This window comes from Erinaceus europaeus, chromosome 6 (assembly GCF_950295315.1).
Source record: "Erinaceus europaeus chromosome 6, mEriEur2.1, whole genome shotgun sequence".
NCBI lineage: Eukaryota > Metazoa > Chordata > Mammalia > Eulipotyphla > Erinaceidae > Erinaceus > Erinaceus europaeus.
In genome coordinates this window covers 38396436-38684793 of record NC_080167.1, presented here as the reverse complement: position 1 = coordinate 38684793, position 288358 = coordinate 38396436, and the positions used below count along the sequence as shown (strand labels likewise).

General features: G+C 38.9%; 3 protein-coding genes and 1 non-coding gene across 5 annotated transcripts; 1 reads left to right on the top strand and 3 right to left on the bottom strand.

Moving 5' to 3' along the window:
- Positions 1 to 4074: 4074 nt before the first annotated feature.
- Positions 4075 to 4235, bottom strand: LOC132539209 (U1 spliceosomal RNA). The gene has a single exon (XR_009550501.1). It is a non-coding gene; the product is annotated as a U1 spliceosomal RNA (small nuclear RNA).
- A 4708-nt stretch (positions 4236 to 8943) lies between these two features.
- On the bottom strand, positions 8944 to 47224 carry EXO1 (exonuclease 1). 2 transcript variants are annotated; one of them, XM_060192040.1, is made up of 14 exons: positions 46997 to 47223; positions 46252 to 46728; positions 43907 to 44081; positions 41299 to 41418; positions 37316 to 37439; positions 35327 to 35464; positions 33839 to 34051; positions 29451 to 29638; positions 28738 to 28834; positions 27443 to 27665; positions 22882 to 23128; positions 18616 to 19303; positions 12632 to 12825; positions 8944 to 9504 (listed from the first exon to the last, which is right to left on the bottom strand). In XM_060192040.1, exons 3-14 carry the CDS (start codon positions 44065 to 44067, stop codon positions 9363 to 9365), a joined length of 2535 nt encoding a protein of 844 aa, XP_060048023.1. In that variant the 5' UTR covers positions 44068 to 44081; positions 46252 to 46728; positions 46997 to 47223; the 3' UTR covers positions 8944 to 9362. The 2 variants fall into 2 exon arrangements, with proteins under 2 accessions (XP_060048023.1, XP_060048024.1); XM_060192041.1 differs by lacking the exon at positions 8944 to 9504 and adding an exon at positions 11526 to 11643 and having other exon boundaries at positions 46997 to 47224.
- Positions 47225 to 69337: 22113 nt separating this feature from the next.
- Positions 69338 to 225471, bottom strand: WDR64 (WD repeat domain 64). Its single transcript, XM_060192039.1, has 28 exons — positions 225144 to 225471; positions 217444 to 217574; positions 199139 to 199241; positions 196868 to 196971; positions 195582 to 195611; positions 192149 to 192259; positions 187616 to 187830; positions 180945 to 181079; positions 163242 to 163321; positions 160167 to 160306; positions 156867 to 156993; positions 155127 to 155275; positions 153138 to 153261; positions 149243 to 149418; positions 145944 to 146111; positions 140215 to 140345; positions 130952 to 131053; positions 130118 to 130187; positions 128405 to 128441; positions 126403 to 126542; positions 125400 to 125505; positions 116337 to 116395; positions 94354 to 94463; positions 91072 to 91260; positions 81421 to 81526; positions 75601 to 75681; positions 70676 to 70789; positions 69338 to 69485 (listed from the first exon to the last, which is right to left on the bottom strand). The coding sequence occupies exons 1-28, from the start codon at positions 225277 to 225279 to the stop codon at positions 69402 to 69404; spliced, it is 3258 nt and encodes a 1085-aa protein (XP_060048022.1). The 5' UTR covers positions 225280 to 225471; the 3' UTR covers positions 69338 to 69401.
- A 13213-nt stretch (positions 225472 to 238684) lies between these two features.
- Positions 238685 to 251587, top strand: CHML (CHM like Rab escort protein). The gene is made up of 2 exons (XM_060192038.1): positions 238685 to 238833; positions 244738 to 251587. Exon 2 carries the CDS (start codon positions 245054 to 245056, stop codon positions 247001 to 247003), a length of 1950 nt encoding a protein of 649 aa, XP_060048021.1. The 5' UTR covers positions 238685 to 238833; positions 244738 to 245053; the 3' UTR covers positions 247004 to 251587.
- The last annotated feature ends 36771 nt before the right edge of the window (positions 251588 to 288358 follow it).

The window sequence follows — 288358 nt, the reverse complement described above, 5'->3', positions numbered from 1 at the left end:
GGGGGAATAGTGTGGAAGAGAGACAGAGAAACCTGCACCACTCATGAAGCTTTTCCCAGGATCCTTGCTAACATTTTTACTTATATACCTTTATATCAATCTTTTTTTCAAGCAAAAATAGCAATTGACATAAAAAAATCAGACTTTATGATTATACTTTGTGCTATTTTTGCCTACTCACAAGATCTTTTCTTGTTTAAAGTAACTGTTTAAGTTGCTGTTTTGGGTTAATAATCTTTGGTATTAAAAGTGCTTTAGTATTAGGAGAGGTTTCTGGAATTATTATTATTATTTTTTAAATATTTACTTATTTACTGGAGACAGCCAGCAATCGAGAGGGAGAGGGATGATAGAAAGGGAGAAAGACAGACACCTGCAACACTGCTTCACCACTAGCAAGGCATTCCGCCTGCAGATGGGACCTGGGGGCTTGAACCCAGGTCCTTGCACATTGTAACACGCAACCAGGTGCACTACTCAGCCCCCCCTTTTTTATTGCCACCAGGGTTATTGCTGGGGCTTGCTGCCAGCACTAAAAATCTACCGCTCTTTTTTTTTAATTTATTTTTTATTAAATATTATTTATTCATGAGAAAGGAGAAAATCAGATATGTGGGTGCATGTGCTTCTCGGGATGGAACTCAGGATCTCACACTTTGTTCAGTGCTTTATCTACTGTGCCACCTCCTGGACCACTCTGATTTCTTAATTTTATTAGATAGTACAGAGAGAATTTGAGAGGAATGGGGAGATAGAGAGAGAAGAGAGACACCTGCAGACCTGTTTCACCTCTAGTGAAGTGTCTCCCCTTGTAGGGGGGAAATGGGCTCTCAAACACAGGTTCTTGCTTTTAACCAGGTGCGCCACCGCCTGGCCCAAATTAGTTTTTTTTTTTTCTGCCAATAATGGGACTCGGTGCCAGCACTATAAATCCACTGCACCTGGCAGTTATTTTTTCCATTAAAAATTTTTCCTCAGCGGTCAGACAGTGATGCACTTGGTTAAGCTCACACACTCCAGTGCACGAGGACCCGGGTTCAAGCCCCTGTTCCCACCGGCTTCACAAGTAAAGGAGGGCTGCAGGTCTCTCTCCCTATCACCTCTCAATTTTTTTGTCTCTATGCACTAATAATAAACTGAGGTTTTATTATAAAAAAAATATTTTTCTTCAACTCTTATTTGTACACTTGACCCCTTGTTCCTATTTTCAGTATTTCATTAATAATCTTAACTTTTGATTTTCACCTCCTGCTTATTTGAAGGCATTATCTTTAGTGCTTGTGTTCCTTCTAGTTTTTCAGCTCTGGAATGCCTTTTTATCATTGCTGTTTTGGCTTTTACAAAGACACACACAAAAGGAAAGACACTATAGCTAGCACCCAAGTGTCCCCCAAGTGCAGGCAACAGGTTGAGCTAAGATGAGTTGTGCACATGGCAAAGCAGGTACCTTCCCAGATGAGCTAAGTGACCTGCCCACTACACGTTGATTTATGCTTCCCTCAATTTATTTTAATTGGACTTTTTCCAACTCTAAATTCCTTTATATTCTATAACACTTAGCCCATCATTTTAAATGGACTAGCTTTTTTATTTTTATTTATTTTTAAGAAAGGATAAATTAACAAAACCATAGGGTAGGGGGAGTACAACTCCACACAATTCCCGCCACCTAATCTCTATATCTCATCCCCTCCCCAATACCTTTCCCATTCTCTATCCCTCTGGGAGCATGGACCCAGGGTTGTTGTGGGTTGCAGAAGGTGGAAGGTCTGGCTTCTGTAATTGCTCCCCCGCTGAACATGGGCGTTGACTGGTCGGTCCATACTCCATCTGCCTCTCTCTTTCCCTAGTAGGGTAGGGCTCTGGGGAAGCTGAGCTCCAGGACATATTGGTGGGGTCTTCAGTCCAGGGAAGCCTGGCCGGCATCCTGATGGCATCTGGAACCTGGTGGCTGAAAAGAGAGTTAACATACAAAACCAAACAAATTGTTGAAGAATCATGGACCCAAAGGTTGGAATAGTGCAGATGAAGTGTTGGGGGGGTATTCACTGCAAACTCTAGAGTACTACTGCTTTCAGGTGTATATTTTGCCCTAGTTTATGGATACGTGTGAACATATGCTCTATCTTATGGAATCTGGTGTATATCTAGGTTTTGGGACTTTGTTAGGAAGTGAACCACCTGGAATGGAATTAGAGAATACTATGAAAGGAAAGGTCTCACCCGTGTAATGAAGCTAAAGGGTCATTCCACACATGAAGTCTCTGGACACAGTCTGAGCTGAAGCATGTTGAGGTGGCACTCGTTGTTTTGATTAGGTTGCGATTGGCAGATGCAATATTATTTGATAAGAATTGGGAGAAGCATGCGGGAAAGTGGGCCCTACCCTAGCGTCCCATGGGGGAAGTTTAGGCTCTATAGTGGAAATGTGAGGTTCCTGCTGTCTTAGGGTTCAAAATACAATGGATAATTATTGTTAACATCACATTATTTGGTAATTGGATTAACTTTGAAAAGTCCCTTTGTTAGACATACAATCAATGTTTCCCCCTCTCATATTAATTAGTGATTTATGACTACAATTTAGTAGGCTTGTACATAAACACCATTCCCACCACCAAAAGATTGTGTCCCATTCCACCCACCCACACCCCCCCAACCGGCCCTGGAAGCCTCATGTCCACCCTCCCCCTCACCACAGGGCTTTTACTTTGGTGCCCTACTTTCAATTTAGTCAGATCCTGCTTTTAGTTTCCCTTTCTGATCTTCTTTTCAACTTCTGTTGATGAGTGGAATCATCCCATACTCATCTTTATCTTTCTGACTTAGCTCACTTAACGTAATTCCTTCTAGCTCCATCCAAGATGGGTCAGAGAAGTTGAGTTCATTGTTCTTAGTAGCTGCATAGTATTCCATTGTGTATATATACCACAGCTTTCTCAGCCACTCATCTGCTGTTGGGCACCTGGGTTGCTTCCAGGTTTTAGCTATTATGAATTGTGCTGCTATGAACATAGGAGAACACACCTCTTTTTGGTTGGGTGTTATGGAGTCCTTGGAGTATATCCCCAGGAGAGGAATTACTGGGTCATATGGAAGGTCCATGTCTAGCCTTGTGAGAATTTTCCAGACTGCTCTCCAGAGGCTGGACCAATTTACATTCCCACCAGCAGTGCAAAAGGGTTCCTCTGTCCCCACAGCCTCTCTAACATTTGTTGCTACTGAAATGGACTAGTTTTGACCTGCTTTGTGGCATTCCTAGTATCTTATCTATTATTCTGCTCTTAGTAAAATGAAGATTCACCTACAAACTTTGCTGTGATTTTCCTCTTAAGTAAAATTATTTTTCTTAACTGAGAAAAAGTATGAGGCATAGGTCCTTCTAAAACTAAGGTGTGTATGTGTGGTTCACGAGGGCTTTGTGCATTAGCAATTTTGTCGATTGACCTTTACAGATAAGACGGGACACCCCTGAAGCCACAGTATTCCCGTGTGATATGCCAGGGCTCAAACCAGAACTGTGCATGTGGCAAGGAAGGCACCCTACCAGGTGAACTATCCCTTTAGCTAGAACTACAACTTTTTCTAAATATTTAAAATACCTAGGATAATCTGTTTTCTTGGTCAGCAGTTCACATGTATTCTTTTTCTTTTGCTACGTTTTTCTGTTTAATTTTGGTCTTACATTTTTTTTTCCCCTGGGAGAAGAGAGAACTCTGTCCTAAATGGGAGCCTTGGGAACTGGGTGAACTATGTTTCAACAACTCACATTGATAGATTGCTTCAATCCTTCTTCAGACATCACTGCAGGTCTTCTGTACTTCTCACCACTGGAAGCACCAATCTCAAATGTCTCATTTGGCTTGCTGTGCATTCCAATGGTGATTCTCAAGTTCTATTTTCAAGTTCCCTAGATGGCCTCTGTTTCTCCTGAATACATGCCAGAGGCACAGTGCAGTCTTGTTGCTGTAATAGGTTGTCTTCTTCACCCACATACATTTTAAAAAAATATTTTATTTTCCTTTTTTGTTGCCCTTGTTTTTATCAGTTGTGGTTATTATTATTATTTTTTATTAGGTGAGAGCCCGAATGCAGTCTCCCATTACCAAAATTATGGAGTCGAATTCCCACATTTGGGAACATCACAGGGGTCAGCACATCTGGAGTGCAATGGATAAGCCTCACCCTAGAAAACCACCTTTGAGATCATGGTATCTCCCCTGCCAGGTAAATATGTTGTGGTTATTATTATTTTTATTTTGCTGGATAGGTCAGAGAGAAATGGAAAGAGGAGGGGAACACAGAGAGAGGGAGAGAAAGACACCTACAGACCTGCTTCACTGCTTGTGAAGCGACTCCCTGCAGGTGGGGAGCCAGGGGCTTGAACCGGGATCCTTACGCCAGTCCTCAAGTCTCATGCCATGTGTGTTTACCCCCTGAAGTACCCCACCCACGTACATTTTGAGATTTAAAGTTTGTTGTAATTCTCTTCATAGATTTTTGTGTTTGCTATATAGTTGCTTTTCTGTGGGGATTCAGAGACTGAAAAACCATGGCACTGCTTCCATGATTCCCCTCTTGTCCACTTTTAAAGGCTTTCTAACCAATCTTTTTTTTTTTTTTTTTTAACAGAGCACTGCTCAATTCTGGCTTATGGTGGTGCAGGGGAATGAACCTGGGATTTTGGAGAACCAATCTCATTTTTAGCTTTTGACCTCACCCATAGTACGGAGTAACCTGCTTTATATCTCTATTATTGATGCATCTGGAATTTTGTTTGTTTGACCTGTTATTGGCTTTTGCTACTCATCTGTTCCCTTGTCTGTTGTTCTTCTTTCTGTCATCCTACAGTCCTTGACCCAAGTCCTCTGGCTCGCTTTCCTTTATCCTCCATGTTTTGGATAGTTTTATCTTTATTCTTCCACCTTTTGCTTTTCAGAACTTCCTTTGCATAGCTGCTTTCCTTTCTAGGCAATTGCCTATTTCTTTGCAGGGTGTATCACAGATTCTGCAGTTTTAGTGTTTTACATCATAATAAAGTTTTAAATACGTTAAGGAAAATCTAGCTCACACCCTTAACCTGTAGCTCAGTTAAACTTTTCATGGATAATGGTACTATTCCATTTGTGTAATGATCTTTAAACCTCAACCTCCCAACTCATCCTCTCTCATCGCATAACTTTAATTTTTATTCTACCTAAAAGGTAGGACACTCAGGTTTAAAAAATAAATGATCTCTGATGAACATAGATGCAAAAATATTGAACAAAATTCTATCCAACCGGATACAGCAGTATATCAAAAAGATTATTCATCATGACCAAGTGGGGTTTATCCCAGGCACGCAAGGTTGGTTTCATATACGTAAATCAATCAATGTGATCCACCACATCAACAAAAGCAAGACCAAAAACCACATGGTCATATCAATAGGTGCAGAGAAAGCCTTTGACAAAATACAACCTCCCTTTATGATCAAAACACTACAAAAAATGGGAACAGATGGAAAATTCCTGAAGATAGTGGAGTCTATATATAGCAAACCTACAGCCAACATCATACTCAATGGTAAAAAACTGGAAGCATTTCCCCTCAGATCAGGTACTAGACAGGGCTGCCCACTATCACTATTACTATTCAACATAGTGTTGGAAGTTCTTGCCATAGCAATCAGGCAGGAGCAAGGAATTAAAGGCATACAGATTGGAAGAGAAGAAGTCAAACTCTCCTTATTTGCAGATGACATGATAGTATACATGGAAAAACCTAAGGAATCCAGCAAGAAGCTTTTGGAAATCATCAGGCAATACAGTAAGGTGTCAGGCTACAAAATTAACATTCAAAAGTCAGTGGCATTCCTCTATACAAACACTAAGTTAGAAGAAATCGAAATCCAGAAATCAATTCCTTTTACTATAGCAACAAAAACAATAAAATATCTAGGAGTAAACCTAACCAAAGAAGTGAAAGACTTGTACACTGAAAACTATGAGTCACTACTCAAAGAAATTGAAAAAGACACAAAGAAGTGGAAAGATATTCCATGTTCATGGGTTGGAAGAATTAACATCATCAAAATGAATATATTACCCAGAGCCATCTACAAATTTAATGCTATCCCCATCAAGATCCCAACCACATTTTTTAGGAGAATAGAACAAATGCTACAAATGTTTATCTGGAACCAGAAAAGACCTAGAATTGCCAAAACAATCTTGAGAAAAAACAGAACCGGAGGCATCACACTCCCAGATCTCAAACTGTATTATAGGACCATTGTCATCAAAACTGCTTGGTACTGGAACATGAACAGACACACTGACCAGTGGAATAGAATTGAGAGCCCAGAAATGAGGCCCCACACGCATGGACATCTAATCTTTGACAAAGGGGCCCAGACTATTACATGGCGAAAACAGAGTTTCTTCAACAAATGGTGTTGAAACATGCAGAAGAATGAAACTGAATCACTGTATTTCACCTAATACCAAAGTAAATTCCAAGTGGATCAAGGACTTGGATGTTAGACCACAAACTATCAGATACTTAGAGGAAAATATTGGCAGAACTCTTTTCTGCATACATTTTAAAGACATTTTCAATGAAACAAATCCAATTACAAAAAAGACTAAAGCAAGTATAAACCTATGGGACTACATCAAATTAAAAAGCTTCTTCACAGCAAAAGAAACCACTACCCAAACCAAGAGACCCCTCACAGAATGGGAGAAGATCTTTACATGCCATACATCAGATAAGAGTTTAATAACCAACATATATAAAGAGCTTGCCAGACTCAACAACAAGACAACAAATAACCCCACCCAAAAAATGGGGGGAGGACTTGGGCAGAATATTCACCACAGAAAAGATATAAAAGGCCGAGAAACACATGAAAAAATGTTCCAAGTCTCTGTCAGAGAAATGCAAATCAAGACAACAATGAGATATCACTTCACTCCTGTGAGAATGTCATACATCAGAAAAGGTAACAGCAGCAAATGCTGGAGAGGCTGTGGGGTCAAAGGAACCCTCCTGCACTGCTGGTGGGAATGTCAATTGGTCCAACCTCTGTGGCGAACAGTCTGGAGAACTCTCAGAAGGCTAGAAATGGACCTACCCTATGACCCTGCAATTCCCCTCCTGGGGATATATCCTAAGGAACTCAACACATCCATCCAAAAAGATCTGTGTACACATATGTTCTTGGCAGCACAATTTGTAATAGATAAAACCTGGAACCAACCCAGGTGTCCAACAACAGATGAGTGGCTAAGTAAGTTGTGGTATATATACATAATGGAATACTACTCAGCTGTTAAAAATGGTGACCTCACCGTTTTCAGCCGATCTTGGATGGACCTTGAAAAAATCATGTTGAGTGAAATAAGTCAGAAACAGAAGGATGAATACGGGATGATCTCACTCTCAGGCCGAAGTTGAAAAACAAGATTAGAAAAGAAAACACAAGTCGAACCTGAAATGGAATTGGAATATTACACCAAAGTAAAAGATTCTGGGGTGGGTGGGTGGGTGGGGAGAATACAGGTCCATGAAAAATGATGAATGAAATAGTGGGGGTTGTATTGTTAAATGGGAATCTGGGGAATGTTATGCATGTAAAAAAAAAAAAAAAAAAGAAGTAGAAACGCAAAGCAGAAATTGACTGAGTTTGGAGTATGGCACCAAAGTAAGAAAGCAGAAGTACACTAGAGTTTGCAGTGAGTACCTCCCTAATACTTCCTCTCCACTTTTCCAAGCTTTGGGTCCATGATTGCTCAACAATTTGTTTGGCTTTGTATGTTAACTCTCTTTTCAGTCACCAGGTTCCAGGTGTCATCAGGATGCCGGCCAGACTTCCCTGGATTGAAGACCCCACCAATATGTCCTGGAGCTCAGCTTCCCCAGAGACCCACCCTACTAGGGAAAGAGAGAGGCAGACTGGGAGTATGGACCGACCAGTCAACGCCCATGTTCAGCAGGGAAGCAATTACAGAAGCCAGACCTTCTACCTTCTGCAACCAACAATGATCCTGGGTCCATGCTCCCAGAGGGATAGAGAATGAGAAAGCTATAGGGGGAGGGGGTGGGATATGGAGATTGGGCGGTGGGAATTGTGTGGAGTTGTATCCCTCCTACCCTATGGTTTTGTTAATCCTTTCTTAAATAAAAAAAAAAAAAAAAAAAAAGAAAAAATCATGTTGAGTGAAATAAGTCAGAAACAGAAGGATGTATATGGGATGATTTCACTCTCAGGCAGAAGTTGAAAAACAAGATCAGAAAAGAAAACACAAGTAGAACCTGAAATAGAATTGTCATATGGCACCCAAGTAAAAGACTCTGGGGTGGGTGGGTAGGGAGAATACAGGTCCATGAAGGATGATCAACGACATAGTGGGGGTTGTATTGTTAAATGGGACACTGGGGAATGTTATGCATGTACAAACTATTGTATTTACTGTTGAATATAAAACATTAATTCCCCAATAAAGAAATAAATTTAAAAAAAAGATCTGTGTACACATATGTTCTTGGCAGCACAATTTGTAATAGCCAAAACCTGGAAGCAACCCAGGTGTCCAACAACAGATGAGTGGCTGAGCATGTTGTGCTATATATACACAATGGAATACTACTCAGCTGTAAAAAATGGTGACTTCACCATTTTCAGCCGATCTTGGATGGACCTTGAAAAAATCATGTTGAGTGAAATAAGTCAGAAACAGAAGGATGAATACGGGATGATCTCACTCTCAGGCCGAAGTTGAAAAACAAGATCAGAAAAGAAAACACAAGTCGAACCTGAAATGGAATTGGAGTATTACACCAAAGTAAAAGATCCATGAAGGATGATAAATGACATGGTGGGGGTTGTATTGTTAAATGGGAAACTGGGGAATGTTATGCATGTACAAACTATTGTATTTACTGTTGAATGTAAAACATTAATTCCTCAATAAAGAATTTAAAAAAAAATGAAAAGCTTGGGAAATATAGCAATTTTGTCTAGGTGAAATAATTACAAATTGTGTTTTCTCATTTGTCATCATTCTACTTGACAACATTACGGAAATCATTATAATAGATTTTTATAAATTTCAGTGGAACTATTCAATTAAAACAAAATTTATAAAAAATGTCAAAGACACAATCATTCCTCCATCAGCTTCTTATGAAAATATAAGAAACTGAACAGAAGAAACAATTACAAAGTTAATATACAAAATGTACTCTGTTAGGGGAAAAAAAAAAAGAATAAATCTAAGAACAAATTCTATCCTTCAGGTTGTAATTGCTTCAATCCCAATTGGACTTCAAATCGGTTGGGATACTCGCAAACAGATGTCTTCCAGCAGTCTACATTATTGGAATATTGCTCTCTGAGCATGTGCACATTCAGACTTATTATATATATCCTCTTCGGTTTCTGGAGTTAGCTGGATGTTATCTTTGACTGGAGACAGGGGGTCTGACTTCTTACAAGAAGGAAGCTTTTCAGAATTTCTGTAAGATATAATAAAGTAAACAATGGTTATTAGATAATAGTCTTCTTGGGGAAAACAGAGACATATGCCTAGGAAGGCTCTTTACTGTATAATCTGCCATAGTTTATCATCTACATATTTAGGTTCTCTGAGTATGAATGACTGATAAAACGAGTTTTGCTTCTTCTCTCTTCCTGCTTTCAAAAGCTTTTTCTCTTTTTTTTAATATTTATTTTCCCTTTTGTTGCCTTTTTTTTAATTATTGTTGTTGTAATTGATGTCGTCATTGTTAGGACAAAGAGAAATGGAGAGAGGAGGGGAAGACAGAGAGGGGGAGAAAAAGACACCTGCAGACCTGCTTCACTGCCTGTGAAGCAACTCCCCTGCAGGTGGGGATCCAGGGGCTTGAACCGGGATCCTTACTCTGGTCAGTGCGCTTGGCGCCACGTGCGCTTAACCCACTGCACTACCGCCCGACTCCCTCAAAATCATTTTTCAATGTATGTGCCAGGCCACTACTAAACACATATGCAAAATAAAGCAGAATGACTTTGATAAAGAAACTAGATCTTTTCTTCTTACTACCCATTCCAAGTGTAAGAATGAATACGAGCAAGGCATGCATAAATATTTAAGGCCTATTGCTTACCCCTTTCCCATAACTCCCCTTCCCAGACTTTTCTATGGGAACAGGGCTCTATCTACAAAATAAATAATGCTATTATGAAATAATACAATTTTATATCTTATCAATAACAACTTAATAGCAGTCCCATTTTCTAATAGAACATTTAAGAATACTAAAAAACATCACTTTGTTATTGAGACTCATCCCCATGGCATTAGAGAAAGTTTCTGTGATGTGGTGCCTTCCTCACCCCAACAACAATAAAATATTATTACAGTTCTCACCAACCCATAAGAACTACAAAGGCCCTTCCAGAGAGTCTTTAAGATCAAAATAGTTTTCATAATTTTTAGAGTTTACTTGCCATTTCCACTGTGCTGAGGATTTAAAAGCAGAACTGAGTAAAAAGTTGCCAGCAACTTAGCATGAAGCAAGAGAGCAGCACAAAACAGTGCAAGAAACTCTACATCTGTGTAGCTGAAGTTGAAAGAAAGGAAGAAGTAAAGAAAGAAAGGGAGGGAGGGAGGGAGGGAGGAAGGAAGGATGGAAGGAAGGAAGGAAGGAAGGAAGGAAGGAAGGAAGGAAAGAAAGAAAAGCTTTTCTCTGAAGTTTAGAGGTTCTAGGTTTGATTTTCAGAACCACTGCTAAGCCAGAGCTGAGCATTGTTCTTGCTCTGCTTAAAAAAAAAAAAGTGGGACCAGGTGGTGGTGCACCTGGTTGAATGCACATGTTACAGTGCTCAAGGACCCGGGTTGGAGTCCCCAGTCCCCACATGTAGAGGGAAAGCTTTGCAAGTGGTGAGGCAGGGCTGCAGGTGTCTCTCTTTTTCTCTATCTCCTCTACCCTCTCGATTTCTGGCTGTTTCTATCCAATAAATAAAGATAATTTAAAAATTTTTTTAAAAAGTCACTTTCACTTAAAAATACTCTTTGAGAGCCTATCGGTTACAGAGCATTGGCTCTGTGTCCTTGAGTTTTCAAATTCAACTCCCCTTACCACATGTGCAAGAGCTCTGGTTTCTCACTAAAAATAAATAAATAAATAAAATAATGTAATGTAGTAAAAATTAAACTTCAATCCTTTACCTCTCTTCAAATTCTATGATGACATAGGAAACATACCTTAAACATCTTGTTGCATACTGAAACATGACGGTTCATCTCAAGAAAAGTATATGTAGCAATATGTTTATTTGGCTTTTGGTAAAGGGTTATCAGACATTTGGTAAAAGTTTTCTCTAAACTAAACAAAGCCAGTCTGTTACTTGTTGTTTTTCTCCTTAAAAACAACCAACCAACCAAACACCTTAACAGTATTTGCTGACAATAATAAATTCAACTTTCAAGTGTCAGAATGTTGTATTATCTGTATGTGCTACTTGATAGCTTTTTAATAGTACAATACAGACTAACAGACTATAAAGTTTCTTACTGCATTTCAGCCACCAAACCGCAGATGCTACTAAGATTCCATCCTGACTTCCCTGGGCAGATGATCTCACCAATGCTTCCTGGAACCTCATCTATCCCACTAGGGAGAAATAAGAGACAGGTTGGGGGTGTTGACCTGTCAACACCCAAATCCAGCAGTGAAGCAATTACAGAAGCCGGACCTACCACTTCCTGCAAACCAAAAAGAATTTTGGTCCATACTCCCAGAGGACGGGACATATAACTTTGGTGATAGGAACTGTATGGGATCATACCACTATTATTGGGCAGAGGGTAGATAGCATAATGGTTATGCAAACAGACTCTCGTGCCTGAGGCTTTGAAGGCCCAGGTTCAATCCACTGCACCACCATAAGCCAGAGCTGAACAGTGCTCTGGTAAAATAAATATAAATAAATAAATAATATACATAAATAAATATTTTAAAAAATTAACTAAAAAATATACCTCTATTATCTTAGAATCTTGTAAATCAATATTAAATCACTAATAAAAATTTTTAAAAATTATTTACTGAGAACAGGAAAATAAGCTAACAAGAAATTAACACTATTCTGTGATAATTTGTAATTTAACAGAAGGAAGTACTGTGGTAAAAAAAATGAAGACATATAGGCCAATTTTTACAAATAGTTATTAGTCACATACATTAGAAATATGCAAAACTCACTTAAATTCAACAATTCTCCCCCTGCAATTCTCCCCCTGTTGGGTCTAACAGAGAACTCAACTTAGATCCAGAAGTATGACATGACATTACCCTTAAAACTCCAGTGTCTATGACAACTTTATTTTCATTACATTCCAGAAAGAGAAAAGGAAAAAAAAAAAGTAGAGAAATTTAAGGTCTGGAAAAGCAAATTGTATAATAACAGAAAGACTCCAAGTTTAGAATGAGACCTGAGGTTTTTTTAGTTTACTATCTTAAACTAAGAGAAGGTCCAGATATAAATGCTAAGTACACTTAAGAAACCAATTCTCATGGCAATAAAAGTTGGAAGGATTAAAATTACAGGAAAAACAAAAAAGTTTCTCCTACTTAAGAGTTAAGTAACAAGGCAACTTACTTTTTAAATCCAAAATTTTTCCAGAGCTCATTGATTTTTATCTGTAACCCTGGTTTATTCTCAGCATCATGGCGATTTCTCTTCTGGATGTTTGCTGACTTCTTGCTCAGCCCACTGACTCTGGCAGGTACTAGTGGTTTGATCTTAGTTGCAGAAAGACTGTCCACAGAATTAGATTTATACAGCCCAGAAACCTGCAAATTAAATACTTGTTTTAATACTACCCTCTTAAAACAGTTATCTTCAGTTAGTTGCAATTTATTATTAATGTAACCTATAAGCATGTACAAAAATGTGTTATTTTGAATGCCTACTACAAAAACTGCCATAATAATCCTAACAGGTAATACAATCATTACAAAAGAAAAAAGAAAAGTCAAGTCTCCTTTGCTCTCCTCGCTGCCTCTACGAATTATCACTGTCTTGTACATCTACAGAGGTATTTATGCCCCCAGAGCAGCATATTTTCTGGTACATGTGTTGCTGGGGATTGAACTCGGGACCTCATGCTTGAGGATTTGATGCTTTATCCACTGCGCCACTTTCCAGACTTTTTTTTTTTTTTTTCAACCAGAGCACTGCTCATTTTATGGGGATTCAACCTAGAACTTTGGAGCCTCAGGAATGAGGGTCTCTTTGCATAACCATTATGCTATCTACCCTCCACTAGAGCAGCATATTCTCTATAGACTACTGTGTACTTTGCTTTTTTTCCCCGTACCATTATCCTAAATCCACTTAATTTTGTATTCTGATGGTTTTTCCATTTTCACTTGTAAGGATTGTTTTGATAGGCTGCCTCCTTTATCATTGGAGAATTGTACCATAATTAAAGGGATCTTCATAGGCATTTAGGCTTTTCCCACTAACGGGCTGGTTTTTATCGAGAATTATAGGCAGAAAATACAAATACAGTACTTGTAGGAAATACAAAATTTAAAGCTTCATTGCCATCTTTTTAGAACTGCTGTCTTAGGATAGTAAACACGAGATAAGTAAAATGAGGTCTTAAAATAGATGGATCTGATGGAAGGTGTATAAGCTGGAAAAGTATAGTATGGGATCTTAAATATAGTACTGGTGATGAGAAAAAGGGAGAGAATAAGAAATAAAACAAAGAAAAAAGAAAAAAAATAGTGCAACTTGGGAGGTAGCAAGTAGACAAAGTATTTAACTTCAAGCATGAATTCCTGAGTTCAGTCCCCTGCACTGCATGTGCCAGAGTGATACTCTGGTTTTCTCCTCCCTTCTCTCAATAAACTAGGGCTGTGAAGATAGAATAATGGTTACACAAAAAGACTTTCATGCCTGAGGCACTGAAAGTCCCAGGTTCAAGCTCCAGTGCCACCATAAGCCAGAGCTGAGCAGTGATCTGGTAAAATAATAATAATAATAAAATAATCAGAATTTCATTCAATAGGCACAGAGGTTTGAGTTTAAAAAAAAATATTTTATTTGACAGTGACAGAGATAAATTGAGGGAGGGAGGAGAGATAGAAAAGGAGAGAAAAAGAGATACCTGCAGCACTGCTTCACTTGTCACAAAGCTTCCCCACTGCAGGTGGAGAGCTGGGGCTTGCTTGAACCCAGATCCTTGAGCATTATAATATAAGTACACTCAGCTGGGTGTGCCATCACCTGTCCTATTTGCTTTTTTTTTTTAAAACCTTATGTAAAGTCACAAGAGCTGGAAGTTAAAAAAAGAAAAAAAGTATAATACTAAGCTTTTAAATTAAAAAATCCTGGGAGTCAGGCGGTAGCGCAGCGGGTTAAGCACACATGGCGCAAAGCACCTGGACTGGCGTAAGGATCCCATTAGAGCCTCTGGCTCCCCATCTACAGGGGAGTTGTTTCACAGGCGGTGAAGCAGGTCTGCAGGTGTCTATCTTTCTCTTCCCCTCTGTCTTCCCCTCCTCTGTCCATTTCTCTCTGCCCTATCTAACAATGATGACATCAATAACAACAATAATAATTACAACAACAATAAAAAACAAGGGCAACAAAAGGGAAAATAAATAAATATAAAAAAATAAAACAAAAAATAAATTAGAAAAATCCTAAATATATATAAAGCCTTCCTTTCCCCTTCCCTCTTTCCTTTCCTTCCCCTTTCTTTCTTCCTTCCTTCCCTCCCTTCCTTCCTTCCTTCCTTCCTTCCTTCCTTCCTTCCTTCCTTCCTTCCTTCCTTCCTTCCTTTCTCTCTCTCAGAGCACTGCTCAGCTCCGGTTCATGGCAGTGCAGGGGATTGAACCTGGAATTTTGGAGCCGTAGGCATGAAAGTCTCTTTGCATACTATGCTATCTTTGCATTATGCTATCTACCCAAGCCCCATAGCTTTTTCTAAAAACAAACAAAGCCAGAGAATTGGGAAAAAATGACATATGTTCATTATAGATAAAAAATGAGGAGAAAAGAAAAAGAACCTATGTAAATTCTTCCCATCTCATAGCTAAAACTAACTGTCCCCCTTCTCCTTCAACTTCAGTATTACTTTGCTGAAGGAAAGTTGATTTACAGGATTATTGTTGTCTTGAGGATACATTTCCACATTTCCCCAAAACAGTACACTTCCCTCGACCAAACAGCTATCTTATTCCATCACACCAGTAATTTATTTAATAATTCATTCTTGGTTTCAGTTAGGGATGTTTTGTCTTAAAGATTGTCTTGCTGTTAGAGGAATACACTTTATTATTTCACTAAGAAGGTACCTGTTGGGACCAGACAAAACCTCATAACAAGGCAATAAAAGGCAAATTTATGATCAGAGGACCAGGTTACTAAGAATGCAGGAAGCTCTCCAGTTCATCTCTCTTTCTGAGTACATAATCATCACCTTCCTGCATTACTGGTGGTGAGCACTGGCACTGGCCTGGTGTGCCAATCCTATGACTTCATGACTTTCTCTTCTAGAGTAGCAATGACCACTTTAAGTGTTTTAGCTGTCCTGCAAGCCCTGTTTGAACTGTCTGGGAAGACAGAGGGTCAAGACAGGAAGACAGGAAAACAAGAAGCAGCAAACTGGGGTGGCAACACAGTCAAACTGGAGGCAACACAGTCATTAGAGGCTCATGACTTAATCTTCAGCACCCTGATGTCTTTGGGTCAATGAAATTCTGTTTTTTTAAGACTCTTAGCCATTGATTTTTACATAAAGACAAAACCTGGCTTCTTAATAATAATAATAAAAAAACCCTCTCCCACATTTTTTTATATTCATGTAATTTCCAATATAGGACATTATACAATTTTTATGAGTAATGCCATATAAATACACAGGAAAAGATCTTTATACTGCAATGTAGCAGGTTTCACAATTTAAATTTGTACCATCAGACACAAGTATCTCTCATTTTCTGAATAATAAGCATGCACTATTTCTGTATTTTACCTTGTTCTTTAGAAGTGTGTCCTTTTTTGAAAAATGACATAAATGTACCTTGGACTTCTGATTAGTTTGATTACCAAATGACTTAAAACTGCAATCAGGGGGCCAGGTGGTGGCGCACCTCATTAAGCACTCACATTACAGTGCGCAAGGACCCAGGTTCAAGCCTCTGGTCCCCACCCGCAGGGGGAAAGCTTCACAAATGGTAAAGCAGGGCTGCAGGTGTCTCTTTGTCTCTCTCTATCACCCCCTTCTCTTTCAATTTCTGGCTGTCTCTATCTAATAAATAAAAATAATAATTTTAAAAAACTGCAATCATATTCCTAGATTCCCCAAGATAAAAACAATACAATTAATTTTATGACTAGCTATCACTCAACAAAATGTGAAAAAAAAAAAAGCATAAATAAAGAGCATGGGTTAGAATTAAATAATGTAAATTTAATGTACTTTTATGTTGGTTACTAAAGGAACCAGGCAAAATATTGTACCTGCAGCAGTAAATTATATAAAATAAAATATAGAAGTAAAATTGAAGGCTTATTTGAATTGCCTTAAGTGCTATCGAAATGCAGATTCAGATAAGACAATAATGTTCTGCTGTCAAACTAAGGTTTTATTTAAATCTGACTAGACTCTTTTTTTAAAAATATGTATTTGATAGATAACTTGAAGTGAAAAATACTCCATTAATTTGGATTGAAGTCTATAGAAATGCTAATAATCCTTGCATGTAAATAGCAAGAGTGGTAACTCTGATCTAAATACTTACTTAAAATACAGGTCATGAGTAAGATCATAAAATCAATCCATTTCAGACAAGGTCAATGAGCTCAATGCTACTGATTTTCACAGTATACCATCACATAAGCGCCTAAGAAGTATTTTCTTTAGAACCATATAAAAATAAAATCTTTCTCTCTCTCTCTCTTTTTTTTTTTATGCAATTACCAATATCTCCTCCTCCACCTCCTTCTTCTTATTATTATTTGAGAGAGAACACCAGAGCATCACTCTGGCAACTTGCAATGCCGGGTATTGAACTCAGGAACTCAGGCTTGACAGTTCAATGCCTTCTCCACTGTGCCACCTCCTGGGTCACATGGGCTGACTTTTTCAGACAGAGACAGAATGGGAGACAGAGGGAAATAAACCATGGCACCAAAGCTTCCTTCAATGTGGTGGGGGCTATGTATGGCAAAGTAGCACATCACTAGATTTTGTTGGCTTGAATAATGTTCTGAATCAAAATTTTCCTTACTTTTACATTAACTATTCTCAGTTTTTTCTATGAATTAAAAATTCATTTACCCTAGTTGGGATTTACTACATGTGGTAGCAAAAGGTGACTTTTGAGATCGTCAGGGAGATAGTTTAGCACTAAAATGAAGGTATGAGTGTATGATGTACCAGGTTTGATTCTTAGCATTTCTTATGCTGAACTGACTGGCACTCTGGTGTTTTTCTCCCTCAATCTCCTAGAAATAAGTATAAGAAAGATAAAAAGACACTCATCACACTAATAGTCCATTTCCTTATAAGGTTTCATATGTTATAAACATTAAACTTATAATAATCTTTCATCTTATTTTTTTGAAGCAATTCTTTATTGCCACGTTATCCCTAGGGCTCAGTGCCCATACTGCAAACCCATCACTCCCAGAGGCCACTTCTCCCCCCCTTTTTTCTTTTTTATAGGGACAGAGAGAAAGTGGGGACCACTGACTTAAGCCTGGGTCCTCATATCTGGTGATGTGTGTACTCTACCGTATGTCTCTGGCCACTTTCTGGATCCTATTTTATAGTTATCCTTCTGCTTAGATCTAAATAGTTCCACAACTTGAAAATAGTAATCAATGGAATACATGATGAAATAAGGAATTATATTAAATGTTATGTGGAAAACTGGGAAATGTTGCGCTTGTGCAAACTATTGTATTTTACTGTCAACTGTAAACCTTTAATGCCCCAATAAAGAAATTTTTAAAAAAGTTTAAGATATGAAGGCTGGAGAGAGTGCAGAAGTAACACACAAGACTCACATTCCTGAGGTCCCAGAGGTCTCAGAGTCAATCCCTGGCACCACCATTTGCCATAGCTAAGCAGGTCTCTCTCATGAAAATATCAATACAAAAAAAATCTTTTTTTTGGCCTCTAGGCTGGAGCTCAGTGCCTGCATTACAAATCCACTGCTCCTGGCAGATATTTTTTCCATTTTATTGGACAGGACAGAGAGAAACTGAGAGAGGAAGGGAAATTGAAAGGGAGAAAGACACCTGGAGACTTGCTTTACTGCTTGTGAAGTGACCCCCCCACACACACACTGCAGGTGGGGAGCCAGGGGCTCAAACTGGGATCCTAGTGTGGGTCTTTGTGCTTCATACTATGTGCACTTAACCCAGTGTGCCACCCCCAGACTCCTACAAAAAAAATCTTTAAGGTGAGCTTTCTACATAGTAAGATCCAAAATAAAAATATCAGGATAGCAATATATACATTTGTAGTGTAGCAACAACAAAAAAATCTTTAATGATCTGATTAACATCTTCTTTTCTCTTGCACACAAGTATGAAAGTAAAGGTCTTAAATGACTTACCTCTGAATCTGAATCCTTACTAAAATGCCGAGAAAGTTTTGATGCAGTCAACTTTTGTGGTGATGATCTGCCACTTTCCTGAGACTGTGAAGACCAACTTACTTCAAGGACAGGTTGCAACTCATCATTTGACTCATCTGTTTTTAACTGAGACTCAGCAGACACCTTATCATTCTCAGGCAGAGATATGGGGGGATCACTCTTTCTAAGAAACTGCTGCTGTGTTGTCCTGGGAGAGGGGCTCGGAGATCTGGAAAATTCTCCAAGATTTCCAGACCAACTAAAACAACTTCTTAGTGTCCCCAAAGTGGGTGGTGAAATGGTCCTTGTGAATTTACTGGTCTTAAGAGACTGACACTCTGCATCACTAGTTCCAGTTACATCATCTACAATCTCATCACTTGAATTCTCTGCTTCATTCCTATCAAGCAGACTCTCATCATTTGAATTGTGTTCATTTGTATCCACTGGAATCTGATCTCTTGAATGATGTGTTGTTTCATTTGTATCCACTGGAATTTGATCACTTGAATTATGTGTTACATTCCCGTCCAAAAGCTTCTTGACATTTGGACTATCTGATTCATTTACGTTGGTTTCTTTAACTGTGAGAGCAGTTTCATCTAAAAAGGATTTGCTTGCTTGCTTTGATACACAGTCAACAGTCTCCAGAGAACTGCAAAAAAACCTAATTAAAAAAAAAAGTGTAAGTACTTAGTCAAGGACTAAGGTTCAAATCCCTGGTCCCCACCTGCCGAGGGTGGGGTGGGGTAGGGGGTGTTTCTGAGTAGTGAAGCAGTGCTGTAGGTGACTCTCTCCCTATTACTCCTTTCTCCCTTGATTCTGGCTGTCTCTATCCAATAAATAAAGATAATTAAAAAAAATTAAAATATAAATAAAATTAAAATAAAATTTATTTATTTAGGTAGAGACTGAGAAACTGAAAGAGGGGAGACAGAAAGGGAGAATGATAATTGCAACACTGCTTTACCACCTGTGAAGCTTCCCCCTCTAATGCATGGAACCAGAGGCGTGAACCCAGGTCTTTTCACATTGTAATGTGTGTTCTACCAGGTGCGCCAGTAAGTCTTTGGATAGAATTTTCTAAAAGTAGTCATCTATATATGCATGCGTTGGAGTTTGTGTATTTACATATGTATATATTTTACCATTATGTAGGCATTCTTTCACCTAAACTTTTTAGCACATGAGGATCTTTGCCTGAGTCCAACTCACACAAGTACCTAAAGGACAGCTAATAAAATATTTAAACAGATAAGGGAAATATGCAAATAGGAAATATGAGAAGGACAAGTGAGTACTATCTCTTATTTTGTATAGTAAGATAAAAAAAATTAGGGAATCGGGCGGTAGCACAGCGGGTTAAGCGCACATGGCACAAAGTGCAAGGACTGGCATGAGGATCCTGTTTTGAGCCTCCGGCTCCCCACCTGCAGGGGAGTCGCTTCATAGGCGGTGAAGCAGGTCTGCAGGTGTCTTTCTTTCCCCCTCTCTGTCTTCCCCTCCTCTCTCCATTTCTATCTTTCCTATCCAACAATGACAACTTCAACAACAACAATAATAACTACAACAGTGAAAAAAAACAAGGGCAACAAAAGGGAAAAATAAGTAAACATAAAAAAAAGATAAGAAAAAGAAATTAGCCATCTGCCTCTGCTTTTAGCTTACTCCCTAGCAGCAAATCACCTGGACACTCATAGTATACTAAATATACAAAAAAAAGCATATATAAATCTAAAAGCTTTATATATATACTCCATAATCGTCCACATTATTCAAGATTGAGGTATAGGCTTTCAAAGGCATCATTTAATTCTATACCACTAAAAAATGTATTACTTATTCAGGGTAATAGTTAAAAAAACAAAACAACCCAATACAGGGCTAGAAAAATAGCTCAACTGGATCATGTGATGCTTTGCTATGTCTGCAAGCCAGCTTCAAGCCCAGCCCAATGACACTGGAGAAAGTTTATTCCCCCCTCTCTCTGCCTACTGGAAAAGGTGGCTCAGAGTGAAGCCTCCAGAGATGATAAAAACAAACCATAACCTAATGCAAATGAAAGATGGATATATAGGAGGATATATTTGAGTTTATAAATTTGAAAAGAAAACTCTATAGTATATGATTAAATAAATATAAAACTGGGCAGGGGAGATAGCATAATGGTTATGCAAATGACTTTCATGCCCGAGGCTCTGAAATCCCAGGTTCAATCCCTTGCACCACCATAAGCCAGAGCTGAGCAGTGCTCTAGTCTAGTATATCTTTCAGTATCTCTCATTAAAATAATATCTAAAAAAGATAAACATAAAACTTAAGGTGACGGAGTCGGGAGTTAGCATAGCAGGTTAAGCGCAGGTGGTGTGAAGCGCAAGCATCGGCATAAGGATCCTGGTTCGAGCCCCTGGCTCCCCACCTGCAGGGGAGTCGCTTCATAGGCGGTGAAGCAGGTCTTTAGGTGTCTATCTTTCTCACCCCCTCTGTCTTCCCCTCCTCCCTCCACTTCTCTCTGTCCTGTCCAACAATGACATCAATAACAACAACAATAATAGCTACAACAACAATAAAAACCAAGGGCAACAAGAGGGAAAGTAAATAAATAAATATAAAAAAAAAAAAAAAAAACTTAAGGAGAATTTACCTCCTTTAATAAGCATTGATTCAAATCCAAGATGGTACCCACTATATTCTATAAACATTTCTGCCCTTTCATCAAATTCCTAGCTGAGGTGTGTAAGAAGGAAAACACTATGTGGAATGAAAGATTTTACTAAGATTTCCACTGGGCAGAAAACAATAGCTTCTGAATTTTATCACATAATCCATTAAATAAACAATAATTCTTGTGATATCAAAATAGCCCCCATGGATTATTTCACATCTAAGAGTAGTAGTAAGAGGCTTAAATTATGATTCATCATCAGTTACAAAACAAAATTAAACCCAGACCCCCTCTCAGTTCATAGATGCTTCTTGCCAATTAGCTTATAGTGCCACCTAACCTGACATTTGTATTACTTGAAGAGAAAGTGCTAAGTATCTACCTAACACAGATAAAGAAGACCTAAGATAGATTTCCAAAAAATGCAGAAAGACTGACAATCTTCCACACACTTCGTACCTCCTATTGATTTATAATAAAGAATGAGACAATAACAAGTAATTGCACACATATGAATGACTTAGAACCGCGTCAGGTATCACTATACATAACTTCTGAGTCTGCACAATAGTCTTACCCATATGGCCATTCACATTTACAAATAAACAAGACTCAAAAGTTAAATGGCCTTTGAAAACTCACACACAAAAGGTCAGAGTGAGAATTTAACCAGTGCCTATCAAATTTCTCCTTTCAATGCACCACATTGACCACCAGTAGGAATTTCTCCCATTGCTGGTACGATGCGACCCCGGTAAGGTTTTTTTTTTTCACCCTTTCAGATGCTCAATCTCTTAACCAAAAATAAGACAATAAAGTCAATCCTAAATATTACATAATGCTATTGTAAGGAATAAGAAAACAAAAAGACTGAAAACTAGCTAAGGAAACTAAGTTAACATTTAGTTACAGGTAGATGTTATGTAACCAGCATGAGAACAAAATACAAAGATGTATTCCTCAGGGGCCAGGTGGTGGCAAACCTGGTTAAGTGCATACAGTACAGTGAGCAAGGACCTCGGTTCAAGCCCCCAGTGCCCACTTGCAAGGGGAAAGCTTTACGAGTAATGAAGCAGAACTGGAAGTGTCTCTCTGTTTCTTTCCCTCTCTAGCTCCTTCTCCCCTTTAATTTCTATCTCTATCCAATAATAAATAACATATTAAAGAAGGAGGAGAAGGAGGAGGAGAAGAAAAAGGGGAAGAAAGCTCATCTTCATCATGTACTCCCAAATCATTCCAACAGGAAGCTTCCTCCTCCCTCCAAGTCTCTTAAATTAAAAAACTAGAAACAAAGGCTGGGGGACTATCCCAGAATAACAATTTTCCAATGAGAATTTTGATTCTATATGGAGAAATTATAAAATTAACATAGAAAAAGTGCTGGATTTGGCAGCACATATACTAAGAGAACGATAGTGTACTACGGTTAAAAATACAGCCAAAAAATGATGAAACTGTTAACTAAATAAGACAGATTCCACATTTTCTCCCCTACCCTGACTCAATACTTATTCAAGACAATTACAAGTAACAGAATATATTATGTAAAATAGAACAACATCCTGTAGCTATAACCATACCTGCTTCTGGTTCCTGGAACCACCACTGCCCCACTTTCTTCATTTTTTCTCTGTAAAAATGTTGCAAATTTATTTCTTGTTATAGGTGGTGTGCTTACAGTTTTTATACTAGTAGTTCCATCTGCCAGGTTAGGCATAGAAATTTCAGAAGAATTCAATAATTTATGACTCTCAGAGTTATTTTTCTTGGTCTTCTTGGTAAATGAAAGTGAATACTGATTCAATAGATCATCTTCTGACAGCTCTTCTAAACAAAAACAAGACAATAAATCTTTATTTCATAACTCTACAGATTCCATGCCCTGCAGTTCCAAGGATGAAGTTTTATTATTGTTGCTGTGTTTATAACATCACAAATAAGCCTATGACTTAAGATCAGTGAATTGTATGAAATTACCCACACCAAAATTTCAGGACACAAACATTTCTATAAGGGCCCACATTTATTATACTAAAGACCCATAATTGAATGTTAAAAAAGAAAATGTGTGTGTGTGTGTGTGTGTGTGTGTGTGTGTGTGTGTTGGGGGGAGGGTGTCACTTGGCAGAATGCACATGCTATCATGTGCAAAAACTAGGGTTCAAGCTTCATGTCCCCACTTGCAGAGGGAAGGTTTACAAGTGATGGAGCAGTGCTGTGAGAAATCTCTCCTTTTGATCTCATCCTTTATCAAAAGAAAAATAAAGTAGCTGCCAGGAGCAGTGGAGAAACCATGGAAAAACAAACAAATAATGGGGGCTGGCATGAGCTAAGCTGGTAGGATGGCGCCTACCTTGCCATGCTTAACTAGACCAGTTTCAAGCTCCAGACATACCACACAGAAGTACTAAGGCCCTAGGAAGTTTCTGTGCTGTGATGGTACATTTTTTCTCTCTCCGTCTCCCTGAAAAAATTGGTCCAGAATTGTGAAATCATATAAGTGTAAAACTCTGGAGAAGACTAGCCATGGTCATTTATAAAAGAAGAAACAAAAAAAATAATAATAATAATAAAGCAAGTTACCTGTAAAGAGTTCACTTAAAAATGTTCCAATAAAAACCAGATGCTATTTGTACACCCAGTACCTATGTTATGTTCTTGAAAGGTATGTGTTTTCAGATAATCAAAAGTAATTTGTGTTCTAGCTCTGATTATTATATAGCTAAATTGATTTTGATCCTGGCAAAGACCTAAATGTGATTACTGTTCAAGAAATTTTTGAGCACTTACAGAAAAGGAACAACAACAACAAAAATACTACAGGGTTCTCAGAAAGACTTCACTATGGAAAAATTGTATCAAACTAACCTTATTTTCTTTTTATAAGGTTGTTAAAATAGCTACTCAGGGGACATAATTAGAATATCTGAATTGCACAAGACTCCAGAGAATCATGTCACATAGGTGGGGCAATCAAAGCAAAACTTATTGTATAAAAGTTATGCTGAAAATCTTGAAAGACTCTGAGTCTAGGATGAAAGAAGATCTGATGCAAGAGGGGGAAATAGCATAATTGTTATGCAAAAATATTCCCCTGCCTGAGGTTGAATCCCTCATACCACCATAAGCCAAAGTGCTCTGGCAGAAAGAAAGAAAGGAAGAAAGGAAGAAAGAAAGAACGAAAGAAAGAACGAAAGAAAGAAAGAAGGAAAGAAAGAGAGAAACATTTGATACTTGTGTAGGTTTTTGTATTTGCTTTGATTTAGTAAAATTTTGGGTTATTAAAAAAGCCACTGGCATATTTTTCTGTGCAAAAATGAATCATGACTTTTCCAACAACACAATACTACACAAGAACACACAGTTCAACCAAAACTTACACATGAAGCCTCAGTCCCAAATGTCTAGGAAGACTATGTAAAGACTCCAAAAAGGAAATGGGGGAAAAATGGGTAGAACAATGTACTGAATGAATTTAAATCATCTTACTAGAGGCAACTGTCTCAGGGATATATGTAATTTGTCCAAAATTCAAAATATGAAATCATGGATCCTTTAAGACAGCTAAGCATACCCATGCTCAAAACAGCACTGCCATAGGCCAAATTTAGAAATAATACAAATATCTACCAACAGAGTAGTGGCTAAGTAACTCTTGGTATATACACACGATGTAATGCTAGTCAATTGTAAGTAATGATGAAATCTCATTTGCTAAATCTTGGATGGAAGTTGAAGGAATCATGTTAAATGACACATGCTAGATAGTCTCATAGGTGAAACTTAAGAAACAAGAAACTTAAGCAACAAAGAAAAGTGTCTTTGGGGTCAGATGGTGGTGCACCTGGCTGAGTTCCAGGTTCTGGAACATGGAGGCAGAGGAGGACCTAGTGGGGGTTATATTATTATGTGAAAAATTGGGAAATGTTATGCTTATACAAACTATTGTATTTTACTGTCAACTATAAACCATTAATCCCCCAATAAAGAAGTTTAAAAACCAAACTTAAACCTAATAACTGGAAAAAAAATAAAGTAAAAGTTTACAAAAGATTTCATTGCTGTTAGATTATAATTATTATTCTTATATTTTACAGTAAAAATAAACAAAGAACATTTTTTTCCCCAATTCTATTCTCATCACTTCATTTCAACAATGTACTGAAGATTCCTGCAGACAAAATAAATACAAAGCAGCCTGGGAGGTGACTCACTGCTGGACCCTCAAGCAGGAGGCCCTGAGTTCCATCAGTATGTACTGAGTTCCATCAGTATGTACAGTATGTGCCAGACCTAGGCTCCGATATGTTTTCTCTCATAAGTAACTAAGTAAACAAGTAGCTTCATATGGAAATAATTATTTTTGCTACATGTGAACAATAAACAATAGAAATCAAAATACTATAATACAAAAATCAAAATCCAAAAATCTAAAGTACAGGGCCAGAGCACTATACTTGTAACTTATGCAGTCCAAGTTTGAGTATTGGCACCAGGAGGCGCTATGGTCTCTTGCTCTCCCTCTTAATATAGTGAAAATCTTACATGCACAATGCCAGAGATCCACAAAACATTACAAAAGAAAACTGAAATATAGAGCTAAATTCAGTAGATACACAATACCTGTATACCAAAAATTGCAAAGCAGTTATGAAAATTAAGAGTTGCTTTACTTCTTCACAGCAAAAGAAACCACTACCCAAACCAAGAGACCCCTCACAGAATGGGAGATCTTTAAATGCCATACATCAGACAAGAGTTTAATAACCAACATATATAAAGAGCTTGCCAAACTCAACAACAAGACAACAAATAACCCCATCCAAAAATGGGGGGAGGACATGGACAGAATATTCACCACAAAAGAGATCCAAAAGGCTGAGAAACACATGAAAAAATGCTCCAAGTCTCTGATTGTCAGAGAAATGCAAATCAAGACAACGAGATATCACTTCACTTCTGTGAGAATGCCATACATCAGAAAAGGTAACAGCAGCACAAATGCTGGAGAGGTTGTGGGGTCAAAGGAACCCTCCTACACTGCTGGTGGGAATGTAAATTGGTCCAACCTCTGTGGAGAACAGTCTGGAGAACTCTCAGAAGGCTAGAAATGGACCTACCCTATGATCCTGCAATTCCTCTCCTGGGATATCCTAAGGAACCCAACACATCCATCCAAAAAGATCTATGTACACATATGTTCTTGGCAGCACAATTTGTAATAGCCAAAACCTGGAAGCAACCCAGGTGTCCAACAACAGATGAGTGGCTGAGCAAGCTGTGTGTGTGTGTGTGTGTGTATATATATATACACACACACACACACACACACACACACACACACACACACACACACACACAATGGAATACTACTCAGCTATAAAAAATGGTGACTTCATCGTTTTCAGATGATCTTGGATGGACCTTGAAAAAATCATGATAAGTGAAATAAGTCAGAAACAGAAGGATAAATATGGGATGATCTCACTCTCAGGCAGAAGTTGAAAAACAAGATCAGAAAAGAAAACACAAGTAGAACCTGAAATGGAATTGGAGTATCACACCAAAGTAAAAAGACTCTGGGGTGGGTGGGTGGAGAATACAGGTCCAGGAAGGATTCAAAGGACCTAGTGGGGGTTGTATTGTTACATGGAAACTGGGGAATGTTATGCATCTACAAACTATTGTACTTACTGTTGAATGTAAAACATTAATTCCCCAATTTAAAAAAAAAGTGAAAAAAATTAAAGAAAAAAAAAAAGAGTTGCTTTAAGCAAACTAGAAAGCTTATCATTGCTAAATGTCTATTTTCTCTAAACTTCAGTCTTTAGAGACTACACTATTCACTAAAAACCAATCAAAGTCCTAGAAAACCTATTAGTATTTTAAAGAAATTGCAAGATTTACATAGAAATGTCAATATTAAATAGTGGAAACAAGTTGTTAAAAGAAGTTTAAGGATTAAGGCTACCTGATCTCAAGGTATAAATTGATTGACATATAAATCAACAAGTGTCAATATGGTATGCTTGGCATAAATGAAATGAGACTAATGACTAAAAAGAGTTCAGAAAGAGAAGACCCACACATTCATAAATATTAGCAATACCCACAACTATTGCACAAAAATAAAGTACATACCATTTCGTGGCCTTTTCACAACAGATGACTTCCTTGGAAGATTTAACCCCTTAGTAGTTATCACTCGTTCAAGACCCACAGTACTTGGATTTTCCTTTGGTCTTTTAGCATCTGAAACATCTAGCTGAAGTCCAGGGCAATAATTCCTATGCCAAATGCTATTAACATTCGATGACTTTTGACCCACTCTGTCATTCCAGCCATGACTTCTAGACTGGGTAGGCTACAGTTGTAAAAATAAAAAAAGAAAGTTACTTTAAGATGAAATATAATTCATTTTCCCATTATTAATTCTAAGTAAATAAGTTGGTCTTTAAAAGAAATAAAAACCTTTCATGAAAAATTTATCTCTAATCCCACTTTCTACTTTGCTGGTTCTATTATTTGTATCTTATATTCTCAGGTCCATTTTTAAAAAATATTTATTTTAAATGATAGAGTGGAAACCAGGGTCTAATGCAAGTATGATATCATGAGCTACCTCACAAGTCTTGTTTTTATACTGTTTAATAAAAAACAAACAAACAAAAAACACTCCATCCATTGCTTTCCAATCATTTTTGTCTTTGGAGCTCTGATGTGATACCAGGTGTCAAATAGAATTTAAGGAAATTAACCAATATGTGTATGGTCTAAGAGAAATAATTTCTCCAGCATCAAGTTACTTTCAATCTATAGCCTACAAAGTGCTTGGAAATAGACATGATTAGCAGCTGCTTCTTATGCTCTTTTTTTTTTTTTTCCCTTAGACTTTTATATACTTTTTAATGCTGTGTAAAGTGAAGCTTCCATTCCAAGTATCCCATGGCCTCTCACTGAGTTCATCACTTGGTTTTCTGCTGGTAGTTGCTAATGTAAACTTCTCTAAAACTGCCATTGGGGCCAGTGGAGTCTAAAGCTGCCCCCTCTCCGGGCAGGATGAATAAGGGTGGAACAAGACCTCTGTGGTAGCATTTTTTAAAATATTTATTTTATTTATTTATTCCCTTTTGTTGCCCTTGTTGTTTTATTATTATAGTTATTATTGTTGTCATTGTTTTTGCATAGAACAGAGAGAAATGGAGAGAGAAGGGGGAAGACAGAGAGGAGAGAAAGACAGACACCTGCAGACCTGCTTCACTGCTTGTGAAGCAACTCCCCTACAGGTGGGGAGCCAGGGCTTGAACCGGGATCCTTATGCTGGTCCTTGCACTTTGCGCCACCAGTGCATAATCTGCTACACTACAGCCTGACTCCCAATAGTGGTTTAAGTGTTGGCTCTTATGCTCTTTTAAAAAAATCTCATAAAATGTTACCATGGCAGAGTCTGGATTATAGTCATCAACCTGTTCAAATGTATTTATATCTTTATTTCCAAGTGCTATTTGAAGAGCTACAGAATCATCAACATACCTGAGTTATTAGGATTAAGGAAAAAAATCATATTAGAACAGGAAAACATTTTTTGGTCACAGAAAAATCTTTCAAGGTTTATGACTGAAACAGATCTTACTTATACTTATATCCTACTAATATTTATATATTACTGAAACCAATGTCATACTGTAGTGCCTACTGTAGGGGTTGGTTATTTCTGAAGTAAAGCCCCAAGTTATCATTACTCATTACAATGGAGGTGGAGATGAAAGTGCTGGTTATCACCTTGAGCACATAACTCCCAACACATAATGCCAGAGAAGAGACACCCTCTGTGTACATTCACACACCCAGAATATTCTTCCTAGCAAACACATCTGCTCGTCAAGCATGCCAGCGCTGGAACATGTACTTTAAGCGAATGTCTCTATGTTTTTTGAGCCAACCCATACAAATTAGCAAGTCGTAGTAGACAGACCTCAGGTTTATGAACGAAAAGTTGTTTCACATTTTCAAAGTTGATAACTAAAAATAATACAGACTTCACTGTAAGAAAGTAAGCAAAAAGTAAATTGGGAATCTTTTACTGAATACATCACCACAAAACATGAAAGAAATATAAAATTATATTATTCTGGCTCTGAAAGGATACTGCCCAGCATAGCTTAGTGTTTCTGGATCAATGTCATCTTCATAGGCATTCAGAGGGATGAGTTTTCTTTTAACAGGATCAAAAACTAGTTGATAGAGAAAGGTATTGTTGGCCCGAATAAATCCTTTGATGTAATCTTCTGGTACTGTTATATTCATCTTAAGGTAATGTCCAATTTTCTTGATAACCTAATACAAGATGTCAAAATATTTATGAGTGATCTGCAAATAAAGTACAAGACATTTACTATTCCCAACATGAATTGGTTTACCTTAAAGAACTGGAAATGACAGGGGGCAGCCGGTGGTGCACCTGGTCAAGCACTCACATTATAGTGCACAAGGACCTGGGTTTAAGTCCCCAGAAGCAAGGGGAAAGCTTCATGAGTGGTGAAACGGGGTTGCAGCTGTCTCGCTATTTTCACCACCTCTCTCAATTTCTCTGTCTCTATCCAATAATATACATAATATATATATATATATATATAATTGGAAATGACAGAAAAATTACTTTTATGTACATTTATAATCCATCAGCAAACTCAATCATGAGATATGACATCACTTAAAATCCTAACTCTTAATGGCAGTATTTTCTTTGGATTTCCTATTAATTCTAATTTTCAGCTATAAAATCAAATCTATATTACTAGGAGTATCTTTAAGATACAATCCTCATCCTCTTAGTCTCTTTCATTCAGAAACCAAAAATAAAACTTAGAAAATACAAAACCTGAGAATGAAAACTAAACTTTCTTAGAGATCATATTTTAAAAATTAAGTCAACAATCTAACTTCTTTTAGACCATGGATGCACAAAGATAGGTCTTTAGTATGTTATGCAAAATTCATAATGGGAGGAAATCCCAGAGAACTGATTTTTTTGAAGTTATGCAATTGCATGCATGCCTAGAGCACTGTTCTGTCTTATACAGTATCTTATACTAACAATGAATGTACAGTGCACTCAACCAAGAGCTATGTTCCTGGTCTGCAGTAATACTGAAGTCACTGGTCAGAGAGAAAGACACCTGCAGACCTGCTTCACCACTTGTGAAGTTTCTCTGCTGCAGGTGGAGAGCAGGGGCAGCATAGTACTATATGCATGCTTAACTGGAAGAGCCACAGCCCAGCCCTCCCTGCCCCCCCCCCCAGAATATTCTATAATGTACATAACACATAGTACTATGTATTAGATTGGATGAGGCAGACATGAGAAAATGCAGATAGTTTTCTTCTTCTTCTTTTTTTGCCTCCAGGGTTATGGTACCTGCTCCTGGAGGCCATTTTTTCCCCATTTTTGTTGCCCTTGTTGTTTATCATTGTTATATTGCTGTCATTGTTGTTGGACAGGACAGAGAGAAAGTGAGAGAGGAGGGGAAGACAGAGAGGAGAGAAAGACACCTGCAGACCTGCTTCACCACTTATGAAGAGACCCCCCCACCCCCGCAGGTGGGGAGCCGGGGGCTCGAACCGGGATTCTTATGCTGGTCCTTGTACTTTGTACCACCTGCACTTAACCTGTTGCACTACCGACCACCCCCCCCCCAAGCTATCTTCTTCTTCTTTTTTTTTTTAAAGATTTTATTTATTTATTAATGAGAAAGATAGGAGGAGAGAGAAAGAACCAGACATCACTCTAGCACATGTGCTGCCAGGGCTCGAACTCAGGACCTCATGTCCAAAGCCTTATCACTGCACCACCTGCCGGGCCACCCCAGCTATCTTCTATTAGGTTCTGTCAAAGAGATTTGCAATTCCTTAATTTTAACTTGTTTTATAAGACAAACTTATTTTTTTCATAATTAGTTGTATTAAAATTGTAATGAATTGGTTAGTTTTAAGTGAATAAAATTTTCTATTTTATTTTTATATGACTCAATATGAACTACTTTATCACACACATAAACAAAAAAAATACTACCTCAAGGAGTTTTGCAGGTCGTAAAGGGGTATGGGGCAGGGGGGTTAGCAGGTTCAACTTCCCTGCATGATCCTTGGAACTGCATATGCCAGAGTGATATTCTGGTTTTCCCTTTCATTAATAATCAAATAAGCCTTAAAAGAAAATGTAAAGGGATTCCAAGACCAAAAAACTTAATAAGCACTACTACAGAACAGGACAAACTAAAAGATTGTGTATTTTAACAGGAATTATACCCTAAAATATTTTGCCTTTAATACTCTGTTAGTCTTCATTTAATAATAATAATAATTTTTTTTTTTCTGGTGGTGCCCAGAAAATAGTTCAGAGAGCAGAGTGCATGTCTTCCCTGTGTAAGGCCTTGGGTTCGATCCTTGGCACAAAGGAAGAGGATCAAGGACACCAAAGACTAAACCAGGTGGGACTCTGAACAATGGAGCAATTAATGCTTTTGTGTCTCTCTTCCTTCTTTGTAAAAATAAAGACCAAAGACTGGTCAAAGAGGCAGTTCAATAGAATCATGGATTTGTGAGGCCTTGGGTTCACTTCCCAGCACTGCATTAGGAAAAAAGAAACAAAACAAAACAAAAAAAAGGTTTTTCATTAATTACTGAGAATACTGTTTAGCATCTGGGAAAGCAAATTTCCAGTGCTGTAGTCATTTTTCTCCATTTAGTAACATATTACAGGTTATTGATATGATAGCATATATGACCCATATTCCAAGTAGTTTATTATTTAAGAAATGCAGCAGCTGCAGGGGTTGGACAGTGGTGCACTCAGTTGAGTGTACACATTATCATGAGCAAGACCTGGGTTCAAACCTCCAGTGCCCACCTTCAGGGGGGTGAGGTAGGTAAGTTCATTACTAAGAATGTATTCAAAACAAATAACCTAACACATTGACTCTGAGTACAAAGAGTCACATGCCAGGACTTGACTATTTTTCTACTGGTATATAGACTATCCTTTTAAGCACCTTCCTTCATTCCAGTCATGTCAATCACACAGCAATTTATACAAAAAGCACTTTTTCCTTATTTTCCACTTTTGCACTTTAAAGTGACACACGTTTTATTGTGGGAAATTTGAACACACAAACTTAGGTAGAAAACAGAAGTTGTCAGAAATCTCATCACTTGTGAGATAAACATTTTAACATAGATCCTTCTAGCCACCTATGAACTATATAGCTAGCCTCTGGTCACAGTACCCTGCATGCACCTGATTCACCTTCAGTGCTGCATGAGTCTCTCTTTTCTCCTCCTCCTCTCTATTCCTCCCACCCCAATTTCACTATGTCCTATAAAGTAAAAGAGAGGGAAAAAAAAAAGAGAAAAAATTTGCAGTAGGTTCCTTGCAAAGACACAAAGCCACAGTGATAACCCTGATGACAATAAAAAATAAATAAATAAATAAATGAAAGAAATGCTGCAGAAATTAAATAACTACCCAAACCAAGAGATCCCTCACAAAATGGGAGATCTTTACATGCCATACATCAGACAAGAGGCTAATAACCAGAATATAAAAGAGCTTGCAAATCTCAACGAGACAACAAATAACCCCATCCAAAAATGGGGGGAGGACATGGACAGAATATTCACCACAGAAGAGATCCAAAAGGCCGAGAAACACATGAAAAAATGCTTCAAGTCTCTGATTGTCAGACAAATGCAAATCAAGACAACAATGAGATATCACTTCACTCCTGTGAGAATGCCATACATCAGAAAAGGTAACAGCAGCACAAATGCTGGAGAGGTTGTGGGGTCAAAGGAACCCTCCTACAGTGCTAGTGGGAATGTCAATTTGTCCAACCTCTGCGGAGAACAGTCTGGAGAACTCTCAGAAGGCTAGAAATGGACCTACCCTATGATCCTGCAATTCCTCTCCTGGGGATATATTCTAAGGAACCCAACATATCCATCCAAAAAGATCTGTGTACACATATGTTCTTGGCAGCACAATTTGTAATAGCCAAAACCTGGAAGCAACCCAGGTGTCCCAACAACAGATGAGTGGCTGAGCAAGTTGTGGTATATATATACAATGGAATACTACTCAGCTATAAAAAATGGTGACTTTACCATTTTCAGCCGATCTTGGATGGACCTTGAAAAATTCATGTTAAGTGAAATAAGTCAGAAACAGAAGGATGAATATGCGATGATCTCATTCTCAGGCAGAAGTTGAAAAATAAGATCAGAAGAGAAAACACAATTAGAACCTGAACTGGAATTGGCGTATTGCACCAAAGTAAGACTCTGGGGTGGGTGGATGGGGAGAATACAGATTCAAGAAGGATGCCAGAGGACCTAGTGGGGGTTGTATTGTTTTATATGGAAAACTGGGGAATGTTATGCATGTACAAACTATTGTATATACTAAGTAGTGGTGAAAAATAAAGCTAATGAAAAAAAAAAAGAAATTAAATAACAATTGGTAAAACTTCTTTTACCTACCTTTACAATATCTGGATTATTAGCTAGTCTTAGTACTTTACAGGCTTTTGCTAATCCAATTCCACGCAGTGAGGCGAGATAGTCACAGCCTGAAAGAATGCACATATAGCGGAATTTCTCTTCTGTGAATACATCTCCAAGCTGTTTACACATTCCCAGTCGAGCTTGGTCAATTTCTAGTCCATTTCCAAAATGGTCCATTTTCAAAATCACCTTCAAAAGGAAGGGGAATTGTTAAAGGTTATGCCACTTTTATCATCTATTATCTGATCCCTGGCATATTCCTTACATATGTCCCTCCTCTCCTGCTTGTCTTTGCACCAAGATCTTGTAGGTTGGTTTTTTTTTTTTTTTTTTTTTTAGATTTTATTTATTTATTCATGAAAAGATAGGAGGAGAGAAAGAACCAGACATCACTCTGGGACATGTGCTGCCGGGGATCGAACTCAGGACCTCATGCTTGAGAGTCCAAAGCCTTATCACTGCGCCACCTTCCAGACCACAATCTTGTAGGTTTTGTGTAGCTTCAAACCCAGAGATCTTATGCTTGGAAAGGTGTGCATTCCTAACAGATGAGCTGGCTTCAGAAATCTTTCTTATTCTTCAATATAAACGAAGGTGAGTTAGGTCAGTTCATTACTAAGAAGTGTTCAAAGCAAATAACCCACTACATTGGCTCTGAGTAGAAAGTCACATGCCAGGACTTGACTATCTTTCTACTGGTATATAGACTATCCTTTTAAGCATCTTCCTTCATTCCAGGCATGTCAATAACATAGCAATTTATACAAAAAGCACTTTTTCCTTATTTTCCACTTTTGTACTATAAAGTAACACGTTTGTCGTGGGAAATTTGAACACAGAAACTCAGGCAGAAAACTGAAATTGCCAGAAATCTTTTATCAGTTGTAAGATAAAACATTGTAACATAGATCCTTTTAGCCATCTATGAACTATATAGCTAGCTTCTGGTCACACGACCTGGCATGCACCTGATCTTATCTTACCTGAAATATATGGTTACAAAAAAAACAAGGCAACAAAAGGGAAAATAAATAAATATTTAAAAAATTAAAAAAGAGACCACATTGGTTTTTTTATTTAGCCCCCTATATCATAAAAAAAAATTGTTTAACAGAATTATACAATATTTACTCAATCTAACTGAAAAATACAAAGCATGAAAGCTACCAGTATGAAAAGGTAAAACTTTAGCTACTGAAAAATTTGGACAAAATAACAATAAATCCCTTCAATCTTAAGGGTTTACACTGAAAGAAAGGATTTAGTTACACAAATGTCACTTCAAATAAAGTAATTACTGGAGCTCCAGTGGTGCAATCGGTTAGTGCACGGTACTTATACAAATAAAGTAATTATTAACAGTCTAAGTAGATACTGATTGCACATATTTTCCTGGAGGAAAAAAGAAAACTAGAGTTACACTATATACAACTTCAGCAGTACACAGTAATTACAGCTAAGTACCTTTTTACAGCCAAAAGCAAGGAGATCTGAGTCCTCTGTAATGATAGCTTGGACAATACCAGCTTTATTAAGATAGGCCAACTGTGCATCTGCTTCATATGGAGCCACGAGACAATCTACTCCCTGTGCCCGAGCAGCCTGGGAGAAAGGATCATTATCAGCATCTGGAAAGTATTGAACAACTTCCCATTTCAAGCCCATTCCACTACCAGACCAAACATGCAAATGGCAGCATTACTTTTAGAATTCAATGTCTATGAATTCTCTTTTTAATTCTAACATGTTAACCTATGGTCAGTATTTCCACTTTATAAATAATAAAAACAAATCAATGTATAAATTTGGAGGAAAGAAATCTTGTTGCCCATACTGGTGTGTGTGTGTGTGGGGGGGATTGGGGGTGAGGATAGCAAGCTGCAAAAGCTTATTTCAAATTATAGAAAGCTCCTGTCTTAAAAATGGTTTTGCTGGGAGTCAGGCAGTAGCACAGCAGGTTAAGTACAGGTGGTATGAAGCGCAAGGACCAGCGTAAGGATCCTGGTTCGAGTCCCGGCTCCCCGGGGACCTGCAGGGGAGTCGCTTCACAGGTGGTGAAGTAGATCTGCAGGTGTCTTTCTCTCCCCGCTCTGTCTTCCCCTTCTCTCTCCATTTCTCTGTCCTATCCAACAACAACAACATCAAGAACAACAATAACCACAACTATAAAACAACAAGGGCAACAAAAGGGTATAAATAAGTTTTTAAAAAATTATTTAAAAAATGGTTTTGCTTTTATCTTGGGGAGATGTGTAAACTGTACTTCTGTGACAACGGGAATCCTATAAATTAACATCTCCTCCACAAAATGACTTAAACAATGGTTATGCTCTAAAGTATAAAAGACATTATTTGGAATGTTGAATGTATTTTTTCCTCACAAAAATGGCAGATTATCATGTCAGAAACACGAAAACCTATTTGACACTACAGAAACTAATTACTATATTTAAATCAATCTAGTATGGGAAAATACTTTCAAAATAACCCTGCCAAGAAAAACAGTACATGTTATAACCCCCACCCCAAAGTCTAGGTAGCTAGAAGTAGGAATGTTCCTGTTGCAACCCGTGAGTCATGGCACTCCAGGTCTAGAGAAAGAAACTGGGGAATGAGGTGTCAAGGTCCCGATGCTATCAATTTCGTTGACAACTTGTAGTCCTCTCTCTCTCATTGCTTTTTCTTTTTTGCCTAGTAACTGTCCAACCAAGGGGGCAGGTGATGGCGTACCTGGTTAAGCGCACATATTACAGTGCTCAATGACCTGGGTTTAAGCCCCTGGTCCTCACCTGCAGGGGGGAAGCTTCACAAGCTGTTGCATTGCTACTCGTATCCAATCAGGATTTCTCCTCTACTTCCAAATACAATGGAGCACTACCCTCTATTCTTATGGATCCATCTATCTATCTACATAGACGGTGTTTCCTCCCATATTCTCCACCATTTATTTCATTGTTCATCTGTTCCCTTTCCTTTCCCTGCATTCTACCTTTTCCTTCCATTTACAATATATGTTCCATAAATGTCTGTACAGCCCCATCTTTTGCAGATAGAGCATTTAGAATATTTTAGTGAGGGAGTCAGGTGGTATAGCATAGTGGGTTAAGCGCAGGTGGCACAAAGATGCTTATATTAGCTACAGGATAGACTGCTGGCAGAATAACATTTTTTCCCCCTGGATTCTTGAGGCTACTTAGTCCTTTATTTTATTTATTTATTAATGAGAAAGATAGGAGGAGAGAGGAAGAGCCAGACAACACTCTGGTACATGTGCTGCCAGGGATTGAACTTGGGACCTTCTGCTTGACAAAGTCCACTGCGTCTCCCAGACCACGCTACCTGGTCTTTACGTTAGGCCCAAAGTAATTTCCTCCATTTTCCTGCTCTTCCCATAACTGGGTTAGATAGATTTAGTCATGTTATTACTTTGGCTTTATTTCTAATTCAGCTTACTTTGATTACTTTGTGGGCCATAGCATGGGTGATATTGATAGCACGAGTGAAACATTCTCTGGCTTCTGAAACTTTCCCCTCACGAAGAAGCTGCTTTCCCTTAAGAAGATTGGTTTGTCGTCTTCTGCAAGGAAAAAAATAGTGATGATAATTTAAGGGGCTGACTCAAAGCATTATAAAACTCAAATTCAAGGTATTTCCCCAGAATAAATAAAACTTTGACTCATGTGACTGTGTACTACAGGGTCGGGCAGGGGAACATCTGGTTGAGTTCACTATTACAATGAATGCTTAAAGATGGGGCTCAAGCCACAGACCCCCAAATAGCAAAGCAGTGCTGCAGGTATCTATCTCTGTCTCCACCCCTCTTGATCTCTAATGAATAAACAAAAAATGCATAATTTTTTTTTTTTTAAAGTGTACTACAGGTCTTTATATTAACCTAGTTCCTTTGTGTCTCAATGGGAGAAGCGAGTGATGTATAGTATACATGCAGACAAGATTAGGTTTCTATGGCAAAGCCTTATGTCAGAAAATAAAAGCACCTAACACCATTTGAGTCATGACTTTCACAATGAAACCTAATCTTCAAGTATAAAGGGTGCAACTTTGTCAACATACAAGGTACTTAACAAATACTGTTTCTGTGACTTTTTCTTTAGAAACTACTGAAGAAAAAACTTCAGAAAAGACAAAATAATATGAGAGATGCTTATGTAAGAATTGTTAATAATCATCAGATTTACAACGGTTTGTAGTGTCGAGACAAAGAAGGGGAGAGGGCAATAGTTTTGTTCTCTGACAAGATAGCACTATCACTTTTTTTTTCCTTTTTGCCTCCAGGGTTATTGCTGGGGTTTGGTGTCTGCACTATGAATCCATTGCTCCTGCAGGCCATTTTTTCCATTTTATTGCCCTTGTTGTTATTGTTATTGCTGTTGTTGGATACGACAGAGAAGAATTGGGAGGGAAGGGGAAGACAGAGAGGGGGAGACAAAGATAAACACCTGCAGACCTGCTTCATCGCTTGTGAAGCCACCCCCCTGTAGGTGGGAAGCCGGGGGCTCGAACCAGGATCCTTACTCTGGTCCTTGCACTTTGTGAAATAATCACTATAACTTTTAACATGGAAAGGAAAAAAACAAATATGATATGAAAGACAAGGTAGGAAAGGAGAAGAGAAAGGGGAGGGAAAGAAAACATGTGAATTGTTTTCAATAAACATACTTGAAATGGTAGTATTTTACTCTGAATCTATGTCGAGTATAATGTGAGATAAAATAAACCAGTAATTAATTGTAAGGTATTCTAATTTTATTAGCTACTCTATTGTTGAAAATAAAGATCCTCAGCACAGGAGATACAAATGTAAAATAAAAGTTAATAAACATCATGTCAATCCAATTTTAGTAAGACATATTGATATTAGTCAGAAATTATGAAGTTGCTTTATTTTTAATCTTTCGGTATATGTGTTTATACAGCTACACACAAATATTTGTTTCCCTTTTAGAATGAGCTACACACATGAAGAGACCACAGACTGAATTTGAAATGTACCACCCACTCCTATAGTGGCACAAAAAAACCATTAGATACTAAAGTCATGCCATACACAGTAGCCAAAACAATTTTCAGTTATTCTTGAATTAATTCAGGTGGGATGCAGTTTTAACTAGTCCTTTAGTCACGATGATTTAGGGTTGCCACCAGTCATTTTAGAAAGAAACTATAACTAGTCTTACGTTAGAATTATGTTTTGTAATTATATTGTTCATATTGGAATACGGACTTAGTTTTAGTAACCTTTAAAAAAAAACCTTTGTAAATTTCTGACTATAAGAATCAGAGCTCTACTCAGCAGAGTGCTCACATTACCAAGAACAAGGGTCCTGGGTTTGAACCCTGGAACATGTGAGTACATGAGAACACTGGGGGAGTTCCAAGAATGGTGGGTGATGCTATGGTATCTTTCTTTTCTCTGTGTTTCTCTCCAACTAAAATCTGGAAATAAAAAAAGGGGGGGCAGGTGGTGGTACACCTAGTTAAGCACTCATATTACAATGCTCAAGGATCTGGGTTTAAGCCCCTGGTCCCCACCTGCAGGGGGGAAGCTTCACAAGTGGTAAAGCAGGGCAGCAGGTATCTCTCTATCACCCCTTCCATCTCAATTTCTGGCTGTCTCATTTAATAACTAAATAAACAAATAAATATAATTTTTTTAAATTAAAAAAATTTTTTTAAAAAAGCTTCCATGGAAGTAGCTTCAGTATTGTCTTGGATGCTGAAATCATGCCACCAAAACATATTTTGAAATAGCAGGAAAAAAATATTCATAGATCTCTAGATTCTGAATTTATTTATTTGATAGAAACTGTCAGAAATTGAAAAGGAAGGGGATGATAGAGAGTGAGAGAGATGGAGAGACATCTACAGCCCTGCTTCGCCACACCTGAAGCTTTCCCCCTGCAGGTGGAGACCAGGGGCTTGAACCTGAGTCTTTGAGCACTGTAATGTATACAATTAATGTATGCCACCACCCCGCAGACCTCTAGATTTTGAAAAACTTAGACTCAAGGAACATTCTTTAACAATACTTTTCCACTGAAATTTTATATAGACTGTCTTTGACAGTCAAGTTCAGTGGATTTTTCCTAAAAATAAGAATTCGGGAGTCAGGCGGTAGCGCGGGTTAAGCAAATATGGCGCAAAGCTCAAGGACCAGACTGAGGATCCCGGTTGGAGCCCCCGGCTCCCCACTGCAAGGGAGTCCCTTCACAGGCGGTGAAGCAGGTTTGCAGGTGTCTCGCTTTCTCTTTCCCTCTCTATCCCCCCTCTTTCCATTTCTCTCTGTCCTATCTAACAACGATGACATCAATAACAAGAATAATAACAATAATAACTACAACAACAATAAAAGAGGGCAACAAAAGGGAAAATATATATTAAAAAATTAAAAAAAAAAAAGAATCCCAAACCTAATACTATTAAAAAGGTAAATATGAACAGGCATAGCGAAATTCAATTATAGAAATCTTTCTTTTCTTTTTTCTTTTTTTAACCAGAGCACTGTTCAACAAAAGTCACTATTTTTTTCTTCTTTTAATTGAGAGAGGACAGGAAAACAGACAGAGGGAGAGAAAGACAGACACCTGCAGACATGCTTCACCTTATGAAGCCACCCCCTGCAGGTGGGGATCCGGGAGCTCAAACCGGGATCCTCATGCTGGTCCTTGTACTTTGCGCCATATGTATTTAACCCATTGCACAACTGCCCGACCCCCAGTAAACATGAAACTTTTAAAGGAACTGGTTCATATAAAAGACTAAATAATAAGCCTTAACAATTTTTTTAAAGAATAATAACAGAGGGCGGAGGGTAGATAGCATAATGGTTATGCAAACAAACTCCCATGCATGAGGCTCCAAAGTCTCAGGTTCAATACCCTGCACCACCATAAGCCAGAGCCAAGCAGTGCTCTGGTTAAAAAAAATAATAATATCAGAAAATCTTAAAAGGTTTGTAAACCAATGCCAACTCATTAATAAAACATACTAAAAAATTAAAATAGTATCATATCAGTGACAGTCCTTAATGCAATCAAGTTAGTGATGAAATAGAAAACCTACTTTACAGGTCCAGGCAATAGCGCAGCAGGTTAAGTGCACATGGTGTCAAGCACAAGGACCGGCATAAGAATCCCAGTTCGAGCATCCGATTCTCCCACCTACAGGGGGGGCCGCTTAATAAGAGGTGAAGCAGGTCTGCAGGTGTTTTAGCTTTCTCTCCCTCTCTGTCTTCCCCTCTTCTCTACATTTCTTATCCAACAACAATGACAGCAATAACAATAATATTAACAACAACAGTGATGAGCAGCAAGGGCAACAAAAAGAAAAAAATAGCCTCCAGGAACAGTGGATTCGTAGTGCAGGCTCGGAGCCCCAGCAATAACCCTGGAGGCGAAAAAAAAAACCCTACTTACTCTCTTCTAGATTTCTCCACTTCCTTTTTAGAAGGTAAAGTACATCCATCAAACACAAGAATAGGCTTGATTCCATGAGACAGCAGCATATTTACAGATTTCATACAGAATCCTACATACCTGTGAAAATAAAGAAAAACATGTCAATGCATCTCCTATGGTAATAATTTCGCTCCTTTAAAAAAAACATATAAGAAAAATAAGCAAGAGTGATAGCATTAAACTTAAGGCAGAGGAAACCAACAAAATGAAAAGGCAACTACTAAAAGAAAATCTTTATAAATTGCATGTCTGATAAGGGACTAATACTCTCTCTATATTAAAGAGTCAGTCTTGGTCAAATTAATTCAAAATGAGTTGAAAGCCCAATCACTCACTATTCAATAATAACTTTTCCCCATTTCTTTCAGCAAACAAATTAATATCTGTGTACCTTTTGTCTAGGAAATAAATGCTATATTGCAAAAAGAAAATATAAGAGATCAAACTTGGCACAGGCGCCGCCATGCAAGCTGCTTGACACGGTACCAGCTTCGCAGGAAGTTCAGCACGGCTGAACTCTCCAGGCCAAACTGAAACCATCTTGCCTTTTGCCATGATTAAGCTCTATGTGGTCTTAATAATATTTACCTATGGCCAGGCTCAGAGCCTGACCAAATGACAAAAATAATGACAAAACCTGCACTACACTCTGCAAGATTGAACATAATAAAACAAGCAATACCAGTAATGCAGAATTTTTCAGGAGGTCCCAATAGGAAAAAATGTTTTCCCCTTTATCTACACCACTTCCTTTAGTATTCCCCCTAAAATATAGAGATTGGTGGTTCCCACAGTGGAGGGGCCACCTTACATAAATAATTAATGGAAAGTTATGGTACCTGCCTAGATACAATGGGCCTTTTAATCTACCATCCACCACTATACTCCCACCTCCTTATGCAGGAATAGTACACAAGAACCTAGGTCACATAGTGAGCATACACAGAGGATGGAGTCTAGCTAGAGAGTTTAACTTGGGACAAAAATAAAACAAAACTCCTTGATCAAACAATGGAACAGATTTTATGAAAAATGGGCTGCTCAATTTGTTTAAGGCCCCTAGAAACATAACAAGCTTGAACTTCCTATAAATCATTGTCTTCTGATGCATAGGGCCAAGAGAATGGCATAAAAGGTAGAATATTAATCTTAATCAATAGGACATTTGCCTAGCACACAGGTACAGGAAAAACAAAAGACACAGAAACAGTGATGTGATCTCTAGGGCAGAAAGTGCCCCTGGAATGTAAATGTTCCACAAAGCAGGAGGTGTTCCCTACCTGTGCTGTTCTTACGTGATTTTTGTTTCAATAATCAAAGCCTTGGTGATTTTTGTTTGAATGATCTAAGCCTTATGAGACTATAAAAATAAAGTTCTGCTTAAGTAAGACAGAGATGTCTGCTGAGTTTGATTCAGCATCAACTCACTCGTCTCTCATCCTTCATTCTTCGCCGACACCCCTCCTTCAGACAGACCCATATAACCTGCTGGGGCTGGCCCCCGGCACAAACTTTTATGAAAAATCTGTCCAGGGTCCGGGTAGTAGTGCACCTGGTTGAGAGACCATGTTACAATGCACAGTGACCCTGGTTCAAGCCCCCAGTCCCCAACAGCAGGGGGGAAAGCTCTATGAGTGGTGCAGCAGGGCTGCAGGTGTCTCTCTCTCACCCTATCTCCCCTTCCCTCTTGATTTGTCTCAAATAAATAATAAATATAAAAATCTGTCCTTAAGTTATGATTGCCTATTTTTCTAATATTTATTTTTCCTTTTGTTACTTTTTATTGTTGTTGTTATTGATGTTGTTGTTAGAGAGAAATGGAGAAAGGAGGGGAAAACAGAGGGGGAGAGAAAGACACCTACAGACCTGCTTCACCGCCTGTGAAGTGATTCCCCTGCAGGTGGGGAGCCGGGGTTCCAACAGGGTTCCCAACGCCAGTCCTGGCACTTCCCGCCATGCGTATTTAACCCACTGAGCTACTGCCTAACTCCTTTTTTTTTTTTAACCAGAGCACTGTTCAGCTTTGGTTTATGGTGGTGCAAGGGACTGAGTCTGGGACATTGAAGCCTCAGGTATGAAAGTCTCTTTGTATAACCATTATGCTATCTACCCCTGTCCTTTTTTTCCTGATGTTTTCATTTGGAAAAATACAGACAAAACTACTTTATTAAATCTGCCTCAAGTGAGTTGAGTATTTAATGTGGCCCACAACTGTGTGCCTTTCATGAAGTAAGAAAGTGCCTAATCACCCTGCTCTAATGATATGGCCTAGCAGTATGCTGTCTGTCCCCAAAAATCTGGAATCCAAAATCACCATGGCTTTTCAGAATACTGTTTACATATTATTTAAGGTGTAAAAGATACAGTCTTTAGTCTTAGTTCATGAAAATGAAAACTAAGCCTATATGACAGAAGGAAGCCATTTGTGTTTTGGTAATATTCTAAAAACACATTCTCACTTCTTGATAAACCTGGCATTACAAAAATGACCCATTTCTAGGTGGGAAAAGGCACTTCAAGTTTCATTCCTAAGTCATAAAATAATTAATATACAGGCCATACTTACCTATCAGTAGGTTCACCTTTGGCTAGCTTTTCAGCACAAGCAATAGCTCCTTTGTGAAGCCAACAATATGTATCTACAGCTACCACCTGTCCTTTATACTTTCTCACATGGATGGGTTCAGAAGCTTCTTTGATAAATTGCAGCAGTCCCTGTATCCCCATAGTGTCAAGTTAAACTATACGAAATGAAAGGAGACAACAAACTTTAAGCAAGACATATTTATCCATAAGTTTAGGAAAATAATGAAAATAAAACTATTTGGAAACTTAGCATAGCGAGTGTTATTGCTTAAGAATTTGTTTAGGGGGTCGGCGGTAGTGCAGCGGGTTGAGCGCATGTGGCACAAAGCGCAAGGACCTGGGTAAGGATTCCGGTTCCAGCATGCAGCATCCGGCTCCCCACCTGCGGGGGAGTTGCTTCACAGGCGGTGAAGCAGGTCTGCAGGTGTCTATCTTTCTCTCCCCCTCTCTGTCTTCCCCTCCTCTCTCCATTTCTCTCTGTCCTATCCAACAACATACAACATCAACAACAACAATAATAACCACAACAAGGCTACAACAACAAGGCGAACAAAAGGAAAAAAATGGCCTCTACAGCAGTGGATTCATGGTGCAGGCAGTGAGGCCCAGCAATAACCCTGGAGGCAAAAAAAAAAAAAAAGGTTTACCTGGGCTCCTCTCTGTCAAACAATTTCTACAGCCTAGAATAGTGCTACAGTATATATTTAAATAAATAGTATACATTTTAGTATATAACTTCTAATTCTACTTGATAGTTCCTTAGCGTTTATTTTTTCCTAGGTGTTTTCCAGCTTAGAGGGATTATGCTACAAACCCCTAGTGCTAGGTATCCACACACACAAAAAAAAAACACTGTTAAAAGCCACAAATTTATGTAAGCTATGGCATCACAATGTCTACACAAGGACTACAGTGAAAAGGCTGTTTACACTGTACATAGCTGTGTTTTATAATTTATAAATTTCAGCCTTCATTAACTGCAAGTGTTTTTTTTCCCTACATCTATTTGTACATACTTTTGATTTTCTTAATAAAAATACATTTTGTATATACATTAAATACTGAATGAGAAGTATGAACAGAAGAAATGCTTTGTGGGATTGTTGCAGATACTCTGTATCTGAAAACACAGCAAGATAATTTTGTGCTTAGTTAATCTCAGACAAGTTTCTTTTTCTTTCCTTCTTCCTTTCTTTTATTTAAGATAGAGACAGAGAGGAAATACAGGCAGAAAGGGAGTGAAAGAGCTGCTGTGGCTGGGTTCAAATTTGGGGGGCACACTTGCCAAAGCAGTGCACTAGCCAAGTGGCCTATGAATTTATTTTTAACCCCCCAATAAAAAATATGCCCCCCCCAAAAAAGAAAGAAAAAACATGTTCAACAACATAAAACTGGAGTGCCTTTGCTAGGGAAAATCTTGTCCAAAGGAAACTGCTCTGTGGAAATATGCAAAATATATAAACGATTATGAATAAAAAAGTCTTGATTTAAAAAATAGTATGAGACAGGTTGTATAAAGTGTTACATTATATACCTTAGCTATTCATACCCAAGTCTTTCTTCCCCATCCTTTTTCTTGAGGGAGGGAGGGAGAAGGGTAAGATTTCTTTTCAGTGGAGAACTAAGTATTTTCACTACAACTTGAACCTGTAAGAAATCTAGTTACTGTGTTTTACATCCTTGCCTAAAGCAAATTTTAAAGAAATTGAAAACTGTTCTTTTAAACTATGTATTTTTGCCTTGTTGAATACTTAGTTTGTGGGGGCTGGGTGGTGGTAGTGGATTGAGAGTACTTGTTAGCAAGTGCAAAGGCCCCTGGTTTAAGCCTCTAGTTCCTAACAGGGGGGAGGGGGGTGAGGGGAGCAGCTTCACAAGTGGTGAAGCTTCCCCCTACAGGTGTTTCTCTAGCGTCCTATCTCCTACTTCTATCTCAGTTTCTCTGTCTCTACTCAACAACTAAATAAATAATTAGAACATTTAAAAAATTAGCTTATATGTCATTATAATATTTGTTTTTGGTGTACTGTACCAAAGTAAAGAACTGGAGGGGGTGAGGGGTGTTCAGGACCTGGAACATAATGGCAGAGGACCTGGGGGGGGGGGTACAGTGTTCTGTGGAAAACTGAGAAATGTTACACATTTACCAACTACTGTATTTTACTGTCAAGTGTAAACCATTAATTGCCCCAATAAAGGAAAAAAAATGCTAATGTTAAAAAAAAGATAAACAGGTTAATTTCTCGCATACAGGTTGCAGTCCCTATGCCCTTTTCTAAACAGAGATCCTCGAAGAAAAAAAAGCAGAAAGCAGAAGTTAAATTTTACCTTATTGCTGCTATATGCAAGCTTTGGTGTCTTCCTCCAGTTTGTAATTATCAAGTCCACAGATTCTCAAGACACTTAACAGTGACCCACTAGTTCTCGAATGAGTTGGATTCTTGATTTATTATTACTATTATACATATATCAAGTTGTCCAAATACAGATGGTTTTCAAGGCAGGATTTGATAAAAAGTTTCCTGCCTCTCATATTATGACCCTAAAAAGGGTTTTTGTTCATTCTTCAAAACTGACATAAAATACATTTCATGAAAGTGACGTAAGTTTCTTCTAAGCTGGGTAAACTGCTTCGGATAAATACTGCTCCTTTAGTAGAGTAAGGGCTGCTGGACATGAGGCACATTTCATCTCAGGATCACCTCCGGCACCGGAGAACGAACACAATAGCAACTCTACTCCTTTATCCCTGTGTCACCGGGAGGTGCAGGGTCGATCCATTCCGCGACAGTCGTGACCTCTGGCCTGTACATTAAGAGCAACTTTTGTTAAAAGCTGGGGGATGCCATGTACAAACTGCAGAGTATCGGAGGAGCTCGAGCTGCTAGCATCGCCTGGCGGGGCGAGATCGCAGCCCTAGGCTGTCCTCCGAACCCCCATCTTCCCGCCCCACAACCTCCACTGGCGCTGCGCCCCCGGTTTTGCTGCGGGGTCGTGCAGCCCGCGCACAGCCGCAGGGCCCGGGAGGGGCGCAGGGGGCAAATCGAGCCCGCCAGGACCAGCGGGAACATACCCTGCGTCTCCGCGCGGCCCGCTCTGCTCACTTCCCGAAGGGGTTCTCGTCGTCCGCTCCAAGGCAGCCGAGTGTGGTTCTGAAACTCGCTCCCCACATCCCGCACCGGCTACAGCCAAAGTGTCTGAGGAGCCGATTGCGGGGCAGAGAAAGGCGGCTGTAGCCAAGCGCCCAGGGCCCAACCTTTCAATTTGCGCGGGACAGCGGTCGTCCCGCCCTAGCGGAAGTGACGTCAGAAGCACGGCCTCGTGTCCCGCTGTCTCCTGCTTCCGGGTTCGAGAACCGGCAGCCTCCCCGCCCCCGTCCTCTCAGATTCCTGCTACATCCTCGCTCCACCTCCATAGTGCGCTGAGCCTCAACGTTGCAAATTCTGTCTTCTGCTCGGCGCTGGGCGATCTTCTGAAGGCTCGCGCGAGCTGGTTGCGAGGGTAACCGGCTGTTGGTGAATGGGTTCGCTCTCGCCGGGGCTACTGGGAGTTGTAGTTCTCTTAGACTGCAGGCTCGATTCCAGGCAGCTTGAGTTGAATGAGCGCAGCTGCTTGTCTGTGTGGAAGGTTTTAGAAACTGCAAAAGCATCCTTGCTGAAATTAGTCCCTTATGTTTTTGTGTAGTTTTGGTAGCCCCAGGAATATTCTCAGGCAACTGCGAAGTGGATTCCAGGGAAACAAGAGGTGAAGTTTGAGTTGTAATATTTTTTTTGCACCTTTTCTGTCGTTCTTGGGAACTGAGAGGCGGTGCCATGTGAATAATGTATCAGAAGACTGAGAATCTCTTCTTGGCCAAATGCTTAGCCAGCATTTTCTGAGTCTTCCTTTCACCTGCACTTCAATATTGGCTTACAAATGTTTGGCTAAAAGCACTAGAAGTTTCTATCATCTCAAGGCCACATCTGGAGGATGATGCTGACCTCTTAAAATGACTATAAGAGAAAACCCAAAGATACTAAAAATTTTACTATTTGTTATCGCCAACACCTAGAGATAGGATCTCTGTCTCCCAGCGTGTATAGGAAAGTAGGAGCCTAATTTAGGCAAGTGTGGGTTTCCAGGAAAGTTTCGCTCTTTCTTGCTAATATTGTGTTTATGTTCTTTGTCATTGCTTCACTGCTCTGAGCTGACTTTTTTTTTTTTCTTTTTCTTTCCATATAGAAAGAGAAACAGGGAAAGACATCACAACAACTAAAGCTGCTTCCAGCATCACGGTGGCCTGGCTTCAGCCTGGGTCATGCACAGAGCAAAGCAGCAAACTGTAGGTGAGCTGTTTTGCTCACCCTCATCTTCCTCATTCTTCTTTTTTTTTTTTCTGTCAGATTCTTCAGAGCCCACACTTACCTCTGCTTTGGCACCTCATTCTCTCTTTAAACTTTAAACTCCCAGTTATCACTGTACACACCAAAGTTGAGTTCAGTTCTAATACCACTGAAGTTGAGTTTCTTGCTAATACCACTTTATGAATGCGACTAGAGCCCTGTTTTTTTTTTTTTTTTTTACCAGTGACACAAGTCGGGGGAAGCTTTATGATCAATCATAAAAACAGAACTGTGATATGCACAAACAACAACTATACTACTACTACTGCCACCACCAACACCACCACTATAATTTTCTTATCACCAGGACTTCATTGCTCAAGGATGACTTCTTTCAAATAGACAGAAATAGAGACACGATAGCACCAAAGCTTCCTCCAGTGTTTTGATGGCTGGATTTGAATCTGGCAAAGTGGCATACTATCCAAGGGACCTATTTTGCCAACTCTACACAAACAATTTTTAAAGCTTTTCTTCTTTTTTTATGAGTCATTTAATATGTATTTACAGAATTATAAGAGGGGCCAGGTGGTGGCACATCTGGTTAAGCGCACACATTACAGTACATAAGGACTAAGTTTCAAGCTCCCAGTCCCCATCTGCAGGGGGGAAGCTTCACAAGTAGTGAGGCAGGGCTATAGGTGTCCTTCTGTCTCCTTCCTCTCCATCACTGCCTCCCCTCTCAATTTCTTTCTTTCCATCCAATAATACATAAATTAAATTAAAAATATTTTTTAAAATCATGAGATAACAGGATAATTCCACACCTTACCCACCAACACAATTCTATGTCCCCATTCCCTCCATTGGAAAGTGCAGTAGTTCTCCTAATGTTACAGACTGACTATTATTTCTATGACTGTCTGTATGTGTATATATATTTGCTCATTTTTTCCCCTGTGGTCCTGCCTTCTCTTCCTTTCTGAGTCACAACTATACCTATCACTACTTCCCAATGCCCTTTCTTTTTTCCTCTTCTCTCTCTGAGTCTTGATGGAATTGGAGTTCAGAGCCCTCTGGTCACCTCCCCTAAAATTTTTCCCTTCTGTGGATATAGACTAGAATTCTTTATGGAGTGCAGAAAGTTGACGTTCTGGCTTCTGTAATTGTTTCTCTGCCGGACAGTGAGTGGCATTTGGCAAGTCAATCCATACCCTCAGGCTGTTTCTTTCTTTCTCTAGTGGGGTCGGGCTCTGGAGAGGTAAGGTTCCAGGACATATTGATGAGGTTGTCTGCCCAGGGTAGAATCATAGTCGCATCTGCAACTTGGTGGCAGAGAAGCAGTAAGATATAAAGCAGGTCAAAAATGTTTAATACACAGGAACCAAAAAGTAGGAATAGAGCAAATGAAAATAGGGATCTTAGGTGGAAAGATGCGAGGAAGTATATTTTAGGTATGTTCCTAGGGGCCCATGACTTTAGTAATGTTTTCTTAGACTTGATAACTAACCTTTAGGTGGACTAAAATATTGTCTGGGAAGATAGTGTAAGAGTTGAGAATAGGGCTAGAAAGCTGGATTAGGGCAGAGAGTAGCTCCTAAACTTGAAGAAAGTATAAGTATATAAATACAACTAACTGTTTACCCCATCAGTCTGACCCAGGGCCCATATATACTCAAGACTTTGAGCTCAGACTGACAGGAATGCCAGAGGTTACACAGGCTTCTGGGCACAGTTTTTATGAGAAAGAGAAATCAGAGAACTACTTAGCTCTGGCATAAATATTAAAATCCTGCTAGCGTGCAAATCCTGGCTCAAACATATTGAGCTATTCCCCTGGCTCTTTGTACAAACTATTTTAAGAAAATGTGGATTTCAGGGACTGCAGGGATAAGGTTTCCAGTTCTGATTAATATTCTAGATTTAGTTTCTATCTTTTCTCTCTCTATTTTTTAATTTAATTAATTCTTTTCCAGAGCACTGCTCAGCTCTGTTTATGGTGATTGGTGCAGAGGGTATTAAAGCTGGGACTTCAGAGCCTTAGGCATAAGAGTCTCTTTGCATAACCATTATGCTATCTACCCCTGACTCTATCTTTTTCTCTTAAGTTTATTGTGGAAAACAATTGGGGAAGGGACTTTAAGCCAAATGATGGTGTAAATTCTTGCCCAGAGATGAACTGGAGCTACTGCTTCAAGTTTAATGACTTGAAGAAAACAAACAAACAAACAAAAACACCACATTTTGAAATGTTCTCAGTTTGCTACTTTCTTTACACATTTTTCTCATGCTTCTTTTGAAGTCTGTGAGAAGTTTGGTCTTCAGAGCTGAGGTTAGAAGAGGTGAGAATTAAGTATCTTGCCTTTCTGTTTGGTAGACCTAGACCTCATCCTGGACCAGCTTAGAGTTGAGCTGTAGGGGGCCCTTTTCAAACTGCAGCAGGTTCAAAAGGCATTTATATATGGGTGGGATATGTGAAGTACATGAGATTTCAATAAGAATATGTGAGACACAAAGGACTCAAAAGAGAAAGACAAAGGAAGTAGAAAGAGAGATAGGGTGTAGAGCTCTATGGCAAAGGGAGAGAGGTGTGCTGACACCTATTTTGGGAAGACTTGAAACTATACCATTTTGACAGACATAATATAAAAAGAACATTTTTTTCTTTTTCTTTTTTTAAATTTATTTTTTTGTTACTGGATAGAGAGAAATTGAGAGGGGAGAGGGAGGTAGAGAGGGAGAGAGACAGCATTTTTTTTTTCCTATGAGAATGTATTAACATGTTTTATTAGGATTTTACTTTCATATGTTATTAGAACTTTTTTCGTTTTTTCCCGATATAAAGTTCTTCTATTACTGATCTAAAAAAAAGACACAAGATTTCAAATAGCTAACACTTGTGCGTGCTGTATAAATGGATTCCAAGTTTAGTTTTTTGCTTGCTTTGAAAATGGTGTCCCATCTAGAAAATGATTTAAAAATATCCTCTCATTTTCTTTTTAATATTTATTTTCCCTTTTGTTGTCCTTGTTGTTTTTTATTATTGTAGTAGTTATTATTGTTATTGATGTCATCGTTGTTGGATAGGACAAAGAGAAATGTTGAGGGGAAGACAGAGAGGGGGAGAAAAAGATAGACACCTGCAGACCTGCTTCACCACCTGTGAAGCGACTCCCCTGCAGGTGGGGAGCCGGGAGCTCGAACCGGGATCCTTCCGTCAGTCCTTGTGCTTTGTGCCACATGCGCTTAACCTGCTGTGCTACTGCCCAACTCCCTCATTTTCTTTACTTTTATCTAGTAAGACCTCTAGTTTTTATTCTTTATTTTTTTGCCTCCAGGGTTATTATTGGGGCTGCAAACACTGCTCCTATGGCTATTTATTTATTTATTTTGGATAGGACAGAGAGAAATTGAGAGGGCTAGGGGAAGATAGAGAGGGAGAGAGAAAGATAGACACCTGCAGTCCTGCTTCATGGCTTGTGAAGTGACCCTCTGCAGATGTGGAGCTGGGGGCTCTAAATGGGTTTCTTGTGGGCCCTGTGAGTTTCTAAAAAAGTCCCGTTTATAGTCGGTAGGTTCTGAGGCAATTATTCACCATGTTCTCATCAGGAAAACAATGTGGAAAGACTCCCACTATACAGCCCCAGTGCTAGGCCACCAAGGTGCAGATCTTCTGAGTTTCCTGGTCAGTTCTCTGTTCCCAGATGTCAGCACAGAGCCTCCCCCCTGCTGCTCCAGCCTCTGAGGGCAATAGCAAATGGAGACTCACAGTTGCATTTGATGAGTCTCAGGGGAGTCCTCTCCTCCCTTCAGCAGTCTTTTCGTTGGTAAAACAGACTGGAAGTGGTATCTCAACTGGTAAACTGCCCAACTGTTACCAGCCTCTCAATCTCTCCTTAGGCTCCTCTCTGTCCACAAGCCACACGTGTTTCAATTTTTTTTTTCATTATTGGGGGATTAATGTTTACAGTCAACAGTAAAATACAGTAGTTGGCACATGTGTAATATTTCTCAGTTGTCCATATAACAATTCCAACCCTTCCAGGTCCTCCTCTGCCATCCTGTTCCAGGACCTGAACCCTCCTGTACCAACTGAGTCTTTTAGTCTTTTACTTTGTTGCAATGCACCAAACCCAGTTCAAGTTCTGCCTTGTGTTTTCCAGTCTGTTCTAACTGAAACCTACAGCTTAATTTCACCACTTGTGAAGCTTCTTCCCTGCAGGTGGGGACCAAGTGCTTGAACCTGGGTCCTTTCACACTGTAGAGTATGCACTTAACCAGGTGCACCACTGATTTTTTTTTTCAGTTAAAATAATAAAAAAAGAAAATGCGGCTCTCCTCTGCCGGATCAACTAGGAATACCAGAGGAGACCACCCGGACTGAAACAGGACAGGACTAGAATGACCACAGAAACCCTGTAAATCACCCGTGAGTACAAACACGCGTGGCTGATAACAGAGAGGAGAGAGGGGCCTAAGGAGAGATTAAGTGACTGCTAACAGTTCGACAGTTTGTCAGTGGAGACACCACCTCCATTCTGCTCCACCAACAAGGGGACAGCTGAAGGGAGGAGGAGGCTCACCAGAGACTCACCAAGTGCAACTCTGAGTCTCCATTGCTACTGCCCTCAGAGTCTGGAGCAGCAACAGGGAGGGACACCAGGGTACAGAGATCTGACCGGAAAACTCAGGAGAAGACCTATGCCTCGGTGGCATAGCTGAGGGGCTGTGAAAGTCTCTTTGCATAACCACTGGATTATCTCTGCCACACCCTGCTTTATCTCTTGGTCAGGAGTCAGTGATTAAGCCAAGAAGCCTATTGATAGTTTAAAAGCCCTCAGGCTCCCATAGCCTACAGGGGAAAAAGAAAAAAGGCTTTTACACCACTGAACTCCAACTCAGGGACTGAAAAAACTGTTAACTTATATAAAATGGTTAAAACAACAAGAAAAAATATTGGAGACTCGAACCAGGACAAGAGTCCAGCTAAAAGTCCTCCAGAGGGTGAAGCACAAAACAACGAGTTCAACATCCAAACATTAGCTAAGGAAATAATAACAGGAGTGAGTAAAGAATTTGAAAAAATTGTAATCAGAAATGCAGGAACAACAAATGAGAATATGGAAGAAAATTCTAATAATCTCATGGTTATTAGAGAGCTGAAAGCTGAAATCTCTGAGCTAAGAATGCAACTAGCTGAACAAGCTAAAACAGTATCAGAGCAGGGCAACAAAATAGATGAACTCCAGAAAGCAGTAGAGGGCAGAGAGAATAGAATCAATGAGGCTGAAGACAGAATTAGCAAGATTGAGGATGAATTAGAGACAACTAAAAAAGAAGTAAGAGATCTCAAAAAGAGATTAAGAGATGCTGAAAACAACAACAGAGTCCTATGGGATGACTTCAAAAGAAACAATATACGCATTATTGGCTTACCAGAGGAAGAAAGAGAAGGAGAGGAAGAAAGCATTCTCCAGGCCATAATAGCTGAAAATTTCTCTAGTCTAGACAACACCAAAGACATAAAGATTCAAGAAGCCCAGAGGGTCCCAAACAGAATTAACCCAGACCTAAAGACACCAAGACATGTCATACTTAGATTGGAAAGGAATAAGGATAAAGAAAGGATCCTCAAGGCTGCAAGAGAAAAACAAAGAGTCACCTACAAAGGAAAAACCCATGAGATTAGCAGCAGACTTCTCCATACAAACACTACAGGCCACAAGAGAATGGCAAGATATCTATTGAGTGCTCAATGAGAAAGGCTTTCAGCCAAGAATACTATATCCTGCTAGACTGTCATTCAGACTAGATGGAAGCACCAAAACCTTCTCAGACAAGCAACAGTTGAAGGAAGCAACCATCACCAAGCCTTCCCTGAAAGAAATTCTGAAAGGTCTCCTATAAACAACCAGACCACCACAAATAGGACATATATCAAAACACTCTAAAACTCTACAAGAATGGCGTTCAAATATCTTCAATCTTTGATATCAATAAATGTCAATGGCCTGAATTCACCTATTAAAAGACACAGAGTAGGAAGATGGATCAGAAAACACAACCCAACAATATGTTGTCTACAGGAAACTCACCTAACGCAACAAGACAAACACAGACTTAAAGTGAAAGGATGGAAAACTATCATTCAAGCCAATGGCCCACAAAAAAGGGCAGGAACAGTTATTCTCATATCTGACATGATAGACTTTAAAATAGATAAGATTAAAAAAGATAGGAATGGACACTACTTAATGCTCAGAGGATCAGTCAATCAAGAGGACTTAACAATTATTAATATCTATGCACCCAATGAGAAGCCATCTAAATACATCAAACTTCTACTGAAAGAGCTACAGCAATATATTAACAGTAACACAATCATAGTAGGGGACTTCAACACCCCACTCTCTCAACTTGACAGATCATCCAGGCAGAAAAATCAGTAAAGACATAAGGGAGCTAAATGAAGAGATAGATAAACTAGAACTATTGGACATTTTCAGAGTCATTCATCCCAAGAAACTGGAATACACATTTTACTCAAATCTACATGGATCATTCTCAAGGATAGACCATATGTTAGGCCACAAAGACAACATCAGCCTATTCAAGAGCACTGAAATCATCCCAAGCATCTTCTCAGACCACAGTGGAATTAAACTAACATTTAACAATCAACAAAACATTAGTAACAGTGCCAAAATGTGGAAGCTCAACAGTACACTTCATAACAACTTCTGGGTCAAAGAGGAAATCAAGGAAGAAATCAAAATGTTTCAAGAGTTCAATGAAAATGAAGACACAAGCTATCAAAATATTTGGGACACAGCTAAAGCAGTCCTAAGAGGGAAGTTCATAGCTATACAAGCACACATTAGGAAACAAGAAAAGGCACAAATAAACAGCCTGATTGCACATCTTAAAGACCTAGAAGAAGAACAACAAAGGAATCCTAAAGCAACCAGAAGGACAGAAATCACTAAAGTTAGGGCAGAAATAAATAACATTGAGAATAGGAAAACCATACAAAAGATCAATGAAAGTAAATGTTGGTTCTTCGAAAGAGTAAACAAAATCGACAAACCTTTAGCCAGACTCACAAAACAAAAAAGGGAGAAGACCCAAATAAATCGGATAGTAAATGAAAGAGGAGAAATCACAACAGACACTGCAGAAATTCAACATATCATGCGAGGCTTCTATGAACAACTATATGCCACCAAGCTAGAGAACCTGGAAGAAATGAATGATTTTCTAGATATCTACCAATTTCCAAAACTAAATAAAGAGGAAGTGGATAACATGAACAGGCCCATCACAGCTAATGAAATTGAAACAGTTATCAAAAATCTTCCCAAAAATAAAAGTCCTGGACCAGATGGTTTTACAAATGAATTCTACAAAACTTTCAAAGAAGAACTAATACCTCTACTTTTAAAAGTCTTCCAGAAGATTGAAGACACTGGAATACTCCCTGCCAGCTTCTATGAAGCTAACATCACCCTGATACCAAAAGCTGACAGGGACACAACCAAAAAAGAAAACTACAGACCAATATCTCTGATGAACATAGATGCGAAAATATTGAACAAAATTCTAGCCAACCAGATACAGCAGTATATCAAAAAGATTGTTCATCATGACCAAGTGGGGTTTATCCCAGGCATGCAAGGTTGGTTTAATATACGTAAATCAATCCATGTGATCCACCACATCAACAAAAGCAAGACCAAAAACCATATGGTCATATCAATAGATGCAGAGAAAGCCTTTGACAAAATACAACATCCCTTTATGATCAAAACACTACAAAAAATGGGAATAGATGGAAAATTCCTGAAGATAGTGGAGTCTATATATAGCAAACCTACAGCCAACATCATACTCAATGGTGAAAAACTGGAAGCATTTCCCCTCAGATCAGGTACTAGACAGGGATGCCTACTATCACCATTACTATTCAACATAGTGTTGGAAGTTCTTGCCATAGCAATCAGGCAGGAGCAAGGAATTAAAGGCATACAGATTGGAAGAGAAGAAGTCAAACTCTCCTTATTTGCAGATGACATGATAGTATACATGGAAAAACCTAAGGAATCCAGCAAGAAGCTTTTGGAAATCATCAGGCAATACAGTAAGGTGTCAGGCTATAAAATTAACATTCAAAAGTCAGTGGCATTCCTCTATGCAAACACTAAGTTAGAAGAAATTGACATCCAGAAATCAGTTCCTTTTTCTATAGCAACAAAAACAATAAAATATCTAGGAGTTAATCTAACCAAAGAAGTGAAAGACTTGTATACTGAAAATTATGAGTCACTACTCAAAGAAATTGAAAAAGACACAAAGAAGTGGAAAGATATTCCATCTTCATGGGTTGGAAGAATTAACATCATCAAAATGAATATATTACCCAGAGCCATCTACAAATTTAATGCTATTCCCATCAAGATCCCAAGCACATTTTTTAGGAGAATAGAACAAATGCTACAAATGTTTATCTGGAACCAGAAAAGACCTAGAATTGCCAAAACAATCTTGAGAAAAAAGAACAGAACCGGAGGCATCATACTGCCAGATCTCAAACTGTATTATAGGCCCATTGTCATCAAAACTGCTTGGTACTGGAACATGAACAGACACACTGACCAGTGGAATAGAATTGAGAGCCCAGAAATGAGGCCCCACACATAGGGACATCTAATATTTGACAAAGGGGCCAGACTATTATATGGGGAAAGCAGAGTCTCTTCAACAAATGGTGTTGAAAAGAATGGGTTGAAACATGCAGAAGAATGAAACTGAATCACTGTATTTCACCAAATACAAAAGTAAATTCTAAGTGGATCAAGGACTTGGATGTTAGACCACAAACTATCAGATACTTAGAGGAAAATATTGGCAGAACTTTTTTCTGCATAAATTTTAAAGACATTTTCAATGAAACGAATCAATTACAAGGAAGACTAAGGCAAGTATAAATCTATGGGACTACATCAAATTAAAAAGCTTCTTCACAGCAAAAGAAACTACTACCCAAATCAAGAGACCCCTCACAGAATGGGAGAAGATCTTTACATGCCATACATCAGATAAGAGTTTAATAACCAACATATATAAAGAGCTTGCCAAACTCAACAACAAGACAACAAATAACCCCATCCAAAAATGGGGGGAGGACTTGGACAGAATATTCACCACAGAAGAGATCCAAAAGGCCGAGAAACACATGAAAAAATGCTCCAAGTCTCTGATTGTCAGAGAAATGCAAATCAAGACAACAATGAGATATCACTTCACTCCTGTGAGAATGTCACACATAAGAAAATGTAACAGCAGCAAATGCTGGAGAGGCTGTGGGGTCAAAGGAACCCTCCTGCACTGCTGGTGGGAATGTCTATTGGTCCAACCTCTGTGGAGAATAGTCTGGAGAACTCTCAGAAGGCTAGAAATGGACCTATCCGATGACCCTGCAGTTCCCCTCCTGGGGATATATCCTAAGGAACCCAAAACATCCATCCAAAAAGATTTGTGTACACATATGTTCTTGGCAGCACAATTTGTAATAGCCAAAACCTGGAAGCAACCCAGGTGTCCAACAACAGATGAGTGGCTGAGCAAGTTGTGCTATATATACACAATGGAATACTACTCAGCTGTAAAAAATGGTGACTTCACCATTTTCAGCCGATCTTGCATGGACCTTGAAAAAATCATGTTGAGTGAAATAAGTCAGAAACAGAAGGATGAATACAGGATGATCTCACTCTCAGGCCGAAGTTGAAAAACAAGATTAGAAAAGAAAACACAAGTCGAACCTGAATTGGAATTGGAGTATTACACCAAAGTAAAAGACTCTGGGATGGGTGGGTGGGTGGGGAGAATACAGGTCCATGAAAAATGATGAATGAAATAGTGGGAGTTGTATTGTTAAATGGCAATCTGGGGAATGTTATGTATGTAAAAAAAAAAAAAAAAAAAGAAGTAGAAACGCAAAGCAGAAATTGACTGAGTTTGGAGTATGGCACCAAAGTAAGAAAGCAGAAGTACACTAGAGTTTGCAGTGAGTACCTCCCTAACACTTCCTCTCCACTATTCCAAGCTTTGGGTCCATGATTGCTCAACAATTTGTTTGGCTTTGTATGTTAACTCTCTTTTCAGTCACCAGGTTCCAGGTGTCATCAGGATGCCGGCCAGGCTTCCATGGATTGAAGACCCCACCAATGTGTCCTGGAGATCAGCTTCCCCAGAGACCCACCCTACTAGGGAAAGAGAGAGGCAGACTGGGAGTATGGACCTACCATTCAACGCCCATGTTCAGCGGGGAAGCAATTACAGAAGCCAGACCTTCTATCTTCTGCAACCCTCAATGACCCTGGGTTCATGCTCCCAGAGGGATAGAGAATGGGAAAGCTACTGGGGAGGGGGTGGGATATGGAGATTAGGCGGTGGGAATTGTATGGAGTTGTACCCCTCTACCCTATGGTTTTGTTAATTAATCCTTTCTTAAATAAAAAAAAAATTAAAAAAAAAGTCTGCCAGGAGCACTGGTGATAACCCAGATGGAGAAATTTTTTTTCTTTATTTATTAAACTTTCAACTCACCAAAAAAAAAAAAATAAGTTGAATGTAAAGGAAAATGAGAATTGAAGAGTCCCTAGTCCTCTGCCCTTTTTATTTATTCACTTCTCATTATTCTTTATTCAATTTATTTTCCTTGTGAAATTTCATCTGTTGGCATAACCTTCAATCCCCTTGTTCTAGAACTTCAATTAAAAACAATACATGTATATAAGTACCTACCAATGTGTATTTCAAGATAGTGGAATTGTTGGGATGCATTGGATCGCCCTTCCCGTGGTGCATCCCATAAGTACCCATTCATTGGGGAAACTGACGATCCTTCCTAGCCGACTGAATCCACATGGATCCCAGTCACTTTCAAAGCCAGCAACAAGCAGCTCCTGAGAGCTTTCAAGTTGTTGGTCCTGCTCTTCGAGTCCTCCAACTTAATGTTGAGGGGCTGTCCTTCGCCAAAAGCGTTATCTTTGCCCACCCTGTTCAGCGCTTGATGTCTCGTCATCCAATCTGGTCTCCTGCACCTGCACTGAATTTCTCTGTTCCAGACTCTTGGAAACAGAGTTGGCAGTCAGCTGAGGTGGGGAACGGTCACCTCGTCACAGACCCCTGCAAGCGTCAACCCGGCTTTGGCCTAGCATGTTATGATTGGGCCCTCCTCAATCGCTATCGAACAGGCCATGGCCGGTGCGCCGCTATGTTCCATTGCTGGGGAGCCAGAGACTACCCAAACTGCCCCTGCGGCTATAGAGAGACTATGACCCACATAGTCAACCCACATAGCCACCTCTCCAGATTCAAAGGAGGTCTCGAAACTTTACATCAGGCTCAACCTGACGCTGTTGACTGGCTGCGGAAGAAGGGCAAACGCTAGAAGAAGAAGAAGTGGAATTGTTTTGTCTTTGCCAAATCATTTTATTGGAGTAAATAGGATAGCTGTTGACACAGTTACAACCTCTCATCTCCCACCGTTGGGTCGGTGTCTGCATACCCACTACCCACCCAAATTATTCTCCACCATCATATACAGAGTCCCCAAAGCCTTCTCCTTTATTTATCCATTTTTTTTTTTTTTTGCCTCCATGGTTATCACTGGGACTTGGTGGCTGAACTACAAATCCACTGCTCCTGGAGGCTATTTTTCCCCTTTTGTTATCATTGTTGTTATTATTGTTGTTATTGCTATCGTTGTTGGATAGGACAGAGAGAAATGGAGAGAGGAGGGAAAGATAGAGAGGGGGAGAAAAAGATAGACACTTACAGACCTGCTTCACCACTTGAGAAGTGATCCCCCTGCAGGTGGGGAGCCAGGGCTTGAACCGGGATTCTAAAGCCAGTCCTTGTGCTTTGCGCCACTGTGCTACCGCCCCACCCCCTGCCTTTTCCTTTCTTTCCCATCTCCCCCATTCGTTTTTATGTTTTTGAAAATACCACATACACTAATTTTCACCTTATATTTTCCCTTTTATATCTATATTTTAGTTTTCAACAATAAGTGAGGTCATCTGGTATTCATCCTTCTCCTCCTAGCTTACCTCATTTAACATAATTCCTTCAAATTTCATCCAAGATGAGGTAAAAACCATAATTTTATCTGGCTTAGTAGCATTTCATTGTGTATATATACACAACAAGTTTCTTATTTATTTATTTATTTATTTATTTATTTTCCTTTTTGTTGCCCTAGTTGTTTAACATTGTTGTGGTTACTAATGTTGTTGTTCTTGGATAGGACAGAGAGAAATGGAGAGAGGAGGGGAAGACAGAGAGGAGGAGAGAAAGACAGACACCTGCAGACCTGCTTCACCGCTTGTGAAGCGACTCCCCTGCAGGTGGGGAACCGGGGGCTCGAACTGGGATCCTTACGCAGGTCCTGGCGATTTGCGCCACGTGCGCTTAACCCGCTGCGCCACCGCCCAACTCCCACACAACAAGTTTCTTAGCCATTTGTCTGTCCTTGGGCATCTGGGCTGTTTCCCAGTCTGAGCTATTAAATTCTGCTGCCATGCATATAGTTATACAGATCTCTTTGGAGAGGTGTTCTTTAGGTAGATGCTTAGGAGAGAGATTGATGAGTCCTATGATAGGTTCATCTCTACTGTTCTTATCAATCACCAGACTGTTTTCCTCTTAGATTGGACCAATCTTAATTCATAATAATAGTGTAGAAGGGACCCTTTACCCCATATCATTCATTGACAGCACTTATTTCTGTCCTTTCTAATGTATGATATCACAGCTCTGAAGTGGCATGTTGTTTTCGCCGGGTTATGTTGTTTTCGCCAGGCTGGCTTCACGGGCGGGTAACAGACAATCAGGGACTCATGGTTGAGCTGTAGGCAGTGTCTCTTTATTCATGCAGGACGCAGCACAATCTAAGACAAGCTAAGCTAAACTAAAGGTAAAGTACCCTAAAACTCACAATGCTGTCTTTATATATACTTGCCAAGTAGGGTGGAAACAGGATGTGACATAGAGAGGGTGGAGAGAAAAGTGACTGGTGAAAATCAGAGTGTGACAAGGAGGGGGCAGAGCAGGCGAGAATCCTATCACTGAACCACCAATGCCCTGGAGTGCTTTATGTAAATGTAAAAGTGATTTATGTAAATAGACCAAAGCTTTAAATGGGATTAAATCTATCCCTATATAGGCATATGGTTAAGCAGAAGCCAGGGGGAGCTGACATACTATCCAACAGTGGCATCTCATTATTGTCTTTATTTGCACTTCCCTGATAATCAGTAACTTCGAGCATTTTTCCTTACATCTGGTGGCCATCTAGATATTTTCTTTGGTGAAGATTGTTTATGTCCTTTCTCCATTTTTTCTTCTTTTTTAAGTTTTTATTTATAAAAGGGAAACACTGGGGATGGATCAGAAAACATAACCCAACCATATGCTGCTTGCAAGAATCCCATCTGTCACAACAAGATAAACACAGACTTAAAGTGAAAGGATGGAAAACTATCATACAGGCTAACGGTCCACAAAAAAGGGCAGGAACAGCCATTCTCATCTCAGACACGATAGATTTTAAATTAAATAAAATAATAAAAGATAGGCAAGGACATTACATAATGATTAGAGGATCAATCAGCCAAGAAGACTTAGCAATTATTAACATCTATGCACCCAACGAGGGACCATCTAAATACATTAAGCATCTACTGAAAGAATTTCAAAAATACATCAATAGTAATACAATAATAGTGGGATACTTCAATACCCCACTCTCACACTTAGACAGATCAACAAAGCCGAGAACCAATAAAGATACAAGAGAATTGAATGAAGAGATTGACAGACTAGACCTCTTGGACATTTTCAGACTCCTCCACCCCAAAAAACTGGAATACACCTTCTTTTCAAATCCACATAACACATACTCAAGGATAGACCACATGTTAGGCCACAAAGACAGCATCAATAAATTCAAGAGCATTGAAATCATCCCAAGTATCTTCTCAGACCACAGTGGAATAAAACTAACATTTAACAACAAACGGAAAATTATTAAAAGACATAGAATTTGGAAACTAAACAACATGCTCCTTAAGAACCACTGGGTCAGAGACTCACTCAAACAGGAAATTCAAATGTTCCTGGAAACTAATGAAAATGAAGACACAACCTATCAAAATATTTGGGACACAGCTAAAGCAGTACTGAGAGGGAAACTTATAGCCATACAATCACACATTAAACACCAAGAAGAAGCCCAAATGAATGACCTTACTGCATACCTCAAGGACTTAGAGGAAGAGGAACAAAGGAACCCTAAAGCAACCAGAAGGACAGAAATCACTAAAGTTAGAGCAGAAATAAACAACATCGAAAATAAAAGAACCATACAAAAGATCAATGAAGCCAAATGTTGGTTCTTTGAAAGATTAAAATTGACAAACCCCTAGCCAGACTCACCAAACAAAAAAGAGAGAAGACTCAAATTAATAGAATTGTAAACGATGCAGGAGATATCACAACTGACACCACAGAAATCCAGAGAATCCTGCGAAACTTCTATAAAGAATTATATGCCACCAAGCTAGAGAATCTGGAAGAAATGGAACAATTCCTAGAAACCTATGCACTTCCAAAACTGAACCAAGAAGAACTACAAAATCTAAATGCACCAATCACAGACTAAGAAATTGAAACCGTTATTAAGAATCTCCCTAACAACAAAAGTCCTAGACCAGATGGCTTCACAAACGAATTCTACAAAACTTTCAGGAAACAGTTAATACCCATACTTCTTAAGCTATTCCATAAGACTGAAGAAACAGGAATACTCCCTTCCACCTTTTATGAAGCCAACATCACCCTGATACCAAAAGCTGATAGGGACAGAACAAAAAAGGAAAACTACAGACGAATATCTCTGATGAACATAGATGCCAAAATATTAAACAAGATCTTGGCCAACTGGATACAGCAACACATCAAAAAGTTTGTTCATCATGACCAAGTGGGATTCATCCCAGGTATGCAAGGCTGGTTCAACATCCGTAAGTCAATCAATGCCATTCACATCAATAAAAGCAAAGCCAAAAACCACATGATTATCTCAATAGATGCAGAGAAAGCCTTTGACAAAATCCAACACCCATTCATGCTCAAAACTCTACAAAAAATGGGAATAGATGGGAAATTCCTCAAGATAGTGGAGTCTATATAGAGCAAACCTACAGCCAACATCATACTCAATGGACAGAAGCTGAAAGCATTCCCCCTCAGATCGGGGACTAGACAGGGCTGTCCACTGTCACCATTACTCTTCAACATAGTATTGGAAGTTCTTGCCATAGCAATCAGGAAAGAGAAAGAAATCAAAGGGATACAGGTTGGAAGGGAAGAAGTCAAGCTCTCACTATTTGCAGATGATATGATAGTATACATAGAAAGACCTAAAGAATCCAGTAGAAAATTACTGGAAGTTATTAGGCAATATAGCAAGGTATCAGGCTACAAAATCAATGTACAAAAATCAGTGGCATTTCTTTATGCAAACACTAAATCTGAAGAAGAAGACATCCAGAAATCACTCCCATTTACTGTTTCAGCAAAATCAATCAAATACCTAGGAATAAAGTTGACCAAAGAAGTGAAAGACTTGTATACTGAAAACTGAGTCGCTACTCAAGGAGATAGAAACTGATACCAAGAAATGGAAAGATATCCCATGCTCATGGATTGGAAGAATAAATATCATCAAAATGAATATTCTCCCCAGAGCCATATACAAATTTAATGCAATACCCATCAAAGTTCCACCAAGCTTCTTTAAGAGAATAGAACAAACACTACAATCATTTATCTGGAACCTGAAAACACCTAGAATTGCCAAAACCATCTTAAGGAAAAGAAATAGAAATGGAAGCATCACACTCCCAGACCTTAAACAATATTATAAAGCCATCATAATCAAAACAGCATGGTACTGGAACAAAAATAGGCACACAGACCAGTGGAACAGAATTGAAATCCCAGAAGTAAATGCCAACACCTATGGGCATCTAATCTTTGATAAGGGGGCCCAATGGATTAAATGGAAAAAGGAGGCTCTCTTCAATAAATGGTGCTGGGAAAACTGGGTTGAAACATGCAGAAGAATGAAATTGAACCACTTTATCTCACCAGAAACAAAAATCAACTCCAAATGGATCAAAGACCTAGATGTCAGACCAGAAAAAATCAAATACTTAGAGGAAAACATTGGTAAAACACTTTCCCACATACACCTCAAGGACATCTTTGATGAATCAAACCCAATTGCAAGGAAGACTAAAGCAGAAACAAACCAATGGGACTACATCAAATTGAAAAGCTTCTGCACATCCAAAGAAACTATTAAACAAACAGAGAGACCCCTCACAGAATGGGAGAAGATCTTCACATGCCAGACATCAGACAAGAAACTAATCATCAAAATATATAAAGAGCTCAGCAAACTTAGCCACAAAAAAGCAAATGACCCCATCCAAAAATGGGCAGAGGAAATGAACAAAACATTCACCACAGAGGAGATCCAAAAGGCTAACAAACATATGAAAAACTGCTCTAGGTCACTGATTGTCAGAGAAATGCAAATTAAGACAACACTAAGATACCACCTCACTCCTGTAAGAATGGCATACATCAAAAAGGACAGCAGCAACAAATGCTGGAGAGGATGTGGGGACAGAGGAACCCTTTTACATTGCTGGTGGGAATGTAAATTGGTACAGCCTCTGTGGAGAGCAGTCTGGAAAACTCTCAGAAGGCTAGACATGGACCTTCTATATGACCCAGTAATTCCTCTCCTGGGGTTATACCCCAAGGACTCCATAACACCCAACCAAAAAGAGGTGTGTACTCCTATGTTCATAGCCGCACAATTCATAATAGCTAAAACCTGGAAGCAACCCAGGTGCCCAACAACAGATGAGTGGCTGAGAAAGCTGTGGTATATATACACAATGGAATACTATGCAGCTATCAATAACAATGAACCCACCTTCTCTGACCCATCTTGGACAGAGCTAGAAGGAATTATGTTAAGTGAACTAAGTCAGAAAGATAAAGATGAGTATGGGATGATCCCACTCATCAACAGAAGCTGACTAAGAAGATCTGAAAGGGAAACTAAAAGCAGGACCTGATCAAATTGTAAGTAGGGCACCAAAGTTAAAACCCAGTGGTGAGGGGTAGACATGTAGCTTCCTGGGCCAGTGGGGGGTGGGAGTGGGCGGGAGGGATGGGTCACAGTCCTTTGGTGGTGGGAATGGTGTTTATGTACACTCCTAGCAAAATGTAGACATATAAATCAGTAGTTAATTAATATGAGAGGGGGAAATCAATTGTATGTCTCAAAGTTTCTCAAAAGACAAACTGAATCTTTTTAATATATAGGCTTTGTATTTGATATGCGGACTCTCTCAAAAGCCTAGACCAAGTAAATTAGAAGCATCCAATAGCACAGCTATATACAAGATACTGGATACTGTGCAGCAAACCATAACAAAGGGACTTTTCAAAGTTAACCCAATTAACAAATAATGTGATGATAATATTAACTATCGATTGTCTTTTTGAACCCTAAGACAGCAGGAACCTCACATCTTCACTATAGAGCCCCTACTTCCCCCAGTCCTGGAACCCTTGGATAGGGCCCACTTTCCCATATGCATCTCCCAATCCAAACCAAATAATATTGCATCCGCCGATCACAACCTAACCAAAGCAACGATTGCCACCTCAACATGCTTCACCTCAGGCTGTATCCAGAGACTTCACATGTGGAATGACAACCCTTCAGCTTCATTACTTGGGTGAGACCTTTCCTTTTATAGGTTTTGGGTATTACAAATTGTTCTTCTATGAACATAGGTATACAGATATTTTTTTGGATGGGTATGTTTGACTTCTAGGGATATATTTCCAGGAGATGAATTGCTGGGTCATAAAGTAGGTCCGTTTCTAGCCTTGTAAGACTTCTCCAGAATGGTCTCCACAGGAGTTGGACCAATTTACATTCCCACCAGCAGTGCAGAAGGGTTCCTTTGTGCCCACAACCTCTTCAGCATGCTATATTTTTTGATGTATGCCGTTCTCTCAGAGACGAAGTGGTATCTCATTGTCTCAGTTTTCATTTCTCTGACAATCAATGACTTGGAGCATATTTTCATGTCTGTTGGCCTTTTGAATATCTTCTTTGGTGAATATTTTGTCATATACTCTCCCCATTTTTGGATGGGGTAATTTTTTGTTGTTATTGCTAGGTTTGGTGAGCTCTTTATATATTTTGGTTATTAGTCTTTTCTGATGTATGGCATGTAATGATCTTCCATTCTGTGAGGAGTCTCTTAGTTTGGGTGGTGGTTTCTTTTTGCTGTGCAGAGGCTTTTCAATTTGATGTAGTCCTATTGATTTATTTGTGTTTTAGTCTTACTTGTAATTGGATTTGTATCACTGAAGATGCCTATGAAATTTACGTGGAAGAGTTCTACCAATATTTTCTCTAAGTAATAGCTTCAGGTCTTATATCTAAGCCCTTGATTCACATGGAGTTTAGTTTTGCGTATGGTAAAATGTATTGGTTCAGTTTCATTCTTCTGCACATTTATTTTATTTTATTTTTATTTATTTATTTTTCTTCTGCACATTTCAACCCACTTTTCCCAACACTATTTGTTGAAGAGACTCTCCTTTCTCCATTTAATATTTTGGGCACCCCTTATCAAAAATTAGATGATCATACATGTGGGCACTTAATTTTGAGCTCTCAGTTCTGTTCCATTGGTCTGTGTGTCTGTTTTTGTTCCAATACCAGGTAGTTTGGATTATAATTGTCCTATAATATAGTTTGAGATCTGAGAGTGTAATGCTTTCTGTTCTGTTCTTTTTTCTCAAGGTTGTTTTGTTGATGTTAGGTGTTTTCTGGTTCCAAATAAACTTTTGTAGCTCTTATTCTACTATTTAAAAAAATGGTAGATCTTAATGAGGATTGCATTAAATTTGCAGATAGTTCTGGATAGATATTCATTTAGATGATGCAAATTCTTGCAATTCATGAACATGTAGTATCGACTTCTTTGTATCATTTTCTATTTCTTTGAATACAGGTCTTTTACTTCTTTTTTGTTGTTGTTGTTATTATTAGTTGTCATTATTGGATAGGACAGAGAGAAATGGAGAGAGGAGGGGAATATGGGGGGGGGGAGAAAGATAGAGACCTGAAGACCTGTTTCACCGCTTGCGAAGCGACTTCCTGCAGGTGGGGAGCCGAGGGCTCGAACCGGGATCCTTACACCAGTCCTTGTGCTTTGTGCCATGTGCGCTTAACCTGCTGAGCTACTGCCTGACTCCTGGTCTTTTACTTCTTTTGTTAGGTTTACTCCAAAATATTTTATTTTCTTGCTGTTGTGAATGTGACTGACTTTTGCATTTATTCTTCTGATTTTGTATTTGCATAAAGGAATGCCACTGACTTTTGTTAATTTTGTAGTTTGATGCCTTATTGTATTGCCTGATAATTTCCAAGAGTTTTCTGCTGGACTATATAGGTTTTTCTGTTTCTTTCTGGCTGTTCTTGTTTACCAAATAAGCTTCCTCTAGCCTGGGGGATGGGCTTGAGGTTACAATGAGACTAACCACTCTGTTCTCCTTTGTCCTTTTCAGCACCCTTTTGTACATTCACAAATAGGTTATACTTTTTTCACCATAGTTTCTCTTTGTTCCCTCTTTTGTAGTTACCCTCTTACTGGCCTGGAAATCCTGCTTTCATTTAGAAATGCCTGAATCTGAAGAGACTTTATGAGAACAGCCAGATTAGATGTTGTCTTCCTGCAGCCATCTTGACCCCCTATTAGCTATATATAAAATTAATGCAATTTGTATCAAGGTTCCACTAGATTTCTTTAAGGGACTAGAATAGCAGCTACAAAGGTTCATCTGGAAGTCAAAAATATCTCAACTCAACAGAGAAATTTTGAGAAAAATGGATGATCTGGCTTTAAGAAACTCTGAATATTTTCTTCCATGTGACATTTTTCTTTTTATTTATTTATTTATTTTTTCCATGTGACATTTTTCTTTTGTTTTTAAAATTAAAAAAAATTCCCTTATTTTTTATTGTTGCTGTAGTTATACTATTGTTTTTATTGATGTCGTCTTTGTTAATAGGACAGAGAGAAATGGAGAGAGGAGGGGAAGACAGAGAGGGGGAGAGAAAGATAGACACCTGCAGACCTGCTTCACCACCTGTGAAGCGACTCCCCTACAGGTGGGGAGCCGATTCAGTGGGTCATGCTTCGCGCCACGTGTGCTTAACCCGCTGTGCTACTGCCTGACTCCCTTACATTGTTCTCAGTAAAGAAGACAAATGCTTAGAGGCTGACTGGCTATTATGAAAGAGTTCTTCTTGTACATTATACCAAAACACAAGTAATTTGCCTTCTACTGCATATGTGCTAGCAGTAATTCTGGTTATAAATGAAGGTGAACAACATGGGAAGGTGGAAAGCTACAAATTCAAAATGATATTATTTGGGACTGGGAAATATTTTAGGACTCTGTGAGAGGTGGGTATGTGTTGCCATGAGTGTGGCCTGGGTTTGAGACCTGGCACCACACAGGGTTGCTACAGCACACGAGGAAGCCTCAGTGCCGTGGATATTCTCTCTCTTCCTAGTCTTGTCTTCCTCTAGTTTAAAGAAAAAGTCTGCCAGGGAATGGTGACATCTTGTATATGCAAGGTTCCAAGAAAAAAGAATATCCTGCAAAATAAAAACATTGGTATCTTCAGAAACTTGATTTTGTCTCCTGTTGCAATTTCGTTGACAACTAAACAAAGAAATGTGGCCTATTCACTAAGTAAATTTCAATGAGGGAAAAAAAAAGTCGACAAGCTATGCTGCTGAGAGCGCCTGAACAATCTGTGCAAATGTTCTCTACCACAGGACTAACTTTGAGGATAGAAGGAGGCTGGCTGTGACCCTTAATTTTCATCTAAAATAAAGACTGGAGTACAATTTAGATCTTTCCAGTTTATGCGCAGCTCAGACCACAGCAGCCACTTCGGTTTTTTGCCTCTCTTCACTTGGGGATGATTGGAAAGAAAGAAGAAGCCAGATTGATTTGTGGTACAAAGTGTTTCTTCAGACTTCTCCTCCGTTGTGGCTGTGAAATAAAAGACATATCAGTAACTGGCATTATATGTAAACAAGTTTTAGTCAAGTTAAATTGCAGATTTTTATAGAGATATTAATCTTCTTAGAAAGAAAGTATAGTTACTTATGTAACTCTCCCACAGTCTACGAGGGTTTAAATGAAAAAAAAAGGGGGGTTGTTTTCAACAGGGCGTGACTGGAAGACTATAAGGTTTAGAACTTTGTGACTGAACATTACCCAGTTCTGAAAGTCAACTTCCCAATCTCCAATGGGTTGATTAAAACAAAGTGGAGTTTGTTAGGATTTTAAAAAGCATAGCTATATTAATGTCACTATAGTCAGTTGACTTACAGAAATATGAAATCAGTCACTTGTTTTAATCGACCCATTAGAGATTGGGCAGTTGATTTTGAGAATTGGGTAATGGGCTCATTTTTCTCCTTTTCCCATTATTTTTATTTTCTGATAGAGTTAGAGAATTGGAGAGTGAGAAGTAGGGAGAGAAAGCAGTAACTCCACAACTTGGACCTGGAGCGTCAACCTGGGTCCTTGATCATGGTAACAGGTGCATTCTATCCAGTGGAACATCACACAGCCCCCTAATAACTTTTTATAAAGCGCTTTGTGACCAGTAAAACATTGAGTGTTAGCTAATCATATTAATACATGGGAAGAATCTCCTTGATGATGCTGGATTCAATCTTGTCATTATAATAAAATTAAGGGTGACTTCATGATTCTCAGATAATTGCAAAAATTATTATAGACATTATATTGTCTATGCTGATGTATTGTTGTTTCATTTTTGTTTCTTTGTTTTTACCATAATATTGCTTGGCTCAGGTTTATGTGGTGCTAGGGACTGAACTTGGAAGCTCAGAGTTTCAGGCATGAAAGTTATTTGGATAACTATTATGCTTTCTTCCTAGCCCAGTTATCTAGTTTTTAAAATTCATGAGTAACCTAAGACCCAAGTTAGTTCTGAAAAGTTTCATTTGTTCAGACTTGAAGTTCCTTTTCCTGACTCTTTCACTGTCCAGAAAACTCATGATTTCCATTTCCGTGAGGTAAAAACACACATATCCTGGAATATTCTTGAAAAGAGTATTAACACATATAACTTCAGGCCCATAATGTTTTGTAATGAACATTTCAAACAGAAATGGGACATACCACATGCAATTCTAGTACTAACTTACTTTTTCATGCTGAACATGACCACCTTTCCTCTTTGCTGACATGACATCTGAGTAGTCCTTTTGTGCTTCTGAACCAATTAGTGGCAGGAATCTTAGACTAGTGGGACTTGGCACCTGGAAGTCATAAGTAAAAAAGCTAGTAAGACAAACTTTAAGTGACTACTTTTATTATATAAATTCAGGGATAGAAGCTAAGGTGTGGGGCCAGGTGGTGGCACACCTGGTTGAGAGCACAGTTACAATGCACAAGGACTTGGGTTTGAGCCCCTGGTCCCCACCTTCAGGGGAAAGGTTGGCAAGTGGTGAAGCAGGGTTGCACGTGCCTCTCTCCCTATCTCCCTTTTATCTTGATTTCTAGCTGTTTCTATCCAATAAATAAAGATAACAAATAATAATAATAAAGCTAAGGAGTGAAAGGGTATAATTGCTTTTAAAACACCCCCTCCCTAATTGCCCACTATTATTTCTTAATACTTCTTCACATTTAATATAATCTGTAGATTAAGAATTTGATACCTAAATGCTTTCCAAAATGAAGATATAAACTTTCTAGATGTATTTAAGACACTACAATTAGCTTTTTGAACCGTCTAACATTTTAAGTAATGCCTTAGAAATTATATCTCACTTTTATATTAATTCTCATCTTTTAATATTCATAAAATGAAATCATGGATAATATAAACAGAAAAGTTTGATACCTATGACAATGAGTAATTTTTTGGGCAGGATGAATACAGTCTTAAGAAATAACAATGAATAGTAGATCGAGATTCATCTTTACTTTTTTTTGGCTAATCAAATGGTTCTTTACATTAATAGATTATTTAGGGAGGAAACTTGAGGGGTAAGTAAAACTTTGAAAAAAAAATGGTTAAACTCTTGGCAGAAGGAGGGCATAACAGAAAGAGCAGTGATGCTTAAGAATAACAAATAGTCTTAACACCATTTATTGAACAGACTCTCCATTTTCCATTTGATGTCTTGGGCTCCCTTTTCAAAATTTAGGTGTTCCAAGCACCTAAGGTACTAGGTTCAATTCCCATCACCACCCTAAACCAAAGTTTTACAATGCTTTGGTAATAAATCAATAAAAAGAAAACAATTTTATGAAATGTTAGGTGTCTATATGTGTAGAGACTAAGTATGGATTTTCAATTCGATTCCATGTATGTCTACTTTGATTCCAGTGTCAAGGCCATTTTGATTATGGTGGCTCTGTACTATGTTTTGAGTTCAGGAAGTATGACACCACTTTTCTTTTGGCATTACTTTGTCTATCTTGAGTATTTTCTATCTCTAGATAAACTTATGTATCTTTTGTTCTATTCTTAGAGAAAATTTTGGGACTGAAGTAGGGTTTTATAAATATACATATATATTGTTGGGGGATTAATGTTCTACAATAAATATAATTGTTGGTACATGTGTAAAATTTCTCAGTTTTCTATAAAATACTCTCACCCACAGCCTAGGGCTTCCTCCACCATCATGCACCAGGACCTGAAAGTCCCCCTTCCCCACTAAGAGTCCTTTGCTTTGGTGCAACACCAAACCCTATCCAAGTTCTACTTTGTGTTTCCTTTCTCTCATTTAGCAGCTTCTGTCCATGAATGAGATCATCCCATAGTCATCCTTCTCTTGCTGGCTTATCTCACTTAACATGATTTGTTCAAGCTCCATCAAAGATGCGGTGGAGTAGGGGAATTCATTATTCCATTATGTATGTATGTATACCACAACTTTCTTAGCCACTTATCTATTGTTGGACAACTAGGCTGCATCCAGATTTTGGATATTACAAATTGTGCTGCTATGAACACTAAGATAGGGATTGAGTTAAATCTGCACATGACTTTAAATAGTCATTCTGAAAATAGCTCTTCCAAACCTACCAGCATGGGATGTCTTTCTTTTATTAGCAGTTCAATATTGATTTACAAAATTGATTTACATATCAACAGGGGTATAATTCCACATTGTTCCCACCACCAGAGTTCTGAACCCCAAGTCCCTCCATTACAAACCACTGCAGTTTACCCAAGGTTGCAGATATGGGTTGACTGTTATCTCTACAACTATCTGTCTACATTTGTACATATTTGCTCCCTTTTTCTTCCAGGTCTAATCCTCTCTTACCTTCCAAGCCATACATTACTATATCCACACTATTACTATAAGCCACATTATTAGTATATCCAACTCTTTCTCTCCTTTTCATCCTCCCTCTCTGTGCCCGATGGAGCTAGAGTTTAGAGCCCTCTTATCCTCTTTCTCCTATCATTTCTCCCTCACTGGGAATATGGATCAAAATTATTTTGGGGGTGCAGAAGATGGGAGTTTTGGCTTCTGTAATTGCTTCTCTGCTAGAATTGATTGTTGACAGGTCGATCCATACCCCCAGCCTGTTTCTGTCTTTCCCTATACTAGTAGGGTAGGGCTCTGGAGAGGTGAGGTTCCAGGATACATGGGTGAGGTTGTCTGTGCATAGGATGTCTTTCCATTTCTTTGTATCTTTTTTCTATTTCCTTGAGAAGTGCCTAGGGCCAGGTGGTGGTTCATCTGGTAAAGTACACGTGTTACTATGAACGAGGATCAGGGTTTAAGCTCCTAGTTGCCACCTGCAGGGGAAAAGCTTCACAAGTAGTGAAGTAGTGCTGCAAATGTGTGTCTCTTTATCTTTCCCTCTCTAGCCCCCTTCCCTCTTGATTACTATTTGTTTTAACAAATAAAATAAATAAAGTTAAAAAGCTATTACATAAGAAGAAGCAAAATGCCTAATAGTTTTCAGTATAAATGCCCTCCACTTACCTTGTTAAGTTTATCCCTAGATAACCTGACTGGGTTGAAACATGCAGAAGAATGAAATTGGACCACTACATTTCATCATATACAAAAACAAAATCCAAATAGCTCAAAGACTTATATATTAGAACAGGAACCATCAAATACTTAGAGGAAAGCATAGGCAGAGCTTTCAAGTTTTAAAAACATCTTCACCAATTCAAATCTAATTACAAGGAAAACAAAAGCTCAGATAAACCAATGAGACTACATCAAACTTAAATGTTTCTGAACAGCAAAAGGAATCGTTGTCCTAACAAAAAGACTCCCCACAATGTGGGAAAAAATCTTTATGTGTCAGACATCAGAAGAGGGCTAATAACTAAAGCACACAAAGAATCCACCAAACTCAACAATAAAAGGACAAGTAACCCCATTGAAAAAATGGGGGAAAACATGGGCAGAATCTTCTCCAATGGAGAGATCCAAAGGGCCTACAGATATGTGAAAAAATATTCAAAGTCTCTGATGATCAGGGAAATGCAAGTAAAAACGAGGTACCATTTTACACCTGTGAGAATGCCATACGTTAGAAAAGACAGAAATACCAACTGGTAGAGAGGCTGTGGGGAGAAATGAATTCTCTTACATTAATGGTAGGAATGTAAATTGGTCCAGCCCTTGTGGAAAACAGTCTGGAGAAGCATCAGAATTGTAGAAATGGACCTATTTTATGACCCAGCAGTCCCTCTCTGGGGTCATGCTTATAGAAAACAAAGACCTATGCACATCTAAGTCCATAACAACATAGTTTGTAATAGCCCAAACTTGGAAACAACACATATACCAAATGGCAGATGAGTGGCTAAGAAAGTTGTGGTGCAAATGGAGACCCCAAGTCTTCATCTGCAATATTCTTGTCTTTAGGTTCATGATTAGTCAACAATTTGTTCTGCCTTATATCTTAACTCTTTTTCAGCCACCAGGTTCCAGATGCTACCATGATGTCGACCTGACTTCCCCAGAGCCTTTCCCCACTAGGGAAAGAGACAGGCTGGGAGTATGGATCGACCTGCCAACACCCGCGTTCAGTGGGGAAGCAATTTCAAAAGCCAGACCTTCCACCTACTGAACCCTGTCATGATCCTGGGTCCATACTTCCAAAGGGATAAAGAATAGGAAAGCTGTAAAGGGAGGAGATGAGATATGGAGTTCTGGTGGTGGGAATTGTGTGGAATTGTACTCCTCTTATCCTATGGTCTTGCTAATATTTCTATTTTATAAATAAAAATTAAAAAAAGAAAGTTGTGGTGCGTATACACAGTTGAGTACCATGAAGCCTTTAACATGGTGAGGTCATCTCCTTCGCAGTATCTTGGTCAGAACTTGAAGGTATCATGGCGAGTGAGATAAGCCAGAAAGAAAAAGACCTATACTGAATGATCTCACTCATAGGTGGAACTTAAGGGAAAAAGGACAGCAAAGGAAAGTAAAATATAAGGTGAAAAAACTTGAACTGGGTGTGGCGTATTACACTAAAAGCAAAGGAGTCTAGAGGAGGAGGGACACGGGGGAGGGGAAGACATTGGGGTCCTGGTTTAAGATGAAGAAGAGGATTCTAGGTTGGAGTAGTAAGTTTCTCCCAGACACCTATCAAGGGGAGATGAGAAATTGTATCTAAGTGTCAGAGTGTAATGTAAACGATTAATAATAAACCATTCATTAATAATTGAGAATGACAAGAAATTTGGCACATCTGACGTGTAGGTACTTAGGAGAAGGTGATGGAGCATGAGGCATACAATTTAAGGGGAGTTCAGATCATGAAAAATTCATATGGTTAAAAACTAAAAGCAGCTTAGATTTTATCCTGAAGCTGATGAAAAGCCCAAAGTAGTTCCCTCTAGTGAATGATATTCCATTAGGGAGTAGTAGTAATAGGTGATCAAGGCCATTGGTTCACAGAACAGAAGACTCTATAGATCTAGACATATTGATAGAAGTAAATAATAATGTTTAGTTAATTGACTTTCTTCAACCTTGCCTGGGAGCTCAGGATTGGGAATGAGACAATAAATCTGTACCCTCTCTCTCTCTTTTGTTTTTTGTAACATCTCTAGTTTCTGCTACCTTCAACTCACCCTGTATATAGGAAGAGAGCCAAAAACAATTCCTGCCTCTCTGTTTTCAGTCATGAAACCTTCCAAGGCATGTCTTCGAGTCTGTAAAAGAGAAGATAATGTTTAATGAAGTGGGCATGACCTGTTAGTGGCAAAAAATAGAATTCAAATCCCGCCTCTGCCATTTTTTAAATGAATCTTTTATTTATTTATTTATTTATTCCCTTTTGTTTCCCTTGTTGTTATTTTATTGTTGTAGTTATTATTGTTATTGTTATAGATGTCATTGTTGGATAGGACAGAGAGAAATGGAGAGAGGAGGGGAAGACGGAGAGGGGGAGAGAAAGACCTGCAGACCTGCTTCACCACCTGTGAAATGACTCCCCTGCAGGTGGGGAGCCGGGGGCTCAAACCTGGATCCTTATGCCGGTCCTTGCACTTTGTGCCATGTGTGCTTAACCCGCTGAGCTACCTCCGGACTCCTTCCCTCTGCCATTTTTATCTACATAAACATAGGCAAATTCTTTTTTTTTATGATGTATTTTTATTGGGGAGGTTAATGGTTTACAGTAAATACAGTTATTTGTGCATGTGTAAAATTTCTCAGTTTTCTGCAAAACACTCTCACCCACAGCATAGGTCTTCCTTCAGCATTGTGCACAGGACCAGAAAGCCCCTTCACCCCAGAGTCCTTCACTTTGGTGCAATGCACCACTCCAGTCCAAGTTCTATGTGTTGCCTCTTTCTGTTCATATTTCTCAACTTCTGTGAGTGAATTAATCCTATATCTGTCCTTTTCTTTCTGGCTTATCTTACTTAACATGATTCCATCTAAGATGAGGCAAAGAAGGTGAATTCACATTCTTCATAGTTGAGTAATATTCCATTGTATGTATATAGCACAACTTACTCAGCCACTCACCTGTTTAACACTTAGGCTGCTTCCAAGCTTTGGTTATTACAAATTTTACTGCTATGAATCTAGGTATACACAGGTCATTTTGGATGGGTATATTTAGTTCAGTAGGATATATCCCTAGGAGCAGAATTGCTGAGTCATGAGGTATATCCATTTCTAGCTTCCTAAGAGTTCTTCAGACTGCTTTGCCACTTTTAACTACATGAACATAGGCATTTTTTTTTCTGCTAACCAGTTATGAAGAGAAATGAAATAATTTATAAAGTAATAATCAAATGTCATATTTAGTACTAATGTATTATTAGTACTGAAAGTAATGTCAAAAACAATTTTAATAGACAAAGAAAAGATAAATATCGCATATTTGATACTAAAATAAATGGGTTACAACAATAGTAATAAAACCAGAAATTTCTAAGTGAAAAATACTTTAACTTAATTTTAGTATTTAACCATTATTATTTTACCAACCATTTGAGAAGATAAAATTATGGCAAAAAGAGGGCAAGTCTTATAATATCTGAGGCATTCAATTATTTCAAGAACTTTAAAACTTTTCTAAATTGTTCTCCATTTAATATATAAGGTAAATCACTTTAAATTATTTCTCATCTTCACATTGAAGGAGAATATTAAAATGAATACCAAACTTTCCTCTCAGGTTGTGCTACTTTAATCCTTTTTAACAAAATTAAGTATCTGTTACATGCAAAGCTTATGAAGAGCGTATGAGTTAATGGGGGATTTGTCAGTTTCTTTATTCAGCTTGGGGAAATTCTCAGCTATTATTTTTTCCAAATAAGAATTCCTTCTCTTTCTTTCTCATTCTGGTATTCTGAGATATGAATGTCGTTCCTCTTGTTATCACTCAATAGCTATCATATATTATTTTGTTTTCTCTTTTTTGTTTTTGTTTTTGTCCCTGTTTGGATGGTTTTATCTACCCTACCTTTGAGATCACCAATAAATCTTTTGGTTTCTGTATTTCCCTTCTATGACAGTTTCTTTTTCTCATCTTCTGTGTTCTTTATCTCTGTTATGGTTTCTTCCTTATTTTCTATGATTTACTGATTTTTTTTCCATTGAACTCATTTAATTCAACTTTTTATGATTATATCTTTGAAGTTCTTTGTAGGAAGTTTACAAAACTCTGTTGAATTTTGAGGTTTCTTTAAGTTAAAATCTTGGTCCATGCATGTAATATTTTCTTCTTTGTAGTATGTTTGGTGCTATGTGAGGTCCTGGGCCTCCATCTGTGTTTGAGTGGGTCTGGCAAGTGGCCAGGGGTTGTGATCACTAGTGCTTAGCAGGGCCTATAGCACTGAGGTCAAGCCAAGTACAGTAGTGACAAGGAGTTTTGAGACTGCAAGTTCTCTACTACAACTTGGTTTACTTGGATGGGAGCTTCAGGTCTGAAAGGAAGCTGGAGCCTCAGTCCAGGTACTGACAACATGGACACTTTGGGAGCTTATGGGGAATGGAATCTGTCTTACAGACTGTGGGTCTACAAGGGAGCACTCCTCCTTAGACCCTACCCTAGATCAGTTACTATGGGGACTACTATGTTCCATTATGGCAGTCACTTAAGGCTGTTCTCAGCAAGTTGTAGCAGTCATCAGGAAGGTTGCTATTATGACACCAACTCGATTTATAGCTTTTGATTTCTTATTTAAAATAGTAAAGCTAAAAAATTGTAAAGCTGTAATTATAAAATTGTGAAAAGATTAGGTTCTAGTAGTTTGGTAAAACTTGATCACTGTTTGCCAGATGAAAGTTCCACACTTTATGAGGTATGGATCTGTAGATCGCCTCAATTTGACTGTTGTCATGTGGACAGAGGCTCTTCATTTCCCTTTGCAGTTATATGTCTTTTTGTCTTCTGTCTAGATGCTGATCTTTCATATTTTTATATACGACTATATTTGGGATACAGGTTAGTATCTTTGTTGTTCCATATATTGTTGCTCTGTTATTGATACAGAAATAGAAAAAACACAAATTGTTCCTCTTTGGCCCCCTTGTTCCTGCCCCCCTATCTTTTCTCATAACAGCAAAGTAGTATTCCATTGATTATGTATCCCACAACTTTATCCATTTGTTTGTTAGTGGAAATTTTGAATGATTCTGCTTTAGATATTATGATTAATGCTGCTATGAAAATATCTTTTTGTATGGGATGATCCCACTCATCAACAGAAGTTGAGTAAGAAGATCTGAAAGGGAAACTAAAAGCAGGACCTGATCAAATTGTAAGTAGGGCACCAAAGTAAAAACCCTGTGGTGAGGGGCAGCTTCCTGGGCCAGTGGGGGGTGGGAGTGGGCGGGAGGGATGGGTCACAGTCTTTTGGTGGTGGGAATGGTGTTTATGTACACTCTTAGCAAAATGTAGACATATAAATCAGTAGTTAATTAATATGAGAGGGGGAAAATCAGTTGTACATCTCAAAGTTTCTCAAAACACTAACTGAATCTTTTTAATATATAGGCTGTGTATTTGATATGCGGACTCTCTCAAAAGCCTAGACCAAGTAGATTAGAAGCATCCAATAGCACAGCTATATACAAGATACTGGATACTGTACAGGAAACCATAACAAAAGGACTTTTCATGTTAAAACTGTTAATGTTTGTTAAGTCCTCTTGATTGACTGATCCTCTGAGCATTAAGTAGTGTCCATTCCTATCTTTTTAAATCTTATCTATTTTAAAGTCTATCATGTCAGATATGAGAATAGCTGTTCTTGCCCTTTTTTGTGGGCCATTGGCTTGTATGATAGTTTTCCATCCTTTCACTTTAAGTCTGTGTTTGTCTTGTTGAGTTAGGTGGGTGTCCTGTAGACAGCATATTGTTGGGTTGTATTTTCTGATCCATCTTCCTTCCTCTGGTAAGCCAATAATGCGTATATTGTTTCTTTTGAAGTCATCCCATAGGACTCTGTTGTTGTTTTCAGCATCTCTTAATCTCTTTTTGAGATCTCTTACTTCTTTTTTAGTTGTCTCTAATTCATCCTCGATCTTGTTAATTCTGTCTTCAGCCTCATTGATTCTATTCTCTCTGTCCTCTACTTTTTTCTGGAGTTCATCTATTTTGTTTCCCTGTTCTGATATTGTTTTAGCTTGTTCAGCTGGTTGTGTTCTTAGCTCAGCTATTTCAGCTTTCAGCTCTCTAATAACCTTGAGATAGTGTTTTCTTCCAGAGTCTCATTTGTTGTTCCTGTATTTCTAACTACACTTCTTTCAAACTCTTTACTCACTCCCATGATTATTTCCTTAGCTAATGTTTGGGTGTTGAACTCTTTATTTTTTGCTTCACCCTTTGGGAGGCTTTTAGGTGGACTGTTGTCCTGCTTAGTTTCTCCACTATTTCTTCTTCTTGGTTTACCCATTTTATATATTATGTTATGAGTTACCTTTCTTAGTACTTTTCAAATTGCTGATCACTATTTCCTGGATTGACTTGTGTCTAAGGAAGGTAATTAAAGGGTTCACAAGTGATGGAAGTTAACAGTTGTTTCAATAGTCTTTGAATCCCTGAGTTGGAGCTCAGTGATTTTTTTTTCTATTTTTTTATTGGGGAATTAATGTTTTATATTCAACAGTAAATACAACAGTTTGTAGATGCATAACATTCCCCAGTTTCCCATATAACATTACAACCCCCACTAGGTCCTCTGACTCCTTCTTGGACCTGTATTTTCCCCACCTACCCACCCCAGAGTCTTTTACTTTGGTGCGATATGCCAATTCCATTTCAGGTTCTACTTGTGTTTTCTTTTCTGATCTTGTTTTTCAACTTCGGCCTGAGAGTGAGATCATCCCATATTAATCCTTCTGTTTCTGACTTATTTCACTCATCATGATTTTTTCAAGGTCCATCCAAGATCAGCTGAAAACAGTGAAGTCACCATTTTTTATAGCTGAGTAGTATTCCATTGTGTATATATAGCACAACATGCTCAGCCACTCATCCGTTGTTGGACACCTGGGTTGCTTCCAGGTTTTGGCTATTACAAATTGTGCTGCCAAGAACATATGTGTACATAGATCTTTTTGGATGGATGTGTTGGGTTCCTTAGGATATATCCACAGGAGAGGAATTGCAGGATCATAGGGTAGGTCCATTTCTAGCCTTCTGAGAGTTCTCCAGACTGTTCTTCACAGAGGTTGGACCAATTTACATTCCCACCAGCACTATAGGAGGGTTCCTTTGACCCCACAACCTCTCCAGCATTTGCTAGTGTTATCTTTTCTGATGTATGACATTCTCACATGGGTGAAGTGGTATCTCATTGTTGTCTTGATTTGCATTTCTCTGACAGAGACTTGGAGCATTTTTTCATGTGTTTCTTGGCCTTTTGGATCTCCTCTGTGGTGAATATTCTGTCCATGTCTTCCCCCCATTTTTGGATGAGAATCAGAAGTGCATCTCATCGTTTCAAGTAATATCTTACCTTCCCAAATTTCATATACATCAACTTGGAAATTTCTTTTTTGCGAGAAAGCATGAATTTAAGGATCATGAAGGTTAAGAATCTTAAAATGGATTATGCAGGTGGTCCCACTCTAGCCACCAAAAACTTTAAATGAAGAGAAACTTTTCCTGTGTTAGAAAGATGCATGACCAAAGACGAATGTTCAGAGAGGAGCCATAATTTTTTGACTTTGAAAATCAAGAAAGGGTACCACAAGTGAATTCATGTGAGGTTCTGGCCTGGGGCTTCTAGAAAGGAACACAGATCTGATATCTTGGTTTTATTCCAGTGAAACACAGCCATGTTGTTGACCTAAAGAACTGTGAGATTATTAATTTGTGCTATTTAATTTATACTTTTTGTAGCAACATTAAAAGACTAACAAAGTGGATATATCTAAATTCAGAAAACCAAAAGAACAGTATTTGTTTGTTTGCTTGTTAAAACTACCTTAGGAGAAGAAAGAGTCTTGAAAAACTTAAAGTCATGTTCTATTTCAAAGGGTTTAGGAGGTGTGCGCTTGAAGAGCAAAGTCATTGAGCTCATTTTTTTCCATCTGCAAATAAAGATACAAGAAAAGCTGTTAAGTACATATTCAAACCTTTTATTTTCTGCCTACTGAACACTATCCATTACATCATTCTTTCTCTCCCTAAATTCTCTGAGTCCCATGGATAATGTATTTAATTAGTTTCCCACTTCACAAATTTTCCTCTGGAGAGCCAAGGAGGATTTTTACCAAGCATGAAGTTGCTATATAATTAAATTCATTAGTACTCATTGGGATCAAAACCATGTAATAGGTATGAAGAAGCTTCTGTTACAAAACAAATGGTTGATTTTTTGTGTGATTCAGGGTAATTTCCACTACAATTAAACTTACTTATGCATATATTGAAAATATCATAATTAAATATTAAGATATTTTAAAAGAAAATGAACTTATGTCCCAATAAGGAGTATTTCTACACAATATCACTTATTTTGCCAACTCAACACTTTATCCACTTTATCGACTATACCACCTCCCAGACCACTAAGTGTTCTTTTAAAAAAACACTTATTTAGGGAGTCAGGTTTAAGTACACATGGCACAAAGCACAAGGACTGTCTAAGGATCCCGGTTCAAACCCCCTGCTCTCTACCTGCAGGGGAGTTGCTTCACAAGCGGTGAAGCAGGTCTGCAGATGTCTTTCTCTCCCCCCCATCTTCCCCTCCTCTCTATTTCTCTCTGTCCTACCCAACAACAACATCATCAATAATAATAACAACAATAATAACTACAACAATAAAACAAGGGCAACAAAAAGGAATAAATATTAAAAAACATTTATTTATGAATTAATGAGAGGCAGGGAAGAGAGAGCCAGAACAACACTCTGTCACAGGTGATGCCGGGGTTGAACTTGGCACCTCATACATAAGAATCCAACACCTTATCCATTGTGCTGCCTCTCAGGCTGCTATCCACTAATCCTACTGCTCATTCCCCATCCCTCCTTTTTTTTCTCTCTATTATTCCTGAAAGGACAGAGAGAAATTGAGAGGAGAGACAAGATAGAGAGGGAGAAAGATAGGGATAAAAAAAGAGAAAAATAGAGATAGATAGAAAAACACTTGTAGACCTGCTTCACTGCTCTTGAACTGTACCAGGACTGAGCTTTGCAGAAGTACAGATGCGCTTTTCATCAACACTCTAGCCTCTGTTGAGGGAATGATTTTCCTTCTCTTTGCTGTTAAGCATGTTCATGTCTCCCTCACATGTAAACCAAATAACCATGCAAGCAGATCCATGAAACAGTTTTTTAAGTCCTAAAGCTATGTGACTTCTATAAAAAGTTACCTCTAGTACCTCACATTTCACATGTATTATTATGTGATTTTTATGCAGTATTGAAATTACCCACCCTCACTTTATTAGTGACCTTTCAGTGGACAAACACTCCAAATACATCGTTTATTTTTCTATTGCTTTATGTGACCACACTGCTTCATTTAACAAATACGTGCTTTCTACCACGTACATCTCCCTCCTCTAATTTCCACCATACTATCTGCTTTTGGCTTTTCTGTCAACTCTTGACTGTTCTTTCTTGATGATATTCACTGGCTTATCTTCCTTGGTCTGCTTTTGAGAAGTTATTGTTCCTTGATTTTTAAAAAATATTTTATTTATTTATTATAAGAAAGATAGGAGGATAGATAGAAAGAACCAGACATCACTCTGGTACATGTGCTTCCAGGGATTGAACTCAGGACTTCATGTTTGAGAGTCCAATACTTTTTTAAAAAAATTATTTTATTTATTCCCTTTTGTTGCCCTTGTTGTTTTATTGCTGTAGTTATTATTGTTGTTATTGATGTCATTGTTGGATAGGACAGAGAGAAATTGAGAGAGGAGGGGAAGACAGAGAGGGAGAGAGGAAGATAGACACCTGCTTCACCACTTGTGAAGCAACTCCCCTGCAGGTGGAGAGCCAGGGACTCGAACCGGTATCCTTATGCTGGTTTCCTTATGCGCTTTGCACCACGTGTGCTTAACCCACTGTGCTACTGCCTGACTCCCCCAAAGAGTCCAATACTTTATCTACTGCACCATCTCCTGGACCACTTTTCTTGATTTTTTTTTTTTTCACCAGAGCACTACTCAGCTCAGGCTTATAATGGTGCGGGGGATTGAACCTGGGACTTTGGAGCCTCAGGCATGAGAGTCTGTTTGTATAACCATTATGGTATCTACCACCTCCCAACTTTTCTTGATTTTTAAAAAAAATATTTTTCATTCTATATACAGGACCTATCTGACTTACCCACAGTGAAAAGTATTACTATACTAATGATTCCAAAATCTTTATAGTGAAAAAAAAATCTTTATAGTTTTGATTCTTTCAAAAGCTCTAGAGAATTCTCCGTGATCTCTTAAATATCTCCCTTTGAGTGACCCACAAGTATCTTAGACTTTCATCAGTCTAAAGTTAAACTTGCAACCTTTTCATGTATATCACCTTCTTTTCCTTCATATCTTACCACAGTAATATTTGTTTAAAAGTCTTATGTTGCCTTTTTGAAATTTTTTTTTAAAGGTCATTGTTCTTTGGTTTTTACATACTTTTCTTGCTTTATCTGCTACCAGGTCCTGCCTACTTGCTCCTTGGACATCAAACATGAAACAACTATAGTGATTCCTGGGAATTCGACTTCCAGAGGCAGAGCTACAAGCAGCAGATCACTTTCTCTCCTCTCCTCTCCTCTCCTCTCCTCTCCTCTCCTCTCCTCTCCTCTCCTCTCCTCTCCTCTCCTCTCCTCTCCCAGATCAACTAGGAATACCAAAGGAGACCACCCGGGACCGAAACAAGACAGGACTAGAATGACCACAGGAACCCACTAAATCACCGGTGAGTACAAACATGTGTGGCTGGTGACAGAGAGGAGAGAGAAGCCTAAGGAGAGATTAAGTGACTGCTAACAGTTCAGCAGTTTATCAGTTGAGACACCACCTCCAGTCTGCTCCACCAACAAGAGGACAGCTGAAGGGAGAAGAGGACTCCCCAGAGACTGACCAAGTGCAACTCTGAGTCTCCATTGCTACTACCCTCAGAATCTGGAGCAGCAACAGGAAGGGACACCAGGGGACAGAGATCTAACCAGGAAACTCAGGAGAAGACCTATAACTCGGTGGCATAGCTGAGGGGCTGTGAAAGTCTCTTTGCATAACCACTGGATTATCTCTGCCACACCATGCTTTATCTCTTGGTCAGGAGTCAGTGATTAAGCTAAGAAGCCTATTGATAGTTTAAAAGCCCTCAGGCTCCCATAGCCTACAGGGAAGAAAAAAAAAGAGGCTTTTACACCACTGAGCTCCAACTCAGGGATTGAAACAACTGTTAATTTCCACCACTGTAAACCCTTTAATTAACTTACTTAGACAAAAGTCAATCCAGGCAATAGTGATCAATAATTTGAAAAGTACTGATAAAGGGAACTCATAACATAATATATAAAATGGTTAAAACAACAAGAAAAAATCTTGGAGAATCGAACCAGGACAAGAGTCCAGCTAAAAGTCCTCCAGAGGGTGAAGCAAAAAATAACGAGTTAAACATCCAAACATTAGCTAAGGAAATAATAACAGGAGTGAGTAAAGAATTTGAAAAAATTGTAATCAGAAATACAGGAACAACAAATGAGAATATGGAAGAAAATACTAATTATCTCACGGTTATTAGGGAGTTGAAAGCTGAAATCGCTGAACTAAGAACATAACTAGCTGAACAAGCTAAAACAGTATCAGAGCAGGGCAACAAAATAGATGAACTCCAGAAAGCAGCAGAAGGCAGAGAGAATAGAATCTATGAGGCTGAAGACAGAATTAGCAAGATTGAGGATGAATTAGAGACAACAGAAAAAGAAGTAAGAGATCTCAAAAAGAGATTAAGAGATGCTGAAAAAAACAACAGAGTCCTATGGTATGACTTCAAAAGAAACAATATACGCATTATTTGCATACCAGAGGAAGAAAGAGAAGGAGAGGAAGAAAGCATTTTCCAGGCCATAATAGCTGAAAACTTCCCTAGTCTAGACAACATCAAAGACATAAAGATTCAAGAAGCCCAGAGGGTCCCAAACAGAATTAACCCAGACCTAAAGACATCAAGACATATCATACTTAGAATGGAAAGGAATAAGGATAAAGAAAGGATCCTGAAGGCTGCAAGAGAAAAACAAAGAATCACCTACAAAGGAAAACCCGTAAGATTAGCAGCAGACTTCTCCATACAAACACTACAGTCCAGAAGAGAATGGCAAGATATCTATTGAGTGCTCAATGAGAAAGGCTGTCAGCCAAGAATAGCATATCCTGCTAGACTGCCATTCAGACTAGATGGAAGCATCAAAACCTTCTCAGACAAGCAACAGTTGAAGGAATCAACCATCACCAAGCCTGCCCTGAAAGAAGTTCTGAAAGGTCTCCTATAAACAACCAGACCACCACAAATAGGACATATATCAAAACACCCTAAAACTCTATAAGAATGGTGTTAAAATATCTTCAATCCTTGATATCAATAAATGTCAATGGCCTGAATTCACCTATTAAAAGACACAGAGTAGGAAGATGGATCAGAAAACACAAGCCAACAATATGTTGTCTACAAGACACCCACCTAACTCAACAAGACAAACACAGACTTAAAGTGAAAGGATGGAAAACTATCATACAAGCCAATGGCCCACAAAAAAGGGCAGGAACAGCTATTCTCATATCTGACATGATAGAATTTAAAATAGATAAGATTAAAAAAGATAGGAATGGACACTACTTAATGCTCAGAGGATCAGTCAATCAAGAGAACTTAACAAACATTAACATCTATGCACCCAATGGGAAGCCATTTAAATACATCAAACTTCTACTGAAAGCGCTACAGCAATATATTAACAGTAACACAATCATAGTAGGGGACTTCAACACCCCACTCTCTCAACTTGACAGATCATCCAGGCAGAAAATCAATAAAGACATAAGGAAGCTAAGTGAAGAGATAGATAAACTAGAACTATTGGACATTTTCAGAGTCATTCATCCCAAGAAACTGGAATACACATTTTCGTCAAATCCACATGGGTCATTCTCAAGGATAGACCATATGTTAGGCCACAAAGACAGCATCAGCCAATTCAAGAGCACTGAAATCATTCCAAGCATCTTCTCAGACCACAGTGGAATTAAACTAACACTTAGCAATCAACAAAAGATTAGTAACTGTCCCAAAATGTGGAAGCTTAACAGTACACTTCTTAGCAACCTCTGTGTCAAAGAGGAAATCAAGGAAGAAATCAAAATGTTTCAAGAGTTCAATGAAAATGAAGACACAAGCTATCAAAATATTTGGGACACAACTAAGGCAGTACTGAGAGGGAAGTTCATAACTATACAAGCACACATTAGGAAACAAGAAAAAGCACAAATAAATAGCCTGATTGCACAACTTAAAGACCTAGAAGAAGAACAAAGGAACCCTAAAGCCACCAGAAGGACAGAAATCAGTAAAGTTATAGCAGAAATAAATAACATTGAGAATAAGAAAACCATACAAAAGATCAATGAAAGTAAATGTTGGTTCTTCGAAAGAGTGAACAAAATCGACAAACCTTTAGCCAGACTCACTAAACAAAAAAAGGAGAAGACCCAAATAAATCGGATAGTGAATGAAAGAGGAGATATCACAACAGACACCGCAGAAATTCAACATATCATGCGAGGCTTCTATGAACAACTATATGCCACCAAGCTAGAGAACCTGGAAGAAATGGATGATTTCCTAGATACCTACCAACTTCCAAAACTAAGTAAAGAGGAAGTGGATAACATGAACAGACCCATCACAGCTAATGAAATTGAAACAGTTATCAAAAATCTTCCCAAAAATAAAAGTCCTGGACCAGATGGTTTTACAAATGAATTCTACAAAACCTTTAAAGAAGAACTAACACCTCTACTTTTAAAAGTCTTCCAGAAGATTGAAGACACTGGAGTACTCCCTGCCAGCTTCTATGAAGCCAACATCACCCTGATACCGAAAGCTGACAGGGACACAACCAAAAAAGAAAACTACAGACCAATATCTCTGATGAACATAGATGCGAAAATATTGAACAAAATTCTAGCCAACTGGATACAGCAGTATATCAATAAGATTGTCCATCATGACCAAGTGGGGTTTATCCCAGGCATGCAAGGTTGGTTTAATATACGTAAATCAATCCATGTGATCCACCACATCAACAACAGCAAGACCAAAAACCATATGGTCATATCAATAGATGCAGAGAAAGCCTTTGACAAAATACAACATCCCTTTATGATCAAAACACTACAAAAAATGGGAATAGATGGAAAATTCCTGAAGATAGTGGAGTCTATATATAGCAAACCTATAGCCAACATCATACTCAATGGTGAAAAACTGGAAGCATTTCCACTCAGATCAGGTACTAGACAGGGATGCCCACTATCACCATTACTATTCAACATAGTGTTGGAAGTTCTTGCCATAGCAATCAAGCAGAAACAGGAATTCAAGGGATACAGATTGGAAGAGAAGAAGTCAAACTCTCTTTATTTCCAGATGACATGATAGTATTCATGGAAAAACCTAAGGAATCCAGCAAGAAGCTTTTGGAAATCATCAGGCAATACAGTAAGGTGTCAGGCTACAAAATTAACATTCAAAAGTCAGTGGCATTCCTCTATGCAAACACTAAGTAAGAAGAAATTGAAATCCAGAAATCAATTCCTTTTACTATAGAAACAAAAATAATAAAATATCTAGGAGTAAATCTAACCAAAGAAGTGAAAGACTTGTATACTGAAAATTATGAGTCACTACTCAAAGAAATTGAAAAAGACACAAAGAAGTGGAAAGATATTCCATGTTCATGGGTTGGAAGAATTAACATCATCAAAATGAATATATTACCCAGAGCCATCTACAAATTTAATGCTATTCCCATCAAGATCCCAAGAACATTTTTTAGGAGAATAGAAAAAATGCTACAATTGTTTATCTGGAACCAGAAAAGGCCTAGAATTGCCAAAACAATCTTGAGAAAAAAGAACAGAACTGCAGGCTTCACACTCCCAGATCTCAAACTGTATTATAGGGCCATTGTCATCAAAACTGCATGGTACTGGAACATGACAGACATACTGACCAGTGGAATAGAATTGAGAGCCCAGAAATGAGGCCCCACACCTATGGATATCTAATCTTTGACAAAGGGGCCCAGACTATTACATGGGGAAAGCAGAGTCTCTTCAACAAATGGTGTTGGAAACAATGGGTTGAAACATGCAGAAGAATGAAACTGAATCACTGTATTTCACCAAATACAAAAGTAAATTCCAAGTGGATCAAGGACTTGGATGTTAGACCACAGACTATCAGATACTTAGAGGAAAATATTTGCAGAACTCTTTTCGCATACATTTTTAAGACATTTTCAATGAAACAAATCCAATTAAAAAAAAGACTAAAGCAAGTATAAACCTATGGGACTACATCAAATTAAAAAGCTTTTTCACAGCAAAAGAAACCACTACCCAAACCAAGAGACCCCTCACAGAATGGGAGAAGATCTTTACACTCCATACATAGGATAAGAGTTTAATAACCAACATATATAAAGAGCTTGCCAGACTCAATAACAAGACAACAAATAACCCCATCCAAAAATGTGGGGAGGACTTGGACAGAATATTCACCACAGAAGAGATCTAAAAGGCTGAGAAACACATGAAAAAATGCTCCAAGTCTCCAATTGTCAGAGAAATGCAAATCAAGACAACAATGAGATATCACTTCACTCCTGTGAGAATGTCATACATCAGAAAAGGTAACAGCAGCAAATGCTGGAGAGGCTGTGGGGTCAAAGGAACCCTCCTGCACTGCTGGTGGCAATGTTAATTGGTCCAACCTCTGTGAAGAACAGTCTGGAGAACTCTCAGAAGGCCAGAAATGGACCTACCTATGACCCTGCAATTCCTCTCCTGTGGATATATCCTAAGGAACCCAACACATCCATCCAAAAAGATCTGTGTACACATATGTTCTTGGCAGCACAATTTGTAATAGCCAAAACCTGGAAGCAACCCAGGTGTCCAACAACAGATGAGTGGCTGAGCAAGTTGTGGTATATATACACAATGGAATACTACTCAGCTGTAAAAAATGGTGACTTCACCGTTTTCAGCTGATCTTGGATGGACCTTGAAAAAGTCATGTTGAGTGAAATTAGTCTGAAGCAGAAGGATGAATATGGGATGATCTCACTCTCAGGCAGAAGTTGAAAAACAAGATCAGAAAGGAAAACAGAAGTAGAACCTGAAACGGAATTGGCGTATTGCACAAAAGTAAAAGACTCTGGTGTGGGTGGTGGGGAGCATACAGATCCATGAAGAATGATAAAGGGCATAGTGGGGTTTGTAATGTTAAATGGGAAACTGGGGAATGTTATGCATGTACAAACTATTGTATTTACTGTTGAATGTAAAACATTAATTCCTCAATAAAGAAACAAAAACAAAGAAAAAACTATAGTGTTTCCTTATATAGTGCCTTTGCCTAGGCAATTAATTACCTCTTTGATTTCTGTGTTTGGTTAGAACATTTTTAGTTCTCTGTGGTTACGTTAAACCTGAGATGGTCTTCATCTGAGCCTCTACTCGGGTATTTCTTGGATTCCCACAAACATATAATGAGCCCAGGCCACTAATAGATCCCTCTCTCCACCATCACTGGTCACGTCTATCAAGAACATCTTCATAAACCCTCTTGTGGGTCTCTGCAGGACCTTGTCCTCACTGTAGAGTAGCAATGGGAGGCTGGATCAGCCTACTCTGTCATTTGAGGAAGGCTGGTCCTGAAATGAATGCAGCCTAGAATTTTCCCAGCTGTGACCATGGGTTGCAAGCTCAGACTGACAGGGACTCAAGAGGTTACACAGGCTCCTGTACTAAAAACATCACTAGATATGAACCCTAAGTCAGATCTATGAGGTTAACAGTTAATGGTATTTAATATATTCCTCATATTTCCTCAGCTTTCTAGGCCTATTCACAACTCTGACACAATCTTCCCAGGCAAATGCTTTTAGTTGACCTGTGTATTAGCTATTGGGCTCAGGCAAAAATTACTAAAGTTATGGGCCACATGGAAGATACCTAGCTTCTTCCCACCCAAATATCCATAGTTTCATTTGCTCTATTTCTACCTTTGGGTTCTTATTTATTAAATAGTTTGCTTTATATCTTACCATCTTCCAGCTATCAAGGTTCAGATGCTACTATGATTCCATCCTGACTTCCCTGGTTAACCTACCTCACCTATGTGTCCCGGAACCTCACCTCCCCAGAGTTCTACCTCACTAAGAAAAGACATAAACAGGCTGGGGGTATGGATTGATATGTATTTTTCCCCTCTGTATTAAAATATAATAGATAATTATGGGGGTTTTCTCCTTTGAATTCTTCATGTTTAGCATAGTGTCACAGTATATAGTAGTTTAGTTGTCTATTTAAAGAAAACTCTATAGTCTTACATTTGCCGGTCTAATATCAGAGGATATTCATATTTTTGCTTCTTTTCTGTTAATTTGCTTTCTTCTCTTATTTCTATAGGATATTCAGTAACATCACAAGGCAAAATAAAATCATTTGTTTGTGATAAATCAAAGATCCTTCGCTGTCCAAAATATCCACAGTAGTGACCATTGAAGGCATGCCAGAGTCTGAGGAAAAACAAAGGAAAAAATGAAGATAATAACTAGAACTTAGGGGATGTCTTTCTGTTCACTTACTGATATATATATTTTCACTGCTCTGTCAAGGATTTGAAACTTGACTGTAGGACTTGCCCTATTAAGTAGATAGAAGTGGCTTTTTATCCAGATGCATTGCTTTGTCATTAATTCACTATAGTAGTTCTCTCCAAAATAGCTCACACGATTTAAAGTAAAACAGTATGTCACTAGCAGGAGTTTGCATTCTATATCTTATGAAAAACAAAATATTTGCAAATTCTTTTTTTTATGACTTGATTTCAACCTGAGCAGAAAATTATGGAAACAATCACATGTGTCAGTTACAGTGACCCAAGATGAGAACAAGTTTCAACTAAGAATAGATTTCATGACATGTAAGTGGCATTCCAGCTTAAATCAATAGACACTGGGCCAGGTGATGGCTTACTAGGTTGAGTGCACATGTTGCCATGTGCAAGGACCAAGGTTCAAGCCCTCAGTCCCCACCTGTAGAGGGGAGGCTTCACAAACAGTGAAGCAAGTACTGCAAGTGTCTCTCTTTCTTTCTTCCTATCTCCCACTCCCCTCTCAATTTCTTTCTGTCCTATCAAATAAAGGTGAAAAAAAGATAAAAGAAAAATCAGCTGCTAGGGAGTGGTGCATTTATATACAGCTACCTAGCCTCAGCCCCAGCCCCAGCCCCAGTACCTGGTGGCAAAAAAAAAAAAAAAAAAAAAAAAATCAGTAGACACTGAATAGGAGATAATGCAGGTATCCAGTTAGAACTCTTGATACTTGAATGTAGCCTGAGAATTTAGCATCAACATCTTACATCTCTAGACTTGATTTAGTTCTCCATTAATATCATGGTCTTACCTGAACCTTTACCAAAGTGAAATTGACCAGTCTTTTTAATATAGAAGTTAGAGGGATGAAGAGCTAACTTCAGGAACATATTCACATATGTTCTGAAAATACCTAACTCCAATTCATTACACTTTGGGTTGTTTCCAAATTGGACTATTGAAAATAGCTATAATGAACATAGCTGTGTATAGGTCTCTTCAAATATATGTTTTTATATTCTTTAGATAGGTATTTAGGAATGGAATTGCTGAGTGGTTAGGAAATAATGATATTATGCAGATGTAATGAATGATGTCATCTCTTTTGCTACAACTTGGAGGGATCTTGAAGGAATCATGTTAAATGAAATAACTCAGAAGGACAAGAATCAATACCAGATGCTGCTTCATATGGATTTCGGATCAGACTTAAGACAAAAAGAGAAAATATAGGGTTAAACTTCAGTTAGATATGAGATTTGAAGCAGATCTCAGAATTCTAAAGAGAAGTGATGGGAGAGAGATGAAAAAGGGCATGGGGACTCAATGTCCTATTGTGGAGGAGTAAGACCCTTTGGCAGAGGGTATGTTGTACTGACATCTGTAAAGGGGAGATGTGAAGCTTTTTACCTATGACAACAATAACTTGGCAAGACAAAATTTCTTAATAAAGTGATCTGTTGGGGGAAAACATTTTTCCTCCCCCCCTTTTTTTCAGTTATCAGTGTTATACCATTATGACATGTGTGCTCAGTCCATGTGAAACTCTTGTTGATAATTGATAGGCTGATTTCTGTGGACCTCAAATATGAAGTTTTAACATCTTCTCTTTTATGTCCTAGAGATAAACCTTTGCTATGCTTTGTCTATTATAAAATGCTAATATTTTTCACAAAATTTAGAGTTAAAATTGTCAGCTTGAAAAAACAGAATGTGATGTTGTTTGTGTGTGTGTGTGTGTGAGAGAGAGAGTCTATTTTTATCTATCTTCATTGGCAGATAAATAAATTAGAGCAGAGATCTAAAGCACCTATGTGTGAAAAAGTTCTATCATAGCTAAATGTCAGAATGCTGATTTTTCTATAAACAATAATTTCCATTTAAAATTTTTTTGTATTTATTTATTTTCCCTTTTGTTGCCCTTGTTTTTCATTGTTGTTGTAGTTATTATTGTTGTTGTTATTGATGTCATCGTTGTTAGGACAGAGAGAAATGGAGAGAGGAGGGGAAGACAGACAGGGGGAGAGAAAAATTGACACCTGCAGACCTGCTTCACTGCCTGTGAAGCGACTCCCCTGCAAGTGGAGAGCTGGGGGCTCAAACTGGGATCCTTACACTGGTCCTTGTGCTTTGCACCATGCACACTTAACCCGCTGTGCCACCGCCCGATTCCTAATCTCCATTTTTTTTAAAAGAGAAGAAGCAATTCTGACTATGTTTCCCATATTAGGAACTATCTCTATAGAGTTGACATTTGAACTCAACTTTAAAGTCAACGTTTATAAAAGTTCTCTTCCACCCTTCCTCTTATATTCTCTTAATTTGTGATAACAATATTCTAGTTGGACACACCAGTAATCACTTATATCCTAGATAGTTTTCAAATCCAAAGTCTTTATTTCAAGTTGAATCAGCCAACTTCCTGATTCAAGCCACAATATTAATTGCAAAATTCTAACTGCTTTCCTTTTTTCCTACTTTTGCATCTTAGAAATACATTCTCATGCTTTAAAATTGTAGATGATGTTTTTTTTTTTTTTTTAAATCCACACACCAAATCAAAAAGACTCCTGGAAAGAGGAAATAGGGATGACAAGGCTTTGTAAAATCAAACACATTGCCAGTGAGACACTTAGTTCACTCTACTTTTCCATGTATTAGTTCTTTTCTTTTGATTTTTTAATTTTGTGACCTTTGATCCTACATTCCTTCTCTAGCTTTAACCTAGGTTTGGGATTACTCTGAGCTAATGATTTTGCTTAATTATTTGAAATAATTTTCAAAATTACTTTTATTGATATATTTGTTTTGGCATCTCATTTCTTTGAGCATGGGAAAGAATTCTTAGTGACTGTCTTCTAAAAGTACTTGTATCACTTTTTATTTGCTTATTTATTTGTATCAGCTAATAAGGATTAAGCTTATTAATAATGGTACATACATATTTATGCTGTAGTTTAAAATCCTTTATATCTCATTTCTTAAGGTCCTAAATTTACAATATCAAGGTTCATACCTTACTGAGCCATCGATGGAGGCAGTTAGCACAATTTGTTTGTCTTCTACATAGATAACTTGAACTATTTCTAAAGAATGAGCACGCCAGGAAAGCAGCTGCTTGAATTTCTACATAGCAACAATAAAACAAAGTCCATGGAATAAGTACATGGCAATCAAAGTTCAACTTTGAACAATACCACTAATCATCAAAACTCTTAAGTTTTTGTGAGAATATTTTAGACATCTATAAAAGGTAAAGAAGTCCTAACCCCTGCAAAAGCTGAATAAGGGCAAGAGACTGGTACACTTTAAAGATGACTCTTTAGTCACTATCAGGCCACCCCATCAGCTGGGGCCCTAGTCGAGGAGTCCTGAGATTCCCAAACAGACATGATGGGCTTAGATCTCAAATAAATCACTTTCTCAATTGTTACCAGTCATCTCTATCAGGAAAAACAAAATAGACCCCTTTGTGGGCCCCTATAGGACCTTGCCCGCAACTTGGATCAACAATGGTAGAGAATGTTCCATCCTCCGAAGGGAGACTGGATAACATACTCTATGCTACACCTGAGGAAGATGGATCCTGATATTGGGGCAGCTTGGAACGTTCCTACTCATGACCACAGAATGTGAGCTCAGATCAGGATGTAGAGGTCACATAAGCTCCTCAGCTGAATATGGGCCTCAGATGAGATCAAATTGATGGGGTTTAAAGTCAACAATATTTATATACCCCTTTCCCATATTTGGGAGCTACTGTTTTCCCTGATCCAGCTTTCTGGTCCTTTTTCCAGCCATGACATCATCTCCTCAGACAATAACTTGGACCCACCTGCCTATCAGATTTCAAACTCAGAAAAAAAAAAAAAAAAAAAAGAAAAAAATACCTAGTATAGCCACAGGTCCTTTGGAATATAACTAAAATATGCCTACTAGCTATCTACAAAATGGAGACCCCCTCAACTCTTCATCTGCCTTTAGGCTCATGATTAGTCAAGAATTTGCTTGGCTTTGTATGTTAACTCTCTTTTCAGTGTCCAGATTCCAGATGCTAGCATAATGCCGACCAGACTCCTCTGGACAGACAATCCCACTAATGTGTCCTGGACCTCCGATTCTTCAGAACCCTGCTCCACTAGGGAAAGAGAGAGGCAGGCTGGGAGTATGGATTGACTTGTCAATGCCCATGTTCAGCGGGGAAGCAGTTACAGAAGCCAGACCTTCCACCTTCCGCATCCCACAATGACCGTGGGTCCATACTCCAGAGGGATAAAGAACAGGAAGGCTATCAAGGGAGGGGGTTGGATATGGAGTTCTGGTGGTGGGAATATCCTATGGTTTTGTCAGTGTTTCCTTTTTATAAATAAATAAAGAAAAGAAAAGAAGTCCTAACCCAATAAATACTTTTAAAAAAAGTTATTTACTTATTATTGGATAGAAACAGAGACATTGAGAGGGGAGGAAGAAATAGAGAGGAAAAGAGTCAGAGAGACACCTGTAGCCCTGCTTCATCATTTGTGAAGCTTTCTCCTTGCAGGTGGGGACCAGGGGCTTGAATCTGGGTCCTTGTGCACTGCAGTGTGTGTGCTTAATCAGGCGCACCACTTTCTTGCTTGTTAAGGTATCAAAATTCCCATTTCTAGATATATGCTAATCTGCACATACCCCTGAGATAGGAAATAGATTATGTTTTAGCAATGCAATATTTAATAGAGAATCATCAGTTCATTTAGTTAACTACTAATTGATCAGTAGGTAAAAGTCTTTGGAGAAGGGATATGGGGCAACATATGGGAATGAGTATAGCAATAAACAAGAGGAAGCAGAGTTCAAAGACAAGAACAAAAGTGGAGACTGGGAGAAAAAACTATTTCCCTCCCACAGATTAACACAAAGATTTTTCTTCTTTCTGAGTTATCTATGTAGTTGCACTAGTGTGGCAAGAATTTTGGCTGTTAGGAATTACATATTCTGGATTTCTACTTCCGGAGGCGGAGCTACGAGCAGCAAATGGCTTTCTCTCCTCTCCTCTCCTCTCCCGGATCAACTAGGAATACCAAAGGAGACCACCCGGACCAAAACACGACAGGACTAGAATGACCACAGAAACCCAGTAAATCACCCGTGAGTACAAACACGTGTGGCTGGTGACAGAGAGGAGAGAGGGGCCTAAGGAGAGATTAAGTGACTGCTAACGGTTCGACAGTTTGTCAGTGGAGACACCACCTTCAGTCTGCTCCACCAACAAGGGGACAGCTGAAGGGAGAAAAGGACTCCCCAGAGACTCATCAAGTGCAACTCTGAGTCTCCATTGCTACTACCCTCAGAATCTGGAGCAGCAACAGGGAGGGACACCAGGGTACAGAGATCTAACCGGGAAACTCAGAAGACCTATACCTCGGTGGCATAGCTGAGGGGCTGTGAAAGTCTCTTTGCATAACCACTGGATTATCTCTGCCACACCCTGCTTTATCTCTTGGTCAGGAGTCAGTGATTAAGCTAAGAAGCCTATTGATAGTTTAAAAGCCCTCAGGCTCCCATAGCCTACAGGGGGAAAAAAAAAAAAAGGCTTTTACACCACTGAACTCCAACTCAGGGACTGAAAAAACTGTTAACTTATTTAAAATGGTTAAAACAACAAGAAAAAATATTGGAGACTCGAACCAGGACAAGAGTCCAGCTAAAAGTCCTCCAGAGGGTGAAGCACAAAACAACGAGTTCAACATCCAAACATTAGCTAAGGAAATAATAACAGGAGTGAGTAAAGAATTTGAAAAAATTATAATCAGAAATGCAGGAACAACAAATGAGAATATGGAAGAAAATTCTAATAATCTCATGGTTATTAGAGAGCTGAAAGCTGAAATCGCTGAGCTAAGAAGGCAACTAGCTGAACAAGCTAAAACAGTATCAGAGCAGGGCAACAAAATAGATGAACTCCAGAAAGCAGTAGAGGGCAGAGAGAATAGAATCAATGAGGCTGAAGACAGAATTAGCAAGATTGAGGATGAATTAGAGACAACTAAAAAAGAAGTAAGAGATCTCAAAAAGAGATTAAGAGATGCTGAAAACAACAACAGAGTCCTATGGGATGACTTCAAAAGAAACAATATACGCATTATTGGCTTACCAGAGGAAGAAAGAGAAGGAGAGGAAGAAAGCGTTCTCCAGGCCATAATAGCTGAAAATTTCTCTAGTCTAGACAACACCAAAGACATAAAGATTCAAGAAGCCCAGAGGGTCCCAAACAGAATTAACCCAGACCTAAAGACACCAAGACATGTCATACTTAGATTGGAAAGGAATAAGGATAAAGAAAGGATCCTCAAGGCTGCAAGAGAAAAACAAAGAATCACCTACAAAGGAAAACCCATAAGATTAGCAGCAGACTTCTCCATACAAACACTACAGGCCAGAAGAGAATGGCAAGATATCTATTGAGTGCTCAATGAGAAAGGCTTTCAGCCAAGAATATTATATCCTGCTAGATTGTCATTCAGACTAGATGGAAGCATCAAAACCTTCTCAGACAAGCAACGGTTGAAGGAATCAACCATCACCAAGCCTGCCCTGAAAGAAGTTCTGAAAGGTCTCCTATAAACAACCAGACCACCACAAATAAGACATATATCAAAACACTCTAAAACTCTACAAGAATGGCGTTAAAATATCTTCAATCCTTGATATCAATAAATGTCAATGGCCTGAATTCACCTATTAAAAGACACAGAGTAGGAAGATGGATCAGAAAACACAACCCAACAATATGTTGTCTACAGGAAACTCACCTAACGCAACAAGACAAACACAGACTTAAAGTGAAAGGATGGAAAACTATCATTCAAGCCAATGGCCCACAAAAAAGGGCAGGAACAGTTATTCTCATATCTGTCATGATAGAATTTAAAATAGATAAGATTAAAAAAGATAGGAATGGACACTACTTAATGCTCAGAGGATCAGTCAATCAAGAGGACTTAACAATTATTAATATCTATGCACCCAATGAGAAGCCATCTAAATACATCAAACTTCTACTGAAAGAGCTACAACAATATATTAACAGTAACACAATCATAGTAGGGGACTTCAACACCCCACTATCTCAACTTGACAGATCATCCAGGCAGAAAATCAGTAAAGACATAAGGGAGCTAAATGAAGAGATAGATAAACTAGAACTATTGGACATTTTCAGAGTCATTCATCCCAAGAAACTGGAATACACATTTTACTCAAATCCACATGAAATTGAAACAGTTATCAAAAATCTTCCCAAAAATAAAAGTCCTGGACCAGATGGTTTTACAAATGAATTCTACAAAACTTTCAAAGAAGAACTAATACCTCTACTTTTAAAAGTCTTCCAGAAGATTGAAGACACTGCAATACTCCCTGCCAGCTTCTATGAAGCCAACATCACCCTGATACCAAAAGCAGACAGGGACACAACCAAAAAAGAAAACTACAGACCAATATCTCTGATGAACATAGATGTGAAAATATTGAACAAAATTCTATCCAACCGGATACAGCAGTATATCAAAAAGATTGTTCATCATGACCAAGTGGGGTTTATCCCAGGCATGCAAGGTTGGTTTAATATACGTAAATCAATCAATGTGATCCACCACATCAACAAAAGCAAGACCAAAAACCACATGGTCATATCAATAGATGCAGAGAAAGCCTTTGACAAAATACAACATCCATTTATGATAAAAACACTACAAAAATTGGGAATAGATGGAAAATTCCTGAAGATAGTGGAGTCTATATATAGCAAACCTACAGCCAACATCATACTCAATGGTGAAAAACTGAAAGCATTTCCCCTCAGATCAGGTACTAGACAGGGTTGCCCACTATCACCATTACTATTCAACATAGTGTTGGAAGTTCTTGCCATAGCAATCAGGCAGGAGCAAGGAATTAAAGGCATACAGATTGGAAGAAAAGAAGTCAAACTCTCCTTATTTGCAGATGACATGATAGTATACATGGAAAAACCTAAGGAATCCAGCAAGAAGCTTTTGGAAATCATCAGGTAATACAGTAATGTGTCAGGCTATAAAATTAACATTCAAAAGTCAGTGGCATTCCTCTATGCAAACACTGAGTTAGAAGAAATTGAAATCCAGAAATCAGTTCCTTTTTCTATAGCAACAAAAACAATAAAATGTCTAGGAATAAACCTAACCAAAGAAGTGAAAGACTTGTATACTGAAAATTATGAGTCACTACTCAAAGAAATTGAAAAAGACACAAAGAAGTGGAAAGATATTCCATGTTCATGGGTTGGAAGAATTAACATCATCAAAATGAATATATTACCCAGAGCCATCTACAAATTTAATGCTATCCCCATCAAGGTCCCAAGCACATTTTTTAGGAGAATAGGACAAATGCTACAAATGTTTATCTGGAACCAGAAAAGACCTAGAATTGCCAAAACAATCTCGAGAAAAAAGAACAGAACTGCAGGCATCACACTCCCAGATCTCAAACTGTATTATAGGGCCATTGTCATCAAAACTGCTTGGTACTGGAACATGAACAGACACACTGACCAGTGGAATAGAATTGAGAGCCCAGAAATGAGGCCCCACACGTAGGGACATCTAATCTTTGACAAAGGGGCAAAGCATGGGGAAAGCAGAGTCTCTTCAACAAATGGTGTTGGAAACAATGAGTTGAAACATGCAGAAGAATGAAACTGAATCACTGTATTTCACCAAATACAAAAGTAAATTCCAAGTGGATCAAGGACTTGGATGTTAGACCAGAAACTATCAGATACTTACAGGAAAATATTGGCAGAACTTTTTTCTGCATAAATTTTAAAGACATTTTCAATGAAACGAATCAATTACAAGGAAGACTAAGGCAAGTATAAACCTATGGGACTACATCAAATTAAAAAGCTTCTTCATAGCAAAAGAAACCACTACCCAAACCAAGGGACCCCTCACAGAATGGGAGAAGATCTTTACATGCCATACATCAGATAAGAGTTTAATAACCAACATATATAAAGAGCTTGCCAGACTCAACAACAAGACAACAAATAACCCCATCCAAAAATGGGGGGAGGACTTGGACAAAATATTCACCACAGAAGAGATCCAAAAGGCCGAGAAACACATGAAAAAATGCTCCAAGTCTCTGATTGTCAGAGAAATGCAAATCAAGACAACAATGAGATATCACTTCACTCCTGTGAGAACGTCATACATCAGAAAAGGTAACAGCAGCAAATGCTGGAGAGGGTGTGGGGTCAAAGGAACCCTCCTGCACTGCTGGTGGGAATGTAAATTGGTCCAACCTCTGTGGAGAACACTCTGGAGAACTCTCAGAAGGCTAGAAATGCACCTACCCTATGACCCTGCAATTCCCCTCCTGGGGATATATCCTAAGGAACCCAACACATCCATCCAAAAAGATCTGTGTACACATATGTTCTTGGCAGCACAATTTGTAATAGCCAAAACCTGGAAGCAACCCAGGTGTCCAACAATAGATGAGTGGCTGAGCAAGTTGTGGTATATATACACAATGGAATACTACTCAGCTGTAAAAAATGGTGACTTCACCGTTTTCAACCGATCTTGGATGGACCTTGAAAAAATCATGTTGAGTGAAATAAGTCAGAAACAGAAGGATGAATATGGGATGATCTCACTCTCAGGCCGAAGTTGAAAAACAAGATTAGAAAAGAAAACACAAGTCGAACCTGAAATGGAATTGGAGTATTGCACCAAAGTAAAAGACTCTGGGGTGGGTGGGTGGGTGGGGAGAATACAGGTCCATGAAAGATGATGAATGACATAGTGGGGGTTGTATTGTTAAATGGGACACTGGGGAATGTTATGCATGTACAAACTATTGTATTTACTGTTGAATGTAAAACATTAATTCCCCAATAAAGAAATAAATTAAAAAAAAAAGGAATTACATATTCATTTAGACTGTAATAGTAATGAAGGTATACACAGTGTTCTAAGAATTTTTATTTTCCTGTAAGCATGTGTGTAATGTTTTTGTCCAATATGATATTCAAATAATAGTCCTACAACTGAAAGGATGATATAATCATAGCATTAATCATATATATAATTTTATTTTTCTATAAATAGGTTTTGATTGTCATATATCTTAGAATATCTGTGTTTCATGAAGCATCATTTTTTTATTATTCATATATCATATCATATTCATTTTACCCATCCTTTTGCTACACAGCTGCCTGGCTGCTGACTTCCACTTCAAGCTGTTCTTGTCTTGAAAGTTTGTCCCTCTCCCCTTCCCACATGTGCCTGCACCCATCTGTCACTCAGTGAATTCCTTCAAATATGTGGTTCTGGTTTTTGTTTGTTCATTTGTTTTGTTTTGTTTTTCCTTTATCTAGTTGTTCTTGGGAGTGATCTTTCAGTTGCTGCTACTCCATGGCCACACTGAGCTCTGAAAGTTTCAAGCACATCTCCTTCCTGGGTTCAACAGAGGTAAATGTCAGTGTGTTTAACAGGTTTGTATCTTTCATGAAGCATCTTTTTAATAGTAGCAAGGCAACCAGATTAAGCTCTGATTTATAAACTGGCATATTAATTAGGCTTACAGTGTATTTCAAATCTATAACTGAATATGATTTAAGGCAGCAAATGTAATATTCTGTATAGTAATGAAATATTTCATACCGGATTATGTTGTGTATTTATAAATTGGTAGTCATGCACAAATTGGAAAAATCATATTATCTAATAAAATGAAGGTGAAAATGAGGTTAAATATGGAAGGCCATAATTTATTAAAACAGATTCATTTCCACGTGGTACTACCTAGTTCCATTTCATCTTGGATATGGGTTAGGGCCTAGGGGACTTGGGTACATGTATACAGGTATCCATAAATTAGGGGCAACTATATACCTCAAATAAAAGTGCTCAATGTTCCACTGTGACTAGACTTACAGCCTGGCAATCTAGTAGAATGGTCTAAAGAAGGCACCATAATTTTTCTAAGCAAATACTTATTACATAGGCCTAGACACCCTCTTTTCCTACCCTCTATTTCACTTCCTTCAATTACTATATTTACTCAACTAACTACACTTAATCTCTTCTGACAGCATCAGCATTATTGTCACCCCTTGTTAATCTTTAGAAGAAACACTGTATACAATTAATTGGCCAAGAGATATACTGGCAAATTATATATATATATATAATTATTTATGACAACCTTTATTAGAATCATCAGAAAAGTAAATACAGTTAAACTTGAGGTTAACTTAGACCCTACTAAAATCCTAGGTGTATTTCCTCTCTTACCTGAGGCCAGACCCCATAAACTGGTTTGGATAGAATAACACTTTAACAACTGGGAGAAAGTCTAGGCTTGTCAGATAAAAAAAGGTCTACAAAAGCTTAAAAAGGGCAAGAGACTGGTTCATTTAATGATGACCTTTTTGGTGACGACCAGGCCACTCCATCACCTAGGACCCTAGTCAGGGCCTAGACCTCTATTAGGTCCCTCTTTCCATCACAGCCCACTTGCATTAGGAATGTCATCATGTTACAGAAATGATCCTTAGAACACAAGACTAGAGCTGGTTCTTGGTGAAAGAGAGAAGTTTTATTACACTGGTGTATAAAAGACTTCAGATCACTCTGGGAAGTTCTCCCTGCAGCTGGGAAAAGCCCACAGATTTATTGCTGTCCCCCTCCCCAAAGTGTTGGAGGGAGAAGATTTATTTCACTATTACAAAGTACGCAGAAACAGACAAAAGCAATCTTTCACGTAATTGCTATACATGCATCTTATCTGTGGCCTTGGTATGAGCAAAGAAAGGCGAGGCCTAGTGCCTAGTATGTATCAGTGTGGAGACAGATGGATTCCTACCTAGTCATCTTTACCTATTAGCATTGTCTCAGGTCTATTAGCTTAGGAATGTGGAGGGGAGGAGGGGTAGCAACTACAGCTACTGTTTTAATTGCCTGAAGAACAAATACAAAGGAAATGCAGTCTTAGGCTATGTCCTCATATTAGAGAGGAAAGGCACTTTCTCCACCAGGCACATAGATTAAAATATCCACATAGGGTAAATCAGGAGAGTATGCACTCTGTGTTCATCTATTTTCTATAAAAATCATAATCTATCATCCCACCAACTAGGGTTCTATTCAGGGAATCCTGAGATTCTCAAACAGGCATGATGGGTCTAGACCTCAAATGAATCCCTCTCTACTGTTACCAGTCATTTCTATCAAGAATAACAAAATAGACCCCTTTGTGAGCCCCCCCATAGGACCTTGCCTTCAATTTGGATCTAAAATGGTAGAGAATGTTCCATCCTCTGAAGGGAGGCTGGACAACATACTCTATGCTACACCTGAAGAAGATGGGTTGATATTGGGGCAGCTCAGAATGTTCCTAATCATGACCACAGAATGTAAGCTCAGGTCTAAAGGGATGTAGAGGTCACATAGGCTCCTCAGCTGAATATGGGCCCCAGACCACATCAAATAGATGGGGTTTATAGTCAACAATATTTATACCCCTTTCCCATATTTGGGAGCTACTGTCTTCCCTGATCCAGCTTTCTGCTCCTTTTCCAGTCATGACATCATCTCCCTAGATAATAACTTGTATCCACCTGCTTATCAGATTTAAGGCTCAGGGGAAAAAAAAAAAACTAGTATAGCCACAGGAATATAACTAAAATATGCTTACTAGCTATCTACAAAATGGAGACCCCCCTAAACTCTTCATCTGCACTATTCCAGCCTTTAGGTTCATGATTAGTCAACAGTTTGCTTGGCTTTGTATGTTAACTCTCTTTTCAGCCACCAGGTTCCAGATGCTAGCATGATGCCAATCAGACTTCCCTGGACAGACAACCCCACCAGTGTGTCCAGGATCTCTGATTCCCCAGAGCCCCACCCCACTAGGGAAAGAGAGGCAGGCTGGGAGTATGGATTGACCTGTCAATGCCCATGTTCAGCTGGGAAGCAGTTACAGAAGCCAGACCTTCCACCTTCTGCATCCCACAATGACCTTGGGTCCATACTCCCAGAGGGTTAAAGAAAAGGAAAGCTATCAAGAGAGGTGGTTGTATATGGAGTTCTGGTGGTGGGAATTGTGTGGAGTTGTACCCCTCTTATCCTACGGTTTTGTCAATGTTTCCTCTTTGTAAATTAAAAAAAAATCATAATCCTGGGGGATGGAGCCAAGATGGCTACTTAGAGACAACACCTGGTGTGAGCTCCAGAAAGAAGCAGCTTACAACCTGGAATTCTCTGGATAGGATAGGATAGGATCTGGACCTCCAATGGAAAGAGTGAATAAGGGTGGTCAGTGTGACACTAAAAAAGAGTTCTTATAACCCACTCTTGGGATGGCAAACAGAGGTCAAAAGGACAAAGAACGGAAAATCTTTGGCTTCACTATTTCTGAAGTCACCCTTCCCCCACCCCCACCCCAGAACCAGCCCCCAGGGTCTGGTCAGCTGCTCCTCTCAGGCTTCCTGTGAAACTATTTTCTTTACCAAGATTCCTGGCTCAGCAGGGGTGTCATTCCAAGCCTTTCTCTCTCTCTTTCTCTCTCTCTCTCTTTCTCTCTTTCTCTTTCTTTTTGAAGGGGGCTGGAGCTCTATTTGAGTGACAGAGTATCTGACCAATCAGGGCCTCAGCCCTGCCTGGGAAAGACAAGCTGGAGTTTTTTTTTGATACTTCTTATAATTGGTTGTGTTTTTTTGGTTTAGGAAGGAGACTAGTCCGTGTGCAGCCAATCTGGATTGGTCCAAGCTGCAGACTGACTGTTAGGGTTATTTACTCTATCTTATTTTTTTATTACTATTATTATATATGCGTGTCCCTTTTCCCTCCTCTTCAGGTTGATCAACATTAATGATAGTTGCTTTTTTCATTGATAGGTGACTGGGTTTCCTATCCATTGTGAGAGGAACTTGTTTCTGTCTCCCTCTTTCCTCCACCCTCCTTTTTCTCTCCTCCTAGCTAATTAAAAAAAAAAAATCTTTCCTTTCACTGCTATTTTTTTCCTTCCTTCTTTTGCTTTCTGAATTCACTGACACTCATTTGTGAATTATTTTGTGGAAGAAATCTGACTCGGTATGGACTCTCTCTCTCTGTGTCTCTCTTTTCTCCTTTCCTTTCTACTCTTGCAATGTCTATAATTTATAGTGGACAGTAGATTTGCATAATTTTCTGTTATTGCTTTGTCTTTTTTCCTTTCTCTTTCTTTTTCTTTTGGTTCTGTTTGTTTGTTCTTGGATTGGAGGTGTTGTTTGGCTAACTGGTAATGATTGAACTGCTTCAACCCTTACTTCAGTTGCTGCTGTTGTAATTTCTGAGGTTTGTGACTGCATTTGTAAAAACACTTTAGTTTATCGTGGCTTGTACTCAAAACACAACAAACGAAGAACAATAGAATAGAAAAATACAAACCACATTAATTTTAAAAAAATAATTGATTCAAGAGCAAATAAAACTGCTACCAAAATGAATCAGGACAGGAGCCCAGAAGAAACTCCAAATCAGTCAGAAGTAACCATAGATAAGAAAATTATGCAAGCAGTACTAAACCTAATAATCACAGAAATGAAGACAACTATGGAGGAAAGGGCTATTAGAGTTAGGGAAACAACAGATGAGACCCTCAAGGAAAATACTAACTAGAGAACTGAAAGCTGCAATAGCTGAACTAAAAGGCCAATTAGCAGAAGAAGCTAATACTATAACTGAATTGAAGAAGGAAGCTGAGGGAAGGGAAAGCAGATTAACAGAAGCAAAAAACAGAATTAGTCAAACAGAGGATGAGCTAGAGAAAACTAAGAAAAAGGTAAAAGAGCTCAAAAAGAGATTGAGAGATACTGAAAACAACAACAGAGACATATGGGATGACCTCAAAAGAAGTAACATTTGTATAATTGGCCTACCAGCAGAAGAAAGAGAGGAAGGGGAAGTAAACTATCAAATACTTAGAGGAAAACATTGGTCGAACACTTTCCAACCTAAGCCTCAAGGACATCTTTAATGATAGAAACCCAATTGCAAGGAAGACTAAAACAAAAACAAACCAGTGAGACTACATCAAACTGAAGAGCTACGCATAGCAAAATAAACTATCACCCAAACAAAGTGACCCCTCACAGAATGGGAGATCTTCACATGCCATACATCAGACAAGAGACTATTCACCAAAATATACAAAGAGCTCAGCAAACATAGCAACAAGAAAAGCACATGACCCCATCTAAAAATGGTAAGATGATATGACCAGATCATTCACTACAGAAGAGATCCCAAAAGCTAACAAACACATAAAAAATTGCTCCCGGTCACTGATTGTCAGAGAAATCCAAATAAAGGCAACATTGAGATACCACCTCACCCCTGTGAGAATGGCATACATCACAAAGAACAGCAGCAAAAATTGGGACAAAGGAACCCTTCTGCACTGCTGGTGGGAATGTAAATTGGTCAACCTCTGTAGAGAGCCTTCTGGAGAACTCTCACAAGGCTGGACTTTCTATATGACCACTATGAACTTCCATTTTGTACTCTCCTATTAACTTGTAGTCATATAAAAAGTAAAATAAAAATAAAAATCATAATCTCTTTTGAGGGCCTCTCCAGGACTTGGCCTCACTAAAAAGTAGCAATGATAGAACTTCTCCAGTCTCCAAAGGGAGGCTGGGTTATACTACTCTGCCACTCAAGGAAAACTGCTTCAGAAATGAATGCAGCCCAGAATGTTCCCAGCTGTCACCAGATACTGCAAACTCAGACTCACAGGGACTCAGAGGTTAAACAAGATCCTGTGCTAAGTGTGAATATACATTGTGCCTGGGTCAGATAGATGTGGTAAAAAATTAATTGTATTCATATATTTTATTTTTTTAATTAAAAAAACTTCATTGTCTTTATTTTGTTTGATAGAAACATTCAGAAATCAATAGGGAAGGGAGTTAGTTATAGAGAGGGGGAGAGGCACAAAGACACCTGCAACATTACTTCACCACTTGCAAAGCTTTCCCAGGTCCTTTGGCACTGTAATGTATGTGCTCAATCAGGTTCACCATTACCTGGCCCCACATTCATATATTTTCTTAATGGAAGTGAGCTTAGATGGAGACAGGGATCAATATTGATCAATATTAAATCATTTCATTTAAATAGGTCTGCCATTCTTTATCTCCCTTCCTTCCTTCCTCTCACTTTTTAAAAAAATTTTCTTTATTGGGGGATTAATGTTTTACAGTCAAGAGTAAAATATAATAGTTTGTATATGCATAACATTTCCACATAACAGTACAACCCCCTCTAGGTCCTCTTCTGCCATCATGTTCTGGGACCTGAACCCCCATCCCACCCCAGAATCCTTTACTTTGCTGCAATACACCAGACCCAGCCTAAGTTCTGCTTTCTGTTTATTGTTCAACCTTTTTTTTTTTTTGGATAACTGGATTCTTTTCATTGAAGATGCTTTTAAAATTTAGATGGAAAAGAGTTCTGCCAATATTGTCCTCTAAGTATTCGAAAGTTTCTGGTCTAACATCCAAGCAAGGAGTGTTGCAATTCCCTACCATTACTGTGTTGCTGTTAATATATTCTGTAACTCTTTCAGTAGATGTTTGATGTATTTAGATGGCCCTCTCATTGGGTGTATAGATGTTAATAATCATTAAGTCCTCTTGATTGACTGATCCTCTGAGCATTAAATAATGTCCATCCCTATCTTTTAAAAATTTTATAAATCTTTTTTCTAAGATTTTATTATATTTTTTATTTATTTTCCCTTTTGTTGCCCTTATTTTTATTGTTGTAGTAGTTATTATTGTTATTCCTTTCTGTCTCTTCCCCTTCCCTTCCATCCCCTTCCCTTAGCCTCCCTTCCCCTACCCTTTACCTTCCTTATTTCCTTCCTTCCTTCCTTCCTTCCTTCCTTCCTTCCTTCCTTCCTTCCTTCCTTCCTTCCTTCCTAGATAAGGAGTTTAGGGATATAGGAGGAGAGAGATCTATAGCACCTTTGCACCACTAGGGAGGTTTCTCCCTTTGCAGATAGGGACTAGGGACTAGCACCTGGATTCCCACACATGGTAATGTGTTTTTCTATGGGTCGTGCTATTCCCCAGTCCTGACTTAGTAAAATATTTAAAAATTGACTTGACTATAATTCTAGTTAAATAATGTTATAAAATTGTTTATTCTAAGGGCTTTCCCAATTTGAAAAGATTTTTTGTCAGTTTGTAGAAAGTCTGTTTGCAAAATAGAGTTAGAAAATTTCTTATTTATTTATCCCTTTTGTTGTCCTTGTTGTTTTATTGTTGTAGTTATTGTTGTTATTGATGTTGTCATTGTTGGATAGGACAGAGAGAAATGGAAAGAGGAGGGGAAGACAGAGGGTAAGAGAAAGACAGACACTTGCAGACCTGCTTCACCACCTGTGAAGAGACTCCCCTACACGTGGGAGCCAGGGGCTCGAAGTGGGATCCTTGTGCTTTGTGCCATATGCACTTAACACACTGCGCTACCGCCAGGCTCCCCATAAATTTGAATAATTTCTGTTAAGATTAATAGTAGAATATTGATACTCATCTTTTTAAAATTTCTCTATTGGGGAATTAATGTCTTACATTCAACAGTAAATACAATAGTTTGTACATACATAATATTTCCCAGTTTTCCATATAACATTACAACCCCCGCTAGGTCTTCTGTCATCCTGCTTGGATCTGTATTCTCCCCACCCACCCACCACAGAGTCTTTTACGTTGGTGCAATATGTAAATTACAGTTCAGATTCTACTTGTGTTTTCTGATCTTGTTTTTCAACTTCGGCCTGAGAGTGAGATCACCTCATATTCATCCTTCTATTTCTGACTTAATTCACTTAACATGAATTTTTCAAGGTCCATCCAAGATTGGCTGAAAACAGTGAAGTCACCATTTTTGAGAGCTGAGTAGTATTCCATTGTGTGTATATATATACCACAACTTGCTCAGCCACTCATTTGTTGTTTGACACCTCGGTTGCTTCTAGGTTTTAGCTATTACAAATTGTGCTGCCAAGAACATATGTGTACACAGATCTTTTTGGATAGGTGTGTTGGGTTCCTTAGGATATATCCCCAGGAGAGGAATTGCAGGATCATAGGGTAGGTCCATTTCTAGCCTTCGGAGAGTTCTCCAGACTGTTCTCCACAGAGGTTGGACCAATTTACATTCCCACCAGCAGTGTAGGAGGGTTCTTTTGATTCCACAACCTATCCAGCATTTGCTGCTGTTACCTTTTCTGATATATGACATTCTCACAGGAGTGAAGTGATACCTCATTGTTGACTTTATTTGCATTTCTCTGACAATCACAGACTAGGAGCATTTTTTTCATTTGTTTCTCGGTGTTTTGGATGTCTTATGTGGTGAATATTCTGTCCATGTCCCCCCCATTTTTGGATGGGGTTATTTGCTTTCTTGTTGTTGAGATTAGTGAGTTCTTTATATATTCTGGTTATTAGCCTCTTGTCTAATGTATGGCATGTAAAGATCCTCTCCCATTCTGTGAGGAATCTCTTGATTTGGGTAGTAGTTTATTTAGCTATGCAGAAGCTTTTTTATTTGATGTAGTCCCATAGGTTTATGCTTGTCTAATCTTCTTTGTAATAGGATTTGTTTCCTTGAAGATATCTTTAAAATTTATGCAGAAAAGAGTTCAGCCAATATTTTTCTCTAATTATCTGATAGTTTGTGGTCTAATGTTTAAGTCCTTGATCCACTTGGAATTTACTTTTGTATTTGGTGAAATACAGTGGTTCAGTTTCATCCTTCTGCATGTTTCAATCCATTTTTTCCAACACCATTTGTTGAAGAGACTCTGGTTTCCCCATTTAATAGTCTGAGCCCCTCTGTCAAAGATTAGATGTCCATAGGTGTGGGGGCTTACTTCTGGGCTCTCAATTCTATTCCACTGGTCAGAATGTCTATTCATGTTCCAGTACCAAGCAGTTTTGATGGCAATGGTTCTATAATACAATTTGAGATCTGGGAATGTGATGCCTCCAGTTCTGTTCTTTCTTTTCAAGATTGTTTTGGCAATTCTATGTCTTCTCTGGTTCCAGATAAATAATTGTAGCATTTTTTCTATTCTCCTAAAAAATGTGGTTGGGATCTTGATGGGGATAGTATTAAATTTGTAGATGGGTCTGGGCACTATATTCATTTTGATGATGTTAATTCTTCCAACCCATGAACATGGAATATCTTTCCACTTCTTTGTGTCTTTTTCAGTTTCCTTGAGTAGTGACTCATAATTTTCAGTATACAAGTCTTTCACTTCTTTAGTTAGGTTTATTCCTAGATATTTTATTGCTTTTATTGCTATAGTAAAAGAAATTGATTTCTGGATTTCGATTTCTTCTAACTTAGTGTTTGCATAGAGGAATGCCTCTGACTTTTGAATGTTAATTTTGTAGCCTGACACCTTACTGTATTGCCTGATGATTTCCAAAAGCTTCTTGTTGGACTCCTTAGGTTTTTCTGTGTATATTATCATGTCATCTGCAAATAAGGAGAGTTTGACTTCTTCTCTTCCAATCTGTATCCCTTGAATTCCTTGCTCCTGCCTGATTGTTATGGCAAGAACTTCCAACACTATGTTGAATAGTAATGGTGATTGTGGGCATCCCTGTCTGGTGCCTGATCTGAGGGGAAATGCTTCCAGTTTTTCACCATTGAGTATGATGTTGGCTATAGGTTTGCTATATATAGACTCCACTATCTTCAGGAATTTTCCATCTATTCCCATTTTTTGTAGTGTTTTGATCATAAAGGGATGTTGTATTTTGTCAAAGACTTTCTCTGCATCTATTGATATGACCATATGGTTTTTGGTCTTGCTTTTGTTGATGTGGTGGATCACATGGATTGATTTACATATATTAAACCAACCTTGCATGCCTGGGATAAACCCCAATTGGTTATTATGAACAATCTTTTTAATATACTTCTGTATCTGGTTGGCTAGAATTTTGTTAAATATTTTCGCAACTATGTTCATCAGAGATATTGGTCTGTAGTTTTCTTTTTTGGTTGTGTCCCTGTCTGCTTTTGGTATCAGAGTGATGTTGGCTTCATAGAAGCTGGCAGGGAGTATTCCAGTGTCTTCAATCTTCTGGAAGACTTTTAAAAGTAGAGGTATTAGTTCTTCTTTGAAGGTTTTGTAGAATTCATTTGTAAAACCATCTGTTACAGGAATTTTATTTTTGGTAAGATTTTGATAACTATTTCAATTTCATTAGCTGTGATGGGTCTGTTCATGTTATCCACTTCCTCTTTACTTAGTTTTGGAAGTTGGTAGGTATCTAGGAAATTGTCCATTTCTTCCAGGTTTTCTAGTTTCTTGGTGGCATATAGTTGTTCATAGAAGCCTCAAATGATATGTTGAATTTCTGCAGTGTCTGTTGTGATATCTCCTCTTTTGTTATGATTCAATTTACTTGGGTCTTCTCCCTTTTTTGTTTTTGAGTCTAGCTAAAGGTTTGTCGATTTTGTTCACTCTTTAGAATAACCAACATTTACTTTCATTGATCTTTTGTATGGTTTTCTTATTTTCAATGTTATTGATTTCTGCCCTAAATTTAGTGATTTCTGTCCTTCTGGTTGCTTAGGGTTCCTTTGTTCTTCTTCTTCTAGGTCTTTAAGATGTGTGATCAGACTGTTTATTTGTGCTTTTTCTTGTTTCCTAATGTGTGCTTGTATAGCTATGAACTTCCCTCTTAGTGCTGCCTTAGCTGTGTCCCAAATATTTTGATAGCTTGTGTCTTCATTTTCATTGAACTCTTGAAACATTTTGATTTCTTCCATTATTTCCTCTTTGACCCAGTAGTTGTTAAGGAGTGTACTGTTGAGCTTCCACATTTAAGGGCTATTACTAATCTTTTGTTGATTGTTTAGTGTTAGTTTAATTCCACTGTGGTCTGAGAAGATGCTTGGGATGATTTCAATGCTCTTGAATTGGCTGATGTTGTCTTTGTGGCCTAACATATGGTCTATCCTTGAGAATGACCCATGTGGACTTGAGTAAAATATGTGTTCCAGTTTCTTGGGATGGATGACTCTGAGAATGTTCAATAGTTCTAGTTTATCTATTTCCTCATTTAGCTCCTTTATATCTTTATTGATTTTCTGCCTGGATGATCTGTCAAGTTGAGAGAGTAGGGTGTTGAAGTCCCCTACTATGACTGTGTTGCTGTTAATATATTTCTGTAGCTCTTTCAGTAGATGTGTGATGTGTTTTGATGGCTTCTCATTGGGTGCTTAGATGTTAATAATTGTTAATTCTTCTTGATTGACTGATGTGCTGAGCATTAAGTAGTGTCCATTCCTATCTTTTTAATTTTATCCATTTTAAAGCCTACTGTGTGATATGAGAATAACTGTTCCCACCCTTTTTTGTGGGCCATTAGCCTGTATGATAGTTTTCCATCCTTTCACTTTCAGTCTTTGTTTATCTTGTTGAGTAAGGTGGGTTTCCTGAAGACAGCATATTGTAGGTTGTGTTTTCTGATCCATCTTCCTACTCTGTGTCTTTTAATAGCTTAAAGCTGAATTTAGGCCATTGACATTTATTGATATCAAAGACTGAAGCTATTTTAATGCCATTTTTGTAGAGTTTTTGAGTGTTCTTATATATGGCCTATTTATGGTGGTCTGACTGTTTATAGGAGACCTTTCAGAACTTCTTTCAGGACAGGCTAGGTGATAGTTGATTCCTTCAACTGTTGCTTGTCTTAGAAGGTTTTTATATCTCCATGTAGTCTGAATGACAGTCTATCAGGATACAGTATTCTTAGTTGAAAGCCTTTCTCATTGAGTACTCAATAGATATCTTGCCATTATCTTCTGGACTGTAGTTTTTTATGGAGAAGTCTGCTGCTAATCTTATGGGTTTTCCTCTGTAGGTGACTTTTTTTTTTTTTCTCTTGCTGCCTTCAGGATCCTTTCTTTATCCTCATTCCTTTCTACTCTAAATATGATGTGTCTTTAAATCTGGGTTAATTCTGTTTGGGACCCTCTTGGCTTCTTGAATCTTTATGTCTTTGATGTTGTCTAGACTAGAGAAGTTTTCAGCTATTATGGCCTGAAGAACGCTTTTTTCCTCTCCTTCTCTTTCTTCCACTGGTAAGCCAGTAATGCATATATTGTTTCTTTTGGAGTCATCCATAGGTCTCTGTTGTTGTTTTCATTATCTCTTAATTTCTTTTGGAGATCTCTTACTTCTTTTATATTTGTCTCTAATTCATTCTTGATCTTGCTAATTCTGTCTTCAGCCTCATTTATTCTATTCTCTCTGCCCTCTACTGTTTTCTGAAGTTCATCTATTTTGTTACCCTGTTCTGATACTGTTTTAGCTTGTTCAATCAGTTCAGTTCTTAGCTCAGCTATTTCAGCTTTCAACTCTCTAATAACCTTGAGATAATTAGCGATTTCTTCCAGAGTTTCATTTGTTGTTTCTGTATTTCTGATGACAATTCTTTTGAACTCTTTACTCACTCCTGTGATTATTTACTTAGCTAGTGTTTGGATGTGACCTCGTTATTTTGTGCTTCCCCCTTTGAGGGGCTTTTAGCTGGACTCTTGTCCTGTTTAATTTCTCCAATATTTCTTCTTGTTGGTTTAACCATTTTATATATTATGTTATGACTTCCCTCTCTTAGTACTTTTCAAATTACTGGTCACTATCTCCTGGATTGACTTGTGTCAATCCAGGTAAGGTAATTAAAATGTTCACAGTTGTGGAAGATAACAGTTGTTTCAATAGTATTTTAATCCCTGATTTGGAGCTCCGTGGCTTAAAAGCCTATTTTGTTCTTTTTCTTCACCATAGGCTATGGGAGCCTGAGGGCTTTTAAACTATAAGTAGGCTTCTTACCTTAATCACTGACTCCTGACCAAGAGATAAAGCATGGTGTGGCAGAGATAATCCAGTGGTTATGCAAAGAGACTTTCACAGCCCCACCACTATGCCACTGAGGTATAGTTCTTCTCCTGAGTTTCCTGGCTAGTTCTCTGTCCCCTGGTGTCAGCACAGGGCCACCCTGCCGCTGCTCCTGATTTTTAGGGCAGTACCAATGGAGACTCAGTTACACTTGGTGAGTCTTAGGGAAGTCCTCTCCTCCCTTCAGCATTCCCCTTGTTGGTGGAACAAACTGGAGGTGTTGTCTCAACTGATAAACTGCTGGACTATTACCAGCCAGTTAATCTCTCCCTAGGCTCCTCTCTGTCCACCAGCCACACGTGTTTGCACTCACCGGTGATTTAGTGAGTTTCTGAAGTCATTTTAGTCCTGTCTTGTTTCGGTTCCAGGTGGTCTCTTTTGGTATTTCTAGTTGATCTGGGAGAGGAGAGGAGAGGAGAGGAGAGGAGAGGAGAGGAGAGGAGAGGAGAAGAGAGGGGAGGAGAGGAGAGGAGAGAAACAAATCTGCTGCTGCTCATAGCCCCACCTCCAGAAGTTGTCTGTATTATCCTTTTCTCTAATACTTAAAAAAAAAATCGTGCTGTTGATGCTTCATTTGCATTCTTTTCTTGAGAAAATTCAGACATTTTATTCAATCTTCATTTGCTATTATATTCATAAAGTAAGATAGTTTCTACTGAGTCCAATCTACTTGACTTGCAGTTGAAGTCTCTCCTTCCTTCCTTGCGGAGTCAATTGGAGTCTACTCGAAGGAGAAAAACCAAGCACAGGAGTGGAGTGGGATTGGGGGGTGGGACAGCAGCTACCCCAGACTGAGCAATCACCTCAAGCAGGGCTGAGGGGTGGGCCAGAGGTTAATCCCCACTCAGAAACCACACCTGGAGTGGGGATGCAGTGGCACACAATACCAATCTATTGATACTCCTCTTAAGTAGGAAAAAAATCAGTAAGGTAACCTTCATCTACATATAGGATTGTTTTTGTTTAATTGACTGCATGGCTTGATTATAAGTAAATAGTACAATGTTTATTGCCAGTTGATCCTTACATCACTGAACTGATAACTCTAAGTGGAATGAATACTGAATTAGAAGACAAGAACCCTGGTTCTGGCACTGATTTCATCATTAACTGTATATGTGATGTTCATGTAGACAGTCATGATCAGATTTTCTCTCTGAATAGTAGAGATGGGTATACATTTTAAAAAATATATAATAATTAACAATAATGGAAACAAAAGTAAACTCCATGAGTCAAGCCAAATAATATTAGAGACTACCCTAAATTTTTTCTTAAGGAATTCAACACTAATATGTTTTCATATGTTAATACCTATCATCCAAAAGCAGAATATCACTAAACTATTTTAGGATTATATCAAAATATGAAAAGGAAACAACTTTATGTTAATACATTGCCTCCTTGCTGCTCCTTTTAGTATTGACACTATTTGTATATTCACAAACAGTTAATAAGTGCATATATAAAATGTTATGAAAATAAGGTGGGACTGGGCTCAATCCCCAGCAACACCATAAACCAGAGCTGAGCAGTGCTCTGGTTCTAAAATAAAATGGGGTATTTATATTACATTAATGCTAAAAGTGTAACATATGTTTGAATCATAGAGACTTAAACTTGAGGAGTTTCTTGAGACTAATAATAGTTGATGCTAAATTAGTCTTACAAAGAAATTTTGTAAAATTTAACTTTACAAAGATGTATTTGATAAAGAAACTGACTGTAGAGTATTAGATAATATATAAACTCTAGGTTTCTACATAAATTCTTCCAAATAAGTAAAAATATAAAGAAGATAAAGTAATTAGTGGCTCACTTATTCACTCATTCATTCATTTCCTCTTCTCACCAGTAGAAAAATGTTATTTGTCAGATAACTTAAATTTGAATATTCATATAACTTTGGAACAGGAATATCTAGAACAAAGAAATATTAACTGTGTCCTCATTTATTAATTAAATGAAAACTAAATTTCTTACCTTTTCTTCATTTGGTGTTTCCAGGAAGGAACTAATACTGCAAAGAATAACATGGCCTTCTGTTTGAAATTGAAATATAAGAACATTTAATTAGCTAGTATGTTATCTAAGTTATTACTATCCAAACTATCAAGTCACTGTGACTGAAGAATTTATAATGGTAAATTAAATAAAACATGAGAAATCAAAAGTCATAGAAGAAATTTTATATAAATTATCTTTGCATAGGAATTTAACTAGGATTTCACATATGTGTTGTACTGCTGCCCTACCAGCCTTCTGGCCTGATTTTCTATTATTTTATTCTTGGGGTAGGGGTGTGGCAGGATTGGGGAGGTAGAGAAAAAAAAAGAAATCATAAATGTTTGAGTGAATGTCCAAATTAAATGTAACCCAGGGATACTAGGGCTGTTTAATGATAAATCTATATTTCACTACATTAACTGGTTAAAAAATAACATACATGATTTACTTTAATAGATGCAGTAAAAAATAATTAGTAACAACTCATCTACCATTGGCTATTTGGGTTGCTTCCAAGTTTGGGCTAAGACAAATACTGCTGTTATATATAAAAGTTAGATGTATATAGATCTCTTCAATAGTATATGTGTGTTTTCTTTGGATAAATCACTAGGAAAAAATTATTGAACCATATTGTGGGTCCATTTCTATTGTTCTGAGTAATCTATTTTCCATAGGAATTGAGCCAATTTACATTCCTACCAACAGTAAGAAGGACTGCCATTTTTACCAGCACTTCTATCCTTTTCAATGTATATTATTACAGATGTGAAGTAGTATCTCATTGCTGTCTTAATTTGCATTTATCTGATAATCAGTGACAGCTTTTTTTTTTATATGTCTGTTAGCCATATATTCTCTTTGGTGAAGATTCTGTTGATGCCCTCTCCCTATCTTTTTAATGGGGTTGTTTATTTTTTTTTTTGTTGCTGAATTTTGTGAGTTCTTTATATGTTTTGGATATTTATATTTGTCTTATGTATGGTGTTCATTCTGTAGGGTTGTCTTTTTGTTTTAGTGATGGTTTCTTTAGTTGTGCAAACATTTTTCAGTTTTATATTTTTCTAATGTTTACTTTTACCTTTTTTTCATTGACACTGGACTCAAATCTCTGAAGACATTTCCCATGCATAAATCATGATGTGTTCTTCCAATGTTTTTTTCCACTTGGAATTAGTTTTTGAGCATTATTCAATCCAATTTCCCCAGCACTGTTTATTGAAAAGACTCTTCTTTCTCTATGTGCTGTTCTGGTCCCCCTTGTTATAATTTAGTTGTTCATAACTATGAGGGCTTATTTCTAGGCTTTCTTTTCTGTTTCTTTGATCCATGTTTTTATTTTCTGTTCTAGTTCCTATGCAGTTTTGATTATTATAAGCCTATAATATAATTGGAATAATGGTGCTTCCATTTTTTGTTCGTTTTATTTCCCCTCAGGAGTGTTTTGATAATTCTGGGTATTTAAAATATTTTTTATATTTATTTATTCCCCTTTGTTGCCATTGTTGTTTTTTATTGTTGTAGTTGTTATTGTTGTCATCGATGTTGGATAGGACAGAGAGAAATGGAGAGAGGAGGGGAAGACAGAGGGAGAAAGATAGACACCTGACCTGCTTCACCACTTGTGAAGCGACTCCCCTGCAGGTGGGGAGCCAGGGGCTTGAACCAGGATCTTTACACTCGTCCTTGTGCTTTGCACCACGTGTGCTTAACCCACTGTGCTACCTACCGCCTGACTCTTGCCATTTTTCTTTTTTTATGTTGCTTTAATTTTACTTTCCTTCTTTTTTTCTTTCCTTCTTTTATTGAGGGGGCTAGTTCCTTGCAGTGGATTCACTGACATATTTATACAATTTCATTATGTACCAGATCACCCAAATTTTCTCCTCTTCCCTCACCATTCGCTTTGGTGCAATAGACCATGTCCAGTCTGTGTTTCACTTTGTGCTCTCTCTTACTATCCCAACTTTATTAAGTTCTGCTAATAAGTGAGGTCATTTTTGGCATTTGTCTCTCTCTTTTGGCTTATCTCAATTAACATGAAGGTCTCAATTTTAATCCAAGAGGATGCAAAGGAGATGGTTTTATCATTTTTAAGAGCTGAGTAGTATTTCATTGTGTATATACCACAATTATATTTTGCCACTCATTTGATGTTGGACATCTGAGTTACTTCTGAAAACTATAAATTGTGCTGCTATGAACTTAGATATACATAAATCTCTTCTGATAGATCACTTTGGGTAAGTTCTTAGGAATGGAATTGCTGCATCACAGAGGGTAGGTCCATTTCTAGTGTCTTTATAAGTCTCCATATTGCTTTTCGTAATGGTTGGACCATTTTGTACTAGTACCAGCAGTGAAAAAGTGTCTCTTTTTTTCTATATTGTCTCCAACAGTTTTCATTTCTATCTTTTCTGGTTAGAGATTTTCACAGATGTAAGGTGGTATCTTGTCGTTTTTGTTCACGGCACTGTAGACCAGGCTAGCTTCTCGTTGGTAGACAGACGACCAGGGACACACCACTGAGCTGAGAACGCAGTTTAATCTTTATTCACAAGCGGGCAAGCAGTCCAACAAAATAATCACCACACAATGTGCTCCTCCACCTCTCTCCTCTAGCTGCAGTATCAGGAACCCAGGAAGTACGTAGGGTAGGGGGCGGGGAGAAGCAAAAAGCAGGAAACTAGCAAGGGCTAAACCAAATCTGGAGGCAGGGGGAGTGAGACCAAACCAATGTAACAGAATGATCATGTAAATAGACTACAACATCAAGCAATGTAACAGAAGGGATCCCAGAAGCAGAACTAGAAGCATACCAATAGTATCTCAGTGTTGTCTTTTAAAAACAAATATTTGTATTTATTTAATTATTGAATAGAGACAGAAATTGAGAGGAGAGAGGGAAATAGAAAGGGAGAGAGACAAAGACATCTGCAGTCCTGCTTCACCACTCCCTGAAGCTTTTCCCCTGCGGGTGGGGACCAGGGGCTTCGTCTGTGTGCACTGTAATGTATGTGCTTAGCCAGTTGTGCTACCACCCTCATTGTTGTCTTTATTTGCATTTTTCTGATGATCAGTGACTTTGAGCACTTTCTCATAAATCTGGTGGCCCTCTTGATCTCTTCACTAAATTTCTGTTCATGTGGATATGGATTTTGCATTATATTTGTTTATTACTCTGGGTAGGGTGGGCATTTTGATCATGTTAACTGTTCCGACTTATGAGCATGTAATATTTTTCAAATTTTTATATCTTTTAAAATTTCTTTTAGTAATGTCTCTTAATCTTCAATGTGCAAGTTTTTCATTCCCTAATTATGTTTATTCCTAGGTACCAACTTTTTTTTCCATCAAGGTTATTGGGGTTTAGTGCCTGAAAGACCCCTCCACTGTACCTGACAACCATACTTTTTTTTCTTTTCATTCTTTCTCTATCTTTCTTTCTTTCTTTCTTCCTTCTTTCCTTCCTTCCTTCCTTCCTTCCTCCCTTTTTCTCTTTCTCCCTCTTTCTTTCTATTTTGTTTTTTCTTATCTTTCTCCCACCAACCCCCTTTTGGAATTTTACCAAAGAAATGTTCAGCTCTAGCTTATAATGGTGCTGAGTTCTGAACTTGGACATAAAAGCCTCAGGCACTAAAATTGTTTAGTATAACCATTATGCTATCTCCCCAGCTCTGTTTTCCATCCATTCATCCAACCATCCATCCACCCTTCCTTCCTTTCTTCCTTCCTTCCTTCTTTCCTTCCTCATTCCTTCCCACCCTTCCTTCTTTCATTCTATAGGGGACAAGAAAAATTGGGAGATAGAGTAAGAGAAATAGACAAAGAGGAAAGACAACTTCAGAACTTCTTTATCACTTAGGAAATTTACTACAGCAGTTGGGAGCCAGAATCCTTATTCATGATAATGTGTGGGATCTACCATGTACACCACAGCTCAGTATGGTACCTAATTGTTTTTGCTGCTATTATAAATGGGATTGATATCTTTTTCTTTGGGTTTATTATTTGCATAAACAATGTTACTGATTTTTGTTTATTAGTGTTGTAAGCTTCCACTAACTATGTTGCCCAAGCTTCCACTAACTATGTTGCCTAGTAATTTTTCAGGGGTTTTCTGTGGGTTTCTTTTGGACTTTCAATGTATGCTATATTATCTAAATGAATATTTACAGCTTTATTTCTCTTTCAATTTGCATTATATTCATTCTTCTCTCTTGCTTAATTGCTCGGGTTAGTGTTTCCAAGACTATGTTGAATAGTAGTCATGATAATAGACAGCCTTGAATTTTTCCTATTCTAAGAGAGAAAGATTTCAGTTTCTCACCTTTAAATATGATGCTGGCTTTGAATTTGCTCTATCTAGAATTACCTACCAATTGAGGAATACCCTGCCAATCCCATTAATTTTTTTTATAATGAGAGTTGTCAAATGTTTTCTCTGCATCTGTTGAAATAATCATATCATTTTTGGTTTTGTTGATGTGTTCAGTTACGTTCATTAATTTATGTATGTTGCACAATCCTTGACCCATGGAATAATCCCACTTGGTCATGATGTACAGTATTTTTATTTTTTGCTCTTTTTTGTATAATTGCTTTAATGTCTTGCTGTATCCAGTTTGCTAGAATTGTGTCCATCACCTTAGTATCTATGTTCATCACTGATACTGGAGGGCAGTTTACTTTTTTATATTGCTTCTTGGCTTATGTTATTGGGGTGATATTGCATCCATTGAAAATTTTAGGTAGTATTCTTATGTTCTAATTTTAAAAATTGAATAAGTATGGGTAATAACTCCTTGAAGATTTTTTATTGGGATTAATGGTTTTTTGCAGTCAGTAGTAAAATACAATAGTTTGTACATGTGTAACATTTCTCAGTTTTCCACATAATAATTCAGCCCCCTCTAGGTCTTCCTCTGCCATTATGTTCCAGGACCTGAACCTCCCCAGCTTCCTCTCTTCCTTCTTTCCTTTTATTTTACAGGGGACAAGAGAAATAGGGAGATGCCCCTCACCCCCACCCTAGAGTCTTATACTTTGGTACAATACACCAAGCTCAGTCCAAGTTCTGCTTTGTGTTTTCTTATTTTTCAACTTTTTTGCCAAGTGTTAGTGAAAGGACAAGACTTTCAGAAGAAAGTATAGCTAAAGAAAGAGGGACAAAGAAAGAATGAGTAGGTGATATGCAAGAGCGAAACACCCTGGCTATCTTATGAACCTCTAATGTCACAGTAGTCAAGAAAAACATTCACGTCTCATTTTTCCCATCTCTGTAGCTCCTTCCCTCAAGCACAAACACTGTAGAGAAAGAAGAAAAGATACAAGAATACTTTACCTCAAAGGAGGGATGTGTTCCTAAAAGCTGGGACTAAAAAAAAATGGTTCAAGTTTTTTTAAAAATTATTAGTAGTAATTTAATAATGATCAATAAGATTTTGGGATAAAAGGGGTACAATTCTATACAATTTTCCATAACCAGAGTTCCATATCCTATCCCCTCCATTGGAAGCTTCCCTATTCTTTTCCCTCTGAGAGTATGGACCAAAGATCTTTGTGGGATGCAGAAGGTGGAAAAATGACTTCTGTAATTGCATCTCCACTTAACATGGGTGTTGACAAGTCTGTCCACACCCCCAGTCTGTCTACACCATTCCCTACTGGGATAGGGGTCTGGGAAAGTGATTTCTTCAAAGCTCCATCCAAGATGAGATGAAAAAAAGTGAAACCACCATTAAAAAATTTTTTTTTGTTTTTATTTCTTTATTGGGGGATTAATGTTTTACAGTCAACAGTAAATAAAATAGTTTGTACATTCATAACATTTCTCAGTTTTCTACACAACAATACATCCCCCACTAGGTCCTCTGCCTTCCTGTTCCATGACCTGAACTCTCCCCCCCAACCCACCCCAGAGGCTTTTACTTTGGTGCAATACACCAACTCCAGTCCAAGTTCAGCTTAGTGTTTTCTCTTCTGATCTTGTTTTTTCAACTCTGCCTGTGAGTAAGATCATCCCATATTCATCTTTCTGCTTCTGACTTATATCACTTAACATGACTTCTTCACGTTCCATTCAAGATGGGCTGAAGATGGTGAAATCACCATTTTTAATACCTGAGTAGTATTCCATTGTGTATATATATTATACCACAACTAGCTCAGCCAGTCATTTGTTGTTGGACATTTGGGTTGCTCCAAGTTTTTGGCTATTACAAATTGTGCTGCTATGAACATAGGTATATACAAATCTTTTTTGATAGGTGTGTTGTGTTCCTTAGGATATGTCTCCAGGAGAGGAATTGCAGGGTCATAGGGTAGGTCCACTAAGAGTTCTCCAACTGCTCTCCACAGGGGTTGGACCAATTGACATCCTTACCAGCAATGCAGGAGGTATCCGTTGTCCCCACAACCTCTCCAGAATGTGTTGCTGCTACCTTTTCTGATGTATGACATTCTCACAGGAGTGAAGTGATATCTCATTTGCATTTCTCTGACAAAGTCTTGGAACATTTTCTCATGTGTTTGTTAGCCTTTTGTATTTCTTCTGTTGTGGTTATTCTGTTCATATCCTCTCCCCATTTTTGGATGGTGTTACTTGTTTTCTTGATGCTGACTTTGGTGAGCTCTTTACATATTTTGGTTATTAGCCTCTTGTCTGTGCATGGCATTTAAATATCTTCTCCCACTCTGTGGAGGTCTCTGTTAGGTGGTAGTATCTTCTGCTGTACAGAAGATTTTATTTTTTTTTAATTTCTTTACTGGGGAACTAATGTTTTACATTCAACAGTAAATACAATAGTTTCTACATGCATAACATTCACCAGTTTTCCATATAACAATACAACTCCCACTAGGTCCTTTATCATCCTTTTTGGACCTGTGTTCTCCCCCCCTTCCCCAAACCCCAGAGTCTTTTACTTTGGTACAATATGCCAATTCCAGTTCAGGTGTACAGAAGATTTTAATTTGGTGTAGTCCCATTGGTTTATACTTGCCTTGGTCTTCTTTGTAATTGGATTCATTTCATTGAAGATGTCTTTAAAATTTATGTGGAAAAGAGTTCTGCCAATATTTTCCTCTAAGTATTTGATGGTTTCTGGTCCAACACTCAAGTCCTTGATCCACTTGGAGTTTACTTTTGTGTATAGTGAAATATAGTGGTTCAGTTTCATTCTTCTGTATATTTCAACCCAATTTTTCCAATACCATTTGTTGAAGAGAACTCCCCTTTCCCCATTTAATAGTCTGGGCACTTTTGTCAAAGATTAGATGTCCATAGGTGTGGGGGCTTATTTCTGGATTCTTAATTTTATTACACTGGTCAGTGTGTCTATTTATGTTCCAGTATGAAGCAGTTTTGATTACAATGACCCTATAATAGTAGTTAAGTAGTGTACTGTTGAGTTTCTATATTCTGGGACTTTTACTACTTTTTTTGTTTGTTGTTAAGTGTTAATTCCACTGTGGTCTAAAAAGACCATTGGGGTGATTTCTATGTTCATAAATATGTTGACACTATCTTTGTGGCCTAGCATATGATCTATCCTTGAGAATGACCCATGTGGACTTGAATAGAATGTGTATTCCAGTTTCTTCAGGTGAATGACTCTGAAAATATCCAATAGTCCTAGTTTATCTATCTCTTCATTTAACTTCCTCATTTATTTACTAATTCTCTGCCTAGATAATGTGTTAAATTGAGAGAGTGGGGTGTTGAAGTTCCCCCTTGAAGATTTTTTTAAAGTTCATTGGTGAAACTGGATTCCCCCCCTTTTTTTAAATTGGGTGGATTAATGGTTTACAGTCAACAGTAAAATACAGTAGTTTGTACATGTGTAACATTTCTTAGTTTTCCACATAACAATCTAATCTGCCCTCCTCTTCTGCCATCGTGTTCAAGGACTTGAACACTCCCTTCAATCCCAGAGTCTTTTACTTTGGGCCAATACATCAACTCCAGGTCAAGTTCTGCTTTGTGTTTCCCCTTCTGTTCTTATTATTCAACTTCTGTCTATGAATGAGATCATCCCATATTCATCCTTCTCTTTCTTGCTTTTCTCAACATGACTTCTTCTACCTCTATCCAAGATAAGGTGAATAAGGTGAAATCAGCAGTTTTAACAGCTGAGTATATTTTATTGTGTATATATACCACAAATTACCCAGCCAGTCATCTGTTTTTGGACACCTAGGTTGCTTCCAGGTTTTGGCTATTACAAATGGTGCTGCTATGAATATAGGTATATATGAATCTTTTGGATGGGTGTGTTTGGTTCCTTAGGATATATCCCCAGAAAAGAAATTGGTGAATTATAGGGTAGGTCCACTCCAGACTACCAGGCTATTATCGTCATCTGCCCCAATAATAGTCTAATAATAGATGGTCTACTATCTTGCTGTTATAGTCATCTGCCCTAATAATATCTTATCTCTGCCAGCTCCAGGTACTTCTATCGCAGCTGCTTCTGTGGGCACTGTCACTGTCATTGTTATCTATTACAGACTGGCTGCATCTGTGGTGGCCACCAGGTTCAGCCTTATCCCAGTTCAATTTATACTAGTATTTCCTGTCTGACTTCAGTTCCCTAGGTTCCATGTTGGCTCCATGCTACTCAAGCCTGCTTCAGTCACTGTAGTTCACCAACCCAAGTCCAGTCAGCCTGTACCTGATAAGACATGGCATGGAGGAAGCTCACTTTGTAGGGTTCATGCATTGCTATATGCATGATCAGGCTGGAGACTAGACATTACAGTAGGAGGAGCTATGGCAATGGAGGAAGCTTCAGTGCTATCATGTCTCTCTATATGAATTAAAAAATAATGGGTGGTAGATAGCATAATGGTTATGCAAAAAGACTCTTATGCTTGAGGCTCCAAAGTTCCAGGTTCTATCCTCTGTACCACCTTAAGCAGAGCTGATATATGCTCTCATAAAAAATAAATTAAAAAATAAAATAGTAGTATTCCATAGTGTTGAATACATGCATATGTGAGACTCTGATTCTACAGAAAAAAAAAGCAATAACTTACCCACATTACTAGTCAGTAGTATTCTGGCACATGAATCAGTATAAAGTGACGTCAAAGAAATGGCAGAATGTTTTGTGAAAGGTAGCATATTTTTCAGTAGTCTTCCCTAAACAAAGTATGATAATAAATTCCATAAGATGCTAACACTGGAGTTAAGTTTCTATATAAATCCTCTAAGGAATCATCTCTATTATTGAAGCACTTCTATCAAGGAAGAAATTCTTCCTTGTAATAAAAACTGTATAACCACTAGGAAAAGAGAAACAAGCTGGGGGTACAGATGAGCCTGCTAATGTCCATGTCCAGTGGAGAAGGAACTACAGAAGCTAGGCCTCCACCAGCTGCACCCTATAAAGAATTTTGGTCCTTAATCCCAGAGGAATAGAAGTTAGGGGAAGATGACCAGATGGTTCTGATCTCCATTCCATCAGGACCTGGAGTGAGAAGAGGAAAAAAAGAAAAAGAGAAAAGGAAAGGAAAGGAAGGACACTCAGAAGTAGTAAGTGTGACTTAGAAAGGAAGAGAAACAGGACCATAGGAAAAATGGGTATATGTAAATAATAGTCAACCCTTATTTATGACCTTGGGAGAGTTACTGCAGTTTCCAATGAAAGGAATGGGGACCAAGAACTCTGGTGGCGGGAAAGGTGTGGAATTATACCTCTATTATCTTATAATTTTGTAAATCAATCTTAAATCATTAATAAAAACTTAAAAATAAAAGTGGCTAAAGGAAGATGAAAAATTATACCCATGTGTTAACAACTGTACTGTAGACATGCATTACTTTCCCCAACAAAGTAAAAAAAAACAACACACACCTATTGCAAAGGTGGAGTTGCTGCTCATCATGGAGCAGACTACAAAACCAACAGTTTGGCTGAAAGGTCAAAAAACATTAAAGTTGGGGTCATGCATAATATTGAAGACTACAGTTCATTTAGCAATTCATTTTTACTTTCCCTATTCTTTGTTATTCCAGGTGAAGAATAGGCCCCATTACCTCTATGGTCCACAGGCGGAGGTGTCCATCTTCATGTGCTGTGACGAGGATAGGTGTACGACTCTCTGTTAAGTTGCTGCCTTTGTGATGAATCTTGTTCACTGACAGCTGACTTTTCTCTGTGACATCTGCTTTCTCATCTAACAAAAAGTGCATAAACTACCACAGTGTTTTTAAAAATTTTTTATAAACTTATTTATTTATTAGGTAGACAGTCAGAAATGGAGAGGGAAGGAGGTGATAGGGAGAGAGACCTGCATCACTACTTCACCACTCGTGAAGCTTTTCCCCTGCAGGTGGGAACCAGGGGCTCAAACCTGGGTTCTTGCACATTGTAACATGTACGCTCAACCATGTGAGCCACCACCTGGCCTCCTCCACAGTGTTTATGATACTTGGAATTCCAAATTTCACAGAACACAAAAGAGGATACAGAGAGGAAAACAACAACATGTTCTTTTAATTATTATTATTATTACTATTTTAACTCTAGAGAACTCCTATAAAAATAAACATCTTGGGAAAATGTATGCTTGTGACAACATAAATCCTGTAAAAAACATTTTTACAATACAGTGATATTGGAATTAGGAAAAAAAGGGAAGTAAATAACAAATAATGCAATAGCAGGTAAAATTCTTCAGCACTGGAAAACCAAGGAACTTAGTTTTGCTCTTATTGGTAAAGCATCTGTATTGCACATGACAATTATCTATATATATATATATTTTTTAAATTCTTTTATTATTTAATTTAATTTTATTTATTTATTCCCTTTTGTTGCCCTTGTTGTTTTATTGTTGTAGTCATCGTTGTTGGATAGGACAGAGAGAAATGGAGAGAGATGGGGAAGACAGAGAGGAGGAGAGAAAGATAGACACCTGCAGACCTGCTTCACCGCCTGTGAAGCGACTCCCCTGCAGGTGGGAAGCCGGGGTTTGAACCGGGATCCTTATGCCGGTCCTTGTGCTTTGCGCCACCTGCGCTTAACCCGCTGCGCTACAGCCCGACTCCCTATATTTATTTTTTTAATTTTCCTTTTTGTTGCCCTTTTTATTGTTGTTGTTATTAATGTCGTTGTTGTTGGATAGGACAGAGAGAAATGGAGAGTGGAGGGGAAGACAGAGAGGGGGAGAGAAAGATAGACACCTGCAGACCTGCTTCACTGCCTGTGAAACAACTCCCCTGCAGGTGGGGAGCCGGGGCTCGAACCGGTATCCTTACTCCGGTCCTTGCATTTCACACCACCTGTGCTTAAACTGTGACACTACTGCACGACTCCCAATTATCTCTATATTTTATCTGGAGTAAGACTTGCATTTCTGGGCTGACTTTTCTAGAATAAATTTTAGGAAAATAGCCTGGAACCAAGGAGTTCAGTATTATTTTGGGGTTTTCTAATATGTAATTAGTATTTGAAGAGGCATAATAATGGAAATTCTACCTATGTGGTCTCTAAATCTATAGTACTTCAAAGTCATCGTGAAAAAGGATGCATGGTTATTACAAATGTTTAGATATAGGGCTGTATGGTGACTCACCTGGTAAAGCACACAGTATCATGCTCAAGAACCCAGGTTTGAGCCCCTGGTCTCCACCAGAAATGGGAAAACTTCCCAATCAGTGAGGAAGTGCTGGAGCTCTTTCTCCTTTATCTATCTATCTATCTATGTATTTATCTATCATCTACATATCCATCTATCATCTCCTAGCTATCTGTTTCTAGCCCTCTATCAAAAACAAAAGAAAAAGAAAAAATGATTGTTGGAAATAGTGGAATTGAAACTTGATGACAGAAGGAAAAAAGGGAGAAAAATATTTAATCAGCTAAACTCTAAGGTACAAAGACAAATATAAATAGAAGTATAATTGGCATATATTCCCTTAGTTTCAGGATACAAAGTAATGACTCTACACTTGTAGACACTGTAAAAATTGTCACAATGCACTTGTCATCTAGGAACTGATCAATTACAAGGAAGAGATGTGATTTCACACTGACCTTTAGTTTCACTGTCATGTATGCTCTGTTTGCTTCCCTGAGTTAGGAAGAAAAAGAAAACACGCTTATTTGATATTGTGAAGAAATGAATTAAACTGAATGAGGAGATTATTCAGATATTTTAGTTTACATTTCTAAACACGAATTGTAAAGTTATTACTGTTATTTGTATTAGATAGAGACAGAGAAACTGAGAGGGAAGGGAGAGAAAAAGGGAGAGAGATTTGTAGCACTGCTAACCCACTCATAAAGCTTCCCCTTTCAGGTGGGAACTAGGGGCTTAAACCCAGGTCCTTGCTCACTATAATGTGTGTGCTCTATTAGACACTGTATCACTGTCTAGCTCAAAGTCATTTTTATTTAATACTTTAAAAATGTGTTGCAAAAATATTTATGTTCATAAATAAAATGCATATCACACATCTCAGGCACAGCATAATATCAGTAATTATATACCTACAGCATGTCATACTCTTTGTATATATTATCTTTAACTCTATTAGTAATCATGCAAGTTAGGCTCAATTTTATTTAATTTTTTACTGATGAAAATGCAGAAATTCAGAAATTAAGCATGTGTCTAATATTAATCTAACAGTAATGGAGTACTAGAATTCAAGTATGAATCTATCTGACCTTTAGATCTTTTTGAGTTTATTTTTTGTCATTATTCTAGTGATTGTAAAACCCTGCAGTGAAAACTTTCCTGCCTTTAGAAAAATATTATTTGTCATTTGTCTTTTTTCATGAGAAGTGGAAAGACCAGAGCACTCCTCAGTTCTGGATTCTAATGGAGCCTCAGGCTTGCAAACCTAGTATGCTACTCTACCACTTGACTAGTTTCTTGACCAGAAAACTTGACTTTAAACAAAATTCTCACTAGATATTTAATTTGTAAAAAATTGAAACTGAGAACACAGTTTGAAAACACTGTGTTATATTATGTATTGTATGGGTGTCATCCATCTGTGAAATATATATATATATATATTCCAGCAAAAGAGATATACTAAAATTAACTTATTATTTTACCAATGTAAAGGTAAAATTATTTATTTATTTTATATATTATATATAATTTATATATAATTTTAATTTTAATTTATAATTATATATAATTTATTTATATATAATTTTAATATATATTAATTTATATATAATTTTAAAAGTGCTGGTGTCTCACGGATTTCACCTCTCCCAAGCTGATATTTCTTTTTATGTCATAAGAGAGAAGAGAGACTAAGAAAGACTATATATATAGAAAGAGAGAGAGAGAGAGAAGAGAAAGTTAACATTGTACTATTTCTCCATCCATGAAGCACCCCCTGCTGTCATTCATTATACTCCTATGTGGTGTAGGGACTTAAACTCAGAGTTTTGTGCATGTAAAGGTGCAAACACAATTGGTATTGAGTGAACTATTTCTTGATTCTAGTGAATAAATTAGTTACAGAGATGAGAACTTGAAAAAAAATAAGGGAAATATTTTTAAAGAAAATAGAAATATTTCTTTTTAGAGAAAACCAAATAGTTTTTACATTTGTGTGTGCACATATACACGCACACATACACATGCACACATGCATACACCGAGATAGAGAGAAGGGGGGGATTTTTCCACCTAAACAGTTCATCAACCAAAATGCCCAGATGATAAATTTGGTTTTTCAATATTGAATATAATAAAAAGGTATACTCCCTTTTTATTCTTACCTTGCTACTCTGTGCTCCTTTACTAGACTCACACTGGGATGAGGAGCATATGGAATCCTGACTTGATTTCCTACAAAGAAAGGAAGGAAACCCGAGGAAGAGATGTACTATTATACTCAAGGGGAGCTTCAGTATCAATTGATTACTAGAACTTCACTGCTCGCGATTTTTCCATATAGAGGCAGATAAACAGAGGGACTTAACCTTCTGTGCTACTGCCTGACCCCCTAAAAGCAATTTCTTTGTTAGACTCTGTATAACACACATTGAGTACACACATTACCATGTGCAGTGGGGTACCTTCAAAAGTGGTGTAGCCCCACAACGATCCTGGATCCATACTCCCAGAGAGATAGAGAATGGGAAGGCTATCAGGGGAGGGGATGGGATATGGAGATCGGGTTATGGGAATTGTGCAGAACTGTACCCCTCTTTTCTATGGTTTTGTTAATGTCTCCTTTTTTAAATAAAAAAAAAGTGGTGTAGCAATGCTAAAGGTCTCTTCTTTCTTCCCCTTTCTATTTCCCCTTTTCTTCTCAATTTTACTCTTTCCTATCAAATAAAAGAAATGGATTAAAAAAAGGAAACTCCAAAGTTGACGTGGTAAAGAAATTCAGTTTTCATACTGGCAGTTAGATTCCCACATAGCAAATTAAGTCTTTCTTGACCACTTGCCTACAAAGAAGAATCACCTACAGGGAAGAGATCTGAAGCCAAGTAGTCAACCCAACATTTGTCTTCCCTTAATTATACATTCATTGTTGCTTACACGGGGAGAATTTTTATACTAACTAAATTGACTCCACATAAAATTTCTTGATAATTAAGAGTTACCTTACACATTCAGAGGTACGAAACAGGAACAGAATGTCATTAATTCTAAAGCGTTTAGGATCCAAGTCAGTTTCTACACTGATGCCCTCTTCAGGTCTGTACCTGGAAATAGACATGTATTTATATGACAAACATTAACAAAGCTGTGACTTTACATTACTCTAACATCTCAAAAAGAGCTAGTCAGCTCCTGAATTGTTATTACTTGAACATGACTAGGAAAGTTTCAGATGCAGTGCATAAAAGCAATTTCCTTTTTTTTAAAAAAAAAAATTTCTCTTTTGTTGCCCTTGTTGTTTATTATTGTTGTTGTAGTTGTTCTTGTTGTTATTGATGCTGTAGTTGTTAAATAAGACAGAAGTGGAGAGAGGAGGGGAAGACAGAGAGGGGGACAGAAAGACACCTGCAGACCTGCTTCACTGCCTGTGAAGTGACTCCCCTGCAGGTAGGGAGACAGAGGCTCTAATCGGGATCCTTAAGCCAGTCCTTGCACTTTGTGACGTGTACTTAACCTGCTGTGCTACCGCCCGACCCCCTAAAAACAATTTCTTTGCTAGACTCTGTATAACAACATCATCATGTAGTGTCTTTAATTCACTAGTTTAGTTTGCCAACTTGTATTTAGAGAATAAATTCCTATAATTTTCTGGAACTTGTACACATTTGAAGAACAGAATTCTAGTCTTATAATTTTTATTGTGTTAAGTCTTTAACTTCCTTTGTTTTTAGGTGCTTGATTGTTCTTGCTGCTATAGTAACTAGGATTAATAACCAGGTTTCTTCTTTTGACTTAGTGTTTGCATAGACAAATGTCACTGATTCTTGTATAGTAGTCTTGTAACCTGCCCCCCAATACATTAATTAATAATTTCCTGGAGTTTTCTAGTGGGTCCATTTGGATATCATATTATATCTACAAAATAGTGACACATGGCAATTTTACATCTTCTCTTCTAATCTTTATTATTTTAATTCCTATCTTTTAGCTATTTACTATGACTAGCTATTTACATCTTCTCTTCTAATCTTTATTATTTTAATTCCTATCTTTTAGCTATTTACTATGACTAGCTATTTTCTAAGACTACTGACTAGTAATGGTAATAGTGGGCTACCATGTCTTCTACCTGATCAAAGAGGGAAATCTTAAGTTTTCTTGCCATTGAAAATAATGTTGGCTATGGGCTTGCCTACAGAATAAGAGAAATTATTTACATGATATACATTAGATAAAGGTTTAATAACCAAGGTTTATAAAAAAAACCTTACAAAATTATGCAAAAACTTTGAAAATTGGGGAGAGAGCATGAACAGTATCTTCACTAAAAAAGAGATGCAGAACTCCAACAGACATGGAAAAATTGTCAAAGTATCTGTATATGAGAGAATGAGAATAAGGACAATAACACTTTACACCTGAAAGAAAGTAATACATTAGAAAGTACAGAAACATCAAATGTTGCTGAGGATTGAGGAGGGGAGGATCTCTTCTATACTACTGGTAGAAATACAATTTCATCCAACTCCTGTGGAAAATAGACTGAAATTTCTCAGAATACTAATAACAGACTGACCCTATGACTCAACAATTTATTTTCTAAGGATTTACACAAAGGAAACAAAAACACCCACCCAAAGATATCTATGGACACCAATGTTCATAGAAACTCAATTTGTAATAGCCCAAACTTGGAAGCAACCCAGTTAGCCAACAACAAATGAGTGGCTAAGGAAGTTGTAATATATGTGCACAATGAAATATTACTCAACATTTTTTCTTTATTTGGGGGATTTAATGGTTTACAGTCAAAATACAGTAGTTTGTACAGGTATGACATTGGTCAATTTTCCACACAATAACTAACCCCCCTCTACGTTCTCTTCTGCCATCATGTTCCAGGACCTGAAACCCACTTGCCACCCACCCAAGTCTTTTACTTAGGTGAAATATACCAAACCAAGTCCAAGTTCTGCTTTGTGTTTTCCCTTCTGTTATATTTTTCAACCTCTATGAGTGATATCCTCCCATATTCATCCTTCTCTTTATGACTTATCTCACTTAACATGATTTGTTCAAGTTCTGTCCAAGATGAGGTGAAGTTAGTGAAATCACTATTTTTAATAGATGAGTAGTAGTTCATTGTGTATGTATAGCAGAACTTACTCAGCCACTCATCTTTTGTTATTCAACTTAAAAAATTATTTATAAAATGGAAATATTGACAAGACCATAGGATAAGAGAGCTATAATTCCACACAGTTTCCACCACCTGAACTCCCTATCCCATCCCTGCCCTCCCCCCCAAAAAAAGCTTTCCTATTCTTTCTCCCTCTGGAAGTATGGACCCAGGATCGTTGTGGGATGCAGAAGGTGGAAGGTCTGGCTTCTGTAATTGTTTCCCTGATGAACATGAGTGTTGGCAGGTCGATCTATATTCCCAGCCTGTCTCCCTCTTTCCCTAGTGGGGCAGGGGTCTGAGGAGGTGAGGCTCCAGAACACATTGGTGGGGTCATCTGTAGGGAAGTCAGGTTGACATCATGGTAGCATCTGGAACCTGGTGGCAGAGTAATGAAGCTGGAGGGTTGACATTCTGCGCTTAATGTCTCTGGACACAGTCCAAAGTGAAACAAGCAGAGGGTGTACTGGCTGCGCTGATTAGGTTGGGATCAGTTGCAGTATCAGTTTGTATGAATTGAGAGAAGCATGCAGGAAAGTGAGCCCCACCCTAGAGGTTCCAGACTGAAAGAAATATGAGTTTTGTAGAGAATGGGGAAGTTTCCTGCTGTCTTAGGGTTTAAGAATATGGATAGTTATTGCTATAACCAAATTATTTGGCAATTGGGTTAACTTTGAAAATCCTATTGTTAGGATTTGCTGTATCATACATGACCTCACCATAATTTATGTCCTTTAATATTATTTACATATAGCTGTATCTTATAAATTGATGCTACTAGTTGCTTCTGTTCTCCCTGGTCTAAGCTTATAGGTGGTTTAATATTTCAAAGAACAAGTCATTATTAGAGGTGTATTAACAATTTGAACCCACTGTTAAAATTCAATCTGATTACCAACTTATAGTCTTAAGTGCTTAGATTGAAGGAACATATACTGAGAGCTATGGTCTATGTATCAAAAAGTTTGAGAAATTCAATCCATTTTCCCCTCTCATCTTAAGTAGTGATTTGTGAGACTATAAGTTAATGGGAGTGTATATTAACTTTTAAAAACTGTGAAGTTATATCTTTTGCCTCATCTTGAATAGAACTTGAAGGAATGATGTTAAGTAATATAAGCCAAAAAGAAAAGGATGAATACCAGATTGTATCACCTATAGGTGGAACTTAAGAAACAAGGACAGAAAGGAAGAACTCAAAGACAAACTTGGACTGGGTGTGGTGCATTACATCAAAGCAATGGATTTTGGGGAAGGAGAGAATGCAAGAGGGTAGAGAAAACTTTGAGGTCCTAGTGCATGGTAGAAAAGGACCTAAGTTGGAAGTGAGAGAGATTTGCAGAAATCAATCATACGGAGATGAGAAATTGCACCTGTATTTTTTTTTTTTGCATCTGTATTTTAACAATTATATTATAAACCACGGCCTCCCCAATAAAATGAAAGAGTTAACATCTTTAAGTAAGTTGAATCACAAATTTGAATAAAACATTGTTACTGTCCTACAGGAGCATATAAATGAGTGGAGACAAGGATGTCACTCAGTGATTAGATTACTCTTCCTGCTTATTTGCTGTTGACCCTGATCTAGAGAATGTACATTGTTATGGATCAGACACATAATCCCTAACCACCTGAACTGGCATTTCATGTCATTTAATGTCACAGTTAACAAATATTATAGCGAACAGACCTTGCAGCAACGTTCCTTTTCCTCTAGAGGAAATGGTCATAGTTTACAATGGCCCTATAATACAGTTTGAGATAGTGTGATGCCTCCAATTCTGTTATTTATTCTCAAGATTGTTTTGGCATTTCAAGGTCTTTTCTGGTTCCAGATAAACATTTGTAGCATTTATTCACATCTCCTAAAAATGTGGTTAGGGTCTTGATGGAGATTGCATTAAATTTTTATAAGGCTCTGAGTAGTATATTCATTTTAATAATGTTAATTCTTCCAACCCATGAACTTGGAATATCTTTCCACTTTGTGTCTTTTTATATTTCCTTGAATAGTGAATCATAATTTTCAGCATACAAGTCTTTAACTTCTTTGGTTATGTTTATTCCTAGATATTTTATTATTTTTTGTTGCTATAGTTAAAAGGGATTTCAGGATTTCATGTTCTTCCAACTTAGTGTTTGCATAAAGGAATGCTACTGACTTTTGTATATTAATTTTGTAGCTTGACACCCTATTATATTGCCTGATAATTTCCAAAAGCTTCTTGCTGGATTCTTTAGAGCTTTCCTTTTTATTTACTTATTTACTTATTTTATTTATAAAAAGGAAACATTGACAATACCATAGGATAAGAGGAGTACAACTTCACACAATTCCCACTACCAGATATGGATCCCATCACCTCCCTTGATAGCTTTACTATTCTTTAACCCTCTGGAAGTATGGACCCAGGGCATTGTGGGGTGCAGAAGGTGGAAGGGCTGGCTTCTGTAATTGCTTCCCCGCTGAACACTGGGCATTGACAGGTTGATACATACTCCCAGCCTTCTCTCTCTTTCCCTAGTGGGGTGAGGTTCTGGGGAAGCTCAGGACACATTGGTGGGGTTGTCTGTCCAGGGAAGTCTGATTAGCATCATGGTATCATCTGGAACCTGGTGGCTGAAAAGAAAGTTAACATATAAAGCCAAACAAATTGTTGACTAATCATGAACCTAAAGGCTGGAATAGTGCAGATGAAGGGTTGGAGGAGGGTTCTCCATTTTTTAGATAGCTAGTAGGCATATTTTAGTTATATTCCAAAGGGCTTGTGGCTATACTAGTTTTTTTTTTTTTCCTTTTCTTTTTTTCCCCCTGAGCCTTAAATCTGATACACAGGTGGATCCAAGTTATTCTCTGGGGAGATGATGTCATGGCTAGAAAAAGGACTAGAAAGCTGGATCAGGGAAGAGAGTAGCTCCCAAATATGGGAAAGGTATATAAATATTGTTGACTGTAAACCCCATCGATTTAATCTGATCTGGGGCTCATATTTAGCTTAGGAGCCTATGTGACCTCTATATCCCTGTAGATCTGAGCTCACATTCTGTGGTCATGAGTAGGAACATTCTGAGCTGCCCAATATCAGGACCCATCTTCCTCACGTGTAGCACAGTGTATGTTTACTAGCCTCCCTTCAGAGGACGGAACATTCTCTACCCTTTTTGATCCAAGTTGAGGGCAAGGTCCTATGGAGGCCCACAAAGGGGTCTATTTTGTTGTTACTGATAGAAATGACCAGTAACAATATAGAGAGGGATTATTCGAGGTCTATGCCCATCATGTCTGTTTGGGAAACTCCTGACTCCCCAAATAGGGCTCCAGTTGATGGGGTGGCCTGATAGTGACTAAAGAGTCATTGTTAAAGTATGCTGGTCTCTTGCCTTTACTCAGCTTTTGCAGTCCTTGCTTTGATAAGGTTAGCTTTGGAATGAGTGAGGGAAGTAGGAAGTAGGTGAAGAGGGTATCTAAGTCTAAGTAGACTATTTTATTAGAAATTTTATACTGACACACTGCAGACTATTATGTACTTTTTCTTTCAGGTATATATTTTGCCCTAATTTATGGATACATATGAACATACACTCTATCTCACGGGAACTGGTCTATATCTAGGTTTGGGACTTTGTTAGGAAGTGAACCACTAGAAATGGAATTAGAGAATCCCATGAAAGGAAAGGTCTGACCTGAATAATGAGGCTGGAGGGTTAACATTCCACGCCTGATGTCTCTGGACACAGTCTGAAGTGAAGCATGCTGAGGTGGTATTCCTTGTGTTGATTAGGCTGGGATTGGAGGATGCAATATCATTTGGTATGACTTGAGAGAAGCATGCAGGAAAGTGAGCCCCACCCTAGAGGTTCTAGGACTGGGAAAAATATAGTCTCTATAAAGGAAGTGGGAGGTTCCTGCTGTCTTAGGGTTTAAGAAGGCTATGGATAGTTATTGCTATAATCACATTATTTGGCAATTGGGTTAACTTTGAAATATCCCTTTGTTAGGACTTGCTGTATCATACACAACATCACCATAATTTATGTCCTTTGACATTATTTGTATATAGCTGTGCCACTGGTTGCTTCTGTTTTCCCTGCTCTAAGCTTTTAAGAGAGTCAACTTATCAAAAACTCAGCCTATGGTCTATGCATTAAAAAGTTTGAGACATTCAATTTCCCCTCTCATATCAATTAAATAGTGATTAATATGATTACAAATTAATAGGAGTGTACATAAACACCATTCCCACCACCAAAAGACTGTGTCCCATTCCATCTTCCCCCGCTTCACCTCCTGCCCCGTGAAGCCAAATATCCACCCTCACCCTCAACTCAGGGCTTTTACTTTGGTTCCCTACTCCAAATCCAGTCAAATCCTGCTTTGTGTTTTCCTTTCTGTTCTTCTTTCTCAACTTCTGTTTAAGAGTGGGGTTATCCCATACTTGTCTTTCTCTTTCTGACTTAGCTCATGTAACAGAATTCCTTCTATGTCCATCCAAGATGGGTCAGAGAAGGTGGGTTCATTGTTCTTTTTTATATAATTTTTATTATGTTTATTTTTGTTTGATATAAACAGCCAGAAATCAAGAGAGAACGAGGTGATAGAGAAGGAGAGAGGCAGAGAGACACCTCCAACACTACTTCACCACTTGCAAAGCTTTCCCCCTGCAGGTGGGGACTAGGGTCTTGAATCCAGATCCTTGCGCACTGAAATGTATGCACTCAACCAAGTGTGACACCACCTGGCCCCAAGTTCATTGTTCTTAATAGTTGTGTAGTTCTGTAGGTCTTTCTATGTGTACTATCACATCATCTGCAAATAGGGAGAGTTTGAATTCTTCTCTTCCACTCTATATCTCTTTAATTCCTTTCCTGATTGCTATGGCAAGAACTTCCAACACTATGTTCAACAGTAATGGTGATACTGGGAGGCCTATCTAGTACCTGATCTGAGGGGAAATGCTTCCAGTTTTTCACCATTGAGTATGATGTTAGCTATAGGTTTGCTATATATGGACTCAACTATTTTGAGGAATTTTCCATCTATTCCAATTTTTGGTCATGTTTTGATCATAAAGGGATGTAATATTTTGTCAAAGGCTTTCTCTGAATCTATTGATATGACCATGTGGTTTTTGGTCTTGGTTTTATTGATGTGGAGGATGATGCTGATTGATTTACATATGTTAAATCAACCTTGCATCCCTGGGATAAACCCCACTTGGTCATGATGAACAATCTTTTTAATATACTGCTGTATCTGATTGGCTAGAAATTTGTTCAATATTTTACATCTATATTCATCAGAGATATTGGTCTGTAGTTTTCTTTTTTGGTTATGTCCCTGTCTGCTTTTGGTATCAGAGTGATGTTGACTTCATGAAGCTGGAAAGGAGTATTCCTGTATCTTCAATCTTCTGGAAGAGTTTTAAAAGTAGAGGTATTAGTTCTTTTTTGAAGGTTTTGTAGGCTTCATTTTACAGCCATCAGGTCCAGGACTTTTATTTTTGGGAAGGTTTTTAATAACTATTTCAATTTCTTTGGCCTGTTCATATGTTCTAGTTGTAGTTTATTTTATTTAATTTTTGAAGTTTCTAAGTATCTACTAACTCATTTATTTCTTCCAGGTTCTCTAGCTTGGTGGTACATAGTTGTTCAGTACAGAGATTTTAAATCTATTTAAATCTATTTATATGATCTCTTTATAGGAAAGGAACTTTATGTATGATTAACTATAGTGTTATTTTTGTCTGGTTGAGCATAACATAGAGCTTGCAGGAATTCTTAGTCATGTCTAGAACATCAACAAGGAGATCTTTTGATATGCTTCTAAATTCTGCTTCTAAGACCCCTTCTGTTTCATTGGTTTAATCCCCCCTGCTTAACAATGTATTCTATTTACATAATCACCATTAACTAAGCACTGCCCTGCCTCCAGGCCATTGGTTTAATCCTCACTGTTTTGCATGCTTTTTCCTTCTCCCCACCCCCTATCTTATGTACATCCTCTTTGGACCTGACTCTTCCACCTCAGGATATATAAGGACAAGATTGTGATTAGAGATAGCTTAGATTGTGCTGCGTTCCACATGAATAAAGACTGAACTGTGTACCACTCAGCCATGAGTCCCTGGTCATCTCTCTCTCCCGCCCTCAAAGCTAGCCCAGCAGAGATCTCCATCTTTAGACTGGGAGAGCTATTCCTTGTTTAGGCTGTGACATCAAAAGAATGGCCTTCGCCTTGTTAGTCTACCTGCTTTTCCTTGTACATAAGTATCTTGTATTTTGCCATACACTCTTAAAAATTCCTTAAACCAAGCATGTTCACACATGAACTTTATAGTTCGACTACATACTGGGGAGAATTAATTAATTTTACAATTCAACCATAGTAAGTGATTTATTGTTATATTATTCCCTATAAAAACAGTGTTAAGAAAATTGAGAAATGGATGGTAGGGAGAAGGTAAGGATTTAGGCTGTGGTACATAGTCAATGTAGCTGACTGAAAGGTAGAACTGTATATAATTACACCCTTATTAGCACTGTGCTTCAATAAATCATATATATTGGTGTGGTGAAAGAGAAAAAAACCTATTTAGAATATCTTTCATCATTCAACGTTAGTCATTAAGTAGATAGTGGTAGCACTGAAAATGTTGGATGAGACGTTGGGGAGAGAAGTAAATTGGGATGAACTTTTAAACATATAGGGTCTCAAGAGTCTTAGTGGCAATTTAGGTAAGTATATTAGAAGCTCTGCAGAAATTAGTGTTAACAGGTATAATCTATGCTAAATATTTGCTGAATTTATAAATTCAAATAAAATTACACATGGAAATGTACTATAGTCAGAAGACTAAAGGTCAAAATATTAAGGAATGAAAATACTTAAGATTTCCTTTATTTATATTATTCTGGAATTTAGATTCTTAGAACATAAACTCATGAGCTTTCCTCTAGGAAGACTCTCTTAAGAGTTATCACTCTTCAGTAATTACTACTTCTATCATTGCTTGACTTTAGTATTGAATGTTACTTAGACTTATGCATACAACTTATATATTTTAAGGAAGATATACAACTTACACTTCTTTGACAGTAAATGTTACAAAGTTCCATAAAATGATTACACCACTTAACGTTCCAGCAGCTATCAAATTATATCCTTCTACTTGTAATAAATCAATGCAGCTCACTTCACTACTGAAGGCAAGATTCTGAAAAGGATGGAAACAAACTGTAAACACAATATCTAATGTCAGTATAAACATTAGTAATACACTTTGTTATTCTATTATCAACCTAAAACAAAATGTACATATATATGTGTATATATATAATTGGCATTTAGAAAAATCTGTCTAGTCTTTTTGTTATTAAAATGTTACGTTTGTATTATTTATTGAAATAACAACATCTTTTCTCTTTCCTCTCAGTCTTGACTTATTCTACCTTTGCCTACCACCACTGGATTACTTTCACATTTTTCTCTTCCTTTCAAACTTATTTGAAGAATATTCTACATTGAATATTTTCACTGACTTTTCCTTCACACATTGATCAGTGAGTGAATACCACTGCTCTATCCTACTGTATAAAAATGTTTTCTAATTATCATTAAATGCTTTTTATTGCTAGTGTTATGTGATACTTTTCTTTTTTTTGCACTCACTCTGCTAAGTTCTTGAAATGCAATGTGACAAAACAATTCACAAAACAACTTGACAAAACAATTCATTCCTGGAGTAGTAGGGTTGCATTTTTGTGTTATCAGTATCATACAAAAATATTAATCTGGAGGCCAGGCAGTAGTAGTTCAGTGGGTTAAGTGCTCATGGCACAAAGAGCAAGGACTGGCATAAGGATCCTGGTTGGAGCCCTCAGCTCCCCACCTTCGGGGGGGGTCACTTCACAAGTGGTGAAGCAGGTCTGCAGGTGTCTATCTCTCTCTCCTCCTTCTCTCTCCATTTCTCTCTGTCCTATCCAACAACAATAACAACAACAATGATAAACAACAAGGGCAACAAAAGGGAAAAATAGCCTCCAGGAGCAGTAGATTCATAGTACAGGCACTGAGCCCCAGTAATAACCCTCGAGGCAAAAAAAAAAAGTAATCTAAATCTTTATATAAAAATAGCTTCTGCATTTCTCTGTCTTTCATCCTGAAAATATACACACATTTCATTCAATGCACACTTGCTCCTTCCATATCAAATAGGTGTTGTCAACCTAAAAAATAGATATAGTTAGATAATTTAAATTAATGTCTAGATTCAGCATCTATACCCATTTCTGACATATTTTGACGCATATTCAAATGTTAGTCAGCATTTTAACTTTTTCTTGATCACATACACCTTTAGGAATCTTGAAAAAACAAAGTATAATCTATTGAGGCACAAATTAATAAGCTGAAATAGTGACATAAACGAATCCGAAAAATATTATTTTGAAGTAATGGAATCTTAAGTATATCCTTTAGGATCCCACTTATACAATAGTCCACAACAGTGAAAACAAATTCATTGTGGAAAAAAATTAGAATAGCCATTTCCTTGTTCTACCTCATTAATTTTAGAGAGATATTGATAAACTATTAATGGACTATGATGAAAACCTGTGATGATGTCCAAGAATGTGTGTGTGTGTGTGTGTGTGTGTGTGTGTGTGTGTGTGTGTGTGTGTGTGTGTGTGTGTGTGTGATATTGGGACCTAGTTTTTCCATGATTTCACACCACTGGACCACTTGTTGTTCATATAGTGATAAGGACAGATATAAGCATCCACTGGAATTTATTCCAGTGCTTTAGCACCCCCATATATGCCAGATCTTGAACTTGGGTCATGGACATCAAGGCATAGATCCATGAAAATGCACATAATGAAAACAGAAGAAACTGAATAAAATGATTAGAGACTATATTATAAAAATAGCATATATATTTAAAACAAAACATTCATAACCTAGATGAAAAACAGAAAAGTTAGTTATAGAGACAGTGTAGAAAGTCCAGGAATAGAAGTTAGAACAGATCTTGTTTTACAGATTTAATTTTAGGATAACTTAAATGCTTACAAAATAATTAGATAATATTAAGTTATGAAAAAGCAAGTAATTATAAAGCGAAACAAACTTAGCTGTGTACAGAGCTCTAGCACAAGGAAATATTGAATACATTTTTTAAAAGAATTTTTTATTTTAGGAAAAAAGAGACACAAGAACATTGTTTATTATGAGGTGTCAAGAATTAACTAGGACCCATGTGTAACAATGCACTGGCCCCACTAAGACACCCCTCTGGATGTTAAAGTAGTGGTAAAGCATCATGGTTTGATGGGATACTCAAAGTGTTGTATACCCTAAGGACAAAACCAACTGGGAAAAAACCAAAATCTTGAACTGTTCTTTAGCTCTCATATTTCTGGCCACTTTCTTCTTTTCCTAAAAGTATTTTGTAACATGCTATATTGTAATACAGCACCATATAACATAAAATCTCATATTGCATAAAAAACATTTTTTTTTCAGTAAGACTCATAACATAAGGAGCTCACCACAGTGCATTACATCAGACTTTTTTTTTTACATCAGACATTTTCATCAAGATTCACACAAAAGAAACCGCGTTTTATCTGAAACGTTTTACATAACAATAAAAAACAATTCTATTCATATAATTAAGAACAAAGATTTTCTCAAAGAAAATCTATCCTACAGTTTTGTTAATGTCTCCTTTCTTAAATAAAAAAAAAGAAAAGATGATAGAAAAAAAGCAAAAACACATTGCATTAAACTTGAATTAGGATATTATTTGAACTAATGATTTCTTTTCTTTTAAAATATTTTATTTATTTTTCTTTTTTTAATATTTATTTGTTCCCTTTTGTTGCCCTTGTTTTACTGTTGTTGTTATTAATGTCGTTGTTGTTGGATAGGACAGGGAGAAATGGAGAGAGAAGGAGAAGACAGAGAGGGGGAGAGAAAGATAAACACCTGCAGAATTGCTTCACCTGTGAAGCGACTCCCTGAAGGTGGGGAGGCGGGAGCTTGAACCGGGATCCTTATGCGGTCCTTGTGCTTTGCGCCACATGCGCTTAACCCACTGCGCTACTGCCAGACTCCCATATTTTATTTATTTATTAATGAGGAAGATAGGAGGGGAGAGAGAGAGAGAAAAAGAGAGAGAGAGAGAGAGAGAATCAGATATCTCTGGTTCATGTGCTGCCAGAGACTGAACTCAGGACCTCATGCTTAAGAGTCTAATGCTTTTATCCATTGCGTCACCTAGTGATTTCTTTTGTAACTGTTCTTTGCAAAGGTCTGAAAATAAAGATCAAACCAATGGTGACTTTGAAAAACTCAGAGAGTAGTTTCCTAACATCATTTCCCAGTAAATAGAACTAAGCTTTCTTCGAGGCGGGATAATTCAACCATCAACAATAATTCATATTATTGTCTGAAATGCATTAAATATTAAAATATTTAAAATTTGAATGGTATCAAATAAATATAATTGACACATTTGAAGAATATTTGGAAACCTATTCCTTTTCTTTTTACAACTGAGGGGAGGGCAAGAAATTATTTATTTTCATTTACTTTTTATTGTTTGCCTCCAGGGTTATTGCTAAGGCTCTGTGTCTGCACTATGAATCTACTGCTCCTGGCCACCATCTTTTTTCCATTGTTGTTGTTGGATAGGTCAGAGAGAAATTGAGAGAGAAGGGGAAGACAGAGATGGGGAGAGAAAGATAGATACCTGCAGGGCTGCTTCACCGCTTGTGAAGTGACCCACCCCTGCAGGTGGGGATCTGGGGGCTGGAACAGGGATCCTTTAGCTGGTCCTTGCACTTCACGTTTTGTGTACTTAACCCAGTGCACTACTACCCGATCCCCTTATTTTTCTTAAAAATTTCCTTATCTTTATTCATTTATTGGATAGAGAAAGTCGGATATCAAGAGGGAAGATAGGAAGAGAGAGACACTTACAGCACTGCTTCACTACTTGCAAAGCCCTGCAGGTGGGGGGGGGGGGGCTGGAGGCTTGTGCATTGTAATATGTGCACTCAACCAGGTGTGCCACCACCTTCAGGGAACCACTTCATGAACCATAAAGCAGGTCTGTAAGTGTCTTATCTTTCTTTCCCTCTATCTCCCCATCCTCTGTCAATTTCTCTCTCTTTTAATAACAAAAATTAGAAAGAAAAAAATAGCTTCCCAGAACAGTGAATTTGTAGTGTCTGCACTGAGCCCCAGCAATAACCCTGGTGACAATAAAAAAAAAAGTAAAACTTCATGCAACTGAGCCATTAAATAAGCCAGCAAGTTTCAGAAAAATGGGAAACTTCGACACAAACGGTCCAGTATCTTCAAAAAGAAATCATTAGAGGGAAAATATAGCAAGAGTTACAGCATAAAAGAGATTTAAGAAATCTTATTTATTTATTTATTTATTTACTTGTTGGATAGAGACAGCCAGAAATTAAGAGAGAAAGGGGTGATATAGAGACAGATTTCTGCAGCACTGCTTCGCCACTTGTGAAGCTTTTCCCTCTGCATGTGGGGATCAGGGGCTTGAACCAGGGTCCTTGTGCATTGTAACATGTGTGATCAACCAGGTGTGCCACCACCCAAGCCCTTATAAAACAGATTTAATGGACTTAGTAACCAAATAACCTATTAACCAAATGCATCAAATGTATATTGTGTAAATATTGGCTGAGGCAAATAAACTATAAAAATAAGAATTTCAGGGGAGTCGGGCTGTAGTGCAGCGGGTTAAGCGCAGGTGGCGCAAAGCACGAGGACCGGCATAAGGATCCCAGTTCGAACCCCGGCTCCCCACCTGCAGGGGAGTCGCTTCACAGGCGGTGAAGCAGGTCTGCGGGTGTCTATCTTTCTCTCCTCCTCTCTGTCTTCCCCTCCTCTCTCCATTTCTCTCTGTCCTATCCAACAATGACAACAACAATAATAACTACAACAATAAAACAACAAGGGCAACAAAAGGGAATAAATAAATTAAATAAATAAAAAATAATATAAAAAAATAAAGAAAAAAAAGAATTTCAAAAAATGTAAGAAATTACAGAAGTGAATACATGATGATATTACAGACACATTGTGTATTATTTTAAAACAAATATTTGCTTCTGCACCCCAAAAAGGATTTTGGTCCATACTCCCCAGCGGGGGAGAAATGATAGGGGAAGATGATCAGAGGGCTCTGAACTTCAATTCTATCAGGATTTAGAGAAAAGGAAAAAAGAACATTTAGATGCAGAAGTACATGTAGATGTAGAACCATAGAATAAATGGGCAAATATGTATAAATATAGACAGTAATATAGATAGTAATAGAAAAAAATAATCAACTCATATCTGCAACTTTGGGAGAACCACTGTAGCTTCCAATAGAGGAAATGAGGATACAGAGCTCTAGTGGTAGTAATGGTACATAATTATACCCATTTTATCTTATAATTTTATAAATTAATATAAAGTCACTAATAACATTAAAAAATATTTCAGTAAGTAATGGCATAATTGTTAATTTTTAGTCCACCATCTAGAAGTATATTTAGAATTATTGATGAGTAAAATGACACATTATCTAGGACTTGTTCAAGCTAATATTTTGCTGGTGGTCATGAGAAGATATGAATAAAGAGAAATAAGGTTGGCCACGCAGAGATAATTTCTGAAATGGAGGAACAGTACACAAAGTTAATGGTATTATTTTTCTCTACTTGCCACATGTTTGCAATTCTCCAGAATTAAAAACAAGAGAAAATAAAGAAATGAAATTTACACTAACATGTTGAGAAAAGTGTTTCTCAGTTATCAACTCAACGCTTGGGAAAGGAAGGCTTGTTTTCCTGTCAGTAGACATCTTCAGGTGCACAACACGATTCATAGTTTTCAAGATAGGCACCACATCAGGCAGCTCCCATATCACCACAAGGTAAATATCCTCCTCCTTACCCTTTAATAGAAATGCAGTGAAAAAATAATTATTTTATTTTGAGTTGCTTTAGACATTAAAATGAAACGTACATGGTTGTTTGGTAGTGTATCCAGTAGAGCATACATATTACAATGCCTGTGGAGTTGAGTTTAAGTCGGAAATGTTATACATGTACATACTATTGTCTTTTACTGTTGACTGTAAACCATTAATCCCCCAATAGAGACATAAGAAAAAATCCCAAACAAAACAAAAGCCCAAAACATTTCTCAGTTTTCCACATAACAATATAACCCCACTAGGTCCTTCTCTGCTATCATGTTCCAGGACCTGAACCCTCCCCCAGCCACCACCCCAGAGTCTTTTACTTTGGTGTATACACCAACTCCAGTCCAAGTTCTGCTTAGTGTTTTCCCTTCTGATCTTGTTTTTCAATTGCTAACTATATGCCTTGTCTTGATGCTGAATGCGAGCAACTACTAAAGCAGTATGATGAGTCGGGCGACCCAGATGTGGCTGACCATCTCATTGCCTCCCTGGATGCAGCACGCCAAGCCCGCTGGCAACAACTCACGGAAAGTCTGAACTTCACCCACTCAAGTAGGAAGGCCTGGAAGCTTCTTCACAGACTGGGTGCCGGTAGCCAACCCCCTCCCGTCTCCCATCCTCCCATATCTCCAAACTCAGTGGCCAGTCACCTAACTCAAGTTGGACGTGCTAAGATCGACCCAGTCTGGAAAAGAGAAATTTCCCATGAGTGGTCATCCCACTTCCGGTTATCTTGTCCATCTCCAAAACTCTCTCCCTTTACACTGTCTGAACTGCAAGACACTTTGAAGAGGGTTAAACCGGGAACAGCTGCTGGCTATGATAACATCACCCCAGAACTCATTCTTAACCTGGGCCCCGCGGCAAAGAAGTGGCTCGCTTCATTCCTGTCCCACATCTTGGAATCTGAGTCTATGCCCAAAGTTTGGCGTTGTGCGAAGATCATAGCGGTTTTGAAACCAAAGAAAGACCCAACACTGGCTGCCAGCTATAGACCAATTTCTCTCCTCTCCGTGTGTTACAAACTCCTTGAGAGGCTGCTTCTATCACGTATTTCTCATCTTACCGAGAAATTCCTATCACCCGCCCAGGCTGGTTTCCGCCCAGGAAGATCTACCTGTGAACAAGCCCTGGCCCTCTCAACTTACAGTGAAAATGGATTCCAGAAGAATTTAAAGACGGGTGCTGTCTTTGTTGATCTCATAGCAGCCTATGACACGGTCTGGCACCGTGGTCTCCTGGTCAAGATCTCAAGATGCCTGCCTCCATGGGTGGACAACACTATATCGTTTCTTCTCCAAAACAGAAGATTCCGGGTACATCTGGGTGACAAGTCTAGCAGACGGAGACTTGTCTCAAGTGGCCTCCCCCAGGGCTCTGTTCTGGCTCCTACGCTATTTAATATTTACATCAATGACCTCCCAGAAACTTCTACAAGGAAGTTCATCTATGCCGATGACATCTGCTGTGCAACTCAGGCATCAAAGTTCGACATCCTCGAGGAAACACTCACGAAAGACATGTCTCTGATATCTGATTACTGTAAAAAATGGCGACTAATTCCTAGCACTGCTAAAACGGTATCATCTGTTTTACATCTACACCATGCCTCAGCCTCACGTGAGCTTAATGTGCAGCTTGGTGATACGAGAATCCGGCATGAAGCCCAGCCAGTCTATCTTGGCGTTACTCTCGATCACACTCTGTCATTTCACAAACATCTCACAAAAACTGCAGCAAAGGTGGGCGCGAGGAATAACATCATTGCAAGACTGGCCAGCTCCTCATGGGGCGCCAGCGCTTCCACACTACGATCATCCTCTCTGGCATTATGCTATTGCACTGCAGAATACTGTGCCCCAGTATGGTTCTGTAGCCCCCATGTCCACTTGGTCGATTCCAAATTATATTCCTCCATGAGGATAATTTCTGGAACCATCCGTTCCACCCCGGTTCCATGGCTGCCAGTTCTTAGCAACATCACCCCGCCAGATATTCGTCGGGATGCGGCATCATCTAAGTTCATTTCCCACGTCTACGCTCGACCAGACCTGCCAATATACGCGGATATCTTCGCCCACCCTGTTCAACACTTGACGTCTCATCACCCAATCTGGTCCCCTACGCCTACACTGAACTTCTCTGTTCCAGTCTCTTGGAAACAGAGCTGGCAGTCAGCTGAGGTAAAGAACAAACACCTCATCACAGACCCCTGCAAGCGTCAACCCGGCTTTGACCTAGCACGTTATGATTGAGCTCTCCTCAATCGGTATTGAACAGGCCATGGCCGGTGCACTGCTATGTTCCATCGCTGGGGAGCCAGAGACGACCCGAACTGCCCCTGAGGCTCCAGACAGTATGACCCACATAGTCAACGACTGCCACCTCTCCAGATTCAAAGGAGGTCTCAAAACTTTACATCAGGCTCAACCTGATGCTGTTGACTGGCTATGGAAGAAGGGCAAACGCTAGAAGAAGAAGAAGAACTTCTGTCTATGAGTGAGATCATCCCATCCATATTCATCCTTCTGTTTCTGAATTATCTTACTTGACATGATTCCTTCAAGCTCCATCCAAGATGAGGTGAAGAAGGTAAAATCACCATTTTTAATAGCTGAGTAATTTCATCAATTTCTAATGCAATTTTTTTCCTCTTCAAAGATAAATTTATGTCCATTTGATGGCATATGTCCACTGGATGGCATGTATTTTATACACTGGCTTTAATAGGATTAGTTGCTTTATTTTTGAACCACTTGGGTTTATTAATCAGATATTCTCAATATGTGAAACAGTAAAATTAAAGATATATATGTGGAGACAGAGATAGCATTGGAGCCTCTCAGTATTCATAATTTCATTGCTCATTGCTTATGCTTTAATTCCTTTCCCCCAAAATTCATATTTATATCTGTGCATCATCCATCTATCTGTAATAGTGAAGCATTCCCTTGCAGGTGGGGAACAAGAGCTTGAACCTGGGTCCTTGAGCATGGTAATGTGTGTACTCAACCGGGTGTACCACCACCTGGTGCCCTTCACTTGATTTTTTAAAAAAAAATAAAGCTTCTAGAATACAATTATAAAATCTGAGATTGTACCTGGAGCATTTTGATTTTCCCACTGCGCTCCAAGGTGAGTATTAAGTACTGGTGTTTTTCCTGAGCTTTCAGGAAAATCAGCCGTATAAGCCAGTGCTCCTCTTCCTTCCAGTCTTTTCCTTCTGGCAAAACTTTTATCTCTTGTCCACTGCCAAAGTCCCAGATTTTCACCGTTCCTGAGCACACAAAGAAAAGACTAGGTGGATAAAAAGAGTATATAGAGAGCTTGGTTTTATATCAGAGATTATTACCTCTAGTAGAAACATTTATGCTAGCAGTTTATATTTCCTACCAAGTCTGACATACAAATTTCTTTGGCCTTGTGTAAAAAACATATTTATGTATGCTTTGATGTGTTATAGACTGATGAAAGAATTTATAGGACTAGGCATTGTCTTGGGGCTTATGACAGAATTTAACTTTGAATTCTCAGATATTCCAGAGACTCCTTCCTTCTTTTCCTTTGTTTTTTTTCTTTTGCTTGTTTATTTGCAACAGTGGGTCTTGCACATGTGTAATTCCACCATTCCGAGTTCAATTTTTTTCACTCTTTCAATGAATGTATATATGCTGGGGAGAGACACAGTGCCACTGGAGCTTCTCCATGTGCTGTGGTGCTCTTATGTGATGTTAGGGATCAAATCTAGGCCTCAGTTGCATTGGTGATATAGTGGTGAGCACAGCTGTCTTCCAAATCTAGGCCTCATGCATATGTTGTTTTATATTTATTTATTTATTAATTTATTCCCTTTTGTTTCCCTTATTATTTTATGTTGTAGTCGTTGTTGCCCTTGTTATTTTTTATTGTTGTAGTTATTGTTGTTATTGATGTCATCATTTTTAGATGGGACAGACAGAAATGGAAAGAGGAAGGGAAGACAGAGAGGGGGAGAGAAAGGTAGACACCTGAAGACCTGCTTCACCACTTATGAAGCGACTCCTCTGCAGGTGGGGAGCTGGGGGCTCAAACTGGGATCCTTAGGCTGGTCCTTGCACTTTGTGCCACATGTGCTTAACCTACTGCGCTACCGCCGGAATACCCGTGCATGATAAGTTGTATGCCGTAACAGGTAAACCATCTTCCAGTCACACTTAGATTCTCCTGAAGTTTCTGTCTTAAGTAGTTATCTTCTGCCTTTCTTTTTTCAGTACTTTACAGCTTGACAAATACTGGGCATTATCTATTTAACCTATCTTTTTATATCGTCTGTGTATCATTTTACTATTAAAATTAATAGTAAAAGCTCCTTCTAGTTTTGTTACATTTCTTAAGGCTGTGACATGTCTTACTATTTGAGTTCTTTGTTGTTAGATACTAGACAATTTAAGAGAATTTAGCAAGAGGGAAGCTATCAAGCTTTGAATGTCTTATTGGTGATAGAAGAAAATGTAAAAGAGATGTCATGTATAGTTTTGTACTTGAAGTCATACTTTATTTATAGTTATCAATGTATGTTTGATTTGGGAAATCTTGATAAAGGTGTTAGGAGAAGAGATGGTGTAGTATAGAAATAGATATAGAAATAGTATAGATGGTGTAGTATAGAAATAGTGCTAACTGGATAGGGTTATGGGTCAACCTGTGAATGCCATGTCCAACAGAGAACTGATTACAGAAGCCAGACCTCCGACCTTCTGTGCCCCATAGAGATCTTTGGCCCATACTCCCAGAGGGGTAAAGACGAGGGCAGCTTCTGGTGGAGGAGATGGGATATGGCAAGCTGGTGGTGGGACTTGTGTAAATTGTAGCCTTCTTATCCCACAATCTTGTCTATCAGTATCAAATCACTAATAATAAAAAAGAGAGAAGCTGAAAAATAAGAAAATACAAAGCTGAACTTGGACTGGGTTTGGTGTATTACACCAAAGTAAAAGACTCTGGGGCAGAGAGTAGGGTGGACCTAGAGGGGGTTGAATTGTTATGATGGCAGAGGTGGACTTTGAGGGGGTTGAACTGTTATGTGGAAAACTAAGAAATGTTATACATGTATAAACTACTGTATTTTACTATTGACTATAAACAATTAATCCCCCTAATAAAGAAACAAAAGAAATAGTGCTGACTGCCTATTTCTAGGTCATTTATCAGTGTGGAGAATTATCTTTCACCATGTTCTTTTAGGTGGTCAGCTCAAGTTTAGAGTTAGAGAGTACCCCTCACAGCACTTTCTCTTCTGTGAACCCCAATCCCCAGCTTTCTATCCTCAACTCTATCATGCTGGACATATGGAATATTTTTACTGTGTAGTTTTTCTTCACAGGCCAGGTGTTTCTTACCAGCCTTTAAAATTATTAGTAATTTAATACTGATTTACAAAGTTATAAGATAACAGAGGTATAATTCCATGCCTTTCCCACCACCAGAGTTCTGTGTCTCCATTCCCTCCACTGGAAACTGCATTAATTCTCCCAAGATTATAGACATGGGTTGACTATTATTTCTATAAATACACACACACACACATATGTATATATATATGCATATTTTTCTATGATCTTACCATCTCTTTCTTTCTAAGTCATACCTACTACTTCTGAGTATCTTTTCCTTTTTTCCCCTCCCCTCTTCTTTCTCTGGGTCCTGATGGAATTAGAGTTCAGGGCCCACAGGTTATCTTCCCCTAACATTTACTAGTCTGGAAGTATGGACCAAAATTCTATATAGGGTGCAGAAGGTGGCTTACCAGCCATTTTTAAGATCTCCATCATGTGTTTGCTTGTTCATTAAACATGGATTGAATCTGCCTTATATCCACAGTGGTATGGTAGAAGCTAGTTTTGAGAAGTGATCAGGCAGTGCCCCTGCCTTCAAGGATTTATAGTCTTACAGGAAATAGTTATACAAACTATTAAAAGAAACAGTGATGCTTTCATTCATTCCTGGATATGTGGATTTTATACTTCTGTAGACTTTGATAGAGTTAGTAGGGTAAAGTGGTGTGTGTGTGTGTGTGTGTGTGTGTGTGTGTGTGTGTGTGTGTGTAACTGATGCTTACCTCTAGGTATTGAGGGTCTAAAATCTGGAATATTTGGAGACCTGTGTTGAGTTCCCATTCCTTCAGGAATAAAAGGACACTAGAGGCTTGCGAGTCAGACTGCACTGGGAGTTACAGAATTCAATTTTTAAAAAGATTTTTAAATATTTATTTCCTTTTGTTGCCCATTTTATTGTTGTAGTTATTATTGTTGTTGTTATTGATGTCATTGTTGTTGATAGGACAGAGAGAAATGGAGAGAGGAGGGGAAGACAGAGAGGGGGAGAGAAAGACAGATACGTGCAGACCTGTTTCACCACTTGTGAAGCAACTCCCCTGTAGGTGGGGATCTGGGGGCTCCAACTGGCTTCCTTACACTGGTCCTAGCACTTTGTGCCACCTGCACTTAACCCGCTGCACTACCACCCGACTCCCCAGAATTCTATTTTCTAGGATGCTCTAAACTCAGGATCTTTGTCAATTAACATATATACCTGTGAGATGGTGTAACTTAAAATTTAAAGTAACTCTAGTTTATATCACTAACAAAGTAAAATATGTCTTGTCTGCATAAAAATATTGGGTTGTCAGATTTTCTGAACAGAAAAATATGTCATACCTTTCCAACAACCCAGTAGTACTTTCAGTCATTATGAGTTGCTTAATGATTATGATAACAGTGGTTATGTGCATGTCTCAGAATTTCTATTATAAGTAGTTTTTTTGCATACATGCAAGTATACTTATTATTCCCCCACCCATTATGGGAGAGTCTGCCACTGCTCAGTTTGGCACTGGCAAACATATTGTATGTTCCAACTTGTCTTAGCAGTCCCTCTCATACATAGAACTAATGAATATTCATAAAAAAATCCCAGGACACTAAACCACTGAGGTCATATTCTGGATATTAGACTGACCATTATATGCGCCTGTGGCGAAAAGAAATCCACTTTCATTAAGAGATGCAGAAGTCAGTTCAACATTAAAACCATGAGGATCTAAAATCTGGTATATCTGTAGGCCTGTGTCGAGTTCCCATACCTCCAAGAAAGAAAAAGAAAATTAAATAATCCATATGCCCCTCAGTTCTTATTAATTTTACAATATTCAGAATAGCCCCAGGTTGAGTACTATGCACATTTGACCTCTGCAACTTTATTCCATGAATACTGCTTTGATTAAAGGCATAACTTAGTGGTGGCATCTAAGTCTGTGTGTCATTCTCTATGGTGTGTCTATTGTATAGGTGACTGAAACAGGAAGTGAGTGCATTCTAGTCAGCTAAAGCCTATAAAGAAGTAGTCATTTGTTACTATACATGTGAAACAGCAAGATAGATATGTAACAACTAAGTAACAACTTCAGTACACAACTAAGTCCCACTAGATTTATTACTGTTGACTAATTTAGTCAGCCTGATTAAGCTTCCTTCTGCAGGTAGAGATCCAGGACTTAAACCTGGGCCCTTTAGCACTGAAACATAAGCACTTTACTGGGTACTTGGTCACGTGGCATCTTGAATTCAGGAGATTTTTAACCTGGGAATATCTCCAGCATATTAACACAGAGAGTCACAGAAAGGGAGTACTTGCTCCTGTAAGCGAACATGTATGAAATAAATAACTGAAGCAAAACAAAACAAACAAAAAACCCAGTCATTACTTAGAAGTAGCTTCTCTTAATCCATATCATTTGATACTGCATCTGCTTACTTCAACCAAATCAATAGAACCAGTACCACCCTCAACATGTTTCACTTCAGACGATGTCCAGAGATGCCAGGCATGGAATGTCAACCCTTCAGCTCCATTACTCTGGAATTATGTGGAATTGTAACCCTTTTATCTGACATACTTGTTGATCATTGTTAAATCAAGAAAAAAGAAGAAAAAGGAGAAGAAGAAGAAGGAGGAGGAGGAGGAAGAGAAGGAGGAGGAGAAGAAGAAGAAAAAGAAGGAGGAGGAGGAGGAGGAAGAGGAGGAGGAGGAGGAGAAGGAGAAAAAGAAGTACGTTCAGTCAGTTATAAGGTCAGAACAGCTACAGACTCCAGAGTCAACCAGCTATAGCAATGACAGAGAAAGAAGAAAGGGCAAAAGCATTCATTTTAGACAGACCTGGATGTGTATCTTAGTCCTGATGCTTGTGAAGTTGTATGATTTGAGGCAAGGTGCCTAGTTTCTGAGATCTAGGCTCCTCATCCTACTTAATTTCTTGATATAGTGGTTTACAAAATTATAAGCCTTTAGGAGTATATATTTATGCCTATGCATCTGTATATATGTATATGTACTTCTCATCATATTCTGTAGCAAAGGTTCATACTGTTAAATCACAAAGATCCTTCTACCTCTCATCCCATCTCCCCTCCCCATTTCTTTTTATAACCATCACAGTTAAGTCTAAGAGTAAGTTTGTTATTCTTATTCTCATTAGTATTTCTAAGTTCTTTTATTTTATCTATTTAGATTACACATATAGAACTCTATTCATGGAAAACTAGTGTGAGGTTTAAATATGACCATGATTTAAAGCACTTGGTATATCTATATGAATTATGGTAAATAAAAGTTTATCTTCCTTTTTTTTTTGTGGGGAGTCATCATCAATCAATCTCACTTCTTAACATTCTTTCTATAGCTCAGTTAAAATGTACATATATATGTTTGTGTGTGTGTATGTTTAAAATTAGTATTTTGATAGCAAAAAATCATTTTATTCTTTCAATTGAGCATGTCACTTCCTAGAAAGTAATCTCATTTTGCTTGTTCTAGTGTGTTCATGAAAACTTAAGAATATCTTTGAATCTCATATGGGCCATTATATTTAATTATTGAAAGACTTACCTGTAAGAAGATAAACCCCATCTGTTTTATCTTTCACTTTCTGAAGAAAGAATATATACTCACCTTTATTATGGATTCAGAGCAGATAGTAAGCACTTGGTGAAAATTTTTGTTGTAAAGCATGACATTGATTTCTCGCTCATGAGAGTGAGGTATCTGTTTTGTATCTTGTATCATCCTAGTTAAAGGGTACATGTTTATAACACTAGATCCTGGAACAGAAATAGTTCTTTTTAAATAAATAAATATACATATTAATAAATGCATATATATGTATATAGAGAGATAATGAAGGTGAGAGAGAGGAGAGGGGAGGAGAGGAGAGGAAAGGAGAAGAGAAAAAGGGAGGGGAGGGGAGAGGAGAGGAGAGGAGAGGAGAGAAGGGGAAGGGAGAGGAGAGGAGAGCAAAGGAGAGAAGAGGAGAGGTGTGGAGGGGGAGAGGAGAGAGAAAACGTAGTACTACTCCATCATCCATGGAACTCCTTATGCTACTTATGTAGTATTGGAGCTCAGACTGGGAGCTTTGCACATGGCAAGGTGTTTACCCTACTGGGTGAACTGTCTCTTGACCCTTCATAACTATATTTGGTAAGCAAAATACTATCAGAATTACATAAAATTAGAGAATCTTATTTTATATTATGTGTTTTTTATCTTTGCTCTCAAGTCCTTAGTTATTCTGATGATAAACAGAGTGAACATGTTGAATTTAGTAATTAAAAAAATGTTAGGACACTATGGAAAAAATTGCAGTGATTAGTATTTTATTTCTGAAGAGGTTCCGTCATAGAGGAATATTTATTATGAGAATTAATTAAGTTCTTTTTTAACATGGTAGAAACTTATTTGTCAAGCTCAATCATAATTCAGAAAAGTTAAAAGATTACATTTTCTTTCTTTCTTTATTTTTTTTATTTAAGAAAGGAGACATTAACAAAACCATAGAATAAGAGGGGTGCAGTTCCACAATTCCCATAACCCGATCTCCATATCCCATCCTCTCCCCTGATAGCCTCCTCATGCTCTACCTCTCTGAGAGTATGGATCCAGGGTCGTTGTGGGAAAAGTATATTTTCTATCAACCACTTCCATGCACTAATTAATCCTATAGGATCTCAGAACAGGTGGTCAGTGGAAAAAATGCTTATTAAATGCTTCTGAGTTGAGGATACAGAACAAAGAACTATTAATAGTATTCATTTTTCTTCTAAAGCCTGAGGGTATACATGTGAGCAATGTTAAACCTAAATGAACAGCTAAGTTTTCTTTATCTTTAGTAAACATGAACTTCTAAGAAGTAATAAGAAAAGTAAGCAACAGATCTGTTGACATCAGCAATGAGGGTCTGTCACATGAGGCTGATTCTTTGAGAAGTTCTGTTATTTGTAAAGAAGCAAAAGCATATGGGAGGATTAACACCCTTATTGAATAACTGTTTCAGTTCCAGTATGAACTAGATCAAATTGCCTTGATTGATGGAGCATCATTCAACATGCTGGTGCAGCCACTGTGAGATGAATCATATTCCTTCTCCAAGAGTCAAAACACCTGTATTTGCTTATCTGTGGCAATAGGTTACACATCAGTTATATACTTAACACATGCCTCATCTTCCTAGATTTAAGAACTTAGATTTCTGACCTAGTATTTTCAGAAAGTCCAGTTACACATTTCAATGGGTCATGAAAAGAAAGAAAAAACATAAATGAATTAAATTAAATATCTCCTAGTGTTCAAGTGATACTTTTAAAAGGTTTGATATCAAAACAAAAGTTTTGTTTGTCATTAATTGTGTACAAGTACCTGTGATGAGCATGCCATGGTTCGTGTCATATAGCATAGAATAGATCTGCATGTCTCCTGGTCCCCCCATGCTGTCATGGAAAACTTGTAGTAATGAAAGAGTCTGTATATCCCACACCCTGAAAACCTGGAAGGAGAAAGAACCAAGCTTACCAATATTATACTTTACTTTTCTCACTCAGAGTTATTTTAGTGAAGCATTTTCAGAGTTTGCAACGCCCTCTTAAAAACTCACAAGAAAGTAGAATTTATCTAATGAGCACACAAACTAACCTCCAATTTGTCTTCGTATACAAGGATTATTTGTTAATATTAGATAAATATAGCAACAGATATCAAAGGTTTGCTTGAAAGAATCAGATTTTTCTATCATTACAGAATGGAGGGAAAATGCACTTTTACTATTCAAGAATTTGGAGGAATACAAAAAATATGAATATAAAAAAGGACCAATCATGACTTATTCTTTAGACAAAAACACTTTTCTCTTGTCATTTCTCTCTCTACTATAAGATAGGAACTAGAAAGAAGACATATTTTAAATGGAAGTTTCACATTGCTTTTTTCATGACTGATGTAAGCATTTACTAAATGTTTTTCTATTCTTCATCTCTTGCCTAGAAATGTAAAAATTACAGAGAGTAGGGCTGAATGGTAGCACATCTGGCTGAGTATATGCATTACCATGTGTAAGGACCTAGGGGGAAGCTTTATAAGCAGTGAAGCAATGATGCAGGTGTTTCTCTTTCTATATTCCCTTCTCTTTCAATTTCTCTCTGTCATAATAAATTAAAAGTAGTAAATAAATGAATAAACATTTCAAAAAGAATTATGGAATTTATCCAAGTAGGGAAATGGTGTAGTATGAAGAAAGACAAGAGGTATACACATTTACACAAATAGACGTTGGTTTTATCGCCCTCACTATAAAGTAGCAATGATAGGGACTGTCCCACTCTCCAAAGGGAGGCTGTTTCATCCTACTCTTCTAGTCCAGGAAGACTGGTCCTGAAATAAGTGTAGCCTAGAATATTCTCAGCTGTGACTGTAGACTGTGAGCTCAGACTGACAGGGGCTCAGTCTATATAGGCTCCTGTTCCAAATATAAATATACATGGGTCCTGGGTCAGATTGATGTGGTAAAGATATAGTTGTTTATTTGTATACTTTCTTTAAGTTTTGGAGCTACTCTCTGCCCTAATCCAGCTTTCTAGTCCTATTCTCAACTCTGACACCATCTTCCACTTCCATGTTAGCTATCAAGCTCAAGCAAAAATTACTAAAGTCATAGGCCTCTTAAGAACATACCTAAAATAGACCTCCTAGCTTCTTTCTACCCTAAGATTCATATTCTCATTGGTTTTATTCCTCCTTTTTGGTTCATGTTTAAACATTTTGCCCTGATTTATATTTTGCTGCCTCTTAGTCATCAAGTTGCAGATGCTACTATGATTCTTTCCTGACTTCCCTGAGCAGATGACCTCACCAATGTGTCCTGGAACTTCACCTCTCCAGAGCCCTACCCTACTAGGGAAAGATAGAAACAGGCTGGAAGTATGGATCAGGCTGCCAATGCCTATGGCCAGCAGAGAAGCAATTATAGAAGCCAGAACTCTCACCTTCTGAACCCCAAAAAGAATTTTGGTCCACACTTCCAGAGAGGGAGACATATTAGGGGAAGATGACCAGAGGGCTCTGACTCCAATTCTATCAGGACCCAGAGAGAGAAGAGGAAAAATGTATAGACACTTGGAAGTTGTAATAGGTGTAGGTGTGACTTAGAAAGGAAGAGATAGCAGGGGCATAGAAAAAATGGGTAAATATATATAAATATAGGTAGATAGCTACAGAAATAATAGTCAATAGATATCTGTGACCTTGGGAGAACTACTGCAGTTTTCAATTGGAAGGAACAGGAACACAGAGATCTAGTAGTGGGAATAGTGTGGAATTATATCCCTATTATAATTTTGTAAATTAAAAATAAAATTTTAAAAATTAAAAAAAAAATTAGTGCTTTGGCTAGTGCCTAGCAAAAGACTGCTCAGATAGAAACAATAGATTGTTTTTCTTTACTGAAGACAACAGAAAGACATAGTATGTTTTTGTTTTGTTTATTAACCAAGGATAAACAATTAGATAGAACAAATACGATTTAGCTAGCAGGAAATAACAGTATAGGTCATTTCTTAGAAATAACACAAATGTAGCTACAAAACATGTCTTAGAAAAAATACAAGGGAGTCGGGCTGTAGCGCAGAGGGTTAAGCGCAGGTGGCGCAAAGCACAAGGACCAGCATAAGGATCCCTGTTCAAACCCCGGCTCCCCACATGTAGGGGAGTCGCTTCACAGGCGGTGAAGCAGGTCTGCAGGTGTCTATCTTTCTCTCCTCCTCTCTGTCTTCCCCTCCTCTCTCCATTTCTCTCTGTCCTATCCAACAACAACAATAATAACTACAACAATAAAACAACAAGGGCAACAAAAGGGAATAAATAAAATAAATATTTTTTTTTAAAAAAAGAAAAAGTACAAAAGTAACTGCAAAACATGTTTTGGAAATTATGCAATAATAATTATAAAACATGTTGCTTCTAAGATTTTGATTCAAATAAATATGGGTCAAGAACTGGTCTTCATGACCTATATTTATTTGAATCAAAATCTTAGAAGCAACATGTTTTATAATTATTATTACAGGTAATCATTCTCGTTTCCTCCATGACTTCTGCTGGCCAGAACTCAGCTTCTGAAAATAAAAAAGGTGATTTTATTATTTTAAATAGCAAATCTAACTTCCCAATGTATTCATTTTACTCCTATCTTTAGGCTGTATATTATGTAATTCTTTTTAAAAAATTTAAAATATTTATTTCCTTTTGTTGCCCTTGTTTTATTGTTGTAGTTATTATTGTTGTTGTTATTGATGTTGTTGTTGTTGGATAGAACAAAGAGAGAGAAAGAGGAGGGGAAGACAGAGGGGGGAGAGATAGATAGACACCTGCAGACCTGCTTCACTGCTTGTGAAGTGACTCCCATGCCCCTGCAGGTGGGGATCCAGGGGCTCAAACTGGGATCCTTATGCTGGTCCTTGTGCTTTGTGCCACCTGTGTTTAACCCGCTGAGCTACTGCCCGACTCTATATTATGTAATTCTATAAACAGCAACAGCTAACAGTAGCTCGTCAGTTGCCTCTCTACCTTGATAGTACTTCTCTGTGATTATCAGATATTTCAGTGAAGAAAAAAAAAAGGTATTGCAGAGTTTCTAATAACTGAGATTAAGGGATATCTTTCTGCTACCTTCGCAGAGGATAGGCTGATGACATGTTGATCCTTCTCATTTGTTACAATCTCAGTGATACTGAACATATGTCCCACAAGTTTCCCCACTGGCTTGGTGCTGATATTGGGGTGCCACAAGCGGAGGACTTTATCTTCTCCTGAAAATAAGAATAGGAGAAGGTAATTTCATTAGGACTACAAGTGGTCTCTCTCACCATGTCCTTCTCATTCTTGTTACAGGAAATCACAGTTCTAGTTCTTCCAGGAACTGTTTCTGATTGACTTGCTAAGAGGCTCAACCTGTTTTGGATCTGCTTTTTGTCAAGGCACTTTTGTAATAATTGTGTTTACACATACAAATGTGAGTTCTCATAAATATTTTATGAATGCTTTTCTTGATTCGATTCTTTCCTACTCATTCATGCATTATTTATACTTTTACTTTACTTCCCCAAAGTTTTTAAGACAGCTGTTCTTTTGCTTTCACATTCTTAAAATATGCAAATATTACAATAATAAAAGAAGTCAAGAGGGAAATTGCATATAATCCCTCCATTGTAACAATTCATCTGTTTTCTCTTATCCATCTACCACTAACACATATTCATAAACCTTTAATATGTGTGTATGTATATATTTACTGTTACAGCACAGATACTATTTTTATGTTAAAATTATATGGTTTCATAAGAAAAAATGTAGACAATTCAGTTATGCATACTTTTTTTAAAAAAGCTTAATTTATTAATGAAAGGGAGGGAAAGAACCTGAGCATCACTTTGGAATATGTGATACTAGAGATCAAATTCAGAACTTCATATATGCAAATCTTCTGTGTTCTACTTGCTGACTCAGTTCCTCAATCACCTAAAGTACAATTTTTGTAAAAATGTTCTCTTGACCCTACAACCTGATTTCCACTGTTGGTAAACACTGTTGATTTTGTTCTTTTTTTACAAGTGGACTATTTTTAGAGCTAAAAATAAATCTTTCCTACTCATATTTAAATACTTGGAATTTTCAGGAAGTACTTAGAAAGATTATCAACAAAATAAAAAAATCACTATTCATTACTTACTACATATAAAAATATTTTATAAAAGTTGCCTAAATACAGGAACATGAGAGCTCATTATTTTAAAAGCTATTTTATCAAGAAATCATAGCATGTACAGAGAGACTTACCTAAATTCATATTTTGGAGAATAGCTTTGTCAGTTGTTTACTACAAATAAATTGAGGAGAAACTGGCATCCTTTCACCAGCCTTATTGAGATATAACTGATACATAACATTATGTAAGTTTAAGTTTTACAACATGATTTAATAACCTTAAGTCTTGTACAGTTTTCACAATAAGATTAGCACATTCATTGCTTCACAGTTGAAGCAAGAGTTGAAGCATAGTACTGCTATGCTTCATAAGAGTTGAAGCAAGTACTGCAGGTGCTTCTGGCTCTCTCCCTGTCAACTCTCCTCTCTTAATTTCTTTGTAATATCAAATAAAGTAAAATGGCCTCCATGAGCTATGGATTCATGGTATAGGCACTGAGCCCTGAGATAGCCCTGTTGGTGATTAAATAAATAAGTAAATACATGTTTGGACCATAAAACTTCTCCTTCTCTCTCTTCCCTTCCTCTATCTCTCTTCTTTCTTTTTCTTCTCCTTACCCTTCCTTTTACCCCTTCCTCATCTTTCTTTTGACTGGAGCACTGAACAGCTCTGGTTTATAGTGGTACTGGGGATTGAACCTGGGAGTTCAGAGCCTCAGGCACAAAAGTTGTTTTGCATAATCTTTAAACTGATTTCCCAGCCCTTAAGTTTCTGTGGAAGGAAGGCTCAAATTTCAGTACTGGAAATCAGTACTGGACACTGATTTCAGTATAAGCTGTAAGTATCCAATGCGTTTGAAAAATATTATCTTTGTGTGCTCTGGGGAGACAGCAGAAATATGAAATGAGAGGGTAGCTATCTTCACACTTTTCAGTGTAGGCACTTAGTGGCTGAGATAGGATACTCTTTTTTTCTTTTTTTTTTTTTTTTTTGCCTTCAGGGTTATTGCTTGGGTTCAGTGTGGCACTACAGATCCACTGCTTCTGGTGGCCATTTTTTCCATTTTTATTGGTTAGGACAGAGAGAAATTGAGAGGGGAAGGGAAACAGAGAAAGAGAGAAAAAGGTAAAGACACCTGCAGACATGCTTCGCAGCTTGTGAAGCTCTGCTCTGCAGATGGGGACCCAAGAGCTCAAATCCAGATCCTTGCATGGGTTCTTGATCTTTAACCTATGTGCACTTAACCAGGTCCTCCACTGCCTGGCCCCTGACAGTGTACTCTTGATACGAATGTATTGACTGCTATTTATAGTTTCTTTATTAAGGATGGGAGGAGAAATTTGAATAAATTTTTCATGAAAGGGGCCCACAGCACTTAATATATTTGGTCCCTTTAATTACTGTTCTAAACTCTCACCAACTAGTGAATTTATTGAGGTTTGGTTCTCTGACAGAGTTTTTTTTTTATTGAAAAATTACACACACACACACACACACACACACACACACCAAAGTTCCATTCAACTTCAGGAGTCTTACACAAGGGACTTGAAAATAGTTCAGTGGGTAGAGTTCCCATGTGCAGCTTGGAGAGTAGCTCCATGAATCATAGAATGGTGCTGTGGTGTCTCTCCTGCTCTCTTGCTCTCTCCCTATCTAAAATGAAAGGGAATCAATGAATTAAATTAAACACAAAACAGAAAACATGTATGGGTTCCAGACTAGAAACTCATATTTTCACACATTGAAATAACTTCTATGTAGGCTGAAGATATAAAGGTAAAATATAAAACAAATCAATCAAAAGTTATAGTAAAATACAAGAGAAATTGTTTAACATATTCTTCAACTGAGGAGGATCTTTCGAATGTACTATCAAATCTAGAAGTCACACACAGAAAGACTAGCAACTTTGTAAAAATATTTAAATTTTTTAATAAAGTCCTTGAGCAGTAGTGTACTGTAACTTTATGAAAGCCATAGTTAATCAAAGGAAGCATTGTGAATGTGGACACAACATGAGCTGTCTATCCTCTTACCTCCAGTGACAATGACATTTGCCTTTATACAGTAACAAAAAGTGTTTGCTCCTCTTGGCATGGAAAACTCTCTGACAGGCCTGAAAAAACACACATTAGATGCAAATCTTGCAAATTTTTCTTTACACAATTAATTCTAATTTTTATCAGTTTAATAGTTTCATTCTGAACTTGCTTATGAATTCATTTACCCACAGGAAATACTATAAAGAATGGTCATGTGGGGGTTGAATTATTATATGGAAAACTGGGAAATGTTATGCATGTACAAACTATTGTATTTTACTGTCAAGTATAAACCATTAATTTATCCTCCAACAAAGACATTGAAAAAAAAAAAAAGAATGGTCACATTCGGGGCTGAGTGCACATGTTAGGATTTGCAAGGACCTGAGTTTGAAAGCCCTTGGTCAACACCTGCAGGGAGATAGCTTTGCGAGTGGTAAAGAAGGGCTGCAAGTGTCTCAGTGTTTCTGTCCTTCTCTATCTCCCCTCCCCCCTCTAGATTTCTGGCTATCTCTATCCAATAAATAAATAAAGATAATTTAAAAAAAAGAATGATTAAGTTCTTAGTAACACACAATATACTTATTTACCTAAGAGAAAATTTATTTACTCTTTACTCAGGTCAGATATTCTAAACCTGGTTGTGGCTCAGGATCACTTTGGATGTTGAAAAGAAAGCTCTGGTCCCATCTTAATTTGGTAAATCAGAATCCCCATAAGCACAGCTCAGAAATGCATATGAATTTTTCTCAAAATTTTTTAAATGTTTATGCATTGGGTAGAGACAGAGAAACTGAGCTAGCAGGTGGAGAGAGATGGAGAGACTCCTATACACTGTTTGTGAAGCTTCCCTTCTTTTCTCTCTCTCTCTCTCTCACTCTCACCACAGGGTACCCGGAGCTTAAACACCAGTCCTTACACATAATAGCATGGGAGCTCTACCGGGTACACCATCACCCCACCCCTTTCCCAAATGTTTCTGTGATGTACATTCTTATAGTATATACTTATAAATAAATTATTTACAACATTTACTAAGTTTTTACAGTATGTACATTATAAAACACAGCAATAAAAATAGGTTTTATTTACTTTTTTAAAATTATTTTTATTTATTTTGTATTTTATTTATTTAGCTTTTGGATAGAGACTAAAAGAAATCAAGAGGGAAGGGGGAGATAGGTGAGAGAAAAAGAAAGACACCTGTAGCACTGTTTCACCTCCACTCTGCTAGAAGGGCTAGGGGCTTGAACTTGGGTTCTTTCACATGGTAATATATGCACTCGACCATGAGTGCTACTTAAAACTCAGAGCTTTAAAGGAAGGTAATTACTAGAATTTTCTGTGAACAATTTCTTTTCTTTTCTTTTCTTTTCTTTCCTTTTCTTTTCTTCTTTCTCCTCTCTCTTTTTTCTTTTCTCTTTTTTCTTTTTTCTCTCTCTCCTCTTTCTCTCTCTCTCTCTTTTTCTTGATTTCCACCAGGGTTGAGTAGAATTGAGTAGAATGTGACAGGAAAAACTGGGCTATGCTAGTAGAGATTAGAATGTTTATTTTATTATTTATTTATTGAACACCAGGGTTATCACTGGGGTTTGGTGCCTGCATAATGAATCTACCAGGGCTTGATCCCAGATTCTTGAGCACTCTACCAGGTGCACCATCGCCAGACCTCCTGAGAATATTTGTCTATTTATTCATTTATTTATTTCCATCAGTTGTATTGCTGGGACTTGGTGCTCCCACGGGCCATTTTTTCCTTTTCCTTTTTCTTTTTATTTGATAAGACAGAGAGAAATTGAGAAGGGTAAGAAAGATGGGCGGGGGAGAGAGAGAGAGAGAAGGAGACCTGTAGCACTGCTTCAACATTCATGAAGCATCCCCCTTGCAGGTCAGGCCAGGGAGTCTGAATACAAATCTTTGTTCATGGCTATGTGTACATTCAACTGGGTGAGCCACTGCCAGACCATCAAAACATTTATATTTAAGAACATCGACTACAATGCTTATAAGGTCAGCCTGGTAAACTAGATGGATGAAGTGGGCTGGTGATGGATGTGTAAGGGTATAGATGTGGATGTGGGGATTTGCTGCAATGAAATGAAAGTGCATGTCCCACGACAACAGGGAGCCAAAGCTCAGGGTCAGCCAAAGTTTAAGAAAAGATAAAGCAGGTTCAGCACAAATAAATATAAGACCAAGCAAATAAAGGGTCCCCCAATGCATCTCAGTGAAAAACAGTTTGCACTTAGCTCATAGTACACTACTGTGTGACTTCTGAAATAGATTATGCAAACATTTTAAATGTTAGTAGTATGTATCAATACCTTGAACAAAATTTACAGTCATCATTGTTGAGCGTGATCACACAGAATATAAATTACATTTAGCCTTCAAGTATAAAAGAAACACAAAGTAATTTTGCTGAGTAGGGAGATTCTCTATATAGAGAAATAGACAGCATTCTATCTATGTAAAGGATAATTCTGAAAACCTATTTTTATATTTATTTATTTACTTGTTTATGCCACCAAGGTTCTTGCTAGGGCTTTGTACCAGCACTGTGAACTTCACACTCCAGAAGGCCATTTTTCCTTTTCTACTTTATTTTATAGGACAGAGAGAAATTAAAAGCAGTAGTGGGGGGGGGGCAGGTAGACAGGAAGAGAGAGAGAGAGAGAGAGACACCTACAGACCCCCTTCACTGGTTCCTGAAGCATCTTATCTGCAGTGGGGGATCAGGGGCTCAAACCTGGGTCCTTGTGCCCAACAGGGTGCACCATTGCCTGGACCTTTTTCTGAAATATTTTGAAATTCTTTTCTTTCAGGCCAACATATCATCTGAAGCCCTGGTCAGGGAATCCTTGGATTCCCACATAGATATGATGGGCCTAGACCTCTAACAGATACCTCTCTCCACCATCAATGGTCATATCCAACAGGAAAAACATCATAAACCTTCTTGTGGGCCTCTATAGGATTGTACCCTCAGTGTAGAATAACAGTGGTATAAAAAGCTCCACTCTACAAAGGGAGACTGGGTCAAAATACTCTGACACTCAAGGAAAACTGGTGCTGAAATAAGTGAAGCTTACATAGAATGTCCCTGGCTCTGACCATGGACTGTAAGCTCAGACTGACAGGGATTCAGAGGTTATACTGACTCTTGTACTAAATATGAATAGACATGGGCCCTCCTGGGTCAAACCGATGGAGTTTACAGTTAACAGTATTTATATACTTTTCCTATATTTGGGAGCTACTCTCTGCCCTGATACAGCTTTCTGGTCCCATTCTCAACTCTGACACCATCTTCCCAGACAATGCTTTCAACCCACTTGCACATTAGCTATTAGACCCAGGTAAATACTAGTAATGTCATGGGCCCATTGGAACATAGCTAAAATAGACTTCCTAGTTTCTTCCAACATGAAGACCTTAATTTCATCTACTATATTCTTAACTTTAGGTTCCTCATTATTAAACAATTTGTTCTGCTTTATATCTTAGTGCCTTTCAGTCACCAAGTTGAAGATGCCAACCTGACTTTCCTAGTCAGAAGGCCTCACCAATGTGTCCTGGAACCCCCACCTTCCCAGAGCCTTGCCATACTAGGGAAAGATAGAAACAAGCTTGACATATGAATTGACCTGTCAATGCCCATGTCCAGCAGAGAAACAATTACAGAAGCCAGACATTCCACCTTCTGCTCCCCATAAAGATTTTTGATCCACACTCCCAGAGGGATAAAGAATAGGGTAGCTTCCAATGAATGGAATGGGATACAGAAGTCTGGTGGTGGGAATTGCATGGAATTGTACCCCTCTTATCCCACAATATTGTCAATAATTATTAAATCACTAATATAATAAAAACCAAAAATAATTATTTTCTTCCTAATAAAGTTGTCTGGTTTACAGCAATAATCTTTTGGACTAGAGAATGCAAAGGTAAGATTTAATCCTACTTTAAGTGATGTTACAGTTCATGAAAAGTCTCAATTTTAGAAGTTTGAAAATATTTCTTTTTAAAATTATTTTATTTATTTACTACTGAAAAGAGACAGAGAGAAATTGAGAGGGGAGAGGGTGCTGAGGAGAGAGATAGAGAGACACCTGCAACATTATTTCACCACTTGTGAAGCTTTCCTCCTGCAGGTGGAACCAGGGGCTTGAATCCTGGTCTTAGCACACTGTAATGTGTGTGCTTACCCAGGTTCAGCATCTCCATGCCCTAGAAAATGTTTCAGTGTTCCAAATAAGATGTAATGTTCTACTTTGGGGGGGGTGCACACACAGTGTAAAGTGCAAGGACCAGCTTAAGTCCTGGTTCCAACCCCTGGCTTCCCACCTGCAGGGGGAGATTGCTTCACAAGTGGTGAAGCAGATCTGCAGATGTCTATCTTTCTCTCCCCCTCTCTATCTTCTCCTCCATACTTAATTTGTCTTATCCTATAAAAAATAATGGAGGGGGCCAGGTGGTAGCGCAGCAGGTTAAGTGCACATGGCCCAAAGCACAAGGACCAGAGTAAGGATCCCAGTTTGAGTCCCTGGTTCCTCACCTGAAGGGGGGTCACTTCACAAGCAGTGAAGCAGGTCTGCAGGTGTCTTTCTCTCTCTCCTTCTGTCTTCCCCTCCTCTCTCAATTTCTCTCTGTCCTATCCAACAACAATAACAACAATGATAAATAAGAGCAATAAAAGGGGGAAAATAAAAAATAAAAATAACAAAATTAAAAATAAAGGAAAAAGTGGTCTTCAGCAGCAGTGGATTTGTAGAGCTGGCACCAAGCCCCAGGGATAACCTTGAACAACATACTCTACTGCCTGAGGAAGATGGGTCCTGAAATTAGTGCAGCCTGGTATGTTCCTAGCTGTGATCACAGAATGTGAGCTCAGACCTACAGGGATGCAGAAGTTACATAGGCTCCTGTGCTGAATATGGGGCCCAGATCAAATCGATGGGGTTTACAGTTAACAACATTTATATACTTTTCTGCTTTATATCTTAACTCATTTTCAGGAACCAGGTTCCAGATGATACCATGATGCAAACCTGACTTCCCTGGACAGACAACCCCATCAATGTGTTCTGGAGACCTGCCTCCCCAGGCCCCTTCCCGACTAGGGAAAGAGAGAGACAGGGTGGGAGTGTGGCTCGACCTGCCAATGCCCATGTTCAGTGGGGAAGTAATTACAGAAGCCAGACCTTCTGTACCTCACAATGATCCTGGGTCCATACTCCCAGATGGATAAAGAATAGGAAAACTTTCCAGAGTTGGGTGGTAGTGCAGTGGGTTAAGCGCAGGTGGTGCAAAGTGCAAAGACCAGCATAAGGATCCCAGTTCGAGCCCCCTGCTCCCCACCTGCAGGGGAGTCGCTTCACAAGCGGTGAAGCATGTCTGCAGGTGTCTATCTTTCTCTCTGTCTTCCCCTCCTCTCTCCATTTCTCTCGGTCTTATCCAACAACAATAATAACTACAACGATAATTAAAAAAAAAAGAATAGGAAAACTTGCAATTGAGGAGAGGGGATATGGAGTTCTAGTGGGAACTGGGTGGAATTGTACCCCTCTTATCCTATGATCTTGTCAATATTTCCATTCTATAAGTAATTTTTTTAAAAGAAAAGTTCTACTTGGTGACTGTGCAGGTTGGGCAATAACAGACTAACTGTGGTTGGTTGGATGAATGTGCTCAACTTAGGGGTGGTGAACAAACCAGGAAATGGCATTATTTTCTTCTATCCTTATCACACCTGCACATGGACAACATTCCCTTTGACTATGTCTTCCCCAGATACCAGGGGTTCTCAGTTGAGGAGAATAGAGTCTTTGCCAGACTTGTTCTACTGACCTCAGTGTGAGTTTTCAGATGCTTTTTATTTGTGCCCGCCCCAAAGCTGAATTCTCACAGGCAATTCAGAGTTTGCCCTACCTATGGGAGTTCCCTGAGGACAGAGCTTAAAAGTCTGTGGCCTCTGGCCAGCAAGATAGTTCACTAGGATAGTGTGCTGCTTTGTCATATGCATGACCCAGGTTCCAGTCCAGTCTATATCACACCGAAGGAAGCTTCAGTGATATGGTCTCTTTCTCTTTGTCTTTCTACTTTTTTTTTTGTCTCTATTTACAAAATATTAAGGTCTCTCCTGTCCCCAGTGGGTCTGCTCTGATTGCAATAACGGTGACTGACAAGTATTGCACTATTTGTCCCTGTGTGTCTTTCCACTCTCCACCATCCACTGCTTTCACCCACCTCTGGAAGGATGCATATGCTTTTTTTCAAGCAAACCCAGTTGTGAGGGGCTAGGTGGTGGCACACCTGGTAGACTGCACATATTGTCATGTGCAAGGACCTGAGTTGAAGACTTCAGCCCTCACTTTCATGAAGGAAGCTTCTCAAATGGTGAACAATGCTGTAGGTGTCTTTTTTCCTCTCCTTTTATTTTTGTCAAAAAGAAACAGGGAGAGAGAAGGAGGGAGGGAGGGAGGGAGGGGAGGGAGGGAGAGAGAGAGAGAGAGAGAGAGAGAGAGAGAGAGAGAAGATTACAAGGCCCAGCAATAACCATACTGGAAAAAAGTGAAAAATACGAAAACACAGTTATCAATTGGTGGCAGCAGTTTTTTATGCTTTATTGTTCTTTATATAGTTGTTTTTGGCGTGTGTGGTTTGCTTGCAAGTACTCTGCCGTTACTCTACCTCTGAAAGTCAGACTTTTGTCTTACAGTTTAGGTGATTTCTTTTGTCCTATTTGTTGCTCCTTAAAGACCTGACTTGGGATCTATGCTTGAATAATCCAGGGTGGTGATCTTTTATTATTGTTGTTGTTGTTGTTGTTGTTGTTGTTGAATGTTTTTAAGTGCCTAGCTACACTATGCTGCCGGGAATATGAGTTCTGATCTAAAAGGAGTCTGGGATCTCAGTCCCAGGTGGTAACTGACCACAGGATGTGAGGTGCCCTTTCTAACTGTTATGCTTCGAAATGTCTGTGGTGTGGTGTTTGCAAAGACTTTGTCCAAAAGCAGTCATGTTTGAGCAGATGAGGCTATTCTAGGAGTTAGCACTCCTGATAATATCTCTCTGTTCTAGGCTATTTCATCTATTTTTAGGGGTAGGTGGAGCTCTCTTCCTGGAATATGCCCCAGGGTCTGTTACTATAGAGAGTGAGTTCCAATATGGAGTCCACCAATGTTATTCTTATCAAGGTCACCTATGTGTTATCTATTGCACCATAACAATTAAGCACCCCTAACACACACACACACACACACACACACACACACACACACACACACGAAGCTATCACAGAGATTTTAGTCTATATTTTTCTTTTCTCCCATTCTATGGAGTGTTTTTAAAAATTTCTTTATTGGGGGATTAATGACTTACAGTCAACAGTAAAATAAAAGTTTGTACATGCATAGCATTTCCACATAACAGTACAACTCCCACTAAGTCCTCCTCTGACATCATGTTTCAGGACCCAAACCCTACCTCCCACCCTAGAGTCTTCTATTGGTGCCATACACCAACTCAAGTCCATGTTCTATTTAGAGTTTTCCCTTCTGATCTTGTTTTTCATTTTCTGCTAATGAGTGAGATCATCCCATATTCAACCCTTTGTTTCTGACTTATCTCACTTAACATGATATCTTCCAGTTCCATCCAAGATGGGGTAAAGAAGGTGAATTCATCATGAACCTGATACTTTGGAGCCTCAGGAATGAGAGTCTCTTTGCATAAGTATTATGCCATCTACCCTTGTTCATATTTCTCAGTTTTCCACATAACAATTCAATGCCCCTCTAGGTCCTCCTCTGCCATTATGTTCCAGGATCTGAACCGCCCCCCCCCTCCAATAGACAAGTGCAATAGACAAGACCCAGTCCAAGTTTGGCTTTCATCTGCTTTCATCCAGTCCAACATCTACCTTTCATCTGAAGCAGCAAACAAGATCAGAGAAGCAAATATTTGGAAAAGGAGAAACTTTATTATGCTAACAGACTTGGTGTCTGGATCATTCAAAGAAGAACACCGGCCCCCAGCCATTGTTCTCTGGGATACTTATACATAATAAGTTAATTGGTGAGATTTCATTGGTGCATAGCAAGCAGGGAGTACAGAAATAGATTATTAGCAGTTGGTTCTTTCAGTTACACATGTGTTTGCATACCTTCCTGTATGTCAGTGGCATTCCTTTTGTCCACATTTAATTTGGCCTTTCTTTAGCTATTTCACTTTTAATTAGTATTAGAACATTAAATCTTTCTCCACATCATTACTCTTTTCAATTTATATCTTTATATTCTTGAGGTTGAATAGATGGCTCAGACATTCAACGCATGTATTGCTTGTATCAAGCCTTAATGTTGATCATCACCACCACCACATAAAATAACAAAAGTGTGTTCTGGTCTCTCTCTCTCAATATGAAAAAAAAAAAACCATTATATTAAATGAGATAATTACAAGAAGCTTATAGTAAGTAGTCTTGATTTCATTTCTTTTTTTCTAGAAAATGTACTTGTTTATTAGTGGGAGAGAGAGTGAGAAACAGAGCATTACTCTGGCACATGAAGTACCAGGGTTGGAATTTGGTACTTCATATTTGAAAGTATTGTGTTCTACTACTGTGCCACTGGCTGGTTTCAGAGATTTATTTATTTGGTTTTTTTATAACATTTTGTTTGGTGGTTAATGCTTTATAGTACAATTGTTGATACATGGGTTTGTTTTAATTTTTTGATCTATTTGCTGGTGATTCACCACTCTGGATCAATTTTTTTTCTTTCTTTCATTTTTTATATATTTTATATAGAGTGATACAAAATAAAGACCAGAGTACTGCTCAGCACTAGCTTACAGTGGTGCTGGGGATTGAATTTGAGATCTGGAACCTCAGGGATGAAAATATTTTGCATAACCATTATGCTGCTTCAGTGCTCATGAGGGTAGGGAAGAGGACAAGGAGCTTGAACCTGGGTCCTTGAGCATTACAACAAGTTTATTCTACCAAGTGCACCACCACCTGTTCCCCCCAATTTTTTTTCTTTCTTTATTGGGGGATTAATGTTTTACAGTTAACAATAAATACTAATAGTTTGTACATGCATAAAATTTCCCACTCAAAAAAAATTTTAAGTAGACTAAATTGTGGGGTAACTACTAAGTGAATAATACACAGTGGGAAAGACAGAAAAATTATATTTAAAGAAATTGTGACAGATAATGCCCCAAACTAATACAAAACACAGATTCAAAAACATTAGAGAACACTGAGAATAGAAATGCCAAAAAATTACAGTGAAGCATACTTCAGAAAATCTATTATTAAAAAATATTAAAATAAGCAAGAGGAAAAAAATACTAATCCTTAGAGGAGAAAAACATCAGAATTACTTCCAAAATCTCTTCAGAAATCATTCAGTGCAGAAGAGTATGGAGTGAGATTCATGCATTCTAGTTTCAAATTTAAGTCAAGGAAATAGGCTTAACTATTTAGAAGAGAGAATATTAGAAATAGAAGGCATAATTACAGCACTCTTTGACTTCAAAGTAGTAGAAAAAGCTTTAGAAAAAATGAGAAAAATACTTAAGAGATTAAAAACTCCATCAGAAAATCAAATATCAGAATAATAAGAGTCTCTGAATGAGAAGAGAGACATAAGGGAGCAGAAACCATATCTCAAGAAGTAATAGCAGAAAATTTTCCAAATCTGGGATATGGTCAGCATGTAGATGTTTAGGAAATGGAAAGAACTCCCAAATACCTAAACCCAAATATACCAAGGCACATCATTGTGAAAGTATGTAAAGTCAAGGACAAATAAAGAATTTTACAAACCACCAGGGAAAAAGAAAATGAGACTTATAAAGGCAATATAATCACTCTTGTCAGACTTCTCTGTAGAAACTATTGAAACCAAAAGAGAGTAGAGTAGTATACTTAAGGTTTTAAAAGACAACTTCCAGCCACATACTTTACCCTGCAAAACTATCATTTAAATATGAAGGAGCAATCAAAATAGTACCAGACATATAAAAACTGAAGGAGTTTGTTATACTAGACTTGCCTAGCAAGAATTACTCAAAGGAGTGTTACAAAGAAAGAAATAAGGAACATTTAACACTCAGCAAGGTGATACACAGTAAAACAGACCCAGAAACACAAGTCATAGAAATATGTAACTTTAATGCATGAAAGGGAAGAAAGAAATGGATAGATGTCCAAGCAAAGAATGGAGAGAGAAAACAGTTTTGTAAAAAATTCTTAGATGTATTATATACAAATTTTATATATACTTTTATGTATAACACAGTTAAATGCATGCAGTCTTTTGTTTTTTTAAATGATGTCATTTTCTCTCTAGTACTTTTTGATATTTCCTACATTATTCTTCTCATCCTTATCATGTATTCAGTTTCTTTAATTTGGTGTTTGTTTTCAGAGATTCTTGTTATGGTTTATATCTGTTACCAAATGACCTGAAAATCTCTGAAGGACAACTTCTGAGATGTTTTTGCTCATATGTGCAATACAAGAAGCTTATTCAAAATTAAAGAAAAAAAGTAATTAAACCACCACTAAGACTTTGTAATAAACTGGGCAGAGGTAAATAGCATAATGGTTACCTGATACTATGTAAAATATGGAGACTTTTATGCCTGAGGATCCAAAGTCCCAGGTTAAATCCTCTGCACTACAAGTTAGAGTTGAGCAGTACTCTGGTAAAAAATAAATAAAATGAAGTAAAGAGACTTTGTGAAAACTATGGTGGTTAGCCTAGGGAGCTAGGAGTTTGGGGAAGGGTACAGAACCATGACAGAGCAGTGTATAACTAGAACTATTCCCTTATAATCTTATGACTTCTAAGCCATTTTTAAATCACTAATAAAATTTTTTTTAAAAAAGAATGATTCCTGTAAAAGGCAGTAGCCTTGAAATTCCCTTTTTATGCAGTTGTTTGTTAAGTGCTTTTAGTATGAGTTGCTTGTAGTATGAGGTGGAAAATTCCTTGCCCCTTCCCCCTTGAATAAACAGGACCTAATCAGTTAAGGCCACCCATTGTTCGAAGGACCCTGCCTGGGGACAAGCCTTATCAGGACCTTTGAACAGACTTTGTGGTGTGCTGTCTACCGGATGGGTGGTCATAGCTGATGGCAGGAGGATGTGGCGACCCTGCCTGGTTGAATTCTATTGGTTGTGTGATCTTACTATATTTGAAACTAGCCCACGCTTTGCTTTGTATGGACCCCGCTTTTTGCTAAGTTTGAAATGATTGGATCTTGTGTTTGCTATAGCCTGTTATTGGATGTAGGTTGATATGGTAATGTGCTCCCCCTCCCTGAGTGTAGTCTGAATTCCTATAAATTGTATTGTTTGAGCCCTGTTCAGGGTCGAATTTGGTAGACTAACACCAGTCACCATCTCGGCCCAGATTGCAATTCGTCAATAAACATCTTTGCTTCCTTACAGTGGATGGTGGTTTGATTTATGCTCGCTAACATTTGGAGGCCCCAGCGAGATCCCTCAGACGGGTATTTCTGAGGACACCCCATCCTGGGTCCGGACCCTCGGAGGCCTTGGAAGTCCTGCCCGGCGCCGGTAAGTCAGGCCTGAATTTTGTATGGTACCATTACTTTTCTAGCTCTGTGCCTCCGGAGAACCAGTGAGTCAAGCTTGATTTTTGTGTAAGTCCCGGTGGGGCCTGGGGGTCTGTGGATTGCGGGACGCCGCGTTAAAAATCCCAGACCGCAGCGCTGGGGAGTGACGACTCCCAGGCTGCTGGGGTAAGGATCTGGAACAGGGTCCGCCCCGGGACCTGAGACAGGGTCCACCCGGGACCTGAAACAGGGTCCACCCGGGACCTGAGACAGGGTCCACCCGGGACCTGAAACAGGGTCCCCTAAGGATCTGGAACAGGGTCCGCTTCCGAACTGTCTCTCGTGGCCACTCTGTGTTTGTCTCCTTTACTCTCCTCACTTTGGCAATTCGCGAAAAGGCTGAGCCTGTTAGTGCAACTGAAGGGGTCTGGCCGGAGCTACTCTCCGGTGACTCCTGAAGGCCTAATTAGCAACATTCCTTAGTAGAGGCAGCCGGAATGGTAATTGCCCAATCTTGACTGAGTGAGTGGTCTGCTGCGTGTGTGTGAATGCTATGTGCCTCACGGCCTGAAAAGCTACGGGGCTTGAGTGGGCTCTAACCTGCGTGTCCGTGGGGTCGTTTCAGCTAAGTGGGGGTTCTCAATGTAGTTGAGACCTAGACCGGGGATCATACGGTCACCCCTAAGCTAAGACCCCTTAAGGTCCTGCGAGGGGCCTGGCCAGGCGAGCATCGTTGTGTGCCTGACATCCGTCAGATGTCAGTTCCTTTTTCCCCACTTACAATCTGCCTTGTTGGTCTCGCAGCATTTGCGGTTTGTCTTTTTGTTTGTCTCCTTCCCTTATTTTGTGTTACGGTACCACAGGAGGTTAAAGGTTAAAAAATTTTAGAAAAACTGGAGTCTCCATTAATAAAAACTTCTTGCAACCTAAAAAGGAAGAAGGTCCCAAGTGGACACCCTTTGGGTTGATAGGGAAAAAGTGTGTGAGAATGAGAGAACAGTGTGCCAGCTGGCTGTAAGAAAAAGTATAAAAAGAACCCGTGAAATCTGGGGTGTTAGGTATTGTCTGGACATTTGTTAAGCGCGCTTGTCTGTCTGTGTGTGTCTTGTCTGTTTGTCAGTCTGTGTTTCGTGTTCACTTACTTCCACTTTGCAGGAATGGGCCAGGCGGCATCTACCCCACTGGACCTGGTTACTCATAGTTTGGGGGTAGGAGTGCATAAATATAAACTCATGTCTTTTTGTTCTTCAGAGAGGCTCACCTTCGATGTAAGATGTGTTTCTGTGCTTTTTTGTGTCCCTGTGTCTTTTTGGTCAACATTAAGAAATCATCTCAGAGCGACGGGACCAGATTTGGTTCCGGCCTGAAGTTGCCAGCTGAATTTTGCCTTGTCTTTGTCTCTCTTTTAAGCCTGAGTAGCAGAATCATGTCCTCAGGCTAGTCCAGGCAGGACCCTGAGGGTGCCACCCCGCCCTCACAGGAGTCAGGCTGGCTGGTCACAGCAGGGGCCTGGAGCTGGGCCAGGCAGCAGCTCTAGTGCAGGGGCGACACCCCGCCCTGCCTCGGTGTGGCCGTGACCTGGGACGGGCCCATGGGTGCAGATGGGTGATAGTGCTAGCATGTGTGTGGCTTTACCCATGCCCCCAGAGCTGACTGGAGCTGTCTGAAAACTGTCCTTGGTCCTCTTGGGCTCCTCGTGGAGAGAAGCTGAAAGAATTTGTTTCTTCCTCTTTGTTTATTTAGGGCTAGTTAAGGTTGTCCTAGGAACTATTGGATAAAAGAAAAATCTTAGTATATAAATGTGAGATGTTTCATCTTGAAAAATTGTGTGAGTGCAGATCTAAATTTGTGTTTGACCAGGTATGTTGCTAAGATGTGTCTGTACTGGTTAAAAGCTGCTCTTTTCCCCTAAGCAATCAGCCCAGATATATAAATGATAAAAAGGTGGCTATGAGATGTCTTAAATGTTTATATGTGTGTTTTAGGTCTGTTTTTGTGGCCTAAAAATGTTAATCTTAAGGTTAAAAGTGTAAGTAACTTTAAAGCTGCATTCTTATCAAAGTTCTTTTAAAAAAGAGTTTTCAATACAGTTCTTATGTGGTAATATAAGGGTAAAAATTCATTTGCTAAGACAGCTAAAGATTTAAAGTCTTAAGTATTTAATGTGACAATTCATCTTCTCCAAATTGATATGCAAATTATCTATTTTATAGATATTGGTCCACAGCAAATTTGGCATTTGTCTGACATTGAAAATGCTTTGAGAAGTCACTAGTATGTGTTAACTCTCTAAGTAATTAGAGTTTGTTTAAAGTTTAAAGAAAAATTTAGTTAAACTGAATTTGGTTTAGAGATCCTGGTTATAGAAATTGCTACAAGAGGTTAAAAAAATAACTTTTAAATGTATGCTCTTTAAAATTCAAACAGAGTCTCTCAAGTTAGGTATCACACGCTGAAGATGTGTCTCTATCTCTTGTGTGAAAAATGGCAGGAAGGTTATTGACATGTAAACGTTTTAAAATACCTTCTCAACTAAAGAAGTAGAACTGGCTTAGGTGAGTGAAAAATAACACAGTGGTTATATTAATGATTTTCTAGCCTAAGGCTTTTGCTCTGGTTTTCCTCTTTATATCTTTCTGCTTTTAAAAATTATCTGGTTTGTTTTAAGACGCTGTCAGAGATTTATTCTTGACAAATGGTATTTTTGGTCTGATAGAAGATTTGTTTTGGCAAATCCTGATTTAACAAAATTATTATTTTGAATATTTAAGTTATGAGGTTTATTTTAGCCTTTTAAGTTGCCATATTAGAGTTCTAAGGGGTAAAATCTATTAAGAGTTTTATATCTACACTTATTCATGATAGCTTTGTGATGAGTAAAGATCTTAACAAAAACTGTTTTGATATTGTGCTTAAATTGTCCAAGCAGTTTAAAATAATGCTAAAAAATGGTGATCATTTTATTATGTCAACACATTAGATATTGACTTTATATACTATACTGGTATATCTGTTTGTTAAAAAGACCTTCTAAAATTACATAGAGATGTATAGGCAAATTCTGGTAATTAGATTGTCAGTTTTGGTAAGCTCTTAATCTGGTTTTGTGTATGTCTTACTGGTTACAAATGTACGAGTACAGCAGTGATACCCCTTCAATCATACTGCCAGGTTCTCTTAGGGGGTCTCCAAGAGGCAGTAAAATGGCCCACAAATTTCTCTAAGGTAAATAGAATGACACTAAATTTGGCGTTTTGTTGCTCAAATCTGCCCCAGGTGTTAGAAAAAAGTTACAGAAGACAGAAAGATTTTAAAGAAAAGCTGAGAGATTGCTCAGAGGGTTTTTAAGAAGTTGGTAAATGTTTTGACATTAGACTTTGGAAAGAAAGAAAGAAAGAAAGAAAGAAAGAAAGAAAGAAAGAAAGAAAGAGAAAGTTGGGGCAGTGCCCAGAGGGAAAAGGAAAGTCAGAAAATAGGGGCTAAGGGTAGAGAAAGATCAGTGATGTTACTGCAAAGAAAAAGGACACTGGAAGAAAGGCTGTTTTATCAACAAGCCATTTAGACTGCTTGTAGATGAACTTAAAGGCATAAGCCGGGAAGTGCTGACCCAAAAACTTGGGCCATGGCACAGACCCGTTGCCTATTTGTCAAATATTGGACCCTGTAGCTGCTGGATGGACAAAATGCCTGAGGACAATAGCACCTGTGGCACAGCTGGTAAGGAAAGCAGACAAGCCATCACTGGGGCAGGTCCAATGCCCACCTAACCTGCTACCAAGTTCTGTTCCTAGACCAGCCATGAGTGAAATTCAGTGCTGCTACCGGCCTGAACCCTGCCACCCTGATGTTGGAGACGGATCCTGAGGCTCCCTACAAATGCATGACTGCCAAGAGGTATGCCTTTGCTACATGGCGTGTGCATGGAGCATGTGGGGAGAGAAGATTCCTTACCCCCACCGGGAAGATGATCCAGCACAAAGAACCTACTGGAGGCCGCATGGACCCTGCAAGAAGCAGCCGTGACCCATTGTTCCGGACATCAGAAAAGAAACTAGAGGGCAGATGAAGCCACTTGTGCAACTACACAACAAGCAGAGCCAGCCTTGACATTGATTCTACTAGGCTCCCTGCTTCCAAAGGACCCTGGATACAGTAAGGAGAAATAAGATGGGCAAGAGATTAGGACTAGAGACTAAATAGATTTTACAGAAGTAAAATCAGAGACTTTTAGGTATAAGTACTTGCTGATATTTATAGACACATTTTCAAGTTGGGTAGAGGTTTAACCAATGAAGTCTGAGGGGGCATAGATAGTGAGCAAGAAAATTTTAGATAAAACAGTGCCCAGGTGGAGAGTTCCCTCTCACCATTGGTTCTGGTAAGCAGACATTCACTGTTTTTGTGTCTCAGTTAGTGACCCGAGAAATGGGAACAAATTGGAAATTTCATTATGCTAACGAGCCCCATATCCCTGGGCAGGTAGAGAGATAAGTTAGACCTTAAAGGAGACTTTAACTAAATTAACCCTTGAAACTGGCAGGGGATGGGTATCGCTCCTGGCTCAGGCCCTTCTGAGAGTACACTGTCTCCCATTGTAAACAAACTGTCTCCCTTTGAAATGGTTTTTGGCAGACTGCTGCTGTCATGATCTGTGATGCTCTTGTCTCTGATCTATCCCACAACTGTTACCAAGTTTTTACAGATCTCCAGCCTATATTGCAGGACAATTAGAATGCTGTGCTACAAGCCTTTGGGAAGGACCCTGTCACCTGCTGCCTGCTCCACAAGGCACACCCAGTGAGAAAGACCTTATATTGTGATCCTGAGTACACCAACTGCTGCAAAGGTTGCCGGAAAGTGGCACTAGATTCATCACACTCCTTTGAAGAGGACAGTTGCTGATCCCACTGACCCAAAAGAAAAAAAAGATTAAGATGAATCAAAGATTTGATTCTCGGCTAAGACAAGTGGGGAATGTAAAAGGCAGTAGCCTTGAAATTCCCTTTTTATGCAGTTGTTTGTTAAGTGCTTTTAGTATGAGTTGCTTGTAGTATGAGGTGGAAAATTCCTTGCCCCTTCCCCCTTGAATAAACAGGACCTAATCAGTAAGGCCACCCATTGTTCGAAGGACCCTGCCTGGGGACAAGCCTTATCAGGACCTTTGAACAGACTTTGTGGTGTGCTGTCTACCGGATGGGTGGTCATAGCTGATGGCAGGAGGATGTGGCGACCCTGCCTGGTTGAATTCTATTGGTTGTGTGATCTTACTATATTTGAAACTAGCCCGCGCTTTGCTTTGTATGGACCCCGCTTTTTGCTAAGTTTGAAATGATTGGATCTTGTGTTTGCTATAGCCTGTTATTGGATGTAGGTTGATAAGGTGATGTGCTCCCCCTCCCTGAGTGTAGTCTGAATTCCTATAAATTGTACTGTTTGAGCCCTGTTCGAGGTCGAGTTTGGTAGACTAACACCAGTCACCATCTCGGCCCAGATTGCAATTCGTCAATAAACATCTTTGCTTCCTTATAGTGGATGGTGGTTTGATTTATGCTCGCTAACAATTCCTAGAGTATAAAGTTATACCAATAGAATTATGTTTGGAAAATATAGGTAAATCTGTATTGACTTATTCTGGTAGTATCTTTTCAAACAAATGAGATAATCAACATACAGAATTTTTAAATAAACTTTTAAAAAATATTTATTTATTCCATTTTGTTGCCCTTGTTTTATTGTTGTTGTAGTTATTATTGTTGTTGTTATTGATGTTGTTGTTGTTGGATAGGACAGAGAGAAATGGAGAGAGGAGGGGAAGACAGAGAGGGGGAGAAAACGACACCTGTAGACCTGCTTCACCACTTGTGAAGTGACTATCCTGCAGGTGGAGAGCGGGGGGCTCAAACCGGGTTCCTTACGCCAGTCCTTGCTCTTTGCGCCACCTGCGCTTAACCTGCTGTGCTACTGCCTGACTCCCCAACATACAGATTTTTTAAAAACTAGTTTAAAAGCTACAGGGTTGTCATGAGTTTATACATTTAAAAAAAAAAAAAAAACTCTAAAAGTCAAAGAACACTTAAATGTGTAAGTTATTGTACTCACATGTTATCCTCAAGTCTCTTCAAGGATTCCAAAACTAATGAATGAACACTGTCTAAGGAGCAGGATCCAAAACACTTCAGTGGTGAAATATACCTAATTTTCATAACCCAGTCATTATGGAGTTTCCTTTTAATGCTAGAAATTAAAAAAATGGAGGCTATGTTAGATCCACAAACACATCCTATTGATATTCTGCTTAGCATTTTCATTTTGACTTGAACCTAGGTTCTCATATATGCAATGTTTGTGCTCTACCAGTAAGCCACAATCTAAGCCCCAGTCTGACTTTTTTCAGGTAGAAAAGGAAAGACAGAGGTTGAGACAGAGACACCACAGTACAAATTTTTTACTCTGTGCTATGGGGGGGCCAAGGGCTTGAAAAACAGATTACACACATGGCAAAGTTGGAACCTTCCTAGGTAAGCTATCTTGCTGGACATTTCAAATAATTTAAGTCACTTAATCAACTAATTTAATTTAATCAAGTAATTGACTACCAACTACTTGATTAGATCATATACATATAAACAATCACTGAAAGGAAACAATGTGAATATTCAACAGTAACTTGATTCCTCACATTCCTAAGATTCCTTACTCTCATTTTTCAAATTCCTCCCTTTCTTTCTTTCTTTCTTTCTTTCTTTCTTTCTTTCTTTCTTACCAGAGCACTGCTCAGCTCTGGTTTATGGTGGTGTGGGGATTAAACCTGGGACTTGAGGACTTGAGAGCCTCAGGCATGAAAGTCTCTTTGCATAACCATTATGCTATAGCACCAACCTTCAAATGTCTTTCTAATGGAAAGACAGAAGACAGGTCATGACAAAGTCTAACAGAAGCAGAAGATTAATGTTTTCTCATCTATTCTGAACCTATCTGAATTGGAATGAATTGTTCAACATTAGATAGAGCAGGGCATCATATAACAGGAAAAGCTCATAGCAGAATTTAGTACTTGGTGGAAGGATGTAATAATATATATATATGAAAAATAGAAAATGGGGGTAGAGAGATAAGTGTCCTGCTGTTCTTTGGCTTCTAGCAATGGATTAGCTTTAATTTCACTGTAGTAGAGTTTCTAATGACAGGCTATAATTCTGAAAATAAAATCTTTATTAGTAACAAAGCATAATGCTAATACTTTCTTATTCTAAAAGAAAATTTTTCATTGTGCAAAATTTAAGACTTTTTTGAAAGACAAAAGAAAAAATAAAATCATAGTCCTAAAGGTCCATAGTGCATTGTTTATATTTTGAGATATATATGAAATGTTTCCTTGACAGAAATATACATGTACCTCTGTGTTTTCTTAGAATTTAAATTAAATTGGAGTAGGGCACCAAAGTAAAAACCCTGGGTTAAGGGTGAGGATGGATGTTCAGCTTCACGGTCCAGGGCAGGGGGGATGGGATGAGACACAGTCTTTTGGTGGTGGGAATGGTGTTTATATACACTCCTATAAATTTGTAGTCATATAAATCATTATTTAATTAATATGAGAGGGGAAAATTGATTGAATGTCTCAAACTTTTAAAATCACAGACTGAGTCTTTTTAATATATAGGCTGAGTCATTGATATGTTGACTCTCTTAAAAGCTTAGAGCAGGGAGAAGAGATGCAACCGGTGGCACAGCTATATACAAATAATGTCAAAGGACATAAATTATGGTGATGTTGTGTATGATACAGCAAGTCCTAACAAAGGGATATTTCAAAGTTAACCCAATTGCCAAATAATGTGATTATAGCAATAACTACCTATTGTCTTCTTAAACTAAGACTGCAGGAACTTCCCACTTGCTCTGTAGAGCCAATATTTCCCCCAGTCCTGGAACCTTTAGGGTGGGGCTTACTTTCCTTAATGCTTCTCTCAATTCATACCAAATGATATTGCATCCCCTGATCCCAACCTAATCAACACAAGGAGTACCACCTCAGCATGCTTAACTTCAGACTGTGTCCAGAGACGTCAGGCATGGAATGTCAACCCTTTACCCTCATTACTCCGGTGAGACCTTTCCTTTCATAGTAGTCTCAAATTCCATTCCAGGACGCTCACTTCCTAAAAAAATCCCAAAACCTAGATATAAATGAGGTCCCGTAAGATAGAACATATATTCACATGTATACATAAATCAGGGCAAAATATATACCTGAAAGAAAAAAATACACAATAGTCTGCAGTGAGTCAGTATAAAGTTCATAATGAAATAGTGTCTATTTAGACTTACTCTCCTCACTTCCTATTACAGTTCTTTCACTCACTCCAAAGCTAACCTTATCAAAGCAAGGACTGCAAAAGCTGAATAAGGGCAAGAGATTGGCATACTTTAACGATGACTCTTTAGTCACTATCAGGCCACCTCATCAGCTGAGGCCCTATTTGGGGAGTCCTGAGATTCTCAAACATGATGGGCCTAGACCTCAAATAAATCCCTCTCTCTGTTGTTACCGGTCATCCCTATCAGGAACAACAAAACAGACCCCTTTTGTGGGCCCTCATAGGTCCTTGCCCTCAACTTGGATCAACAACAGTAGAGAATGTTCCACCCTCTGAAGGGAGGCTGGAAAACATACTCTACGCTACACCTGAGGAAGATGGGTCAATATTGGGGCAGCTCAGAATGTTCTTACTCATGACCACAGAATGTGAGCTCAGATCTAAAGGGAGGCAGAGGTCACACAGGTTGCTAAGCTGAATATAGGCCCCAAATAAGATGAAATTGATGGGGCTTATCGTCAACAATATTTATACCCCTTTCCCATATTTGGGAGTTACTTTCTTCCCTGATCCAGCTTTTTGGTCCTTCTGCCAGCCATGACATCACCTCCCCAGACAGTAAGTAGGATCCACCTGCATATCAGATTTCAGGCTCAGGCAAAACAAAACAAGCAAGCAAACAAACAAAAAACACTAGTATCGCCACATGCCCTTTGGAATATAACTAAAATATGCCTACTAGCTATCTACAAAATGGAGGGCCCCCCAACTCTTCATCTGCACTATTCCAGCCTTTAGGTCCATGATTGGTCAACAATTTGTTTGGCTTTGTATGTTAACTCTCTCTTCAACCACCAGATTCCAGATGCTAGCATGATGCCAACCAGATTTCCCTGGACAGACAACCCCACCAATGTGTCCTGGAGCTCTACTTCTCCAGAGCTCTGCCCCACTAGGGAAAGTGAAAGACAGGCTGAGAGTATAAATCAACCTATTAATACCCATGTTCAGTGGGGGAAGCAATTACAGAAGCCGGACCTTCAACCTTCTGCATCCCACAATGACCTTGGGTCCATACTCCCAGAGGGTTAAAGAATAGGAAAGCTATCAGGGGAGGTGATGGGCTACAGAGTTTTGGTGGTGGGAATTGTGTGGAGTTCTACCCCTCTTATCCTATGGTTTAGTCAATGTTTCCTTTTAATAAATAAAAAATTAAATTAAAATGTACATAGAAAAATATTTCACTTAACATCATGTCCTGAACATTTTCTACATGATTGAGTATTTTTAAATATGACAGGTCTATGTGCATAGCTACACTATTCACAATAGTCAAGATATAGAATCACCATGGGACAGGTGGTAGTGCACCTGGTTAAGTGCATATGTCACCATGGACTGTGACCCAGACTCAAGCCACTACTCCCCATCTGTAGAGGGAAAGCTTCACAAGTGGTAAAGCAGTGCTGCAGATATCTTTCTATCACTCTGTCCCTATCTGCCTTTATATCTCCCCCTTTCAATTTCTCTCTACCCTATCAAATAAAATAAATAAAAAGAAAAAATATACAGAATCAAAATAAATGTCCATTGAGAGATAACTGGAAGAAGATGCTAGATGATATACTTAATGGTGAACTATGTAGCCATTAAAAGATAACATTGGTATGTTCAGGACAAAAATGAATAGAAGTGGAGTTAGTTACACTAAGTGAAGTAAGTAAAGAGACAAACAAAAAACAAACAGATGGTTTTACTTGTATATGGAATGTGGATTACTAAAATGTAAAACAATAGCAATGATAACAAAACAAAACAAAAAAATAGTAACCAAACTGTTTCTTTTTTTTTTTTTTTTTAAAGATTTTATTTATTTATGAGAAAGACAGGAGGAGAGAGAAAGAACCAGACATCACTCTGGCACATGATCGCCGGGAATCAAACTCAGGACCTCATGCTTGAGAATCCAAAGCCTTATCACTGCGCCACCTCCCGGACCACCAAACTGTTTCTTAGGCTCTCTGAAAACTTTGGTGGTTATCAATAGAAAAATGGGAGTGGTAAAGATAAATTGAAAGGCATAGGAATTTTAGTAGTGCATGGGGTGAATTCTGAACACATGTATGTAAAGGTATAAAGTTTTACTCCTGAGATATTTTCATTTTGCAACTCAGTTTTAAATCAATTAAAAACATATGGTAGGGTGTCTACATACTATGAGAGAGATAACTCAATTATGCCTGTCCTTAAGGTGCTTATAAGATGCTTATACAATAATAATAATAAATATTTTTAAATGTGCTAATGTGTAGTATGTTTATAAAATGCTTACAATAGCATATCTGTGTGTACATATATATATGTATATATAATGTGTTAGATTTGTTTAATGCACAATAGAGAAAGAGAAATATAAAGAGAGGGTAGGGGGCCAAGCAGTGACGCACCTGGTTAAGTGCACATAGTACTATGTAGAAGGACCCATACAAGGACCCAGGTTCAAGCCCCCACCCCCCACCTGTAGCAGGAATGCTTCATGAACAGTCCAGCAGATCTCCATGTGTCTATCTTTTTTCTCTCTCTCTACTCCCCACACCTAATATCTCTCTGTCCTATGAAATTTAAAAAAAAAAAAAAAAAAAAAGGAAGAAAGAAAAGAAACCAAAAATGGCTACCAGGAGTAGTGGATTCATAGTGCTGACATAGAGCCTCAGCAATAACCCTGCAGGAGAAAAAAAAGAAAGCTAGAGTAAAAGAGAGAGAGAGAAGAAGGAAGAAGAAGAAGAAAAAGGAGGAGGAGGAGGAGGAGGAGCAGGAGGAGAAGAACAGGAGGAGGAGGAGGGGGAGGAGAGGGAAAGAGTAAGGAGAGGAGAGGAGAAGAGAGGAGGGGAGGGGAGGGGAGGGGAGGGGAGGGGAGGGGAGGGGAGGGGAGGGGAGGGGAGAGGAAAAGCAAAGCAGCACGACAGCATCTACAGTTATACTGTGCTGGTATTCAAACGTAGGACCACATGCATGCTAGGCCTATACTTTACCTGCTGAACTGCCAACACATTGCAATATTGTATAAGTTTTTATGGGGTCACAAGAATACATGTCGCATAAATGTACACTGCATTGTATAAGCATGTTTATAATATATATAAATATACATTTCTAGAATTGATACATGTTTACATAACATCTGAATTATTTATCTAGTATTTAGTGCCAGAAATTAATCATTTTATTTCTGGACACTCAATATTTTTGTATAAGATATCATTATGTAAAAGCCAGGGAGAAAGCTCAACCTGTTAGCACCAGCTTACATATCTGAAGTCCCAAAGGCTTTAAGTTCAATTCACTGTAACACTCTATGCCATAAGTGAGCAGTGCTTTGGTTCTCTCTCTCATTCACTAATAAAACAAATAAATCCTTTTCAAGAAAGGTATAATGCTTTGGTAACCATAGTTATACTTTTAAACATATAGGAATTACAGGTCTCAATGTTTAAATGTTTATTGAACATCGATGCATCTTCTCTAAATGCTTTTGTAGAAAAGAATTTAATTCACACTTCTACTATCAGCAGTATGTGGGAATGCTTATCTCACATTATATTTCCCACTTTAAACCTCTTTAAATTTTATGGAGGAATAATTATATCTTATTTTAGGTTGGACTTCTATGATTAACAGGGAGAATCATTAAATAAAAATTTTCATTTCAGTTAATAATAATAAAACATTTATTTTTATATTAAATGAATCAAAGACATGACAATAGTAAAGGTAATTACTGCCTTATGATTTTGAAATGTTTGCCATTAATTGTCCAGAATATATATATGCATATATATATGTGTGTGTGTGTTAACTACCTGGTATGTGTGTGTGTGTGTGTGTGTGTGTGTGTATGTTAACTACCTGTTTATGGTCTATACCTATTTCTTTGATCATTATTGGTTTTTAATTTAATTTTAATGCACATTAAAGAGTACTAACTCACTGTCATGTTTGTTATAAATATGTATTTTAGTATGTCATTTTTGTAATGTTCTTTTTTATGTCCAAATTTTATGTGTAATCAAATTTATCAAACTTTTACTTGAATTCTGTATCAACTGCTTTTATATTTTCAGATCTTCCTCCAGTCATAGGCTAGTGAACAGTCATATCCTTTATAGGTTTTTATTATTATTTTTCATTTAATATATTACTTATTCAAGCCATCTATAGGTCACAACTGTTAACAGCACTTAAAATAGAAATTTTAGTTGGTATTTTTATTGCCTATCTTTCTAACATAACAGAAGTTTCTTGAATAAAGAGGCATTTCTTGTTCAGCTTTGTAGTTCAAATATTTACTTTGTTATCTGGTAACTATATAAAAACTATATAAAGCACTCACTATATAAAAACATTAAAGCCTATATTAAAACTGTTGAACCACCTGTATAATATCCTTACCTTTTAAAGTTTTTTGAGTCTAGGATCTGACTTTGTGATTTCTTTTTTGTTTTTGCTTGCTTCAGCCCAAAGTCATCACTATTGACTGTGAACTTGTTTATAAAACCACCATCATCCCCCAGAAGAATATCATCTTGGCAGAGCTGATCAGGTAAAGACACAACACACACACAGAGGAGGCAGTGGTCCATTGGCTTTATGACAAAGTAGTTTTCCTAGGAAGACAAGAAGACAAAATAAGTTATTTTGCTGTAAATATATAAACAGTAAATATTACAAATCTTGATACTGTTATTTGACAAAATTTACTTTCTGTTTTTTTTTTTCATTTGGACACCCCCACTGTATTAAAAGATATAAAAGAATAAAGAACAAAGTTAACCAAAAGTCATGAATATTTATTGTGAGATCAGCATTGTGCTTTTGGTGTTTTGTAAGGGCAAGGGTAATATACCTACTTATAATTCAGTAAATAATTAGATTTTAAAAAATATATATATTACAGTGATTGTTCCTGCAATGGATTCTTAAGGGAGTATTAACAGGAAATATGAAAAGGTTCAGGCATTACCAGAAGACTGACATAAAACTGGATGGCAAAAACAAAATCAAGTGGGTGGAGGTAGATAGCATAATGGTTATGCAAAGAGACTCTTGTACCTGAGGCTCCAAAGTCCTAGGTTCAACCCCCCAACCCCCACACCTCCATAAGCCTGAGATGAACAGTGCTCTGTTAAAAAAAAAATCAAGTATTAAAGTCCCAGTTATTTCATCAGATATGCATAGAGATAAAAAAAAAAAAAGACTAATTACCATTTAGAACCATTCAATATTTTTAAAATGTGAGAGATGGTTAGGTCTTCTCTTCAAAAGAACATGAATAGAACAACTATTTAGTACACAAATTCTTTTTATAAATTGTTATCTATGACCACCTGTGGCCAGGAGTTTTGTATTCTTTAGGCCAACTCCTTGTAGTGCTTGCTAATCCTCCAGCAGAGACCCTCAGACTCTTTCTCCTTTCCTTATTTAGGCAACAGGGAGATTGTGAGCTCTGAAGCCCAGCCCGGGGGTGGAGGAGGCAGTTCTGTGTCACCTATAAAAGATGGCAAAAATGGGAGTCGGGCGGTGGCGCAGCGGGTTAAGCACACGTGGCGCAAAGCGCAGGGACCGTCGTAAGGATCCCGGTTCGAGCCCCCGGCTCCCCACCTGCAGGGGAGTCGCTTCACGGCGGTGAAGCAGGTCTGCAGGTGTCTATCTTTCTCTCCCCCTCTCTCTGTCTTCCCCTCCTCTCTCCATTTCTCTCTGTCCTATCCAACAACAAAGCAACGTCAACAACGGCAATAATAACCGCAACGAGGCTGCAACAACTAGGGCAACAAAAAGGGGGAAAATATGGCCTCCAGGAGCGGTGGATTCATGGTGCAGGCACCGAGCCCAGCAATAACCCTGGAGGAGAAAAGAAAAAAAAAAATGGCAAAAAGTAAGGATCTCAGTTCAGCTCCCCGCTTCCCCACCTGCAAGGGAGTTGCTTCACAGGCGGTGAAGCAGGTCTGCAGGTGTCTATCTTTTTCTCCCCCTGTTTTCTCCTATTTCTCTCTTTTCCTATCTAATGACAGTGACATCAATAACAACAGTAGTAACTACAACAACAGTAAAAAACAACAAGTACAACAAAAGGGAAAATAAATATAATTTTAAAAAATTAAAAAATTACCAGCGTAAGGATCCGGTTCGAGTCCCCGCCTCCCCACCTGCAGGGGAGTCGCTTCACGGGTGGTGAAGCGCATCTGCAGGTGTCTATTTTCCTCTCCCCCTCTCTGTCTTCCCCTCTTCTCTCCATTTCTCTCTGTCCTATCTAACAATGAACGACATCAACAACAACAATAATGACCACAACAAGGCTACAACAACAAGGGCAACAAAAAGGGGTGAAAAAATGGCCTCCAGGAGCAGTGGATTCATGGTGCAGGCACTGAGCCCTAGCAATAACTCTGGAGGCAAAAAAAAATTAAAAAATTTAAAAAAGAAAGATGGTAAAAGGCTGAGGGGGGTGTGCTGCTGCCTGAAGGCCACTGTTGGTGGCACACCCTTTTGCGAAAGAATAAATGCCTTGCTTCAACTCCTTATTTTTTGCCTTGACAAATCATTTTGATTGGATAATCCATACTCCCAGCCTGCCTCCCTTTTTCCCTAATAGGGCAGGGCTCTGGGGAAGCGGGGCTCTAGGACATGTTGGTGGGGTTGTCTACCCAGGGAAGTCCAGTTGGCATCACCTAATATTTTGTAGTCTTCTTCAGGGGATTTACACACCTCATATGTATTTGGGACTTTTTTTTCATGTTCTCGGTGGTGTTTGGGAAGGAGATTTTTCTGTCTCTCCATTATGTTTGCTGTATTTCATTAATCCGTATTGGGGACCCTTAGTTTTTTAGGAGTCAGTAGGAGTAGGTTTTTTGTTTTGTTTTGTTTTTGCTAAGAGCTCGTTGTTATGACTAGGCTGCTGCGATGATACAAACATGGTTGCCTGAGAAAGGCCCTGTTATTCACCTTGAAGCTGGGAAAAAGTGATGATTAACTCTGATGACTCTGGAATATCTGCAAAAGGTGGAAAGGAAAGCAGAGTCCAGATGTACTCCAGGAAGTTCAGATTGGAATAGGTATGACAGATTCAGCAGAAAGATGTATGGATTAACTCTGAGATCTTGTCAATGTCTGAGGCAAGGCTGCCTTCCCCGTATCATACCAATTCCTGCTGGTCTGTAGAGTTTCTGTTTAAAAAAAAAATCTACTAATCGATTTATCAATTTCCTCATAGGTGACTCTTTGCTTTTTCTCTTGATGCTTCTATAATTATTTCATTTTGTTAAAAAATTTTTTTAAAATTTTATTGGTGACAATACTGATTTTAAAATTATAACGTAACAGAGGTATAATTCTTCACTATTCCTACCACCAGCAGTATATATCTTCATTCCCTCTAGATTTGTTTCTTTTTCATTGATTTTTTGCCTCAGATGACTTTGGTATGTATCTGTTTGTGTTTATTTTGTTTGGAATTCATGAAGTTCCTGTATCTGAATATCTGTTTCCTCTCCTATCTAGTGGAAATTCTCATCTACAATTTCTTAAAATTTCTGGTGCTTCTCATTTTCTCTTTTGACACTCCTTTGAGGTTAACATTGCATTTTATGGTGTATCATGAATATCTTGTATTGCCTTTATTCTGCTGTTGAAGTTCTACTGTATTTTTTAAATTCAACATCAGTATATTTTTAAATACTGAATTTGTTTTACTTTTAATGAGAGAGAAACTAGAGCAATGCTTATCTCTATCTTATGGTGGTTATAGGATTGAACCTGGGGCCTCAGAGACTCAGGTAGGAAAAACTATTACATAACTCGAGGCTATATCTCCAATCCCTTAGCCTTTGTATTCTTTAGTTCTATAATTTCTATATACATTTTCTGTTACATTTTTTGTGTCCATGTTGAAATTCTCTTCCATTGATTTCATTTTAGTGAGAAACAGTAGGACTGCTGCTTTGAAGTAGCTTCAGGTAGCATTCTGTTGCATTCAGTTTCTGCCTTATGTTTTTACCTTGGTTAATAAATGAGGCATAATTCTGTCTCATTTTCTTTTTTTGAATTTTTTTAAATTAATTTATTTATTTACTTAAGAAAGGATTAATTAGCAAAACCATAGGGTAGGAGGGGTACAACTCCACACTTTTTAAATTTTTTAAATATCTTTATTTATTTATTGGATAGAGACAGCCAGAAATCGAGAGGGAAGGGTGGAATAAAGAGGAAGAGAGACAGAGAGACACCTGCAGCCCTGCTTTACCGCTCGTGAAGCTTTCCCCCTGCAAGTGAGTACTGGGGACTCAAACCTGGGTCCTTTTGCATTGTAACATGTGCACTCAACCAGGTGTGCCACCACCTGACCCCCTGTCTCCTCATTTTCTATAAAATAGTTTCCATTGCAATGCTAATGTAAAAGTTATGTTACTCAGTAAATATTGTATATCAGTTACGTGAAACTCAGCTTCCAAAAAAATTAACATTATTTTCCAGATTTGACTTTTTTGGGTCAGAATTAGGCATCTGACTTTAGTAACTTTATTAGCAATGAAATTGGACTAGAAAGGAAGGTTTTGAACTATATAGCATGTGCATAAATAACAGGATAATATTTGGATCTAGAGACAAATATAAAGGAAGAGAAGAATTAGTCTCTCAAACAAAACAAAAAATATTCAAATTAAACATATACTAAATTTTAAAAAATCCCCTCTGAATTAAACTTAATAATAATAATGTTATACCCCTAAGTCATAGAGGCTTGTATACTACATTACCTCAATAAAAATAAATAATATGATTACCACTGTTACTAAATATGGTTATGTCTTTAAATTCTCTCATTTCAAATATGAAGGAACAGAAGCTTAACTAACAGTGTGGACTGTTTGTATCTTACTAATGTGGGAAAATCCACTTCACTTCTGAGTATTTCTGTTGGCATATTACCTGTGAACTCCCTTGAGATTTATAATCCCAGACAATAATGGTCCTTTCTGTAGTGGCAACAATTCGTTTCAGCTGTGAGAGGTAATCACATCCTGTGATCCAGGAGGTATCCTGATAGAAAAGCATAAAGTTGGGATAAATGTTATAATGTGTTTTGAGTAACTGTATGGGCTAAGAGAGTACTAACAGTTGGGTTAGCTTCATTAACAGGCTGATTTTTCTACCCTCTCCCCACTTACAAAAGAGTTTCACAAAGCCTCCTTTTTGCAATCTTGAGGAAAAGCTCTCAACTTTTCCCCTTTGACCTTTACCCTGATCATCATCACTAGAAAATGAGGCAACCAGTGTCTGGCACTGTCCCTTGGTAGCTGGCTGAAGGCTTATCTTTCTACACTGTTCACTAAAATGAGAAAACTTTTTTACAGGGACATAGAAGACTAGATTTTCGACTGATTAAGTAAGCTATTTGGTCTTGTCCCCATGCTAGAAAATAACTTAGTGATAATTAATGATCAAGTTAAAGCCAATGAGTTTATCTTGTATTTTGTTTGTGATATAAAAGGTAATAAGTACCCTAGTAAGCAAAAACATCTCCCAGTAAGTGGGTAAGGGTCAAAAGGGGAGGAGGGAGGCCAAGTAATGTATGGTGGACCAGGGAGATGGCATTTTGGTGATGGGTGAGGTATGCTGACATGTATTCTGGGGTCATGTGAAATTGCACCCCTGTGGCAGCAGTAGCATTATAAAATATTTCCTCATTAAAAATAAGTTAATTAGGGAGTTGGGCAAGCGCAGCGGGTTAAGTGCACGTGGCACAAAGACCAGCGCATAAGGATCGCAGTTCAAGCCCCTGGCTCCCCACCTGCAGGGTAGTTGCTTCACAGGTGGTGAAGGAGGTTTGCAGGTGTCTGTCTTTCTCTCTCCCTCTCTCCATTTCTCTTTGTCCTATCTAACAATGATGACATCAATAACAACAACAATGAAAAACAACAGGGGCAACAAAAGGGAAAATAAATATTAAAATTTTTTTTTAAGTTACTTGTTAAAAAGCAAATCATTGGAAAAGGAGCAAAAGAATCCATCTATGTTTGTTAGCTATGCTCAGGAACATAAAGAAAAAACAGAGTGTTCTGTTGGGCAGAGCAGCACCCTCCTCTGTAGTTCAGTGTATTCATCAGAGGAAAGCTAGAAGCCAAGTCAAGCATTTCAAGGTGGGAATCTGAAACAAGTCACTATCGCTATACAGCACTTGATGCAGGATTGTATGGTACCTAGCAATATGGATTAAATACATTACAAAATTGTCCCTGAATTTTACACTGTTTTCAAGTTTAAAAGCAAATGTTTTCAAGTTGTATGTGTTGGGTTTTCCTTGTTCTCACATCCTAGGTTGTGTCCACCTTTTTTTTTGTCATCACCAAGGCTTCACAGCTGTAAACCAACTTTTTCTAGATGTAGAGAGAGTCAGACAGAGAGATAAAGGGAAAGATACCATAGCACAGATGTTTCCTCCAGTAAAGTCAGGCCCAAGCTAGAACTTAGACTTTGCACACGAAAAAGCAGGCATACAAGCCAGGGGAATTTGATAATTGAGTTCTTTTCCCCAATCAACAGTGGATGCTTAGAAAAGCTTTTTAAATAGATACTTCTGAGGAGTAATACATTTATAAGAAATTTGCCATCAATTAACTCTGGAAAAGAAGACAAGGGTCTTCCGTGATGTTACTCAATTTTCAGTTTTGATTCTAGCTCATAAACATTAATTTATACCCTGTAACAATTTTTTTTTTTTTTGGAACTCCAGGGTTATTGCTGGGGCTCGGTGAATCTACTGCTCCTGGAGGCCATTTTTTCCCTTTTGTTACCCTTCCTTGTTGTTCATTGGTGTTGTTACTATTATTGTTGTCATTGTTGTTGGATAGGACAGAGGAGAGAGGAGGGGAAGACAGAGATGTGGAGAGAAAGACAGACACCTTCAGACCTGCTTCACCACCTGTGAAGCGACTCCCCTATAGTTGGGGAGAGGGGGTCTTGAACCGGGATCCTTGAGCTGGTCCTTGCGCAGGTCCTTGCGCTTTGCGCCACGTGCATTTAACCCGCTGCAATACCCCCTGGCCCCTATAAAAACCTTTCTAAGCTCCAAGTGCATTCAGGCACTTCATTCAGATGTTCAGTAAGTTTGGAAGAACTACCACAAGAGCACTAAGTTTGACTTAATGTGTTTTTTAAAAAACATATTTAGTTAATTTCATAAGATAAAGAGAAGACAAAGACAGAGATCAGAGCACTTCTCAGTTCTGGTATAAGGTGATGCTGGGGATTGACCTTTTTAAAAAAAATTTATTTATTTTCCCTTTTGTTGTTCTCTTTTTTTATTGTTGTTGTAGTTATTATTGTTGTTACTGATGTCATGGTTGTTGGATAGGACAGAGAGAAATGGAGAGAGGAGGGGAAGACAGAGAGGGGGAGAGAAACACAGACACCTGCAGACCTGCTTCACCACCTGTGAAGCGACTCCCCTACAGGTGGGGAGCCGGGGGCTCAAACCGGGATCCTTATGTCAGTCCTTGTGCTTCGTGCCAGGTGCACTTAACCTGCTGCACTACCACCCGACTCCCAGGATTGAACCTTTTTACTTCTGGAGCCTCAGGCACACAAGTCTAGTGGGACTATGTGGAAGTTTGGTAGAGCTTAGGGAATCTCCCCCCATTTTCACGATGGAGGTCTGAAAAGACACCTCTCTTGTTAGCCTCTCTCCATAGAGATGAACAAAGAGACAAAAGTCTATCAGACTCAGCTTTCCCTCTGTAAGACTCCTGAAATCCACAAGAGTCTATTTCCCCTCTCCCCTACTGTCAGCCAAATGGTTACACTCACTCAAAGTTCACACATTCTACTTCACCTTTTGATCACAAAGGAAGAGCACATCCTGTCACACACTCCTAACACCGGAAAAGTGAAAAGACCCCAAGACCTTATTTCCTGTAGCCCTTTTGATGTCTTTAAAGCCTTGTTCTTCCTTCTCTATCTCACCTTACTGGTTCAACCCCTATTCTTCTCTCCAATGCCTTTGGATAATTAAATGCCTGTGTCAGGAGACTAATTTTATTGATCTTTATGTTTCAACTCTTATCATACCAACCCCTGGCATAGGGGCATGCTGACCTTTAAGAAACCTGTGAATTCTGATGTATGTGAAAACTGTTCTTTGTCTAGCCTTCTATATCAACCCAAACCCTCCACCAATAAACTAGTGTGTTTGTGCCAGAATCCTCCCCGAGTTTCTTTCTTTTCACGCAGTCTCTTGAACTAGTGATGGGAAATTCGGTAGTTTACCTTTCTAGCTGAGAACCACCCATTTGAGCTCCAACATTACTTACCACTGTGTTATGTTCCTGGCCCTCTTAAATAGGAATTTTTACAATGTACTTACTGTGACATTGGTGCTGGTCTGAACTCTCATCTATTTAAATTTAAAAAAAGAAAGAAAGAAAAGAAAAATAATTAAGCTTGTTGGCACCATAGTTAAAGATGGAACTAACACAACTAGATTTAATCTCAGTTTCTAAGTTAACACTCCTCCCTGTTTTTGCTGAAGAATCTGACTCTGTGAAATAATGTACTGTTTGCCATAGGCTAGCTTTATGCTTTTCTGGCTTCTCTAGGCTGTGTGACTGTGCCCCTAGAGCCTGATACTTTACTAATGATTTTGTTTTATTTATTTATTTATTTATTTATATTAAACCAGAGAACTGCTCAGCTCTGGCTTATGGTGATACTAGGTATTGAATCTTGGTCTATGGAGCCTCAGGCATGAAAGTCTCTTTGAATAACCATTATGATATCTACTCAGCCCAACTTTTGTTCTTTTCTATATCCATGCTCCCTCATATTCTTTAGTGGTTTAAAAAAATATTTGATACAAAAATTTGAAATGCAAAATAGTGCTAACAGCAATGGCAAAGAAAATTAAAATGCTAAACAGATTTATTTAAAGAGGTATAGGCTTAATCAGAACAAAATATAAGCTTTGTTTTTATCAGAAAGTTACCTTTCAATTTACTGAGAGAGTAAGGGATATTCTATATGTGTATTGGTAGAACAGAATGAGAAGGGAGGAGAGAGAGAAAGAGTGACATCTGCAGCATTACTTCACTGCTTGTGAAACTCCCCTCTTACCACCTGTAGGTGGGGACCAGGAGCTTGAACTGGGGTCCTTGCTCATGGTAACATGTGTGCTCAATTGGGTGTGTCATTGCCTGACCCTAAATGTTTTATCTTCTATAAGTATCTGTACTTAGGTATCATGCCAGCTGGGAATCCCAAATTCATTCAGTGCATATTTTTGCTGGGACCTGTTTTTCCTTCATAGGATTATGAAAGAAAATGCTTGACTTTGGTTTTCTTGTTGTTGTTGTTTGTTTGTTTGTTTTGTTTTTCTCTGATTTTACTAAGAAGTTATTTAGGATTGTCCTTTCATTGTGCCAACATAAAACACTGAGGAACAATGCAAACTGTAGGTACCAGAATGTCAAATATTGCTCTAGGTCTTAGAAATCTTGTTATTTTAGTAGTATCTAAGTTTCCTTTTTTTCTAAATAACTCTGAAATAACAGTTATGGCTTCTCATGCACCAGATACACATGTATGATGCATAAGCAAAAATTAGAATAAGAAAGGAAGAAGGAAGGGAGGAAAAAGTCCAAACTTTCAAATTACCTGGCTATTAAAGACTGTTATTAATCCTTTCTGAGAAGCTGTTATTAGTAAATCTAACTGAGGAATCTTGACAAGGCACTTAATCACATCACGTCTTCTACTACCTGTCAATGGCACAACAATGTTCGTTTTTAACTCTCAGCAGTAAAAATCCTAAACCTCATTTGTTAGGCATTTTCTAGAAAAAAAGGTTTTTTAACTAAAAGTTTCAACTATTAGAAATTAGAGTATGATAAACCATAAAAGCGTATCTGAATCTATAGCACTTTCTTAAGTATATATGGCACATGAATTCTTAGAAAACCATGTAATTTATACTTTATCCTGCCCCACATGCATACACGCAGGCACATGCACATTTACAGATGAGCTTTCACAAAGAAGGAATTTTCACAGAGAATAATTTGGGATGAGCTCTTTGTCTATTGAAAATTCTTTCTGTGAACTGCTATCTTCATGGCTTACACAGAATAAAAACCTAATACAATCTCAGGCTTTATCTTGTTATTTTACTTTGTGTATTTTGAAGTAACACAAGGCATTTTCATTGTTCTTTGCTTTTGTACTGAGTGATAAAGCCACACATATAAAGGTTTTTAGAGTAACACGGTTTGTAAAATTATAAACTTTTACAGAAGAAAAGCAAGAGAATAGATATCATACTCTGGCATTATCACGCTAATATGTTCATTCTCAGTACAGAAAATATTGCCCTCAGGAGCCAGGTGGTAGAGCATCTGGTTAAGCGTATATAGTACTAAGCCTAAGGACAAGCTCAAGGACCAGGGTTCAAGCTCCCACTCCCTACCTGTGTGTGGGGGGCTTTATAGGTGGTAAAGCAGGCCTGCAGGCATCTCTCTCTCCCACTCTATATCCCCCTCCTCTATCCAATAAGATGAAAAAAAAAAAAAGGGCCGCCAAGAGTTCTGGATTCATAGTGCCAACACTGAACTCCAGCAATAATCCTGGAGAAAAAAAAAAAAAATCCCCTTACAGGAAGTCCAAACTGGCTCTTAGGAGTATGAATGAGTCATACCCGTTTTACATGTAAGGACAGACAGAACATAAATTACAAAAACAGTATATCTGAAGTGTTACAGTGCTGTGGGAATGGCATAATTAGGAAATAGAAACAGCCTAATCAGCTTCTAAGGGGGCAATAATGATAACTGAGAAAGCTTGAGTGAAACATCATTACTAAGATGCCACACTTCGTTTTTCACCACAGAGTCTGAAATATACATTTCCACTGCTGTGATCTATTCTGAAAATTACTCAATCCACTTATTAGACTTTTGCATATATTTGTTATGGGAGGGAGGACTTAGTTCAGAAAGGACTGAGATTAAATTGAGGTGCTTTTTAAACGAATACTATAGTCTACCTAGATGAGACACTTGATCTCAGATTATAGGATCAAATCTGAAGAACAAGGCAAATTCTAGGGATTTGCCTTTCTTCATCCATCTTCTTCCTTGGAGAGAAGAAAGAAAACCTGAGGTATCAACAGTGGAGGGGATGGGAGTTCCTGGGTCCCAGATTCAAATGAAGAAATAAATACCATTCATAAACTGGAACCTTTTCAAATTGAGATTAACACCCCTCTGTGATAAGCATACATTTATCTTGAGAGATGCAAGGTTCAACCTCCTTAAGCTAATCAAGGATGAAAATATGGAAAGTTTTAATTAGTGAAGTTAGAGAAGAAACTAGTGAAGAAAATTATATTTTAAGAATAATTTCAAATAAATGTGATTTTATTTGGTACTGAAGGAGGCACCATTTTGAGGGATTTAACTTGAGATCTGAACCTCCCCAGGAAAATGTGAATTCCCACCCATCTTCACCCCCTACCCGCTTTGTCACATCTCCTACCTAGTGTCCCTGAGAGCAGTGATAATATTTTTAACTCAGATTCAAGTAAAGTTTTTTTTAAGTTTTTTTTTTTTAGATTTTATTTATTTATGAGAAAGATAGGAGGAGAGAGAAAGAACCAGACATCACTTCTGGCACATGTGCTGCTGGGGATGGAACTCAGGACCTCATGCTCGAGAGTCTAAAGCTTTACCACTGAGCCACCTCCCGGACCACTCAAGTAAAGTTTTTTTTTCTAATATTAAATATTACGTCACTCACCACCCCTGTCAGCTAGAATGCATTAAACACATAAATAAAATGAAAATTATTTTACAGGAATATTATAGCCCTAATATTTACTTTGTAGAAAGTATCTAACTCCATGTTAATTTGTAAGTAAAAGGAAATTTTCACCTGAAATTACAATTTGTTGTTTTCTGGAAACAAGAAAAACTAAATTTTCTTCATCCATCTGGGCAGTTAGAGAATCTTCTTCCGAGGCATAGTATCCAAAGATCTAAAGTGACAAGTTACATATATTAACATTCACAGCATCTTAAGACTGGTTGTAAAGTAGCAGATTTGATTTGACTGAATTTAAGGTCTAATGTGGAATATCACTCAACACCTAGCTTTGTAAACCCCAGGACTTCTCCACATCAGGAGAAAGCAATTTAATACATTTAACACACTTTATGTTGATGGTGCATATTTTCCAGAAGTCACACATGATTCTTTTCAATAAATGAAAAGGTGCACCTGGACTGGTATCTTGTTCAAACTAAAAAGTGGCACATGTTTGGAAATCCTAGCAACCTTCATCAGATACGGTCTCAGCTGACAACCTTGGCAATGAATTTATGTACACAAATCATCATCATCACCTAACTAACCCTATCCCTAACTTTCCATGGATAAGATTTGTTAAAAAAAAATGTATTTATTCCCTTTTGTTGTAGTTATTATTGATGTTGTTGTTGTTGGATAGGACAAAGAGAAATGGAAAGAGGAGGGGGAAAAGAAAGATAGACACCTGCAGACCTGCTTCAACTCCCTTGTAGGTGGGGAGGAGGGGCTGGGTAGGTGGGGTTGGGTTGAGTGGGGGTGGGGGTAGGGGTGGGGGCTTGAACCGGGATCCTTACAAGGGTCCTTGCGCTTTGCACCACATGAGCTTCATGGAAAAGATTTTTAAGCCCTTTTAAAAAAGTGGAGTTCTGGAATTTAAGACATGGTTCCATTTCTCTATTTAAATGTTCCAAGTCTTTTCTTTTCTTTTCTTTTTTTTTTTTTTTTTTTTTTTTTACAAAAAACACTTCATTGAGGGAAATTTTGACTTAAAAGATGGTTGTTGTCATATGAGTTCAGTTTCATTTTTGTAATACTTTATGGGGGAGGGGCTAATGGTTTACAGTAGTTGTTGGCACAAAAGTACAACCTCTCATCTCCCTGTGATAGGTGCCTCGATGTCTGAAAAATACTCGCTCTCTCGTCTTATATCCTTCCTCACAACATACACCAGGATGATCTCCCCAAGAGAGGTGTCTGCATGCCACACCCACCACCATGCATGTCTTCTTCTACCATCTGACTGGGTTCCCTATGCCTTCTCAACCCTCTCTCACTCTTAAGAGGCTTTAACTTTGCAGCAGTAGTTCACATCTAGTCTAAACTGCACCCTGCATTTTTCCTTTCTCTGTAACAAAACAAAACACCACCAATAAATTATGGTTTGAAGTCAAAGTAAAAATTCTTATTTTAGCAAATTGTTCTTTATACATAGTATATACATATATAAAAAAACAGTGAATCCATGTATGTAATATATGCACCCAACTAGTCTTACCAGTTTCACAATCAATTCATCAAGGTGTTTTTTATTTATGAAAATCAAGATGTTGTCTTCAGCACAGTAAAAAACAACAAAAAAATTTTTCTTTAGAGAAGATTGAGTGAAAATCAATTACTATGAAAAAATACCCTAAAGAAGCTTCTTTATTTGTGAAATAAATAAAGCTTCTTTGTTAATAAATTGTCAAATTATGCAACTCAAAATTATGTAAAGTAAGTTATCTGCACTTTAGTTATCTTAAATAGATACACAGATATAAAATTCATTTATAAAATAGACACACTATTTCTCATAAAGTAGAGAACAGTTATGACTTTTGAACGAATGGATGGATGAATGAGTGAATGAAATGATATGTGAACTACTTCTGAAATATTAGTGTTTATAGTAACCACTGGAAATTCTGTGTAGGCTACTTGGGAACAATGAAAAGCAGATAGAATAAGTCAAAAACATGTATACAACTTATTTTTTAACCAACCCTAGAGCATTCTTTTAGCTTTTATTTATTTATTTTCCCTTTTGGTGCCCTTGTTTTTCATTGTTGTCATAGTTATTATTATTGTTGTTATTGATGTCGTTGTTGTTAGAAATAGAGAGAGGAGGGAAGACAGAGAGGGGAGAGAAAGAGAGGCACCTACAGACCTTCCTCACCGCCTGGGAAGTGACTCTCCTGCAGGTGGGGAGCCAGGGGCTCCAACCGGGATCCTTATGCCAGTCCTTGCGCTTTGCTCCACGTGCGCTTAACCCGCTGTGCTGCCACCCGAGTCCCCATCTTTTACCTTTTCTAAACTGACAAAGTTATAGGTTTATAATAATATAAATTCACTTTGGGAGAATGCAGTGATAGGTATCCCATATGACATTGTAAACCTCTCCTTTGAATTAATTTGAGTGAACTGCTAAAAGAAATGTGTTTACAAATTGCTCAGTAGAAGAATATATATAGCATGATAATGTAGGAAATTTAGATATTATAGGTACTGAAATAGTCCACTGATTATCATTACAAATAGGAGACAGTCAAATTTCTTTGAATCTTTTTATATCTAATTTTTTTCATAAGTTCAAGATGAAGATCTAGATGATGTGTTAGTTGAGTTTTAGATTTCCATTTTCTTGTAACTGTCAATTTTCCAAATATATTTATATCTAGAATCTAAAAAAGCACAACTTTCTCAATATTGCTGTTCAGGATCTGATTTGTATGTGAAGTTTAAAGAACAAATTCATCTTTTATCATCTGATAAAATTAATTATAGCTGACTAAAAAAAGCAGAATTCATTCTGAAATGAAAGTTATCCTCCACCATGAATTTTCACCTCACTAGTGATAGGTTTGAAGCTTAGAAAGGTTAGGTCATGGGTCCTGAAATTGGGGCAGCTTGGAACGTTCCTACTCATGACCAGAGAATATGAGCTCAGATCTACAGGGAGATGGAGGTAACATAGGTTCCTAAGCTGAATATGAGCCCCAGATCAAATTGATCGGGTTTAGAGTCAACAATATTCACACACCTTTCCCATATTTGGGAGCTACTCTCTGCCCTGATCCAGCTTTCTGGTTTTTTTTCCAACCATGACATCATCTCCCCAGACAATAACTTGGATCCACCTGCATATCAGATGTCAGGCTCAGGAAAAAATTAGTATAGTCAGCATTTCAAAGACTCAGCCTATATGCATTAGAAAGTTTGAGACATTCAATCAATTTCTCACCTCTCATATTAAGTAGTGATTTATATGATTACAAGTTAATAGGAGAGTACATAAACACCATTCCCACCATCAAAAGACGGTGTCCCATTCCATCCTACCTTATCCCCCACCCCAGTGAAGCTGAACATCTGCCCTCACCCTCAACCCAGAGATTTTTACTTTGGTGCCCTACACCAAATTCAGTCAAATCCTGCTTTGAGTTTCCCTTTCTGTTCTTCTTTCTCAACTTTTGTTTAAGAGTGGGATCATCCCATACTCATGTTTGTCTTTCTGACTTAGCTCACTTAATATAATTCCTTCTAGCTCCATCCAAGATGGGTCAGAGAAGGTGGGTTCATTGCTCTTCATAGCTGCATAGTATTCCATTGTGTACATATACCACGGCTTTCTCAGACATTCATCTGTTGTTGGGCACCTGGGCTTCTTCCAGATTTTAGTGATTATAAATTGTGCTGCTATGAACATAGGTATACACGTATATTTTTGGTTGGGTGTTATGGAGTCCTTGGGGAATATCCCCAGGAGAGGAATTACTGGGTCATATGGAAGGTCTAGCCTTGTGAGAGTTCTTCAGACTGCTCTCCACAGAGGTTGGACCAATTTACATTCTTACCAGCAGGACAGAAAGGTGCCTTTGTCCCCACAGCCTCTCCAGCATTTGTTGTTGCTGCCTTTTTTGATGTATGCCATTCTCACAGGGGTGAGGTGGTATCTCAGTGTTGTCTTTATTTGCATTTTTCTGACAATCTGGAACAATTTTTCATGTGTTTGTTAGCCTTTTGGATCTCTTCTGTAGTGAATATTCTGTTAATATCCTTTGTACATTTTTGGATGGGGTTATTTGCTTTTTTGTTGCTAAGTTTGCTGCTCTTTGTATATTTTGGTTATTAGCCTCTTGTCTGATGTATTAGACCAGGGAGAACAGAAGCAACCGGTGACATTACTCTATAAGACACAGCTCTCTCTCTCCCCCTCTCTCTCTCTTTCATCTCTGTCTCTATCTTAAAAAAATTCAAACACATAAACCTTAAGTAATTTGGGAACAGTGGAGCAATATGATTCTCAGAATTACATCTACTCAAGTGACTAACAGAATGAGAATATACTAATATAGTGTGACAGAATCAAGCTCCCTGCAAAAACACATTAATTTTTAAAAATTAATTTACTTATTGGATAGAGATAGAAATAGAGAGGAAAGGGGGAAGTATAGAGAGAGAGATACAGAGAGACACCTGCAGCTATGCTGCACAACTCATGAAGCATCCCCCTTGCAGGTGGGGACTGGGGGCCTGAACCTGGGTCCTTGTGTATTATTATAAAATGGGTGCTCAACCAGGTGCGCCACCACCTGTTCCCAACATATTAATTTTGTACAAATAATTTAAGAAAAGGACAGTCATTTCTTCATCCTTGTAACATTTTTGACAGTCTCACTGCTTATTTTATTTCCCAAACTCTTTTATTCTTTGCATAGTGAAGAGCTTTTGCTAACAAATACCTGTATCTTTGTCTTCTACTTTAATGACTCAGTAAGTTAGGAAAAAAAAAAAAAAGATCCTGCTCTCCCTTCCCTCAACTTCATTCTTCAGTTCAACTTAAAATTTTTTTTAATTATCTTTATTTATTAGATAGAGACAGCCAGAAATTAAGAGAAGGAAGGAAGCTAGAGAGGGAAAGAGACAGAGAGACACCTGCAGACCTGCTTCACCACTCGCAAAGCTTTCCCCCTGCAGGTGGGAACCAGGGGATTGAACCCAGGTCCTTGTGCACTGTAGCATGTATGCTCAACCAGGTTCATCACCACCTGACCTCAACTTTTTTTTAATGTTGCTCAGTTACAGTATTAGCTTGCTCTGCTAGCTAGCATTTTAGCTCAGCTACTTAGACCTAGATACCCTCCTCACCTACTTCCTATTTCACTTCTCTCAATCCCTGTAAGTCCAAACCTGTCAGATAAAGGACTACAAAAACTGGATAAGAGTAAGAGATCAACACACTTTAATGATAGTTATCTTGTCACTACCAGGCCACTCCATTATCCAGGGCCACAGTCAGGGAATCCTGGGATTCCCACATAGACATGATGGGCCTAGACTACTAACAGATCCCTCTTGCCATCATCACTGATCATCTCCATCAGGAATACTATCATAAACCCTCTTGTGGGACTCTACAGGACCCAAGATATAGAATAGCAATGGTTGAAACTGTCCCACTCTCTGACGGGAGCCTAGTATCATCAATATACTTTGCTATTTGAGGAAGATGGGTCCCCAAATGAGTACAGCCTATGACCATGGAATGCAAGCTCAGACTGACAAGGATGCAGAGGTTACACAAGCATCTGTGCTAAATATGAATAGACATGAGCCCTAAGTCAGATCAACAGGGTTTACAGTTAATAATATTTATATACTTTTCCCATATTTGCGAGCTATTCTTTGCCCAGATCCATCTTTCTAGTCCTATTCCCAACTCTGACACCATCTTCCAAGACAATATCTTAATCCCACCTACATGTTAAATGTCCAGCCCAGGAAAAAATTAGTAAAGTCATAGGCCCCTTGGATTATACCTAAAATAGACTTCCTAGCTTCTTCTAACATGAAAACCCTTAGTTCTATCTACTCTACTCTTACGTTTAGGTTCTTGATTATTTTTTAAAAAATTATTCTGCTTTTGATCTTAATGCTTTTCAGCCATCAAGTTGCAGATGCTACCATGATGCCAACCTGACTTCCCTGGGCAGGCAACCTCACCAATGTTCCCTGGACCCCACTTCCCAGGAGCCCTACCCTACTAGTGAAAGATAGAAACTGGCTAGGACCCCATAATCTGGGGCCCTAGTTAGGAAGTCCTGGGATTTCTTCACAGACATGATGGACCTAGACCTTGAATAGATCCCTCTCACCATTGTCACTGGTCATCTCCATCAGGAAGAACATAATGGACCTCTGTTGTTAAAATTTGGTGGCTCCAGCTGGCCGGGCTAGCTTCACAGGCGGGTAACAGAGACTCAAGGACACACGGCTGGGCCGGGAAGCTGTATTTCTTTATTCAGGAACAACGATTCATAAACTAACCCAAACTAATCACCAAACAGAACTCTGTTGCCTCTTTCCCCCGCGACGGCGCCAAGCACTCTCTTACTCTGCAACTCTGGAACTCTCTCGGGGTTCTCTGGGGCGGGGCCAAGCGGGCCCGCGAAACTAGCAGGACTGATCCAATTTTCTTGGCAGGGGGAGAGCTAGAACAACCTAATGTAAAGCATACAACAATTCCCCCTTTTCTTTTTAACTAAATGACTACAGTATCAAGGGTGTGGGGTGAACAGAAACCTATATTGTACAGGCATTTTTAAAAAAAGAAACTGGCACAAACATGGAGAAACATGTAAGCAAGTAACAAGAACCAGTGTGCTGCCAAGGGAAGGCCTGAGGGGACCATGTTTTTCCTCTGTGGGCAAAACTTTATCAGCTTAAAAAAAAAACATTTCTTGTCTCAGGGGGGCGTACTTGTCTCGACAGACATTTGCATGGGGGTGGGGAACGGCCTAGAGTCCCAAAGGCAGCTGGCTGTAATTTACTTACTATGAAACAAAACTTGTTACTAGCATAACCACAGCACAGTCTAACGTTTCTAATAGAGAAGGAATTTGAGACTTTTACATATCAATAACGTCTTTTTGACCTTTTGTTACACCCATTCAAGATGGAGACACACCCTAGGTGTGCACAGGAAAGAAAACCTCAGGCATGAGAATAATTAGCATAGCCATTGTGCGATCTACCATTTCTAATAGAGAAGGTAATGGAGAGTTTTACATATCAACAAGTTTATTTAACTTTTTGTTTAGACCAACTTAGTTAAAATATATTAATTGTTAACTAATTTTTACCTCAGACTTTAAATGTAAGTTAATTTTATCTTTATGAGAATTACGTTGAAAACCTTTTTCATTTAACTTTGACTATTAAGAATTTAGCCTTAAAATTACTGTTTACCAAACTTTAAACATACACATAAACATGGTCATTAATACACAAGGAGAGAAACCTTTGTTACGAAGACATGTCATTTTAAACACGAATTTAAATCTGTACTGTCTTAGTTGTTGGGGGGGGGGTTACCATCTGGAGATGGCTTCCCGCGCAGCTCCACTTCAAGGAATTGCAGGTTGCGATCTCTGCGTACTCCAGCTTGTCTGCCTTCAGACCGGACTGGCAGCTGGAGATCTCGTGTGCCCAGTTTCGGCAGGGAGCCCAGGGGTCCGGGAGGTCTGGGATCTGTCCAGAATTCATAGCACGAGGGCAGGCGGGCCAGCCTTGTAGAAGGCGTGGGCCGAGGTGCCCAGGGGTGGCGGCCATGATAGGCCGCCGCGGCCCTGCCCCATGGCTCTGTCATATCTGCTGCCCTGCTCGCAGTGGCTGAGCAGTGTGGAGAAATCCCGCATCCAGTGCCCTGCGCCACACAGTGGAGAGCTGGCTCCTGTGGGCTGGCCTTGGGCTCCTGTGTGTTGGCATCAGGCTCCAGCGTTTTGGCATCGGGCTCTAGCGTGTTGGCATCGGGCTCCTGTGTGGTGGCGTCGGCCTCCTACGGGCGCTGTGCGCGGGGTTGTCTGGGCGCAGCCGGCTGGTTGGCTGTTTAACCAGGTGGAAACAGCAGCTCTGCGCCTCGCCTCCCGCCCGCTGGCTCCTCCCACTGGCTGTTCTGAGTTCAGCCGAGCGAGTGGAAACCACAGAGTGGTCAAGAGATAAATGTTCCAGAAACAGCAAAAAAGTCTCGTGAAGAAAGAGCAGAGGCCTTTGGAGATCTCTTCACAAGCAGAAGAGAAGGCCATAGTACATAGGTAGCCAAATTGTCTTCACTTATCTGAGAGATGCGCAGGTCAGGTCCATGTGGGCGCCATTTATTGTTAAAATTTGGAGGCTCCAGCTGGCCGGGCTAGCTTCACGGGCGGGTAACAGAGATGACCAGAGACATACGGCTGGGCAGGGAAGCTGTATTTCTTTATTCAGGAACAAAGATTCATAAACTAACCCAAACTAATCACCAAACAGAACTCTGCTGCCTCTTTCCCCCTGCAGCGGCGCCAAGCACTCTCTAACTCTGGAACCCTGGAACCCTCTTGGGGTTCCTTGGGGCGGGGCCAAGGGGGCCCACGAAACTAGCAGGACTGATCCAATTTTCTTGGCAGGGGGAGAGCTAGAACAACCTAATGTAAAGCATACAACAGACCTCTTTGAAGGCCCCCATAGCACCTTGCCCTCAATGTGGATCCACAATGGTAGAGAATGTTCTATCCTCCAAAGGGAAATTGGATAACATACTCTATCTACCACATGAGGAAGATGGGTCCTGAAATTGGGGCAGCTTGTAATGTTCCTTACTCATGACCACAGAATATGAGCTAAGACCTATAGGAATGCAGAGGTTACATCAACTCCTATGCTGAATATGGGCCCCAGATCAAATCATAGGATTTATAGTCAACGATATTTATACACTTTTCCCAAATTTGGGAGCTACTTTCATCCCCGATCCATCTTTCTAGCCCTTTTTTCATCCATGACATCATCTCCCCAGACAACAACTTGGGTCTACCTGCATATCAAATGTCAGGCTCGGAAAAAAACTAGTATAGCCGTGGGCCCTTTGGAATATACCTAAAATAGACCTACTAGCTATCTTCAAAGCAGAGACCCCAAATCTTCATCTTCAATATTCCAACCTTTAGGTTCATGATTAGTTAACAATTTGTTTGGCTTTATACGTTAACTCTTTTTTCAGCCACCAGGTTCTAGATGCTACCATGATGCCAAATGGACTTCCCTGACAACCCCACCAATGTGTCCTGGAGCCCCGCTTCCCCAGAGCCTGCCCTACTAGAGAAAGAGAGAGGAAGGCTGGGAGTATAGATAGACCTGCCAACACCCATGTTCAGCAGGAAAGCAATTACAAAATCCAGACCTTCCACATTCTGTACCCCATAATGACTCTGGGTCCATACTCCCAGAGGGTTAAAGAATAGGAAAACTATGGGGGAAGGGATGTGATACAGAGTTCCAGTGGTGGGAATTGTGACCCTCTTATCCTATGGTCTTGTCAGTGTTTCCTTTTTATAAATATATATATATATATTTTTTTTTTTTTTAAAAGGAAACTGTCTGGGGAGTTTGGGATGGTGGTGGTTCAGGATCTGGAAGATAGAGGAGGATCTATAGTGGGGATTGAATTGTTGTGTGGAAAACTAAGAAATGTTACACATGTACAAACTATTGTATTTTATTTTACTGTTGACTATAAACCATTAATTCCCCAATAAATAAAAGAAAACAGGCTAGGGGTATGAATAGACCTGTGAACACCTATGTTCAGTGGAGAAGCAATTAAAGAAGCCAGACCTCCAACTTTCCTCACCCCATACATATCTTTGATCCATACTCCCAGAGACATAAATAATATGGAAGCTTTCAATGGAAGGGATGGGATACAAAGATCTTATAGTCGGAATCCTATGGAATTGTACCCCTGTTATCCCACAATCTTGTCAATCCAGCATTTAATTACAATAATAACACAGAACAGAGATCCAACAAAAAAGAAAACTACAGACTGATATCCCTGATTAACATAGATGCTAAGATATTCAACAAAATTTTATCCAAATGCATAAAGCAATTCATCAAAAAGATTGTGCACTATGATCAAGTAGGGTTTTTAATATAATTTTTTAAATTTCTTTATTGGGGGATTAATGTTTTACATCGGAGAATAAATACAATAGTTTGTACAGAACATTTTTCATTTTCCCACATAACAATACAACTCCCACTAGATCTTCTGTAAATCTTTTCCAGGACCTGCAAAAGTCCCACCTACCCACTACAGAGTCTTTTACTTTAGTGCAACATACCAACTCCAGTTCAGGTTCTACTTGTGTTTTCTCTTCTGATCTTGTTTTTCAACTTCTGCCTGAGAGTGAGATCATCCCATATTCATCTTCCTATTTCTCACTTATTTCACTTAACATGATTTCTTCAAGCTCCATCTAAGATGGGCTGAAAAAAGGTGAAATCACTATTTTTAATAGCTGAGTAATATTCTATTGTGTATATATACCACAACTAGCTCAGCCACTCATCTGCTGTTGCACACCTGGGTTGCTTCCAGGTTTTGGCTATTTCAAATTGTGCTAATCTTTTTGGATGGGTGTGTTGACTTCCTTAGGATATATTCCTGGGAGAGGAATTGCAGGATTATAGGGTAAGTCCATTTCTAGCCCTCTGAGAGTTCTCCAGACTGCTCTCCATAGGGGTTGGAGCTATTGACATTCCCACCAGCAGTTCAGGAGGGTTCTCTTGACCCCACAACCTCTCCAACATTTGTTGCTGCTACCTTTTCTGATGTATGAGATTCTTACAGGAGTGAAGTGGTATCTCATTGTTTTCTTTATTTGCATTTCTGTGACAATCAAAGACTTGGAGCATTTTTTTTTTCATGTGTTTCTCGGCATTTTGGATCTCTTCTGTGGTGAATATCCAGTCCATGTCCTTTCCCCATTTTTGTATGGGGTCATTTGTTTTCTTGTTGCTGACTTTGGTGAACTGTTTATGTATTTTGGTTATAAAACTCTTGTCTGATGTATGACATGTAAAGATATTCTCCCAAGGAATACCAAAGGAGACCACTTGGGACTGCAACAAGACAGGACTAGAATGACTTCAGGAACCCACCAAATCACCGGTGAGTGCAAATACGTGTGGCTCATGGATAGAGAGGGGTCTAGGGAGAGATTAATCAGCTGGTAATAGTCTGGCAGTTTACCAGTTGAGACACCACCTCCAGTCTATTTCACCAACCCATGAGCATGGAACATCTTTTCACTTCTTTGTGTCTTTTTCAATTTCCTTGAGTAGTGACCCATAATTTTTAGTATACAAGTCTTTCAATTCTTTGGTTAGGCTTATTCCTATATATACATTTTGTCTAGACTAGAGAAATTTTCAGCTATTATGTCCTGAAGAATGCTTTCTTCCCCTCCCTCTCTTTCTTCCTCTGGTAATCCAATAATGCATATATTATTTCTTCTGAAGTCATCCCATATGTCTCTGTTGTTGTTTTCAGTATCTCTTAATCTCTTTTTGAGATCTATTACTTCTTTTTTAGTTGTTTCTATTTCATCCTTGATCTTACTAATTCTGTATTCAGCCTCATTTATTCTATTGTCTCTCCCCTCTACTGTTTCTACTGTTTTCTGGAGTTCATCTATTTTGTTACCCTGTTCTGATACAGTTTTAGCTTGTTCAACTATTTTTGTTTTTAGCTTAGCTATTTCAGCTTTCAGCTCTCTAATAACTTTGAGATAATTAGTGTTTTCTTCCAGAGTCTCACTTGTTGTTTCTGCTTTTCTGATGACAATTCTTTCAAACTCTTAACTCATTCCTGTGACTAGGATGTTAACTTCACTATTCTGTGGTTCAACCTTTGGGAGGCTTTTAGCTGGATTCTTGTCCTGGTTCATTTCTCCAATATTTCTTCTTGTTGGTTTAATCACTCTATATAGTATATTATGAGGTTTCTTTCTCAGTACTTTTGAAATTACTGATCACTCTTGCCTGGATTGACTTGTGTCTAAGTAAGGTACTTAAAGAGTTCACAGTTGTGAAATTAACAGTTGTTTCAATATTATTTAAATCCCTGAGTTGGAGCACAGAGGCTATTAAAAGCCTCTTTTGTTCTTTTTCTTCCCTGTAGGCTATGGGAGCCTGAGGGCTTTTAAACTATAAGTAGGCTTCTTAGCTTAATCACTGACTCCTGACCAAAAGATAAAGCAGGATGGGGGAGAGATTGCACAGTGATTATGCAAAGAGACTCACACTCCCCAAGGATGCAAAGTTCCAGGCTCAATTCAGCTTCTCTGCCAAGCTGCGTAGCACTGCTGGGCCCTGTGAATTTCTAAACAGGTCCCATTTATAGTCTTTAGATTCTGAGGCAATTATTCACTATGTTCTTATACAGTCCCACAGCTAGGCCACTGAGGTGTAGCTCTTCTCTTGAATTTCCTGGTCAATTCTCTGTTTCCAGATGTCAGCACAGGGCCTCACCCTTGCTACTCCAGCCTCTGAGGGCAGTAGCAATGGAGATTCACACTTGCATTTGGTGAGTCTTAGGGGAGTCCTTTCCTCCTTTCAGCTATCTTTTTGTTAGTGAAACAGACTGGAGTTGGTGCCTCAACTGGTAAACTGCTGGACTTTTACCAGCCACTCAGTCTCTCCTTAGGCTCTTCCCAGTCCATGAGCCACATGTGTTTTCACTCATCGGTGGTTTGATGGGTTCCTGAAGTCATGCTAGTCCTGCCCTGTTGCAGTCCCAGGTGGTCTCCTTTGGTATTCCTAGATGACCCGGGAGCTATAATTTTTATCTATAAAATCAAGTAGGTTTTATTTCAGTGATGCAGGACTAGTTTGATGTACATAAATCAATAAATGTGATTCATCACATCAAGAAATATAAAACAAAAATCACATGATCGTGTTAGTAGATGCAAAGAAAGTCTTTTAAAAAGTCCAATATACCTACATGATCAAAAAACTAAAAAACATGGGAATAAATGGGAAATACCTCAAACTAGTTAAGTCTATATATGGCATACCAAAAGTTAATATTATCCTCAACGGTGAAAAATAGAAGGCATTTCCTCTCCAGTCAGGCATAAGGCAGAGCTGTACTTTATCACCACTACTAGTCATCACTGCCTTGAAGTCCTAACCATAGCAATCAGGCAAGAGAAAGGAATCAAAAGGATACAGATTGGAAGAGAAGAAGTAAAATTGTCTCTATTTTCAGATGACATGATTCTATATATACAAAACCCTGGATGGTCCAGTAGAAAACTCCTAGAAATCATTGCACAATATAGTAAAATGGCAGGTTACAGAATCACTATACAAAAATCAGTAGTATTCCTCTATGAAACACTAAATCAGAAGAAGAAAAGATACATAAATCAGTCCCTTTCACCATAGCAGAAAAACAATCAAATATTTGGGAATAAAGTTAACAAAGTAAGTTAAGAACTTATACACTTAAAACTATGAAACATTCTTCAAGGAAATAGAAAGAGACACAGATAAATGGAAAGATATCACATGCTCATGTATTGGAAGGACTAACATCATCAAAATGACCATCCTGCCCAGAGTCATATATAGATTGAATGCCATTCCCATCAAAGTACCAATGAAATTCCAAAGGACTAGAACAAAAGCTTCAAAAATTTATTTGGAACCAAAAAGTCCCCAGGATTGCTAAAGCAATTTTAAGAATAAATAACAAGACCAGAGGTATTACAATGCCTGACCTCAAGCTATGCTACAGAACAACTGTTGTCAAAATGGCCTGGTACTTAAACTAAAACAGACACACAGACCTGTGGAATAAAACTGAATATCCAGAAATAAGCCCCCATATCTATAGACAGCTATTTTTAAAAATATTTATTTATTCCCTTTTTGTTGCCCCTGTTGTTTTATCATTGTAGTTATTATTGTTATTGATGTTGTCATTGCCAACAATGGGTAGGACAGAGAGAAATGGAGAGAGGAGGGGAAGACAGAGAGGGGCAGAGAAATATAAACACCTGCAGACTTGCTTAACCACCTATGAAGTGACTCCCCTGCAGGTGGGGAACTGAGGGCTCGAACTGGGGGGCTCAAACTGGAATCCTTAATGCCGGTCTTTGTGCTTGGTGCCACCTGTGCTTAACCCGCTGTGCTACTGCCCAACCCCTGCCAGCTAGTTTTTTAAGCATTTTTTTCCTGATTTAATAATAATTAACAAGACCATAGGATAAAAGGGTACAATTCCACAAAATTGCCACCACCAGAGTTCAGCATCCCATCCCTTCTGTTGGAAGCTTTCCTATTCTTTATCACCCTGGAAATATGGACCCAGGATCATTATGGGGTGCAGAAGGTGGAAGGTCTGGCTTCTGTAATTGCTTCTCTGCTGGACATGGGTATTGACAAGTCGATCTATACTCCCAGCCTATTTCTGTCTTTCCCTAGTAGGACCTGGCTCTGGAGAGGTGGGGTTCCAGAACACATTGGACAATAAAGATGGACCTACCCTACGACCCAGCAGTTCCTCTCTTGGGTTTTACCCAAAGGAGACAGAAACACCTATCCATCAGAAGAGATCTGTATATACCTATGTTCATAGCAGCATAAATTGTAATTACAAGAACCTAGAAACAACCCAGATATCCAACATCAGATGTGTGGTTAAAAAATTTATGATATGGGGGCATGATATGTGATGCACCTGGATGAGAGCACATGTTGCAATGCTCAAGGACCCGGGTTTGAGCCCCCGGTCCCCACCTGCAGGGGGAAAGCTTTCTAAGTGGTGAAGCAGTGCTGCAGGTGTCTCTCTGTCTCTTTCCCTCTCTCTCTCTCTCCGCCTTCCTCTCAACTTCTGGCTATCTCTAGCCAATAAATAAATAAAGAAAAGAAAATAATAATTTAAAAATAAAAATTATGGTATGTACATGATGGAATGCTAATAAGCTGTTAAAAATGATGAAGTTGTCTCCTCATCCTCTTGGATGTAACTCAAGGACATCATGTTGACTAAGATAATTCAAAAAGAGAAGGATAGATACCAAATGATCTCACTTATTAGTGGGACTTAAAGTAGGGGCAGGGAGGGAGAACACCAAAGCAAAGGACTTTGGGAAGGAAAATAAAAAATGAAACATGGACTGAACATGTTTCTTAAAAGAAAGACAAATTGCCAGGCAGTGGCACACCTGGTTAAGTGCATACATTATAGTCTGCAAGGACCCAGGTTCAAGCCCCTGGTCCCCACCTGCAGGGGGAAAGCTTCACTAGTGGTGAAGCAGGACTACAGATGTCTCTCTGTCTCTCTGCTTCTCTATATCCCCCTCCCCTATAATTTTTTCTGTCTCTATCCAATAATAAATCAGTAAATAAATGTATTCAAAAAGTAAGACAAATTGTATTATAGGGCTATTGTAATCAAAGCTGCTTGGTACTGGAATATAAATAGTAACACTGTCCAGTGAATACTAAAATGGCATATTATCTAAAGCAAAAGAACAAACAATCCAATAAAAATGGGCAGAGAAAAAAAACCAAGTAAATAACCTGATAAAAAATGGTTGGATGGTATTATTAGGCATTTCTTTTTTTTTTTTAATTAGGTATCTCTTAAAAGAAGATATAAAGATGGCCGTTAAGCACAGGAAAAGGCAATCATTGTTTTAGTTTTAAGAATATGTTAATCAAAACAATGAACTCACCTCACACCTGTGAGAATATGGCCTTTTTTTTTCTTTCTTTCTTGGGGGATTAATGGTTTACAGTCAACAGTAAAATACAGTAGTTTATAGGGCACCAAAGTAATAACCCTGAGGTGAGGGGTAGACATGCAGCTTCCTGGGACAGTGGGGGATGGGAGTGGGTGGGAGGGATGGGTCACAGTCTTTTGGTGGTGGGAATGGTGTTTATGTACACTCCTAGTAAAATGTAGTCATATACATCACTAGTTAATTAATACGAGAGGGGGAAAATTAATTGTATGTCTCGAAGTTTTTCAAAACACAAACTGAATCTTTTCTCAATATATGCAGTGTAATTGATATGCAGACTCTCTCAAAAGCCTAGACCAAGTAGATCAGAAGCAATCAATAGCACAGCGATATACAAGATACTGGGTACTGTACAGCAAACCCTAACAAAAGGACTTTTCAAAGTTAACCCAATTACCAAATAATGTGATGATAACTAACTATCGATTGTCTTTTTGAACCCTAAGACAGCAGGAACCTCACATCTCCACTATAGAGCCTCTACTTCCCCCAGTCCTGGAACCACTGGATAGGGCCCACTTTCCCGTATGCCTCTCCCAATCCATATCAAATATTGCATCTGCTGATCACAACCTAACCAACACAACGATTGCCACCTCAATATGCTTCACTTCAGACTGTGTCCAGAGACTACACGTGTGGAATGACAACCCTTCAGGTTCATTACTCGGGTGAGACCTTTCCTTTCATAGTGTACTCTAATTCCATCTCAGGTGGTTCACTTTCTAACAAAGTCCCAAAACCTAGATATACACCAGTTTCTGTGAGAGAGAGCATATGTTCACACGTATCTGTAAACTACTGCAAAATATATACCTGAAAGCAGAAATACACTAGAGTTTGCAGTGAGTATCCCCCTAACACTTCCTCTCCACTATTCCAAGCTTTGGGTCCATGATTGCTCAACAATTTGTTTGGCTTCGTATGTTAACTCTCTTTTCAGTCACCAGGTTCCAGATGTCATCAGGATGCCGGCCAGGCTTCCCTGGACTGAAGACCCCACCAATGTGTCCTGGAGCTCTGCTTCCCCAGATACACACCCTACTAGGGAAAGAGAGAGGCAGACTGGGAGTATGGACCAACCAGTCAATGCCCATGTTCAGCAGGGAAGCAATTACAGAAGCCAGACCTTCTACCTTCTGCAACCCACAATGACCCTGGGTCCATGCTCCCAGAGGGATGGAGAGTGGGAGGGCTATCAGGGGAGGGGTTGGGATGTAGAGATTGGGTGGTGGGAATTGTGTGGAATTGTACCCCTCCTACCCTATGGTTTTGTTAATTAATACTTTCTTAAATAAAAAAAAAGCTTACATAAAATGAAAAAAAATACAGTAGTTTATACATATGTAACATTTCTCAGTTTTCCACATAACAGTTCAATCCCCACTAAGTCCTCCTCTGCCATCATGTTCCAGGACCTGACAGCTCCACCACTACCCAGAGTCTTTTATTTTGGTGCAATACACCAACTCCAGTTTAAGTTCTGCTTTGTGTTTTCCCTTCTGCTGTTATTTTTCAACTTCTGTCTATGAGTGAGATCATCCTATAATCATCCTTCTCTTTCTGAGTTATCTCACTTAACATGATTTCTTCAAGCTCTATCCAAGATGAGGTTAAGAAAGTGAATTCATCATTTTAGACAGCTGAGTAATATTCCATTGTGTATATATACTACAACTTACTCAGTCACTCCTCTGTTGTTAGGTGTAGTACCTGACTACCAGTCCAAGTTTCACCTCCTGTTCCCTTTTCTGTCTCTGTCTCCCAAGTTTAACTTATATTTGTAATCATCCAGCATTCATCCCTCTCATCCTGACTCATCCCACCCAACTCTAGAGGCAAAAAGGGAATGGAATGACATATTCAATTTTTTAAAGATAAGGTTTACTGGTCATGAATATTCTATTTTGCCAAATTATTTTTTTTAACAAATTTTTCTTTTAGTATGAAGGACAAATAAAAATTTCCCAAACACACAGAAACTGAAAGAAGTGCTCACCATCACCAGTTCTGCATTGCAAGAATTATTGAAAGGAGTTAGTTCTACATGAAAAGAAATGAAAAAATTACAACTCTAAATAAGTTAATCAGTGGTGGAATAGAAATGTAACACAAACATGAGCAACATAAGAAACAAATGCATTGAAAAAGGGAGAGCAAAATGGACAGAATGATATGAACAATGTTGGTGAATCAAAGCCAATCATCAAAAGACTAAATATTAGATCAAAAAAGAATCTGATTTATATTTAATGATACATAATACAGTCTTCTGTGATTTTAAACAATAGTATTTTTTTATAGTCCAACAATGACTAAACCAACCAAATGGGCTTCTATCTGCATTTCAGTGAATGATACTTTAGTAGTCAATGTTTTGTTGGCCAAAAAATTACTCAAGAATTATAAAAGGTATTCAACTGTAGTCTTTTTCTTCTCATATATTAAGTATTCTAATATATTTAAAATTGTTTACACTGAGACTACTAAAAAGCTATTAAATATCCTGTTCATTTTTTAAGGGCATATATATTTTTTCCCATTGGTATTTGGTTTAGAAGTAATTAATAATATAATTGAATACCTTTCTAGTTTACCTCCTTTCAGTTGGGTGCTCTATGTCTTTATTGGTGTAGATATTTAAATATGCCACATGTATACTGATCAACTTGCCACTGTGGGAATGACACTTTCACTTAGTTATTTACTCTGGACAGAGAGAACCAATTTATTGTAAACATGAAAAGTGACTACCTCACACCAGTCTATAGATGGATCAAGATTGTTGCAGAGTTTTCTGTAGAAGCATTTCACATCTTGACTCTTCACATCTGGACCAAAGAGTTCCTGTACCTTTGCATAAAACTTGTCATAATCAATTGCTTCTGCATAGAAACAAAGTACAAATAAGTACAAATACAGTGTCATGAAATTGCAAGAGCCATATTCAAATTTTCAGATACTTTCTCCCATTTGTAGTTAATCTATAAGGAAACTAATCTACTTGCGTTTTAGAGATCAGCTTTTTAAACTTCAATTTCTCTTTATTAAGGGAAGACTGATTTATAAGATTATTATTGTCACAAGGGCATAGCTACACATTTCTTAGTACATCTCATACTACACTAAACCATTATCCTGCTCTACTACAGTGTTTTAGACTTAGAGATATTTTAATTGAAAACATAGCTAGACTCTTGGAAAAAATGTTGCTCAGTCCAAGTTAATTCTTTATGCTATTTAATATTCCTTAGAAATAATAGTACTGTTGTTTCAACTATTTAAAAACAATTGCTCAAGAAAACAGAGAAAGTCAATTACTTTCACAATATGAAAGCTTTACCACTCAGGAATCTCTAGTAAAACTCTTTATAGATAGATGGTAAAACTGAGCAAAGAACAATTCTTGATTAGATTTCTAACACATTGTAACCACACACACAAACACATCACTGCTTAACCACTGATTTCACCAACGTTGATGACTAACTGGGGTATGACTAATTAATCTAAGCATATGAGTGAGTTGGATGGTCTGGGAGGTGAAATTAATGACATGTGAGCCTGAGTTTGATACCTGCCATCATATGTCAGAGTGATGCTCTGGTTCTCTCTCATTAGTGGATAAATAATTGTCTTTAAATAATATTTTTAAGTAAACAGACCACTACACACATTTTTCTGGAATCACAAAAGGTTAGTAATCACCACAGCAACCCCAAGAAAAAAGAACAATAATAGAAGTATATTTTCTAACTTCAGACTATCTTGCAAAGCTATAGTAAAAAAAAAAAAAATGATGGCATGTGATAAAAATTAACACAGAGAGCAGTGCATTGAGTTAAGAGTCCAGAAAAAAGTCTTCAAATATATGGATAGTCAGTTAATGACAAAAGGGCCAAGAACATAAAATCAGTTGAATAATCTTTTCAATAAATATTGGGGAAATTGGTTAGTTTCATGCAGAAAAATGAAACAGGACTATTATATCTCACCATATAGAAAAATTAAAGCAAAATGGATTAAAGACTTGGATCTTATAGAGTGCAAACCAAAAAATATATAGAAGAAAACTCTGGAAAAACATTTCATTATACCAGATTTAGAAATATCTTTGGTGATTTAAATCCAACAGGAAGATAAGCAAAATTACTATATAGTGGTGTTTGATGGGAATGATACTCAGGAAATGACTCTAAAGATGTGAATAAAATAATTTCTGAGACTTGATAGAGTCAACTACGCATAAAGCTAGACAAGAGGTTTTCATTACAGGCTAGCAGAAAAATACTAAGACTAGAAAGAACTTGGTGATCTTATTTTTTAGAGTCTTAAAGTTTTAAGAGATCTGAGCAAGCCAAATCTGCCCCTGCCCTGAAGAAGAAATTCAAATCTGCTCCTGCCCTGAAGAAGGCTGTGACTAAGGCACAGAAGAAGGGTGGCAAGAAGGCAAAGTGCAGCTGCAAGGAGAGCTACTCCGTCTACACCTACAAGGTGCTGAAGCAGGTGTACCCCAACACCGGTATCTCATCCAAGGTCATGGGCATCATGAACTCCTTCATGAATGACATCTTTGAGCAGATTGCTGGTGAGGCTTCCTGTTTGGTGCACCACAATCAGTGCTGGACCATCACCTCCAGGGAGATTCAGACTGCAGCCTGGAAAGCTGGCTAACCATGCCTTGTCAGAGGGCACCAAGGTTGTCACCAAGTATATTAGCTTCAAATAAAGTTGGGCCAGGAGAAGAAAACTGGTATTACATACAACTTTCCTACCACTGGACGCTGCTGTATCTCTAAAAAACCTGATGAAAACAAATGATAATAGAAAATAAATGGAACAGTTTTTAGCAATCGGGAAAGTATCAATGAGATCCTGGTAAAACAATTTCTTCTGAGTATTATTCATTGTAGAAAAGTATAGAAATAAACAAATAAAATTAAAATTAAAAAAGAGAACTTGGCATGTAACTTATTCTGGGAGGACTTTCTGAGATGACAAGTCAATTTATTTATTTATTTATTTATTTATTACAATGCCTTGTGCATGTGCAGTTTCATCATTCCTGGTACAGCTCTTTCATTTAAATAGAGAGAGGGAGAGACACAGGAGGAAGCTTTTGCAAAGGTAATTGATTTTGACAAGTTGTATGCAGCAGGGCTGTGGTACTGAGGAAGTTCCATTAATATGGTATTTCCATGTCTCCTAGAGTTTGAATTGAGGTCTCATATATAACGAGATATGTGTCTTACCTATTGAGCTATGTTTTGACTCTATGACTTGAATTTTTAAGAACTCATAGCTACTTTTAGAATGAGAGGATACCATGAAAGCTATTAACCAAGTTTTCAGTAGTTAGAGACTAGGGTCAGAGTGATACAGAGGATAATCATCACTCTAGGATGCCATATAATATATCATGTATGCCTTTATATTCAAGTAATGATTCTTTTTATTATTATTTCTATTTAGTTATCAGACAGAAACAGAAACTGAGAGGCAATGGGTGATCCCCCACTCTCTGATGAGAGACACCTGCAGTACTGATTCACCACCTAGGAAGCTCCTCACTGCAGGTAGGGGGGGGGCTTGAACCTGGGTCTCTGTGCACTGTAACATGTGTACTCAATTAGCTGTTCCACCACCCAGTCCCTCTTTTATTCTTGAAAGCATTCTCAGTTGGATGGTAAGTAGTATGAACAGTCATGAAATAGCATTGGAGACCACAAATTGTAGTAGAAAGTGGAAACACAGACTTGCTGATAGATTGAAAGTAGTTGGAACTGAATTGGTGAGTGAAGAAAAAGCAGAGATTTCAAGCACTGGTTCAAGGAGATTTCACCCTTCCTCTTCCAATGGGAACAACTAGGAAACTACTAAACTAGGAACACTACTAATACAAAGATGCTGCTAGCCATCCTGCAATAAACATGCTTCCCCCACAGTGCCAACACACAGGTATCTAGAACAAAGAATTCTCCACCTACAATATCATCAGTGACAACGTTCTGTTTTCAAAATTCAGTAGAAATCGGTACTATTTATTAAAATAAAGAATCTGAAGAAGAATCATGATTATTGGGGAAACTTTAACATTCTATCTTGGTTATTTTCCTATTAGAATTTCTTCACTTTTTTTAGTGAGTCTGGCCAAGGGCTTGTCAATTTTGTTTATCCTTTCAAAGAATCAGCACTTGACTTCACTGATCTTTTGAATATTGCTTTTACTTTTTTATTTCCCTCCTTCCACTTATTTTAGGTTTCCTTTGTTCTTTTCTAACTCTTTGAGGTGGGCAGTTACACTGTTTATTTATTTTATTGTTTACTGGTATATGCCTATATTGCTGTGAATTTCCCTCTTAATATTGCCATAACTTTGCCCCAAATATTCTGATAATTTCCATCTTCTTTTGTTCCCAGGAAAATTTAAATTTCTCCTTTAATTTCTTCTTTATAGGACAATATCTTGATTAACATAGATACTGGAAAAATTCTAACAATCTAGATACAGCAGTACATTAAAAAGATTAGACATCATAGCCAAGTGAGACTTATCCCAACAATGCAAAACTGGTTCAGTGTATGTTTATCAATAAATGTGATTCATCATATCAATAACAAGAAAAGCAAAACCTCATTACTTAAATACAGAAAAAGATTTTGGTAAGATCCAACATTCTTCATGATTCAAACACTAGAAAATGGGAATGGATACAAAATTCCTAAGTCTAGGTGAGCTTATATATAGCAAATCTACTGTCAACATCATACTGAAATGGTAAGAAGCTGAAAGCATATTCACTTAGGTCAGATACTAGATAGGGCTGCCCACTATCACCATTAACTATTCAACACAGTGTTGGAAGTCCTAGCTATAGCAATTAGACAAGAGAAAGGAATCAAAAGGTTACAGATTAGAATACAAAAGGTAAAACCAGCTGGTTTTTACAGATGATATAATAGTATACATAGAAAGTCCAAAAAAATCCAGCAGGAAACTCCTGGAAATCATTAAACACTATAGTAAGGTGGCAGATTACAACTTATAAAAAAAAAAGTGGCATTCCTTTATGCAAACACTAAGTCAGAAGTTGAAGGGTGTTGGCTGTGTGTTAGCAAACTTCATTAAGTGCATGTGTACACAAGCACCTGGGTTCAAACTCCTGGTTCCCACCTGCAGGGGGAAAGCTTCATGAGTGGTGAAGCAGGGTTACAGATGTCTGTCTCTACCTCCTTATTCTCCTCAGTTTCTCTCTGTTCTATCAAATGAAATAAATAAAGTTTCAAAAAGACTCTCAGGCCTGAGGCTCTCATGTGTGTACACCACCATCAGCCAAAGCTGAGTAGTGCTATGGAGGGGGGGGTTAAGAAATCCAGAAATCAACCCCATTTACCATAGTGGCAAACACAAGTATCTAGCAATAAACCTGTATATTGAAGTTATGAGTCACTATTCAAGGAACCATTTAAATACAAATAAATGGAATGATATACCATATTCATGAAGTGGAAGAATTAACATTGTCAAAATGACTATTATACCGAGAGCCATATACAGATTTAATGCAGTTCCCATTTATTTAAACAACATCCTGTAGTTTTTACTGTAAACAGCCATCATCTCCTTCATCAGATTTACTCCAACTTATTTTAGTTCATTTGTGGTATCTATTTCAAATCAAGTATCACCCATATTTAGTGTTGAAAGTTTCAAACTCTTCCTATAGCCCACTGAGTCGAAAATTAAATGTGAAAGGCGTTTACCTAGTGAAATTCCAAATACTATTAAGAAAATTACTTTCCAAAAGTAATTGAATGTGTTGTGAAAAAGGTTTAGAATCATTGTGTCTTCACTGTGGTACACAGTATGTATATTGTTACAGGGTGTACTGGCACAAACCTTGACAGGAGCTTAGAACTAGCTTTCTCTGAGACTTTAGTTAAGGCCAGTGAAGGGGAACACCAACTACACAGCTTTCCCTCATCTACGAGATACCAGGGAAGGAGAAGAAGCCTTGACTAGAGGAGTCTGGGTAGCATCTCAGTGGTAGAGCTCTGGGTTGGGAAACCTGAGGTTCCAGGTTCAAGCCCCATCCTCCCTAGTGCAATGTGGTTTGAGCCTAGGTCCAGGAGATCCACAAGGGGTGGGAGGAGAGAAAAAATGGGGTTGAGTGGGGGCAGAGAGGTACATGATGGTGGAAAAGCACCCAATCTAAGATTGACAATCTAATCAGAAGAAGATGAATAATTACACTCATGTGTCAATAACTGTACCATAAATTTTAACTTTCCCCACTCCATAAAATGATAAGAGAAAAAAATGTATAATCAGGAAAAAAAATCCAACCAAGTTCACAATCATCTAAATAGCATACTTTCAGGTTGGGCACAGGGGCTTGAGTCTGGGTACTTGTGCATTATAACATGTGTGTTCTACCAGGTGCACTACTGCCCAATCCCTATGGTCTGAGTCTTAACTCTAACACTTAGAAAAGTTCACTAACCTGGGTAGGTGATTAATATACAGCAAATAGCTGTAATAGTTAACTTTCTTGTAGAAGTTCCATAAGAATTAATTATATTTACTAAGTTAGTGACCATCTTATTAAATACTATTTAAATAATAGCAGTCTTGCTTTGAGCACCCTAAAACTATTTTTGCACTTAGGTATGACTTGGCATCTTGGTAAGTTAAGAGGCTGGTTATGCCAATCCCTTAGTAACTAAGTCATCTTGTTCCTGTTATTATAATAGCAGAATTTGTTCATTTAGTGTATTGTTCTGCAGTTAAATCTTACTCTTCTATAGTATCCTTAATGACCTGAAACTGCACATTACAATGAATCACTGTGAGGTAAGAAACTTTGTCTTGCTTACAAAAACTGTTACTGTTTCATAATACCATTAAATAGATGAATGAGTGATCTATATGACTTGCTAATGGGCAAAACATATTATTTAGAATCCCAGATCAGCTTGTGAATCAAGTGGTAGACCCCATAGAACCCTTAGACATCATTTAATCTAGCTACTTAATATTACATTTGCAATAACTAAGATTTATTACCCAGCTTAAAAGGTGATGTTACCACACTGAAGGAAACTTGGGTGTTGTGGCTTCTTTTACTCCCTACCCCTTTGTGACATCTATTAAAAAGGTTAACGTGGGCCCGAGAAGTTGTCTGCTTAGTTGAGCACATTCATTACAATGCACAAGGACCTGGGTTCAAGTCCCCAGTCCCATGGTGAAGCAGGGCTACAGGTGTCTGTCTCTCTCCCCCTTAGTCACTCCATTCCCTCTCATTTTTTCTCTGTTTCTATCATAAATAAATAAATGCATATTATAAAAAGGTTAGCATGAAATGTAAAGCCCAGTGATTGCACATTATCTCTGAAACATATAATTCTTTTAAAAAATTTTTTATTTATAAAATGGAAACACAAACAAAAAACAAAGGATAAGAAGGGTAGAACTCCACACAATTCCCACCACCAGAATTCTGTCTCCCATTTCCTTCCCTGATAGCTTTCCTATTTAACCCTCTGGGAGTATGGACCCAGGGTAATTGTGGGATGCAGAAGGTGGAAGGTCTGGCTTCTGTAATGTAATTCTTAAAGTGTAAATATAATTCTTAAAGTGTAAATAATTCTTAAAAAGGAAATATAATTCTTAAAGTGTAAATAGGTTAATGTGGTTAAAATCCCAATAAAAATTAAGTAGTTTTTAAAATGACCTTGTTTATTCACATAGAACATATGTGACATATTGATCTAGAATGCAGTCCTGGATTCTGAAAACCACAGGTATATATATAGTGCCCCAGGAAATGATGTAAAAACTGCCGGACTCTCAAGCATGTGATGCTCTGGTTCTATCTCTCATTAATAAATATTTGATAAATATATAGTTATTATTTTCTTGTCTTTTATTTTGGGCATTGCTCATCTCTGGTTTATGGTAGTGTTGGGGGTTGAACTTTGGAGCTTAGAGTTCAGACCCTAAACCTACTTGTTTGTTTAGCCATTATGTCTTCTCTTCAGCTCTTAGAGTTTTTTTCTTTACTATCATAATACTGATTTATAAACATTAAAATAAAAATGCTGTACAAAATTTTTAACCTTAATAATGCTTAAGAACACTTAGATTTTTTTTTTTTTGGTAAATTCTAAGAGTAAAACTTAAAAAATCTTCTTTAAGGAAAAACTTACACATTTAGAAAATAAAAAACAGCATCCCAAGTTCATTTACATATATAAAGACAGAGTTACTATGAAGATTCAGCCTGCCACTTCCTGTCCACCCCCACCCCCTCTCCCCTCTTCTAAGTGACCTCCCACCTTCCATTCAATGGCTTTGCCAATAGGACACTGCTTTTCTCTGATGTCTTAAGATATATCTTTTCTCAGTTATACTCAATAGAACCAAATGGACTGTTTATTATTACTTGCCTTACCTTCTTTATGCACAAATAAGCCTGCTCTTTCATCTTTTTTCTGGGCCACTGTACGTTCAACCAATTTGTCAAAACCAGCCAAGGCTATCCTGAAATTGTTTGTCTGAAATGCGAGGTTTGGATGCTTTTCCTCCATGATATCCGTAGGGGAACAGGGAATCCTTTATTTCTGTATAGAAATAACAGTGACAATATTCCAACTTGGAAGACCTTCCAGTTGTTATGATATCTCCCTGCTCTTTCAATTTTTGTGCTAGGCCTTATTCCATTGATTTTAAAAATCTCATACTCTATGTAAGAAGAGGAGTTGTCACTGTTATGGTAGCAGGGAAATACAGTGGCTAAGATCTAATTCATTTCATGCAAACATTTTCAGCAACAAATCTGACCTAATAATGTTACCAGTGTCCTTCATGTAGTCCTCTGTTGCATCATAATCTCGCTATAACAATCTGCAGCCTTCATAAAGAGACGGATATTTCTTTCCCAATAAGTATTAAAAGTGTGTGTGTGGGTATGTTAATGCTGCTGGTTAGGTTTTTCTGTAGAACTGGAATAAGATTTCCCAGACATTGGAGGTGGTAGAGAATATGTATTCACTACAGAAAACAATGATTCAGTTCCTCCTTAGTTTGGAGCAGTCCCAAATTATTGAATCAGGTGGGCTTATATAGGAATTAGAGATAATTTGATTTCTTTGATTGTCATTCTTACCCTACCAACAGTAATTATAGGCATATTACTGATATGTATATTGGAGTATCTGGGGATACTTGGTTATTCTTGTTCTGTAGGTTTTATGAATGTAGTGTCTTTACTTTTATTTTCTAAATTTATATAATTTTACTTATAAAATAGAAATATTGACAAGACCATAGCATAAGAGGGGTACAATTCCACACAGTTCCCACAACCAGAACTCCATATCCCAACCACTCCCTTGAAAGCTTTCCTATTATTTATCCCCCAGGGTCATTGTGGGGTGCAGAAGGTGGACGGTCTGGCTTCTGTAATTGCTTCCCCACTGAACATGGGCATTGGCAGGTTGAGCCATACTCCCAGCCTGTCTCTCTCTCCCTAGTGGGGTAGGGATCTGGGGAGGCAGGGCTCCAGGACACATGGTGGGGTCATCTTCCCAGGGGAGTAAGGTTGGCATCATGGTATCATCTGGAACCTGGTGGCTGAAAAAGAGTTAATATGTAAAGCAGAACAAATTGTTGAATTATCATGAACCTAAAGGCAAGAATATTGTAGATGAAGGTTTGGGGGTCTCTATTTAGAAAAAAGCTAGTGGTCTATTTTAGGTATATTCCAAGGGACTCATGACTTTACTAGTTTTTGCCTGAGCCTGATAGCTAACATGCAGATGGATGCAGGTTATTGTCTGGGGTAATGATGTTACACTTTGAAAAAGGACTAGAAAGCTGGATCAGGGAAGAGAGTAGCTCTCAAAAATGGGAAAAGTATACAGATATTATTAATTGTAAACCTCATCAATTTGATCTGGGCCCATATTCATCACAAGAGCCTATGTAACCTCTGCATCCCTGTAGGTCTGAGCTTGTATTATGTGGTCTTGGCTAGGAGCATCCCAGGCTGCACTAATTTCAAGACCCATCTTCTCTGGGGTAGTAGGTAGAGTAAGTTGTCCAACCTCCCTTTGGAGAATGGAACATTCCCTACCACTATTGATCCACACTGAGAGCAAGGTCCTAGAGAGTCTCACAAAGGAATCCATTATGTATTTCCTGATGGAGATGACCAGTGACAGTAGCGAGAGGGATCTGTTAGATGACTAGGCCCATCATGTCTTTGTGGGCATCCCAGGACTCCCTGACTAGGACCCCAGGTGATAGGGTGGCCTGGTAGTGACTAAAAAGTAATCTTTAAAGTATGCCAGTCTTTTTCCTTTATTCAGCTTTTGTAGTCCTTACTTTGTCAGACAAGGTTAGTTTTGGAGTGATTGAGGGAATAGGCAGTAGATGAGGAGGGTATCTATGTCTAAGTAGAAACTATTTGATTAGGTTACCTTATGGTGTCTTTTTAGGTCTTTCTACTTGCTTCCTGCATTTATTGACTCACTGAGAACTATTGTGCACTTTTGTTTTAAGGTATATACTTTGCATTAATATATGGATACATGTATTTATGGACAGAGATAGTTATTGGTATAACCAAGTTATTTGGCAGTTGGGTTAACTTTGAAAACCCATTGTTAGGATTTACTGTATCATTCATGACCTTACCATAATTTATGTCCTTTAATGCTATTTATATATAGTGTATCTTATAAAGTAATATTGCCAGTTGCTTCTGTTCTCCCTGGTCTAAGCTTTTAGGAGATTTAACATTTCAAAGAACAAGTCATTATTAGAAAGTTATTAACAATTTGAGCCCATTGTTAAAATTTAATCTGATTATCAATTTGCAGTCTTAAGTGCTTAGATTAAAGGAACATATACTCAGAGCTATGGTCTATGCATCAAAAAAGTTTGAGACATTCAATCCATTTTCCCCTCTCATTTTAATTAAATAATGATTTGTGAGACTATACATTAATAGGAGTGCACATCAACACCATTTCCACCACCAAAAGTCTTTGTCCCTCCCCTACCCACCCCCTTCTTCTTCTAGCATTTGCCCTTCTTCCGTAGCCAGTCAACAGCGTCAGGTTGAAAGCTGTCAGGAGCTGCTTGTTGCTGGCTTTGAAAGTGACTGGGATCCATGTAGATTCAGTCGGCTAGGAAGGATCGTCAGTTTCCCCAATGAATGGGTACTCACGGGATGCACCACGAGAAGGTCGATCCAATGCATCCCACCCACCCCCTAGTGAAACTGAACATCTACCTTCATCCTCCACCTAGAGGTTTTTACTTAGATGCCATACTTCAAACTCAGATTCTGCTTTGAGTTTTCCTTTCTGTTCTTTCTCAATTTCTGTTTATGAGTAGGATCATAGCATACTCATCTTTGTTTTTCTGATTTAGCACACTTAACTTAATTTCTTCTAGCTCCATCCAAGATGGGTTAGAGAAGGTAGGTTAATTATTCTTAATAGTTGCATAGTATTCCATTGTGTATATATACCACAGCTTTCTCAGCCATTCATCTGTTGTTGTTGGGCAACTGGTTTGCCTCCAGGTGTTAGCTATTACGAATTGTGCTGCTATGAACATAGGTGTACACATTTCTTTTTGGCAGAGGTTGGACCAATTTACATTCCCACCAGAAGTGTAGGAGGGTTCCTTTGTCCCCACAACCTCTCCGGCATTTGTTGCTGCTGTCCTTTTTGATGGACGCCATTCTCACAGGTGTGTGGTGGTTGTCTTTATTTGCATTTCTCTGACAATCAGTGACCTGGAACAATTTTTTATGTGTTTGTTAGCCTTTTGGATCTCTTCTGTATTGAATATTCTGTTCATCACCTCTGCCCATTTTTGGATGGGATCATTTGCTTTTTTGTTGCTAAGTTTGGTGAGCTTTTATATACCTTGGTTATTAGCTCTTGTCTGATGTATGGCATGTGAAGATCTTCTCCCATTCTGTGAAGCGTCACTTTGTTTGTGTGATAGTTTCTTTGGCTGTGCAGAAGCTCTTCAGTTTGATGTAGTCCCATTTACTTGTTTTTGTTTTAGTCTTCCTTGCAGTTGGGTTTGTATCATCAAAGATGTCCTTGAGGTTTAGGTGGGAAAGTGTTCCACCAATGTTTTCCTCTGAGTATTTGATAGTTTCTGGTCTAACCTCTATGTCCTTGATCCATTTGGAGTTGACTTTGTTTCTGGTGAGATAAAGTGGTTCAGTTTCATTCTTCTGCACCTTTCTTTCTTTCTTTCTTCCTTATTTTACATTTACAATTTTTTTTAAATCTTTATTTGTTGGATAGAGACAGTCAGAAATTGAGAGGGAAGGGGGTGGTAGAGAGGGAGAGAGACAGAGAAACATTTGCAGCACTGCTTCACCACTTGTGAAGCTTTCCTCCTGCAGGTGGGGACCAGGGGGTTGAATCTGGGTCCTTGAGTACTGTAACATGTGTGCTCAATCAGGTGTGCCACCACCCAGCCCCTTTTCTGCATGTTTCTACCCAGTTTTCCCTGCACCATTTATTGAAGAGAGCCTCCTTCCTCCATTTAATACTTTGGGCCCCTTTATCAAAAATCAAATGCCCATAGGTGTGGGGGTTTAGTTCAAGACTTTCAGTTCTGTTCCACTGGTCTGTGCACCTATTTTTGTTCCAACACCAGGCTGTTTGGGCTATTATGGCCTCATAGTGTAGTTTGAGATCTGGAGTGTGAAACCTCCATTTCTGTTTCTTTTCCTCAAGATTGTTTTGGTGATTCCTGATGTTTTCTGGTTCCAGATAAATGATTGTAATTTTTGTTATATTCTCTTAAAGAAACTTGGTGGGACTTTGATGGTTATTGAATAGATTTTTTATATGGCTCTGGGTAGACTACTTATTTTGATTATATTAATTCTTCCAATCCATGAGAATCCAGTGTCTTTCTAATTGTTTGTATCATTTTCTATTTGTTTGAATAGCGACTCATTGTTTTCAGTATACAAGTTTTTAACTTCTTTGGTCAGGTTTATTCCTACATTCAGACACAGGCAAAAATGAGTAAAGTCATGAGTCCCTTGGAATATACGTAAAGTAGATATAGCTTTTCCAAACTGGAGACCCCCAAAATCTTCATATGCAATATTCTTGCCTTTAGGGTCATAATTAGTCAACATTTTTTTTCTGCTTTATATCTTAACTCTTTTTCAGCCACCAGGTTCCAGATGATACCATGATGACAACCTGACTCCCCTGGGAAGATGACCCTACCAATGTGTCTTGGAGCCCTGCCTCCCCAGATCTCTACCCCATTAGGGAGAGAGAGAGAGAGAGAGAGAGAGGCTAGGAGTATGGATCAACCTGCCAATGTCCATGTTCAGTGGGGAAGCAATTACAGAAGCTAGATCTTTCACCTTCTGCATACCATAATGATCCTGGGTCCATAGTCCCAGAGGGATAAATAATAGGAAAGCTTTCAAGAGAGTAGATGAGATACAGAGTTCTGGCTGTGGGAACTGTGTGGAATTGTACCCCTCTTATATTTCCATTTTATAAATAAAATAAAAATAAAAAAGAAGTGAGAATCCTTGAAGCTCATGCACAGGACTTTTACTGCTGACTTTTAATAATATTTCTCTTGTTCTATTTAACAACATAACTTTACTATATTCCAACCTCTCTAGTCTGCTTCAATAATACTGCCTTAGAACGAGGAATTTGTAAAGATCAAGTAAGGCAACTAGACTTTACTTCTTTCTACTGTTGCCTCTCATTGCAAGTATTATTTTGTACAGAAGAGGCACTAGAAAGTATGTTGTGACCCCAACAGGAGTTTGAGACTATTAGCATACGAATGATGATTTCATCCTGAGGAGACACAGAAGGGACTGTATAAAAAACAAGGACTCAGAGCAGTTGTAATTGCTTATTTTGCCTATTACCCACTTCACCCTAATAAAACCTTCTATTGTTTAAACCTGTTTTCAGCTCCCTGCTGTGAATCCTTAAGTGCCAAAGTCCTAAGCCCCTTTTAAGTCTCTAGTTACAACATAACTAAGCCAACCCTTATTAAGTTAAACTTACAAGAGTAAAGTTCCCACTGTTTCCCCCCCCTCCCCCCAGGATTATTGCTAGGGTTTTAGTGTCTGCACTAAGAATCCACTGCTCCTGGAGGCCATTTTCCCCATTTTGTTGCCCTTGTTGCTATTACTGTTATTGTTGGTATTTTTGTTGTTGTTGTGGATAGGACAAAGAGACATCAAGAGACATGGGGAAGACAGAGAGGGGCAGAGACCATTTCACCGCTTGTGAAGAGACCTCGCTGTGGGTGGGGAGCCTGGGGCTTAAACTGGTTGTTATGCCCGTCCTTGTGCTTTGAGCCATGTGCGCTTAACCTATTGTGCTACCATCTGCCTATTGTAATTTTTAACTTTATGTAAAAAGGACGGGGACACAGTGGGGATCTGGGAACAGGTTTAAACAATACAAGGTTTATTAGGGTGAAACAGGTAAAAAGCAAAATAAACAATTATCATCAAGGGTTAAGAGTATGCTAGGTCCATAAAGTCTGAGTATAGTTATCAAAAGTTTAGTCCCATAAGATAAACAATTATCAGCTGAGGTATGATTGCTCATGGCTGTAGAAGGGTCTAAAAGTTCACCAGCCAGCAGAGTCACATGTGTTCAGTTCCCAGGAGAAGTAGCTATGGTGGATACTTGAGACCTCCATCGAGATGTTTCTGACCAGGAGAAGCAGCAACAGCCAAAGAGCATGGGCTGCTACAAGTCTGTGCCTTTTATATATTCCCTTGTGTCTCAGCCTCAGGCTGACATCATTCATATGCTAATAGTCCCAAACTCCTGTTGTGGTCACAACACCGCACCCCACCCCCCATTGGTTTTTAACAGCTGTACTGGATATAGAAAATGAGCTTCTAAAAATAGCAGTTTCAGCACTGTTATTTTTATCACAATGACAATATATTTTTTAGTTATAATAGAAACTGTCTTTTATTCTTTAGTAATTGTTCTTAATCTTAACTATTAAGTTAACTAGGGCTGGGGAAAGGGTAGTTCAGGATTGAGAGAAAGTTCTTTAAAATGACTTAGCTGGATATGATGAGGCCTTTATATACAGATGTTTCCTATTAACTGCAATCTTTAAAATGCCAATACCACTTATACAGTGGATACTGAATCAAGCTTTCCAATCTTCACCTCCTTATAGGAAGTAAAAGTTGCCTTGTTTTACCAATAATTAACTTCCAGTCATGCGATAATGAAGAGTGGCACAAAGAGGAATTTAGAATTTACGTGTAAACTAGAAACCTTAGAAATTTAGATTAAAAATAAAATAAAATGAAAAAAAAAATTGGAAGCCCAAGTACTGAGGTTACCAAAAGCAGAAGGGGAAGAGAATAAAAGGGGGATGATTCCACTGGACCAGAGGTATAGGGGAGATCAAGAGCTTGGTCATGTTCAGGGTGTGGAATGGTAGCTCACAATTTGAAAGGAGGTTAAATTGTATACATACAAAGTATACAATTTTGCAAACAAAAGATTATAATAAAAAAGCAGCCTAAAACAAAATCACCTCAGCTTATTAATTCCCTATGGTGTAGGTGAATTAGATAAAAAATCAAATGTTAAAATTTCTTCAAAGATCTGCCTTCAGAAGCAAAGCAGATAACTTTGCTGGGCATTTACAGGTTTTTTTTTTTTTTTACATTTCTTTATTGGAGGATTAATGTTTTATAGTCAACAATAAATACAATAGTTTGTACATGCACAACATTTCTCAGTTTTCCACATAACAATACACCCTCAACTAGTTCCTCTGTCAGTCTTTTCCAGGACCTGCAAAAGTCCCACCCACCCACCCCAGAGTCTTTTACTTTAGTGCAACACACCAATTCCAGTTCAGGTTCTACTTGTGTTTTCTCTTCTGATCTTGTTTTTCAACTTCTGCCTTAGAATGAGATCATCCCATATTCATCTTCCTATTTCTCACTTATTTCACTTAACATGATTTCTTCAAGCTCCATCCAAAATGGGCTGAAAAAAGGTGAAATCACTATTTTTAATAGCTGAGTAATATTCTATTGTGTATATACCACAACTTGCTCAGCCACTCATCTGCTGTTGCACACCTGGGTTGCTTCCAGGTTTTGGCTATTACAAATTGTGCTGCTAAGAGGATAGGTATACACAAATCTTTTAGGATGGGTGTGTTGGGTTCCTTAGGATATATCCCTGGGAGAGGAATTGCAGGATTATAGGGTAGGTCCATTTCTGGCCCTCTGAGAGTTCGTTCTCCAGACTGCTCTCCACAGGGGTTGGAGCAATTGACATTCCCACCAGCAGTTCAGGAGGGTTCTCTTGACCCCACAACCTCTCCAACATTTGTTGCTGCTACCTTTTCTGATGTATGAGATTCTTACAGGAGTGAAATGGTATCTCATTGTTGTTTTTTTTGCATTTCTCTGGCAATCAAAGACTTGGAGCATTCTTTCATATGTTTCTTGTCGTTTTGTATCTCTTCTGTGGTGATTATTTTGTCCATGTACTCCCCACATTTTTGGATGGGGTTATTTGTTGTCTTGTTGTTGAGTTTGGCAAGCTCTTTATATATGTTGGTTATTAAACTCTTGTCTGACGTATGGCATGTAAAAATCTTCTCCCATTCTGTGAGGATTCTCTTTGTTTGGATATTGGCTTCTTTCCTGTGCAGAAGCTTTTTAATTTGATGTAGTCCTATAGGTTTATACTTGCCTTAGTCTTCTTTGTAATTGGATTTGTTTCCTTGAAGATGTCTTTAAAATTTATCTGGAAAAGAGTCCTCTAAATATGAGATAGTTTCTGGTCTAACATCCAAGTCCTTGATCCACTTGGAATTTACTTTTGTGTTTGGTGAAATAGAGTAGTTTAGTTTCATTCTTCCGCATGTTTCAAACCATTTTCTCCAACACCATTTGTTGAAAAGACTCATCTTTTCCCATTTAATAGTCTAAGCACCTTTGTCAAAGATTAGATGTCCACAGGTGTGGGAGCTTACTTCTGGGCTCTCAATTCTATTCCACTGGCCAGCATGTCTATTCATGTTCCAGTACCAAGCAGTTTTGATTAGAATACAATTTGAGATCTGGGACTGTGATGCCTCCAGTTCTGTTCTTTCCTCTCAAGACTGTTTTGGCAATTCTAGGTCTTTTCTGGTTCCAGATAAACATTTGTAGTATTTGTTCTATTCTCCTAAAAATGTGGTTGGGATCTTGATGGGGATATCATTAAATTTGTAGATGGCTCTGGGCAGTATATTCATTTTGATGATGTTAATTCTTCCAACCCATGATCATGGAACATCTTTCTACTTCTTTGTGTCTTTTTCAATTTCTTTGAGTAGTGACTCATAATTTTCAGTATACAAGTCTTTCACTTCTTTGGTTAGGTTTATTCCTAGATATTTTATTGGTTTTGTTGCTATAGTAAAAGGAATTGATTTCTGGATTTCATATTCTTTTTTTTAAAAAAATTTTTATTATATTTATTGGGTAGAGACAGCCAGATATTGAGAGTAGGGGGAGATAGAGAGACACCTGCACCCTGCTTCACCACTCACAAAGCTTTCCCCCTGCAGGTGGGGACTAGGGGCTTGAACCTGGGTCCTTGTGCACTATAACATGTGTGTGCTCAACCAGGTGCACCACCACCCGGTCCCCTGGATTTCATCTTCTTCCAACTTAGTGTTTGCATAGAGGAATATCACTGACTTTTGAATATTAATTTTGTAGCCTGATACCTTACTGTATTGCCTGATGATTTTCAAAAGTTTCCTGCTGGATTCTCTAGGTTTGTCTGTGTATACTATCATGTCATCTGCAAATAGGGAGAGTTTGACTTCTTCTCTTTCAATCTGTATCCTTTTAATTCCTTGCTCCTGCCTGATTGCTATGGCAAGAACTTCCAACACTATGTTGAATAGTAATGGTGATAGTGGGCAGCCCTGTCTAGTACCTGATCTGAGCTGTAGGTTTGTTATATATAGAGTCCACTATCTTGAGGAATTTTCCACCTATTCTCATTTTTTGTAGTATTTTGATCATAAAGGGTTGTTGTATTTTGTCGAAGGCTTTTTCTGAATCTATTGCTATAACCATGTGGTTTTTGGTCTTGCTTTTATTGATGTGTTGGATCATGCTGATTGATTTAAGTATGTTAAACCAACCTTGCATCATCCCTGGGACAAACCCCACTTGGTCATGATGATCAATCTTTTTAATATACTGCTGTATCTGGTTGGCTAGAGTTTTGTTCAATATGTTAGCATTTATGTTCATCAGAGACATTGGTCTGTAGTTTTCTTTTTTGGTTGTGTCCATGTCTGCTGCTCTGTAGCTCCGCCTCTGGAAGTCTTTTGGCACTTACAATTTTAGTACTACCTCTCTCCCTCATATTATTTTCCTTTTCTGTGTAAAAAGCTGTCACTACTAAGCACAACTTCAAAATAAAAAAAAGTGTTGCGTAATGACAACAGCTTTCCTACAATTCTAATGTAATAATTCCTATATTCATCCATAAATTCATTCAGAAAATACTGGATTGTTGGAACAGTCATGACTTATTTTTTTCTATCAAAAATGTGGCATGAATTTTCTGGTAATCCATTATGTACTGCAAACTTACATCATGTTCTCTTTTGTTTCAGGCTCTGAAGATAATAGTAGCAAGCTGATAGTGCTATGAACAGACCTCTGGTGTCAGTTTTTTTTTTTTTTTTTTTTCTAGAAGAACCTTGAGGGTCAGAAGATTATTTTGACCTAAAAAATACAGGCCCAAGAAAAAGTGTAAAGGTGTGAGTTGAAGGACAAATCAATGTAAAGCAAATACAAACTCAGATATAAGTTCATTAACTAGAAAGATATTTGAGCACAAACACAAGGGAAATGAAGCTATCACATGGTTAAATGGTGGAAGGTGGTCACAGGTCTCAGCAGGCAGTAACTCCTGAGGTCAAAATGTGTTGACATATCTGTGTTACAGACCATGTTTTAACCATCTACTAGATTCTGTCAAGGACACCAAGTTTCTCTTACTTAACTTGCTTCTGAATTCATCATGGCCAACCCCAGCTTTCAGGATTATCTAAGAAGTACTCCTCTGGGAAAAATAAATATTTGCAGCTGGTACTTTTAACAGGACACAGAAAAAGGAGCAACTCAGGCTGACCAGATGCTGGTTCTTGATCACCGAGAAAACCGAATCTGTTTCTTGATTACTGAGAAATTTTTGGGATCAAGAGGTGAAACAAGAGAAGGAATCTTGCTAACCCTCCTCCAAATATTTGTCTTCCGAGTCATGTTTCTATATCCTGAATGTTTGCCTCACATAAACTAAAGTATAGCTTATAGTCCCTTTATTGCTAAGCTATAACTATCTCCCTTTGCCATCATTTTAGTTCTTTCTTTACCTTATAACCTATGTCTTTCTGTTTCATGGTTTATTGCTTTATTTTGGTCAGTCACATTCAGAAATAACATCTGGAATATAAATATTTGATATTTTGCATTTCTGATAATATCCTTAAGCTTCTCTTGCCATTGCCTGGGTATAAAATCCTAGGCTGGAAATTTCTTGCAATACTTTGAAAGTACTATTCCATGGTTATTTTGCTTCTAGTTTAACAAAAAATATATTCTGATACACTTTTTTTTTTTTTTTTTTTTTTGCTGTTTCCTAATCCTTTATACTTAACTTGCTTTTGTCTCTGGTCTAGGAATCATATAAATTTTCTAGTCCCCTGGGTACCAAAATTTCACTATACTGAATATTGGTATGTAAGTAGAAACATGCTAATCATAACTTCACAACCCGTTTCCTGCCACCCCCCCCCCCAATAAATTGAGTATTTACTCTTTCTTAACTTCTTGGTTACCCAAAATCTTAAGAGTAAGATTATTGTAAGTTTTCCTTTAGATTTCATTTTTAAGCCAATGTATTGGGTAGGAGGAGACTGTGAACAGATACACAGCTAATAAACTAAGGCGATTCCTACGCACACAAAGAGCAATATGCACAGAATGATTGAGCTTTAGAAACTAAAAGTAATTGACTTTCAGAACCTGAAAGTATGCCAGATTCTACCTATGAAAAGTTCATTACATTCACTAAATGGCATTTTCTAAGTCAGGGAAAAGTACAAATTTGTTTGGTCATTTTTTTTTTTTTTTTTTGTAAGGGAGCCAGGGACCAAGGTTGGAAAGGGCATAGTCTTATTTTTTTTTTCATTTCTTACCTTTTTCAAAAAATTATTTTAACTTATTTATTGGATAGAAATAGACAGAAATTGAGAGGGGAGGGAAGGGAGTGATAGAGAGGAAGAGAGACAGACACCTGCAACACTGCTTCCTCCCAAAGCTTTCCCCTTGAAGGTAGAGACTAGGGGCTAGAACCTGGGTCCTAGCTCATTGTAGTATGTGCACTCAATTAGTTGCGCCACCACCTGGGACCATTATTTTTTTCTTTATAGCATATGTCAATATCTAATATGCTACAAATGCACTACTACTACCACTACTGCTATTACAACTACTACTATGACTGCTATTACTACTATCTACTTTTCTGACTCTACCAGAATGTAACTTTCATAGGGGAAGTAGGGGGAGAGAGGGTGGGACCTCAGGACAAAAAAAGGTGAAAGAACAAAAGGGAGAAAGAATACTTAAGAGAAATACTGAGACTTTCTGTGCAATTAAATTTATTGAGAATTTAACTCTGCATAACATAGTAAATAAAGGACATGGCACAGAGAACTTGTCTAATGTTTGTATAAGTCCAAAATGGAAAATCAGATGAAATTTTAAAGGATTGTATGTTAGCCTCATAGATGATAAGTTCATATTGAAAGTATTAAAGACAAATCAAAGTTTTTAGGGTAGATTACACTATCCCTAAACTAGTGCTCAATGTCCTGGGGTGGGGCGGGGTGGGGGGTAAGAGCTGTGATGCCTTGATGATTAGATTCTAGATATCTCTCCCATGCACTTGGATTGGGAATTCATAAAAACCAAGCTTTGCTGCTTTTTCCAACAGATGGAGGCAGGAGGGGTAAACACCCTGTTGGAGGGCAATTTTCTTGTGCTTCAAAAAAAGTCTTGCTTGGATGCAGTCTGCAGGCCTTGTTCAGATATACAGTTCTTTTGTGGGGCATTGCTAGGTATTGTGCAAGGACAGCAGGAATCGCTCCTACAATGTAATCACCTTCACATTCTATATTTGACTTGCACTATAGTCTCACTTCTGCTGGAGAAAATGCCAAGTGGAAAATGTGTGCTGTTCTAAATATAGCACCTATGTCTCTGTACCTGCTAGATTTGGGTTGGAGCTCAGGAGACGCAGTGAGGGCAAACTGAAGTACTCTGGCAAGCTTCAGTAACAGGATATATCAATCACTACTTTAGAGCAAGACAGTCAAGACACAATATTGACTGGTTTTTAGGGACCAATCTTGGATTCACATTACTTGTGTGAGAGATGGATGCAGCATTGGAGACAGGAATAGGTTACTACAGCTTTCTGTGAAGGGAATGAAGGCTAGGGTAGGAGTCCTTCATCCAGTCCTATCTTATCATTATCATTAGTTCAAGAATGGTGCAATTTCTACTAAGTGATCTTAAGATTGGAAGAGTGAGTAAATGTCATATTTCAAGCGGGGTGAGAGGAGAAGAGCTGGGAGGACCCACAACTCTCCCCCTTACCCCTTCTCCCAGCCTTCCCTCCCCTCTCCCCCACCTTCCCCAAGTCTTGATGCCTGTTCAGGGCGAGGGAAAAGCTTACAGTGTCTCTGTATGACGTGAGGGTGCAAAGAGCAGGGGTAGGAGGCAGGGCGGGGCTCGAAGGGCTTTCACAAGGTTTGGGAAGAGGCTGGAAGACGCCTGCGGGGTGGGGGGGGGAGAGGGGGGCGGGGCGGGGATCCAATTGCGCGGCGGAAGGGGCGGGGCGGGGCTCCAGGCGGCCCCAGCGAACCCTCCAGTCGGCGAGGGCGGCGGAGGCTAAGTCCCGCCCAGTGCGCAGCGCGCCTCGGGCGGAGCCGGACGCCTGGGCCTTCAGTCCCCGAGCGCTCCCGGGCCGGACCAGGTACTAGGTTCCCGGACGTCCCCTTGGTGTCCAGGGAGAGCGGTGGTACCGGGGCTTCTGAGGGGTCAGTTAGCCCCAGACCACCAGGCGCGCCTGACACTGCGGCTCTATTCCTCCGGGCTGCTGGACGTGGGCAGCAAGCTGCTGGGCTCGCCCTCTGCCCCAAGTTGCAGCGCCTCCGCCCTCCACCCACCTTCCCCGGGTCAGCATCCGCTGCGGTGACCTTCTGGTGTCCTTTGCCTTCGTGGGTCTGGAACGCCGTGGGCCGACTGGGACGCGATTAGCCTCTTGGGGTGAGTTGGACACGGGAGAGGGAAGCATCCTCCTCCCCCTGCAAACTTCCCTCCGCCTCCTCCCGGCTCGGCCTCACCCCTCCTCCAGGCTCCTCCACCCAGAGCTGCTCGGTGCTCCTTCCTGGGGCTCCACTTCCTGCCCTGCTGTCCCCTGAGCCCCAGAGGACCTTTAACTCCGCACTCTTACCTGCTCACTTCCTAAGAGAATTCAGCAGAGCGTGAAAAAGTGGGCTTTGAGGAAAGAAAGAGGGACTGTAGAGTCAAGAGACTCAAGGGGGGAAAAAAAGATCATGAACTCATGGAAGCTCACCCTAATGAAACAAAGTTGGAAAGGGTGAAGACATTTCATTTATATACCGTTTCTTGTTTCTTTAAATGAGAGATTGAACACTGACAGTAAAATTGAATAAAGCAAGAACAACATAGCTCCTCCCCCCTTTTTGATATAGGACAGAGAAAGTGAAAGGAAGGGGGAGATAAGAGAGGAAAGGAGGGAGAGGGAGAGGGAGAGGGAGAGAAAAACCTGCAGCGTAGCTTCTTCACTTGAGAAGCTTCCTCAACGCAGGTGAAAATAAGGGCTTTGCCACCTGGTCTTTGGGCTCAACTAGGTGCACCACTGCACTGTCCAACAGTTCAACTCTTTAGCAGGTGTAAGCCTTGAAATACTTCCTAGGAAGTGAGACTTTTCTTTAAGGTCTTCACAATGCAAAGTGCCATGTGCCCTGAAATCTGTTTTTACTATGTTTTCCTCATTGTAGGTTCCAGCACAACACAATCTAAGGCGAGAGAGACTACATGTGACTCAAAATCCTAACCCCAATAAACAGATAATTAGCTGTGTAGTTAGTAGATATCATTAGAGTTCAACTTATTTGTTAGCTAACAATTTCAACAATACTTGTAATTCTTATGGCAAATTGAAGTCTCACTGAGGCTTGACATTGTGAAGGACAAGCCTCCCAGTATATTATTTAAGATGTGTTTTTTAAAGTTGGAAAGGAAAGTATCTTTTTGTGTATGCCCCAGGAATTTTATTTCTGCAAAATCTTGAAATAGAGATATTTCTTATTCCTTTAAAGTTCCTTTAAAAAAATCAGCATGAAATTCACTGATAATTGATTATAGCTTATATTTTGATAGGTTTTCAAAAACAAAATCGTTGTAGCAATATTAGATATATATTTATTCTAAACTATGTTGTGAAACCCAACTATTGTTAGGATTTTTAAAAATATCTTTAATGACAGAGGAGGACGGGGTGGGGTGGGGTGGGGGGATTAGATTGTTGGGTGGAAAATTGAGAAATGTTGCATATGTACAAACTATCTTACTGTTGACTATAAACCACCCAGTAAAGAAAAAAAAAAATCTTGAATGAAACAAAGTCACAAAAATCATGATTGTATTTATTCAGTTACCTCAGTATTTCTAAGATGCTAATATTGCCTCCCCAATAAGAGTTAATCTGACAATTTTATTTGTAAAATATTTAAAATATGGGAGGGACCCTAGTAAACCTCTGTAGTTGTTGATGTGGGTGACTATGTGTTTACAGTCTATCTTAATTTAGAATACTTATCCACAATTTTTTAGGACTAGATTTTCAAAAGGATAGCTTAACTCAAGCTTAAAGTGTCATCATTAGTGCTCTCCTGGATATGCAACAGGTTTCTGGTCACAGTGATGAAATTTATTTCTTTCTGTGCAGGGGAATTCTTTTTCTCTCAAGTCTGTGGGGGAGTTTAATATAAGGATATATATATGTGTGTGTGTGTGTGTGTGTGTGTGTATTTATATATAGTTCTTTAGTAGTAACAGTTAATCTCGCCTCTCCCTTCTGCTGCTCTACCTTTCAATGCTGCCTCTGTCATTCTTACTCTCTCCCTATTTGCTCTGAATCTACTTCAAAGAATTTTCTGAAACTGGTACAAGCTTCAGTACATACTATCTTGTCTGAAGCTTACATTATTCTTGATATTTAGTTGCTACTTTTGTTTTAACTATGTATTTATTAGAAACAGTGAAGTTGAGAGGAATGGGGAGATAGTGGGGGGTGAGACAGAGAGGCACCTGTAACTTTGTTTTTGAACATATTTTTAGCTTTTTAAAATCTTTATTTGTTGGATAGAGACAGCCAGAAATTGAGAGGGAAGGTGGTGATAGGGAGAGAGAGAGACACACACATCTGCAGCACTGCTCCACTACTTGTGAAGCTTTCCCTCTGCAGGTGGGGACTGGGGGCTCAAACTTGTGTCCTTGTGCACTGTAACATGTGCTCTCAACCAGGTGTGCACCACCTGGTCTCAGAGAGACCCCTGTAACACTGCTTCATTGATTATAAACTTTCTCACCTCCAAGTGGACACCAGGGGTTTGAACGGGGGTCCTTGTGCATTGTAATATGTGCACCACCATCTGACTCCCTCACTGCTACTTTTCATTATGTCTTTATCACTGTTTAGATTAGAGGTGGAAACCCTGGGCAAGGGGTTCAAAGACATGTTTGAGAAACCTAAAAGTTGTAAGGCATGACTAGGAATTTCTTTGCCTGGAGTAAACTCCAAGGATTATGTTTTCAGGTAAGGCTCAAGGTGGTAACAGAACTTGGACTGAAGTTGGTATATTGCACCAAAGTGAAAGACTCTGGGGTGGGGGTGAAGGGAGAGTTAGGTCCTAGAGCAGGATGGCAGAGGACCTAGTGGGAGTTGTATTGTTGTGTGGAAAACTGAGGAATGTCATGCATGTACAAACTATTGTTTGTATTTACTGTCAACAGTAAAACATTAATCCCCTCCCCCCCAAAAAAGATGGTAACACTGAAGTTATATTTTAGTAGGTTTGGTGGTGGAAAAGAGAGCTTGCAAAACTCTTCATGGTGCAAAGATAAATGATAGACTTCTAACATGTGGTATGTGTTGTGCATTTGCCTAAAGTTTTATAGGTGCATATGCCTTTCAGACCTTTCAGTCTTCCATCTCTGACCACACATGTTTTACACGTAGAATAAAATGGTTGTTATGCCTGAAGTTAACACTATTACTTCCTGACTTCCTGTGCTTTCTAGAGAAGAATAACAAATATGTTCCTTTTGGCAAGAGATGTTTAGATACACTTTTACTATGGGATAACAAGATTCAGTCTTATATAAGAGTCTGCACAATGCAAATCATTCCCCTCTTTTTTTTTCTTTATTGGATAAAGACGGAGAATTGATACAGAGAATGAGAGATACTTGCGGCACTGTTTCACTGCTCACAAAACCCCTCACATGACCCCTACAGGTGAGGTCTGGGGGTCTGAACCCAGGTCCTTATGCATTGTAATGTGTACCACCCAGACCCCTACACAAATCACTCTTATTTAAATGTTAGAAGTCCGTGTTACTTATATTTGATAGGTTAGCATACAAACCCAGATACATATTTTTAAAAGATAGGTTTTACTTTTTTGAAATACTTTTTTATCTTGTAATTGTATTTTAATGACGAACATAGTTTTATAATGAAAAAAACTGAGTAAAAGCAACTAAATCTCTACAAATGAAAAAATAATTCTTTTTTGACTCTTAACAATAGTTTTTATTAAAAATGTGTTAATTGAACATTTTGGGGGAAAATGTTTTTCTTTATTGGTGGGACTAGTGGTTTACAGTAGATAGTAAAATGCAGTAGTTTGTATCTGAGTAACATTTCTCAGTTTTCCACATAACAATTCAGCTTCCTCTGCATCCTCCATCATCATGTTCTAGGACCTGAACACTGCCCCTCACCAGAGTCTTTTACTTTGGTGCAATACACCAAATCCAGTCCAAGTTCTGCTTTGTGTTTCCCCTTCTTTTTCTTCTTCTTCTTCTTCTTTTTTTTTTTTCCCAAATATCTTTTATTAGTGATTTAATGATTAATAAGATTGTAAGATAACAGGGGTACAATTCCCACCACTGAAGTTCTGTGTTCCATGACCTCCTTTGGAAGCTTTCCTATTCTTTTTTTAAAAATTTATTATTGTTAATTTATTTATAAAATAAAAAACATCAACAAGACCATAGGATAAGAGGTGTACAGTTCCACACAATTTTCACCACCAGACTTCCATATCCCATCCCCTTCCTTAAAGGCTTTCCTAGTCTTTTAACAATTTTTTTTTTCATTATTGTTGATGTCATCATTGTTGGATAGGACAGAGAGAAATGGAGAGAGGAGGGGAAGATAGAGATGGGGAGAGAAAGAGAGGCACCTGCAGACCTGCTTCACTGTGAAGGGACTCCCCTGCAGGTGGGGAGCTGGGGGCTCCAACTGGAATCCTTACCCTGGTCCTTGTGCTTTGCGCCACCTGCGCTTAACCCACTGTGCTACCGCCCAACTCCCAGCTTTCCTATTCTTTATCCCTCTGGGAGCATGGACCTAGAGTTATTTTGGGGTGCAGAAGGTGGAAGGTCCAGCTTCTTTAATTGCTTCCACTGAACATGGGCATTGGCAGGTCAATCCATACTCCCAGCCTGTCTCTCTCTTTCCCTGGTGGGGCAGAACCCTGGAGAGGTGGGGGTCCAGGTTACATTGTGAGGTCCTTTGGGGAAGTCAGGCTGACATCATGGCAGCATCTGCTACTTGGTGGCTCACTCAAGGAGGCTGAGGGCATGAGAAAGGTCATGAGATACTAAAGTGATGGCAAATGAAAGTGGCAGGGCTTGAACCTGGGACCTCATATTTGAAGTCCTGTGCTTGGACTTTAACATGCATTGAAAGCATCACATGTGCATATGTACATTCATATAAAATTTTGGCATATTTGGCACATTTTCCCCTTCAGTAAACTAATTTTATTAAATATTTTAAAGCCCTAATGATTTTACTGAATTAATCCTTTTATAATAATCTGACTAGTTTATTCAGTTGAAATGGTCTTTGATATACTGCCTAGATTGGTCAGGGTGTGGAAAAACCTTTTGTTCTAGATTTACCTCCAATCTGTATTGACTATAAAATATTCCTAATTATGACAGTGTGCACATAGTATGTGTTTTTTTTATTCCATGACACAGTAGAGGCTGCATCTTAGTCTGAGCTCTGGCAAACGCTAGAAGAAGAAGAAGTCTGAGCTCACAGTTGCAAATAGTTTAACCAAATATTCATTCATTTCTTTCTTTCTCTCTTTCTTTCTTTCTTTCTTTCTTTCTTTCTTTCTTTCTTTCTTTCTTTCTTTCTTTCTTTCTTTCTTTCTTATTTTAACCAGAGCACTGCTCAGCTCTGGTTTATGGTGGTGCAGGGGATTGAACCTGGGACCTTGGAGGCTCAGGCATGCAAGTCTTTTTGCATAACCATTATGGTATCTACCCCACCCATCCAAATGTTTTCTTAAGCAGAAGCTAGACAACAATATTCTGTTTTTAATCCTTGTGGGGTGTTTCTATGTTACTCTTCATTATTACCCAACTTGAGTATTAATTTTCACGAAATTAGAAAAAAATGTGAGCAAGCATTTAGTGACTTAAATTAGTAGAAGATTGAATCCTATTAACAAATTAGACTCCAGTGGATTAATTAGATTGCTGTTACATGAAATTACTTTTCTCATACTTTGTTTACAATTGTATTCTTTCTTGAATTTTCTTTCAGAGAAAAGTCTCTGCCATAAATGCATATGCTACGCATTTTGACATTTACTTCTAAGACGGAATGCAGAAATGAAACCTCCACATGGATTTTAAGTGTTCTCATATGTGATTAGGTGCAGTTTATCAGAGCTTTATACTTCTGACCTATAAGAAGATTCTTTAAAGGATAACAAACAACTAAGACCTGTAACTTCAGTACTTCTGAGTTGAACTGAAGCATCACAAGGAGAGATTTTATTACAGCATCGTCACACATCTGTTGAGCTTTCAGTCAAAATTCATGTGCATTTCTTCCATCAGACACTTAACCTCCCAAGATGGCAGACAGTCTTCCCACTGAGTTTGATGTGATAATAATAGGGACAGGCTTGCCTGAATCTATCCTTGCAGCAGCATGCTCAAGAAGTGGTCAGAGAGTTCTGCATGTTGATTCAAAAAGTTATTATGGAGGAAACTGGGCTAGTTTCAATTTTTCAGGATTGCTTTCCTGGCTGAAGGAATATCAGCAAAACAATGACACTGGGGAAGAAAATTCTGCTGCATGGCAAGACATGATCCACAACACAGAAGAAGCCATTCCTCTTCAGAGGAAGGACGAAACAATTCAACACATAGAAGTTTTTTGTTATGCCAGTGAAAATATGGATGAAAATACTGAAGAGGTCAATTCTTTTCAGGAAAATCTTTCCTCAGCATCTAATACCCTCCCTGAACCTCTGGATTCTACATGCTTGTCCAAAGCAGCACACTCATCAAACCTTTCTAGCTATGAAATGCCTGACAAAGATGATTCAAAAAGTAAGGGAGAAACTTCAGCAGAACTAACTGATGCAGAGGAAACTTTAGAGAAAGAGAAGAATTGTGGAGATAAAACTTGTATAGAGACAGTTTCAGATGAAGATAAGGATGAAAACAAACCTTTAGTGGAAGATAACACTGACCTACCAAAGAAAAGTAGAATTGCGTACTCCCAGATAGTTAAAGAAGGCAGGAGATTTAATATTGACCTGATATCAAAGCTACTGTATTCTCAAGGATTGCTAATTGATCTCTTAATCAAGTCAAATGTTAGTCGTTATGCAGAATTTAAAAATGTCACTAGGATTCTTTCATTCCGAGAAGGAAAGATAGAACAGGTGCCTTGCTCTAGAGCAGATGTCTTTAATAGCAAAGAACTCACTATGATTGAAAAGAGGATGCTAATGAAATTTCTTACATTTTGTTTAGACTATGAACAACATCCTGATGAATATCAAGCTTTTGTGCAGAGTTCATTTTCAGAGTACTTAAAAACTAAAAAATTGACCCCCAACCTCCAACATTATATACTGCACTCAATTTCAATGACATCAGAGTCATCGTGCACTACATTAGATGGCCTTAAAGCTACAAAAAAGTTCCTTCAGTGTCTTGGGCGATTTGGCAACACTCCCTTTCTGTTCCCCCTATATGGCCAAGGAGAAATTCCTCAGTGTTTCTGCAGGATGTGCGCAGTTTTTGGTGGAATCTATTGTCTTCGCCATAAAATACAATGCCTTGTGATTGACAAAGAATCCAGGAGGTGTAATGCCGTTATAGATCACTTGGGTCAAAGAATAAGTGCTAAATATTTTATTGTGGAGGATAGTTATCTTTCTGAGGAAACATGTTCAAATATACACTATAAGCACATCTCCAGGGCAGTGCTCATCACAGATCAGTCTGTACTGAAGATAGATTCAGATCAGCAGATTTCCATTTTGACAGTGCCTCCAGTGGAACCAGCAACTTGTGCTGTTCGGGTCACTGAATTATGTTCTTCATCCATGACTTGTATGAAGGACACCTATCTAGTACATCTGACCTGTTCATCTTCTAAAACAGCGAAAGAAGACTTAGAACCAGTGGTGAAGATGTTATTTACTCCATATACTGAAGCAGATACAGATGAGGGAGAACTTAAAAAACCAAGAATCTTATGGGCTCTCTATTTTAATATGAGAGATTCCTCAGGAGTGAGTAGAACCTCATATAAGGGTTTACCTTCCAACGTGTATGTTTGCTCTGGGCCTGACTGTGCATTAGGAAATGATCATGCAGTCAAGCAAGCCGAAACACTTTTTCAGGAAATCTTTCCAGGTGAAGAATTTTGCCCCCCACCTCCAAATCCAGAAGACATTATCTTTGATTGTGAGGACAAACAACCAGAGTCTTCTATAACTAATGTTAATGAACCCTCTGAGGAAAGCCAAACCCTCGAAAACCCAGAAGAGCACCTTGAGAATTAGGGGGGGGGATGTCAACTAGAAATGCTACTTTGGGCCTTTATCCTGGCAGTAGAATATTTTCATCTAAAGGATAGTTTCCTCTTTGAGCAATTAGGAATGGTTGTCTGATATATTCTATGCAAATGCTGTCTTTAATTATCTTTTGAGAATTAATGAATGTCACTGTTAACCTTACAGTAACTAATTCATTGGTTACTGGACTACTTTTTTGTTTCAAAGTGAGTTTTGTGATCCAGAATCTCAGAGTTGCTTTTACTTTTGAACATGTATCTATATACATGTAGATGTGAAGGTTTGTATCGCAGCTATGCTTAAAAGATTTGTCTGCTAATGATCTTCAGGCCACATTAGTGTCTACAGAAGAATGATTAATATCTAAGGAATCTTTTAATTATTTTGACAGTTAACCACTAACTAGTGAAACATAATGGAAAACTTAAAATCTTGTGTTCCTTTCATATATATTCTAAACAGATAGACATGGTGGTAGAAGTAAATACTAATGCAAGTGCCAATGTGGTAAAAATATTTTTGTCTATATAACTTAAAATATTAGCTTTGCATGATTATTTGTGAAAGTCTGTTGTTTACAATACTTCTTGCAGATTAATTCTCCTGCTTGGTCCTTGTAGCAAATAACACAATGACATCTCATAGTCTTCTGCTTTACAAAAAGAGTCTGAGGGAACCTATTAATAGTTGAAGAACACAGTGATAGGAGGCTTATTACAAAGAAAATCCAGCGCATGACTGGGTGATTGGTCAGGAAATTGACACAGCCTTGCCCTTTCACTTAAAAAGAAAAAAACCTTCCATGAAGTAGCCCAGGCTAAAGGGGAAAGAAATGATTATCCTTGGAACAGATACTGCAGAATAATATGTCTGACAATCCTAAGGATAAATTGTTTGAAGCCTCTTTGTTTCAGCTGGAATTACAGGTCTTTTTTTTTTTTGGTGAGGTTTTTTTTTTTTTTTTTTTAATATAGTCTGTTAATAGATTCTCAGTGACAATGAAACAGCACCTTTCTGGTTCTACCAATTTGTAAATCCTAACGATGTCTGATAGAAGTCCAGGAAGGATGTTATGTCCCTTTAGTTGTGTGCCAGCCACAAGTAAGGAGGTGACTGCCTTCATAATCATTGTGCCTCTTGCCATCTATCACCTAGGAGATAGATGATAGTTTTTTTTTTTCCTTCAGAACTAGGAAGTTGATGCCATTCAGTGATGGAAAAAAAATCAACTGGAAATGCTACTGTGGGCCTTTATCATGACAGAATATTTTTCTTTTCTGTTTTTAAGGACAGAATATTTTCACCTAAAGGGTAGCTTCCTGTGTGGCACTATCAGAAGATGCTAGTGACTGCCCTGGTTGCCTTCCACTGCTTATATAGATTATGCTATTCTTAAAGAAAAACAACTTTTCAAATTTCAATTTTTGTTCTTGATCTACATTTACTATATAATATGGCACGGATTGTGCTTTATCCTTACAGTTAACAAGCCTGTGGGGAAGATGTTATTGAATATGTTTCCAAAGAGATAAAAACATTAATTTGCTCAGAGTGTGCTATGTGGGAGAACCAACCTTGGGATCCAGTGTTTTTTCATGATTTCAAAACTGTTAGAATAGTATATAAGTCCTGTAGGAGGAGGCGATGTTTCTGGAAAGTAGAAGAAGAGCCTAGCTTGGCTGATAAAGCAGAGTAGACGGACATTTGTCTCATTGAAGTAGATGATGAAGATTGGATATTAAGCAGAACTTGACTACGTTTTCGAAAATGATTCTTTTCAATATTGGGTTGTTTGATCTTAGCATTGTGTTGTAAAACATACAGAAGTTACTCAACTAAAATATATGATCTAAATAATAGTTTGGGTGCTCTTATATTTCAGGAAAAGAAATAAAAGTTTCAGTAATTTTCATGTATCAAAAGCAGGAAAAAAAAAGAATTGTAATGAATATTTTTTAAGTAAAATGATGTTATTTAGTGGATCCCAAGGTTTAAACCTGTCAAAATAACTTAAACTCCTGAAACAAACTAGTCATTTAAAAAAAAATTAAGATAATAAACAAGTAGAGAACACTATAGTCCTGTGTTCTTTTCTTTTTTTTTAAATTAAAAAAAAAACTTTATTTTCCCTTTTGTTGCCCTTTTTGTTGTAGTTATTGTTGTTATTAATGTCGTCATTGTTAGATAGGACAGAGAGAAAATGGAGAGAGGAGGGGAAGACAGATGGGGAAAGAAAGACAGACACTTGCAGACCTGCTGCACCACCTGTGAAGTGACACTCCTACAGGTGGGGAGCTGGGGGATTGAACAAGGATCCTTACACTGGTCCTTGTGCTTCACGCCACGTGTGCTTAGCCCGCTGCACTACTGCCTAACTCCAAGTCCTCTGTTATTTTCTGACAGGTTAAGATTTGACTCCAATTGCCTTATGGTAATTTTTTTCAAGAATAAATACCGGCATTATTTACTGTGGCTCAGGATTATATGATTGGTGTTCATTTGAATTACCATTGAATTAACATCAATAGCAAAATGGTAAAAATCCAAAATATAACTTTCAGAATATCAGTAAAATTCATCTAAGATTTTATTATCATATTGTTTTTTTTTTTTTTAGTGTAGTAATTATTTAAATTCCCAAACTAACATCATTCTTACTGTAAAGCTATTTCTCAAACCAAAATTCAACAATATAGGCACCAGCTTTATTTGTGTATTATTGAAAAAAAAAAGCTTATCATTGTAGTAAGTTTTGGGGGATAGTCATAAAATGAGAAAGATAAGGAAAATAAATCAGTGAAAAGTACTTTGTTTTCAGAATACTGCTCTGTCTTATGTGGTGCCTGGAACTGAATCCACAGCTTCATACATGCAAGACTGCTGTATTTGCTTAGCTGTTTCCCTTGTCACCAATATTTGCCATTAATATGACTTAATAATAAAACTGAAAATAAAGATTATTCACAGATACGTGTAACAGTAAAAGACTAATTCAGGAAGTTGCAGAATGACATTTTTAAAATGAATTTCTTGATTCCAGTGGTGATTAAGTACAATTTGAAAAGTGTTTGGATACTAACATATATGAGTCATTTAAGGAAAAGTGTACAGGTAGATTGGTCTGTGCTAAGATTGAATGACGTCTTACAGTATTTTAAAAGAAGTAAACAGGAAGTGTAGAAAAAAGTATATTCTTAACTAATTTCCAATTGTTTATTCCTGGGGAAGTTACTGCTAGCTTTCATTTTACCATGTATAAAATAAAATATATATCCCAGGTTAAGTTGGATAATGTATGTTGACATCAAATCACCTAAGGTGATGGTATATAGCTTATTGTACTTTCACATAACATTCTGCTTGATCCTTTATATAATAAAATTATGGTAATCCTTAGGAAAGTCAGCAAAGATAGAAGCATTAATTTTTGAAACATAGAAATCAGTGGGATTCTCGCCTTAAAAATATTTACACATGATACTAAAAAAAAAAAAAAGAACTTCTTTGAGTATACATTGTGCTGATTAGAAAGTTTTAGAAATACATGGGAAAGAGTATAAAGAACTGCCGCAACCCAGTAGGTGACGTGGAAAAACACAGGACTTGAAACACAACATCCTGAAATCAGTTCCAGCATTGCATGTGCCAGGGTAATGCTCTGGTTCTTTTTGTTACTAATAAATTTGTGGTGGGGATGGGAGGATGTAACTATTTACAGGAAGACTAGCTAGATGCCAGTATGAAAAAGGAAATGATGTCCCACAGTTCATTGAAACCATATAAAGGAACTGTACAGTTCCCATTCCAATCAGTGGTACAAAGAAAACTTTATTAAGATGAAAAATGTTCACAAAGTAACCAAGGTCATCTGAAAGAAGAAATGTGTACTGTAAAGACAAAGGATTTAAAATGTAATTTGCATTACATATGCATAAAGTGCTTAATATTTTTTAAGAAGTAGATATATACCCATACATTTTTCTATCCAATAAGCTAATTAAGGAACAGAAGATGTAAATAAAAGTTCTTTCTTAGAAAGGTAACTCAGATTTTCCTGATTCACGCATACAACAATTTTGGCTTACAAATTCAGCAAAACATTTTTAAATCGCTTGTGTCCTCATTCCAGTAGCATTGTTATACTAGTACTTTTTCAAAAAAAAACTATTTAATATAACAAGAGTTCTATAACCTATCTTTTGATAAAACTAATTTTGAGCAGCACATTCCTAGGAAAATATTTAAAGAAAGATAAGCCACTGGTACAAAGACATTTCTAGCAAGTTCATTCACATAATTTAAAAAATAAATTTATCCATTTCTCAGTAACTGAGAAATGGATAAATCAATTTTGGTGCATTGCTATTCCTACCACTGACTGTTACATAGCCATTAGATAATGATATATTGTAAAACTATAAAATATTTAAATGTGACTCAAGTGTATAAATTACTGTATTTGCCAATTTATGTAAACATTTAGGTCTACATTGAAAATAAAATAAAATTGGAGTTTAAGGGGTTCCTTACTTTTCTGTAAAAAGTGCAATAAAAAGATTAATTGATAAAGTAGTTTGCTGAATTGTTTAGAAAATTGTTGATTTCTTGTAAATATTTCCTTTAAACTGGGGGTTGGGTGGGTTTTAATGTTTGTCAAAAGTAATCTCCAAAAATATGCACAGAAAGCTTTAGGACTCTTGACAAGAAGGTAGTCTTGTTAAGATGGGTTTTGTATCTTGTAGTTGCCAAGCAGTTAAGAACAAAGAAGGCATGTTGTGACAACTTGGTTTTAAGTGAAAACCTCATAGCTAGAGATAGAAATAATAAAATAGTGTCAGTGTATTCCAGGACATCAATACAAAGACTGCATACTACTAGTATACAACTAATTAAAGTATGGCTCCGAATTCTAGAGCACACCTTTTATTGAAGAGTTGTTGAGTCCAAGGAAATGAAGCTTGAATTTGCATTTGAAAAAAATGACCATGCCTAGATGTGAGGAGCATTTTCACAGTTAAAGGACTGATGTCAAGGACATGAGGTATCTGAATCCAAGTGATTTAACTAACAGTTGAACACCTATTGTGTGTTATGAATTGGTGTTATTTTAGGGATTAGAAATTTTAAAAATCAGTTAAGACATCCTTTATACCTAAGGAGTAATCTGTTAGTAAATATAGTTAAGAAGAAAGAAATAAGGCCAAGTGAACAGTGCAACTATTATGTAGGTGCCAATCCTGGTGGTGAGAACAAAAAAAAAGTTAAAAAGTAGATACTTTATAAAATCTATTTTTACTTTCCTTATGAAGAGGTGATGCTTGCAGCAAAGTTCTTTTTGACCAATAATCAAATATGTTCCTATTTCAATGAGGGGGGTGGCACAATATATCCAGCTTTCTGTAAGGCATGAACAAAGAAACTGCGTGATTTAGTAGAACGAGTTTGACCAACTTGAGTATGACAGCTGTTTAGCATTTGTAGGCATATTGCCTTTTGACAACTATGTAAGGTAAGATAAGGCAGATTTTTATATCCATTTTTTAGTTAATAATTGGAGGAGTTGACATCTGGGGAATGCTTGTAAGTATTAGATCTATCAAGTAGACTTTAAGATTGACTTTAAACTTGAAGAGTTTTTCATCTTCCATTGTATGGGTATTTTTTAGATTAGCTTATCAAGGAATGAAGTAGCTACAAACAGTTATAGAAATGGAATAATTTTTTTCTTTTTTTTTCCCCCAATGTATCACCAACTTTTGGGAAGTACAGGTTTTGAACCTGAAAAGTCTCTATGTCTGTCTCTGAGTCTGCAGGCAGAGCCACTACTCCAGCCAGACCTAGTAGAAATGGAATAATTTTTTTTTTTAATTTTTATATGTTCCTGGATCTTTACAGCTTTCTGTACACTGAACAACTGATAAAAATATTTTAGGATAACTTTATTTTTATGGAGGGGTGTTGGGAACATGTGTGAGCCTGATAGAGCTTAGGGAGAACCACCCCCATCTTTGGATGGAAGTCTGAGAAGATAACCTCTTGGTAAGTCTCTCTCAACCGAGGTGAGCATAAGGGGGGAAACTCAGACTTGGTTCTTTCCTTCTTGACTCTCAGGCCCACAGATACCCCAGTACTTCCCTCCATTAACTGCAGGCCACATGGCCACAGATTCACTCATTCAAAGTCACCTTCTGATCACAGAAGAACACACCTTATCACACACTTCATCACACACCTCAGACCCCAGACAAGAGAGATTCCAAACTATATGGCCTTTTGATATCCATCTTCTCTCTGTCTCACCCTACGGGTTTAACCCCTATGCTTCTCTCAAATACCTTTGGATAATTAAGTTGCTTGTGTTATGGAAAATAACTGTCTTGTATCTCATCAATTCCTGTCATACCAACCCCCTACCTTAGGGGCATGCTGACTGTTAAGAAACCTGTAATTTCTGTCATATTGCAACAATAATTACCTCCATTGCTTTTCTATTTAACTCATGTCCACTTTGCCAATAAACGGACTCTAGGATTCTGGGATTCTAAGGACTCAGATTCTAGATTCACGCTAAGAGTCCCCTGGTGTCTTTTACTTGGTGTCACCCCTGTCGTGAGCGAGAAAGAACCAGCCCGTTACCTTTCCCCTGGAGGACACCCTGCCGGAGAAGGAGAGAGACACCCCGAAATCTGGCGCCCATAGCGTGGGGCAGAATTTCCCGACCTCAAGAGGAAAATCGGCCCATTAGGCATCAGCCTTCACCCAGTTGAAAAACACTGGCCCAACTGAGGGGATCAGGACCGTGGCTTCAGGAAATCAAGAAGATATAGCGAAGCACATCGGAAAGGTAACCCCAAGGCTCTCATTTGAGCCCCTGTGATCTTTCTCTCCTTCTCCCTAACTTTTCACACTCCAGGGAAGCTCGTGGAGAGGATACAGAGGGAGAACCTCAGTGGAACAGAACCCTGGCCAGGCTCTGAGAAACAGTATTCTTCCCCCGTTGAATCTTAACGGGTCTGACCTAATCTTTCCTCCTATCCAAATTTTGTAACATTTGCTGTAGACCCTCACCTAATTTCTGAGCTAAACTGACATGGGGAATTTTTATTCAACCCAGGAGGAACCTCCAATTAAGTGCTTTCGAGACTTGTTAGCTACCAGAGCGTTAAAGCTATCAAAGAAACAGGCCCTACGATTTTGGAATGTGGTGATTCATGTAGCCCCCTGGTTTAGGAAAGAGCATATCTATGACCCAGAGTCATGGGCCTGTGTGGCATATTTAGCCCGCAAGGAGGAAGCTGAAGGATTAAGAGAACTAGATGTTCAGTTCCTGGCAATCATTGGTGCATTAAAACAGTGCGCGGCATCTGCTAAGGAACCAGAGAAAAGGGACAGCTCTCCCTCAGCCAAGTCGCTGGAGGGCGGGGCCACTCTGGCACCCCCAGTACAAGTCTTAAAGGAATTGAAAGGATCAGATACTAAAAAAGAGGCTAGCCTTGAGACTGCTATTCAGGAATTAAGGGATCAGGTTGCTCTCTTGGCTAAGTCTAAGCTTTTTTTCTCCAGAAAGGGCAGAATCTGAAGAATCTGTTCTGCAGTTTCCATCTCTCCCTCCACCATTCTCTGCACCTTCCTCTCCACCTCCGCCTCCTCCTCAGATACCCCTGCCCTTCCCTGCATGGACCAGGCCACCGTCTCCGGTGTTGCCCCCTGGACCACAAGCATTATTTTTGCCTGTATCACCGCCTTGGGCAGTAACAGAGCCAGCTCCGAAGGCACAGGCACCTCCGATTCAGCCGCCATGTCAGTCACCGCCGGCTGCACCCAGTGCACAGTTAGAGGCGCCCACGGCTTCATTGCCATCACTGCCACAACCCAGTGTGCAGTTAGAGGCGCCCACGGCTTCATTGCCATCACTGCCACAACCTGTACAGCTCCCACAAGCGCCGCCGCCCTCGGCACAACAGGCGCTATCGCCCGCGCCAGTGATTCTGGCTGTGCCAGAGCCGCAGGACATGCCAGTAAATGAAAGGCAGCTGCGGGATCCACAGCCACCTGCACAGACCCTGTGCACCGCCCCTCTCCCTCCTCTTCCTGCTCCAACTACCTCACTGATCCCTGTCACTCCAAAAGTGGCTATGACAGACTCTGAACGCTTATGCCAGCTAAGAGATCAGTTTTCCCCGGGACAGCTTAGTGCGTACCCTGTAAATTTGGTCCCAAACAGGCAGAAACCTAGCTCCTGGTACCCCTATGCAGTTTCTGATTTAAAAGAACTCAAAATCGCTATTCGGGAAGACGGGGTTCATTCCCCTTGGACAAAGTCTATTCTCCAGGGTTATCTACAAAGTTTAAATACACCCCAAGATTGGAGAGGTATTATGAGAGCTGTACTGCCTAGCCCACTTTTTCTCCAGTGGGAAGCATTTTTTCGGGATGAGTGTTTGCAGCAAGCCCGTAGAAATACTGAAGGGCAGCCAGATTGGAATTTCGATGCATTATTTGGCACAGGCTGCTTGAGCACCGGAATTCTTCAGGCAGAGGCCAGGTTTCCACCCGGTTACTTTGACCAGGTGCACCTCTGTGCAATGCAGGCATGGGACCGATTAACACCGCCTACAGGTGAGAGCCCTGCCCCTATACTTAGCCTGTGCCAGGAGCGAGACGAGTCTTTAAGTAAGTTTATCACCAGAGTACAGGCCAGCCTAGAGAGAAAATTTTATGATCCAAATGCCCGTCAGTTATTATTAAAAACTATAGTATGGGAAGGAATGCTTCCAGACTTCCGTCAGGCATGTTTGTCTCTAAAGAATGAGACCCCAAGTCAGTGGATTTTAGCCACTCAAGAGATAGAGTCCAGCACTCACCAGGCCACCACTTTGGCGCAAGCTTTTGCAGCTGCCCTAGATAAACAGAAGGGAGCCTGCTTTCAGTGCGGTCGCGAGGGGCACTGGCGTAACCAGTGTTTTAAAGGCAAACAGGGACCCCGCACCCCATCTGGCAACCAGAAAGCTAAGACACTTTGTTCTCGGTGCCAGAAGGGCTATCATCAGAGAAAAGAGTGTCGTTCTAAAACGCATAAAGATGGCACACCTTTACCAGACTTTGACAAAGATTTAAACTAGATTTGGGGCAACCCTTAGCCCCTGAAAGAGGGAAAGATATGGAAATAATAAAATGCTCTGTAGATATCACGCCTCCATCCAGCCAGGGAGCCTGTCCGCTGCCCCCTGCACTGCTCCCTGCTGAGCATAGGGGAGAGCACCCAGTCCACGAGAGGACCCAGGATAAAGATAGCCAGCTGGAAAGGGTAGGTGCTAGTCCAGAGCCAGAAGTATTATGGACTACCCCTGTTATTGAACGAGGTCAGCCAATTATGACACTCCTGATTGAGAAAAAACCTTTTAAATGTCTGATTGATACCGGAGCTGACAGAACTATTTTAAGACAGAAGGAGGTGCCCAGGCACTGGAATCTCCTCCCTGGACCTAGACTTCATGGGGTGGGCGGCCTTACACAGGCCTTTCAGACCCAAGACCCACTTGTTTGGGAAGATCCTGATGGGACTACCGGACTTTTCCGCCCTTTGATCGCTGAAATCAGCACTAACCTATTGGGGAGAGATTTATTAGAATCTTTAAATGTGACTATCTGTTCTGACCCCTCTACAGGGCGTCTCTCTCACGAGGGTGAAAATTCTAAATCTTACCAGCACCCCCAATTCTAAACGCCACTGTTTGTCACAAAACCCCTCACCTAGAATGGCTTTCTGATGATCCTGTCTGGGTGGAGCAGTGGCCCTTGCCAGGGGAAAAACTAAAAATCTTAAAAGAACTTGTTCAGGAACAACTGTCTTTAGGACACATTCGCCATTCCCGAAGCCCATGGAACTCCCCCGTTTTTGTAATTAAGAAATGCTCGGGAAAGTGGCGCCTCCTTCAAGACCTCCGCGCAATTAATAAAACAATGCAGGTCTGGGGAGCCCCCCAGAGAGGCTTACCTCTCGCTTCTGCGATTCCTGCAGGAATCCCGATTATGGCAATTGATATTCAAGATTGCTTTTTCTCCATTCCCCTCCACCCACAAGATTGTAAGCGTTTTGCTTTTTCTGTTCCTTCTATTAATAATGCCAGCCCTGCTGATAGATTTGAATGGGTGGTATTGCCTCAGGGCATGGCCAATAGCCCCACAATTTTCCAAGAAGCTGTTAAAGCTGCTCTTCTTCCATATATTCATAAAGGACTTGAAGTTTTTCATTACATGGATGATATTTTGATATGGGGAAATATAGACACAGATCTCTCTGCTTTACGTGATTTTCTTATCCCTGCCTTGAAACAGAATGGCCTTAATGTGGCCCCAGAAAAGGTACAGCTAATTTCTCCAATTTCCTTCTTGGGTTCAGAAATTTCTCTAACTAAGGTTCGTCCTTTGAAACCTTGTGTTATTTTTCCTTCTAATCTTACTCTTGCTTCCTTGCAAAGTTTTCTCGGTAATTTGAATTGGCTTAGGCAATATTTGTCACTTCCCACTAGTTGCCTTCAGCCGCTGTTTGATCTGTTAAAAGGAGACAAACAGCCTTCTTCAAGGTGAACACTGACTCCCGAAGCCTCATTGGCACTGGGGAGAGTTAACCAGGCCTTGCAGGATATGCATCTTGTTAGATTCTCCCCTTCCTATCCAGTTAGTCTTTTGGTTTTTAACTCTTCCCCTACTGTGGTTGGGGCTCTAAGTCAGCCCCACAGCATTCTTGAGTGGCTCCATACACCAGTGGGGGGGCTCCGAGGCTTCTTACTGAAATTGATGCCCTCGCGGCCATGATTCGGCTTGGACGCAGCCGTGCCCTACAAGTATTTGGGCAGGAACCACATTCAATTATTACCCCTTTTTCTTTGACAGATATAGTGTGGCTTATGCGTCACCACTCTCGGTTTGCTGTAAGCCTGATGGGTTACCCAGGGCAATTAGATAATCATTTTCCTTCTAATAAATTGACAGCATCTCTACCCCTTTTGCCTCTACTAGTACCTAAACTCTTCTCTTGTGAACCCATCCCATCTGCTCCTATAATATTTACGGATGGTGGAAAAAAGGGAGCAGCTGCCGTTATATATTACCCTGACAAACAATGTCCCACATCTCTCTTTACTGAACTTCCTGATAACTCTCCGCAATACAAAGAACTTTATGCTGTCTTTCTTGCATTAAAAGCTGTACCAGACTCTTTTAACCTTTTTTCTGATAGTGTATATACTGTAAACTTGCTTCCATGGCTTGCTCGTTCTTATGTAAAGATCGATGACAATCCACTTTCTCCTCTCCTCATTCAAATTGTTTCTATGCTTTGTTCTCGGACTCAACCACTGTATGTCCAACACCTCCGTGCTCATAGTCCACTCCCTGGCCCCCTGTCTGAGGGGAATGCTGAAGCCAACAGGCTTGCTTCTACAGGAGTTCTACTCGCTACTGTGACTAACCCTGCTGATTTTCATTCTCTGACTCATGTTAATCTTAAAGGCCTTCGGGCTCAATTTCCAGATATTCCTCTAGCACAGTTAAAGCGCATCATCACCACATGTTCCACCTGCGCAGGCCTGATTAAAACACCTGCTATTCAAACACTAGGGGTTAATCCCCGTGGCTTAAAAGCCAATGCTCTGTGGCAGATAGATGTAACTCACCTGCCCATGTTTGGTAAACAAAAATATGTTTTTGTTACAATTGATACATATTCTAAATTTATGTGGGCTACAGCTCAGACAGGTGAAAGCTCAAAAAAGCTTATTAGTCATAAGCTCTCTTGTTTTGCTGTCATGGGCATGCCAAAAAAATTGAAAAGTGACAATGCGCCAGCTTTTGTAAGTAAACAATTTAAAGAATTTTGCTCTATCTGGAACATTGCACTCACTACAGGGATTCCCTATAATCCCCAAGGACAAGCCATTGTTGAAAGAGCACATCAAACTCTTAAAGCCCAATTAAAAAAGGAAAAGGGGGGAGGGATGTACCCTCCCAATATTCAGCTAGCTAAAGCTTTAACTACACTAAACCTTTTTAATATATACAAAAATTCAGATTGCCCACCTATTGTGGCTCACTGGCAAACAGCACCCACCCTTCCAGCGATTAAAGTCAAATGGAAGGATCCCTTAGATGGCACATGGAAAGGGCCAGATTCTTTGCTAACAACAGGGAGGGGAGTCGCCTGTGTTTTCCCGCAGAAAGCTTCCACACCCATCTGGGTTCCTGCCCGCAATGTCCGGTATTGCCCAGAAGATGGCGCTGCTCGACCTGAAGAGGAATAAGAGGCGCTGGAACTGCAGAGCACCCCTGAGGAGACGTGATGCAACCTGGCAGGACCTGAGAAACCTGGTGCATCGCATCTAGGGGCAGAATCCCTCTACTGCCCTCCTCTCACCCATTGCTCTCTCAGTATACCTCATCCTGGTGTCTGCTTTCCCTGCTCCTGCTTCCTCCTCCCCAGTTCTCATTTGGCAGTTCCAAGTAAGGGAAACTTACAATGGAATTAATAAGATTATTGGGACTGGAAATTGCTCCCATAAGGGGTGCCAGTCAGCTGTAACTATACCTGTCAAATCAGAAGCAACAACCTACTGTACGGGAAGTGGCTGCCCATATGTTTGTTTTCCTTTTGACAATTCAGGCAGTTGTCTCACAGATGTAAATTATTATGGTGGATGCCGTTATTGGTCTTGCAAAATTTATGGAGTTCCTGTTGCTTATATTCGGCGCCACAGTACAGCCAACTTGCCAGTATATAACCCTGCCCAACAATATTTTTCTGGTGAAGGATTTCTCAGATTTATCATCCATGACCCTTGGCACCCAAGGTAGTCCTCTGGGGTCACTGGAAAACTTTACTATAGTGCTGCTTCTAACTCTCCCTCTGCTGACATTTTTATCTCTCGACTGTTAGTCCTTGCCCCTAGGGAAATTCAGGTTCATAGCAAGATAACCAAACAAGAGCAAGCCCTTTCTGAAGCCCTTGCTCCTCAAGCCAGCTATGATATATCATGGCCAGACTTCCTTCAATATGCTGTCTCTCTTATCGACCAGTCCCCTGTTCTCCCAAATGCTTCCAATTGCTTTTTATGTGCCTCTCTCAATAGGCCTCTTCTAGCTGTCACACCAGTAAATAATACTCCAGCTAACCTCACCAGTCTACCCAAGTCTTCTCTTTCTGCTGACCTACCACCTCTGACTTCAATTCCTCTTTATACAGAATCCATTTGTTCTGATTTCATTCTTACATGTTTATTGACCTCTTCTTTTACCCCCAGTGTTCCTCGATGTTCAAGGAACCTCACCTTGACTTCTAATGTGTATGCACCTTCTCTGTTTGTGTTTTGGTGCAACACTACCATATATTTTCATGTCAATTCTTCTCTACCTGGTCCTTGCCTCCTAGTTTTTCTTATTCCACAGCTGACCCTCTATGAAGAAGAATAATTTCATCAGCTGGCGCTGACCCACCAGAGGACCAGTGTTGCTGAGGACTTATTCTGATGCAGTCTCCGCCCCCAGGTTTTTCTATGCTCCGCTAAATCCTAGAGTGCCCCCTTTCAACCAATCCTGGCTCCACCCCCAGGTTTTTCTATGCCCCGCTAAATCCTAGAGTGCCCCCTTTCAACCAATCCTGGCCCTACACGTCACCCCTGGTTGTCGCCCAATAAAAAGCCCCCTCACCCCTCCCCTCTCTCTCTCTGGGCTCTCGGCTCTCCCTCTCTGAGGTCTCGCTCCCTGCTCTCCCCCCGTGGTCGGCCATTGCTGGCTGGCTCCACGTGGTCTGAACCAAACCTCCTCCCCATCCTATAATAAAGATCTGTGTACCCCTTTGCTCTGGACGTCCGCTCTCTTCTCCGCGGTGCAGCCCGACACCAGACCGCCTCAACAACATCTGGCGCCCATCGTGTTCCGTACCCACACCACGCCTGGCCTGAGGTCTCCAAAACCGCCCAGACACAGGTAAGTGGCATCCGCCCGCTTCTGTGGCCCCGCGTTTCCCTCCACCATGGGATATTTTCCGTTTTATGAGGAGGTGTCCCAGACATTCTATCCTTCTCTCCTGGGACAGGCTTTCGATCTCAGAGACGCTTTAATTTTTGCTACACCATGGGTTCTCATGGCTATATTTACTATTTTCAGGATATGTACAAGGCCTCCTGCCAAAAAGTTAAGTGACCTTGAGGCTGAGATACAGGAGTTAAAGGATATTTGCTTACGACTTAAACACCCTAAGCAATCTGCAGTCAGCCCCCAAACCACTGCCTCCGGGGACACGTGTTCGGTTTCTCCTGCGGCAGCTTCCGCTTCCACGACCCCTCCCCCCACTGCCCCTGAAGACACGTGTTTTGCCGCTCCTTTGACCCCTCCCCCAGCTGTCCCCACAGACACGTGTTCGGCTCCTTCTGCAGACAAGTGTTCGGTCCCTCCTGTGGCAGACACGTGTTCAGTTCCTTCTGCTTCTCTGGCCCCGCCCCCTGCTTCCCCTGAGGCTTCCGGTTCTCTAGCCCCTCCCCCTGCCGTTCCGGTTTCAGCTCCGCCCCCGGCCCCTGCCGCTGTTGTTTCAGCTCTGCCTGCAGCTTCCGTTTTCCTGACCCCGCCCCCGGCCCCTGCTGCCGCGGTTTCAGCTCCGCCTGAGGCTTCCTCGTCCCTGACCCCGCCCCCTGCTGATACGTCACCATTAAGGGACCTAGTGACTGAGATACGAGAGCTAAAGGATATTTTTTCAGCACTTAAGGATTTTAAACCATGTGCAGTCCACCCCGGGAGCTCCGTCCCCGTAGATATGCATTTAGTCTCCCCTGCAGCCACTACAGCAGTTTCTACTGAACTTTCCACTTCTGTAGCTCCCTCTCCCGCGCCATCGGACCAAATCCACACATTCCCGGTAAACTTGGCCCCTTCTAAACAAAACCCTCAGCCGTGGCAGCCATATTCCTCTAAAGGACTTGGAACGCTCAGGAAAGCAGTCAGGGAGGACGGAATGCATTCTCCATGGACCAAGTCCGTTTTGAGAAGCTTTTACCAGCATTTAAATACACCACAAGACTGGAAAGAACTGGCTCGTGCTGCACTCCCAGACCCACTCTATCTTCAGTGGCAGGCATGTTTCCGCGATGAGTGCTCTAGGCAAACGCAGGAAAATAGTAACAAACAGATAGAATGGAATTCTGATGCTTTGTTTGGAGCAGGAGCTTATGAATCTGGAGCTCAGCAGGGAGAAGCCAGGTTTCCAACTGGTTATTTTGAACAGGTACGCATCTGTGCAACACAAGCATGGGAAAGGGTGACCACACCTGATGTAGATCCATCAGCTCCCATTAACTCTTTTCACCAAGGCTCTGATGAGTCATTGGCGAGCTTCATCTCAAGGGTGAAGAGAAGCTTAGAGAGAAAGGTTTATAATCCTGACGTCCGCACACTACTCCTGCGCTCTATTGTCTGGGAAGGCATGACACCACAATTCCGTCAGGTATGCCTTAATCTTAAACACCTACACCCAGATAATTGGATTCTAGCGACACAGGAACTTATATCAGGCAATTATGGGACACCCGCTACAACGCAGGTCTATGCAGTTGCCCCACGTAAGCAAAACGGGGCCTGCTTTCAGTGCGGTCGCCAAGGACATTGGCGTAACCAATGTCCTGATAAGTTGCGACCACGCCTCCAGTCAGGGAAACCACGCCTCCAGCCAGAGCAACCCCGCTTTCAGTCAGGGAGCCAGAGACCACGTACTGTTTGTCCAAAATGTCGTAAGGGGTTTCATTGGAAGAGAGATTGTTGGTCCCAATTTCATAAAGATGGTTCGCCCCTGAATAGTACAAATTCGGGGCCTGAGATTTTGTGGACCACTCCTGTTTTAGAACAAGGTCACCCTTCTATGACAGTAAAGATAGGCAACATTCCTTTTAAATTTTTGATTGACACGGGGGCAGCAAAGACGATTTTAAGGCAAGAAGAGGTTCCCCAAGATTGGGAACTCATCCCTGGACCCAGTTTACATGGAATAGGAGGGATGACAAGAGCATTTTACACATGAGACTCGCTTATGTGGGAAGACCCAGAAGGTTCTACCGGACACTTCCGCCCTTTGGTAGCTAATATTAGCACCAACTTACTGGGCAGGGATCTTCTGGAATGTCTTAATGTTAGGATATCCACAGACGCCTCTGCAGAGCGTAAAACTCATTCCCGCGATACCAGGTCTATTCAGCACCCCAAATACTAAATGCCACTGTTCGTAGCCAAACACCCCGCTTAAGCTGGCTTTCTAATGAGCCTGTCTGGGTGGAACAGTGGCCTTTACCTAGGGATAAGCTAAAAATTTTAAAAGAGCTCGTCCGAGAGCAGTTGTCCTTGGGACACATTCGTCATTCTCGAAGGCCATGGAATACTCCTGTCTTTGTGATTAAAAAGCACTCGGGAAAATGGCGCCTCCTTCAAGATCTCCGTGCAGTAAATAAAACCATGCAGGTCTGGGGCTCCCCCCAAAGGGGTTTGCCTCTTGCTTCTGCAATTCCCACGGAAATTCCAATCATAGCTATTGATATACAAGATTGTTTTTTCTCTATCCCCTTGCATCCGCAAGATTGTAAACGTTTTGCCTTCTCTGTTCCGTCTATTAATAATGCCAGCCCCGCTGATAGATTTGAATGGGTGGTGCTGCCCCAGGGTATGGCCAATAGTCCTACGATTTGTCAGGAGGCTGTTAAATCTGCCCTTGTCCCATATATTCATAAGGGCCTTAATATTTTTCATTATACAGATGATATTTTAATATGGGGAAAATCAGATACAGATCTTTATGCCTTACGTGATTTTCTCATTCCTGCATTAAAGAAAAGCGGCCTTAATGTAGCCCCTGAGAAGATACAGCTAATCCCTCCAATATCCTTCCTAGGTTCAGAGATTTCTCTAACGCAAATTTGTCCCTTAAAACCTAATGTTACCTTCCCTTCTAACCTTACTCTTGCTTCTTTACAAAGTTTTCTAGGAAATTTAAATTGGCTTAGGCAGTATCTCTATCTGCCCACAAGCTGCCTCCAACCACTTTTTTACCTGTTGAAAGGAAACAAACAGCCCTCTTCAAAACGTAAGTTAACTCCTGAGGCCTCCTTGGCACTGGAAAGGGTTAACCAGGCCCTCCAGGACATGCACCTTGTTCGATTCTCCCCCTCCTCTCCGGTAAACCTTCTAATCTTCAACTCCACCCCCACAGTAGTAGGGGCACTGTGGCAAGACCATGGGGTTCTCGAATGGCTTCACATGCCAGTAGGAGGAGCTCCAAGACTCCTCACTGAGATAGATGCGTTAGCATTCATGGTTCGCCAAGGGAGAAATAGGTCTGTGCAGGTCTTAGGGAAAGAACCGGATTTAATCATTCTGCCCTTTTCTCTCACAGATACAGAGTGGCTTATACGCCATCATTCCCGCTTTGCCATAAGCTTCGTGGGGTTTCTAGGACAAATAGATAACCATTTTCCTTCTAATAAATTGATAGCTTCTTTACCTCTTCTGCCTCTACTAGCACCTAAACTTTTCTCTCGGAATCCCATTCCCTCTGCTCCTACAATCTTTACTGATGGCGGAAAAAGGGGAGCTGCTGCCCTTATATATTACCCAGACAAACAATCTCCTAAACCTCTCTTTACTGAGCTTCCTGATAATTCCCCTCAGTACAAAGAACTTTATGCTGTTTTTCTTGCACTAAAAGCTGTACCAGAATCCTTCAACCTTTTTTCTGACAGTGTGTATACTGTTAACTTACTTCCATGGCTAGCTCGTTCGTATGTGAAAATTGATGACAACCCACTTTCCCCTCTCTTGATTCAAATCGCCTCTATGCTCTGTTCTCGAACCCAACCACTGTATATTCAACACCTTCGCTCCCACAGCCCTCTTCCTGGTTCCCTGTCCGAAGGGAATGCCGCAGTTGACCGCCTTGCCTCCACAGGAACTTTCCCAGTCTCTGTCTCTGATCCTGCTAATTTTCACTCTCTAACCCATGTTAATCTTAAAGGCCTTCAAGCTCGATTCCCTGATGTTCCTGTATCATAGTTAAAACATATCCTCGCTACATGCTCTTCTTGTGCAAGTCTCATAAAGACACCTGCTATCCAGACCCTTGGGGTTAATCCCCAAGGTTTAAAAGCTAATGCTATTTGGCAAATTGATGTCACCCACATACCAAACTTTGGCAAACAAAAATATGTGTTTGTCTCAATTGATAACCTTTTCTAAATTTATGTGGGCTACAGCTCAGACAGGAGAAAGCTCTAAAAAGCTTATAAGCCATATGCTCTCTTGTTTTGCCGTTATGGGGGTCCCATTATTTTTGAAAACAGACAATGCACCTATGTTTACAAGTAAACAATTTAAAGATTTTTGTTCCCTCTGGAATATTACTCATACCACGGGCATTCCCTACAATCCACAGGGACAAGGCATTGTCGAGAGGGCCCATCAAACTCTTAAGGCTCAACTAAATAAAGATAAAGGAGGAACATATCCCCCAAATATCCAGCTAGCAAAAGCCTTAACTACGTTAAATCTCTTTAATATTTACAATAACTCAGCCTTACCCCCTATTATTCTTCACTGGCAATCACCATCTACCCTCCCATCTATTAAGGTGAAATGGAGAGACCCACTCGATAAAGTTTGGAAAGGGCCTGACCCATTATTGACCATGGGAAGGGGTTTCGCATGCATTTTCCCTCAAAATTTCTCTAAACCTGTCTGGGTTCCTGCCCGCCATGTCCGACAATACCCGCAGGATGGCGCTGTTATTCCTGAAGAACAAGAAATAATACAAGAGGACCAGATGCAGGATACATCCCAGGATCCATAATATGGCATGGCAGAACCTACAAAAGTTGGCTCACAGAGCCCTCTCTCCTACCCCTTCCCTGAATGTCTTATGTTATGAATGGCCAGTTGTGTTTTGTGAGTGAGTGTGCTGAATGACCAAAAATTTTTTGTATGACCCATCTGCTTAGAAGTACTCTAAATGTTAAAACCATTGTTACTAACATGCATTAACTCTCTAAGTAACCTGAGTCTGCTTATAGTCCAAAGTCAATTATAGTAAACCTCTAACTTGTTACAAGTTTTATTGTTTTTCACAAGTAAGTGATTACAGCTATCAAGCCTTCATATGAGGAATCATCTGTTCATACGGTAAGGTATTAAACTGTAAGAAGTTCCTCCATATCCAACCTATGTGAATTAGCAACATTCACATATTCTTGTAAACTTAACTGGTGTATCTTGTCTTTCCACCATAGGCCTGCCTTTGTCAGCCAACAATTTAAAGATGTTTCTCTTTATAACATCACCCATGCCACGGACATCCTTTACTACCCCCAAAGACAAATGGCTATTCCCCTGGACATCACATTCACTGACTGCTTCCCTTAGACTTGAGATATGCTCCTACCTCTTCATATCAATGGATACATTCCCCCTTCCTTACCTGTATACCCTTAGTTGTGGGACCCTAGCTTGTTTTACTTCTTCTGCTCACAATAGGTCCTATAATTCTTTTTTTTTTCAACATTTTAAATTTATTTATTAATGAGAAAGAGAGAAAGAACCAGACTCACTCTGGTACATGTGCTGCCAGGGATCGAACTCAGGACCTCATGCTTAAGAGTCCAAGGCTTTAGTCACTGCATCACCTCCCGGACCACAGTCCTATAATTCTTAACAAGCTCATGGCCTTTTGCAGCAACAGATTGATGCCATAAAGATGCAACCTATACAAAGTCACTATCATAGGCTGGACATGGCAGAATATTGAGTTGCTGTGGAGGATTTGCCCCCCTCCATCAGAACGTCCACCATGTAGAGGGCTGGCTAGCCAATAAGGTAAGAGGAAACTAGCGCTATCCAGTCAACCTAAGACAGGGCATCTGGTACTACTGGGTAAAAATGACCAGGTGTTCCAATGACGGGTAAGACGGAAGGCTGATCCCCAACCTAAGACAGGCACAGTCCACCCTGCCACAAAACAAAGTCCGCCAAACATCAAAACATGATATAAGACAGGGGGACATGTGGGGAGCCACATGTGCCCTCAAGGTTGCTATTGGCATGGCCATAGAGTTTATGTTAAAAGATAGTTCCTGGGAATCGGGTGGTGGCGCAGCGGGTTTAGCAAGAACTGGCTTGAGGATCCCAGTTTGAGCCCCCGGCTCCTCACCTGCAGGGGAATCACTTCACAGGCGGTGAAGCAGGTCTACAGGTATCTTTATCTCCCTCTGTCTTTCCCTCCTCTCTCCATTTCTCTCTGTTCTATCCAACAACCACAATATCAGCAATAACAACAATATAATTACAACAAGAACAACTAGGGCAACAAAAGGCAAGATACAAGATACAAAAAAAAAAAAAAAGGGATAAGATAGTTCCCGCTTCCCTACACCTTAGAGTCTTTGTTAAAAGATAAGGTCTTTTTCCCCATGAATCACCCAGGACCTTCCAGATAAACGGCTGACTACCATGACAAATAATATAAAATATAATCATAAATGAATAGGAAAGATACATCCCCCAATACTCAGTTGGTCAAGGCACCAAACCTCTTCTTCTATAAAGCATTCAAATCAGATGCCCTGCTAACCACGAGAAGCAGATTGTTTGTGTTTCTTTCACAGGAATCCCGGAAAAACCATCTGAACCCCTGCACACCCTGACATCACTCACTCGATGGCACGACTACCGTGGCACACCCCCCGAAACCCTAGATGTCACTCAACGCGATCTGAAGAATCTGATTCACAGACTCCAAGGACAGAACCTTTTTACTGCCTGTCTGCCTTTCCTGCTTTTGCTTTGACCTGTCACGTTTTGGCGGTTCCAGCTCACAATCTACAGAAAAGCAGAATTCCAGAGGCTGACCTTCCTCATGCAGCATTTCATCCCCTGCCATTTCTCCCCCTAGTCGCCTACTTTGGACTGAGACTTCTATCGGACTTGCTGGTATACCCTTTGGACACTTTAGACAATTTTACAGCAGCTTCCTTCCCTTCTCGTTGCTGGTTTTTCATAGACTGATCCTGAGTAATTCATAGACTTTACAGACTGTTGCCTTGAGGACTATACAATGCCAAATAGCCCCTCTGTTTGGTGGGTCATGCCTCCCGCCTCCCCCTCATTATGTACCCTTGCCCCTTTCCCCACCCAAACAGGGAATGCTCCTTTACACACCAATCCTTCCCTTCACACCACACTGGCTTTTACTTCTCCCCTACTTATCTCTTCCTATTTTGTTATGTCATTTAGGCTTATGCCCAAAAGGTTTCTGCCCCATGATAGTCTTTTATAGACTTTGTACATCTTATGCTATTACTAGGTAGAAAGATAGAAAAGATGTAGAGATATTGTGAAGAGATGGTTGAGCAGGCTGCACTTAAACCTATGAGATGAGTCTCTCCAGGTAAGTCTCTCTCTCTAAAGAGGGGTTGAGCACAGGAGGACGCATAAATCTCACAAGGTTGGCAGCCATTTAAGCCTTCCCTCCTCCACAGAAAGTCCTACATCTTCCCACCTGAGCATGGCATTCCTCTAAAACATTTAAGCCTGCTCCATTCCATATTTCTTTACTGTGTCCATTTAGATATAAAGGGATAGGAGGAGATGTTGCTGAGGACTTATTCTGATGCAGTCTCCGCCCCCAGGTTTTTCTATGCTCCGCTAAATCCTAGAGTGCCCCCTTTCAACCAATCCTGGCTCTGCCCCCAGGTTTTTCTATGCCCCGCTAAATCCTAGAGTGCCCCCTTTCAACCAATCCTGGCCCTACACGTCACCCCTGGTTGTCGCCCAATAAAAAGCCCCCTCACCCCTCCCCTCTCTCTGGGCTCTCAGCTCTCCCTCTCTGAGGTCTCGCTCCCTGCTCTCCCCCCGTGGTCGGCCATTGCTGGCTGGCTCCACGTGGTCTGAACCAAACCTCCCCCCCATCCTATAATAAAGATCTGTGTACCCCTTTGCTCTGGATGTCCGCTCTCTTCTCCGCGGTGCAGCCCGACACCAGACCGCCTCAACAACAGACCAGACTTGCTGTTTCTTCCCCTGGACATCACATCAACTGACTGCATCCCTTAAACTTGCTGGTGGACTTTGGGACAATCTCTCTATGCTGCTGGACACATTGAAAATCAACTTCGACAGTCCATTTGACTTCACCTCGGACAGCTTGGAGCCTCTCCAGAGACAGATAAACTCCCTTGCCAAGGTGGTAGTCCAGAACTGCCATGGTTTGGACTTGATTTATGCTAAATAGTGTGATCTTTGTCTAGAAAAATGTTCTTTCTTTTGTAAATGAAATTAGATTTGTAAAACCGAAATGTTAATATCTTGCACAAACTTAGCTGTGATATTAAGAATTCCTTTTCCCCTTTCAATACTAACTCCTGGTTCTCTTCTCCTTTAACTGCTTGGCTTCTACCTCTCCTAGGCCCTTTGCTAGCTATGGTAGCTCTATCGCTGATTATTCCTTGCCTCATTCAATTCCTCAAGAAACACATACATGACATAATTAATGTTACAGTACAGAGAGTCTCAGTTCACGCTTACACTCGTATTCCTTTAGAGGAAAGAAATGCTCTAACTGACATTGATCCATAAACACAGTTCATTAATTAAAGAAATTAGGAGGAGATGTTGGGAACATGTGTGAGCCTGATAGAGCTTAGGGAGAACCACCCCCATCTTTGGATGGAGGTCTGAGAAGATAACCTCTTGGTAAGTCTCTCTCAACCGAGGTGAGCATAAGGGGGGAAACTCAGACTTGGTTCTTTCCTTCTTGACTCTCAGGCCCACAGATACCCCAGTACTTCCCTCCATTAACTGCAGGCCACATGGCCACAGATTCACTCATTCAAAGTCACCTTCTGATCACAGAAGAACACACCTTATCACACACTTCATCACACACCTCAGACCCCAGACAAGAGAGATTCCAAACTATATGGCCTTTTGATATCCATCTTCTCTCTGTCTCACCCTACGGGTTTAACCCCTATGCTTCTCTCAAATACCTTTGGATAATTAAGTTGCTTGTGTTATGGAAAATAACTGTCTTGTATCTCATCAATTCCTGTCATACCAACCCCCTACCTTAGGGCATGCTGACTGTTAAGAAACCTGTAATTTCTGTCATATTGCAACAATAATTACCTCCATTGCTTTTCTATTTAACTCATGTCCACTTTGCCAATAAACGGACTCTAGGATTCTGGGATTCTAAGGACTCAGATTCTAGATTCACGCTTAGAGTCCCCTGGTGTCTTTTACTTGGTGTCACCCCTGTCGTGAGCGAGAAAGAACCAGCCGGTTACCTTTCCCCTGGAGGACACCCTGCCGGAGAAGGAGAGAGACACCCCGAAAGAGGGGTACTTTCTGCTTGACAGTCACTGGGCACATTAATCAAGTTACATATATAAAATGAGCTCTAGAAAAATCTGCAGGATTAAATGAAACAGCCTGTTGTGAATGTATTCACTGAGCATTGAGAAAGGTCAGTAGCTTGATATTTTCTAGAGGGGGCTAAACTGAAAATAGTATGCACTTTGTGTGTGTGTGTGTGTGTGTGTGTGTGTGTGTGTGTGTGTGTGTGTGTTGCATAATTCCTAGGTTGACTTCTATTTTTATTTCCTAGAGAATACGTACCTCAGCGCTGATGATTTCTTGAGTGTCATCAGACTCCCATGTGGTTCAGGAACTGGAACCTGGACCATGAGCATGGTAAAGCACACTACTGGCTGAGCTGTCTTCTGACTCTGAGCTAGTGTTAATATTAAGAGGTTTAAGTAGACTACACTGCAATGTGAAGCAGGATTCAGTACACCACATTTTTATTTTATTGCATTAATATTTTTATTGCCACCAGGGCTATCTCTAGGGCTCTGGTTCATGCATGATGAATCCACCACTCCTGACTGCCAGTTCTTTTTCATCTTACAGCACAGATAGAAATTGAGAGGGGTGGGGAAATAAATAGGCAGAGAGCTTCACTGCTTGTGCTTGTTTCCTATAGGAAGAGTGGGGGCTAGGATCCAGGTCCTCATGCATGATAACGTGTGTGCTCAACTAAGGACACTACTACCTAACCCCTAACAACATGTAGTGAGCACTATACCCCAATTCTGTGATAGACTCTGAGACTAGAGTAATCCATGCCATGCACTGCTGTAAGGGCATGCTGTATTTATCTTATTCCTCATGATACTCCTGGTGAGTAGGTGCATTTCCCCCCCCCCCCATTTTGCAGGTGGGAAACAGAAACACATTTTATGTCATTTAAATTATTTTTGTTTATTTTTACTTGATACATGTGGCTGCTAGAAAAATTAACATATGACTCAAATATTTCTGCTAGACAGCATTGCTCTTGGTAAACCTGGAGTTGGTCTTACTAAGTTTGGTGTATTATGGGAAGGTTTTCAAATTGCTTTTCTCAGTATCCTTCAATCCTTTTCATAGAAAATTTGTTTATTTTCCAAGTTTTTGGAGAACTTTTCCTCTCTGAGTTCCTTTAGCACTTATTTGTCATTTCAAATACTAAAGTTATCTTACATTTTGATTTGTCTTTTTATGTCACCCGTTCCTGTTTACATCAGGGATTATATTTCTGCCTCTAGTACTCAGTTTGAGGTTTCCTTACATGTTAGTCACTCAGATACGAATTTAAGGGAAGTTTGAAAACTTGCTGCTTTTAATCTATGATTTATCAGATAAGTTTAGCTTATTTATGTAGATTATACTTTAAGTGTGTATGTTTGAGATTTAGAATTACTTGGCTCTCTATACTATGAGAAAATTCCACAGGGTTAACAGTCATCACTACACCTCCATTCTTCATGAAACTGCTAGTATCTTTCCAATAAGCTCCTCAAAAAATGAGACCAGGAGTCTTTGGTAACTGGATAAGCTATAACAAGTTTCACACATATAAGGCCATTTAGTTAGTTTCATAAAAGTTCTTTTCAAATCATAGTACCTTTAGCCATTTTTCTGATATGCTGCTTCTGGTTCTATAAGAACATGGGATTATGATAGCCCATTAGACTATAAGAACCAGTGGAATTTCAAAAGATAAATGAATATGTAAAGAGAAATAGGGAATACAGACAAGTGAAATATGAAACAGCTGTGATTAAAAAAAAAACTAGCCAAGGTTTTTGGTGTCCTTGTGGAATACTCTTGTGAAACAGTATCTCAAAGGAATGTGTACACTTTCTTCTATGTGGGGAAGGAGTAATTTGCAAGCTCCTGATATGTAGCATTGAGCCGCAGATAGGAAGAGAAAGTGAAAAACCAGAATGATGCTATTGGGAAGTTTTCATGGAGATGTTCATATTCCAAATGATCTGAGAGTGTTAATAGAGGAAAATTATCTAAAAACCAATAGATTACAAATTTAAACAGCACAGCAGTACTGGCGTGTAAGGTATATGCTATTTTTCTGCTTCAGGTGGTGCTCAATTATTTTTTAAAGTATGTATAAAGATCTTTCACTTGTGGGCCTGGGGTATATCTCATTATTCTCTATTTCTTTAAGAGGTAGAAGAATTCCTGGGATGAAAGATACCAAGTTGTAGTAATGGTAATATTCCTTCTATTATGTAGGAATGTAGTGTAATTACATAGTAGTTGTGGTAGTAGTAAGTGGCAGTAGTACTAGTAATGAATCAAAAGCAAGTGATCAAAATAAGAAAAGAAAACCACTAAACCCTTCTATGATATTCAGAAATCTTTAATCATCCCACAGAACACTAAGGTCTATAAATGTATTTCGAGTCCTGTGCAACTTGCTGGACAGAGAAGGTGGCAATGTCTTGTACAACTGAGAAGATAAGGCCTCTCAGATCCACAAGGTTTTAAATTAAACATCATAGGAGACAGTCAAGTTCATATGAAGCCAAATTTGTTAACATATGATAGAAGCTTAAAACTAAAATAGGAGTGGCCTAAGTCAGCCCTTGCTCTAAAATCCACTAACTTTTCTTGTGACCATAATGATGCTGAGGAATTATTCTGATTCAGTCTCTGCCTCCAGGTTTTACCATGCCCCGCGAAATCCTAGCAGTGCCCCCCTTCATCCAGTCCTGCCCCCACACGTCAACCCTGGTTGTTGCCCAATAAAAGCTCTCTCATTTCCCCTCCTCTCTTGGCTCTCTCTGGGCTCTCTCTCTCTCTCTCTGTGCCCCTTCCTTCCTGCCCGGTGGTGAGGTAGCAGGGACGGCCATTGTCGGCTGACTCCACGTGGCCTGAGCCACCCCCCATCCTATAATAAAGATTTGTGTACCCCACTTGCTCTGAACCTCCTCCCTCTCTCTCTCTTCTCCGCGGCGCAACCTGACACCTGGCGCCCAACATGGGGCATGAACCCACGACCCTGAGATTAAGAGTCTCATGCTCTACCGACTGAGCTAGCCTGCTTCTCTAAACCCTCCCCCTACAAATACCTCATCATTAAGAGACCCAGTGCCTTCCTCTCCTTCAACCCCTCCCCCTGCCGACACCTCATCATTAAGAGACTTTGTGGCTGAGATACAAGAGTTAAAGGATATTTTTTCAGCATTTAAAGACCTTAAACCATTTGCAGTCCACCCAGAGAGCTCCGTCCCCGTAGATATGTGTTCAGTTTCCCCTGCGGCCACTACAGCAGTTTCCACCGCACCTTCCACTTCCGTAGCTCTCTTCCCAGCATCATCAAACCAAATCCACACCTTCCCGGTAAACATGGCCCCCTCTAGACAAAACCCTCAGGTGTGGCACCCATACTCCTCTAAAGAACTCAGAGAACTCAGACAAGCAGTTAGGGAGGATGGAATTCACATGCCATGGACCAAGTCCATTTTAAGGAGTTTTTACCAGCACCTTAACACCCCTCAGGACTGGAAAGACCTGGCTTGTGCTGCACTCCCAGACCCCCTCTACCTACAATGGAAGGCATGCTTCCATGATGAATGCTCTAGACAATCGCAGGAAAATAATAACAAACAGGTAGAATGGAATTTTGATGCTTTGTTTGGAGCAGGAACATTTGAATCTGGAACTCAGTAGGCAGAAGCCAGGTTTCCAACTGGTTATTTTGAACAGGTACACATCTGCACAACACAAGCATGGGAGAGGGTGACCCCAACCAATGTAGATTCTTCAGTTCCCATTAACTCTCTTTGCCAAGGCACTGATGAATCATTAGCGGACTTCATCTCAATGGTGAGGATGAGCTTAGAGAGAAAGGTTTATAATCCTGAAGTCCGCTCTCTACTCCTGTGCTCTATTGTCTGGGATGGCATGATACCACAATTCCGTCAGGCATGCCTTAGTCTTAAACACCTACACCCAGATAATTGGATTTTAGTGACACAGTAACTTACATCAGGCTCTTATGGGGCACCCGCTATGACAAAGGTTTATGCAGTTACCCCACGTAATCAAAACGGGGCCTGCTTTCAGTTCGGTCACCAAGGGCATTGGTGTAACCATTGTCCTAATAAGCTGCGACCATGCCTCCAGTTAGAGCAACCCCGCCTCCAGTCAGGGCAACCCCACCTCCAGTTAGAGCTACCTCGCCTCCAGTCAGGGCAATCCCGCCTCCAGTCAGGGCAACCCCACCTCCAATCAGGAGGGCAATCCCGCCTTCAGTCAGGGAGCCAGAAACCACAGACAGTTTGTCCCAGATGTCGTAGAGGGTTTCATTGGAAGAGAGATTGTTGGTCCAAATTTCATAAAGATGGCACGCCCCTGAATGGTACAAATCCGGGGCCTGAGATTTTGTGGACCGCTCCTGTTTTAGAACGAGGTCACCCTACTATGACAGTAAAGATTGACAATATTCCTTTAAAATTTTTGATTGACACGGGGGCAGAAAAGACGATTTTTTAAAAAAAAATTTTTTTTAATATTTTTATTTTATTTTATTTATTTATTCCCTTTTGTTGCCCTTGTTGTTTTATTGTTGTAGTTATTATTGTTGTTGTTGTCATTGTTGGATAGGACAGAGAGAAACGGAGAGAGGAGGGGAAGACAGAGAGGGGGAGAGAAAGATAGACACCTGCAGACCTGCTTCACCGCCTGTGAAGCGACTCCCCTGCAGGTGGGGAGCCGGGGAGGTTCCCCCAAATTGGGAACTCCTCCCCGGACCCAGTATACATGGAGTAGGAGGGGTGACCCCATCATTTCGCACACAAGATTCGCTCGAGTGGGAAGACCCAGAAGGTTCTACCGGACACTTCCGCCCTTTGGTAGCTGATATTAGCACCAATCTCCTGGGCAGGGATCTTCTGGAATGTCTTGATGTTAGGATATCCACGGATGCCTCTGCAGAGTGTAACACTCGCTCCTGCGAGACCAGATCTAATCAGCACCCCCAATACTAACTGCCACTGTTTGTATGCAAACTCCCTGCTTAGGCTGGCTTTCTAATGAGCCTGTCTGGGTGGAACAGTGGCCTTTACCTAGGGATAAACTAGAAATTTTAAAGGAGCTCGTCCGAGAACAGTTATCCTTGGGACACATTCGTTATTCTTGAAGCCCATGGAATACTCCTGTCTTTGTGATTAAAAAGCACTCGGGAAAATGGTGCCTCCTTCAAGATCTCTGTGCAGTAAATAAAACCATGCAGGTCTGGGGCTCCCCCCAAAGGGGTTTGCCTCTTGCTTCTGCAATTCCGCCGGGAATTCCAATCATAGCTATTGATATACAAGATTGTTTTTTCTCTATTCCCTTGCATCCGCAAGATTGTAAACGTTTTGCCTTCTCTGTTCCTTCTATTAATAATGTCAGCCCCGCTGATAGATTTGAATGGGTGGTGCTGCCCCAGGGTATGGCCAATAGTCCTACAATTTGTCAGGAGGCTGTTATATCTGCCCTTGTCCCATATATTCATAAGGGCCTTAATGTTTTTCATTACACAGATGATATTTTAATATGGGGAAAATCAGATACAGATCTCTGTGCCTTACGTGATTTTCTCATTAAAGAAAAGCAGCCTTAATGTAGCTCCTGAGAAGATACAGCTAATTCCTCCAATATCTTTCTTAGGTTCAGAGATTTCTCTAATGCAAATTCGTCCCTTAAAACCTAATGTCACCTTTCCTTCTAACCTTACTCTTGCTTCTTTACAAAGTTTTCTAGGAAATTTAAATTGGCTTAGGCAGTATCTCTATCTGCCTACAAGCTGCCTCCAACCACTGTTTGACCTGTTGAAAGGAAACAAACAGCCCTCCTCAAAATGTAAGTTAACTCCCGAGGCCTCCTTGGCACTGGAAAGGGTTAACCAAGCCCTCCAGGACATGCACCTTGTTAGATTCTCCCCCTCCTCTCTGGTAAACCTTCTAATCTTTAACTCCACCCCCACAGTAGTAGGGGCATTGTGGCAAGACCATGGGGTTCTTGAGTGACTTCACACGCTAGTCGGCAGAGCTCTAAGACTCCTCACTGAGATTGACACATTAACATTCATGGTTCGCCAAGGGAGAAATAGGTCTGTGCAGGTCTTAGGGAAAACCCGGATTTAATTATCCTGCCCTTTTCTCTCACAGATACAGAGTGGCTTATACACCATCATTCCCACTTTGCCATAAGCTTCATGGGGTTTCCAGGACAAATAGATAACCATTTTCCTTCTAATAAATTGATAGCTTCTTTACCTCTTTTGCCTGTACTAGCACCTAAACTTTTCTCTCGGGATCCCATTCCCTCTGTTCCTACAGTCTTTACTGATGGCAGAAAAAGGGGAGCTGCTGCCCTTATATATTACCCAGACAAACAATCTCCAAAACCTCTCTTTACTGAGCTTCCTGAGAATTCCCCTCAGTACAAAGAACTTTATGCTGTTTTCCTTGCATTAAAAGCTGTACCAGAATCCTTCAACCTTTTTTCTGACAGTGTGTATACTGTTAACTTACTTCCATGGCTAGCTCGTTCGTATGTGAAAATTAATGACAACCCACTTTCCCCTCTCTTGATTCAAATTGCCTCTATGCTCTGTTCTCAAACCCAACCACTGTATATTCAACATCTTCATTCCCACAGCCCTCTTCCTTGTTCCCTGTCCGAAGGGAATGCTGCAGTTGACTGCCTTGCCTCCACAGGTACTTTCCCAGTCTCTGTCTCTGATCCTGCTAATTTTCATTCTCTAACCCATGTTAATCTTAAAGGCCTTCGAGCTCGATTTCCTGATGTTCCTTTACCACAGTTAAAACATATCCTTGCTACATTCTCTTCTTGTGCAAGTCTTATAAAGACACCTGCTATCCAGACCCTTGGGGTTAACCCCCGAGGTTTAAAAGCTAATGCTATTTGGCAAATCGATGTCACCCACATACCAAACTTTGGCAAACAAAAATATGTGTTTGTCTCAATTGATACCTTGTCTAAATTTATGTGGGCAACAGCTCAGATGGGAGAAAGTGCTAAAAAGCTTGTTAGCCATATGCTCTCTTGTTTTGCCATTATGGGGGTACCATTTTTTTGAAAACAGACAACGTGCCTATGTTTACCAGCAAACAATTTAAAGATTTTTGTTCCCTCTGGAATATTACTCATACCACAGGCATTCCCTACAATCCACAGGGACAAGGCATTGTCAAGAGGGCCCATCAAATGCTTAAGGCTCAATTAAATAAAGATAAAGGAGGAACATATCCCCCCAATATCCAGCTAGCAAAAGCCTTAACTACATTAAATCTCTTTAATATTTACAATAATTCAGACCTACCTCCTATTATTCTTCACTGGCAAACACCATCTACCTCCCATCCATTAAGGTCAAATGGAAAGACCCACTCTATAAATTTTGGAAAGGGCCTGACCCCCTATTGACCATGGGAAGGGGTTTCGCATGTGTTTTCCCTCAAAATTTCTCTAAACCTGTCTGGGTTCCTGCCCGCCATGTCCAACAATACCCACAGGATGGCGCTGTTATCCCTGAAGAACAAGAAATACTTCAAGAGGACCAGATGCGGTATACATCCCAGGACCCATAATACGACATGGCAGAAACTACAAAATCTGGCTCACAGAAACCTCTCTCCTACCCTTTCCCTGAATGTCTTATGTTATAACTGGCCAGTTGTGTTTTGTGAGTGAGTGTGTTGAATGACCAAAAAAAATTTTTTTGCTCGGAGTACTCTAAAAGGTAATTGGCTCTATATAAAAATGCTGGACGCAGCCAAAGTTTCTGGAGATGTCCAGAAACATTCCAAAACTTTTGTTTTTCTCTCTCTTTTGATTTTTATATATAGTTTTGGTATATATGTGTTTAGTCTTAACTGTGTGACTAATGACAGATATGAATTTGTTTTTAAAATGATATGTTTTTATAACAAAAGTTTTGTTTTTTTTCCTCCAGTGTGTTATAACTAAATGTTTATGGGTATGTCTCAAGTTTGGTAACACTAACTTAATGGTCAAAAGTGTAACCTTACAGCTATATTATTACCAGGCAAGCTGAAATTAATTTGCTAAAGGTAACTGACTATTTAAGGTAAAAGTCTAAATGTTTAACATGACAATTCATTCCCAAAACTAAAATATAAATTCTCTATACAGGACACCTTTGGGGGGCCCCCATAAGTGCCCTGTAAACTATCTTGTGGAAATTAATCCACAACAGATTTGGCATCAATCTGGCACTTTAAATGTTAAAATCATTGTCACAAAATGCATTAACTCTCTAGTAATCTGAGTCTGTTTATAGTCCAAAGTAAAATTAGTTAAAATTCAAAATACATATTTTAACTAAAATTGGTCTCTAGATCCTGCTGTATAGACTGTTACAGAAGGTCACATTAGATGACCTTTAAATAAAATCATAAAGATATTTAAACCAATTATAATCACCGAGGTATCAACTATAGTAAACCTCTAACTTGGTACAAGTTCAAATTAACCACGAGAAGCAGATTGTTTGTGTTTCTTTCACAGGAATCCCGGGAAAAACCATCTGAACCCCTGCACACCCTGACGTCACCCACTAGATGGCACAACTACAGTGGCACAACCCCCAAAACCCTAGATGTCACTTAACGCGATCTGAAGAAACTGATACACAGATTCCAAGGACAGAACCTTCTTAATGCCTGCTTGCCATTCCTGCTTCTGATTTGCCTGTCGCATGTTGGTGGTTCCTGCTATCTATCTACAGAAAAGCAGAATTCCAGTGGCTGACCTTCCTCATGCAGCGTTTCATCCTGCCATTTCTTCCCCTAGCCATCTTTGAACTGAGACTTATATCGGACTTGCTGGCATACCCTATAGACATTTTACACAATTTTAAAGCAGCTTATTTCCCTTCACGCTGCTGATTTTTCATAGACTGATCCTGAGTAGTTCATAGACTTTACAGACTGTTGCTTTGAGGACTATACAATGCCATATAGCCCCTCTGTTTGGTGGGTCATGCCCTCCCACCTCCCCCTCATTATTTACCCTTGCCCCCCCAAGCAGGAAACATTCCTTTACACACCAACCCTTCCCTTGACATCACACTGGCTTTTACTACTCCCCTACTTGTCCCTTCCTGTTTTGCTATATCATTTAGGTTTATCCCCAAAAGGTTTCTGCTCACCCCTACACCACTATTCCTCTGTCATAGATAGTCTTTTACAGACTTTGAACCATCTTATGTAATGACTAGATAGAAAGATAGAAAAAGATGTAGAGATATTGTGAGGAGATGGTTGAGCAGGCTGTGCTTAAACCTATGAGATGAGTCCCTCCAGGTAAGTCTCTCTCTAAAGAGGGGTTGAGCACAGGGGGACACATAAATCTCACAAGGTTGGCTGCCATTTAAGCCTTCCCTCCTTCACAGAAAGTCCTACATCTTCCCACCTGAGCACAGCATTCCTTAAAAACATTTAAGCCTGCTCCATTCCATATTTCTTTACTGTGTCCATTAGATATAAAGGGAAAGGAGGAGATGATGCTGAGGAATTATTCTGATGCAGTCTCTGCCCCCAGGTTTTACCACGCCCCGTGAAATCCTAGCAGTGCCCCCCTTCAACCAATCCTGCCCCCACACATCACCCCTGGTTGTTGCCCAATAAAAGCCCTCTCACTCCCCCCCCCTTGGCTCTCTCTGGGCTCTCTCTCTCTCAGCGCCCCTTCCTTCCTGCCTGGTGGTGAGGTAGCAGGGATGGCCATTGTCGGCTGACTCCACGTGGCCTGAGCCACCCCCCATCCTATAATAAAGATTTGTGTACCCCACTTGCTCTGGACCTCCTCCCTCTCTCTCTCTTCTCTGCAGTGCAACCTGACACCATAGGCTAAATAATTTATAGTTATAAGACTTCTCTCCCTACTTCCAACTTTTTCTCTTAGCTCCTTTTCAGTGGATATTCTCAGCTCAGGATGAATGCTAAGGAAATATTACTTCACCACTTGTGAACCTTCCCCTCTGCAGGTGGGAAACCAGGGGCTTGAATCTGGGTCCTTGTGCATTTTAATATGTGCCCTTTACCATGTACACCACTGTCTGATCCCAACACAAAACATGTTTTTACAGTTGCCTTATTTTGTAACTAAGAATTCAAGGTGCAGACTATTAAGTGATTTATTCCAATCACCAGGGAATCCCCCAATGAAGTATATTATTCCCTAATTATCTTCCCTTACAAATTTATTTCTTTCGGGTTTCTTTTCCAAATCAATGCAACAGTATTATTCTATTACCCTAACTAATCTTTCTTTTGACTCTCTTCATTCATTCTTTCTCATATGCAGCAAAAAGATCCACATCCCAAAACTACCTTTACCAGTGCCTCTGTGTTATTAGTCATGTTCCTCACCACCTTAGTTTTTTTTTTTTTTCCTGCAAATCTTTCAGTAACCAAATATGTCCCTTCTGATCACCAAAATCAGGTTTATGACTGAAGCTTGGTGCCCACACTACAAACCACTGTTCCTGTGGCCATTTTTCTTCCTTCCTTCCTTCCTTCCTTCCTTCCTTCCTTCCTTCCTTCCTTCCCTTTCTTCCCTTTCTTTCTTTCTTTCTTTCTTTCTTTCTTTCTTTCTTTTTTTCTTTCTTTCTTTCTTTTTGGGTAGGACAGAACTAAATTGAGAGGGGAGGGGAAGATAGGGAGAGAGAAAGACACCTGTAGATCTACTGAGCACATGTGAGGTGACCTCCCTGCAGGTGGAGAGCCAGGGGCTGGAACCTAGATCCTTCAGCAGGTCCTTGAGCTTCACACTATGTGCATTTAACCAGGTGCACTACCAAAGAAGCTTTTCATGGGGAAAATATGTTAAAGCCAAACCAAAACAAAGCAAAATTCTCAAGACTTGTATAGCAGTTGAAAGAAAAAAAATATTTTAATGACTCCTAAGATCCTCGCATGATATATTTAAGACTCTTCACATGTATTTTGAGAGTCTTTCTGGGAAAGTTTCTGAAGAAATATGCTGCTCTCACAGGAAGAACTTAACTTGCTGAAACAGACTGCAAGGAGCATACTGAGAATAAACAGACCTCTCACCCACACAGGAAGATTTACTCCTGCCTGCATCAGACACCTCCAACCAGAAATGGATCCTAAATCCTATGATCCATGCCATGACCCTTCCCATGCCAGAAAAAGTAACAAAACTCTATATAAGGACAGACAGCCGGTCCTACCTTGGGCTTTTTAGCTCCCCCCAGCTGGTTACAGTTGGTGCTGACTGGGGCTACATTAAATTTTTTGTCTGTACTCCAGACTCTACTTGCTTCATTTTCAGCATCTCACAATTCTAACATTTTGATGCTAAAAACCTGAAAGGGGCTATGGATCTGGCCTCTTCCTCTGGGCCTTTAACGTCACACTATCCTAAAATACTATCAATAGTATTTCACTTCTGTCTTGTTAGAACTCTCTGATTCTTGCATATATTTTCAGGGACTCAAATGCTACAAACTCTGTCAGGTTCTCATATATGAGCTATTTCCTCTTCCTGGAAAGAACTGGGAATTCATTTCCTATTCCTCACTACCTCTTTAGTTTGGCAAAAATGTACTTCAGTACTCAGGTGTTGTCTATCAGAGAGTTTTCTGAATTGGATTTTCATTTTCTTACTCTCAAACTTGGAGTTTCTCCTCATGAGTATGAGCCTCCTTGAAAACATGGATTGTGTCATACTAGCTTTTTTTTTTTCTACTTAAACACACAGGGAATAATAAATCTGGAACATAGACTAAAGAATACCTAGTCTGCATTTATTCCATGTAGTGTAAGCTTCCTTACGTAACACACTAAACATCAACACTTAAGTAAGCTATTTAATGTGGACATCTAGTGGCAGAAAATGACTTTGTCTTCTGGTATTTGTGTATAGCATAACTACTGAACATGTAATATTAACTCCAGAACTCTACAGATGTCTACTACTTAAAGTGCTCTGCCTACTTGTTAACAAAGTAATTTGTGCCCAAATACACAATTATTCAATAACAATTATATATAGATATGTATATATACATAGATATATAACCATTTTACTAAGGATTTCATGTTCTCATAAAAATCAAACACACACAATTAAATACATTTTCCTTTTTTAAAATAAATTATTTGGAGATTAATGGTTTACAGTTGACAGCAAAGCACAATAGTTTGTATATACATAAAATTTCCCAGTTTTCCACATAAGTCAACCCCTACTAGGTCCTCCTTTGCCATCATGTTCAAAAAAGATTATTCTTCCTTTGTTAATGAGAAAATTGATGTTCATAGATGTTAATTTGTTTTCCTAGACTCAAGGTAGTGATATAAAAAAAAGAAAGAAATAGAATCCAGTTCATTGGTTTTTAAAACATTCCTCTTTTATAGGATTTACCACATATTCACAATTATTTGCTTGTTTCCAGTGTATTTTTCTTTTTCTATTGCTTAGCATATGCTTGGAATATTGAATGTGACAGATATTTGTTTTTAAATGCATAGTCAAGATTTTTTTACTTGATTTCAGCTGACTCTCTCTGTGTGTGTGTGTGTGTGTGTGTGTGTGTGTGTGTGTGTGTGTATAACATTTTTCTGCTTTTTTATTCATTGTGTCCTTGGCCTGGAAATACCCTTGTCAATTTGGTAAAATCTCTGCCTTTTAGCATTCAAATGGTGCTTTCTCTAGAAAATGATCTCCAGTGTTTCCCTAGGCAGAAATAAATGCTTCCTCTGTTGCATTCTCCACCTTCCCAAACATAGCTCATTTACTGTAGCCTTCTCCAGACTAAGAACTCAGTCAGCATTTCAGGTAGACGGAACAGCGGTATCAAAGTAGACACTAAGTGACTAGCAATTTGAGGCATGCACTGTATCCTAATAATAATGCAGTATGAATAAGCAGTCTTGCTCTTTCTCCCAGGACATTAGGTTTAACAGACTACTGTCTTCCAAGTATATCACCAAGAACACCTCACCTCTTTCTAATGGCTATGCATGGGTAGTTTTATGAAAATTAACATCTTAATTCTTAACTTTCATTTTTACTTTTTTCTAAGAATCTTTCTGCTGCCTATTAAATTAAGGCACTTCACTCCTCAACCTCCCTTCTGTTTTACACAGAATTCAAACTATTCACCCTTCCTAAGTAAAATTTACTATAGAAAACTACCAGCGGACCAGAAAGCTGGATCAGGGAAGAGAATAACTCCCTAATATGGGGAAGGGGTACAAATATTGTTGACTGTAAACCCCATCGATTTGAATTGGTCTGGGGCCCATATTCAGCTTAGGAGCCTATGTGACCTCAGCATCCCTGTAGATCTGAGATCACATTCTATAGTCATGAGTAGGAACGTTCCAAGCTGCCCCAATTTCAGGACCCATCTTCCTCAGATGTAGCATAGAGTATGCTGTCCATCCTGCCTTCAGAGGATGGAACATTCTCTACCATTGTTGATGCAAGTTGAGGGCAAGGTCCTATGGGGGGCCAACAAGGGGTCTATTGTGTTGTTCCTGATAGAAATGACCAGTAACAATGGAGAGAGGGATTTATTTGAGGTCTAAACCCATCATGTCTGTTTGGGAATCTCAGGACTAAAGAGTCATCGTTAAAGTATGCCAGTCTTTTGCCCTTATTCTGCTTTTGCAGTCCTTGCTTTGATAAGGTTAGCTTTGGAGTGAGTGAGAGAACTGTAATAGGAAGTAGGTGAGGAGGGTATCTTAAGTCTAAGTAGACACTATTTCATTATGAACTTGATACTGACTCACTACAGACTATTGTGCATTTTTGTTTTCAGGTATATATTTTGCCCTAATTTATGGATACATGTGAACATATGCTCTATCTCATGGGACCTGGTCTATATCTAGGTTTTGGAACTTTGTTAGGAAGTGAACCACTCAAAATGGAATTAGAGAATCCTATTAAAGGAAAGGTCTCACCGAGTAATGAGGGTGAAGGTTTGACATTCCATGCCTGACGTCTCTGGACATAGTCTGAAGTGAAGCATGCTGAGGTGGTACTCATTGCATTGATTAGGTTGGGATTGGAGGATGCAATATCATTTGGTATAAATTGAGAGAAGCATTCAGGAAAGTAAGCCCCACCCTAGAGGTCCCAGGACTGGGGGAAATATAGGCTCTATAGAGGAAGCAGGAGGTTCCTGCTATCTTAGTTTAAGAAGACAATAGATAGTTATTGCTATAATCACATTATTTGGCAATTGGGTTAACTTTGAAATATCCCTTTGTTAGGATTTGCTGTATCATACACAACATCACTGTAGTTCAAGTCCTTTGACATTATTTGTATATAGCTGTGCCACTGGTTACTTCTGTTTTCCCTGCTCTAAGCTTTTAAGAGAGTCAACATATCATCCATGACACCATCTCCCCAGACAATAACTTGGATCCACCTGCACATCAGATTTCAGGCTGGGGGGGGGAACCAAAAACTAGTATAGCCACAGGCCCTTTGGAATATAACTAAAATATGCCTACTAGCTATCTACAAAATGGAGTTCTCCTCAACTCTTTATCTGCACTATTCCAGTCTTTAGGTCCATGATTGGTCAATAATTTGTTTGGCTTTGTATGTTAACTCTCTTTTCAACCACTAGGTTCTAGATGCTAGCATGACAACATACTCTATGCTACACCTAAGGAAGATGGGTCCTGATATTGGGGCAGCTTGGAAAGTTCCTACTCCTGACTTCAGAATGTGAGTTCAGATCTACAGGGATGCAGAGGTCACATAGGCTCCTAAGCTGAATATGGGCCCCATATCAGATCAAATCGATCGGGTTTACAGTCAACAATATTTATACATCTTTCCCATATTTGGGATCTATTCTCTTCCCTGATCCAGCTTTTTTCTGGAAATGACATCATCTCCCCAGACAAGAAGTTGGACCCACCTGCATGTCAGATTTCAGGCTCAGGGGAGAAAAAAACTAGTATAGCCACAGGCCCTTTGGAATATAATGAAAATATGCCTACTAGCTATTTACAAAACGGAGAACCCCCCCCAACTCTACATCTGCTTTATTCCCACCTTTAAGTTCATGATTAGTCAACAATTTGTCTGGCTTTATATGTTAACTCTCTTTTCAGCCACCAGGTTCCAGATGGTACCATGATGCCAACCAGACTTGCCTGGACAGACAACCCCACCAATGTGTCCTGGAGCTCCCCTTCCAGAGCCCTTCCAGACTAGGGAAAGAGAGAAACAAGCTGGGAGTATGGATGGACCTATCAATGCCCATGTCACCAGGGAAGCAGCTACAGAAGCAAGACCTTCCTCCTTCTGCATCCTACAGTGACCTTGGGTCCATACTCCCAGAGGGATAAAGAATAGGAAAGCTATCAAAGGAGGGGATGGGATACAGAAATCTGGTGGTGGGAATTGTGTGGAGTTGTACCCCTCTTGGTTTTGTCAATGTTTCCTTTTTCTAAATAAAATAAAATAAAAAAATAAATAAAGAAAAGAAAAAGAAAGGGATAGAATGGCCAGTATGTAGCGCAGTGGGTTTAGCGCACATGGCGGGAAGCGCAAGGACCTGCATAAGGATCCTGGTTGGAGCTCCTAGTTTTCTGCCTGCAGGGCCGTCGAAGCCGGTTTGCAGGTCCTATCTTTCTCTCCCCACTCTATCTTCCCCTTCTCTCTTGATTTTTCTCTGTCCTATCCAACAATGACAGCAATAACAACAACAATAGCAACAGCAATGATAAACAACAAGGGCAACAAAAGGGAAAAATGGCCTCCAGGATCAGTGAATTGATAGTGTAGGCACGGAGCCCCAACAATAACCCTGTAGGAAAAGGAAGGTAGGAAGGAAGGAAGGAAGGAAGGGAGGGAGGGAGGGAGGGAGAGGTGGGTAGGGAGTTTGTGCAGGTTAAGCGCACATGGTGCGAACTGCAAGGACCAGCTTAAGGATCCTGGTTGAGCCCCCTGGCTCCCCATCTACAGGGGTGTTGCTTCACAGGCAGTGAAGCGGGTCTGCAGGTGTCTTTCTCTCCCTCTCTCTGTCCTATCCAACAACAACGACATCAACAACAATAGCAATAATAACTAGAAAAAGAAAAAAACAAGTACAAAAGGGAAAATAAATAAATATATATTTAAAAAATTGAGAAAGAAAGAAAATAAAGGAAGAGGGATAGAGACTGAAAGACACCTTCAACACTGCTTCACCATTTGAAAAGCTTTTCCGCTTCAGGTGGGGACTGGGGGCTTGAACTTTGGTCCTTTCATGTTGAAACGTGTGCTAGACCAGGTGAGCCACTACTCAGCCCCAACTGTGGCAATTCTTTAAAGAACACTTAAAAGAAATAAGATCAAATTTGGAAGGATTATTCTTTCATTTTAAATAATTTCCACTATTTTTGTAAAGAATTCTGAATTTAGAAGTAGAGTTCCAAAGAAACAAAATATAGCCACACCTCCATTTTAAGGGGAAGTAGGTGAAGAATTACATCCATAAAAGGCACTATTTAGTCTTTTTTTTTTTTTTTTTTCTGCCACCAGATTTATTGCTGGGGGATTGGTGCCCATAAGTGAATCCAATGGATGTTTTTTTCATGTCATTTTATTTTTTTCTTTATATTGAAAAATACAGAGAGACTGAGAGAGGAAGAGATAGAAAAGCAAAGAGAATGATAGACACCTGCAGACCTTCTTCACTGATCCTGAATAAGTCCCCTCTGCATGTGGGAAGTGAGGGCTTTAAACCCTGGTCCTTGAGTATCAGAAATCTGTGTGCTTAACCAGGTGCACCACTGCACCCCCACCCCACCCCCATCTTTATTGTTCTTCAAGCAATCCACTGGATAACTAATGGTTAATGCTAAATAATTTTAATTCTTATATAACTGTTTTACTACTATTGCATCTTAAAATGTGTTAAAGATTTTACTTATTTACTTGGATAGAGACAGAGAGAAATCAAGGAGAAAGGAGAACATAGAGGAGTCAACTAAAGCACTGCTTCACTTTTGTGAAACTTTTCCCCTGCAGGGGGGGACCTAGAGCTTGAACAGAGCTCATTGCTCATTACAGTATATGCTTTCAACTGGATACGCCACCACCTGGCCTCTACTGGAACTGCATGTTAATATTCGTTTGAAAGATTTCTAATGAGCTAATTCAGAAACCCCTGTCGACATGTAATTCTATAATATCAAAATAAATAAATAATAAAAAAATATAAATGAGCTAATCAACAAAAGAAGGAAAACTCAAAGTAAATGTTTTTATTAAAAGAATTTTTTAAAAAATCAGCCAAGCTTATTACTCATTCTGTTATGGCACATAATACAAGAATAAGTTAGTTGATGCTTCTGAGTGTCTGAAATGAAATAAATTATGACTTCATATTTTTATGAAAGCTGTCACCTTGCTTACTTTCTTGTATAAGTACTTAATTTATAAATATTACTCTTCTTATCCTCTTAGCATGGCATTTATGCCTTTTTTAATCTTCAGAATATAGTACCTATACTTGCAGACCAGAAAATAATATCTATTCATTTTTTACTTTTCTGAAATGATCTTCATTTATTCTTTTTTTAAAAAAATACTTATTTCCTTTTGATGCCCTTGTTTTTATTGTTGTAATTATTGTTGTTGATGTCGTCATTGTTGGATATGACAGAGAAATGGAGAGGGGAGGGAAAAAGATACAGAGGGGGAGAAAAAGGTAGACACCTGCAGACCTGTTTCACCACTTGTGAAGCGACTTCTTGGCAGGTGGGGAGCTGCGGGCTCGAACCGGGATCCTTACCAGTCTTGTGCTTTGCACCATGTGCATTTAACCTGCTGTGCTACCACCCGACTCCCCTTCTTCATTTATTCTTTTAGTTTTAGCATGTGAATCTGAGCCCTGCACTTGGA

What these genes read in the sequence shown, in the direction of transcription:
- EXO1 (XM_060192040.1), bottom strand. Translation starts at nt 44,067, where the DNA reads ATGGGGATACAGGGACTGCTGCAATTTATCAAAGAAGCTTCTGAACCC. An exon ending in GTAAGGATTCAGATTCAGAG is followed by an intron (nt 12,826 to 18,615) that starts GTAAGTCATTTA and finishes TTTAATTTGCAG; the next exon opens with GTTTCTGGGCTGTATAAATC. An exon ending in AAAAATTTTGGATTTAAAAA is followed by an intron (nt 9,505 to 12,631) that starts GTAAGTTGCCTT and finishes TATATCTTACAG; the next exon opens with AAATTCTGAAAAGCTTCCTT.
- WDR64 (XM_060192039.1), bottom strand. Translation starts at nt 225,279, where the DNA reads ATGGAGGAAAAGCATCCAAACCTCGCATTTCAGACAAACAATTTCAGG. An exon ending in GGAAAATCAAAATGCTCCAG is followed by an intron (nt 146,112 to 149,242) that starts GTACAATCTCAG and finishes TTTCTATTAAAG; the next exon opens with GGTAAGGAGGAGGATATTTA. An exon ending in ACTACTGACTAGTAATGTGG is followed by an intron (nt 116,396 to 125,399) that starts GTAAGTTATTGC and finishes AATTTCAAACAG; the next exon opens with AAGGCCATGTTATTCTTTGC.
- CHML (XM_060192038.1), top strand. Translation starts at nt 245,054, where the DNA reads ATGGCAGACAGTCTTCCCACTGAGTTTGATGTGATAATAATAGGGACA.